General features: G+C 40.5%; 13 protein-coding genes and 1 long non-coding RNA gene across 26 annotated transcripts in view; 10 read left to right on the top strand and 4 right to left on the bottom strand.

Annotated features, from left to right (window-relative positions):
• Window positions 1–5,876: 5,876 nt before the first annotated feature.
• hpxb (hemopexin b) lies at window positions 5,877–12,952 on the bottom strand. 2 transcript variants are annotated; one of them, XM_038717099.1, is made up of 10 exons: window positions 9,525–9,669; window positions 8,719–8,744; window positions 8,508–8,594; window positions 8,216–8,373; window positions 7,963–8,116; window positions 7,430–7,642; window positions 7,216–7,308; window positions 6,717–6,847; window positions 6,377–6,524; window positions 5,877–6,264 (listed from the first exon to the last, which is right to left on the bottom strand). In XM_038717099.1, exons 1-10 carry the CDS (start codon window positions 9,665–9,667, stop codon window positions 6,038–6,040), a joined length of 1,380 nt encoding a protein of 459 aa, XP_038573027.1. In that variant the 5' UTR covers window positions 9,668–9,669; the 3' UTR covers window positions 5,877–6,037. The 2 variants fall into 2 exon arrangements, 1 of the variants encoding a protein (XP_038573027.1); XR_005444214.1 differs by lacking the exons at window positions 5,877–6,264; window positions 6,377–6,524; window positions 6,717–6,847; ... (2 more) ...; window positions 7,963–8,116; window positions 8,216–8,373 and adding an exon at window positions 9,997–12,952 and having other exon boundaries at window positions 8,529–8,594; window positions 9,525–9,678.
• Window positions 12,953–42,571: 29,619 nt separating this feature from the next.
• LOC119899492 (helix-loop-helix protein 2-like) lies at window positions 42,572–44,953 on the top strand. Its single transcript, XM_038714060.1, has one exon. The coding sequence runs from the start codon at window positions 42,587–42,589 to the stop codon at window positions 42,956–42,958; it is 372 nt and encodes a 123-aa protein (XP_038569988.1). The 5' UTR covers window positions 42,572–42,586; the 3' UTR covers window positions 42,959–44,953.
• Window positions 44,954–54,724: 9,771 nt separating this feature from the next.
• Window positions 54,725–118,083, top strand: LOC119901502 (vang-like protein 1). Its single transcript, XM_038717092.1, is given in 10 exon segments — window positions 54,725–54,876; window positions 68,245–68,512; window positions 81,832–81,958; window positions 99,776–100,207; window positions 100,784–100,959; window positions 108,889–109,049; window positions 113,607–113,754; window positions 114,442–114,676; window positions 114,871–114,894; window positions 114,896–118,083. Coding segments are annotated over 9 exon segments (1,611 nt in total). The 5' UTR covers window positions 54,725–54,876; window positions 68,245–68,441; the 3' UTR covers window positions 115,133–118,083.
• Window positions 118,084–120,879: 2,796 nt separating this feature from the next.
• On the bottom strand, window positions 120,880–129,652 carry LOC119901491 (calsequestrin-2-like). Its single transcript, XM_038717083.1, has 11 exons — window positions 129,169–129,652; window positions 126,018–126,102; window positions 125,645–125,745; window positions 124,168–124,276; window positions 123,344–123,417; window positions 122,389–122,519; window positions 122,258–122,303; window positions 121,941–121,995; window positions 121,738–121,838; window positions 121,502–121,576; window positions 120,880–121,426 (listed from the first exon to the last, which is right to left on the bottom strand). The coding sequence occupies exons 1-11, from the start codon at window positions 129,409–129,411 to the stop codon at window positions 121,217–121,219; spliced, it is 1,230 nt and encodes a 409-aa protein (XP_038573011.1). The 5' UTR covers window positions 129,412–129,652; the 3' UTR covers window positions 120,880–121,216.
• A 1,560-nt stretch (window positions 129,653–131,212) lies between these two features.
• Window positions 131,213–138,596, top strand: poglut1 (protein O-glucosyltransferase 1). Of its 2 annotated transcripts, none has more exons than XM_038717071.1 (11): window positions 131,213–131,339; window positions 131,873–131,963; window positions 132,174–132,317; window positions 132,399–132,534; window positions 132,630–132,751; window positions 133,786–133,845; window positions 134,123–134,222; window positions 134,475–134,533; window positions 134,730–134,897; window positions 136,747–136,803; window positions 136,915–138,596. In XM_038717071.1, exons 1-11 carry the CDS (start codon window positions 131,264–131,266, stop codon window positions 137,069–137,071), a joined length of 1,170 nt encoding a protein of 389 aa, XP_038572999.1. In that variant the 5' UTR covers window positions 131,213–131,263; the 3' UTR covers window positions 137,072–138,596. The 2 variants fall into 2 exon arrangements, with proteins under 2 accessions (XP_038572999.1, XP_038573002.1); XM_038717074.1 differs by lacking the exon at window positions 131,213–131,339 and adding an exon at window positions 131,401–131,521.
• A 991-nt stretch (window positions 138,597–139,587) lies between these two features.
• Window positions 139,588–147,671, top strand: timmdc1 (translocase of inner mitochondrial membrane domain containing 1). Of its 4 annotated transcripts, XM_038717046.1 has the most exons (9): window positions 139,594–139,751; window positions 140,774–141,111; window positions 141,751–141,916; window positions 142,263–142,351; window positions 142,744–142,811; window positions 143,673–143,751; window positions 144,982–145,092; window positions 145,234–145,417; window positions 146,557–147,671. In XM_038717046.1, exons 2-8 carry the CDS (start codon window positions 140,795–140,797, stop codon window positions 145,382–145,384), a joined length of 981 nt encoding a protein of 326 aa, XP_038572974.1. In that variant the 5' UTR covers window positions 139,594–139,751; window positions 140,774–140,794; the 3' UTR covers window positions 145,385–145,417; window positions 146,557–147,671. The 4 variants fall into 4 exon arrangements, with proteins under 4 accessions (XP_038572985.1, XP_038572974.1, XP_038572967.1 ...); XM_038717057.1 differs by lacking the exon at window positions 146,557–147,671 and having other exon boundaries at window positions 139,588–139,662; window positions 145,234–146,154; XM_038717039.1 differs by lacking the exon at window positions 146,557–147,671 and having other exon boundaries at window positions 145,234–146,154.
• On the top strand, window positions 146,583–176,737 carry LOC119901416 (multidrug resistance-associated protein 4-like). 3 transcript variants are annotated; one of them, XM_038717026.1, is made up of 32 exons: window positions 146,652–146,721; window positions 148,743–148,893; window positions 151,380–151,490; window positions 152,042–152,162; window positions 152,321–152,545; window positions 153,345–153,434; window positions 153,833–153,996; window positions 154,134–154,259; window positions 157,133–157,382; window positions 159,558–159,665; window positions 159,908–159,997; window positions 160,398–160,589; window positions 161,402–161,496; window positions 162,578–162,664; window positions 163,229–163,325; window positions 163,568–163,786; window positions 164,546–164,683; window positions 164,777–164,814; window positions 164,936–165,051; window positions 165,196–165,342; window positions 165,551–165,630; window positions 165,780–165,930; window positions 166,077–166,196; window positions 166,420–166,530; window positions 167,055–167,155; window positions 167,459–167,650; window positions 167,745–167,900; window positions 169,540–169,629; window positions 169,715–169,887; window positions 170,062–170,167; window positions 176,038–176,172; window positions 176,285–176,737. In XM_038717026.1, exons 2-32 carry the CDS (start codon window positions 148,799–148,801, stop codon window positions 176,303–176,305), a joined length of 3,945 nt encoding a protein of 1,314 aa, XP_038572954.1. In that variant the 5' UTR covers window positions 146,652–146,721; window positions 148,743–148,798; the 3' UTR covers window positions 176,306–176,737. The 3 variants fall into 3 exon arrangements, with proteins under 3 accessions (XP_038572955.1, XP_038572954.1, XP_038572958.1); XM_038717030.1 differs by lacking the exon at window positions 146,652–146,721 and adding an exon at window positions 149,134–149,155 and having other exon boundaries at window positions 148,758–148,893; XM_038717027.1 differs by lacking the exon at window positions 148,743–148,893 and having other exon boundaries at window positions 146,583–146,721.
• Window positions 176,738–176,831: 94 nt separating this feature from the next.
• On the bottom strand, window positions 176,832–219,154 carry abcc4 (ATP-binding cassette, sub-family C (CFTR/MRP), member 4). Its single transcript, XM_038717021.1, has 31 exons — window positions 218,954–219,154; window positions 218,234–218,344; window positions 207,592–207,712; window positions 207,181–207,405; window positions 206,767–206,856; window positions 204,095–204,258; window positions 202,355–202,480; window positions 196,761–197,010; window positions 195,708–195,815; window positions 194,796–194,885; window positions 194,456–194,647; window positions 191,106–191,200; window positions 190,031–190,117; window positions 189,191–189,287; window positions 188,326–188,526; window positions 187,074–187,211; window positions 186,856–186,893; window positions 186,649–186,752; window positions 186,399–186,545; window positions 185,956–186,035; window positions 185,042–185,192; window positions 184,801–184,920; window positions 184,593–184,703; window positions 184,337–184,437; window positions 183,875–184,066; window positions 183,621–183,776; window positions 182,333–182,422; window positions 181,531–181,703; window positions 179,640–179,745; window positions 177,828–177,962; window positions 176,832–177,743 (listed from the first exon to the last, which is right to left on the bottom strand). Exons 1-31 carry the CDS (start codon window positions 219,025–219,027, stop codon window positions 177,654–177,656), a joined length of 3,963 nt encoding a protein of 1,320 aa, XP_038572949.1. The 5' UTR covers window positions 219,028–219,154; the 3' UTR covers window positions 176,832–177,653.
• LOC119901468 lies at window positions 179,176–181,789 on the top strand. The gene is made up of 2 exons (XR_005444211.1): window positions 179,176–179,782; window positions 181,390–181,789. It is a non-coding gene; the product is annotated as an uncharacterized LOC119901468 (long non-coding RNA).
• A 4,400-nt stretch (window positions 219,155–223,554) lies between the features above and the next one.
• On the top strand, window positions 223,555–227,994 carry cldn10a (claudin 10a). The gene is made up of 5 exons (XM_038714049.1): window positions 223,555–224,084; window positions 225,749–225,910; window positions 226,073–226,154; window positions 226,257–226,361; window positions 227,744–227,994. Exons 1-5 carry the CDS (start codon window positions 223,865–223,867, stop codon window positions 227,871–227,873), a joined length of 699 nt encoding a protein of 232 aa, XP_038569977.1. The 5' UTR covers window positions 223,555–223,864; the 3' UTR covers window positions 227,874–227,994.
• Window positions 227,995–230,362: 2,368 nt separating this feature from the next.
• cldn10e (claudin 10e) lies at window positions 230,363–235,710 on the top strand. The gene is made up of 5 exons (XM_038717007.1): window positions 230,363–231,736; window positions 231,823–231,984; window positions 232,626–232,707; window positions 232,798–232,911; window positions 233,602–235,710. The coding sequence occupies exons 1-5, from the start codon at window positions 231,505–231,507 to the stop codon at window positions 233,999–234,001; spliced, it is 990 nt and encodes a 329-aa protein (XP_038572935.1). The 5' UTR covers window positions 230,363–231,504; the 3' UTR covers window positions 234,002–235,710.
• Window positions 235,711–235,989: 279 nt separating this feature from the next.
• LOC119901392 (claudin-10-like) lies at window positions 235,990–239,205 on the top strand. The gene is made up of 5 exons (XM_038717014.1): window positions 235,990–236,488; window positions 237,044–237,205; window positions 237,302–237,383; window positions 237,493–237,600; window positions 237,758–239,205. Exons 1-5 carry the CDS (start codon window positions 236,257–236,259, stop codon window positions 237,945–237,947), a joined length of 774 nt encoding a protein of 257 aa, XP_038572942.1. The 5' UTR covers window positions 235,990–236,256; the 3' UTR covers window positions 237,948–239,205.
• A 601-nt stretch (window positions 239,206–239,806) lies between these two features.
• On the bottom strand, window positions 239,807–255,837 carry dzip1 (DAZ interacting zinc finger protein 1). Of its 5 annotated transcripts, none has more exons than XM_038716996.1 (19): window positions 255,700–255,837; window positions 254,924–255,119; window positions 254,124–254,723; window positions 252,261–252,345; window positions 251,917–252,032; window positions 249,809–249,967; window positions 249,573–249,710; window positions 249,431–249,493; window positions 249,176–249,304; window positions 248,431–248,479; window positions 248,295–248,345; window positions 248,061–248,120; window positions 247,442–247,617; window positions 247,108–247,312; window positions 246,668–246,842; window positions 244,393–244,775; window positions 242,803–242,924; window positions 242,498–242,657; window positions 239,807–240,386 (listed from the first exon to the last, which is right to left on the bottom strand). In XM_038716996.1, exons 3-19 carry the CDS (start codon window positions 254,586–254,588, stop codon window positions 240,274–240,276), a joined length of 2,649 nt encoding a protein of 882 aa, XP_038572924.1. In that variant the 5' UTR covers window positions 254,589–254,723; window positions 254,924–255,119; window positions 255,700–255,837; the 3' UTR covers window positions 239,807–240,273. The 5 variants fall into 5 exon arrangements, with proteins under 5 accessions (XP_038572924.1, XP_038572908.1, XP_038572914.1 ...); XM_038716980.1 differs by having other exon boundaries at window positions 254,962–255,119; XM_038716986.1 differs by having other exon boundaries at window positions 239,807–240,383; window positions 254,962–255,119.
• Window positions 255,838–277,386: 21,549 nt separating this feature from the next.
• The window catches only part of LOC119901299 (heparan-sulfate 6-O-sulfotransferase 3-B-like), a 20,304-nt gene continuing 9,332 nt past the window's right edge, over window positions 277,387–288,358 (top strand). Inside the window, exons 1-2 of one of the 2 annotated variants that reach the window (XM_038716924.1) lie at window positions 277,387–277,463; window positions 277,593–278,294. In XM_038716924.1, coding sequence (XP_038572852.1) covers window positions 277,753–278,294 — 542 coding nt within the window. In that variant the 5' untranslated portion in view covers window positions 277,387–277,463; window positions 277,593–277,752. Of the gene's footprint in view, window positions 278,295–288,358 lie in introns of both variants that reach the window. The other variant, XM_038716920.1, reaches the window with a different exon arrangement.

Genomic DNA, 288,358 nt, shown 5'->3' with positions numbered 1-288,358 from the left:
GTTGCTTGTCAAGTGTCCAAAAGTGACATTTACGACTATTGGAAAGTATCAATGCCGCAACTGGCGTAGTCACGTGATGTCCTAAGTCTTATGATGTTAAATAGCCTATGTGGTAACCTTTGTGAAATGAACTCAAACCTCAGCCTCCTGAGGGAAAGTCCTGTGTTTGTTTTGCCCATTTATTCATCCACCCCGATCACTTCTATGGACTTTGTCTCTTTATACTACGTCACCTGACTTCCTCCTTTGCAACCGCCATACAGCTACTAGAGGTCATGGCCTAACAATAAACATAAACATGAGTCGTGGGTATCAACCTATGGCAGTTTTTCTGGTGAGGACGGGCTGATAATGTTACTTCCAAGAATTAGCATATCATTAGCTTACTACATTTGTTACTACAAGTTATGTTTTAAAAAAAGCCCATTTCAGGGGTGGAAATCGGTCTAACACCAGTTCCAGATGCTACTAATTAAATCAAACTTTAGAGTAATAGTGCCTCTGCCCTGTTCTGGACTGGACTTGCCAGAGTTTTTGTGACTGGCTTCATCTAGTTTTGCGGGGATGCTCTGCCATGCAGATTCCCTCCTGTTGATGTCCTGATAACTATTTAGTAAACAGCAATAGATTCTGGAAACTCACAAACAGCAAGAATCAGTCTTGCTTCCAATGATTTTTGCGCCGCGTCGCTTACAAAAACTTAAAGACAATTCAACTTCGTCAGCGGGCAGGTGTGTACGTGTGGCAACCACTTCACCTCACTCTAACAGGGACACTTGCTACTGAACATAGACTATTTATGCTGCTTATTGATAAAAACAAGAAAACAGATTATATACAGGTGCTGGTCATATAATTAGAATAATTCAATTCAAAAAGTGAAACTTAGATATTATATTCATTCATTACACACAGACTGATATATTTCAAATGTTTATTTCATTTAATTGTGATGATTAAAAACTGACAACTAATGAAAATCTCAAATTCAGTATCTCCAAAAATTTGAATATTACCAATACCAAAAAAAAGGATTTTTAGAAATGTTGGCCAACTGAAAAGTATGAACATGAAAAGTATGAGCATGTACAGCACACAATACTTAGTTGGGGCTCCTTTTGCCTGAATTACTGCAGCAATGCGGCGTGGCATGGAGTCCATCAGTCTGTGGCACTGCTCAGGTGTTATGAGAGCCCAGGTTGCTCTGATAGTGGCTTTCAGCTCTTCTGCATTGTTGGGTCTGGCGTATCGCATCTTCCTCTTCACAATACCCCATAGATTTTCTATAGGATTAAGGTCAGGCGAGTTTGCTGGCCAATTGAGAACAGGGATACCATGGTCCTTAAACCAGGTACTGGTAGCTTTGGCACTGTGTGCAGGTGCCAAGTCCTGTTGGAAAATGAAATCTGCATCTCCATAAAGTTGGTCAGCAGCAGGAAGCATGAAGTGCTCTAAAACTTCCTGGTAGACGGCTGCGTTGACCCTGGACCTCAGAAAACACAGTGGACCAACACCAGCAGATGACATGGCATCCCAAACCATCACTGACTGTGGAAACTTTACACTGGACTTCAAGCAACGTGGATTCTGTGCCTCCCCTCTCTTCCTCCAGACTCTGGAACCTTAATTTCCAAAGGAAATTAAAAATTTACTTTCATCAGAGAACATAACTTTGGACCACTCAGCAGCAGTCCAGTCCTTTTTGTCTTTAGCCCAGGCGACACGCTTCTGAAGCTGTGTCTTGTTCAAGAGTGGCTTGACACAAGGAATGCGACAGCTGAAACCCACGTCTTGCATACGTCTGTGCGTGGTGGTTCTTGAAGCACTGACTCCAGCTGCTGTCCACTCTTTGTGAATCTCCCCCACAGTTTTGAATGGGTTTTGTTTCACAATCCTCTCCAGGGTGTGGTTATCCCTATTGCTTATACACTTTTTTCTACCACATCTTTTCTATTAATGTGCTTGGACACAGAGCTCTGTGAACAGCCAGCCTCTTTAGCAATGACCTTTTGTGTCTTGTCCTCCTTGTGCAAGGTGTCAATGGTCGTCTTTTGGACAGCTGTCAAGTCAGCAGTCTTCCCCATGATTGTGTAGCCTACAGAACTAGACTGAGAGACCATTTAAAGGCCTTTGCAGGTGTTTTGAGTTAATTAGCTGATTAGAGTGCGGCACCAGGTGTCTTCAATATTGAACCTTTTCACAATTCTAATTTTCTGAGATACTGATTTGGGGGTTTTCATTAGTTGTCAGTTATAATCATCAAAATTAAAAGGAATGAACACTTGAAATATATCAGTCGGTGTGGAATGAATGTATACATTATACAAGTTTCACTTTTTGAATGGAATTACTGAAATAAATCAACTTTTTGATGATTATATGACCAGCACCTGTGTGTGTGTATATATATATATATATATATATATATATATATATATATATATGTATGTATGTTAACCTGTTACTCAGAAGGTGCCTGCTATGATGTTATGATCGTGGCTTTGGACTCTAGCTTGTTTTAACAAGCTAGATAGAAGGTAATGCCCTGGCAGTGGCAAATAGCTTTGGTTTAATATTTGATTTGATTACATTAATGTTTAAGTTGAGATTTTCAAGAAATATTTTATTGCTACTGTGTAAAGTGAATACTCCTGGTAAAAAGCACCTTATTTATTTAAAGTGTTTGCAATCCACATGTTATTGCACTTGTGTGTACATAGCAGTATATCTAAATTAATAGTGCTCAATACACCACTTTAGAATTCATTATTCAATTTTGTGCATAATAATGCGATTAATCACCATTAAAAATTTGAATCTTTCCCAGCACTACTTATTTTAAAATACAAATAATAGATCTAAATATAACCTTTTCCAATTTCCATAATAAACATGTGAGTGTGTTATGTCTGGTACACAGGCTCACTTATTTCTATGTCCTCTATATGGATGATTAACTGGTGAGAATGCTGACTTTGTACCTGACCTGTAGGCTTTACCATTAATTCTTTTTTTCCACATACACAGTGCTGAGTTAGCATGGTATCATAGCCATTAATGACACTCTGGTATCTCATTTTCACACAAGTCAATAGAAAGAAATTTCTAATCTATTCTATAAAGAAGTTTTCAACCAACTAGTATTTGTTCATGTTAATTAGCTTGCTAACTAGCTAGCTTGCCAACTACAGCTGATAAAGCCAGCAAGTCAGCTGGCAAAATGGTCAGGGTCAAGGTTTCAAAAATTACTAAGAATTTCAAGTTCATTGTGCTGTGCTAATGGGGACAAAATACAAAATAGCACCTAAACATGCCAATTTATTCAACATTAGTTCCTCCTTAAAACAAGATACTTTAAAAAAACTAATGATTGTGATGAAATTTGATGATAGAGATGGTCATGGTCCCAAGAAAATTAATGCTTTTGAAAATATCTAATTATTGATAACAAATATTAAAATCTAATACACAGATTGTAATTACATTAAATGTTCAGATTTGTGGTACGTTAACATTTAGAAGTTGAACTCACAGCTTCCTGAGTTCCAGATGCCAGTAAAAATAGTCTGACAACACTAGTATTTTCTGGGAATGAACAGTTAAACATCTCAGCATGTGCAAGCTTTTGTTTTTGATTGACCTCAAACTTTGTCCCTACCAGCCACCATACACTCTGTCTGACCTAAAGTAAGTTACTGTATATTATCTGGAAATAACGTTTTAAACACGCTGCTGGCATTTTTTTCCTTCAGGAAAACAAAAGGACATGAAATAAATGAAAGATTGCATGTTAATTATTTTAGCAGTAGTGCATGTCCACTTATTAATATTACTTGATAGTTGGAAGAGTGCGTGTGGGTGGGTGGGTGTGGGTGGTTGGTTGGTTGGTTGGTTGGATGTGTATGTGTGTGTGCCATGAAAATTGTTCTGTCTGTGCATGTGTGTATATCCGGTGGTGTTTTTATGTGCACGTGTGTGTGTGTGTGTGTGTGTGTGTGTGTGTGTGTGTGTGTGTGTGTGTGTGTCCTTATGGCCTCACCCATTAAGCTGTGCTGAGGCCAGCACTTCCTTTATATTTGCTGAAAGTCCCAGGGATTTTGGCTGAACAAAAACCTCTCCAGGCAGTGAAAAGGCCTTGAATGCCTGCTAATGCTGTCCCGACCTCTGGACTCTTGCACATTGCTGCGTACGTGTCCATATGGTCCAATATGAGCATGAACCGTTTGTTTACATACTGTATATTGTAATAGTGACAAAGACGAGGACTCTTAAAAAATATAACCTCGTGTTTTATAAACATTGGCCGTAGAAGTTATGACTTTTGGATGTTGGCAATGGAAAGCTTGACTTTGAAGTTACATAGAATTTTACAAAGAGAACATTACTTTAAGTTTTAATTTTGATAATAAATTACAAATAAATAGAAAATTATCTTTTTTATTTTAAACAGAATATATAGACACAGCACACAGACATGCAGATAAGCTAATAATAAAGCAATGTACCACATAGCCTTAGCCTAAAAAACACATAAGCTTCATTCCTGAATGCTTGTTTGATTTAAAACAAAAAATAGCATGGACTTGAAACAAGCTACCACTAACAATCTCATTCATCCAGTAAGAACATGTGAATGTTTAACTATATTTTGTTGGTGGCATCAAGAAATGTTCTGTTTTTATTGAGAGCAAATCTGTCTGTGATTCATGTGTGGCTCAGCTGGACAAGTGTTTTACTCTCGACTATGAAGCCTCTTGTGTTTTATGCAGCACTACTGCTTGCGAGGTCAACCTTGATATCTGAAGGATATTTGTCTGCGTCAGATTGGTTGTTCACAGTTTTGATCCCACCTCTTGTTTGCAAGAAATAAAGTTAAAGCAATTCCTCTAAACTGATGTCTTCTGCCTGGAGACCTTTTACTGAGCTTGCATCTGCACCTGCAACCCGTTGCTATATATCACTGAAACTCAACTCTGCAACTTATTTCTCAGTTGTTCTGTGCTGTCAAACTTTGTGGCTAAAAAACGTTTTTTGTTGCATATTGCTTCTAAATTTTGATTTATGCTTGTATACCTGTGAGTTCAGTACACTGCGTTTAGCACACAAGAAGACGGAAGGAAATACTACAAATAAAACACACAAAAGACAGTGATGCTGCAATATACACATAACTGGGCAGAGCTACAAGACAGCTCATTGCTTGCATGTGCAAATTATGTTATATGGGCATTATTTGACTTGACTCTCAGTTGCCTGTAGCTTTGCAATGCTGTCATGCTGTCCTGATGGATCTGCGCTGTCTACACTGTCTCTAAAAATATATACTGGACACATCTTCTATGTTCAGGGTTAGGGTAAGGATTTATTTCTGTAACCCTGATTTTCACACTAGAGCAGCCCTTAAGCTAACCAGAGGGGTATCTGGGGTCACCACAATGACTCTTGGAGGGCACTTGTGCCTACAGAAGAGCCATTTATACCACTTAAATGCCCATTAGGGTGCCGGCATCCTGGTTAAAGATGGCACTTTGACAAATATTTAGAAAAAGAGATGTAAGACATGATCAGGGGCTGCTTCTTAATACCATTAAAATGGTGATGCATTCACTCTAGCTCAGTATTAATTTATTGCAGCTGTTTAATGTTGGGGTCAAATGGATTCTCTGGTTTCTGACAAATTCATTTGTACAGTAGGTCCTCTAGTGGCCAAACTCTGACATTACTTAATATTGGCTTCGATGGGGCACTCGATTTAGTTCTTCATAACTGGTTCCAGTCAGTCTCCAAATTCAAAACATAGGCTATAAACCAAAATTTTACATGACATACAACTGTTTTCATGATAATCACCGAAATGAACAAAATAACACTCCAGATGAGCAGTTTCCCATTTTTTATTCAACAAACAAAAGTTAACTTCCTTTCATCCAGTCTGAATCGCTGTGTGTGTGAGTGGTGAGAAAGGTTGATGTTTGGTGCTAATGCTGTCTCTCTGTATTGTTTAGGGATGAACTATGAAATGTTCTCTCACTGATTCCTAATCCTGACATCCCATCATTGCTGAGGTAATATTTTGAGCAAAAGGGGCGATCCTGCTCATAATCAGTGTCGTGGGGCTTTCGTAGTGGTAATACTGCGAGCCCTTGAACAAATTAACTCCATCTGGACCGCAGAGAGCGGCATCGATGTCGGATAAGGGCAGGGGCAAATCTCGGGTCACGGCCCTGGGCGTGGCGGTTAGGTCGACGTCACGAACCCTCTGTCCTGTTGGAAGAAGTATGTGTGTAAAGATGTTCGTCAATCACTTGTGCGCAAACAAGTTTCAAAAGTTCAAAAATTATCCAAAAAATGAGAAATAAGCACTCAGGAACCTTACCTTGGATTATATGAACTGTGTGTTCACCAGGACAGAGGAAAGCAGCATCCACCTGTCCTTCAATGCCGAGCTCCTCCTTCAGGGTTTTAGGGTAGCCTTCAATCAGGCTGGAGTGAGCAGCTGCTTTATAGATGTAAACCTGATTATCCTGCAGGTGTTGGCAGAACAGGAGGGATTTTAGTTTTAATTTCAATACAGAGGGAAATTTGTTACCAGAGACATACAACAATAATGCTAATAATCATATAATTTAATATAATAAATAAAATAATAATATGTACATATGTGGAATTTAGCACTGCTATGTCAGAGAGAAGAGAAGGAGAAGAATCAAGGTTACCTTAATCAAGTACGTTTTATCAGTGTAGGAAAAGACAGCGTCCACACTGCCGGTCACCTCCTTCCAGGCCCTGGTGATTGGGAAGGTGTGAAGGCCGTCACGACGAGTGTCCAGACGCATGTAGTTGGGGCCTGAGCAGATTGAACTGTAGTCTTAGTGAAAGCTTTACAGCAAGCTCGAAAGAAATTATCAAAGTTTGGAAAAATACATATTAAGAGATATGCTTCTTGGCTTTCTTGGTGAGAGATGAGAAGATCAATACCACTTATATGTGTGTTAAGGATGAAGCTAGAGCCAGCAGGGCATTGCCTCATGCTCAGCTCACATGCTCACATTGCTAAGATGCTGCTGTTTCTTCCAGTCTTTATGTTAAGCAAAGCTAATCACCTTCTGGCTCTAGCTTCATGCTTCATGTACCAAACTCTCAGCAAGAAAACAAGTACTGCATTTCCCAAAATGTTGAACTATTCCTTTAAAGGCCAGTTACGTTTGACTTTACCTGCAAAGAAGTAAGTTTTGCCTGCATCGTCAGTTGTGACGGCATCTAGTTTGACCTCACTGCATTTAAGGGCTTTATGATCACCTCCGTGACCTGCAGTCAAACACAGAATATTACACGTTTACCTGAAAATACTTTTATCAAAATAGATCTGTTTCAATTTCGATTATAAGCTTTAAACAAAATTTGACTGTCCTTGTCCTGATGAACTCACCAAAGTTGGGACACTTCATGAAGTAATGGCGGGCATCTTTTGGGTAGGAACTGCCCACCTCTCCAGTTACCGGGTTGAACCTGGTGAAGTTGTGTCCATGGAAGCAGTAGTGGTGCTCCAGCCAGTGGAAAGCAGAGGTGCAGGCAGGCAGGTGGGGCCACGTCTTAGTCTTCACTGTCTTTGTGGTAACATCATAAACATGCACATCATGTCCTATGGGAGCAAATGGTTACCAATTAGCTTCACCATATGCTCGTTAATTTACAGTTGCCTAATCATATCACAGTTAATTTTACAATCATTTACTCACATGTGGCTAACCTGCAACGTGGATTGGTACGCTTAAAGGACATAATGCACTCCTGCTGCAACTTTTTTTCTCCACTAGAGAGCAGCATTATCTTTATAATACTGAGATAATCCACTGTTTTTCTATCAAACATTGTCATTTGTTAAGGGAAAACATTATTTCACTGCTTAATTATAGATTGGACTTAATGAGATGAATATTTTTGCTGTGAATACCAACATACCCTTAAAAAATAGAACTGAGTCGGCCGTGCATTCTCCTTTGGGACACTCCACAGCAGCATCCAGGTGAGTAGGGACTCCTGGGAAGTCCTCCTGGATCTCTTTTGGATACCCGTCTTCAAGGGTGTAGTTATAATAGCTGAACACCTTGTCATCCTGGACATTACATCAGAAAATTAGATTTGAAAAAAACTTCTTCTCAATCTATATTTTTAACACAATCATATCGCAAATAAAAGAATCTGTGGATCATACCAGGAAGAAGTAGATGTGATCGTGATTGCCTGGGTTCTCTGTGTTGTGCATGCGGAAGGCAGCGTCGACATGGCCAATGTGATGGATGTCATCCAGCTCCTTGAAGTACTCATTGGAGAGCTGAGCTTGACCACGGAAACCCTTCCACAAGTGGGCACCTGAGGGTTAACATCAGAGTTTCATTACACTGCAATATATATTCAGTTTGGAAAAACATTAAATTGAACTTAAATAACCGCATGAGTAAATAAAGTCCATCATGTAATAAGTGAGACTAAGAAATGTTCCACACCTTTGAAGAAGAAAGTGTTTCCTTTCTCATCAGGAGTGATGGCATCAAACTCAATACCTTCACACCGGTCTGGGAGAGCAACTCCACCTTTATTTCACAGTAAGAAACATAACATAATTATATGCATAAATACAGAAAATGATGCTACTATGTAACAAACCAGTGAGAAAGCACTTTTTGTTATTTATTAATATGTTCATCAAAAACCCACCGTCTACTGATGCATCTTGTGGGTGCCTGCAGATGACAAACAAAGATCCTTATTTTTCTGCAGTTCAGCATAGCACCATGTTTCAGTTCATTTCCAAAAATCCTTGAGTCATGATGATAGGGGGTCAATCAGTAACAAACCACCAAGGAAATACGATGACTTTGCACTCCTGTATTTGTTCAATTGATCTAAAAGGTGAACTTTGTGAACTAGCAAATAGTTGCGTTTAGAGTTGTGAAATTACAATTAACTTGTGACTTGTGCAATGCAATGCATCAAAAAGTACAGCCTCAGAAATGTACCATTGAGAGGGCCATTGTATTGGTCTGCATTATATTATAAGATATTGTGTTATTTTTTTCCTACCCCCTGTATTTATTTATATAAGATAAGATATTTATCCCCAATTGGGGAAATTAGAATTGGCACAGCAGCACAGAGGAGAAGGGAGATGTTGGGTGCTATGGAGTCTGATGGAAGATGGCACAAATGAGCCTCCTAGGTGCTTTAAGGCGCAGGGCTGGATAAGTCTGTGGCAGAAAGACTTATGTGTTGCTATACTACAGAACAGAAAAGTATGTAGGAAACTGAATCAAACAAACACGGGTCATTTATGTTTTGGGTCTTTTGCCTAAATAACCTGCACCCACAGAGCTCTTTTTTTTCAAGGGTTAGAAAACCTCTTGAAACATGCACACAGTGTCAGCAGTGAAAAATCAGGGTACTAAGAATGATACATCCTGACCTGAAAGACCTGTTTTGAGTGTTAATTTAATTACAAGATAGAGGAATTCATTAATACTCACGCAGGTGCTCCATTAGCGAGGGCAAGTGCAAAACACAGAAACAGAGTTTTGGTGAAGAGCTCCATGCTGTGCAGTCCTGATGAAGTCGTCTGATGTGCAGTCTCACAGTGGAGCGGAGACGTAGCTGCGCAGGAGCTGAACATGCACTTTTATACTGAAATGTGTGTGTGGGTGGACAAGTTAGGAAACTGTGTGTGTGTTTGTGTAGACAGGGTGAATTTTTGTTCTTGCAAAATAAGGCTTTATCATGACCATTTACGATCACACATTGCAATTTACTCAATTGGTGATATCTTTATTTTCTTTTATATTTATCAGTATTGTGTGCAGCACAAGCTATGTTCAATACTGTCAGTATTAACCTTGATCCCAATATACACATATATCTATATATGTATCTATAACATAAATATATGTTAATAAAGCGGTTTTAACTCTTGAGGAAATCTACTTGGAATGAAGCAAAAGTTACCTTTTTATGTGTGTTTTATCCTTTTACCATTTCTAACTGTGCGTGATAATTACATGTTCTTCAAAACAGGATCAGTAAGCCTTGGTTGTTCCCTTTTTTATTTGGTGATGACGTTTTTGTGCAAACTTTGTCACCAGAGATATACCCAAAAGCTGATGTACAGATTTTGAGGCTGCATGGTAAGGTAAGGTCAGGCAGTAGCCCCAGAAACAACAAAATCAGGCAAAATTAGATGTAATTCAGAGTTTAATTCCTTTTACTCAGACAAATTGACAGTACAAAAATCATTAGCCCTCCCAAGCTTAAGTCAACTAAAGTGTTTATCTTGCTGATTGCACTGATAGTTGGTTGGTCTTGATTATTGATTCATTAAATGTTTTACAATATGAGCATACTTCTTAAAATTGTATTCAATATCATTCAGACATACAGAATTATGGGCTACCATTCTGTACTATAGATTAATTGAGAAAAAAAAACATTAGAAACACTCAAGAGTAATTCAAAAGCATGCATTTGTATTTTTTTCTACGCTGGCCTTGCTTCTACTGATTATCATAATGAAAAAGGCTTTCTTTTTTATCTCCCTTTTGAAATCTCATCAGACATGATCATTTAAAATTAAACCGAACCCCAAATTATACATACCCAAGGTTATTGCCTGCTATTACAGATTTAACCCTCTCAGTTTCTCACAGCAATCTATCTGTGCCTTAGTCATCCTCTGTAGTTTATTTGTAACGATAGATCTTGATACAATGATTCATGCTGTCTGACACAACCATGTGGCCATCGGGGACCAGTGCCAGGCCCCTTGGACTACTCAGGTTATCGGTTATCAGAGGCCAGCCAACTCCTTTGGACGGGTAAAAAAAAACACTGTGGCGCTGCTTGCCCCAGTCTGCCACCAGGACATCCCCATCGCTGTCGATGCAGAGGCCCCAAGGGCAGGTCAGAACAGGCCCCAGGCCAGAGCACACCCCAAGGATTCGGATAGTGTTCCAGCCAGGCTCCAGGACTCGAATGCATGGGACACGCCCAGTCTCATTTCCTCGTTCAGATACTGCCATGAGCCCAGTGGTGAGACAGGCTGCCACCAGGTAGGGTCTGTGGTACCCGGTCACCACTGTCCGCTCCAATCTGGCCCCTGTTTTGGGGTCCAGCTTTAAGGACGTCAGGGTGCCACGCTTGAGGTCAGCGACCAAGAACTCATCCTGACGGGTAACAGTCACCCCTCTAGGAGCATCCAACTCTTCATTGGCAGAACCAGTCAATGTGCCTCCAAACGTCTGCAGGAGACGCCCATGACGGCTGAACACCAACACAGCTCGTTCAGCAGCACAGGTCAGGGCAATGAGGCCCTTTGAATTTACAGCCACATCAAAGTAGTTGCAGATGCGAGAAGACCTTTCTGATCCCGATGGAGACACCTGCTGTACAACATTCTTCTGGAGATCAGTTACCTGAATCCGGGCATTTCCACAATCCACCACAAATAGCTGCCCTTTGACAGTAGCATGGACACCACTTGGTAGGTTAAAGTCAGTGCGGCCTGATCCTTGTTTTCCAAACTGTTTGACCAGATAAGCCGAGTCAAGCGCGGTTGAACCAGCCTCTTCCTCCAGTTCCCTCAAAGCTGGCGCACCTCTCTCTTTCTTGTCCTTGTTGTATTGCTGTGATTCCCTCTGCTGTAATTTGTCTCCTTCAATAGCTGACATTGACAGAGATCTGCTCACATGGTTAAAGCGTACACCCAGTGTAACAGTCTGCGATCTTGATTGTCGTTCATCAAAACTTGTGGTGTTCCTGTCAGATTCTGTGCCATTTCCTTGGTCTTGTTCAAGAGTTGAAGGTTGCGAGGCCAGACGCATTCTGTTGACCTTCCTGATTCCTCTACACTCACCTTTTTCACTGTTAATCAAAGGGCGAAGTTTACCTGAGAGGTCAGCAATGGACATTGAGCGGCAGTGCTCTTGGTTGAGGGATCCATTGACTGGTGTATTCACAGTATAGGTGTAACAGGAGTCCTCGCTGTCCACTGGGGATGGAGGGCTTCCACTGTCCACTAAGAATTCATTTGAGGTCTTTCTCTTGGATAGGGTGTGTTGAGAAAGAGGATGATGTCTAGTAGGAAAATCTACAAGAGTGTGTCTGGAGAGAGAACTTTTACTCCTAGTCTTTGGAGATTTTGCCACATCATTGGTTTTTTCATCGGTTTCTTCAGGAGGGCAAGATGGTTCTTCACATGAGACCAACATGAGGGCTTTTTGCTTCCTCTTTCCCTTCAGTGTGGAGCGCCTCTTCTTTCCATTTTGTCTCCCATCAGATTCATCCCCTTCAGATTCACCTTGGCTAGAGACTGGTGGGATAGCAAGGAAAAGATCTTGCCCCTGTGTGTCTGAACACACAGACTCCACTTCCTCATCTTGGGACGACTCAGATACACCACGATGTCTTGGTATGGGGGACTTTAAGGTGGGGGATTTGAGCTCGTCCTCATTCTCTGTAGAGCTTGACAGACGGAGTTTCCGGACAACACGCATGTTAACACTTTTGGCCTTACTGTTCTCCTCTGGACTGTACCTTTGGCCAGCTCTGTTTGGTTGTGGTTCATTTCGAATTTGAAGAGGGGTAATGTTTGAAAATGTCGTATCCCCTGAGTGCAGGGCACACTTTTGTCCTTGGACACCACAGACACCAATTGGGTAGGTCATACTTTGCTCACGAACATCAACTTCCCCTAAGCTTGACGTCTTGGACTGAGGGTATGGTAAGAAACTGACTCTTTTCAGTGTTAGAGAGATCTCCCAAGGTTGGGTGACCTCTGCTACTCCTCTTTGGAGCTGATTTTTGTTGGATCCACCAGCGGTACTGCCCAATCTTTGTATCTGCTCCTTCAGTTGTCCTATTTTTCTAAGTTGCTGGTCAACAAGTGACTGCACAACGCGCACCGCTGCGGCATTCTCCCTCTTCACCTGACTAAGGTGCCGCTGGGCATCTCTGTGGTCCTGCTCAACCTTCTCAAGAAGGCGACGCTCCTCTCTCTGAGCTTCAATCACAGCATTGTCCAATTCACGGTTCACCTCCTCCACTTCAGCCTGCTGTCGCTCCCTGAGGCTCTGCAATTCTAGTTCTCCTTTCTCCAGGTTAGAAAGGGCCTGTGTCACCCAGGGAGGCTGTGAAGTAAGAGATATGGGTGTAAAGATGGAGTCCCGTGGGGTGAAGGATAAGGAAGGAGGGGAGGTCACATCTCTCTGTATTGGAGTGCTGGGTGTCAGCAGGGCTGAGAACCCAAGTAGGGCTCTTCTCTCCGAATGAGACCGCATTAACATTGTGGATGGTAGATTGATGAACAATCCTCTTTGGGATTTCACTTTTCACTGCTTTTTGAATGTCTGTAAAGACAAAGAGAAAATGCAGAAGAAAAATGTGTTGTCATCAAAACCCTGTTACCATGGCATTAAAAACTGTGAAAGTTAAACATACACACAGAAAAGGCACAGCCCTTGCAACAAAGCATTTAAGTGTTTTACAACTTACACAGATGTACTTTTTTAAAAGCAACTAACAACTAAAGCATTTAATCTCAAATCAACATGTTCAGTTTTGGAAAAAAGTGACACTGGACAACATCAACAAAGGCCGAATCAATTTGAATTCATTTGAAAATAAGGACTGTATGCGATAAGAAGATCTTGGCTCAGAACATCAGTCATTTCCTCACCTGTGTATCAGACAAACCCTATGAGGACTTATGTACATTTCAGTTGCTGTTTTAAAACTGGGACACAGGTTCCCTTTCGTTGCAACTTTATCTAGCCCACACAATATTCAGTTTCTCATGAGACTCTAAGGAGCTCTCAGTTAACCACTGTCCTGTTTCCCTGAGGTCAGCACTGTATTCATACTTCAACACTGTTGGCCGCCACTGATTACTACAACAACAAATTCCCTAAATCGGATGTTAATCAACAGTTTGCTAAAGCACATCTAATCTACATCTCTATTGAGCAAACATTTGCCTTGAATTATCTAGTAATGCTGTACTTAATCTAAATGATATAATTTAATCCGTATTTATAGCTATTTCCTACATTAGATGATCACTGAATGGTCTTTGACTGCCAAGTTGAGGCAGGAGTCTTAATTTGCCAAGTCACTTCTCTTAATGTTACTCATTGTGAAATCTCAACAGTCTCAAATAGATGCTTCTGAATGCAGCACAGACCCACATTGTCACTTTTGGCAGAAACAGCAGCGCTTATCTGCTCAAGGCATTGAAACCGAACTCTGTCTTTCACCACCAACACAAGGTATGTGAGACACTGCCAGCAGAGGGGTCAGTCTATTTTGAGTTGGCAATTGTGGGCAGTGGGTACCAGCATGAATATGTTAACAGTGGATAGCCTTTTATCTCCCCTGGAGCGCAACAAGGCTTTTGCGAGGTAGAAAGGGTGAGGTGTCAGTTTACCTCTGCATGTTTGAAACAAGGTCCCCCTGGAAACATGTGACCTCAGAGTGTCAAGAGATAAAATCTTTTTCCCATGTTTAAAGATGTTAAAAATCTGCAGGTGACATTTTGTTTTTAAAAAAATATTTTCACAGAGAAATTAGGAGCAGTAGACCTTGGAAAACATAAGAGTACACTCTCAATACTAAAACTACACACGCACAGATGGGTCAACAAGTAAACAGTCATCAATCTGTTTGTTGGAATGAGGGAAAATTTAGGTTGTGTGTCAGTAACAAATCCCTGTCACTCTCCTGGAGTGAGGCCACTGGGTCCTCTCATGTTACACTTTAATGTTGAATGAGCAGCACTAGTTGCTAAGTTACCGGAAAGCATTTGCTGAGGTGCTGAGACTATAGAATAAATGATACCATTCATAATTGAGAGCATTACGCAGGATGTTCAGGAGCATTCCAGCGTACAAAAACTAAACAATGGACCCATTCACCGCAGGTTACAGAGCATAAAGCTCACAGGTAAATTCCTCTTTTGAAACTTTAAATGAAACATACCTAATTCAGTAAACAAAATGAAATCTGTAGGCAGAAAATGACCTCAAACAAAGACTTTATTATTTTTAATCTTACACCATGAGTACAAATGCTTATACCAAAGCTGCAAAATGTAATTATTAAATGCACATGCAAAAAAGCATAAAAAAAACAAAGTTAAAGGTGTCCTACCTGAATTCCAGGTGTGTGCGTCTTCCTCAGCTGCTCTCTGTGCTCTGTCCTGCAGCCTCCAGTTCTTCCTCCCTCTACCTGTCTCTGTCACTCCCCCATCTCAAAGCTCTTCCCTCCCTCTTTCTTTTCATTGCATTCTGCACAGGTTGTTTTCTAATGTGACTCACAGCAGTGCTGTCCTTCTGTGTGCAAATAAACAAATTAATATCTGACATGTGCATGAATAATTTACATCTTGGGTATTACTCAACTGACCTCTTGAATATATTGATTGAATTTAGAGATATAACATACTTGAAATAAAACAAAAAATGAAATTTAGGAGTGATAGTTGGTTTACTAATACATTTAAATTTGAAATAAATATTCAGAACAAATAGTTCACTATACACCGTAAGAGGATATGTCTTGGGATTTAATGTGAAATAATGAGTCTGGTGGTGTTTCTGATGTGGACTTTAGCATTTAAATGATGATCTGAAAACAGACAGTGTTGTTTGTTTTGGGGCAAAAATGGAAACCACCAGATAAAATAATATTTTTACAGATTTAATTATTAAATAATTACTATTATAGTATTTTTTTTAAATGGACGTTGCATTTGCAAATTAACTTGTTTTGCTGGACTTATAAAAGCACATAAGTAATAATTATACACCATGACATTTACAATGAATGATCACAAATGTACTGATTACATCTGTGGTGCAGACAAGATTCTCCAGATCGATATTGAGAAATAAACATTTACTTCCCACATATTTGCCACTAGATGTCAGCAAATGCAAAGCTTCCAAAATCGGGCAGCCTGTAGAGTTAATGCATTTTATTCTCTCAAATCAAAGTACTTTAAATAAATAAATAATCAGTCTACTTAGTTATAGCAATGAAATCTGTCTAACTAATTTACTACAGGCCTCCGTGGAGGCCAGTCACATAGATAGTAGATAATCCATGTGCCCTAAGGTAGTGAGAGACAAGACAAATAAAAAAAACAATGAATTTAAAGGTTTATCTTATGTATGAGTATGTAATTTTTCTTCTATTTAGAAACTTGAATCCAGCAATAGAACTAGGAATTATAACCTTCAAGTGGTTTACTTTTACTAGAAAAATCACTTTTTAAATGTAAGTCATGTCATAAAAAGGAACTATTGAATTTCCCAATGCATAACAAATTGCAGGTTGGCTGACTTGTCTGCGCTGTAGATGGTGTTCTCTCAGCTGTTTAGGGTTCAAGAGTCAGTCTGCAGTCTGTTGCAGGTCTGCACAGAACACATTTTTAACGAGGATTGGCCCCAGTTAGAGACTTTACCTTCAAATGTTGGCTTGGGGAATTACACTCATGCTGACTTTGATATCTGTACAGGGTAAAAGCTTTGGAAACATTTCAAAAAATCTGAAAGAAATTGGAATCTGTGAATGTGATGCAAATCTACACGTTTCATGGCTGAAAAAAGCTGCATCATTGATTGTTGTTAATTCCTGTTATGGATTTTTGGCCAAAATTTGAGCAGTTTTCAAAGACTGTCTCCTTGTTGTTATTACATTCTCTCTGTCTCTCTGGGTGGAAGCTTGAAACGTATTAAGACAGAGGAAAAACGTTAAAGAGAGTGTGTTGAAAAGCATGTCCTGCATTCATTATGTAGACATATTGGCTATACTTGCGCCCAGATACCAAAAGTAAAAAGGGAACAGAAGTACATTTTTCTTTTTGAAAGAAGAATTTCTATCTTGTCGTGTTCTTACAGCAGATCATTTTATGACTCCTCCTATCCCCGAAAACAAGACAGCATAGTTAAGTAAGTGTTGGATATAAACATTAGTTATCCAATGCAAACACTGACCATATTTTTTAGACAGCACAGAAAATGTTGTTGTTCATATGAACACATGTATAGGCCACCTCATTTTTCGTATCTACTGTATAAGCCTTTGAGCAGTGTAACAGATTTCCTCTTCTTATAGGATCCAACATCTTCTCACCAATTATCCTCACACATACAAACAAACACACACACACACACACACACACACACACACACACACTGAGCATTGCCCCCTGGACACAGATGGATCCTGAGCCATCAGTGTCTCTGGATGTCACACGAGGTCCTACAGGCTGCTTGGCTGGTGTTGTGACTGATTATTTCTATCTTCCGCTCTGTCAGGAGAGATGGAAAATTATATCGGCCTAAGGTGGCGCTCCGTTATTGATATCACTGTTAAAACTCTCCAATCCAGCTGCTCGCCTCGCCTGCAACATCACTGCAATTAAATCTACCGGCCTGTGTGTGAGGCAGAGAGTAATGGGCCCAATAGTTACTGTAACAAAACAATAATGTGATTCAGCATGGCAGCATAACAACCACATATATATAAATATCAGTGCGATCTTTGACAGGGAATTTAATGGGTTATTATTACAACTCCCTAACAAATGGCAGCATCCCAGCAAAGCAGGTACTAAGTGGACTTGTTGCAAACAAACAATTAAAAAATAAGTCTGCAAGCTTTCACAGATGGAATTAGAAAGGTGGTCAAGAAAGTCATATCGCACTCTTCTCTCCCACTTTGCATATACAGCAGGCAATATTAGGTGATGAATATGGTAATGGTCCTCATTCTAGTGGGACTATCTCCTTTCAGAGGGGAAGATCTGATTCTGCTGGTAGATTCGATTAATTCCTCTTCATGCCACTCCTCATTTTGGCCCTCACCCCCCCACTCCCTCCTCCTCTCTAACACTTTCAGGCCTATGATATTAGACGAACAATCGCAGAAACAAAACGAGCTGGAACAACCAAGATGGGAACAGATGGCACGTAATTGCCTGGTGGAGGAAGCCAGGGAGTCAATTTTTACCCGTCCTGGGGGAGTTGCAGTTGCAAGAAGGGGAAAAAAAGTGCAGGTGCATTTGTTTTGATCAGATATGGCCTAGAGGAAGCATCTGAAAAATATTCATCATACGCACATTAGGGAGAGGAATTTAACAAAAGTGTTGTGGGTGAGACCGGGGATGCGATGGTGAGCTTTCATCAGGGCAAGGAGGAAGATGTGTGGCTGAGTCAACAGCAGCAGATGCATCACAAATTAATGTCACACTGAAGTGTTGCAAAAACTGTAAAACTTTCAGAAGGTAGCAGTCTGTAGCATTTGCCAACCTAATTTTAGGGTTTTGTGATAAAGTGGCACTATAAATAAGGTGAGAATACTTTGGAATAACTGATAATAATAATCTTATATAATATTAAAATTGTTGTTATTTTTTGTTGGACTTCTTCTTCTATAATTCTAAATATATATTTGAATATTATATAAACTTTAAAATATATAAATTCATATTTTGTCTAATTTAAAGGAGAAACAATGACACTGGGATCCCTCTTTTCATTCTATCTACAAATTCCTCCAAGAAACAACAAGTACAGTTTTTATTTATTTCCAAAATCTAGTTTTCAATCTTCCAACCAACAATCTTTTTAAATACTTACAAATCAGACACTGTGGAAATTCCTTGGGAATTTCCTATGAAGAATTCAACAGTCTAGATACTATTGTTAAACTACTGTTAGCCTACTAACATCCTCCATAGACCCATATTATGAAAAGCCTTTTTATAAAACATGAATGGAAGCTGGATTCTTCATACAGATTGCAATAATCTTTGGATCAAGCACAAACAACTTTAATTTCTACACACCATAGACTAATATTCAACATCTCACCTGTGCTAACATTGAGAACATGGGAAACATTATACCTGCATGCTAACATGCTCACAATGACAGCATGCTGATGTTAGCATGCAGGTATAATGTTTCCCATGTTCTCAATCTTAGCTTGGAGTGTTAGCATTCTAACATTTGCTAATTAGCACTAAACCCAATGTATTAGAATACTGATATCACTCTCATATTTGTCCAGTAATATAGCCAGCAGCTGGTTACCTTAGCTTAGCATAAAGACTGAAAAGATGGGGAAACAGTCCAAAGGTAGCCTACCAGCATCTCTAAAGATCACTTGTTGTTTAATCCATACAAAATGACGTGAATGAAAAGTTGTGGTTTTATAAGGGGGTTAGGGACTTCATGGAGTCTGGCCATAACATGCTAATTGGTGAGCTTTAGAAGTGTTGAATTTGTTACCTTTGGACATAGCTAAGCTAGCTGTTTCTCCTTGCTGACTCTTAGTAGTAATAGTGGTTTCAATTAGTGATGTGCGATACCACTTAATTCCTATCCGATCCAATACCAAGTAAGACCCAGGCTGGTATTGCCGATACCAATACCAATACTTTTTACATATTTTAATTCTAGTTTATTGTGTGACAAGACATCAAACTACTGTCATATTCTTCAATTATAATAAAAATATCCTGCTCAGAACTGCCGCTTCATAACATCATCCTGTTATTGTGACAGACTTAATCTCAGATGTTTAGCAAAGTTTGCAGTGTTGCCAAAGTATTTCACTGTCTTTGCACAGCGTCATTATTACCTTCACAGCCAGACAGGACTGGTTTTTACAGTCAGCTAGAGTCAGTATTCAGTCGCGGGAAATGTAAAGGGCTGCAGCGGCTCACTTCAAAGAAGCTGCATCACAGAGCATAAATCGCAAGCATGACTTTGACAGGCGGAAGGAAAAGTAGTTGCTATCAACTGAGTATAATTAGACCATCCTGGTGACAGTAAGATACTTATGATAAAACACACACACTCCAAATGACTGTGTTTAGATATTGATCCTTTTATATGGGTATCGATCCTAGAGCAGGAAACGTTGTTATCAGAAATATCGATACTTTAGTATCGATCCGCACATCACTAGTTTCAATAATCTCATCAAACTCTTGATAAGAAAGAATGAGCAAGTTTCCCAAAATGTGTAATTATAGTATTCCTCAAAATACTGAGTAGGCCTAAACTATATTCCAGCGGATGGACTTATAATTTAATTTCTTTGAAAAACCTTTATTTCAGGATATGTGTTAACTTAATCAATCTGATGCAAGTTTTGCATAAATTTATACATCAGGGGGTTAACTCTGTCATGACTACAAAGCTTGAAAACACTATTTGTCTGTACCCACTTCATCCTTGGACATGAATCAGTCATATCGGCTACTGTACTGAGATGAATTCCTTTTTCTGGTCCTCTAAGCTCTGACCACATCTGTTCAATTACCAGCATGGAAAGTGCATTACCATTGGCTTTGTTGTTGGAGATGCTTGATTTTCTTAGTAAAAAAGCAGATGAATTTATAATGTTGTGATCCCCTCTGTTGTGAATCTCTTCAGCGGCCGAGGACCGGGGAACAGAATAAGCATTTTGATGAGCTATAGGCCGTCTCTTCTTTTTTACAATCCCAAACTTGCGCTGCCTGCCCAATATCAAACTAATAAATTACAGCCCCCGTCTCCCACATAACTCACTGATAAATAAAAAAAAGGGTCTGCCATAGTGTGCAGCTGTGACCCAGGGTTACCTAGCAACAGGTCATGCCCAGACGTGATGCACAAGGTAGAGATACACCTCTAAGGAGCGGGAGAGGAGGGAGGGACGGCGATGGAGGAGATGGAGGAGCAGGGGGAGGGAATGGGTCTCATCCTCACTCTCTATGACCCTTGACAGATAGAAAACGCACTCAGAGGAAACGGCGTTTGATTGACAGGGATATTTGAGGAACCTGAGACTCCTTGGTTTCTCCATTACTGTTTTCAGGCTGGACTCTCTGCTTTACGCCTGAAAGAAGTAGGCAGATTTGTATAGATTTATGAAGCTATTAAGTGACAAATACCTTAATAATAAACCTTCTCATTCAGCTAAGGCATATGAAATGACACACATTTGTATCTTCTATATCCATATTTGAGATATGGCATAAAGAATTTTGTCACTCTTAATTCCCCCTGAAGATCCCCCCTGTCTCTTTTATCTATCTCCTGTATACATGCATTAAAACACACAGAGAACACATTTGCCACACTGAAGTACACAATCAGCTTTCCAGCCTCTGCGCCCAGAGAATTGTCTGATGAAAACCCTAACTGACAGGCCTAAAAAGATTGAGCAATAGCACAAGAGACGCACACTCACAGCAGTGTACAATGTCTTTGCCAGAACAGTGCGGCATGGAAATGAGAGTGTTCAGTCCATGCCCACCCCCCCTCTTTCTCCGCCCTTCCTCTGTTGCCTGTGTGACAAACCCTCAAGGGGACTCCGCAGCTGTGTGGGGTTAGCACATGGTCGAGTTAGGGGCCACACACACAAACACACACACACGCTGACAAACACAGCCTTTAGTCTTTGTAAATATGTAATTTTTATGCTGTGTAAACTGTAATAAGTTGCGCTTTAATGAGAATATTTTTCAAATGCTGTTGAAACTGAATACAGCTGCCATTTTGAGTCTACGAATGTTTAAAGCTGCTATACTCAATATATTAATGAATCAAATATCTATATGAAATGTGTCGCTTGTACTAACGAACCCATAGAGAATTATCATCCACCTCTGGAGTACAGAAGGGGTGTCATACTGGGGGGAAAAAGTGGACTGAGTATACAGGGCCCTCGAGTGAGGAGGGCCTACAGAGATACTAGAATAAATAGCCGTAGATGCGGGTAGGGGCCCATAGAGAATACCTCTGTAGTGGGTCCAGATTTTTGTGTTACGCTCCTGCTCATCAGCACTGTTTTTTGACAGCAACAGGCAGCTATTTTCAGCAAAAATGATCTAAAAACCCACTGCAAACTTTCTGCGTAGCATCAAGTTTGTTAGTGACTAGCTAGTGAACACTGAAAAATTGTACCAGAGGCCATATCATGTATTTATTTTTATATTGTCGAATTAAATCAATCAATCAACGTAGCGGAGCATTTAGCAGCTGAAGAGCCAGACATCTCTCTCAGGAGTTGGTGGTGACCAAAACAGAGTTAAAAGGAGAGTTAATATTGGACCTATCAGATGGACACTGACACGACTTTAAATTAATGGTAATGTTGCTTTGTATGAGGTAGATGTGTAAATAGGAAAGTGTTTGCCAAAGCAACTTAAGGTGACATGTGTCATTGTTGTGTTTACAGCTTGTTTCCGCCGACGACAAGCAACCAAAAACTCAGCCAATGCAGATTTGAATGCATATTACGATTGGAGTTAGTGGGAAGGTGTTACTTTGTAGTAATAGTAACTACACTTGCCAACTGTGCCATACTATGATCGGCATTTTAAATATATTTATATATTATGTATTTTTTCGTTTTTACCACTTCTGGCAAAAGAGCAGGGCTTTAAGGACACCAACTGTTGGTCAGTTAGAAGCCGTCTGTTCATTTGCCAATAAAGAGCACTGGAGGTTTCTACACTATGCCTTGTTCTCTACAGTGTTATCATCCCACCTAATACTGCATCAGGACCTCCTGTGCAGCACTTGATGCATCACCACTATTATGCATGTGACTACAAATGGAAATGATCTGGTAGCCAAATCTGGTACACAGCATTTATTTTTTAAGATTAATGTATTTTGTACATGGACCCTGATATAAATACATTTATTAAACTGAAAAAAATGAATATACTCTTTACCTTTGTAGAAGAAGAGGAACCACTAGGATTGAGCCTAATGACTGAATCTTGCAAACAAGAAGGGTCTTTCTCTAAATACAGCATTTCTTCACACTAGAATGTGTTTAAAGAAGATATTGAAAGATGTCAATGACTCAGAAAGCTTCTGTTTCTTAGGCAGGTCACTCCGGAGCTTCAGGACTCTGATGATATTGGCTTCAAACTATTTAAAGTAACATAGTATAAGATCACCATGCTCAGCCTTGTTTAGTTTAGGTGCATTTAAACAATATCTGCAGCGTCCAGCTGAACCATTTCAGTTTCAGTCATTTCAAGTTTTTAGCCGGGACTATACAGACATAAGGCCTGTGGGGTTAAAAAAAATAACAAGGAGCAAAAGCCACGAAGAGCTTAAAGGTAATCAATAAAATCTTAAAATCAATCCTAAAACAGACCGGGGGGGGCTCTGTAAAAAGGCATGTGTGATGCGGTCATGCCATTTAGTTCTGATTAAAAGAATGGCAGCTGAGTTCTTTGCAGTCTGTAAATGGTATAACATATTTTAACCACGCTAGCGGCATGGCTCTAGGGAAGGCAACGTCAGACAGTCGGTCCACCACTTTGATCCGGACTGAAATATCTCAACACTCATTGGACGGATTGGTATGAAATTCTGTACCAACACTTATGGCCCCAAGACATGTGCATGAGTAGATACTGACTTTCGTTCTTGTGTAAGCAGGCTAACATTTGTGTTTTTTAATGAAATACCTCAACACCTTTGTTGATCCCATCACATTAAATTCACAATACTAAAAACTAACGAGATTCCCATCAGTTTTGTTTGATTATGAATAGAGAAGTGGTTGCAATAACTAATGTGTGACAAAATACAAATGTGTAACTGGATCTCTAAAAATTTTTAAAAATTATTAGTGGACATTGGTAAGACAAGGACAAAGAGTTCACATTTATTGTAATGCTTTATGTAGCCATGTGGAATCTGTTTTACTAAGACTGAAAAAGCAGAAAATGGAATGGAGGAGGATGACCTCTGATATCTTCACTTGTGTTGAATGTGCTTAGGAATGAAACTGCCCTGAGTAAGTGGTACAAACTCTAGAATAAACAGTATTGTCATTTGATGCTGTGCACACTCTCTGGCATGTGCAGCATCAACTCTACAGAGGGAGTGTCCCGTCCCTATTGTGGTTTTCGCCTTGCATCCTCACAAACAAGCTCTCCTGTTTCCCATACACCAGTTGAGGTAGTGATGGGGGATGTGCGCCTCTTCATGCAGTTAATGGACAGCATTCACACGGTGATAATTCACAGCTAACTAACATGACGTATGCCATCAGAGTCTGGTGTGAGTAAAATGGGCATCACAGATGCTAACAACTCTGATTAAAAATACATAATCTGCAAGCGGTCCCCTGGTACTAGCGTCAAGCCATTTTGGGTCTAATTGCAATTGGTCTCCGTTATGATCAAAGGCAAGTCACACCTGCTTGACTTTAGCTTTCGTTTCGCTGATTACACTTTCAAATTTCATCAACGTCAAGTTGATAGATATGAAATTATGGGGGAAACCTGTTTACTTGTGGTCAACACCATCACAATCCCAAGTCCTGTCTTTCTCCTGGACTTTTGCGCCCTCCCTCTGTCTCACACCTTTCTTTTCTGCTCTCTCTTTGAAATCAATGTTTCGTAGTGCATTGAAAAACTTGTAAAGAAGGGAAACGGGTGAAAGACACAGTGGAACTCACAGTCCTGATACAAAACACAATATATAACACAAAAGAGAGCGAAACTGCACACTCTACATGCTCACCTTACCCACCACCTATATCTCTCAGGGTGTGAGTGAGTGACAAGACATCCAGAGGAAGAGTACCAAGCCTTCACTCACAAGGCTTTGCACCCGGCGCTCACCCAATTTACACCTCTCCCTTTCCTGCAAACCCCACCCAGGATCCCCTGGTGACAGCACCATGCTAACCGTCGCCTCCCTGCTGGCATGACCGTGTGTGTGTGTGTGTGTGTGTGTATGTGTTAGAGAAGGAGGGTGTGTTTGAATGTGTGTGTATACAAGAGAGAGTGAAAGAAAGCGGAAGAGCTTGTATGGTATCCTTGTGGGAAGCAGTCTTAGACCTTCAGACTGGGTATGTTTTTTTCAAGGAGAGGTTTTTTCCCCCTCCTTTCTTCCTCAAAGGACACATGTAGAAAAATCACTTGAGTTTGAGGTTAAAATTAAGAAGGTGAGGGTTAAAGTTAATATTAGGTATGAGTTACTAATTGTAATTTAGGTGACACATTTGAGATCTGAGAAAGAAACGTTTAAAGGACGGTCCATTGCAATCAGTTATCAATTATTTTGCCCGTTGCCTGTTTGCTTGCCATCAACCTTTCCTGTCATTTCAGACCCCAACATTTCCTCACCTTCCAGCAGTGGGCCTCACCACTTCCTGCCAGTCCTCTGTCACCTGATCCTCACCTGCCTACACACCTGCTCCTCGATCCCTTAATCAGCTCCCTATATATAGTATAGACAAGCCACTTCCTATCAGTTTCCTGTCAGGTTGTCTTTGAGCTTTTACCTTACAGAGCCAACCTGTTCTCTCCTGTTAAACCCATTGGCCTTTCATTTAGGATCTTGAAGCCCTGTTGTCTCCCGGCAACACACTTTGTTCTGTATTTTGGACCGAACCCCCCTGCCTCTGAATTTTGCTCTTGGGTCTTTACACATCTTGTGCCATTTTCTGTTTCACTAATACAGTCCAGTATAATATTTTCTTTAATATTTGAATCACAATCAAAGGCAGTATTTTAGCATGGTATCCCCAGGAATAACACCCATATTGGACAATTCTGCAACAATTTACATCTATCGCCAAAGTTAAGTGCCGACACAGATGTGAGGTGGAAAGAAAGGGTCTTTCAAACCAATTGGCTTACATAAAAAGTGCAGAGAACTGAAACCGGAAAGACCATTCTGTTTGGAAAAAATACAAAAACTATTGAACAAAAGAGAGACTGACAACTCAACAAATTACAGATGTTAATAAATACTGAAGACTGTCAGTAGCAACATGTTATTACTCCCAAGTCCTAAATATAAGGAAGCATGGCCAAGACACTGGGCTCCTTAGCGTAATAGTGCTATGCAATTGGGGAAGCCCTGTAGCGTCACTTTTGAACTCCAAAGGTGTTGAATATTTAACAGAAAAGACAGAGTAAAGAGGTGGTTGCGGTGAACGAAGGGCCAGAAACCAGACTTTCACCTAGAAAGCCGGTGTTCGTTTCCCATGTGAAAGAAAAAGTTAATACTGAATGTTTTTCTGAAACTCTTGGATATTTTAAACCGGCACAAAAAAATCCCATACCTTCTGTTTCTTTGTTTTCCTTTCCAAAATTACATAACTTTGGTCACGACCACACCGTCTGTCAGTCACAACCCAGATAAGCTAAAAGACAAACCATAGCGGGACACAGCTGCTCACTGTTATACAAAAATTAAAGCTTGATTTTACAGCTACAGCCTTAATTTCTCTTCTTTCTTTGAAGGAAATATCTCATAATAAGATCTGGCATATGGTGTAGAGGGTTATGGGTAGGGAGTAAGTGAATGCAGTAAAAAGAAAGTGTATGTCAGCCTCAGGATGATGCCCCACCACAATGTATGTCACTTCAGAGGCCAAACCACAGAGACTCTTGACTGCCTCAGAAAAAAATCTGCACCCTCACACTAAACCCACTCCCTCCTGAGCTGAACCCCAACTTTAAGTGATGAAGAAAGGGGCTAAAAAAATCATAAAAAACTCACTGACAGGGTTTGATATGATGTACCTACTGTACGCAAGGCCTGTTTAAACATCTTGACAGGATTAGAGTGGAGTTAAACTGCTTTGCAGGCGCAGTTAATTGAAGCGGATGAGGTTTTTAATAAAGCGTGCAGTGTTAGCAGCTGACAAATGGCTGGACTGACACACAGGGGAAATTGCATTTAATGGCATCAGGTATGTGCTTTGCTGGAGCTTATCACATTACACTGGTGGGTGCACACACACATGCACACACTTTAACACACGCATAGATGTACACACCATGCTTTCTTCTTCATTTGTGGGAGTGTATGTATGTGTGCACGATGGCCCACATAACACACACACAAACACATTAATTTACGCTTACCTGAGCTAGTCAAGGTGTTTTCCCTCGTGGATTTCACTTATGGCTCTGCGGGATGCCTCATGTGGAGCAGATAGTTAGGCAGGTAGGTAGAGGGACAGGCAGAGTCACACTGGACCTCACTGTAACGCTGGAGGATTTTCAGGTTAGCTTAGGGGATAGATGGGATTTGCTGGAAAAACACTCTGTACACTGTAAATATGATGTGTTGACTTCATTTAACCTTGCAGTGAGGAGCTGTCTGAGGCAGCGACAGCACATTTTACTTAATAACAATTACCAATACAGAAGTAATATGTGTCATGTCATGTGTTTCAGTGCTGCAATGTCACAACAATGAGCAATAGTTGCCAAAGATTGAGACAAAGATGGTTGCTTAAAGGATAAGGCTGGCGATATTGTATATTTTTGTTATTGTCAAGAAAGGTTTGTTCATACTTTGGTAGCAATGAGGACAGCTGTGGACTTGCACGTGGAAAGCAGATGCTGCATGCAGATACTACAATATTTCCACACATGCGCATATATATATATATATCTTATACATATAAGATATTGTGGCCAAGCGGATGCAGCACACATCAATTCGTCCATCAATACTTTCCAACTTTCCTGCCCTGTCTGTGCTCATTAGTTTCTACTAAAGATGTATGTATGTATGTAGTTTATAAGATCAGTATTTTTCTAAAGCTGGGCATTTTAGTTTTCAGAAAACAGTATAGTGCATTTGTTGGGGACTATTTTTTGTTTTGATTTGTTGATGATAAAAACAAATGTAGAAAAACACAAGACTTATCCTTCAAAAGTATAGACAGATTATCAGAACAACACTGTCCATACAAAATGTGCAGTCTTGGATGTACATATTTCATTCAGTGCTAACATTATTAAGGTTCAGAATATATTAAGTGAGTGATACAAGAAGGAAGGATGTATTTTCGAATTATCTAAATCACCATTTTGTAAGCTCCTTCAGTATTAAAGTTTAAATCTTGACTAGCTGGACACATAGGCCATAACGAAAGCACAGAGGGCCCTTGCTATCTTTTGAAGAGCTTGTGTATCCTTTTCTTCCTGACAATGTTGTGTCTGGATCTAGTGGATACAATAAAGGCGAGAAACTGTCAGAAAGGACAACAAGACAACATGAATTATTTCAAGTGATATGTCAGGAGACCGCTACATAGATGCCCTTTAGGAGTTGTCAGTTTGATATCTTACCCAGTAGTGCACGCACACACCCACAGCTGCATGCGCCATGCACATGGCATCCACAATATGAGATTCCTCATATAAGAGGACAATTAGAGTGTCTCATTTTCCTCTAATATCAATCACAGAGCTCATGAATAAAGACAATTAGGTCCTCACGATTCCATACAATTGCATCTGCCCTTTGAGCTCCCTCTCCGATTTTGGAACGATGCCTCTTGGGTATATTGGACTCTCATCACCGCGACTCAGTGTGAGCCACCGAAGTCAATAATAGGAGACAAAACAGAGGAGGCAAGGGCCCGGTTTCAGACTAGATCAGATCCTCCGGACGCGTGTCACTCTTCATTAGGGAGGCGGGGTAGCAGGGGATGCCCTTAAGGTGAGGATGGCCACAGCGTGGAGCGGGTAAAGGGAGGGAGTGAGGGAGGGGCGGAGTGGCAGCTGTGGACAATGACAGAATCTGTGTCCAAGGGCCCCTCAGGCCAAACACCAGCTCTCCTCCACCCTGAACTGATCTCTCGCCTCTAGACCCATGGTGGAGGGAGGGAGTGGAGGGATGGAGGGAGGGAGGTAAAAGAGACAGAAATAGACCAGTCACACTCAGTGGACTTTCTATCCAGACTTGCTGTACTCAAGACTCTGGCTGACATTGATGTAACACATCACATCAATGTGTCTAATGTCATATTCATAGAAATGTGATTGGTTTACCTCAGGCATGGGTGGTTCCCCTTACAGCACAGCAGCTTGGATAATGTCAGGTATTAATCTTTCATAGCCTCCATTAAATTAAGCACTTTGATTCACTTATTATTAATTTATACTGATTGCTGCTATGTTGGTGTACACACAGGCAAAGGCAGTTACTAAAGGATATATCTGTCCCTCGGACTGCCATTTGGTAAGACTTTTCACAAGCAAGAATGAACATTTCTTTGTGTAAATACTTGCACTGTTCACTCTTAAGCAGGTTTGGTGATTTTTAGGTTTTCACTTCAACTGCTAGATCCTTTTTATTATTATTATTACAGACCCATCAAATGGTTTCTAATCCAACTGGATACTCCTTGAATGAATTGTCAAGCCAAAGCTAATGATTATTTTCGTAGTTAACCAATTCATTGCTTGGTCTATAAAATGTCAGTAAAACTGCAATAGTAAAACAATGCAGACTAAACAGAATAAACAGTTAACAGTGAGGCTCATATCAATGAGAGAAAATTGCTCTGGGTTAGGCTACATGCTCCTTTGCACTTAGGTAAGCAATCTGGATCCAGCGTGGGAATGGCGGACTCTGCCAATAACCCTGAAAACTATACATACATGATTATTGTGTACATTAAATTGCTACTGCAGAATACTGCCCCAAATAAACTTTAAAGAATTTCTGAAACAAAAGTTGACATTTTGGGGATGTGACAATAACTAGGTTCTGTTTTTGCACCATCCTATCAAACATTGCACGGAGCACTGCACTATCAACAAAAATGATGTTTTAGCAACACACATCTTTTGTCATGAGCAGCACATCAAACTAATAACCTCGTCAAAAAGTGGACAACTGGGGCTGCGACGGAGGCTGTGGCGCTCTCCTGCCACACGTAGGTGGCACACACTCGCCTTATTAGCCAGGTCAAACATAATCAGTGATAGACACGGCAGGGCTGCTTAATTATGGCTGGCAGAAGGCAGCGGGGGCCTTCCTTTAGGGGCTGGGTTATGCCCATGCATGAACCCCCCCCGCACACCCAACCCTCCTCCTCCACTACCACCACCCACCCACACTGCCCCAAATGAAGAATAAATCTAACCTCCCTTTTGTTTGGAGTGAAGCTTGTGGCAGCCCCTTCATTTAAAGCAAGAATTAAAATGTGGACAGAATTCGGGATTAATAGAGGCATGGGGCATTAATTAGTGTAAATGTGAGGTAACATCAGAGCGTGCTTGTGTGTGTGCTTATGTGCATAAAGATAATAAAAGTATCTTTCCAACAAATCATTTTCTCAGAACAAATCCACAAAGCACCTGAGCTATTAGAGGGCTCAGATTTTTCAATTTCATAAGACAGAAAGCCGGACAGCCTGTTTGCCGCACTTTGGATGACACAACAGATGTATTCACGTGGCAGCTTCCTCCCAACTAGGCAGAACACATCCTGAAGAGGCACCTAAGCTCCTGTCGCAAACAACTTGTAAATCTACACTTAAATGAGAGCAAGCGAGAGCCCGACTCCTGCCTGCCTGCCTGCCTGCCTGCCTGCTGCATCACTGAAGAAATATGGCTTCATGAAGTTTGTGACCGACACAAGGGGTAGAAAGAAGCAGTCACAGGCTGATATACTGTGTGATTATATTGTTTCTACACCAAAATGCTGCCCAGATCAAAACTATGTGCTTGTGCATGCAGTGAAAAACAGCTGTGTGTGTGTGTGTGTGTGTGTGTGTGAGACAGACAGAGAGACACAGTTTGAAGCCGCAAGCAGTTGTGCACTCTGATCTCCCAAGGCTGTCTGTCTACACACACTCTCACTCTCTCTCTCTCACACACATGCAGACCCCCTCTGATTCAGCCTCCTCTGGTATATTGATCCATTTCATTCTGCCTCAATGAGATGCAGACAGCATCCCCAGCGCCCAGACCGTTCATAATCATGATATAACACTCGATTGTATTGAAACCTGCCATAGGAAGGCATAAATCGGATAATGCAACGCCTGGGATAATGAACAATATCAGATGACATATCGATGTTGTCATGCACGGCCCGTAATGGAACATAAATGTGCGATGTGTGGTGTTAGGTTTGAATTGGTAGACCCATACAGGAGCAGACACGCAGCTGCAAGCACATGTTGTGTTTGTCCTTAACACTATACAGTGTGCAGGGGAAGTTATGAAAGCACTGTAGCTGTGCACTTTAAAAGCTGGACCTTGAAGATCGCTCCATTCAAACTCCATTGCTGCTCTCTGCTTTGTGTTAATGCATGGCTGTAACTGAACTTAAATCCACTTTCCTCCTCTGCTCCCCTTCCCTTCAGCCTCTCCCCACCACATCACACTGTAGCCATGGCAACTATTCTGATCGATCCAGTGCCATCTAATACCAAATGTTTCTCGCAAACCAAAACTTAAACAATCAGGCAGTCGTCAGCAAACTCGCCGGCGAGGTGGCGGCTCCAGCAGAGGAAGGATGATGGGAGCGGGGTGGGCTTTCAGAGCCTGTTACTCTGTCGGCTTTAGTGTGAGCAGTGGCAAGATGGTAAATTCATCTCAATAAAATTCTGAGAAAAATGCTGGAAACAGTGTTCTTGTTTTTGCAGCACATTTGTGTATTCTGTGGTGTTTGCGCTGTCAAACATTTGCATGTGTTTTCCTAAGTCGCTGTGCATTGAGCTTCTAGAGCCACCTTCTTATACCAATGAAACAAAGAAAATAAAATCTAATACAGACTTCAGCTCAGCAGCTGGAGGGGTTGTGTGGGTTTATGTGAGGAGGGATGTGTCACGTTTGCTTTATGTCAACAGCCCTGGATAGCTGGTCAGGGTTCAGGGTTCACACTGTGATATTTCACCATGTCTCCGTTCCCCTAAACTCATGGCGCTGGAGCCGGCGTTTGTATCCAGAAGCGATGCGGTCTCTCATACAAGATCTCTCCGTCTGTCTGCGTCTTTTTATGTCTTTGTGTGTGCGTGTGGAAGGGTAAGACGGAGACAGCGAAAACCTTCCAAAGCAAAAGTAGAATCAAACGCACAACACACAGAGGAAGAAGAGGTGGGGAAGAGGGAATGAGAGAGAGAGAAAGGATGAATGGAGAGAAAGCTTATTACAAGAAAACAGATGGCCCCCCAATTCACAGTGGCCCCACAGGGACCTGGAGGGACAACTCTTTGCACCTCCGGGTTACCAGTGCTGCAGAGAGGGGTGGGGCACTTAAACACGACTCTGTGTGTGTGCACTTTTGTTTGTTAACTTGTAAACAAAAAGCAAATTTGTGACATCCCTGGCAAGATGCCATTCTGAGCTCGATGCAGTCTTAAGATTTCCCAGGAGTTCATGTTTAACGACTTTTTCATTTGGACGTCTTGTTACGTCTGAAAATGGAGCTTGAAAGACAACAACAACTCAGTAATGCCATGATGTTGGCTCTGAGCGGGACTTGTCTCTTTTTCTTCCACGAATGCTGTGAAAAGCATCGGACTTGCATATTCAAAAGAGTGGAATAATCCTTTTTAAAAAACGCACACACACACATTTGGCATCCCCTTTTATTTCATCAAACCCATCACTCAACATCATCGCTGGACGAGCTAATGTCACAACATCCGTAAAATGAGATCTCACACGCGCTCAAACATTCACACCCCTTCAGTGTATGCGTGCATATGCAACTGTATGAGTGGACACACACACACACACACACACACACACATACACATACATACACACGCACACAGATGACAGGCAGTGAGTGGAAATGAAGGATTTGGAGTTCTATCCCGTTACATTATGCAGCAGATGGCGTTCAGGCCAAGCCCGGCCAGGCCTCTCCCAGGAGAGAAAGAGTGAGAGAGAAAGACGGGAAGAGAGAAGATGGGGGAGGTGTAGAAAGAGGGTTGAGGGACAAAGCTGTTGTCTTTTTTTTTTTTACTTGCGTGAATGCATGTGTTTGTTTCCTTTTTTTTTTTTGATGGACTCCCTCTTGGGTCGCATGTGGGGCAGCATCCTCATCGCCTCCCCTCCTAGCTCTTTCCTCTTTCCTCTCCTCTCCTCCTTCTGCCTCCTTTCCTCTCCTCTCCTCTCCTCCCCTCCTCCTGCCCAGCTGAGGCTCCACCTGAGCCCAGCCACGGAGGCCCCGACCCCAGCTGACCCCCCGACAAGGGAAGGAAGTAGAGGACAGAGGCGGGAAAAGGTGAGAGTGGAGGGAACGAAAAATCATGGCAAAGCTATAGCTAAAGCACTGCAGGTGTGTTAGAGAGAGATTACGGAAGCAAGAGTTCACGCTAACTTGCATTTTTCTTGCTATTTAACAAGATTTCTGGAATTCAGGAATATGATTGTCTCTTTCCGTACAGCAGCTGTATACCTCAACTAATTTGAACTAAATTCACACACACATGCACTGCAGTTGACTTGATCAAATACCACAATCAATACACACACACACACACACTGATAGACACACATACAAAGCAGCCTGTTAAGTCCCCCCAGATCTTTGCCCCCGGCGCTTTTTGTTTTGTGTTTTCCGAATTAATTGAGCCAACGCTCAAGTGTGGGGCCAGATGTCACTGCGACCTGTGGGGATTATTAGAAATCTGTTTCCCTCATTGTTTATGTGGACCCCTTCAAACCACACCGCCTTGCGCTCTTCTCGCTGAAGTTTCAGGGAGAAACAAGCCCCAAACCAGATTGCTAATGTCCAAAATAACAGTCTCCAGCTCCAAGGATGGACACGGAGCCTGAATATCGACATGTGGGACATGCTGGGACTTTTCTGTCCCGCCTCCAATGACCGTAGCCTGTGCCCAATGACCACCAGGGGCCTCCTGATGCCCTCCCGGTTTGGCCCGAACAGTGCCACACTCCTTGGCAGAGCTCTGGGCCTAATGAACTCATCAGCCAGCTGGAGGCCCTGGATCGAGGGACAGGGGCCACTTGGTGGAGGGTGGGGGTCCAGAGGGAGAGGGGCAGAGAGGGGCAGCCGGCCGGGGTGCTAGGTATGAGGAAGATGGAGGTGTGGAGAAGCTGAGGAGAGCTCACCAACAGGGTAAATGAGGCAGGTGCAGCTTTAGAGGGGGGCTGGGGCCAAGACAGGAGGGTCAGCGGGCAGGAGGAAGAGGTATGGGAGGCTGTGGAGATGGAAAATGTAGGTCTGTGCTGAACAGGATGGTACAGAGAGGAAGAGATGGAGGCAAGGACTAGATTTATGACTCTGGCTCCAATATGGTGCTCAGATGAGCAGGTGATGAAAGATGGAAACTCAAGCGCATCCACTTAGCTTTGAGAAAAGAGTGAATGAACCACAAATTTCTGAACCGAACGCAACAATTCAGCTCAGCGAAGTGATGCTTAATTTCTACCTCTACAGCTATTTCATCTCAGTTCGAACTGTGTCAAACTTAAACCGACTAGTTCTGAAAAGTGGATTGTTCTTTGCCTTGATAACTTAAAAGGTTCAATTTAAGAAAGAGCCAACAAATGTTTAGTTAAATTGATTTCCAATTGTATGTATTTTCACTGATTAAGCAGTTTACCCTTTGCTTTCCTCATGAAACGCATTGCCTAATTACTACAGATACTAAATTTCACTGGGTCAATCTCGCACCAATGCAATACTGGGTTAACTTTACCCAATAAAAACCCAGTCAAGGAGGCAAGTAAGGGTATTTCCCAAAATGACGAATTTTCCTTTAAGTGCTGAAATGGTTTCAAACCTAAATAACAAAAGATGACAGGACTTTCTGTCTCTCTCCTATAATGAATCAAAACCAAATATCCTACTTTATCAGAGCTCACTCACATATGCCGAAGAAAGAGACTCGCTTGTTTTGTTGACATTTTTACTTTAAATGCTAAAATCCGAACAACTTGTAACATTTATGGAAAGTATAAATGGATGTTTTTGCAGTCTAATATGAGAATAGAAGATGTGGTTTTGCTGATGCTGGGTCGTTTGCTGACTAATAATGCCTGCTCTTGCTCTCTGAAGTCATCACACTTATGTCAGCATCATCAACAAGACACTACCATCCTGTTTACTGCACAGTCAACAAACTCATCATCCTTCCATCTCTCACTGTTCAGTCCAAACTGTTTTCTCCCAGTGTGTGTGTGTGTGTTTGTGTGTGTGTGTGTGACTGCACGTCCATGAGAGAGGGAGAAAGTGAGCACCTTTGTGTGTCCATATGTGTCTGGGTGGTGGAGAACGCGCTGGGCACCCTGCTGGGAGCACAGATGGTGCCGAGGCCTGCCACGGCAGCGCTGACGATGGCCACATTCTCACATGGGACCCCCAGCTTTCTGGATCCCACACCTCCTGTTCAGGCCTGAATCGACAACCCCCACCCCACCCCCACCACACACACACACACACAAGGCCAGGGTCCAGGCCACTGCCTCTTTCACTACCCTGGAAGAAAAGACAGAACACAACACATGGACAAGTTGGCGTTCACACACTGCCCAGAGTGATTCCCTATGCGTGAGTGTGTGTCCAAGTGATGTAAGTGATGCAAATGCGAGAAGAGTCGAGTTACAATGCTGTCAGATTTCTTCAACTTCTGCACCATCTCCTTTGTGTGTGTCTTACAAACGACATTCTCACCCACTTTGTCTTCATGTTTGAGCACTTTCATTTTTCTCCTCCATCCTCTCTCTGTCTTCTCTTTCTGGCCTCTAATTTCTTCTCTCTCCCCTCTCCGTCTCCCAGATGCCCCCTGTGGCTCGCCATCCACCTGAGAGAAGCCTCATACATCTCCTGACAAAGTGACTAATCCTTCCCATTTCACAGCTCCATCCCACTGCTCCCTGAATGTTCAAAACTGTGTGTGTGTGTGTGTGTGTGTGTGTGTGTGTGTGTGTGTGTGTGTGTGTGATTGTGTACGTGTGATAGGTGACAGGTGGGAGTATGTCACACAAGTTCAAGGTGTTTTTTGTTGTAACAAGCGGCTCAGACAGCTGCGGGGGCCACTGAGCTCTGACTGATTAGAGAAGTAACTCCATTACAGACGTCTCAACAGAGTAACATCACTTTGCAACTTTCAGATGACAGCTTATTTAAAATGACGTCCACCTACACAACAAAAAGGCTATTTTTATGGTCTTTAAAGGGGTGTTTTTTTGCCTTAGCCTGGAATACAATTTGATCCTTTCCAACAAAAAAAGAACAGGTTTCGAATTTGTATCCCATTTCCTCTGAAACTCTGCAATATTAGGCCTCAGCTGGATTGGTGATATAAGCCCTGCAAAGAATAATCATAACCATAAATCAGTGTACTGCCTCCTGTGTTTCTGCCACAGTAAGAGGGCATTTCAACCTAGACTAAACTCGTGTGCCAAGGTGGTCAAAGTTTGGTTAGCCCTGGGGGATTGAAATATTATTTTTAATGTGGTAATAATGGTCTTTTTAAGCAAATTTCTTTGTATGAAAAGGATCACTTGTCAATCGTTTAGTCACACTAAATGAGTATTTTACATATTTGTGAACTATGTCAGAGAAAAATGTCCATCTTCCTGGTTAAGGGCAATTCAATTTTACATAATTTTAATATGTTGTAAAGGAATATGTTGCAGAAGAGAATTTTTTTTCATTGAATGCAACTGCTCTGGGGTTATAGTGGTATTGCTAACATTATCTTGCATATGCATAAATGCATAGAGAGCTTTGACGTTATTTCTTTTCACATAGGATGTCACCTCTCTTCTTAATTCAAGGGAAGGTAGACATGCCGATCTTCCAGTTTCCATGAAATAAAGGGGCTTCATACAGCACAAGCAGTAAATTCAAAACTGACATCCTTTTTTTAAAAGCTGATATGCCAAACATGTCGGCAAACAGCACCTTATTTATACATCAAGCAGGCACAGAGTAACATTTATTCGGAGTCGCTGTTGTGTCCACCTGCTGAATGTAAGTCCAATATTCACAACCAATTTTCAGCTCTGTTTTGGTCTCCACCAACTCCTGTGAAAAAGATCACGCTCTGTAGCTGCTAAACTCTCCACCATGTTCACCAGCTGCCTTTGTCTTTTTGCTGTTTGGTGCTGGCAGGTAGTGTACAGATTATAAACAGAGCTTTCTCAGCTGAAAACAGCTGATTGCATCTGGGATGACAGATGTAAGTCAATGATAGTAAGAGCTGTGAGAGTGAACCACAACTGTAAGGTCCTTGAAACAATGACAAAAAACAAAAACAGCTGAATGACACTAAACTCTACATTGCACGGAGAGGAATAACAGAGTCGGTTGATAATTCTTTGTGGGTTTTTCACGAGTGTCATTTTTCACACACAAGTAGTCATTTGATCCATTTTTAATACAAGAATTTTCGATTAGGGCAGCTTTAACTCAGATGATGATATTGTATGATGCTCTTGTGGATTTGTTTAATTCAATTGCTAGGAGTTGGTAAAATATAACAAAACTTTAATGCCACAGTTTTTCTTGTTAAAGCAGAACCAGTTTTGTCAAAAGGATTTACCATTGCTGCTTACTGCGTGAATTCAGCATATAAGGGTCTTTTTTTCCTCTGTGATTTTGCCTTGAAATATCTCGTGGGGTTTTTGGATGTCTGTTAAGGAATCCTTAACCCTAAATAGAATAATGGCTTAATATGAGATTCAGTGCACATAAACAAAACGTCTAAGACAATCCAGCAAAGTGTTTTACCAGCAACATCATGACTAAACCAACCGTCATCCTTCTGACTGAAATGACCATTCTCTGGTGACTACACCACCCTGCAGTTTGCCTCCCTGTCTTCACGGTCAGTACATCAGCTGTGGCATGTAATTGCACCAGGCACAAACAAAACAGCCTTGGAGGGGTCCTTCATGTCTTTGGCCGAGGGCCTTACGAATTGAGGAGGGGTCCGGGCGACGCAGACACAGACCATCTCCACTTCTCCGTCTGTGGAGCAATTAGGGTTGTGGGCCGTGAGTGTGTGCGTGTCCGTGGGCTCCAGCTGTCAGGAGGCCTCTGTCTCTTGGTCATGACATGTCTCCGATACTCCCCGCTGTGAGTCTCTCTGTGTCACACACACTCCACGGACCCGGCCAGAGCCCAAGGCGAGCTGTCCGTCATCTCACACACATGTGCACACACGTACATTCTCCCTCTCTCCCTAACTCTCGCACACACACATGCTGAGTTTTCACTGATATGGTCCTTCTGGCGCTGTGGTAGTACTTCTCTCTCTCACTCACAGTGTGTGTGTGTGTGTGTGTGTGTGTGTGTGTGTGAGGGCAATAAGCATGGTGGTGGCTGCGGGCCATGGCAAGTCATCCGTGCTTCCCCTTATCGTTTTAATCACCTCGTTAGGCGCAGCTAGTCCCCACACTCACTGGCCACTGCCCCTCCTCTGGAACCATGCCCTCCTGACCTGACGCTGGTGGTGCCACCGGGCACAGGGTTCATGATGGGAGGAGGACAAGAAGAGTGGACGAGCAGAGGAGATGAGAGGAGAAGAAAAACTTCAGACCATCCACAAAGTTTCCTTTTAAAAGCATTGCTCTGGCTCTGCTGAGTTGTGTCAATATGCCATATACACATAACATAAACACCTCCAAACCGTAAACCCATAGATTAAACCATTAACAATATTTTCTACTATCTACTACTGTCTTCACACACCTGCATGAGTGACAGGTGCTAACAGTGCGCAGCAGATGGTCTAAGACCTTCCTGTAAGTGTGGTTACAGCCAACTGAATAAATGCACACATCCAAGGAAAGTGATGGTGCTCTTCACAAATTAGCAGTGGTGGAATAAATAGTCTAGTTCAAACCAGCTCTGCCTTGAGCACCTACAGTAAACACACTATTGCATTAATATCAAAAATCTAATAATGTCATCGATAATAACATGATGGCCCTTGCCCAGAATGTTATCGTCCATGTCGGCTGCAGTGCCATTCCCAGTCAGATGCCTGGAGTACTAAAGCGTGGCTACAGCAAACCCCCTCACAGTCCAGTCCCATCCCTCCACTCAATAGCGACGTGGGTTGTTTTAGCCACGCTCTTAGCCTCCACACCTGGAAGCTAAGAGTGTCTGAAACCTCGTTTTATCCTGCCTCTCGGACATTAAGTACTGGATATCACAAAGCTTCCGTAAACTAAATGATTCCAAGTCGGAAATCCTGTTGCTTGCCCCCGGCCGATATCACCCCTGCCACCCAGTCAAATGTTGTAGGCCTAACATAAAACGTGAAAACCAGTAACCTAGGTGTGATTTTTGATTATCTTTTGAGAGCCAGATCACAAAAGTTGGTCAGCTCTGCTTGTCCCCTCTGGGCCTGTACATAACCTAAGATTTTCAGGTCCCTACTTGTCACAAAAGGTGACCAGACTTTTGCAGCAAGGGCCACACGTTTATGGAACTACAGCAGCCTCAGTGTCCTCTTTGAGATCTCATCTCAAAACCTATTTGTATCAAAAGCCTTTTTATAGTAAACAATTATTTTACGATGAGCTGTGTCTATGTTATTTTATATCTTTTCCACTAGTTTTTGCTTTTCCCATTACTTTATATTCCCCCTTTGCTATATAAATGCACTGTGTAGCCCTGCTTTCTTTTACTGTATTGGCCGTGTACCCTGTTTGTAAAGCACTTTGTAACTCTGTTTTAAAAGGTGTTACATAAATAAATAGACCTTCGGAACCATTTTACTTTTATACTTTAAGTATATTTTGCTGATCGTATGTCTGTATAATATTTTACTGAAGTTGGATTTTCAATGCAGGACTTTTTACTTTAATGGAGCATTTTTTACTTAAGGATCTGAATAAATCTTCCACATCTGTAAATTGGTCTAACATACAGCAAGAATAATCAAAAATTATTACAAATAATGTTAATTTTAAATGTTAGACACATAATAGGATACATTTAAAACACTGAAGCTGTCTAAATCACCCTAAAATAAAAAGATTTTGTTGCACTATTCCAGCAATAAAAGCTAAAATGATATTTGATCTTTTTTCTGGATCTTGATCAGTGCTTCCTCTCTCTGTGCTACTGTTGCAGTGTGGGGTCAAATACATTGAAAGTTCTCCAACACATGTCAAGATGTAAGGAGAAAACATTAAATCAAACATGAAAAGGGTTATATTTCAGTTTTAGACAGCGCAGAGTGATTTAATCAAGTCACTTTTATGGTTGTTCAAAATGCAAAATGATACAAATCAAATGATGCAATAACGCCTCTCTTCCTCAATTTATCTCTTCTAGCTCTTTACCTGTGTGTTTGAAAATGTAGAGTATATTTTTGAATCATTAATATTGACCAAACCACAGATGGTCAGGTATGAAACACAGACTCAGGTGTGTGTCAGGGAAGAATTAAAGGTCTCAGTCGCACCCACAGGTGTGACAGTATAGCCAGTGCCTACATCCAAGCCTGACTCAAGGTAACTAAAACCATCAATACCCCTCATAAATTAGTATTATATACATCTGGGATCAAACGGTTACAACAAAATCAAACACATGTCAAGAAGTAAATTCACAATATCCATCGAAAATAGGAATCTAATATAAATTTAATTTAATTTCACTTGTAGGCAGCACAGAATGTACATTTACAGCACTGGATCTTAGTAAATCCTTCTAAAAAAAGGATTGATCGAAAGATTCTCCACTTATACATCATACAAAATATTATTCCCCACAACCAAGCAGGCTGTTATCATTTTCCATCTACCCCCCCTCACTGAACTGATGACCTTCCCCCCTCTGGTATAATAATCTCTTATCATCTCATCTCATCTTAAATGACAACTAGAATGTAGAAAAATAAAGACATTTTCTGGGGGGGGGGACTTCTGACTGCCGAGCTTTACCAAATTAGTTTTATGTTGAACCTCTCTCTTTCTCTCTCTCTCTCTCTCTCTACCGTGCACTTATTTGTTTAATCATTACCATTCACCGAAAACGAGAGCACGTGCACAAACTCACAACACGGACACACGTATTTATTTATTTTTTCCATCTTTTATCATGCACACATCTCTGCCTTCCCTTTTGCCCACTACTCCCACGGGAGGGAGAGCGCTTGAGGGGCTGAGGGGCGTGAAGAGAGAGGGAGGAGGTGTGTGTTTGTGAGTGTGTGTGCGTGTGTGTGTGAGAGAGAGAGGGGTGAGTGAGGGAGGGAAGGAGTGAGGGAGTGAGGGAGGGGGCGGCGTTAGACAATACCATTCCTCAAATATATTCCATCCCCTACGTCCCTGAAGTGAACCTTTATTAGTCGGGATCGTTTGGATCTTATCTCGCATATGACACTCGGTGGGAGAAAGACTGGAGGAAAAAAGAAGGGGATTATCTGTGAACTGCCTTCCGATCCGCTGATTCTTGACACGGGAGAGCCTCGCTTATCTCGCCCCTTTATTCCCATCTTCCACAGGCGGATGGACGAGTAGCCCTGGCTGCACTTTTTCCACTATCTGCCCATCTCGTCTATTGTCTCTCCGTCGCTGGGATCACAGGGGGCTGACTGATCCCTGCTCACATCATTATTATTATTTTTTGTAGTGTTTTTAATCGGCTGATCACTAATCATCTTTAAGACTTCGGGACTCCAGACTGTTGTGATCTGCAGAAACATCTCCTGGCTTTGACCCCGCGTGATTCCCATCTTTGCAAGTTCGCGGCGGCTGGAAAAAGTAAAACAACTAGTTTTTTCCTCTGTTGTTTTGTTTTGTTTAACTCTCTCTTTCTCTCTCTCTCTCTCCGTGAGACGCCCGTCCTCTTTTACATCTGATGGTTGTTTTGGTCGGTGGAATATGAGTTAATTTGGAGTTGAAGCTCCGCTCAAGAGCGTTTTTTTTTTCCAAGTTCGTTTCGAGAAATCTGTGCCTCACCACTCTTTGTCAAGGTGAGTCTCAAATGTGGGAGAGAACATCTACATAGCTTACACTTGAAGAAATTAAGAGTCACATCTGTTTGTTTTTAAATGTTTGTGCCCACATCATCTATTTTTGTGTTTTTATGTGCGGCCCACAAGCTATGTAAACATATATTTTGCTTCCCCCGTTTTATGAAAAACACAATAGCTCCAATCATTTCATGTCCAGCAGATGTCAACATTATTTTACCGTCTTATGCCTCCATGCTGTCAAGTCACTCTGGCTTCAGCCAAGCAGATGTGTTCATCACACTGTGACAGATGGCCAATTCTGATTATGTTAATTCGTACCAAAAAAGGGAGTTTCTCCTTCATAAGTGATCACAACTTGCATTATTTTGCAAAGAAAAAATAAAAAAGGACCATCAAATAAAAAAATGAGAATTTGAAAGAAAAATTCAAATAAGACACTTTCAAAAATGTCACGTTTTTCCTAATTGCTCTTTTTAAGACCTTGGGCTTCAAGAAATTAACAATTACGCGAGCCATTCTTTATTTATGGAGTTAAATGTTATTATGCAACGAAGATAGACTGTATTTGGATTTATGGGGGGCCCTGCCATCCAAACAAGCGCCCGGATGGAGCCTCGTGGTGGCAGAAAACATTGAAAACATTACATTTAATTGACATTTATTCACATTTTTTTTTTCTGTAATCTTTCCATTAACAACAGACTCATTAGGGAGCTAAACTACATTGGGTTGCCTTGATTTTTAAGGGGAAAAATCTAAATCAGTGTTTTAATAGCTGGTTTTGTCCACTCTACAGGTTCTGAAGGAGTGCAAATACCGGAGAATAAAAATGATGCTGAGCCCGGACCAGGCTGAGGCCGACCTCTCCTGGACTCAGTCCGACCCGGAGTCGATGCTCAACGGCCTCAAGTCGGCCGGCTGCGCCTCGGATGACCCGGCGGAGGGCGAGGACAGGCCAAAATGCAAATCCGATCAGCCCCTGAGCAGGGAGGAGAAGAGGAGGCGGCGGAGGGCCACGGCAAAGTACCGCTCGGCCCACGCCACCAGAGAGAGGATCCGGGTGGAGGCGTTCAACGTGGCCTTCGCGGAGCTGAGGAAATTACTCCCAACCTTGCCCCCTGACAAGAAACTCTCAAAGATCGAGATCCTCAGACTGGCTATATGCTACATCTCCTATCTCAATCATGTTTTGGATGTCTAAAAGTGATCCCCCCACGCACGCACACACACACACACCATGAGACAGAGAGGGTTTGGTTGGATTGGTAGACTGGACTCAAGCGCATGCTGGGCGTCAATTGGGTATGGCAAGGTTGGCAGTCACAGGTTGGACTGATAAGGAGATTTTTAAAGCAGATACCCAATATTTTTGTAGCTTTTCATAGCTGATATTTTCTGCAGACACAATTTTTGGGTGAAAAAAAAAATATGTCAGAAGATGAGTTACAAAATAAAATTTAAAAAACCCTTAATGAATATTTTATTTAAAGGAGGTTAGAAAAATTAAATCTCGGATTTGTTTTATAAAGCGGTGGAGAAACTTACTGGCTGATGTAATATCGGCTCAGTATATCGGTCTAACACCTGTGACATGAGCTCCCATCTTGCTTTGACTTCAGGGACGTAAATGAAATTATGAGGTTTTAATTACAAGATTGAAATCGTTAAATAAAAATATCTACAAATTCGACTTGCAAGACCAAAATCTATGAAAGAATTTCTCCAAATGAAACCATCTTGTCCCCGGATGCTGGGACTTTGCCATACCTCATAGTTGACTGAGTTGACCCCCCATTCCAGTGTTGGTTGTGTATGATGGTGTAAAGTTGTCGAAAAGTGCTCCGAGTGAAAGCCTCAACTTTCAGTCCAGGACCGCTCACTGAACAAAAGCGACAAGCGCCGAGTCGTTTGAGCTGTTAGATGCAATAATGAGAATAATGATTATTTTCCGTTATAGGCTACAGTAGGGGGAGGATGGGCTGCACGAGCAGGCATTCACGTTTAACCTCGCAGCAGTGATGATGTCTTAGAAAAGGAGAGGGGTTTTTATCATGAATATAAGAATTCGTTGAATTTCCACATTAAATCGCCCTCACAAATGACAATAGTATCCCACCTTATGTCGTGATTTAAGCCTAAAACGAAGTCCTCCCCTCACTATATCAATTTGAGGTCTAACAAAACAAACGCTGGGGCATTTTTCAGACCGAAATGAAAGTATGTAAACGAGATAGCTGCTTTAGATCTAGTTTAGATGATGTTTTCCGTAAAGGAAGAAAAAAAAACATTCAATGCGTAAGTGCCACTTATGACATATAAAATTGTGACCTTAATCATTTTTTAAAGTGTATGGAATTATTTATTTAATTGTGTTAATATTTAAGGCTAATTTATTTATGTTGATATCATAGGCTGGCGTCTTTTTGTATAAATGTATATTGTTTGTTGCTTCTATATTTTAGGCTGTGAAATTGAACTTGGAAAGTGATGGTGTTCTACTCTTAAAAATGGCACTTTCTGTTAACCCATAGCATAACTTATTCGTTTGATGTATGTTTGATGTATGTCACTCTCTCTCTCATTTTATTTTTGTTGTTGTTGTTTGTTTGCTTTCAATGTCACGTCTATTGTCTATCAATAGCAACGATAAGCACTTCAAGATGGGGTTCAATGGCCCCATAAATGTTTATTTCCCTAAATTGTTGTGTTAAGAGGTTGCTATAGGAATATTAATTAGGCTGCTTAAAAAATCACTCAATTTAAAGATTTGTTTCACTGAATGAGAATAATGTAATAAGAATGATTATGTCAGACAGTTTCTACCACCAAGGGGTTTATCACATGCGATTCTGAAGCAAACTTCTTTTTGCTGTTACCAAAAAATAATAATTATTTCAAAAAATAGTCTGGATTTATTATCTTTAATGTTTTGATGTTATTGTTTCGATGCATTGGTTTATTTATTTGTCTCTGCTTTGTATTACGAAATTCAACAAGTAATTTTATAGTGAAGAAGAAGAAAAAAAACATATCCTCTATCCAAAGATTTTTTGTCTCTTCAGGGTTGTGTAGGCTACTTGTTGCTTTATGCAGATCTTTTGTAGTAGAGGTATTGTGTGACAGCTGGTTTCTAATGGACAAACTTTTCATATTTTCCGGTGTTATTTTTAATTAAATCGGAAATACTTGAAAAAAAGAGATTCCCTCTCCTGTTTTGAAATAATTTATTTAAAAGGAAGGTTTGCAAAATAGCAGAAAATGAGCTAACAGCGAACAGCCACTGACGTTCAGCTGACTGCAGTGATGGATGTGGCGCAGGATGACGTCAGGTGCACGCACAAGTGCGGGGTGATATGAGCGCTCATGCAAATCAGCGCACATATAGGCCTACTGCAAGCTTTCAGACAGCTTTTTGAACACTCTCTCTCTCACACACACACACACACACACAAACACACACACAACGCAAGGTGAAATAAGTGCAAACCAACGCAGACAGAAGAAAACTCACCCTGCACACACGCACACACACATGCACACTTTCTCTCTCTCCCGCACACATACAGTGGTCAGCAGCTAAAGGCAGTGGTAGGCTACATGTGTGCTCCTGGCTGAAAGGCTCCCTCCCTCCCCAGAGAGGGGGCAGGTGTTACTCCAGACGAGCCAAGACAACCAAATTACTGGCCGTCTGGCACCTCCCGTGGGAAACCCGGGGAGAGAGGAGGGATGGGAGAGATGGAAATTTATGAGCGAGTGAGCGAGCGGAGCACCGAGATGTAATATTGCCAAATGGTATGAACAAAAAAGATCCAAATATTTATACTAATTTGTGATATGTAGCCTATTCCCATCGATTGTGCTATAAAAAGCCTGTAGTTGAGTTACAGAACAGAAGATGTGGAGGATGTGTGGATGCTTTTATCCAGGCTTCATTAGATTATCAGGAGTGAACTTCTTTTTATTTTTTTTTTGCACAAGCATGGGTGGTTGCCCCAGTGGGAAATGAACCCTTCACCCTGGAAATACCAGAGATAAGCTGTGCCAGTGGAACAACAGAATGCATACAGGTAAAATATGAATAATACAAGTCTATCTATCTGTCTGTCTGTCTGTCTATTTATCTATCTATCTATCTATCTATCTATCTATCTATCTTCAGGTGCAGGTGCATGTGGTTGTAGCGAGGCCATGTTTCTCGTTTCAAAACTTGTTATCTTTGGAGACTGAAGGAAAAGCATGAAATGTTCTTTCCCTTTCAGCTGAAGGGCCTTCTGCGTCTCACTCTTCTATTTGGCATCTGTCAGTTTGTCAGTCTTCGGCCTGACTTTCTCCTCTTACCTTCAGCTGCGCCCACACAGGCCAAGAACATTTGCATGCTGACAAGGCTGCTTTTAACTGGTCAGACTGACATTTCGTAAACCATCCTGAAGCGAGACTCAATGACTTTGGAATGAAGAAGAAATACGTTCTTCTTCTTGTAAATGAAATGCTGAAATCATAAAAAAATAGAAACTTTTTCTAATTTCAGTACACTCAGGGAGCTTCGCTGCTACAGCATTCATTGGTTTGGTGTGGCCAGTAGCTTGCTGTGGGCAATGTGAAAGGGGTCGCACAGAGTGATGAACCTATTATCTGCCCAATCTGCAACCTTGGCTTTACAGAGTTTCATACAAGGTAGCCTACAAGGTTGTTTATTTATCATTATACGGCACAAAGTTGTATAACGAAAAGAAAGTTTGGAGTCCCTTCATGCTGCACACACAGATCTTAACAGATAATTATAGTGAGATTCAGCTCCTTACTTTTTTGGTGTACATCTGCTCAGCATCAAACAGCAGATAGTCACAGTTAGTGACTATAGCTGGTGAACATATTGGAGCATTTAGCAGCAAAAGAGGCAGATATTTCCCTCAGGAGTTGGTAGAGACCAAACCATAGTTAAAATAGAGTGAACATTGGACTTAAAATTCATCTGGTGGCCAGAAACATGACTCCAAATGTTAACGTTGCTCCACAACTGCTGGACGTGTAAATAAGCAAATAACAGTAACAGTAAAAAAAAATGTGTCACTTAGCAGAAGATCATCAACAGAAGTCACAAAATAAAGGCAGCAGATTTGTTACTTCCAACTGAAACTGGCATTGACAGCACTTTGCATCACATTAGAGCCGCTTTGAAACATTTAAATGTTTGATAATCATTTAAATTTTCATTAGAACATTTGTTGTACATCATTCAAACCTGACTGGCCCAATATTTCAGACTGCTCTGCTAACGATTTTACAAAAAAAGAAGAAGAAAGAATAGAACACCAATATGTTGCATCAACAGATTGTCCTCTTCAGAACACAAAACAAGCTCTGCGATTCTGGCATGGCGTGGAGATAGACTTCTGCTCAAGCTTATTGAATGGAGGAGTCCATCTGTACGTCGCCGTGAAGCACTACAAGGCCATTTGTGCTCCTCATCCCAAAAGCTTCCGTAGCATCAGTCCTCTTCAATTTATTCTTTACAAAGCCCCAGAAGGGGCAGGGGAGAGAAAAGTGACAGGCAAAGCCCAAACTGCTGAGGGCACTGAACAGCCTGGCTGACAGTGTGACCGGTGCATGTGTGTGTGTGAGAAAGTACCACGTTTCACCACAACCCCCCACCCTCCTTTGCACTGTGGGCTTATGTAATGGTGGAGGCCGTGGAGTGACCATATGTCAGGAGGTGTGTGCAGACAGCAGGGGATTATACAGCGGCCATTATCAATGTTTGGGCATCCTTCTCCTCATCATCATTCAGGTATACGCAAAGCCAGGAGGAACACACACACACACACACGCACACATACACACAAACACACACAGCCATTTAATTCTGAGAGCTCACTAGCTCTGTGTAAATTGGACAGGGAGAAAGAGTATGACAACAAACAGCCATATGTTCACAGTACGAGGAACAACATTTGGGGCTTTTTGTGCTGCCTCATTTTTTGCCCTCTCTTTTATTCTCCACCTCGTTGGGTATTATGGAAGTGTTCATGTTCAAGGCGAGAACTCCCCCATCAATATTGCAACTCTGCCCCCCCCCCCTTTTCCTCCCTCTTGCCTCTCTCACAGAGGTGTATGTGTTTGTTGGAGTGTGTGAAGCGCGCACATCCCTGCATGTGTGTAGTATGAAGGGTGCTCGTGCAGCAGAAATACAAAGCCTGGTCCATGTGTTGAAATGCAGCCCCCGGGATGGGCCGTATTATCCCTGCCTACTTCACCAGCAGGGTCCCGCGGCTCGAGCTGGCTCGTGGCTCTTTGTCTCCAAACAGATGGAAATGGGCAGAGGAGAGGAGAAGTGGAGAATCAGAGAGAGAGGAGGAGTAGGGGGGGGGGGGTGTATAGAATGGACGGAGGAAGGAGAAGGGGAGGGGAGGGAGAAAGAGTCAGTCTGTTCTCATTAAGTGCTGTATTGAAGACGACGTCCCCCCACAATGCGTCAGCAGCCGCGGATGGTCCCCCTCTCATTCAGGCTCACGCTCGGACCATCTGTACCGTGGGCCTGTCATAAGGTGTGTGTGCATGCATTAGGCCCCGGCACACGGCCCAATCTGGCGAGTTAAAACGGCGATATTCATTGGGTTTCAATTTGGTTAAGATCTTTTAAATCCAATTGTTGGGCCTTTGTTGTGGACGCGTCATTGGTTGTGAGTCACTGTGAGTCAGAAGGAGACATCCTGCTGTCCCCCTTTTTTGAGTCTCAGAGGGTACCCACACACACATTTACACACAGCCGAGATGCAGATTTATAATTACTGAATCATAAAGATATTAAAGAGGGATTATCTCAACTTTAATCCTCCGTTATATAATTATTTGCTCATCACCGATCTGTCTTTAAACTTTCCCAAAATATTAGGGATGAGATAAATGACAACTTTCTTTAGATTACAGGTTGTTTTCTCAATGGACTGATCATTTTGTGTCTAGACAATGTTGGCAAACAGCAAAAAAATGCTAAACTCAAGTTCCCACAGCCCATGGTGATACGAAGAAAATAAAACATATTCAAGAAGTTAAAACCAGTGATTTTTTCTATATTTGCTTGAAAAGTTATCTAAATTGATTGCTGATAAGCAAAATAGATGCTGATTAATATTTATTGTTGATCAGTCTTAATGTTTTTGTGAGGGTCATTTTGTTATGCAGCCTTGTACACTAGAGTTACTATTCATGTACGTGTCGGCCCTATATGGTATTTATTGCCTACCTTTTATTGTATTTGTTTCATGCTCCATTTTTATGTAGCCTAGTAGTAGTAGAATATGTTTAAAATGCATGCAGTATGTTCTGTAAAATATTTTTAAAGCTACTCATGATTTTGTTTTAGTAGCCTGTGCTTTGACACGTTTTACTTTGGAAATGTACCAGTACTGTAACTTTTTCAACTACTTTATCAAAGTAATGGAACTTCTTACACTTAATTAATTTTTAATTACTTTTCTAAATTTCTAATGACGGTATTCAGCTCTTAACCATTTTCAAAAGACAGCTTGAGAGGTAGTTTAACTGGCAGACAGGCGGTGCAGCAAATTCAAACATGAGAATAAAAGCATCAGAACACCATCAAACTTTACTAAATGGCTGTTGGAAAAACATACAAAGCAACAACATAAATAATATTCAACATACAGCTGAGCTTTTTACAGAAAATAATCAGATGTAACCCCCAATGTAATCATGACTGCATGGATTACAGTTGCATTTATTTTGTAATTAAATAATGTAACTAAATTAGGCCTCCATGTTATCCAACTCTGCTGAGAGCTCAATCTTGGATTCAGCGTTTCTCTTTTGGTTAAATTGCTTGAAAATAAGACATGAAGGCCTTTCTCTGGGCTATTTGAAACTATACATACTCTGAAAAAAATCGGAAGGAGCCTTTAAACCTAATTTGTCACACACTGAATGTAATTGGCCCCTCAACAGAGGATCTCATCTGGCTGACTGTAAAGTGGCATTGCTCTGAAACATCCCACATTCATCCCGCCGTAGATAGTAGCCTATATCTGTCTTTGTGCGTGCATGCGTGTGGTCTCATAAACCGCATCTCTTCTCACTTCGTCTTCATTTTTACCCCCTTTCATTTTTCTCCTCTATTTACCAAAAACCTCTCTAAACTCATAAACTCCGTGTCTTTGGGGAGGAATCCATCCATCTTCCGGACACCAAATTGAATTGATCTCGGAGGGGCCCCCACCTCGCCTTCTCAATAGGGGCCATCTGCGCGCGCGTTTCCAGCTTTGAATAAACATGAAAAAGTGACAGCACGTGCTGCTGCCGCCGTCACAGGACGCGCGTGCCTACGATGGCACCGCGCGCTCCCATAGGACTGCGTAATCAGATTTCACCGCTTTCACTGCAGCTGATTGATTCACACACCAGAGCATGGAGGTCTTTGTTAACTTGTAGATGGCATATTGATAAGAAAAAAATAGCCTAGTAGTTAATAATAATAATAATAATAATTGTTTTAATTAATTAACTTTTACTTTAACATAGGCCTACAGCTGAAATAAATGCAACTCTGAACGAACAAAAGTAGACTGACAATAAGTCAGAATCAGAATCTGTAGAATATTTTGATCCCTGAGGGAAGTTTTTTGTTACAGATACTGCTTGGCATAAAAGGAATAGAAATAACAGTACAAGTTGGTAAGTATAAAATATTAGAAAGTAAAAGATCTAATAATAATAAATGTGGAAATTTACAATATTATACAGTTTAACAGAACAACAAACAATAGATTTAATTCAAAGGGTGGACTTAAAATATTCATGGTGTAAAATTCAACAAATATATACAAAACATGCATCTGTCTGCCAGTTTAAAGAGTTTTGATGTGCATTTTAAAGCTTTCATGTTATGTAATGGCGGCAAAGTGCCACATGGTGGCGCACTCATCTTAAACTATGTTGCGGGAAGCTGCTGCTACAGTGATTCTGAGAGTGTACCAGCGAGGAAAAAGTATTTATTCACAGAGACTAAAAACAGGTTCAGTTTGTTTTTCTTAAGCATTTTTAAAATATGCAAGTATAACATAACCACTGTCTTATTAATAAATTACATGTTGATATTGTATGTTCTTATACCAATCTCATCTATCTGTCTATCTATTGAACATACCCCCCCTCCTTGACACAGCGCTGGTGTTTATTTGGCTCTCCATGGGGAGGGCCAGGGGTCATGTCCCAGTCATGACCTCCATTGTGTTCTGGAGGGGATGAGATATATCTAAGGGTGTTGAGTGTGTGAGTGTGTGTGTGTGTGTGTGTGTGTGTGTGTGTGTTGGGGTAAGGATGCAGTTCAAAGGACGACAAAATATTGATTCATATACAACCGTGTAATTCCTAGAGGCATCTGTTGCCTTGTGGTTCAAACTTTCATGTGCGTCTGAATGAATTGGCCTGAGACACTTTTGTCTCGTGACACAATAGAGGAAGAATGGAAGTAGCAACAAAGATGTGAAATCAATCGATGGGGAAGTATGTTTTAATTGATTTTGTAACCCTTATTTAACCAGATATAGGCTACTTATTGAGGAAGGTACCCTTGTATTGGAATTATAGAAATTGTGACTATTTATGCATGTGCACGAGATTTTAAATGCATTAATTGCTAAAATGTAGTTTCTGTGAAAACTATCAATTTTATAAGCATTTTAAAATATGTATTTGTAAGTAATCACACCCAGCCCACACCAACCACTACCGACCCCAAGCTTTTTGGATTGTGACCCGTTAAAGTTGCAGTTAAACGTTATGGGAGATTTGCTTTCGCTTTCTTGCTGATAATTACATGAGATCCAGCCTTTATGATAAGCTAAGCTAACCGGCTGCAGCACTGTAGGGCTATATTTATCGTCCAGACTACACATAAGTGTAGCATCAATCTTCTCATCTAACTCTCGCCCACGACTGCAAATAAGTCTCTCTCAAAATGTTGAACTATTCCTGTAAAAGGAAGCAATGATTACTTGTCTGTAGGTTAAGCAGAGGATTTCCTCCCTGTATTATTTGAAAACTTTTAAGACAACTCAAAAAGGTAAAATAATTCAGTAATTCACAAGAATAAAGAGCAAAAATGAGAGAAATGTCAAGATAAATGTTTCTTTTTGCAGTCCTCTCCTGTTGATTTTATCATGACCCTCCGGTTTATCTTGTGACCCCTTGGAGAGGTCCTCATCCCCAGGTTGCAAACCACTCCTCTAAATAGTTTGTTTGCATTTCAAGGAGATTATTCTTGTGAGCCACAGTTTATTTTAAAATCTCTCCAAAGCAACTCCTAAATAAATCTCTTCCTCAGGAGATACTTAAACAATAAAGCATTCCTGTATGTCACATCAATAAAAATACCAGTGCCCCCAAACTCTTCCAGGTTAAGCACGTTTAGAGAGAGTTATAGCAGTTTTTGCAGTAGGGTAGGGTCCCTGTTGAATGTCAAAGATTTCTGTGTTATCCTTTATTAAAGGACTCAAAGTTCTCCAACTGAAAAGATGACTATTTGTTTACATTTCCTTTTAAGAGGCTGCTTCAAGGCCTCAGTGACTTCATTGTGCTTCTTTCACTGACTGTGTCTAGGCCAGATTGCTATCACTCCACTGTTTTGTTGCTTTGACTGAGTGAGTGAGTGGATGTATCACTGTCAACTGTTTACCTCATTCAGTTTCACGAGCTGTGACAAAAACATTGCCTGTGCGTGGGTGGACGAGGGAATACAGACAGAGGCTTCTGCTCTTGTCTAAACATTATAGGAACCTTTGTTAAGGCTTTGTTGTAGGCTTTGTGAATTTAAAATAATTTTACACTAGCAATATCTTTTAACAACAATACAATTTAACCTCTAAAACCACTTTTGGTTTCACATACTTGTAATATGAGTGCTTGGTGTATTTTAACTGACTGCAAAAAGCAATTTAACTGTTCTTTACTGGACTTGATTAAGATGTTCTGCTACTGCAAAACCCCACACTCTTCCTGTCTACAGAATATACATTCAGTGCCTTCTTTGGAGACAGAACATGTTCCAGCTTGCTTCCATAGCATAAACAGTTTTATTGATCGCTGACAGTTTTCACCGCTGATGTGTGACATCCATGTAATGCAAATCTAAGACTCGCTAAGGCATCAGCACCTGTGTGAGATGACTGAGATCCTGCCGTTCTTTGCTCCCTGCAAAGACCATCTGCTTGTTAAGAATGACATCACTGGTTTTGATTTTAGGAGATAATTGTTGAGACAGACAGTAACATTACTTCAGTCCACATGCGCCTCCTTTGGAATGGATTCACTGACAAAATAATTATATTATTTTGACATACATTTAACCTTCAGGATTATTCCAGTGCTGTTTGCTGTCACTTTTAAATAAGCCAAACACAAAGGTCATAGGTCAAAATACATTTTTGCCCAGGTTGCCATATCATCTGACAAGAAAGTGACCAGAAGAAAGTTGCAGTTTAGGGGTTAAAAGGGTGCTGTCTCTTAAATCAGACGGGGCACGCTGACAAACGTCACTGCTGAAGAGATGTTAAACTGTCACAATGGCAGAGTCACTCTCCAGAGGCTGGCCTGCAAGAATGCAGAGATGATCAATGAAAAATTTTAATGACGATCATACTGTAATGCATGCATACTAAGTCATTTTTAAGTCATGGACAAGTGTGCACCAAATGTGCACTTGCATTATCTAGAGGGCGCTTGTTCTTTTGTATTTTGTACACAGAGAATGAACATTAAGAGTGCAATATGTTCAAATGAGTGTTTTTTAACAGTAGTGGACGAAGTATTCAGATTCTTTACTTAAGTAAAAATACCAATACCTCAATGTCAAAATACTCTGTAACAAGTAAAAGTACTGCATTAAGAATGTAATTAAAGGTAAGTATAATCAGAAAAATGTACTTTAAGCATTCAAAGTAAAAGTACTCAATGCAGAATGAAAACTATTTTTTGCAACTAATGACTTTTTCATTGTGGATTAAACTAGATAAGCTAAATAGTGAGAAATGTTGTCACAATTGCCCAGAGCCCAACGTGACACCTTCACAATGCTTGTTTTGTCAGTCCAAACCTCAAAATGTTTAAAAATACATTAAAATAATCAAAATGGAAACAAATGGCAACAAATCTTCACATATGTGAAGCTGGAACCATAAAATGTTTTTACATGAAAAACGATTATCAGAATAGTTGCCAATTAAATTTCTGTCAGTCAATGAACGTACTAGCTGTACTTGTATAGCTTAATCTCTAACAAAACAAAATATTTTTTTAAACTTCATTTTTGTTTTGTGTGTAAAAATCTTACTTAGTAAAGAACTAGGATCTGTCAGATAAATGTGCTGAAGTAAAAACTACAATATTTCCATCTGAGATGCAGTGAAGTAGAAGTAGAAACTGGTTTGAAAAGAATATACTCAAGAATCTATATACCTCTATTTTGTGAGCAGTCTGCTTGAGTAAATATAGGCTACTTACTTACTGTCCACCGCTGCTGTTTGTACAGTACGGTGACTTTATTAAAGCCCCCCTCCACTCAAAAATTTGTTTTGCTATTTGTTTATACTTCACTTGGATGTTTGAGCTTCACTGTGCAGAATGTGTTGAGTGTCCTGTTTTTCTCTGTGCTTACCTTACCTCTCTCTATGTGTGAGATGATTCTGTGAAATCACACCTTGTTTGGAAACAAGGTCCAATATTTTTATCTGGCAACTCTTTATTGAACATGTTAAATATGGAAACATTTGAGAAACACTAGAATCAATACCGCCCCTGCACACACAACACATTGTTGTAATTAACCAACTCCAGCAGCTTCACTCCTACTCTGTGTTTGTAGCATTTGCAGTAGTGGCAAACTGGGGGCCCACCCGTGTTGAAGACACCCCCTAGCGCCATGCGTCCTTACTACACCCCATACGCTGAGAAGCACTGCCCCCCTGTGAAATTCCTGACTGCCAGGGTGATTCCTACGGTTACCAAGGGCTGCTTCCTACTGTAGCCTACTGTGAGCTCTGGGGCAAACTGTTTTACAACCTCTGGATAAATTATCAACTACGGGAATGATATCTCCACCGATAAAGGGTGAGTTTTGTTGTAATAACGCTGGAGGATACTGTCGGTCTGCAGATGTTAGTGTGCGGGCTCAGTAGTGTGTGAAGCTCTGCCTTACAGTCTGTAATGTCCTGTCTTGATTCGTGAAGCCTACACAAATGTAGCTTACCGTGTCTACCTGTTTCTTTTTAATACATAGGCTATATATACACACAGAACAAAGGCCGTTGTTCATTGTTAGTCTGAATGTGTGTTTTTAAGGAAAGACTTGGGAACACGCCCTTGCTGTCTTGCCTACCTGTATGAAAGGGAATGCTTTCAACTTCATTTGAATGCCCACAAACTGCGGACAGACCAGCGCACAACGCCAGGCTGGGGCACTTAACCGTATTTGTTAATTTGTCGCTACAGTTTCCAGTTTGTTGCAGTGTCGTCTCGGTCAAATAGACGTTTTTATAACGTCTTTCTCAGCCAGTAACTCACACAGCCGCTGTGAGACCCAGTGAAAAGTCAACAATGTTTGTAATACGGGTGACTTGGTCCGCATTACCCCGGCTGGTGCACCGCAGCTCAGCTGTAAACTGTAACCTGCGGCGGCAGAGTTGACGCGGACGGATACATTGTATTTCCCCGGTCCACTGAAAGCAACCAGTAAGCCAGAAAAAAAAACATGCTGGTTTGAAACCACTGTGGTGTTGTTGTTTTTCAAGAAGCAGCACAAATAGGCTAGTGAGGTGAGGGAGAGCAGGGGGGGTGGAGGGGAGGAGGGGGGGCTTCCGAGGCCACGGTGAAACCAGGGAGTTTCCTGCCTCTAGGTCCGCCTGCCTGTCGGGTCACAGGTAGGGGCTGGGCGGGTAAACCTGCTTTGGAGTTACACCAGACAGAGACGTGAGTACTGGGAAAGTCAGACGTATATTTCAACTCACATAGCCTCCTTTCCTCTTTGCTTAAATACATATAGCCTAGACCTAACACTTGGTTTTTGTTGCGGGATTTCTAAAAATGTATAAAAAGTGCTAGGCAGGTGCTCCTGTAGCAAGTGCTCAGTGTAGTGACATGGGCTGTAATCAATCACCTTAAATGTGTTTTTTGTTTTAGTTCCTGCTTGGAGGTCTGCTTTGTTTATTGATCGAATTGTCTCAGAGCCCAAGGGGAAATTTTCAAGATGTTTCTTTTCCCAACTGACCAAAACCAAAATGTATTGTGTTTACAGTGATGTAAAACAGAGAACACAAGGAAATCCTCACCTTCAAGAAACAAGTGTTTTGCATTTTTGCTTGATAAATAAGCCATCAAAATAATCCATTTATCAACTATAGTTATTTTATGCCAGGCAAAGGCTGTATCAGTGTCTTTAAACATATTTTTAACTGATGATAAAGTTATTTACAACTGAACCCATTCTAATTTTCTGAAACATTACAAGTAGACAGCTACTCTGGATTCCCTGACCTTCATTTAGAAATGTTTTTATTACAGTCCTTGATAATGTAATTTCAGACAGTCATTTGCGCTTGGACAATATTTTTGACAAATATTTACAACAAGTGTTGGTTGCTGTGTAGACTAGCAATACCACGCTGACACGTATATCTCCATCGCCTAAAATTAAATGGCTATTCTTTGTACGCAGCCATGCATTCACATTATTTAATAAACACACTGTTAACTACTCTGAGTACAATACATTTCCATAAAGACACGCACAATCTTAGATCTGTATGGCTGGCTGAGCAGAAGCTGCACAGTAACATACTTTGACAATGTGAGAGCCCAGACCGACAATAAACGATGTCAACAACTTGGTTCTTCCTCTCCGTAAATTATGCATAAGACCCTCATTATCATTGTGTGTTTCAGATGAGATGAACATTTGAGAGCTGTGTGATTCCCATCCTATCACACTGCACTTGGATTCTTCTTCACTTTCCGTCCCAGTAAAAGTGGTTCTGGTTTGCGTGACCGCTGCAGAGAGAATATTGATAAAGAAACCCATCACGAGCTCTTAAAATGAGATGTGTGCTTGAGTACAGTGAGCTTTTGTGAGGTGTTAAAGCAGCACGGTGTGTTACATACTTTGGTACCTTTTGGTTTAATAGCTGTAAAGCATAAATGTACAGGTTCCACTGTAAGTAGCTGTGAGTCAAGCAGGGGAATAGTAGTAGAAGTAGAGAGAGAGGATTTGCTTGTTCACCACTTTATATCCATTTCATGAAGAGGTCAGCTCTGTCATTGTTTGGCTTCTTGGCTTCTGGATTGTTTCACTGCTGTATTATAAAATAAAGTGAGAAAAGTTAGTCTCCCGAGAGGAAATAGGCAATATGTTAGTGTCATTTCTTTTCCTACTGTCTGTTAACGGTGGGGTTTTAAAATCGTAACTCAGTCGTAACTCAGTCAGATCTGAACACACAGGCGTGATGTTTTTATATCCAGTGCGACTTCCAATATAACAGCCAGATCTCTCCAGCTAATGCAATCATCACCCACAGCTGGTTTATTGACTGACCGCTCAGTATTAGCTCATTGCGGTTGCCTAGGAACACCAGCACAAAAATGCAACAGGTAAAGGCCAAATGTGAATCAAGCATAAGGTTTGGAGTCAGACATACCTCTTTCTGACAGCAGATATAAAGTGATAGCGATCTGTAATTAACACTGCATAAAAGCTGCATGTTAATGATCTCTCCAGTCAACAACAAGCAGAATAATCCAGACTCTTATAGGCACTCTGGATTCTGCTGTTGTTTCTCCACCTCAGTTTCTTCAATGCTTCCATGCGCCTCATTGATTCCTTACAGGATATTTGAGGGGTTCAAATCAGTGACACCCGGGAATGTTGATTAAATTCCACAGAATTAATGTCCTTCGTTTGCTCAGTCATGTACAGCAACACGGCGAGCATGTGACCGGGGCCAGACTTCCACAGTGACTTAGTTTTCATGTTCCCTCACGTCCCGGCACGTCTCGTGACTGTGGCCGTCACAGACTTAACCTACTCTCGAGCTGAAGTGAAGTCATTATTTAGCGTGAGCTGGCTGTCTGTGTTTAAGGTGTGAGGAGATGTGTTGTCGTGGTGCTAATAGAAGCAGCGATACGAGGGCGTCATGGCTAGGTAGGGAGGGAGGAGGCGAGAGGGAGAAGCGTGAGCAAGACAGAGCTGCGTGCTGATGGCTTGAGGTAACAGAGCAGACTAATTTCATTTTTACAAATCACAAAAGCAGATATGTTTAAGAGATTATGTCAAAAGTCAACCTAGTTACCCAGAATAAGTAATTTGGTAATTATGTGTTAATCCCCAATTTTGCATGTAAAACCCATTATCTCATGTTGGAGAGCTTTTCCACTGACTAAACATAGGTCATATACACCATTAGCTCTAAATACTGATGAGCTTTTAATAGCATCTTTGCTCAAACTGGCCTTATGCCAAGGCCACGTGTTGTCTACAAATTCAGCCCTGATGATTTCAATCACAGTGTGGTGAAGAGAGAGTCATTTCCTGAACATCTGTGTGTTTTTCACCAAGTTTGATTATTATTTTAAGTAGAGAAACTGTTGTACAAAAGAGCGCTAGAGTGGTGCAGGAATCAAAAACGTGCTATGAAAGGCTGTGGGATTTCAGGATTAATCATTGCTGAGTGCGAATGAGCTGCAGGGGGGCTTTCATGTTGATTCTCCTAAAAGGAAGAACGGATGAACGGCCTGCCTGAAAGGAGGTTTCGAATGAAAACATAAGGGATCATCTTACCTGGTACATTAGATGCTTAATTTGCTGCTTTACACAGGGAGAACTTTTAAGTACTGCTCCTTGCTTGACTCCTGCTCGCACAGTGTGTCTTCAGAGGTGCAGGTCAGCAGGTCAGTCTGTAGGGTGGCATCTGGGCGGTTCAGTGACTTTATACTGTGTGACTGATGCTGGTTCAGTACAACAGACTTTTAACGTCTGTCTGTTGTTTGGCTTGGCTTTAAGCATTCCTCAGTGTGTTATGGGGTCAGTAAATCCAGCAGCTTCAGAGTCAGCCATGCGCTTCCCGGGAGTTTCCCTAAACAGCAGAAATTTCAGTCTTATTTGTTAACTCTTAATCAGCTCAAGCTGCAGCTGCAACAAACGTGTGCTTACAAGAAGATATATTAAAATAAATAATCATGTGTTTATCTGTTGGCCGGTGTGAAAGCTGACGAATGAACTCGTCTTTTTAGGCTGTCTCGGTTGTTTGTAATGTGAAAGCAAAGCAGACCAATCACAGGATTTTGTGACAGTAAATGTGATTTAAGCATGAAGTCAAGATATATCCCGATACTGGAGTTTTGAGGCCAATACTGGTATTGATATTTGAATTTTAAAAATCTGACGACGACATATCGACTGATGGTACTTACGTAGCGCATATAACATGACATCAATCGCAATACAGAACCTTTTTATATATATTTTTTTTAATTATAACCAAGATACAAACTAAGTTGATAATTTTACAGTGTGAATATTTTTTGTCATATGTACAGGACAACAACAGTTGTCACACTGTACAGTGAAGTTCTTATTCTGTAATATTACAGTGCGAGACACCTCTCTGTTTGTCCTGTTTCTACCCAGAGGTCCAGTTTCACTCGTCACTATAATGCTCATAATCAGTTATTTGTGCACAAGCTCTTTGTGACAACAGAGAAGATAGATGATCGCCTCAGGCTCAGTAAATGCATCGTTAACATGCTGTTAGTTGTCTGAGTTTGATTTGGAGTTTCTACTGTCCTTGTAGCCTGATGATGCAGAACGACAGGCGCCAAAACTGTCCTATAAAAGAGTTACCTGCCAGTCCTAAGAACTTATGCCTACAGCTCTTAAATAAATGAAGTTTTATCTTATCTTTAAGTACAAGTAACATGTCAGAAGAACATGAACCAGACCAGAACTATAACATAACAAGGTATCATTTATTCATTGGTCTGAATCAAATAAACCAAACTACAGCAGAGAAAGTGCTCGTAGCCTGGGCAGCCGGTACTATTTAGGTACAACACTGAAAACAATGTAGGAAAAACTGACTTTGTTGTGTTTTGGTTAGGGTTGGGCGATGTCTACAAAATTTTCATCGGACAATGTCTACATTGAAACATCGGGATGGTGACAGAGAGAGGCGGGTCAAGCCGTGTGTTTTGCTGAGGTGTCGGCCTCTTGTGTGTCTGAGTGTGGGCAGAAGAGAATTCTGAGGAAGATGCGAAGCATATTTAAAATTTATGATAATAATAATGTTCGTGGTGACTGCTTTCACATGGCGGTATTATGGGAAACATTTAGATCACGATGCCTGCTCAACCGTCGACCATCTGTCAGCCATCGCCGATCGGCCCAACCCTAGTTTTGGTGATATGTATTATAAACAGGTGTTGCATAATTGAACCAGACATGTTTTAGTTTTAATAGCTCTATTTGGAACAACTGATTACTCCTGTAATGATAAGTGTAACTGTTGTTAATGAACTGTACTCACCCATCAATCCAGGCTGAGCTCCATTGTCAACATTATACCAATACTGCAGTTTGCTTCCCCTAATGCAGTGACTCTAGAACTGGGTGGCGGGCCAGTCTAGGAGGTATAAAGCCACTGCAGTGGGGGGTTTGGATGACCAGGGGGGAAATGAAAGTGTAAGTGTGGTGGGGACTTATTTCATTTTAATTCTGCTTTATATTCTCCACATTATTTTAGTGCTTACTCCCCACTTACTCACCTTGCTTTTCCTTTCAGTTTCCCCACACACACACACCTACCTCTCTGGTCTCTGACTGCAAACACACCAGCTTGCCCCGCTTCTCTCTCTCTCTCTCTCACTCGTCTTCTGGATTTTTTCCACCCACAATTCTGTTTTTAAAGCAGCATGTGGAGGATAGGCTATGTCTTGATGGTGTCAAAACTATAGGAACCAACGTGGTACCAAATGACATCTGCACTGTTGTGTTCACATCTCTCTCTGTGTTTCTCTGCAAAATGCTAAAATGGGTTGCCAATGTACTGTGGTGGCCATTAATATACCTGGACGACCCGTCCAAGTAAAGTCTAAATGTGGGGAAACACTGAACTAAGTTGAATGAACATAATTTCTGTAGAGAAATAACAAACAAGAGTTTGCTGATGCTATTGTGTTGACAGTAGGGATGAAACGATTACCGGTTTAACGGTAAACCATGGTAAAATTCCCGACGGATATTATTACCGTAGACATTTTAATTACCATGGTAACCGGGTACGGTTAACAGCGCTATAATAATGTCACGGCAAACACTGTCCAGCGTCTCCCAGAAGCAGGAAGCGCATGCGCAGAATGCAACGTGGGTTTGTTTGGGTCAATGACAACACGGCGGAGTTTTATTCATTCAGTCATTCTGAAGTCCGGTCGTATATTAGTTTTTTATGAGAGTGCTGAGGGAAACTTGATTGAAGAAAATAACCTTATAGTGAACGCAGGGTGAGGTAACTTTTGTTGCAGCTCTTATAAAAACGCTACACTTTGTTCTGCTCTGTGCGTCGTGTGTATTTGTAGTTTTCAATATAAAAATTGTTGAAATGGTTTCAGTGTGTGTGTATCAGTACATTTTAATATTTTTTGGCACATTTTAACAACACCGTGATAATACTGTTAACCGTGATAATTTTGGTCGCTATAATCGTGATATGAAATTTTCATACCGTTTCCTCCCTAGTTGACAGCCTTTATTTGGTTCTCTCCCAGTAGTGTTAATAATTGATGAGAATTTGATAGATCTGTTTATGTGTGGTCGGCATGAACATTTTTCTCCTTCTGAAGAGGGACATGAGTAAGAACCACCGCCCTTAACTATGGTGGCTTGTCTGTGTATTTAATGGAGGATAGAAAGATTTAATATGCGGCATGTTGCATTCTTGCATATTGCACATGCATGCATAGCAGTGTTCAATGAAAATGATAATATTGAGAATAATGATAATAAATGAGGCGGTGCGGTGGTGCAGCGGTTGGCACTGTCGCCTCACAGCAAGAAGTTCGTGGGGCCGAACCCCGGTTGCCCTGGCCTTTCTGTGTGGAGTTTGCATGTTCTCCCCGTGTCTGCATGGGTTCTTTCTGGATTCTTTCCTCCCACCATCCAAAGACATGCAGGCTAGGTTAATTGGTGTCTCCAAAATTGTGGTTGTTTGTCTATGTGTGGCCCTGCGATGGACTGGCGATCTGTCCAGGGTGTACCCCGCCTTTCGCCCGATGTAAGCTGGGATTGGCTCCAGCCAAGCAGGATAAGCGGGTGACGATGAATTGATGGATGGACGGACGGATGGATGGATGGATGGGTAATAAATGACATACTGCCATAATGTGGGTGCCAAAGTGTTGGTATTTCTATGTATTCGTTTCAGCCGTTGATAATCGAATCTCACCAAGTGGCAACGCTGACTGCTTTCATTGGGCATGAGGTGAAAGGTGCAGCCGAGCAGCAGTGATTTGTTTGCGGTGGCTGACAGCAGGTGTCTCGTGGCTCCACTGTTACTTTGCATCAGCTCTTTCTTGGGCTGTTTACGCAAGGTTGTTTACATTCCTTGTTTAGGCCGCTGGATGTTTATTCTGTTCCTCTATGCTCAGGTTGTTACACCTGTTGGCTTGTGTGTATTTCTTTTTTTCCCACATAGTTTTATTTTTCAAAAGACACTTTTTATCCTGAATGTTTTTCTTGGGCATTTGAGTCTTAGTAGTTTTTGTTTCTCCTGCAGATCAAAATGGAAATGCCCAGGTGCTATGTTACCCCAAGGAATTTGGGATTGGACTGGCACTGACATGATTCATGTTTGTGAATGGCAGTGAATGAAATGGCCTTGTGAGAGATCATACCCTTCATGCCTGATTGCCCTGATCATTTTGCTCTTCCTCCTCTCCCGCTCCTTGCTGCCAGTGTTCCAGGACAAACAGACAAGCTGGCAGCTCAGCAGGGGTCTTGGATTACTGTGAAGAACCTGCTAGGGCTCCCTTCCTCCCTCCCTTCCAGAGTGGGGGATTCCTGTTTCAGCTTCAGACTCTCCCTGCAAACTTTAAGTGGTTCTGCTTACCAATTTTCTCATGGCATGGCAAAGACGGAAACCACATGTGGGAGCACTGCGTATCCTGTTTCACTTCAATATAGACCTCAGAGCCAGGCCTCCCGCTGGGCTGGCGGTGTGCATATGCAGGGACTGTGCTGTACAGTTGGCCCAGAGTGATGTATCTGAAACGGTCAGAGATGATGTGTAGAGACACAGAGTCTTGCATTTTGTGAGGAAATGCACTGAAGCAGGAAATAATCAATCAGCTTCGAACCTAGCTGCTTTCTTTACTCGTGGGTGCACTCTGACTGAACCTGGACCACGCACTTTAACCCCGTTAATCCCTCACTTAGCTGCGTGCCCTTGCTTTTAAGAGGATTAAAACAGGTGATGGAAATGCCTCTGTGATTGTGTCCAGCATGCTTAGCAGTCATTACTCAATCCATAAATTCCTGCTGTAGAGCATTAGCAATGTCTGACCACTTCCATCCTGGCATAGGTAACACCTCTCAAATGTTTAGGATATCAGATTTTGTTTTGTAATAATTTATGTTTTTTTAAGTAAAGCTGCCGAATCCGAGTATACAAATTGGCATTTTATTTTATATTTATGGGAAACGTTTAGGAAATTCGCTTTCTTTCTGAGAGTTAGAGATTCCACTCAAAATTTCCCAAAGCACAAGTCCGGAACATAATAACTTGCATTATCATTCAGTACCATAACCTATAGCTAGTTGTATCGACATGTGTATTTTATCAAACAACTGTCTGTCAAATCAAATATTTCAACAATATTGTACAAGCACCTGTTCAACAACAGCATTTATCTGAATACTTCTGATTTACACACCACCAGCCATTTATTGGCAGCAGAGAGTGAGTGGCTCATGGTGCATCTGCCATAATATGTAATGTAGCTAGAATGGAGACAGAATTAAGTCACTAAAAATAATCCCTTTTGAAAGACAAACATTGAAAGTGGAAGATCTAGGACCTGATCAGCCCGGTGTCATAAATCAACAACAATCCAAAGACTTTCTTAAAAACCTTCTGCCAGAGAACCTTTTGGAAGTCAGGTGACTTAGTATAAAGAGTGACTAAGTCCACAAAGGGAGCTGGTTGGGTTGGACGAACGGTTCAGACACCAGGAGACTGCTGTTCGTGTCCTGTGTGAAACAAAAATGTATTATTTAACCCACGCTAACTAACTCTTATGTTTAGTCAACTACTTGGTTAGGCTTTGCTTAAATACACTGATGTGATACCTTAGTACATGTATGCATGATTTTTGGTACATTCCCCTCTGTGGAAACCAGCTGCCACTGATGTATGAACTATGAAGCTATCACTAGCAGCCAGCTAACTTAGCTTAGCATGAAGACTGGAAACGGGGAAACAGCTGGCCTGACTCTGTCCAAAGGTAACAGCATTAACCTGTTGTTGCAGGTTAATGCTGGTCGCACAACACAAACCCGGAATAATGCACATGTAAATATCTGTGACGTTGTACTTTCTCTGCAAATAGTTATATTATTTTTCTCTATTCTTTTAATTATTCTTATCTAACTTGCATTGTCTATTCCATATTTATATATTTCTACATTTATTTATGTCAACTGTATGTTTGTCTACATGATTTAAAGGTTCTGGGATGTAGATTTTGACATTGGACAAAGTCGATGCAAAGTCAAAGTCAGTCCAAAGCTAACTGACTGCTCATTGTCATTATCAGCTAATTTTCATATCCAAAGTATCAAAATAAATAAAGTAAAACAAAGTCATCTGTTGGAGGCATTTTTACATCAGTGAAGATTAAAAAGTTGCTCCTGATGACAAGGGCTTTTGGAAAACCCAGCTTCACTTGAAGTATTGAATGGGATCAGTAATGCAGCTGGTTGGCAGTGAGACTACGAAGAACCAGTTGAGGTAGGATTTGTCACCATGTGAGGATGATTCAGACATTTAAAAATGATTTGCAGAATGAGTATATCCAAATATGCAGTTGTGCAACCTTCAAAGCATTTGCAGGAGTCTGACAGTCACGCAGGCACACAAACACACAAGAGAGTCACTCACAGATGTGCCGACACCACACTCCTCAGAACTGGGTCATAACTACATGTTTTGTGCCACAGTGTATTTTTGGACCCAGTGATGAGTGTTTGAAGTGGCAGATAAAGATTGCAGTTTTTTGCACTAAATTTGGCTAAGTGATTCTTTTTCCTGGAGTAGTGAATGCAGAAAAGCAGGGATGTCTTGTGAGGGAGACGGTTTTCTGAGTCTCTCTCACCTTTAAGGCGACTGGAGCCATAAATCAGCCATAAATCTTTGTGTTTGTGCTCCTAGCCTGGCCTGAGAGTTTCAGTGCAGGTTTCGATCGGGAGGCGTATTGCAACTACAGACTAGTATGACTGGACAAAGTGGTGGTATGAAAGAGGAGTGTTTGAAGCACCCTGGATGATGGATGCAAATATTAAAACATAAAAATGTGTTCATACCCTTAAACGACTGCTTGATGATGTTAATCCCAGACACTTAACCTCAAAATGTTAGTTGAGAGAGCCATCTGGTGAATATCCGCTCAGATTTAATAGTTCTTTTTGTCCTTCACTCCATAGAGCTCATGGGTGTTTAATGCCAAGTGTAGGCTGGCTCAAAGTGCTCATGTGCAGGGGCATGAGCGTTATGTGAGAAAAAATTGGTTAAATCTTTACACCTGTGTATTTCACACTTCACATCTTAATCTCACCCAGAGCTGTTTGAGAAGCTGTGTGTTTGTGTGTGTGTGCAGGTGAGTTACATGAGTGTGTTTACAGCACACCTCAAGCGACCCAGAACTAACTTTTCCTTTTTTTCTCTCCCTTTTGTGCAGCTACTCAAATATATGCATTTAACCTGACTCATTTGATCCAAATGCATCTCATTCATACACCTCTCCACAACTCTCGCCTTTTACTTTGTTATATGATCTTCGCTCATTTCCTCTGACCATACTATATCAAGTGCACTCAATAAAAGTCCTCTGATCATCCACCATTTCCCCTTAATGCAGTCTTTAAACGCTCCACCTGCTCAGGGACTGTACATGGAATTAGTCTGTGGGCTTTTGTCTTTGGTATTGCAAACTATTTAATGCTTGATTGGGCTTGTGCATCTGCGCATGGTGCCATCAGCGTTTTTACTGGACCCTGATCCCCTTGAGGAAAAGAATGCAGCTTGATTTTACTGGAAATGACTTAATGTAGGTCCAATCACCCAGTGCTATTCCCCTGTGACGACCACTAATAGTAATTAATGCAATTACAGCATCATTAAGTGCTTTTATCCAGCTGGAGAAACTTGAAAAGTAAAATGCATGTAAAATCATGTTGCACGCAATTGGTACTCATCCACTGTTTTGTCCTTTGTGTATGTTGACAATTCTTCATTTATTAGTTACTTACTGAGCCAACAGTGACATTGTACAGTTTCTTAGTTTATCAACCATGTGTATATTTTCCCTTGGGGGTGGGGGGAGGCATGTATCCTTCACTTTTCAAAATCCTGTTTTATGTCCCCTCATTTTTAAAGTTTCAGATTCATTTCCCCGCTAAACTCTCTCTGAAGAGCAACCTCTCACTGTCCAGCTGACGAAAGACGTGATGAGTTGATCAAATGTTGATATTTGCGGGGGGGTTTTATGACATCACTATGTTTTGACATTTTATAAACCAAAAAATGTATAGATCCTGTTTTCGTGGTCCACTCATTTCACTGCATGTTTACAATTAATAAAACCTTGAACCCTGATTTGTGGTCAGGGATATAAATATAGCCTTTTCTCTTACTTTATTAAGCATAAAGGGAAGTAGCATTGACTAAGTCAAAAGTGCTGCTCGTAGCAGCGTGTTGCAGTAGCTTGTGTTTCTAATAAAACTAAATATCGTTATCCAAGTGCATTTATATTTCAATTCTAATTCTTTTTGTTAGACCACTGAAAGGCACAAAGCCCCGTTTCATTAGTTTGTAATCTGCTAGCTGAATACAAAGGGATGTAAATTAATAGAATTCACATATGTTTTCTGTTCTTTTTTTGTGTAGTTAAAGAACCCCAGGCTCTCGTTCTAAAACCAAACCTACACATTTGTTACTGTCACATTATTTGATCAATTAATCAATCACTTGTTTGGTCTATAAAATGTCAGAAAATTATAAAAACAATGTTGTTCAGTGTTTCTCGGAGCCCAAGATGACATCCTCATATGTCTTGTTTTATCCATAAGATAAAAGATGTTCAGTTTATTGTCATAGAGGAGCAAAGAAACCAGAATATATTAACATTTAAGAAGCTGGAATCAATTATTCGATTAATTGTTGCAGCTCTATGTCACAATGCTTTTTTTAAAGCATCCTGTTAGTAATGGTATGACATTGAGAAAGAACAATTATCTCTTTCTGACACTGTAACCAACCAGCATTGTTTTTCTTTTAACTTCATAAATGACTGAAAGTCAGTAAATCAAAATTGGAAGAGATTAAAATTCTGCTGTTTGGTGTGTCAAAAAAAAGGATAATAATCTACGTTCTTAACAGCAGATGTTAAGAAAGCTAGAGAATGTTATTTTAAATAATACATCCTGGGGTTAAATAGAGATGTTGGTATAGACAATAGGTAACGCTTCACTGAGTTTCATTATTTTCAAATGAAGCATGTCCTCCTAGCCACAAGCAATTAATTTTTCCAGTGTCATTACCATCCTCAGAGCAGTTCTGCTGTGACAGTTTGGCTCCGGAGCGTAGGAATGAAAATGTAACATGCATTACACAGATACAATCAGCTGATTTATTGAAAGTAATGACATTTAGGTAAAATGAGGACACATTGTTTCGAGCAGTTCTGTGAATTTCCTGGTATGTTAGTTTGCAATCACAGCTCCTTGAGACGCCTCCATCTTCTCCTGTGAAAAAGAAGCTTTTATCTTCACGCTGTCGCTGCTCTTAAAGTTAGTCAGTGTCAAGCTTAAACTGTTTACTGTGCGTCAAAGACTTTAACCTGCCTCTGAACAACGGTTGTCAGCCATATGGGAATAAGAGCAAAATGTTGTTTCATGGTAGTGGTGCTTCTTTAATCTGGAGCGCTCAGCTGGAATGTAACCTCCTGAGAGCTGCCTATAATGTAGAGCAGGTTTGGAGCTGGGAGATACTGATTGTAATACAGCTGCAGATAAACACAGGCACGTCTGAGTGTTCATGCATGAGGGGCACGAACAAATGCTGTCTCCTCCTGTCTCTAACAGTCAGATGTGGGCAGGTTTCCCAGACATTTCACATTTTGAATTCAAATTTCCCGTCTGTCTTCCCGCTCGCTCCCCTCCAGGTTGATGTTTCCTCACCGGGCGCCCCCAGGGTCGCTTTCAAGACTGATTGTCGACAGCTCGCCACCTCTGTCAGCCTCTTGAGCGAGCCAATTGATCGCCTCTAGCTCAACAACACCCCCACTGCGTCTGCCAGCGGTCCAGCCGAGCAGCCTCTGTGTTGCCCCAAGCCCGGCTGCCTGGGTAGGACTGCATCACCATGGACACAGAGTCCACGTACTCGGGCTATTCCTACTACTCCGGACGCTCCCGGGGATCCCACAGGCATGGGTAAGACTAAATCATGCTTTGTCAATAATTCTGTTTCCTTTCTGTCTCTGCTTTTACCTGAAGTGTTGGAGTGTGTAATGGTTCTCTTTATGGGAAACATCTGCCCTGCCAAAATGTCCTATACAAGTCTCCAAATCCCTACCAGGGCCATGGCTCCTGTTCAGTAGCTGAACCTGGACCTCCAAATACGTATCTGTTGTAACAGTCACTCAGTTGCCTTGACAAAAAACACATTTTGAGGATCGATTAATAAGTTATATCATTAATCAAACTAAAACTATTAACATTTACTGCTAGAAATGTTAAAATCTTGGACTGTTGATTGAACAAAACAAGCAGTTTGAAGGAGTCACCATGGCTTCTGGGTATTTGTGATGGGCATTTTTGTCTATTTTCTCACATATAAACGTATTTTTATTATTATTATTATTTAACAGTTTGCTTCACACATACATAACAGTTATGTCATTGTTGCTCAGTTTACCAATTATAAATGTGCTATACAATTATCCACTTGACATTCGGTCAGTAAGTAAAAAACACGGACAACAAAATAAGGAAGGGGAAAAGGGGGTGGAAAGGGCAACAAAGAACCCAGATAATCCTGTTCTGTCACTCATACTCCCTGTTCTTAAACTCATATTTTTATGATACTGCAAAATAAAGATTGTGTTCAGACGTGCCACGTGTCAATGGTTGGGATGGTAGTTTTCTTTCAATATGTTAGAGTTCATTTCTTTCCCTTTATAGGGAACTAAGGTTCTAAGGTTCCCTGTAGAAGTGAGAAAGATAAGTAAAGGATATAGTTGTATAGTCTGACTACCAGTTATAATTATTTCAACCTTGTCGGTACATTCATGTTTGTCATTTTGGCCGATGACTGAAAATACTACAGTACCCATGAGCTTTGGCCAACGTTGCTATGGAGATGAAGCCAGTCAAAGGCGTCAGATGTTGAATTGGTTAACAAATCACAGCACCATAGTTGGGTGAATTCATCCAAAATTGACTTAGAATCTGAAATTGAAAGCTACAGATTATGTAATCAGTCTTCTCTTGTTAGCTGTGCATGTTGTGCAATTTTGAGCCGAAATGCACCTTGGGAGTTTTTCTCAAACAACCATATTTCTTAACATAGCTGTTCATCTTTTGTACTGATGATTCATCGGGGAGAGTTTCATGTCCGTCCAAGCTGAAGAAGTGCTCCAGCTGTCAGTCCTATAACATTGCAACTCTATAATGTCAAAAATGTTGGACAAAAAGAGTTGTGTTTGATGACTGGCTTCTGTCACACAAGGGAGAAACATCTTTAGATTTTAGACTTCTGTCCCTCTGTCCACGTCCATGTTCCCACCCCTCGTGTGTCTCTATCGTCCTTTCGGGCCTGGCATGTGTGGAGCCTCCAGCTTGTGTAGGCGCATTAGTCTGTCAGCAGTGAAATGGCTGTGCTTGACAGGCCTCAGGAAGGCAGCAGGAGACAGGTGCTGAAGAGGCCTGACTGACTGATGGCTCAGCGGATACGTTGAGAGCCTGAGGAGATGAGAGGAGAACATCGGAGAGGAGGCTCCAGTTCCACAACAGCCCCTCCCTTGACAGTGACGCCCCCCCCCCCCCCCCCCCCCCCCCCTCCTGTTTGTCCGCTATATATCTCTTTCAGTACTCTCACTGCCACCTGTTGCCGTTTAAAGGACATTGTGTCTCCTGTCGTCGGTCACTTTCTGTCACTGTCTCGTTCCGCTTCACTCTTTATCCGTCTCACTCTTGTCCTCCTTATCTCTTTCCTCTCCTTTTCCTCATCACAACCTCGCTCCAACCATTTTGCTCCCATGTGTCCGTTGTGATATGAATGCAGCAGCTGCCCCTTTCTCGTTCGTTCTTGACCTCTCCTGTGTATCCCCTTCTCCCACTTCCACCACCCTCCCCCCCTCTTAAATGGATTCCTGGCTACTCTCTGAGGACGGGTAGGCGCAGGCGTATCACTTGTTCCCCCACGCTCGCATTCCCCTTGGCAGGAATGTGCCCTTGTAGCTCAAAGTTAGGTTGGGCCAAAGCGGTCTGACTTCGTTTGGACTCTAAGACGGGGGGGAGAGGTTGGTGGTTTGGGAGTGGGTAGTGGTGGGAGCTTCTATCTCCTGCTTCTTTACTGTTTCTGCAGCCGTTCAAGTGAGTGACAGCAAATTGGAAAGGAACATATGGGCATCCCTGCCAAGCGCCTTTTCCGCTCCTCCGCTCCTACCGTGACTATGCCAAAGCCACCGGCTGGCCTCTAATTTGATATTCAAAAAAACAGAAACTGTTGCCTTTGAAACCCCTTGCCATCGTTGTCTGAAGGTAATCTTTTTACGCTGAGGGGTGCCACACGTGAGGCAGTTCTGGATCACTGTTGTCTAATTACACTGATGCCGGGAACAGATGCAGGCACGTGGGAGTGTGTTCTCTACTTGTGTGCGCGCACCCACACAAGTAATGGCACACAGTAACATTATTGTGTTGTTGTTGTATTTGTATGCATGCATATTTGTGAGTCAATCTTAAATATAATTTGTCAGAATATTATAGAAAGATGGGATTGGCTAAGGTTTTTATTGACAGACGGTGCAAAGTTATTGGAGTTGTTTCCTCCCATATCCCCTCCCCCCTCCTGCGTCAAACAATCCTTAACTGGTGTCCAAGATACTTTCACAAAAGGTTCCCCTGACTCTTCAGTGATGGCAGAGTAGCATCTCTAACCCATGGACCTCCTGCCAAGAGCTGAGACAAAACATGCTGATGACACTGATGTTTTATTTATTTATTTGCATGCAGTCATCCTTTTTATTCCCTTCTGACCATGTTCACTTGCACTACAGCAGAACACCCAAGAGAGTAATCTTTTCAATAACTTTCGGTATTACAGTGATGCCATTACATTTCTATATTTAGCCAGAATCCAGAGCTGCACAGTTAACTGAGAGTGAAGTGCGTTAATGTGATTTTCACTCTGTGGTTGTTGTATTTTATTACCACATGACTTTTTGGAAGAAGCGAGAGGCTGCCATGTTTGTACCCCACTACATTCTTAAATGGTTATTACTGGGTAAATTTAAAATCAGACCACTAATTGTGATGTTGATTTTTCCTAACTGCAAAAATTATTATAGTTTAATTAAAAAAAGATGAGTTATGTCAATTGTTTGCATCTAATTGTGTACTCATACTCATAGTAGAGAGATTTTTAGTACTTTTGGGAGCCCGGTACTGGAGTTTGGTGTTGAGCCACACGTTCTCCAAAGCTTGTCTCCTTCACTCTGTCAATTTTGAGTATTTAAATGATTATAAAATTGCAAATATCATATTAGGAGCTGCTCATGTGGAAAATTGGGTCTTTTGATTGATGTAACTCCAATTATACGGCAGCACACAGCACTCAAATGGGACAGAGTGAGTCGTTTAAAGTTGTTTAAACTAATTTATTCACAGTTATAATACAATTTGGAGGTTTCTGGATGATACTCCTCTTAAAGGAGACGTTTTATACACATTTTATATAGATTTGTAGCTTGACCATACATTTTTATTTGTATTTTTACTGGTTTCATCAGTCTGGATACTTTAATGATGAAATGTGACAACGTATACAGGTGCTGATCATATAATTAGAATATCATCAAAAAGTTGACATATTTCAGTAATTCCATTCAAAAAGTGAAACTTGTATAATGTATACATTCATTCTGCTCAGACTGATATATTTCAAGAAAACCCCAAAATCAGTATCTCTGAAAATTAGAATATTGTGAAAAGGTTCAATATTGAAGACACCTGGTGCCACACTCTAATCAGCTAATTAACTCAAAACACCTAGAAAGGCCTTTAAATGGTCTCTCAGTCTAGTTCTGTAGGCTACACAATCATGGGGAAGACTGCTGACTTGACAGCTGTCCAAAAGACGACCATTGACTCCTTGCACAAGGAGGGCAAGACAGGTCATTGCTAAAGAGGCTGGCTGTTCACAGAGCTCTGTGTCCAAGCACATTAATAGAGAGGCGAAGGGAAGGAAAAAATGTGGTAGAAAAAAGTGTACAAGCAATAGGGATAACCGCACCCTGGAGAGGATTGTGAAACAAAACCCATTCAATAATGCGGGGGAGATTCACAAAGAGTGGACTGCAGCTGGAGTCAGTGCTTCAAGAACCACCACGCACAGATGTATGCAAGACGTGGGTTTCAGCTGTCACATTCCTTGTGTCAAGCCACTCTTGAACAAGACACAGTGTCAGAAGCGTCTCGCCTGGGCTAAAGACAAAAAGTGCTGGACTGCTGCTGAGTGGTCCAAAGTTATGTTCTCTGATGAAAGTAAATTTGGCATTTCCTTTGGAAATCAAGGTCCCAGAGTCTGGAGGAAGAGAGGAGAGGCACAGAATCCACGTTGCTTGAAGTCCAGTGTAGTTTCCACAGTCAGTGATGGTTTGGGGTGCCATGTCATCTGCTGGTGTTGGTCCACTGTGTTTTCTGAGGTCCAAGGTCAACGCAGCCGTTTACCAGGAAGTTTTAGAGCACTTCATGCTTCCTGCTGCTGACCAACTTTATGGAGATGCAGATTTCATTTTCCAACAGGACTTGGCACCTGCACACAGTGCCAAAGCTACCAGTACCTGGTTTAAGGACCATGGTATCCCTGTTCTTAATTGGCCAGCAAACTCGCCTGACTTTAACCCTATAGAAAATTTATGGGGTATTGTGAAGAGGAAGATGCGATACGCCAGACCAACAATGCAGAAGAGATGAAGGCCACTATCAGAGCAACCTGGGCTCTCATAACACCTGAGCAGTGCCATAAACTTATCGACTCCATGCCACGCCGCATTGCTGCAGTAATTCAAGCAAAAGGAGCCCCAACTAAGTATTGTGTGCTGTACATGCTCATACTTTTCGTGTTCATACTTTTCAGTTGGCCAACATTTCTAAAAATCCTTTTTTTGTATTGGTCTTAAGTAATATTCTAATTTTCGGAGATTGTGAATTTGGGATTTTCATTAGTTGTCAGTTTTTAATCATCACAGTTAAATGAAATAAACATTTGAAATATATCAGTCTGTGTGTAATGAATGAATATAATATCCAAGTTTCACTTTTTGAATGGAATTACTGAAATAAATCAACTTTTTGATGATATTCTAATTATATCACCAGCACCTGTAAAAGAGTAGTAACTTTTAGTAGTGGTTTCAATCCAGAGGACCAATCATGGCTCCTGAAAATGTAAAGAAAAACACATCCCCTACCTGCACACTTTTACAACTACTTTGCAAATGGTGGGGCTGTGTGACAATTTCTGCATTTCCTAAAGCGACTATCTGACTTTCACTTCACGCAGAGGTTGGCCAGCCTAACCTGACACTCATTTGTCCCTGGAATGTGTCACCTTACTGTAGTGTTATCCTCTAGGACTGCTTATCCACCCCAGTGCCCCTCCATCTCAACCTGGGTCAACACCAGAGTGCACGTGCTGCAGTGGTGACTATATTTGGAGGAGCTTATCAGTCACTTCAAAGTAACATTTATCACTACCAAGAAGTTTGAAGGGTTAATAGTTGCTCACAGATATTTTATCTGAGCATGAAAATGCTCAATTCAGATCTCGCCCTCCCCTCTCTCATTTGCTTTATAACGTGTTTATGGGTTGGGGTTGACCCATCTGAGTGTGTGGTTGGTCAGTTTTTATTTGGCTTCATGACTCTACCCATTTGGCTGAGGCCGAGCCGTCCACCAGTGCCTTGGCCCAGATGGCTGCATTGACACAAAGCTCTTTGTCACACAGGTGTGTAGGTTGCTCTGCCAGCCACAGAGAGAACAAATTGGTCCACAGACAGTTTGCCGTGCCACGCTCGTTGGCTCCTCTTCTTCTATAGTCGTCCTGCCATCGCTGTCCCTCTGTATGAGATGGAGAATGCGATCATAGCCGCACTCATCCTCAGGTGTTAGAGGGAAACGGTGCGTCCACAGCCTAATTGGCAGGACTCTGCCCCAGCTCGCCAGGCATCTCTGTCCCCACAGGACCCCTCCACCCCTCCCACACTCACTGTTCCAAAAAGCCATAACCATTTCAGGGATCCACGCTGGAAGTCAAATTCCATTAATCAAATCATAGCACAGTACGCTTTTGGAATACCAACGAGGCGGCTGCATGCTAATGAGGCAGTAAGAGGATGTGAGAAGGGGGGGTGGAAGGTGTGTCTGTGTGTGTGTGCGCTGGGAGGGAGGTTTCCACACACACTGCGATCACCCCAGAAGCTTGCTGGAGGGGGAATGGGAAAACGGGCTGGGGGAGGGGAGGGGCTGGTAGACAGAGGCTGATCTGTTCAAACCACTCCCTGGCTGCCCACAGGTCTGCTCCTCGCCTCTGTATTTCCTGTCTGTTTGCATCCACAATTGCACATTTCAAAATGCCTGTTGTTCACCGTTATATTATGATAATATTTCGTGTCTAACGCGCGTCGTCTTTGCATCTTTGATCTTTTTTTGTTAGACGTTTGTAGTCCGACCAACATTGTGAGAGCTTCCTTTACCTTTTTTGTTCTTGACTCTCTCAATGAATCACGCTTAGCTGGGATACACAAACGGACGTTACACAGGCTGTGTGTACAGACACACATTCACATGTTGTTTGTTCTAAGCCAGTGGTTCCCACCCTTTTTAAAATTAAGTGCTTGTGACTCCACATTACAGGTTATCGACTTAATGTGGATGTGGGTTATGTGCTGTTATTTGTTCCCTCTCAAATAGATTGGAAGCATTTTTAGAATAGAGGCCTGAATAATATCGGTAATTCACTAGAAAAATGGCACGAACCAGAGAGGTCATAACAAAACATCATTTTGTGTAACAGAAATATAATTCTCTCATTCTTATGGCGTGTATATAATGGTCTTTCCTTTAATCATTTGTCCTGTCCTCCATGTTGGGAACCACTGCTCTGTGCCATTGTCTCGCAAAGAAGTAATATGTCACCATTACACCGTCTACCTGCCCTTAGATGTAAGATTAGTAAGATTGGGGGACATGGTTAAAGTAAAAATCTTGAAGATTTTTCATAAAATGATCCATCCCCTTATGAGGTAACAAAATAGTGATTGAGCCTATGGTCCACTGAGGAAAGTATTGCAATATTTTTATATTTGCAGTAATAGGAAATAAATAATTTTATATTAACTTACTGCTCATGCGAACCGAAGATTTCCTACTGCTGCAGCGTCACAAAATACTATAATAACAGTACACAGTTCCTCACATCTTCACTCTGGTGTATTTTGGTTTTAGAAATGCCCAAAAACACAAACCATTGTTGCTGAAGTACCTTAACATGGCCTATTTTTGTCTCATTAGCCTAAATCCACCAAACATCTGTTAGACCCTTAAATGCAACAAAATCGTCAAGCGAGTGTTTTTTAAGACACCTTCTGCTACACTCTGCTCTTTACGTACCGTAGCTGTTACCTTTCCCTTTCTTTTTTCTCAGAGCTTCTTATTATTCTGCTGATGACTGAAGTAGGATCACTGCTTTGTGAGCTCTGCTGCTCCTCCCAGTCTCTCCTCCCTGTTCCCTCTCTTACAGCACTCCTCCCCAATTAATAATCATAATCAGTGACATCCTTTGACTGATGATCACTCCCACTGGAATAACAATCACTGCAGTGAGGATGAGAGCCATGATAATATTTAAAGTAATAATGATAGCTGTAATGTATTTGAAGGCTTACATAAACCTCCTAATCTCCTGGATTTATTAGATAAAAATATGTCAGTCACTCTGTCAGGAAAAGACGTTGCTGCAGGCTACTGAAAATGAGCTTTCTCCTACTGTGTGCAGATTTGAAAAATCAGTTGCTGTTGTGAATCATGTCCAAATTCAATAGGAAGTACAAGAAAAAAGGCGGAAAGCAGAGGGGTTAACACCCTTTAATCAAAACACTTGGACCCAGTGCAACAGTATTACACACAACATTTCCACTGCTGTCAATCATACTGATTCAGGCAGGATATCCTGCACATTATGGTTATGAATTGCCATTGTGTTAGAGAGTAGTTCTTTAGGATCACTTGAGTTTGTGTTCAGTATAAGGCCATCATCTATGGATATCAGATCTCATTTAGCTTTGTCACACTTTCATTATCCAAACTTTCTGTTGATATCTCCAAAAATGTTATTACGAATAAACATAATTTGATATATTCTAGGTGACATTAATTTGAATTGGATCGATAATTCATCTAAACTTTTGAAAGCAACTGCCATAAAACATGGTCTTCATCAATTAATCAAAGATCCCACCAGATTTGGCAAAACACGAAATTCTATTTTGGACCTCATCTTCACTAATCAACCTTCTAAGTATAGTATATCTGGAGTGATAAATACAGCAGTTTCAGATCATTCACTAATATATGCCATTAGAAAATGTCTTAAACAGCCAAAATCTCATAAAATAGTTACATTAAAAAAGTACCAAATTCAAAATTGTCCCAGTTTAATGCTGAATTTGCTGATGCTGATTGGAGTAATGAGATGTCTTTGCAAGATCCTGATCATGTTTTGTCAAATTTCCATAAAAGAGTGGAGACAATACATCAAAAATTTACTACTACTTGTAAAATATATATCAGGCAAAATACAATACCTTGGGTAACTCCTGACATTATGCAGCTTTTAAAAAAGAAGGCCACCTATTTGAAAGCATACAGATCATTAAAAACACCTGAGGCTAAGCTTATTTTCACACAGTTTAGAAATAAGTGCAATTTTGAATTATTCAAAGCAAAACAGCTATATTTTGAAAATCAAATAAACCGAACGGTTTCCAACCCAAAAACATTATGGAAAACACTTCTATACAAATCTATAACTGGTGAAAATAAATTAAAAAATAACAGTTTACAACTATCCATAAATGGTACTCTTCTCACCGATCATGATAAAATTGTATTTTAAAGTATTTTGTTGCATCTGTTCAGGAGTTATCTTCTGGATTTATTGTTCCTCAGTTTCTCCCATCAGTACCAGCGGCATCTCAGCAATTCTCCTTTTCTGAAATTGCACAAAGCGATATAACTAACATTTTGGGTTCTTTGAATGCTTCTCAGGCTTGTGATACAAATAATTTAAATATGACTTTTCTTAAAACTCACGCTAGTACACTTATTCCGCTTTTCCATCATTTAGTTAATCTGTGTATTAGGCAATCAGTATTTCCCGCCATGTGGAAAACAGCCCAGATCACTCCGATTCTTAAGTCTGATGATCCAACTAATATCTCCAATTACCGGCCAATTGCAATTCTCCCAACTGTTTCTAAGTTACTTGAAAAAACATTATATCATCAATTAATTAATCACCTTGAATACAATAACCAGCTCAGTGATTGTCAGCATGGCTTTCGACCATTGCGGTCAACTGTGTCGGCTTTGCTGCTTTTTACTGAGCAGATACGGGCGTCTTTAAATAAAGGTCAGGTAACAGGAGTCATATACATAGACTTTCGAAAAGCTTTCGATACAGTTAACCATCAAATTTTGTTAAATAAACTTCTTTCTTTTCATTTGTCCTTCTCTGCAATAGATATGTTTAAATCATATTTAAGTGACCGATCTCAGACTGTAAGAATCGGCTCGGTAACATCACAGTCACGAGTGTGTTCTATGGGAGTTCCACAGGGCAGCATCTTAGGTCCTTTACTTTTCCTTATGTACATTAATGATCTTCCCAATGTGTTTGATGTTTCTAGTACTTTGTTATATGCTGATGACACTGTCATTTTTTTGTCTGGCTCAGATATTGATACAATTAATTACAAACTTAACTCAGACCTACAGCATTTACATGATTGGCTCCAGGATAACCATTTAACACTTAATACTAAGAAAACAGAATGTATGTATTTTTATTCATCTAGGAAACAACTGTCTATATAAAATTTCATCACCTTTTCTAATCAAAAACTTTCAATTGTATCCACGTATAAGTATCTGGGAGTCTCTCTTGACTCACATCTTACTTATCGTGATCATGTCCAAATTTTAACCAGAAAGTTAAACCAAAAGTTATTTGTTTATAGTAAAATTAGACCATATTTACTGCATTCTCTTTCTAAAACATATCTTCATGTCATTATATTGTCCACTCTGTCATATTGTTTACCTGTTTGGTCACTCACAACAAATGAGATCCTTGAACCTGTAGCGAGACTCTACAATAGAGCCTATAAGATTCACAACAGGCTTCCAGGCTGGACTCACCACTGTGTTGCACTTGCATCTTTGAGTAATGCCTTGACATTTCAGAACTATAGAATAAGCCATGGTTTGAACCTTTTTTATCAGATCTTAAATGGACACACTACTACAGGATTGTCTGCGCTAGCTCCAAAACTCAGCTCAAGGCCCGAACGCACTACGAGATCTGTTGCAAATGGACTTCTCCCTATACCAGCTTTTAGAAACTGCTATGGACAGAAATCTTTCTTTAATTTGCTCACTAGAGCCTGGAATGATACTCCACAGCACATCAGATCTATAACATCAATAAGACTATTTAAACAAACTTTTGCTCGCCATCTGATGGACAGGTATATCTGTGAACACTGAGATAGCTTTATGACCTCCACATCGTAGTTTGTGTGCTTGTTGCTGTGTGTTTGTTATTGTATGGTCTTGGAGTTTTGTTGTGTTTGAGGTATTCATGTTCTGCAGAACAGGAACCTGCTGAAAATCAGTTCTATACTGAGTCAGGCCCGATTGCTCTTAATCTTTTCCTGTTTAAATAAATAAATAAATAAATAAATAAAATAAATAAATATCGATAATTATCACGATAAACCTTAAATCAATATTTCTTTCAAGTTTAAAGCTCCTGAGTGAAAGTTGAATAAAACAAATGGTTAATTTTGGTTTTAAAACTTTTCTTTATGGTTAGAACAAACAATTGACGCCAAACAGTGGATCACTTAACAAATCTGAGGCAGAACATTTATTCAACAATTATGATCAAATCTTTTTTCAACAAAAATGCACGAGTAATATTAATTTAAATCTTATTTCTGTCTCTTTTCTTCAACAAAATAAATATCTTCATAGAAAAATTAAGTGCAAATTCATTCGTGATTCAAATTAATTTAATTAAACATTTATTGAACATTTGTTAAATTGCTATAGAGGAAAATTATATTGCCATAATCATTATTATTGTTTTATTGCCCAGCCCTAAGCGGCACTAACCAATATTGTTAAATTAACAGCGGAAGAAATGAGTGTATATATAATGTTAAGGATGTTGCTTATGTATTTTAGTTCCTTCACTGTTACTCTTTTGGTCCTCTTGCACTGATTTCATCAGCGTCGATTCCAGGTAGTTAACAACTAGCCTGTGAAGCGAGCTCGCTGAAGAGCCTGTCATTTCTCTCAGTTGTTTGTGGAGACCAGACCAGAGCTAAAAGCAGGGTGAATGTTGGACTTACATCTGTCAGGTGGCCAGAGACGCAGCTCCAAATGAATGCTAATGTTGCTCTGTATTTGCTGAATGTGTAAATAAACACCGTGACCAAAAATTCAGTTAATGCAGCTTTAAACAGTGTCTTAATGGAGAAAGCACTGTGGAAATTTGATTAGTTATACTTCTGTTCTAATGTTGCTTATACAAAAGAAGTAATTACAATGAAACATCATGCTTAGAGACAGCAGGAAACTCAATTAGCATTAAGCAAGACAACAGCATCTAGAAATGTCCTTTGTCGTCTTCCAGTGTGCAGCTGAAAAATAACTGTATGACGTCTCTTTCATTCAATTGATGTCCAGTAATGTCTTTACAGCATCTTCAGCATGTGATATCTATATGAAATCTGACAGCCATGGCTCTGGGTCTCTCTCATTCAGTCTGAGTGACCTCCAACAGCTCTCAAACACAATACCTGGGAAATACAATTGCTGTCTTACAAATTAAGCTTGAGGTGTTTTGCATTTGCAGCATAAGACATCAAAACATTGTTTTTTATATCTAGTTTTGCAGCATTTGTATGTGTGCATTCTGATAAAACTATAAAATACTGTATGTACTGTGTCCAATATGTCAGAGAGGGAAGGTGACAGATGAGGTATTAACTGTGTCTCTTGAGCTTTTATGTGGTAATGGAGCGGTGGAGTGGGCACCGTGCCATGTGGCGATGGTGATGCTGGGCGGAGGATGTGGATACACGCCGTTTACGCTCTATACAGGATTAGGGCTGTTAAGTGCAAGAGGTCAGTCTGGCTAATGGAGCTCATATGTTGGTGACAGAGGGCCTTGTAGAGAGAGGGATGCAGTAATGGAGGGAGAGGGGGGTGGATCGAGCGAGGAAGGATGTAGAGGGAGGGGTTTATGTGGAGCAGAGTTCATACAGGCTTTTTACTCGTTCTGTCATCGGAAATTAGATGGAGACTGAAACAAAGCGTAGTTTAATTTCTCCGCCTTCACACACAGAGCTGCTCTGGTCTTATCTGACTCAAACAGCAACCGGCTGCTTTCACATTGTCGCTGCTCCCTTTGTATGTACTGTTTGTTCATATATGTGTGTCTCCCTCAGCATGCTTGTCTCTGTGACTTGTTTTCGCTAAACTCTGTCTTTTGTAAAATAGGTCAAATCAAAAAGCAAGGAAAAAGTCAAATGCCAGGTTCTTTACGGGTTCTTTTTGGAGGGGGGAGAAGAAACAAGGTGCACAGACAACTAAAAAAAAAAAATAATAATAATAAATAATAATAAAAATATACACTCTTAAAGGGTTACTTTCATGGAGTTTAGAGACTCACAAGAGAGAGATTAAAACAAGTTGAAACAAGACTTTTGTTCCTAGTATGGCTCAAGTGGCAGACACTTCCTACAGATCCTACATTTCCCATAATGCAAAACACTTGCATCTGTCATCGGACTCTTAATAACCCTGATGATCCAGTGTTATTTATTAACTTTGGAAAGCTCCTTCAAAGTCACAGAAGACATACTGTTTTCTCTAGAGCTGAGATGATGAGTCGATCAACAGAAAATTAATCTGCATCAAATGTAATAATTAATTAATGATTTAAATAAAAATATCTTATTTCAGCTACTTAAAGGTGTGCATTTTCTGCTGTTTGTTTTAGTTTTCTACTGTGGTAAACCAAATATGAGTTTTGCTATTGTATAGACTAAACGACTAATTAATTAATCAAAAAGATAAATAGCCGATTAATTAATTAGTTGGAGCCCTAGTTATCACAGTACTCCTTGTGGCAACATCCGTACTACACTAACCATGATCCTTTCTTTGCTTTACAGGGAGCGAAGCCGGGACCGCCACAAGTCCCGCAGTAAAGACAGCCGCTCAGAAAAGTCAGTAACAATTAACACGCCACCTGCTGAACCTCTGCTGGGTGACTCGGCTGTTCGCGGTGAGCAGGTCCAGGTAGGGATGAATACAGCACCATGTGTAAACGGTGCACGATCATGTTAGCACACCACTCCGGAAGCCTCTTTCACAAGATTTCACATAAAGTATCACCACACACTTTCCATACATTCGCCTTTTTAAGCAGCTTGTTTTCCCAAGTTGCTTTATGGATGCCTCTAATACATGAGAGGATGACTCTGCTAGTTTAATTTATATGGGATTTAGAGCACAGGAGATTTGTCAGTCACTAGTCAAAATGAGTTGGAATGATGATTATGTTTATCTGCCTGTGCTGAGACAGGCCATCTGGTATATGAGGGCAAAAGCCAGAAGGGCCAGTCCACTTTTGGCGAGGTCTGGGCTGTCACTTTCAGGAACTCAGTCACTGACAAATATCCGCAGCGGGATATGGATACAGCAGGCTGCTTTTCTGGCCATTACAACTTTGTTTTATCCCTTTTTGTCAGAGGCAAACACTGTATTTCACTGCAGGAAGTGGGTGAATCGATGATACGATCCAGTGTGAGGTGTGGAGGTGGCTCCTGTGGCCCCCGCCAAAATGGACCAGACCAAGCCAAAACAGCAGCTTAGCTGTTTTAGGCTGTCAGTGAAAATTCAAACTCTCAGAAATCATGCAGACTTTGATGTCAGCAATTGCATGCTCAAGAAATGGATTATGTGATGGATTATTTGATAAAAGAGAAATATAAGGTAGGAAAGTGTTTAAATAATAATGCCAATATAAGCTGAAGATAGAGGCTACTCCGTCAAATGTGTTGGTTTGTCCATTGGCTCATAGGTGTTCCTGCCAAACAGACAGTCTACTGACTCTGATTTCATATAGCAGACAGCCATGTAATTTCTTTGGAGTCAGATTAAAGGCAGAACAAATAATAGATAGCTTGTTCAGATAGCACTGTGTTAGCTGGGCAGGTTGGCTGCAAGTTGGCATGTTAAGACCTGAAGTACCTGGTAGCACTTGAGGGATACAAGAGTTCTTGGTCCAAGAACTGTCACGGCGAAAGAAAACGAGTAAGAGGCACTTTGTTACCTTAAGTTTTGCATGTTATTGTTGAGCCAACACTGTCTAGTGTTTGAGACTTCAGCACTTGCACTCTCCGTGCACTATTGGATGGTGATGCTACAGATGATACACGTAGTTTGTGGTAAACCACACGTTTTTTGGTATACATGGTATACATCACCAGCCTGTTTCTTACTGGATTTAAAAGTAGCCTAGCCCTGTTTGAGACTGTTTCATACAGTATATGACCAAAAAATGTCATAAAAGTGTAGTGTTTCCACTACCAATTACATTAATTCTGTCAGTTTTCACTCCCCGGTTTCATGTTACCTTATATAAAAATGGCTCAAATAAGTTTCAAGAATACAGATTTTAGATTTGTGGAAGAAAGAGCACTGTTATCAGATCGGTACCGTGTAGTGGCACATACCCTGAGTTGAGGAATTGTATTGGGAGAGAAAAAGTTGGATCCGTGCATCCATAATATTTTTGTGGTACATTAGTGATGCCACATCTAAACATACTTAAGCAGTGTAACTGTGAAAGTCACTCATTAGCAGACTGAAACCTGGACAGTGTTTAAGTGACAATGTGCAATTTTCAAAATTGCAAACATGACCTGTCATGTTCCCTCGAGAATGAATGACACTTGAAGCTTCTGTTCAGCTTTGTATTGCAAATGATTCAGTTGTTTATCTGTGTATATGATCAAAGAAGTCATGTCATTCATAGTTTTGGGCGTCCATTCACGTCTGTTATGCACATGTGAATAACCTTTATCTATAGCTTTACAGGTTATACTTGAAAACAGTCCAGAAGCTTAGAACTAAGGAGGCCTTTTGATGAGCTGTCTAGCTTGTGAAAGTGTGAAATGTGTGCAGTTCTTCTTCTAGCAAGCCTTTGAAAGCAGCAAATTCAACACTTGCTGCTGGCAAGAGTGAAGTGCATTTAATCAAGAAAGAGAGAGAGATTTTAGCGCACAGACCGCCTTGGCTTACCCAACTCTGACCCGCTCTTTTAGCCAAATAACTGTCTGGCACAGTGGCCTTCATCAAGTGTTCGGCCTAACCAGCTGAAGGGAAAAGATGACAAACACAAATACGCAGACACTCCAACGTTCACAATCGTTTACTGACCTACTTGGCGCTCACTTTCCCTTATGGCAAGCCTCGTTAGCAGCGCCCCGTGTACGTGTGACTGTGTTTTTTGTCTGCATAGTTTCTAATTTTACCAGATGACAGGATTTTTTCGTAGAGCACAGCCATCCTTAGTATCTCGCTCTTCATGTCTTATTCATGCCGTGGCCCGCAGAAGTGTCGCTGACAGGGCGGGGAGTGTTTGGCTTTAGTTTGAGTAATCAGGGCCATCGATTCTACTGAGAGAGGCTCAGCACAAATCCATGTGTGTCTGTGTGTACTTGTGCGCTCCGGTCTGCCATCTCGCATATGCTCCTGTGTGTGACTGTTTTGTGTCTGTGTGCGTCAGTCTTGTCTCAGAGTCTAACTGTGCAGCGCTGTGCTCATTACTCCACTGCTGGGACTTAATCAGAGTCTTGGCTGACAGAGCAGCACATCGCTCGGGGCAGGGATGTCCTCACAATCCAGCACAAAAGTTTCTCATGGCTGGGATGTGTCTGTGATGCCTCACCACAGGAATTATAAAAGAGGGCTTGCTTTACATGTAAATTTGTCGTATAACATGACTGGAGATTTGAGATTAACACCGAACCAGCTGGAAAATTGTTTAGAGGATTTGCCTGCTGTCAAGAGATAGTGTGTGTATGCTTAAATTTTTTCACTTGGCAGCAAGTATTCACAAGATGCCGATGACATGTCAAAGAAACTGAGCCACTTTTATAGGAATAGTTCAGGGCAGGGAGAAACAAAATAACAAAATCCACCTATCAACACCCCTAATGCTCACTAGTTAATATGCGCTGGTCTACGACAACCAGAATGTAAAAGTTACAAGTCGCCATTATGGGCTGGACTCCAGGAATTTACTTTGCTTTTATATTTTTTGTACAAATTAAACAATCTTAATATCATGGGGTTATTATCTAGCTTTAAAAGGGTGCTGGTAGGTGGATTTTGTTACCTTTTGGCTTTTCAGTCTTTATGCTAAGCTAGGCTAACCAGCTTCATATTTTGTGTTCAGACAGGAGTGTGGTATCTTAGTATTGTCTTCTAACTCTCAGCAAGACAATGTAAGCGGTGCGAAAATGCCGAGCCACTCCTTTTAACTCAGGTACATGAAAGCCCATTTTTTGCAGCAATTGTTCTAAAGCAGCCCAGTTTCTCATGAACCCAATTCTACTCACTTTTTGCATCTCCGATGGGATTTCAATGCCGCTTCCAAATGAGTTTGATCTAATTCATGTTACCTAAGATTGCTTGAACAGGACATTTCCAGCAGGTTCTTCCAATTTCAGGAGGCAGGCCAAAGCTCCAGGCTGTGTGCTAATGTGTGAATGTGAAAAGTAAAGTGTTCGGCAGTAAAATCTTTAGGTGGGGACGAGTGGTATCACTCATGGACATTCTGCAGGTGGACTGGCAATATATCATTTGAGTAATTAGGTCAGTTTTTCCTGCTGTTTTTGTTGTACGAAACTGGATATTGGAGTGGATAGTGAGAGGTGAATAGGAGCGGATCAGGTCGATATAGCATGTCAGCTTTGCAGCTTAGGAGTGTGATGTAGGGTGGCATTGTATGAGGTGTCAAATATGTGAAATGTGATATGTTTAAACCATAAAGCATTCTTCAGGAATTAGCACCTTCCTGTCCCAAGAAATGGAAAGAGAAAGTGGAGCTGGGTTTATTTTTGGATGTTTATGTGCTCTTTAGAGAAGGTGTCATGTGTGATTTGCATTGTCGGATCAGTAAGGTGCAGTCACTGGTGTTTGATCTTGTACTGTATTTTTGCAGAGATCAGATCATGTGCCTTTTTCTTTTATCCAAATTCTGTCATCCCTCCTCTATCTGTTCTTACCACTAACATACTGATTTAGTGGTAACCACAGGAAGGAGATCCCAAACATGAACGCAGTGAAGTGGCAGTAAAAGAAAACCATTGTCGTGTTTTAACTGTGGCATCTGATAAGTTAATCAAAATGCCGAACTAGCCCGTTCCCCGAAGTTGCACCCTCAACCTCCCGCAGTTCCACCCTCCCTACAGCTTCATCCAACCCAATTAAACTCAGCTGCTTTGTGATCTCAGCTGCTCGCTTACTTGAGCCGGACCTCGGTATGGTAACAGCAGCACCGCTCTTGGTAGACCCCAGCGCAGGTAGCTCCGTCGCCCCGGACTCTGTGGGGCGCACAGGCAGCCATGTCGGGCTCTTGGAAGAGGCAGAGCGCTTGCGTTCATGTTTGGGATCTCCTTCCTGTGGTGAGTGCTTCCTGGCTCAGTCTTCTGTGAGACAGAATCCCGCGGAGCTTCACGGTTATCCCCGGTGCTTTGTGTGTTTGTCAGTGCTTGTCGTAAGCTGCGAGCCACGGCAAGGCTGCAAGCTCTGTGGGTGGGCAAAGCAGGAGAGAGAGAGAGAGAGAGAAAGTCTTAACACTTTTCCATGGTAAATTTTTTTTTTGGGGGAGTAGATTTTTTTTTTTAGGCAATGCCTGTGCCTCATTAGTGAGTCGACAGTGGAGAGGTGAAGAGGAGAGAGAGATTTAGAATGACGTGAACCAAACGGACACGAACAGGGGACGTTGGGGTTCAAGGTCATTGCCTTTACCACTAGGCCACTGGAGAAGTTTATTAGCACCTGGAGATGAACCTTGTGGCTAAAGACTTGAGGTAAGGTCAGCACAGTTAAAGACTTCTTCCCAGGTTTCTGGCTTTGCTTTAGTATTTTACATCTATTTTCATTATTTAAAGCTATTGTAGACAGTAGTGATATCCTGAATGACATTGTAATTTTTAAAAAAGATCACTTGTCATCATAGCAAAATGGCCCAGCAAAATGTATCTCTGCGCCTTTATGAAAAATGTGATACTAGAGGCTTGGTGACGTAGCAGCTACTTGCAGGGCTTGTTGGATAACTGCTGTAACTGGTGAGCTAACTGTTAACACACTTGTCAGCCAGGAACACAATAGCTGCCCAGGACAAAATCTCTCAGAGCTAACTGTTTAGTTAGCTTGTTGGCTTGGTCGCCAAAAGGGACAATAAGTTGATATTTTTAGTTTATTCAAAAGTCATATTTGTACCATTGACTCCTTTCTCATAACTGTCTGCAAAGCATTCCCCTTTTGAGGAGCAGTTGTTACTCTGAAAGAGGAGGTTAAATCATAGCTAATAAGCTGTGATAGATGCCTCTGTTTTGCTCTCTCCGGCTCACTGTTCCTTCAGAGGTCGGCACTGTAGAGATTGCATGCTATTGGTCAAAGGTGCAAATTTGCTATTAAATTAAATATTGTCTAGAAATCCCGTGAAAAGATAGCCCACCTCTGAATAGTAAGTATTTATTCTCTAAACCTTAATAACTAGTAGTAACTAAACTAAATAGTACATTTGTTAGGGGCTATTTTCAGATGTGGATCTAGTGAGTATTTGTGGCAGTGTATGTGGGATTGAGTCAGAATAAAAATAAACTACAGTGTGTGTGTGTGTTCATGTTGATGAAGGAACATGTCACCCAATGCAACAGTGAGGCTCACTGATGTGTTTTTTGTAGTTTTTGGAGAACAATGGAGCTCCACGGCACAGAGGAAGAAGCTATATGAGGCTTTGAAACACAATAATACTTGGGTCTTTTATTAGCATTTGTTGACAATAAGAAAAATATTAAACATCACAGAACTTTATTATTTTAAGACACACCGTCAGGTCATTGTGTTCTACTGTAGATCAGTTGGTTGGATGAGCAGGTTTTGTCTTACCTTCCCGTCATGCAAACATACACGCACATTAACACACATACAGCCTTGCCAGTAGCAGCACGGCGACACCACAGTGCTCACTGGGCCAGAAGCAATGGACAGAGAGTGGCGCTGAGGCAAGAGAAGAGCAAAGAATTAGAGAGGATGCCTTGAGGGAAAGACTGACAAAAAGGGAAGAGAGAGAGAGAGTAAGGAGGAGGATGGGAGAAACGCTTTTGGAGTATAGTGGTGGCACCTAATTTGTGTGTTATTTTGTTTACTCTCCTCTCTCGACTTAGATGTTTACTTATTGTACTCCTACACCCCTCCCTCTCCATCTATCCATCCATCCTTTTATCCCCCCCTCCATCCCTGCTGCTGTCAGGACATCCCATGTGATCATCTCCCTCTCACTCTTCTTTCTCATCCCTATTCGCCGCGCTCCCTTGCTCTCTGCTTGTCTCCGTAAAGCCCCTTACATTATGTGGCAAGTGAGCGCACAGTCCCATACAATGCCTCCTGAGGCATGATGGGAGAGATTTCTATATAAAGACTGATAAAGCAGGGCTGGGCTGCAGATCAGGAGAGAGTCAGTGAGGTCAAACACACACTGTGGGATGGATCAGGGGATGGAAAGCTGTGCCTGAGTACAGAGACGATGTTTGCTCGAGCTGGACTGAGGTAAATCTTGGCAGTTGAGCACTTTGGGATGCAGTCGCCAACGGTGATGGAGGCGGGAGATGAAGTGTTGCAGGTGCTTGAGGATTGCGAGGCTCTAGAGGAGATAAAGGAGGTGATTGTCACCACCACAGAAGAAAACTCTAATTCTAACTCGCCTCCAGTGGCCAGCTGTGGAGCAGGGACTAAACCAAGCCAGGTAAGACAAAGGGGTCCAACTGGCTAACATCAGAAACGATGCTTCAGTTACGTGGTGGAACTGCAAAATGTCTTCTTCTGCATACAACAAGTGGGGATGCTCACCGTTGCTGTATGTCCAGTTCTTATAGAAATGGTTTGCATGGCCCAGGATGGAGGCCTGGTCAGGCTCAAATGCTGCTTTATATGGTTATAGCTGTACAATATAGAATATGTGTGTGTGCATGTTGGCGCTTCTGAGTTTTCTGTGCGTGTTTGTGCTGTAACATTAAATCTGTTTGTAAATGCTGATGATGTGGAAAGGAGACCCTAGTGTCACTCCTCTGAACAAATCTACATCTGAAATGTGTGTACTTTATTTAAATGAGGTACTCAGACATATATACATTCGCCCTTTCCAGTTATGCCATATTTAAGCAGTTAAGTTACTTGTTCTGTCATTTGTTTCAATGTAAATTCCCCAGTTTTCTGTCAAAAATATTTTTCTTCTCAAAATATAGTTCTTCTTTCCCATTGAACTAATATCCTGAACAGTAATTGCAGGGCGGAGAAAAACATCTACAGGAGCTGGATAAAAAAAGAAACGGAAGGCAAGAATCAAACAAATATCTGCACACAGTAGCTCCCAGCTATTTTAATTTAATTGAGCAACATTTCGATACAACAGAGCTCTTCGTCAGTCATAGTCAAAACAGTAATGAACAGTAATTAAGCCACTTTCTTTCCCTGAAGGATCAGTTTTGATACCAAGTTCCTGTTGAAGCTTGGGATGTTTTATACGTAAGTAAAATTGTATCAGGTGTCCGTCTCCTTCCTGTATAGCTTCCTCAGTGTTTCCTACGGGTGTCACAGCACAGTTGTTTGGAGCAGTGTCTCCCACAGTGTCTTTAAGTGTTGCATTTACATTGTCCCAGAAAGGCTTGAAAACACGAGTGTGGTTGGCCTCCAGGACACCACTAAGCCTCAAACATATTTGTTGGGTTGTTAGCTGTCTGCATTTGATCTGGGTTGCTATGGAGAGATTTCGGCTTTATCTAAGTGTGAGTGGCGATACATTGATTTACAGATATGTTGTACCATTCTTGGTCTTATTCGTCCATTTTTTTCAGTTTGCCATTGTAGTCTGTGTTTTCTAGAAGGCTGGCATTTTATCTTGGTGACATATCAGGTCCGCTTTATCTTTCCTCAATCAAGCACATGAGTGCATAGTTATCAGACAGCTAAAAATTAATATGTGCACTAAAGTAGAACGAGAGAATTTCTTTCCTGCTTGAGTTGGCTTTTTTTTTTTTTGGTTCAATATGAGCTAATTTCCTATTATTGTATCCCTTTTTGACAGAATCTTTGTCATTGTTACATGTACAACGAAATTAGATACAATCCAATCAGTGCAACATCAGTAAAGTGCAAACAGGTGTATAAATATAAAAGAGCCTCTAAAAGTAGCTATAAAAATATATAATTTCACATTAATTGCTACTGGAGCTGCAACAATTAGTTGATTCATTAGATAAATAGAAAAGTTGACTGAAAGATAATCGATTAATCATTAAGACACTGGATGCGTCCAGGTTCATAAATGTGAGAATTTGCTGCTTATATTGGTCTTACAATATAGTAAATTAAATTGTGGTTTGGACAAAACAAGACATTTGATAACGTTACCCTTTTTCAATGTTTTCTGATGTTTTATAGGCCAAACAATAAATCAATTAATGGAGAAAATAATCTGCAGAATGAATAAATAAATACATTTAAGAAACAAATAAAGTCAGTTGCAGACATTTTTAAAAAGTGCTCCCACACTTTAAGTAAGTCAATTGTTCAGTGTGTCTTAATCTTCACACACACAAAGAACTTGGCTACTGAAGATCATTTTAAGTGTAACAGTACAATGTTTGATAAGTACAGGTCCAGGTTTCTGCATCATGTCTCACTGTATTACTACATAAATGGTACACCACATTCTGTGTTATGATAAATTGAAAGTTCTGTATTCCCCTCATGGTTACCTGACATTTCTGTGAATAATCCAATTCAACCATAGTGCAATTTACCTCTTTGTTTAGTGCTGCTCAGCTGTCAGTCTCCCATTGTCTCACAGTCACTCCTCCATCCTGCGAATTAGTCAAGGGAACTTTTTTAAGTGCTTCCCTTCCATGTCCTGGCAAGTCCTTGGCAGCTTCGCACGCTGTCCACAGTTTGAAGAAAGGTGGTTTGAAATGGCTCTTTGGGAATGCATGTTGCTATATTTTACACACACACACACACACACACACACACACACACACACACACACACACACACACACACACACACACCTTGCCTCCCTGGAGTGAGTAGAGTGCACTTGTTCCTGCACTGCACGAGGGGCTTTGTTTGCAGCCCACTTATGGCGGACCGACAGAAAACAGGCTTTTAGTGGTCATTTGATTTACTGTGAGAACAATAGCTGTTATTTATACTCAGGTGGGGAAAGAGTGCAGAAAATACTCTGTTGAAAGCTTTTTAAATGCACCCTGCTTGACATAGCATGTTAGCATACGTAGCCATTGTGCTAAATATACCTGCACACCCATGTAAACAAACACAGTGTTGTCTGTGCATCTTTCACTATGCTACCAGACCAGTAATTTATTTACTGCTCAGCTATTTGTGTTTTTCAGTGGACAGAAATTAGGTTTAGGGTTCAGGTCATTAGTGAGCTGGCTGACTGCATGGCTCAGTATTGTTTTGTGATAAACCACTGGAAGGCTTATGAAATGTATAACAAAATATGCTGCTTTCGAAAATGAGTAATTTCACCTAGGACCAGAATAGAATATTGTAAGCAGCTGTGTGTTTTTTTTGGCTGGACTATGAAATAATTCATCATCCAAAAACACCCTAAAGGCCTTTTGAGCGAGGGCCCATTACATCAGGAAATCCCGCCAATCCGAAAAGGCATGCACGTAATGCAATATGATGCTTCCAAACAAGTGCCTGTGTGCAGTTCAGATGTCGTGCTGGATGTGTTTAAAACTCCGCAGCTACTGTATCGTATTGCAGCACTTACTTTGCAGCCTCGCCAACATTTCATCAAAGAAATACTTTGATGGCACATTCTGCGTCTTATCAAACTGCTCTCACCATGCTTTTGAAACTGCTCAACCGTTTTTAATGATGCCGTGTCGTTTGCTGGGTGGGTGTGATGGAGAATGTGATTTTTCTTGAGTTGGCTGCACATGTTCCTGTTATGGACTCTCGCCTTAGTTCTAGATTACTGCTCTTTTTAGAAACAATCATTTTTCTTTGCTTGGGTTTCCTGGCTATACATACTTGTTATGCTCTCTTTAGTTTTGGTCTTGCAGGTGGCTGAACAAATTGCCCGTCTTTCCCTTTGAAGCAGTGCCCAAATGTTAAGAAGGTGTGTTACTGCTTGCTAACTGCCACTTATTAAAGGAATAGTTTTGGGAAATACACTTGTTCTTTTTCTTGCCCAGCGTAAGATGAGGAGATTGATACCACTCTCACCAGGATACAGTTAGCTAATAGTTACATAAAAGAAAGTAAGTTACGACTTAGGGTAACGACTTCATAGGTGAAAGATTTAATACACACACAACTAATAACTACTTGACACAAATGAACAGATAAATGTAGCCATGAATGTTATGAATACAGCGAGGAACAGTTGCTACTTGACTGAGGACCAGTGTGATCGAATTAATGGATAACTTTGGCATTGATCAGTGAAATCACCTCAATTTACTGTTCAGCAACTGAGAGGTTATTTGAGAAGCTTGACAGAAATATTTAGATTCCACATTGTGAGTATTGAGGGGAGACCCTTCTTGATGTAACACTAAATTATCTTTAGTTATAGCGTCTAGTATCAACCCCAGTATCAGGAATGTTATTTAGTTTCATCTGGTGGGTTCAGGTCGGCAGGTTTCGGTGGATGGGAGGAGGGAGGTGCCAGTTGGTTCTCCTGTGTGGGCTGCTACAGCATGTTTGGATGCCTGGTCCCACATGCAGTTTGCCTGCTGATTTCTTCTTGTGCGCCTCTTGTGGGCTTGAATCGGTTGTCTCTCTCAGAATGCGGCTCACATCTTGCATCACTTGGCTGGGTGTGCTGGAGTCTCGGTGGCTTTCAGAGTTTAGTAAGCTCAACGTTTGTTCAAGTTCTAACCTTTGTTCACACAAGGAGCAGGTTTCTTGCAGAAAGGCTCTTTCATTCAGAGTGGAGCTGGGCTCTGGACAGAGGGCCCGCAGGCTGCTGGGAGACGCAGAGCTTTTGGTTAAGGGGATTGGTTAAGGGTAAGTATTGAAGAGAAGAGCCTAAGGCAAGAGGCTTCCTGTTGTATCTGTGATCTTCTGTAAAAAGGGGGGATGGCGATGTGATGTCATCAGCCTGAAACTGTACTCCACCCACCCCAGGTCTATTCTGTGTAAATTATTTTCTTGTCGTAATTTCTTTCCTAAATAAATAATAAAGTTTGGTACCAGTTTTATTCTTCCATGTTTGAAGGCTTGGCATCATCAGTTGCTGAAAGACACTTAACACATATTGTATGAATAACAGAAGTCATCCTTATGAGTTACATCTGTTATTATTCATATAAAGTATGTCCCTAAATATATGCATACCTTTTTACCTTTCTTTAACTTATAGCAGAGAAAGTAAAATAAAATCATTCAAATGTCATTATTTATACATTTCCGTCACTCTGTACCAGCAGGCATATGTCTCTTACTGAGTTCACATGGTGTGATTTTGGTTCACATGCTGGGATAAGGATAAGGAAGGATATCAGACCTGCAGGATCCTGGTCAAAAAACAGAGGAATTGTCACTTAACTTCCCTTGATGTCATCTCTTGAGTTTGTTTATGCTCAAAAGAAATAAGTGAATACAGGATGTGGAAGACGGCAGTTTTACATTTGAGCTCTCACAAAGCTTGTTTACGACTCTGAGGCCAGGGAAACGAGCAGTTTAGAAGAGGGCACCAGTTTTCTGGGGAATATCCTAATCATTTTTCCGTCATTATGCTGAGCCAAGCTAACCATCTCGGTTCATAGTTAAGACAGATATGAGCATCGGTTTATTATTTTAGTCATACTCGCTAGTTTGCCAAGATAAACAGCCAGTTTTAGCGAGTCATAAAATTGTACTCTGCCCTCCTACATCTCCTACGTAATATCCATCCGTCGTCCTCACTCCCTTCTTCTTTTCTCTCCTCTTATTTGGTGGTATGTGAGAGAACGTCATGTCGGATGTTTCCGTTATTCAGCTGTTTAGTTTCCACCGGAATGCCTCTGCTCCTCCAGGAGCAGAGTAGTGCTTGTAAAACTTGTCTTTGTTGAATAAATCACTGCGGACGTAGGACAAGAGCGGACGTGACAGGTGTTCAGCTGCAGTGTGTTTATTCATGACACTTATGTACTATGTGAGCAGAGGATTTCACGTTGGTTCATCCGTGCAGAAATCATTTCTGGCCCTTGAACTGCCACTGCCCTTACTTTCCCTCCCTCTCTGGATCAATCCCTCACCTCCATTTAATTGGCTGTCTTGTTATCGAATATTTCTGTCATACTCTTGCCCTTTTTTCTTTTCCTCTTTGTTCCCTCTCACTTCGCTGTTCCTCTCCGTTTCACCTACTTTCATGTGATGAATGGGACTGGGCCTGCTGCAAGGCTGCTGGTACTGAATCGAATCAGCCTGTGATACCGTGAGGAAATAAGGGTCACTAGTTTCTATTTTTAGTCATACCAGCAGAGAGGAAGCCCCGGTACAGTAGTAAGGATCCAACAACAATGCCCCACATTTCATTAGCGTTGAGCCAGAGTGAGTGTAACATACAGGAGGACTTGTTGAAACCTTGAAGATGAGCATAGTAGACATACCTTCTCACCAGTTGTTTCATATTAAAATATTTGAAACACCAGGTAACGCTCTGTTAATGTACTGTTAACAGATGTTCCGTTAATGTTCTGTTAATCTTACTTACTTGTAGAGCAACTGAAAATCGATGAATCATCTAAGGCTGGTCTCCAAACCACGTTTTGTCAAGAAAACACGTGAAATGTGAACCTACACACGAAACAGCTGTTGTTTGTTATTATGAAGATACCAATTATAAAGACAAAGTATATGGGTGAAAGGATGGATTAGCACACGCAGGTAGCAGGGATCTGGGGTCTGAGCTACAGAGAGAGCTGGAGGTGAGTAAAAAGAGTTTTACGATGAAAAAGTAGCTGCCTGCTCTCATTGGCTGGATGCGGATGTTGACCGACTCTTCCAGATATTTGGCATGCTAGATATCTGGCTGGCGTTGGGGAGTCGTTTTGATGTGTTGTTGAGTAGTTCACACATAACAACTGGCGACTGCAGTTTGACCGCTGATTTATCCCTGATCACAGCCTGACTGTCGCCGAGCTCTCCAAGCGGCAAATCGGGCTTAAAATCGTGTGGCGTGAACTAGACTTTAGTCATTTTTTAAGCAAACATGCTAACAATTCCCTCGTTCCACCTCCTCAATTGTGAGGATTTTTTGAATGTGATAGTAAAGTTAATATATTTGGGTTTTGGACTGTTGGTTGGATAAAACAAGCAAGAGTCTGAGAAATTATGGGGGCAATTTTCTCAATGGACCTGAATGATTAATTAAGAAAATAATCGGTAGATTAATCTACAATGGAAATAATTGTTAGTTGCAGCCCTACTCACTAAACAGGTGTGTGTCAAGAATACATTTATGCAGCTTATTATCTCAGTAAATGGGTTAATTGGTTGGTCTGTAGAATATCAACAAATAGCAAAGAAGTGCCCGAAACAAGTTCCCAGGCAACTTTATTCTTCAAATATAATGTTTTGTCCGATCAACAGTACAAAACTCAAAGATATTCATTACTCTTCTCTCTCTGTTCACGTTTGAGAAGTTGGAACCTGTGGATTTTTGTTGACATGAACTGTCATTCAGTTGTCAAAATAGCTGCCATCTTTCTGCCGTTTCAGCTCTAGCTGCCACTTCCCTTAATTTAACCCTGATGTGTTGTTTGTAAGTCCTTTTCTGTTCGGCGCAGTGCTGAACATGTTGTGCAAATGGTGGTAGAGTTTTTAAGAGTCCTTAAGAAGCGTGTGATTCAGAGGTATGAAACGAGGGCAACGAGTGATGAGTGAAGTCACGAGAAGCTGTGACTCATGTCCCCCCTGGGTTTTCTCTAGGTACACTGTGCTCGGAGAGACACAACTAATTCCTATTGATTTCCTTTCTCACACACACACACACACACACACACACACACACACACACACACACACACACACACACACACACACACACACACACACTCTTGTCTTCTCCAGCTGGACGGTGATCAGACAGAATTAACACTTGAGAATCTGTCAGTTAAGCAGGAAAGAAAGGTATTTGATGCTACATGGATGCCATATTTATTCTCATTCAGACACCAAAAAATATTTAAAAATTAAATATTTTAAAAAATGTAATTAGGAGACATTAAATCATTACTGCTTGTAAAGAGGACTTCACACTTTGTTTAAAAAAAAAAAGTCTCCAGTGCTGCTGTGTAATCGCTTAGGTATGCTACTTGTCATCCCTGATGATTTGTGAATCTCCATGTAACTGAGGCTTGTGGCTCGCCGTATGTGGAGCACTTATCTCTGCTAATACAAAAAGAATATAATGAGGTTTTGCTTACTTGTGTTCTCTGTAGGGGATAATTGCTTCATGTGAGTAAAAAGCCTGTTGCATGAGTCTCTGTGGAGAGGCTGAGGCCCTCTTCAGTCTGCCTCTCTCATTATTAATGAAGTGGCTTTCACTGTTCTGTTTTGAAAACAATCTCCACTCCAATTGACTGGACTGAAATACACAGACTATTCTTTCAGATACAATTAAACTCCTCCAACTCTCAAGTTAAATACATAAACTTCTATTAAATTAAAAGTAAGTATGTATTACACACACACAGTTGTTGCATTTTTTACATTTTAAAGAAAAATCGTAAACGCTTCAGACCTCAGAGTGAGTGTTTCCCATTTCAGTGGCTAAATGACATCTGACTGCCAGTGTGGCTATGAGACGCACTGTTAACTATCGTGGTGCGCTGATGTCTGGAGCACATGATAGCCCTGTGTAGGCTACGAATGTGGATAGACATTTTTACAACAAGCCATCGTTGGTTGTACACCAGTGTGCTGTGTGTTACTTCTGTTCCTTATAGGCGTTACCCACAGTGATTCGAAACACGATGCAGAATAACACAGGGAGTCACATCAAAGATGGGAGCACTGTGCTCCCAAGTCAAAGCACCAGATATTATCTGCACCAATCAAATAACGGTACCAACTGTGTGATTTGGTACCAAAAATGCATCCCCTTCAGAAGACAAAATAAATAAATAAATAAATATAAATGTCGGCTTTTTGTTATTTACAGTTTTGACACGAGTCTAGTCAAACTTCAGGGAATTATATTCAGTTTTCTAAACAAATATGAATTTTGATTTCAGTTCCACTTTAATCTTGATATTGTCGTGCCTTAAATTTCTATTTTAGGGTTATTTACTTGCATGAATAGATAAGATGCAGACACTAGCACACCTAAATGTTAGAATGTCAGATGTAGTAACATCTTCACTCTTTGACCTTTTGAACCCAAATCATGCATTCCACCGTCTGGTTTACTGCTCATCAGAGAGGTCACTCGTGATGTTTGGCTCTTTTCTAGAGCACTGCAGACAGTGAGATGAGGATTTACGACCATATTGTCATGTCAAAGGTCAGATGAAACTGAGACAGTTTTGAGTGGTGGACCTCAGCAAAGAGACGTACACCAACAAGTCAGCAGTTAATATGTCGTCTCCCGTGAACCGTAGTGCTGCTATAAATAGAAAATGTTGCACCATGATTTTGTCTTCGCTATTAAATACTTGGAGCAATACTTGGATTATTTCCTGCAGTGGATTAATGCAGCTGTGATGTTGGTTTATGTGTTATAACAGGTTTAGACAGTGGCACAGAGGAATATACTATATCAGGTTTTGACTACATTGGAAATATTTATTATTGGGATTAATTCATTGTTGGTTTTTGTCTTTTTTGGGGGTGTTTGGCTTTTAGGGGGGAGTTATTGACGATAAGAAAAATATCACAAGCTTTATTCTGTAACAAAACCTAAATGCTGTAGGATAAAAACTGTGGAACAAACATGGGTTTTCCCCCTTTTTCTTCCCTCTCAGTATTTGTGTGTATTCAGTATTAATATTCTGTGTTGTAGTGAAAATTCTATTATTAGTATATGAGTATACTCAGTAGCTTCTTTTTAGCTTCAAAGACAGCCTGAACACACTGCCTGGATCCTCCCATTGTTCTGCTTCATCTTGTTTTCTGCTGTTTTAACCCCTGAGGCCTGTGGGATGTTCTCTTTTCCCAATGCACTATCCTCCTCCACCTCCCCCCAACCCCCCAGTAAAAGTGATCATAATGCATCTCCTCCATGATCTCTTCTCTGCCAGTGTGGGGCTAAAGTCATTGATAGAATACTTAAAATAGGATTAATAATATATTGTATTTTGCTAACCGTATCTTTGGGTGATGGGAATAAAAGCTATTGTTGATGTTGTAGCTGATGGCAGTTCATTATCTGTCTTTTTCTTGCTGGCAGGGGCAGCACTCTGCAATTCAGAGGGCCACGTTAGCAGCTTGTTATGACTACTGTGTAAAGAGTCCTTATCTTTTTTTTGTTCTAACGGCTCTGCTCCGACACCGCTGACCTTCATTATCTGCGGATGCAGTCGGACTCCGACGTCAGCGTGTCGCGCAGTTGGCAGCTCGCTCTGTTTACTTTTTCCACTTCCCATCTTCTATTCCTTTCTTTGTCACGTGCTTGGAAATAACCTCACTCGCTTTTGTTGAGATGACATTTCAGTCAAAAGGGGAAAAAACGTGTGTTATAATGCAACTCCACCTGAGGAGTCCCAGCTATAGGAAAATGTCACATTAAAGGGAATCCGCTCCGATGGAGCACAGTGAGATACCAAACATTAATCCAGGAGCAGAGTGCAGATAAAAGCTTTCTCTCCTAATACTTCAAATCCTCTGATACCATCTCTCACATTTTCCCCTTGAGCAAAGTAGCTTTATTGGGCCCAAACCCCATTCACTGGGTGCATCTCAACTCCCTTAAATATTTTCCTGTGCTTAGTCCCTATGATTGAAGACGTGAGAAACCCCTTTTTAGTAGAATGAGACATCGTTACTTCTCAGACATCATCTGAATGATCGTCACTTTCTTATGATGTTGTGAATGGATCAGCTGTCTGTTGGCGTCAACATCACTGCAGCATCTTTTGTTGCCTTGGAGTGTGTATTTGCTCAGATAATGTAATGTCCAAATGATAATAAAAGCGCTCAGTTACCACAGCCAGCACTTTTTTTCCCCCTCCTTTATTGATGTCCTCTCACATGACAAACAGAACGTGAATTGGTTTGTGCATGTTACACATTAACATGAACCGTTTGACAAGAATCCACACAAACTGTGTTCTGTGTTTACTGTATTCTGTGCTCAGATCTGTTGTTCAAAATGGACTTTACTGCTCAGACACTAAATGTGTATGAACCATTTTTACTGGAAGCAATGTTTTCTTTATTTATGATGAATTATTTGCGCATACATATATTGATATTTGGTATGTAAATTCAATTTGTGATAAACCAGTTTATGATTAAAATGTAAATCCTGACACATGGTGCTCATTAGCGTCACGTGTGACTGAATGGAAATGGCATCTATAACGGGCTAATTAAATGTGTTTATTGCTGAGAGACAACAGGCTGTCCTCCTCGCCCTGAATATATTAATATTCTTAATACAGGTTAAATGGCAGATAATGATTATGAAATCTTTCTGGGGTTTTTTGACAGAGCAATTTTTTTAACAAACAAACTCGGAACAACATTGGACTCATTGTTGGCCAGGCATTTTCACAAACTGCAAGGAATTATAAAATAAGCGAATTGGGATGTACTTTGAATTCTTTTTCGTTTTCCTTTTCTTCATGTTTTCAGGATGACAACTGGGGCGAGACCACCACGGCCGTCACGGGCACATCAGAGCACAGCCTCTCTCAGGAGGACATCGTTCGCATCACCAAGGACCTGGAGGACAGCGTGGGGCTCGACTGCCGTCGTTACTTTACCCTGACCCTGGCCGTGATCATAGGCCTGCTGGTGTTCCTGACGCCGCTGGCCTTCCTGGTGCTCCCCCACCTCCTCTGGCCGGAGAAGCTGCAGAGTTGCGGCACGGCCTGCGAGGGCCTCTTCATCTCCGTGGCCTTCAAGCTGCTCATACTGCTGCTGGCCGTGTGGGCGCTCTTTTTCAGGCCGCCACGGGCCGGCCTACCGCGGGTCTTCGTATTCCGGGCGCTGCTCGCCGTTCTGGTGCTGCTTTTTGTCGTTTCCTATTGGCTGTTCTACGGAGTCAGAATACTCGACTCACAGGTGCGCAAAGAGAAGGATATGCTATAAATAAAAGGCCTGAAATATAATAGGTATTATTGCTTGTAAGTGCACACTGAAAGAATATATTTTCAAGTGAGTCTACAGATAAACACACACACACTGAAGCAAATGTTTCCAATAGCAGTGGGAGAGGTCTTGTAAATTGCAGACACATTCATTTTTAATGCCTTTAGGAGCTTAACAAAATTGCAGACAACAAAAACACAGATATTTGGTTTCCCCAGTGCTATGTGTTTACTGTGTGAGTCATAATTTAAAATCCCTTCTGGTCCCTCATTCAGAAGGCAAGTAGGAAAACACACACAGAAAAATAGGGGATCTAGAAAGCTTGCAATCCTTTGAAATGTATCTAAATATTCATATGCTCTACATCTTGTCTACATGTGTATGATCTCCTTTTTACCCCTGCAGGAATATGTTATGCTTGTTTTTGTTTATTTTCATAGGTTTACTGCTTTTGCATGTAGTCCATGTATTGTGTGTGTGTGTGTATACTGTACATGTATTTTCCTTTAAGAGGTGCATACTTCAAACTTCAAACTTGATTGCTTACAGGACGAGAACTACCAGGGCATCGTGCAGTACGCTGTGTCGCTGGTGGACGCTCTGCTCTTCATCCACTACCTGGCCATCGTCCTGCTGGAGCTCCGGCAGCTCCAGCCGTGCTTCTCTGTGTGCGTCACACGCTCCACGGATGGTGAGACTAGGCACTACAACTTGGGACACCTAAGGTGAGAAGCACAGTGGCTATTTCAAGTTGTAGGTGTTTTCTTTTTTAAGTTTGATGTTGTACCCTCGTGTACGTTCTAAAACCTATTGAAAACGTGGCCGTGATTTCTGTTAAATGGTTGGTCCTGTTAGGAAGCGTTGAAGGCTCTGTAATTTCAGCTGGGTAATGTAGTAACATTACTCAAACAGGCGTTAATAGTGCATTTGTTGGGGACTATTTTCAGTGGCGGATTAATACACATTTGGTGCTGTAGTGAGTATTTGGGGCTGCAGGACGATGTATATGTGATTAAGTCTAAACAAACTTTCCTGCGTGTGTTCATGGTAATGAAGGAACATGCTAGAGGTAGAGCGGCTTGGAGGTTGGAGGTTTGATCCCCGAGTCCTCCAGTCTGCATGACGAAGTGTCCTTGGGCAAGATACTGAACTCCAAATCGTTCGTGTGTGTGAACATGTTAGTTTCTGTTTTGGTGACATTAAGAAAAACATAGAACAATGACATATTTATCCTTAAATGTCTGGTGGCAGTCTGACTTTCACTCAACAGAGTCAGAGCTGTCTCAGCTTGCTACTGACAAGGTACTGAGAAGATTTATGGCTTCTAAATAAAACTGTCACCAGAAAATAATGTTGGCAAGAATTGTAAGACCTTGCTTTATCAGTAGGAGGAAGTGGGAAGTTCTCTTCTGTCATGGCTCCACTTTGTAATTTAGGCTGATATGACATGCAGGTGCAAATGTAGAGGGGAATCTTACATATTTGACAACTGTAGAGCAATCAGCGAAATTGTAAGACTGCTTTAATCATAGAGAGCAAGATAGCAGTAAATACCCAGTTGACCTCTGTGCATGTAGAGATTGAAGACAGATGGAGTAAGAGGAAGGGGACACGACAGGAGGTAAAGAGAGCTGGGTCGATGTAAGCGACCAGGGGACAGAGGGATGAAAGGGAGGGAAAACAGGACGTGTGGGCGAGATGAGGAAACGATACTGAAGAAACTGGGAAACCTGAAGTGAGAGACACGGGAAAGAAAGAGGGAAGTCACTGGTTACATACTCGGAAATGCAAGGAAGGAATTTATACAGGAAAGACTCAAGAAAGTCAAGAAAGTGAGAGAAGGAAAAGAGGGAGACTGAATGTTAAGCCAGAGATGGAAGACAATGCAAAGACAAAAAGACGCATCGACAAAGTGGCTCATAGCAGGAGGAAATCGTGCCAGGAGAAAAAAGGAGAAGGGTGGGGAAGACTTCAGAGAGGAAAGAGCTGCAGACAGAGGGTGGAGTACAGAGGGAAGACCCAGGGGACAGAGGCAGGGATAACGCTACGGGAGGCAGTGAAAGAGAGAATAGAGAACGAGGGATTAATAGTTAATGGGAGGGTAGCGTTGAAGAATCCTAAAGTGTATGTGGGAATGAAAGAAAGAGAAGGCATGTGTGTAGGAAAGAACATTTCAGACTAGACCAACCAGGTTTTTATGACCTTTGCGTCTCTGAGGGAAAACAGCAGGATCTCAGTTTTAGCCAAACACAGCAGCAGGTATCCTGTTGCTCCCTGGTATCAATACACAGCCCCCAGTCACACAGACACTTAAATATACAGGTAACTATAAAACAAGATGGATTTATAGACAGGATGGATGAAATGTTATCCTACATGTACTCTTAGGTTATATCTTTATGGAGTAGCTGTTGGGGGAGTTTTGCAGGTGGACTGTTTCATACTTTAAAGGTCCTGCACTCACAGGATTTAAGAGTATGTCAGGGTGATAGCAGTTGATCCCAAAAATCCTCTGTACTGGATTTTCCATTGACTTTAAAAGCGTAAAGAAAGGTAACAATTTTCACCCAATGTAGATCCATTGCAGCATGACCCCGACTGGATTTTTGGATTTGAATTGCATTTGACGCTTAAAAACTGTCAATAAGAATGGAGTTTTTTTATTTAATTGTGACCAAAGTACATACTTAGCATGACATCAGCAGTTTCATTCATGCATCACAATCACTTGCTCACTCAACAGCTATGTGGCTATCAGCTGATTAGGAACATTATAAGACGGCACGTCTCACTGTCCCTCTGCTGATTCACTCATGTGAACTCTTATTACTGTTGCTGCTCCCTCCACCATGACCATCCCAGCCTCCTTCTTATTTTTGGTATTATTTATTTTACTAATATTTAATGTCCCTGTATGTGTTTACTTAGGGGGGATTAGCACTTTCTCAGAAGTTATCTATTCCTATATTAATTCTTGAAAATCTTGATGAGAAAAATTGTAACCAAAACACACACACTTGGAATTTGCTTTATATAGAATAGAAGAATAATAAAGATTATGTGTAATATGGCAAATGTGAATTATTAACGTGTGTGAAAAATATCAGATATGTTGTGCATAAATTCTCTACATTGAAAGAATGAATAGCCCTATCTAGCACACACTCACATACTACTTAATGACTAAATGAAGAAAATAAGTGTGAGTCTGAACATGTTTTAAGGCTTTTCCAGCATCCAAGAGCAGAAGAAAATCATCTAAAACATCAACTTTCCATGAGCTCAGAGACATAGCTCCTGTTTTCAGCTTTGTGGCGATGCATTTTTCAGATAACCCAATTGGTTTATTTTATCTTAGGAAGTAGAAAAAACTTCTCAGCCCATAAAGGAACCTTGAGTTTATTTGAAAAATAACACCTAACCCATATTTTGTAAACTGGAGATACAGTGACAAAAGGCAGCTTTACCATATTTTCAGTTCACCAAGAGTAGTAGTGTCATCTAACGTCACATTTTAGTCTTACAATATTGTTGGCAGTAATAAATAAATCATTTATAATGCAGAACCTGAGCTTTTAACAGGCTGAAAAGTGAATTGATTTTCATATTGATTTTGCATTGGTAGAAACAGGTCAGACAAGTGTGTGTGCGTTACGGTTGGTGTGTTAGCTGGCTGCCTTGGGGGTGTTGTCCTTTGTAAGCTGTGCCATTCATCCCCGCTTCGCCGGCAGCAGGCCTGGCCTCGCTCTGTTGTCCGTCTGTGACTGTAAACACACAGCTAATTAGTGCTCCCTGCAGACTGGAGCACAGCATCTGGTCAGCCTGACACACATGCATGGACACGCACAAACAGAGATGCACATTTGTGTGTCTGTTTGTGCGCGCGCATGGGTAATTGTACCATATACATGCAAATGACAGATTCATGCACATGTAGCCACAAACATGTGCACTGTATCATACAGAGGAACCCAGGCAGGAATGGGTGTTGTTTTCTCAGCCAATCTCTCATGTATCTCCTCTATTAACAGCCGGCTGCTGCTGCTGCTCAAATTCCTGTTTTTCTGGCATCCATCTTTTGCCTTATCATAATGGGGACCCAGCCTGGGCCCTGGGGCCCTGAAGGCTTGTCTTTGTCTGCCTGGCCTTTGATGTCAATCTGAGGGGTAGAGGAAGCCTTTTTTGCCCCCTCGTCAGTCCAGACTGGTTAAATATGAACGCATTCCTTACAGCCAGAGAGAGTTGTTGTGGAGGGGGTGGGGGTTAAAAACATTCACAGCAAGGGACTTCCCAGTTTACATTGCCTGACTGGTCAGTCCTGGAGCAGCAACATTAGAGAAGGCAGTGGTCAACGACTTTGGTCTCAAGGGCCATTGGTTTAAAGTTGTTTGCAGTTGTACTTTATTTCCATGTAAGATGCTGCTGCGTAGGCAAGCTGCATGGTTTGAATGGTTTTGTGTCATGTTTGCTCAGCTTAATAATTGATTTAAGTTGGGAAACGTCAGGAAGTCTGACTCAGCACTTACACAAGTGGCCACTAAACAATGATCCTGTCTGTAGTGACTCTGAATGCTAAATGAATGCAAAAGAAGGCTGCCCTGGTTTCTTGAGTTAACCAGGGGAGTTGCTATCATGGTCCCTTCTGCCTCTTTGGAGGAAATGAGCGCAGCCTCCGGTCTTACTAGATGATCGATGGTTTCCTACAGTGGTCTGTGACGCACTGCTGCTAAAATTCTTCTGAGTTGGTTTACTTCTGCCAGATTTAAAGGCCCTGGGAGCAATTTGTACATATTCTTCACCTACTACAGTATGTGACACTAACACCTGTTTGTAGGATACAGAATATGCTGTTATTTAATTGTCATATGTGCGTTTATATATCTTGATAATTCTTTATTATTTCCCTGACATAATTTCCCCATGAGCACAAAGCTTTCTCTTTGTATTTGTTTCCAAGGCACATCCAGTTACCTTTTTTTTAGTCTGTAAACTAAAGGAACACGTAGTCTTTGTAATGGGGCGGTACCAAATCTCTTTTTTTTCTTTTTTTACATTTGAAGCTTCTCTTGAGGTATCGGATGAATGTTAAAAAAAAATTGGACAAAAACCTCAATTTGAATGAAGTTATATATTGGATTAAATTACTTTTTTACTAATTAACTTTCTTTAATGAATATAACTCTTCCTTTTTGTCAACATAAATACATATAAACAGCAGGCTAATCCCAAAATCTGAACAGTCTAGTGCGGAAGTTCAGTGTGATCGACACCAACCCTTTCACAAACTACCAGAGCCGAAATAGATTTTTTGTTATTGATGTTATTTAAATGTAATTTATTGAGCTGTTAAGTTGCTGTTCGACCATCCCAGTAATACATGTGCGGGAGAGTAAACCGTGACCGCAGTGAAAATGTTATTTAAAGTCTAAACACCAACAAATATGGATTGAAGCAGAATTTTTTTTTTAGATCAGAAACGTTGTGAATTTTGGAGTCAAAATGTCAACGTTATGAATGAAGCTTCGAACTATTCAGTATAGCCCTATTTTGTAGGCTTGTAATAAATGTACAAAAGGAAAAAATTGTACCTTCATGACTTGAAAAACATGAAAAAACATGGAAAACATTATAAATAAAATTGGTAATACTGTATGAACAAGACCTTACGGGAAGGCATGAATTATTATCTAAGGTGGATTTTCATAGTCTTTGTGGAGGAACGTTCTGATATGTAAATGTTGACTCTTGTACAAATACGGATTCAATTTGGCCTTTTTGGAGCTATTACTTTCTTGCATTTAGAATTTTTCCTTTCAGTTTTTCCTTTTCTTCAGATTCAGTGAAATTCTTTTGATCAACATGAACAAACAGCACCTATCCTCTTTTATTTTATATTTTTTTTACAAGTCAAGTATTTTTAGTCTGTAAACCAATCTTAACATCTGTCTCGTAACTCTGTTAGCTTGTCATGATGTTACTGTCACTGCTTGTACATGTGACTTTGTGACCAGATACCAAAGCAGTAAGAATGAGTTATGGTTTAATACTGACTAGATGCCGGGTTGGGCTTGTATGTGCCTGTGGTGTTGTAAATGACGCATTACTAAATGTATGGTTAGTTCTGAGGAAGGACTGGAAGCTACAAGAGGTCTGAAAGTATCAGTGCTTTCATCAGTGGGTCAGAAGCCACACTGCGATCCGTCTTGGGGATAATAGGAAGCGCATGCTGCAAGCAAGTAAAGTGCTGTTTTTCGTGTATATTGAGTTAGCTCTCCACGTGGTCTGAAGAATGACTCAGGACACAGTGAGGGCGCACACACCTATGGATACATCCACACAAACACACAGAAAAAAGAGTCCATTGTTAAGCATTGAAGGTCGTGCTGTGGGTTAGGATCTGCTGTCCTGCAGGTTAAAGGAACTGAGCTTTTGGGACAGCAGCTATCCATATTTGTATAATGTGACTGCTTTAAAACCAGTCTGTGAGTTTTAATTTAATTGAATGTGTTGGCAAACAGTGTCTTTATTTATATATATATAGCAGACACAGCGCAACATGAGCATTCATATGGAGTTGTTGTAGGGTCTGCTGGATGAGTCCTATATTCACTCTCCTTTTAGCTCTCTTAGACGTCAAAATTATTTTACGCTTATTGTACCTTATTCTACAAAGAGCTATTTTTTATATTTTAAATTCTGTCATCTATAGAGCGGTTTTAAAGTGAAACTATTTCACTTTTGCTAAACTGCAGCCGCAAGTGGCAGCAACATAATAATGGTAAATGCTTTAATGCAGTGTAACAGTGTAGATTGAAGTAAATTAACTGTATTTGGAAAACACAATATCTGTCTCAGTTTTGCTAACATTAGCATTAGCTACTGTAAGGCTGTAGCAGCACACTCCCTGGGTACATTGAACTGAACAAGAGGAAGAATGTGTCACGTCTTCTCTCTCTAGCTTTAACTTCTACTGTCGCTCACTTCCAGGAAAACAGAGGCAGTGTATAAAAAAAGAACCAGTGATTTATGCCGTTATAACATGTGAAAGCATTTGTGTACAATTGGCTTAATGATGCTGTGTTATGAAGGACAAGACCTGGCATGCTCTCAGTGTAAAGGACCGGCATCTGGGCTATGGCAGCTGCTCAGGAGCACACATCGGTCTCTGACTGCTTTTACTTATCCCCTCCCTCTTGCTCCTCACCTTTCTCCTGTCATCTCCAACATCACTTCCTGCGTCTTGGATGTCAGTCTGTATATGGCAACCATCACAATGCAGCTCCGAGTGTCCCGCATCTGACACGATTTCTTTTGTTATTGGAACTGGTTTGGAAATAATTCCTAGAACTGGAAATGAAGAGGAAGAGCTGCTATTAATGAAACAAAATCACATTAATTGAGCAACAAGGAAATTACCGATTTGCTGTCAGGAGCTCTGAATGAATCCTCCATCCATGTGATGAGTGTTTTAAATAAACACTGTGTGGCTGTATATGGCTTGTCTTTTTTCTGTCATTATTTCTGTAATTCATCCTTTTGTGAATATCTTCTGGTTGATGTGTTTTGTATGACTGTGGTGTTACACCATTAAGGGAGTTCCCCACTAAGGTAGTTATTTAAGTATTACTGTTAGATCTATTAGTTCTCAGGTGGCTACGTATCGTTTCTCATCTCCCTTCCTCCTTCTGTATCACCTTCCATCTTTCCTCCTCTCTATTTCTACACTTTTGTTTTGTTTATTTATAATGTATAAATTTAATAATTAATTAAATGTATATATTTAACCCATATTAAACCAGGTAATCCTTTTAAGGTTACAGACAGCAACAGTAACCACAAGAAACATAGAAGATATACATTTACACGTTTAACTAACTTTCATTCATACATACGCTAATAATAACTTTAAAATCTGACTTAGAGATCAATTCTTTTAGTTCCAAGTGTTTTTGAAGGCCGTTCCAGGTGAGGGGAGTAGAGCAAATAAAAGCTTTCTTTCCCACTTCTGTCTGTACACCTGGAACAGACCACAAGACCACATCTTGTGATCTCAAACGATGGCGACAGTCACATTTCTGTGCAATCAATGTGCTAATATATGATTGGAGTTCACCCAGAATGGCTTTATAAATGAACAAGTACCAGTGATTGAGTCTAGGGTAAAGCATACAATGATGACGAAACAGAGACACGTCTTTTTCTGGATTGTATTGTTTTGTTTTTGAGTTGATATGCAAGTTGTTTGATTTTATTGTGACACATTTCTGTTGCTTATTCTGTACATGTTTTTGATGAATTCACATTTTCACAAGTGTTTCACTCCACCTTGCTGCCACTCAGCAGATGATACTTGCTATCCTCAGGAAATATGCGAAGGATTTTTTCAGTCTTAGCAAGCGTTCAAAGAAAGCCTATAAAATCTGTTTGGCCTCTTCTAGCTTCTTTACTGTTCCTCTGTATTCAGCATGAAGGGTTGTAGAATTACTGCAGGGATTTCCTGGTATTTGGTATTACAAGTTGAAAAACGTCCCATGGCTAATGTTTCTCACGTTATATCTCCATTTTAGAGCTCAACCTCTCACATTGACGTAGAGCTACCTGGATTTTAACTAAAATATTTCTCATGGCTAATTCTTCTGTCTTCTCCTCTCCAGCATTCAGCGGGCGGCTCTGGCCATCATAGAACACTACTACTGTGACTTCCCAGTCCATAACCCTGCGTTGCTTTCCGCCTCCAAGTCCCGCGCTGCCAAGCACCTGGCCGGCCTCAAGGTTTACAATGTGGATGGTGAGTCCCCAGCAGCTCATGCTGAGGGTGAGTGGGATGCCTTTGAACTTCATGTGGTGTTTTCTGTGTTTTCTGTGTGTTCTGGTGCGGTGGCGTCTCTAAGGTCTGCTTTTCCTTCCTAATGCTAGTCTTTTGGGCAAAATACATGCTGGGGCCACACTGTAATTTTCACTCTGCATATTCATTGTAACACAAAGTTCATTGTAGTGTTACTTGATTTAATCAAGTCATTAATTAATTATTTTAATTATCGGCTATCTGTGTTGTGCTCTGGATTTTAAGCTTCCTCTATTTAGCCTGATTGTCTATGAAATGTCATAAAATAGTGAAAATGTCCCTTATAATTTCCCAGAGCTCAAGGTCATTGGTTTATCTAACCAATAGTCCAAAATCCCTACCTCTATTCAGTTTACTGTCACATATGACAGAGAAAATGACATTTGAGAAGATGAAATAGGACTGAGTGACAATCAATTATAGAAATAGTTTTTTCTGTTCATTGACTAATCATTTAATTGACTAATTGTTGTTTTGTGTATAATGCTTTAGCTCTATGTTTTACATTGCTTATTTAGAACATTAGCAGTCATGCATGTTTTAGCCCCATTAACTATAAGTGAACTACACTCACCTAAAGGATTATTAGGAACACCATACTAATACTGTGTTTGACCCCCTTTTGCCTTCAGAACTGCCTTAATTCTACGTGGCATTGATTCAACAAGGTGCTGAAAGCATTCTTTAGAAATGTTGGCCCATATTGATAGGATAGCATCTTGCAGTTGATGGAGATTTGTGGGATGCACATCCAGGACACGAAGCTCCCGTTCCACCACATCCCAAAGATGCTCTATTGGGTTGAGATCTGGTGACTGTGGGGGCCATTTTAGTACAGTGAACTCATTGTCATGTTCAAGAAACCAATTTGAAATGATTCGAGCTTTGTGACATGGTGCATTATCCTGTTGGAAGTAGCCATCAGAGGATGGGTACATGGTGGCCATAAAGGGATGGACATGGTCAGAAACAATGCTCAGGTAGGCCGTGGCATTTAAAACGATGCCCAGTTGGCACTAAGGGGCCTAAAGTGTGCCAAGAAAACATCCTCCACACCATTACACCACCACCACCAGCCTGCACAGTGGTAACAAGGCATGATGGATCCATGTTCTCATTCTGTTTACGCCAAATTCTGACTCTACCATCTGAATGTCTCAACAGAAATCGAGACTCATCAGACCAGAAAACATTTTTCCAGTCTTCAACTGTCCAATTTTGTTGAGCTCTTGCAAATTGTAGCCTCTTTTTCCTATTTGTAGTGGAGATGAGTGGTACCCGGTGGGGTCTTCTGCTGTTGTGGCCCATCCGCCTCAAGGTTGTGCGTGTTGTGGCTTCACAAATGCTTTGCCGCATACCTCGGTTGTAACGAGTGGTTATTTCAGTCAAAGTTGCTCTTCTATCAGCTTGAATCAGTCGGCCCATTCTCCTCTGACCTCTAGCATCAACAAGGCATTTTTGCCCACAGGACTGCCGCATACTGGATGTTTTTCCCTTTTCACACCATTCTTTGTAAACCCTAGAAATGGTTGTGCGTGAAAATCCCAGTAACTGAGCAGATTGTGAAATACTCAGAGTGGCCCGTCTGGCACCAACAACCATGCCACGCTCAAAATTGCTTAAATCACCTTTCTTTCCCATTCTGACATTCAGTTTGGAGTTCAGGAGATTGTCTTGACCAGGACCACACCCCTAAATGCATTGAAGCAACTGCCATGTGATTGGTTGATTAGATATTTGCATTAATGAGAAATTGAACAGGTGTTCCTAATAATCCTTTAGGTGAGTGTATATTCACTTATTCTTAGGGGTAGAAGAATTTTTTTGATTGATTAATCTGTTGATAATTTTTTTAACTAATGGATTCATTGTTTGGTCTTTCCAAGTTCACATATTCAAAATGCTTGACCAACAGTTAAAACCCAGAGATATCAGTGTATCATGGATGGCAAATATTCACATTTGAGAAGATGGAACCTGTTAGCAACTGCATTAGCACGAAACAATAATTCAACTTTTCTGAGTTGCTCCCTGTGACAGATTAGCTATCTAAAACACATTTCAAGTCTCTGCAAGTTCACTTCCATACTCTACTGGAATGTGCTGAAACAAATGGCTGCCTCGAAGGAAGGAAATTGATCTGCAAACGTATCATAATTGGAAAATTGTCGACAGTCAGATAAAGCATAGGTGATTTGTAGATAATGTGCTACAACATGCTAAAATACAAGTGTGGTTATTGGATATCTGCCTCAACACACACTCTGGGACATTTTGAATGATATTTGAGCAACTGCTGTTGACTTTCTCCTCTTCTTATGTGTCTCTTTACACCAACGCTAACCCTTTAAGAAGTCTTTCGGGCTAAACTGAAAGCCTACCTTTTGGATAGTAAGTAAAAGCAATTCCACTACCAATTAAAGCACCCTCACAGACTGCTGGTGTTCACTTTATAAAGGCTATTCTTAAATCTCTATCCCATCTAAGAAGTCCTTGAAGCTAAACGAAAGCCTCCTTTTCACACAAAGTAATGTCACTGAGTAAAACACTGTGGATCCACTCACTGTTCTTTGCTCGCTGCATGCCACAGGTTGATGAAAGAGTTCAAAGTCGTCCTTACAACAGCTGCCAGAACGTAACACAAACCCTCTATTAAGTTATTACTCTCCCTTAAGTGTACTCAAGCTTCATTTAAGTGTACTAACTTGACTCCCTCTTCATTTTTCCTTCTCTTCTGCTGCTTGTCTCCCTCCTTTCTTCTGCCTCCTCTCAAATGTTAGTGGGAGACAGTCACAGAGATGGCTGATAAATCAATAGCTATTATGCTGCCGGTCTTGTCATTTCTCTCTCGTGTCTCATCCTCCTTCATTTTCATCCTGCAGCAGCTGCTCAGGGACCTCTCTGTCTCTCTCTCTCTCTCTCTCTCTCCTTCTTGTCTGGAGCTTTTACTTCCCACTCCTCTTCTTTCTGCAGCCGCACCGACATTGTAATAAATAAGTCGAACTCAGGGACAGACAATAATCTTTCCTTGATTAAAGAGTGTTGAAGCCCTTGGCGCAAAGCGGCCGTAACACTCAATTACACTGCATCCAAATGGGTTCAGATGATTTTATGATGCCTGACACGCTATTTGGCCCCCAATCTTGTTTTCTCAGCTCTAGAAATTGGGAATTGGAAATGAATCCCAGCGGATAAAAGTTGGTATTTGCAAAGAAATCCTCCAAAATATAGAAGATTTAAATAGAAATCAAACAAAGGACAATTCTTTAGTGTGTTGTTTTTAATAACTAAATGAATTGTTTTTCATTGTGCATGAAATTTACATGGCACATTAAAATCAAATCACAACACATATTTGATTGTGACACTGATAATGCATACATAAAAAGGGAATACATATAACAATCTGTATTGTATTCAGAGGTTCCAAGTTACATTTACTCCATTATTGTATTATTATAACTAACTTTTGTGAGTAAACTGTACTTTTTGAAATAGTTTGCTATTACTTGTTACTCCACATTACACTATTTATTTATTATTTTTTGCATTTATGCACATTATGTTAAGAAGCTGGTCTACTGATCCCACGTCTACTGGCGGGACTTGGGACATTTACACTGGAATGATCAAAGATTAAGGACACTGTAGCATGTTGAGTATCTTTATAGTTGCTTTGTGACATAATAGACGTGGTCCATGTATATCTGATTTGCTGATTTGCCAGATCATAACAAAATATAGAAGACAATAAGCAAAGACTGTCATTTGAATATGTTATTACTTATTGATGCACTAAATCGAGTGTAATATTAAAGGTGGAGTACACGATTCACGACACATAGAGTAATGTAACTAACGTAATCTAAGTTTACTTACGTCTGACAGCCAACACCTGGGTTTCAGCATAACATTTCTCACCCAGAAATCCCATCTAAGTGCAGTAATACCAAGAGCAGGGTGTGTTGGAAACTCCCTCCTCTCCGTCCATGAATTATTCTGTTCATGCACGATCCCTGCCTTGCATTAATAATTCACCAGCTCTGCCCTCTTTTAACCTGCATTAACGTCGGGCAGGGTTCATCAGCAGCCTCCTAGCCTAAATCCAAAAATGCTAACTTTTGAAGTTGCCCGAGACACGACTTTAATTGGACGCGCTGTGCCTCCTGAACACTTCAAGTGGCAGAGTAAAGGGAATGTTTGAATATCAATAGCCATATGTGGGTGAGCAGTGTGTTTAGATTTTACAACGATTATAGTGCTCAGAACAACCAAAAATTACAACTTTGTGTGGCTTCTTCTCAGCTCCTGTGGTTTTTAATATTGCTGGTGATAAAAGGAAATGGGCCGAGCTTTCTGTGCCTTATCAATCCACCCCTCCACTCTGAAAGCAAATTGCACTTGATGTCATCACCAAGGATTTCTTTGCTCTTTTACCTCCGTCTCTAAGGATTTGTGGCACTTTACCTACAAGATTAAGAGAGAGACGTACATAACCACTCCTGTTTTATCGGTTTGTCACGACAGGTCCGGGGAACAATGCAGCAGCCGGACTTGCCCACTCCCAGTCCAGAGCCATGATTGCAGCAGCTGCCCGCCGCAGAGACACCAGCCACAACGAGCTGTACTACGAGGACGCTGAGCACGAGAGGCGTGTTCGCAAACGCAGAGCAAGGTAATCAGTGCGGTGACTCTAAAATAGTTTCAAGCATCTGTGGAGGAATATTTCAAGGAGTCTAGGACAAGTATTACCCCATATAACAATAGGAAATACCTACAAAACTTTGCATCTTTAGTGCCATAATATTCCAGTCAGGAGTCCTTCCTCCTAACAGCTCTGAGTGAAACTCTGTAACTGGTTGTCTAAGTTTTGTAGAGGGTGTTTTTCATGGCTGGGTTCTCCTTCTGGCTGCCGCTAACAGCACTGCGAGGAGCGAGGAGGAGTGGACTGTAGCAGTCACAGGTGGTTTTCATCCACCACTCTAACTCTTTCTCTCTATGCTAAGGCTGTTTTAAGATGAAGAATATGGTTCTAATATACCAAAGAAAACTGAATAGATTAATTCAGGTGTTTACTTGAAACAGAAAAGTTTGCTTAAAGCAGCTATAACCAGTAGCTCTATGGAGTGTTTTAGCATCTTTTCAGCTCATTGTTTTGGTTTTAGTGTACCTCAGATGGGACTTTGTATTTCAAATGTCTTGGTTGTTTCTTGGCTGGGCTACATTGTTATTTTTGGTGGGGCCCATCCAGCCCCACCCTAACTTATGAACTAGGAAGAATGTCTCGCTAAAAGCTGGAAGGTGATGTAAAAACTCGATTGCTCCATCATTAGGCACTAACCCAAGCTTTGTTTCCTACCAGACTGGTGGTGGCAGTCGAGGAGGCGTTCACACACATCAAGCGCATGCAGGAAGAGGAGCAGAAGAAGGCGCCAGGGGACGTGATGGATCCACGAGAGGCAGCACAAGCCATCTTCCCATCCATGGCTCGTGCCCTGCAGAAGTACCTGAGGACCACTAAGCAGCAGCACTGCCACAGCATGGAGAGCATCCAGCAGCACCTGGCCTTCTGCATCACCAACAACATGACGCCCAAGGTCAGACCTCTGACGCTAACGCATGTTTGTAGTCAGGATATTTTTTGAGGGGTTTTCATTTGGCTGTAGATTTATTTACTTTTTTTTTTACTTTATTGCCATTAACATTACAAAACAAAAGCTTCACATGATTTGATTTCATTATTACTATGTGAGCTAAATTCTAACATAATCCACCCCTCACCCCCCTCCAGGCGTTCCTGGAGAGCTACCTGACCCCAAGGTCCCACCCTGCAGTACAGCCGGGACCACTGGCTGGCCCGTCAGTGGACGCTGATAAGCGAAGCGTCGGTCACCAGCGGACTGAAAGACGGCTCAGTCTTTGTGCTCAAGTGTGTGGACTTCAGCCTGGTGGTGACGTCAAAGAAGATCCCTTACATCCAGATGTCGGAGGAATACATCGACCCCAAGTCACACAAGTTTGTCCTGCGGCTACAGTCTGAAACCTCCGTGTAGGACACTACACTTTTGTTGTTTGTTTTTGTTTTTTTTTATTTCTCACCCTGTTTCGTTGCTCTCAAGTGTTTTCATTTTGGGCTTGCAGTTTTTGTTTTTACTTTTTTGGAATTTTTATATATTATATATGAATCTATATAAATTACACACGTTTAAATATATTGATCATTTTCTGTTTAAATTGGATGAAAACAAAAGAAAAAATTGAGGCCAGATTTTGTTCACGGCAGTTTGACTCAGTCGCCTCGAACATGTGTGTGTGTGTGTATGTGTGTGTGTCTGTGCGCGCGCGCGCGTGTGTGTGTCTGTGTGCATGCGAATGTGTAATTTTGTGTCAAAACAATCACTGGTTCCTTTTCTGTTTGAAATGCTGTAGCCAAACAAGATGGGACCATTTGATGTTTCTGACATCCCCTGAGAGACTCAATCACTCCTTTATTTCCATGGGACAGGAAGACAGAGAGATAAACCACTAAGGACTTCCACGGTGTGACTCTGGATTTTGATAATTGAAGCCTGATGTCAACACATGACAAATAGCCTTTATGTGTTGCTGTCTCGTCTACAACATTTCAATGTATTTTGACGACTTTTGGACGTCAGCAAACAAAGAAATGGGTTTCTTTCCCTCGAAAACCAAATTAAATGCATTTGACGAAAAGATGAAACTAAACTTCAGTCAGACTTTGCATTCAGTGCACATTTAAAAGAATATGCCTGAAAAGGATGGAACGTATGATCTCGGCCTGCTCACAAACGATGTCGGACTGTTTTCTTCTCGCCACAACCTCCACATCACTTCTTCAGGACCTCCGTAGAGCTCCAGACAAACGCTTTTCTTGACAGTCGAGATGTCAAACTCCAGTCCGCCTCATGTCCAGCTTAAGGCGTACAGTAACCTTGTTGAGTGCTAATTCCAGCATCCAAATTGAGCGCTCTTTGAACTCTTCTGGTGCACGACTCTTCTCCAGGCTCAATGAAGCAAAATCTGTAATATTTCCACTCCAGTTGGGAACAACACACACACGCTACGTTAAACACCGGGGTGAACTCAGAATGAACCGGATCATAAGGTGGATACATGCCCAAAAACATTTGCCCTGCCTCATCGGTTCAGTAACCTTCTCAGGGCTTTCATGTCTGCCTGACATGATGGAAAGGGAAGGCAGCGAGGAGGAGAGACACGAGATAAAAAGTACTACTGATTACTCATAACCAGAATTCCCCCTTTGTTACATAGCAGAAAATCTAAATAATATGTAAATTCTCAAATAAAAGCCAGTATTCAAATAAGCACGGCCAGAATTAACAAATAAAGGTTTGTCGCTAGTAAAGAAAAAAAGGAGGGTGGAATTACCTGCAGCTCCCTTGGTAAATTTAATACACTGTTAATTTCCACATCAATAATTACATCAGTACAACAATCTGCTGCTCTGAGTTTCTATTTTTAGAGAAACAGAAATAATGGTTTCATGCTCTGTTAAGCTACCGTCAACAAAAACACTTCCTCATGTTTTTCATATTAAAAGTCTACCTCTAAAAAGAAAGCTGCAAGACTTTTATTTTGGCATTTCATTTTTGCCTTTTAATCAACAGTCAACAGTGTAGAGGACAGGAAACACGGGGAGGAAGGTTAAATATGATACACAACAAAGGTCCTGTTCTGGAAAATTCTGGAGGAAGTTTTGAGATTTATTAATGGCTGCTTAACTTCGTTTAGGGGGAAAGCCAAAGTAGCACACCTGAAGAGAGTCTTGCTGTACAGATAGATTTAGTGCTTTGGAAAAAAACATCAATCTGAATTTATCAAGACAACAGAGCAAATGGTTTTCTCTGCCACCAACCTAAATAAAGGCCACTATTGGAGAATTCACAATATTAAAGTATGATTTAATCTTTCAGGGCTCAGTGGGTTTTCTTGTATCACCAGAATACGTAATAGATGTATCAAGTCAATAGTGAGAGCTGCAGCAGGGTGGAACCTCCTTCCCAACTGGACCGTCTGGTTTTCTTTTACTACCTTGTCTCACCTCTGTTGTCTGACAAACATGCTCACAGTGAATCCCTTGAGGTCTGCCACTTCAATGGAAGACGCAGAAGGGATTTTTCTCATTCTTTCTCTCAGCCAATGTATCAGTTTATCTTGTAAAGTCAAAGAAATACAGTTAAATTAAGCTAATGTAACTTTTAGATTCTGTCAACGCTCAGTTACTACTACTGTCCCTGTCATAACTGATCCAGTAAATTTACCAAAGTTGTAAAAAGAGGATCACACTACGCTCCGTATAACTCGCTCGAGAAGAAAAATATGCTGTACTAAAAATGGCTATGAGCAGGGTTGTCCTCTACTGCCCCCTGGCTGGTAAACCTAATATTTTCAGTTTGTCTGCCTGAGGGCAGCAGCAACATGTTTCCATATGAATAAAGATACTGGTTATTTTAGCAAAAACAGTATTTCACTGTAAACCTTTCACTATTAAACCACCTGGAAAGCACTCATAAAAACATGTTTGCTGTTTCCTGCGTAATGCATTAACGGCAAATATCTTTTTTTAAACGCCTGGTCACATTTTGTACCTATTGACAAATGAACTTTGTATGATCCCAATGTGACTGTGCCTCCTGTTTTTACACTGTATCTATTTATGTAAACAAGCATGTGTGTATGTAAGTATGTATGTATGCCATTCCAGTTCACATGACCAGCCTTTGCCCCTGTCCTCTACATCACCACCATCCGTCACGCTGCTGCCAGGTTACATTCTTTCTTTCATGGTTTGGTTTTTGTTGGACAGCTTTATGATGATGACGTGACATTGCAACGTAAGACATGTTTCAGTTTTGCAGCATTAGCATTTACAAAAAAATAAACATTTTTATGAACATTTGTAAAACTGCTGTATGGGATTGTATTGTGTAGTAAAGGACCCCGATTCTTCTCCAAAAGGTCATTTTTGTTTCATCCGTTTTATTAGAACCAGTTTTATAACAGTTTTTCTGAGCACAAATCTGCTCTACGGGTTTAAATTGTGTCCAGATGTCAAATTTACATATTGGGTATTTAGTGGGAACTTTATTGAATGTGGAGGACGTAATCCGCTATACTGCTCACGTCAGCTGCAGATGAAAATGTCACCTTGGATATTCCTACCATATGAAAACAATTGAGTTTGAGGCCCTGTTTTGTGATTTACTGCTTTTCTACTTTTTTTGATTTCCTACATATACCAGAACTTCAGTTAAAGATGGCTGTTTGGCATATGAATAGCTACCAGACTTAGTTGTGAAAATGAGGTCTGTATGTTTAATGGCTGCATTGCATTCTGGTCTATTGAGGCTTTTTTTGTGCCTTTTTGTTTGAGGTTTCTCTGCTGACTGGGCAAAATGGTCATTTCAGAAAGAAGCCCTTATTACACACTGTGTAATTATGCAATGAAATTATTTTTTTTAACATGATGTTAAGGGTATAATAATGGTTCAAATAATGGACTGTTATATATTTTTTATTGATTATATTCTAAGGTTTTATATTTACTTTTATTGATTAATGGTTTAAGGGGTTCAAAACGCCTTAAAATTAACCAAAATGTATATCTGTTGAAGTGCCTTGAAACCTCTTTAACTGTGCATATAATCCATCAAAAATATCATGCCATGTGATAATCTCTATTAATTGCTTTCGGGTAAACACCTGAATGAGCACCTGAATTGAAAAATGGACGGGGTACATATAACATGATTTTGTAAATGTAGGTGCAGAAAATTAGTTGTTTAAGGTATAATGAACAAATGAATTTAACCATTAATTAACACCATATTTAAGATGTAATTGCTTGAATACTGATTGGAACACAAACCCTTTAAAAAAACAGTTAACCAGAGGTTTACATTGAGGTCCTAATGATCCCAAATTACTTCTTTAAATAAAACATGAAATAAATCCAAATACTGATACTACTAAGGAACAGCCCAAAGAAAATGACTCATCCCAAGTAACTCAAGCTCTTATTTTCATAAATTATCTCATGTCCACAGCCGTGTCAGCCAAGAACACCAGTGAACACAAATAACTGGAAAACAACCTAGTTTTCGTGTTATCACAAGAAAATTACACTTTTTATTGATTAAGGAGATGATGAACTTGTGACCTCGACAAAAAAGTAAAATTACATGACCACCGCTGTTCTCGGCTTCCGTAGATATCAATGATGTTTACCATTGATGATTTAGAGTTGTTCAGTTTCCCTGCGACTAAACTATAAACGCCTGTCATACTGTGTAGCTAAGGTGTGGTAATCTCAGCATGCAAAGCATTTTATAGAGGATTGTTCCTTAAAATTCTCTATTGCAGTGTCTTTAATTTCGTCCCATTCCACCACACTTACTCTTCAGCATTTCCATATGCACTAGTTTCTTGCCCCAGCTGCAGGCTTGCTAACACTCTCCTCTGTCCCTGCCCATTAGGCATCAGGCCGTGTGACGTGCCGGAGCAAAATTCCAGCTTTTTGGGGCCTTATTTTGGTGGCTTTTTGTTGTCATGGAGCTCAATGGTAATTGGCTTGCCATCAGCCTGTCAGTGGTGCAGCCGGGCCTTGTGGGTAAATGAATGTCAGTGTCAGTGTCCGGTGCTGAAAACAAACAACCTCATCCTTCCGTGAGCCCAGGGCGCGAGGCCGCCTGTCGGAACTCATCTGTCCTCGGCTTAATTCCCCTCCCATACCCGCCTGCTCTGTGCAGGACCGGGACAAGGAGAGGGATGGATAGAGAGGAAAATGAGGAGCATTTGCATCTAAATGGAAAGTTTTTCTTCCCTTCATCCCTCCCTCTCTATTTGTTTGGTAATGACTTGGTTATGTTTGGATCGAGGCATGAGAGAAAATCCTTCTATCTTCTAGTGGCTTCAGTTTTGAACAGAAATCTACAACTTAATACACCTTACTCCTGTCTTTTCTTTGTTCTTTGCTGTTTTATATTGAATCTGTTAGACCCTCACACCCACTATATGTTGCTCGTCATCCTTCCTCTCTTGGGAGTAAGGAGGTGTGTGTGTATGTGTGACATGGAGAATCAGTCCTCTTGCCCTCGTTTTACTCAACGTTCATGTAAAACACCATCACACCTGACATTCACAGGATTATGTAACCTGAGGGCCCTTGAGAACATCACAACACTTGCACCATGACACCATCAGCTCCTTATTCCTCAGGAGAGTGTGCGACATCTTCTTCTTGCTTCGGGTCACGTTTAAATGCGCACACACACGCACACACAAACACACACACACACAGCTGATCGTTTTCATCTGTCAGCTATGGCATGGTTTATGTGTAAATCCCACACCATGATACAAACATCCTGTTTACACACTGCATCATACCCACCTCCAGGGGAATAATAGTTCTTGCTTGGCTCTGTATTATTAATTCATGTCCAGCGGTGTGGGTTCAGCAGGAGTGTGTCTGCTCCATATGCAGGATGTTGGGCCCCGGAGGGCAGCCTTTTAGTCTGTTTCACCCCAACTCCCGCACCCCAGACTTCCTCCAGCCCCACTGTCCAGGTCCCTTCTCCCATTAGGAGGCAGAATGATGCTGAATTATTCACTGATGTTTGAATAATTCAAGGTGAAAAAGCTCATTGACTGAAGGAGAAAATGTGCCAGTCTGCTGTCTTAAGCATCAGTCTGGACCTTCTTATGAGGGAGAGTAGTGTGTGTTCTCACACCATAAAGACAGCACAGGTGATTCACATGTAGTCATTTACTTTTATTAACACTGTTTTACATCATGAAAACTTTCTCCACAAAAGTGCTTTATTTACCTTTCTGTGCTGCTCTTTTAATTCAGGTTTAATCTATTAACATTTAATATACATTAATCACAAGAAAACAATTCAAGCACTAGAAGAACATAAATATTGTCATTTAGTTTCACATATATATACACACAGAATTATCATCTATTAATTTTTCTATCAACATATTTGTAATGTTATAGATTGATCGGTCACGAAAAACTCAAAATCAGACTCTACAGTTCCCCTCATGTGTTTTAGCATCTTCCAGCTCATTGTTTTGGTTTGTTCAGGTTAGTCATCGCTGTCATCTTCCTCATCTTGGTCCTGACTTTCATAGCTGTCCTCTGTGACGTAGCTGTCAGGGTTGTCCCGGTCATCAGCAGACTCGTCATCGTCCTCCGTGTTCACCCTCCCTGACAGGACGTCCTCTATCCAGTCCTCAAGGTCCTCTGCAGTGGGCAGGTCCTCGTCGTTGGACATGTCCAGCCACACGCTGTCCGCCTAGAACACAAAGAAAGTTAAGGTAAGGGTTAACACTTCACTTTGATGCAGTCTAGAATTGTAACCATTACTTACATCTGTGACGTTTACCACACCAATCTGAGGTCTAAACAGGTCCAACTTGAAGGTTATTTCCCAGTAAGTGGTCAGCTGCAGGGGCAAGACAAGCCAGGTTAACATAGACAGATCAGTGACCTACATTTGACAGGAATATGGTTGTTGTTGTTACTAGTTTGTGTAAATATTGTTTCTCAAACGTATTTAGAGAAATATTTAGAGTTAGAAATGGTAAGCTAATGATGAGGCAGAACCAGAGGGAAATCATCAGGGTCGATCCAGACGATGCTGAGCTCTGGGTTGTTGGTGTTGTCTCTGGCCACGTCTTTGAGGATCTCCAGGAATTCATAGCCATCTGGGGACAACAGAAGAACCTTCAGCTTTAGTTGGCTTACCTTCAAATAAGAGCAAATAAGAAGGGAAACAACTGTGAAACCAAAAGAGAAAAGGCACACACCTGGATCTTCCTCCTCAGCAAACGCAACGATATGTATTCCATCCATGTCGTCCTCCTGGAAATTTAAAAAAGTTTACAACAAAGACTGGTTTACAATCCAACTTAAATCCATTTTTATATTATTCTGCATAGGTTTGATTCACTACATAGGTTAAGTTAATTCTACATATACAACATATAACCATACACTGTATGATATCTGTATATCATCCTGATGTGGCTCCTCAAATCAGGTTAAAACAATTCTATGAAAATGTATACAATATAGTTTGTGGGGCCAAATCGGTCAGCTTTGTTAAGACCGAACAACTACTCACCCAAGTTTCAAACATATTCTCTGCCCGGAGCTTCCTCAGAGTAGCCCTGTAAAAAGCACACTTTCATAAAATGTGTACCCATGTTTTAATAGCGCTGAAATAACCTATAAAACATATAAAATTAAATCAACCTTCTGTGTTGGTTCACAAACTCGACAATGTCCATCTCTGACAGAGGTCTGCCGGGCAGAATGGCCGGCTCCTCCATGAACGGCTCATAAAAATTCACCTCGTTCATCTTGAGGGAGAGATGTTTGGCTACCTAAAACATACAACATGCCAGGATTTCATTCTGATTAGTGGATGGAGGATATAATTATGGGGTTTTGTCTAATAAGCGGATGAATCTAAGTAAACAGAAAAATTGAAGGGTTTCAATGAAAAAATAATTTTGATTCTAAAGTTCTTACAACTTTGTGTAATGCTTCACTCCTCTCCCAAGTGTGTTCAAACTTGAACTTGAAAATAACACCTTTTCCGCCAGATCATCATTTCATTGTGTTACTATTCAAAAGATAAAATTTTCTTGGGAAACAGGCTTATTTGCTTTCTTTAGCTGAGTGAAAAGAAAAGAAACTCTCATGTATGAAACTACCAGTAGCTTAGTTTAGCATAAAGACTAGAAATGGGGGGAACCTGATAACCTGACATTATCTGAAGGTAACAAAATCACCCTACTAGCACCTCTAAAGCTCGCTAATTAACAAGTCTGGTACAACCCCTCATTAAAACACAACCTGATGTTTTTACACTTGGGGAAATAAATAAGAGAAAACGTGATGATCTAACAGCTTTGGAGGTGCTAGGTGGATTTTGTAGCATTTAGACAGAGCCATACTAACTATTTCCCAGTTTCCAGTCTGTATGCTAAGCTAAACTAACCAGCAGCTAGCAATAGCTTCATAGATCTTCGCATCTAATGCTCAGCAAGAAAGAGAATAGTGGATTTTTCTACCTTTAAAGAGTGTATTAACAAGCCACGTGTATGTGTGAGGAATCAAAAGTGGGTTTTTAAGCAATATATGATCATTTGATTCCTTAGATAGTAATGCAGATTAAGATTTAATTTTGTACATCAAGACTTACAGATTTATCAAATGTAGCAAAGAACTTGATGTAAGGTTGAAATCGCTCTGAGGCCTCCTGAAAAGCTTTGTAGTCTAAGAAAAAAGGGAGACAGAGAGAGAGACTGATGAGGAACTCAAGAGAGAATGACAGAAACCTAAGTAAGTAGGACTAAGTAAAACAGATTTAAGTGTTGATCTTCATCATTCACATTCTGCTCACATTCCCAGCCAAATCTACAGTATGTGTGATCGGGAAGGCAAGCAGTGAACACCACTCGCTTCATTCAATTTCCCATCATGATTGTACTGTCTTCACCCAAGTAACAAAGTCTCCCTTAATACAGTTTTATACGCTTGTAACGCGCCCCTGGCTCGGCTCCCAACAAGGTCACAACCAAGGACCAACCTATCTCTGGATAGAAATAGGCTCCATAATGAAACTTCATGCCACTGTCATATCAGACCAGATAGCATTTTCCCTGTCTCACTTTTTCTCCCTTTTTTTTGTGAGAGGAACTATAATTGCAGTTTGACCTATTAGACAGAGAGCTAGAAGCTATTTAAAGGCTCTCTGGAGACCGAGCGAGAGTGTCACAGTCTGGAATCAGGTTTCCCTTTAGCAGTTAGTTAGGCTACATGATGATGTCGCTCCATTAGCATCTAGATCCCATTTGCATCTGGGGAAAGCGATATGGCAACTTTAGGGGAAAGAGAAACCCTGTGGATGTATTTTTGAACCCATCACATGCTTCTTGTCTTTGTTAATGAAAGCACAAATGCATTAAAACACTTCACTTGGTCACATAGACACTATATGGCACATGAGTTTGGTGGTAAACTAACATGAATCTTCTCCTTTGAAGTAGCCAATGAGGCGTATGTCTTCCTCCATCCTCTCGAACGCTCGCAGCTCCATGGCATTATTGATCATTTCCACTGGGTCCTCCAGCACCTAGAGGGAGGTATAATACAAGTGGGGGATTTTCACATTTCAACAAACGCTGCAAAACGGCAAAAGATAGTTCAACTTTTTTGAAAATCAGCTTTCTTGCTGAAAGTTAAATGAGAAGATCAGTACCACTGTCATGTATCTGTTAAATATGAAGCTACAGCTAGCAGCCAGTTAGCTTGGTTTAGCATACAGACTGGAAGCACTGGGTGACATACTAGCTTTGCTCTGTCCGACGCTAACATAGCCTGCCTACCAGAGCTTCTAAAGCTCACTAAGTTAATTAACACGTCAAATCGTTTATTTAATCTGTACAAAAACCAAAGTGTGGTTTACAGGGAGTCATGTGCCAGATTATTTCTTAGCCATGAGCTTTTGTTTAGTTTCAGTGCAGAGAATCTTTGACTTGTATGAATTATGAGAAGAAATGAACAAAGCAGCACAGTTGAAGAAAGTACATTTAAACTTGGTTGGTGGATTTCTTTTTCAAACAGAGCCGGGCATTTTCCCCTTGCATCTACTCTTTTTGCTAAACTAAGCTTATCGGCTTCTATAGCCTTAGGTACTTATATTAAAAGCCTAGTCCCAATTAGACAACTGTCCCTTTTATTGGCCTGGTGTGGCTACATGCAAATAAACACAGGTTCCATTAGACGCCTGGTCTACTTTTGATAGAAGATCTTTAAAGCCTCGTAAAGCCTGTCAGGTCACCTGCTTGAGCGAGTTCTAAGCTGCTTAGATTGTGCAATACAAATATAAATGTTAATTTTTGTCATCGTAGATTCTCCACAATTCATTTGTTCAGTTCAATTCAGATTTATTGTTATGATAAAAACGAGACCTGCATTAATGAAACATTTTGAATTCTGCAGCTCTGATTCATGCCTCTAACTGGCTTCTTCTCCATAGCAAATGCAGCTGAGGCTCATGGGTACTGTGGTATTGTGAGTCAAAATGCCAGAATGACGGACAAAACCTGATTTATCAGAAACAAAGTAGAAATGATTCAAATGTATGTGCTCATTCCTGTGTTTCTGTGTTACGTCACAGTGAGGACACTGTTTAAAGAAAATATATATAAACTAGAAATGGACAAAAACACTTCTGTCGTACTACCACCATCCTACTTTGCAACCTATTCCTTTAAAAGAATTCATGTGAAAACGTCATAGATTATCACTTTAATAAGAAATACCCCCAGGGCAAAATGACATGAAAGCTACTGCTGAATCTTGGATTTCTATGAAATACATGATTTACAAGTATCCTAATGAGGCTGCAGCTGTTAATTGCTTGAGGATTTCTACTCTCAGTTCAGTAGCTGACAAGAGTACACATCTAAAAAGTACCAGAATCAGATTTTCCACTCACATCCAACAGAAACTCCACCAGTGTGTCTGCTGAGAGCTCGCCATCAAACTCAATGACACGGTCGTCCTTGAAGACATACAAGCTGCCCACCTCCTCCAGACCTAATTAAATAGCAGGAGTATAGTATAGAAAGCTAATTTGAGGGGTTCACATTCAGATAAAAGTAGCAAAGACACCGTTGTCATACAGTTTCAGTACGTTACAGGAAAAGAGTATATGGAGAAAGCAATGCCATGCAAAAAAGTGTGTATATATATATATTGGCACAGGAGTGATGAAAATAGGCTACTGATTTAGGATAAAATCTGAATTTAGACATTCAGCATGCTCAATAATGCTACTGATAATATGGGCTCATGTTATGGAGTCATACCCAGTTTTTTGGCTACTTTGACATCCTTCTGGGAGTCTACCATCCCAAACCCGATGTCTTTGTTCTCCAGGACCTGAGCTGTGAGCTGGATGTTCACACAGACAAATTTCAGACAGAACATCATTTCACACCTTAACTCTTTATCTGTAAAAACTGTGAGTCAGGCCAGAAATGTAGGTGATGTCTTAGATCTTAGTTTTAGCAGCCATATTGAATAAGTTTATCATCTAAAAAACAGGGACTTTGTGAGGGTTGTTTTAGCCGTGCTCTATGGCGATGTCGGCCTGTTGGTTGATCCACCACTTTGCTCCGGGCTGAAATATTTCAACAACTATTACATGGATTGCCATGCCATTTAGTACAAACATTCAAGTCCCCCTCTAGGATCACTTTGGTGAATCTCGGACTTTTCATCTAACGCCAGTACCTACACGTAAAACTTGACCAATGAGCCTAAGGCAGTGCTTTGTGTTTAGTGCTAATTTAGTGCTAACAATATACACTCTACTCTCATTTCCACAGATATAGTCAGAGAGACATATCTTAACACCTTTTTTTTTTTTTTACTGTATTTCTGTATATATATTCATCTATTTATTGATCAAATGTTAGCATGCTAACATGCTAAACTAATGTGGTAAACATCACATCTGCTTAACATTTGCATGTTAGCATATGTAGCTATAGCCTCACAGAGCCTCTAGCTGTAGGCTCATAGTGTTATCATGTTTTATTTCATGCCATTAGTAAAGCAGTTTGAACCATTACAACACTACATAGAGTACAGTCTAAACCTGCTCTATGTATAAAGTACCATGAGTACTTCTGTTATGAATTGGCGCTTTTTAAATAAAGTAATATTCAATTGAAATATATGGAATCTGCTATATGAATAAATTACCTTCCTTTTCATATTGATTTATGATGGCTAAATTAATTATGATATACAATTTATTCAGATATACTAATTATGACCAGGGATGTATAGCCACAATGTAGGACATCAAGGTAATTTCCTGACAAATACACATAAATTACACATGTTTTCTAAATGCCAATTTTGCTTTATTTTCTTGAAATTGTATTTTTCTGCTGAATATATTATACATATGCTGTAGTATGTGAAATATTTTATTTCAATTAGGCTACATAACGTTATTTTTTACTTCCACCAGAATTGTATTCCTCACAGTGCGGAGTGTGGCGTTTAGACCTTCTTTGGGCAGTGGTTTCCAACCTGGGACCTGGTGCGAAATGATAGGATAGGAAAGATGGTGAAACTTCTGCTACACAAAAAAAAAGCTTTTCAGACTTTTCAAAACTTAAGAACTTATGAAACGAGGGGCTCATAGTAGAAAGATAACATTTCCAGTAAATCATTTTTATCCTTGAAAAAGACTGACTGAAATCACCTTGTTCAGCTTTTAAATAGACTCCACAGATCAGCCTGGGATCAAAATACTTTCTACCAACATCCTCCCCTCTGCACTATGCATTTAGCTTGGCACTTCTATGTATTTGAGCTGGCATCCACAGCTGCTGCTGTCCTCGTCAATACATCTTTTCATTATTAAAGTGTGTGTGTTTGCTGAGAGCCCCCTGTGGAGTTTTCTTGTTAGAGGGAAGATGTGAGACTGCTTGCCTTTCCTTGCTTCAAGAAGGAAAACAGATTTAGAAATACCACTGAAGAGGAGAGACTTGGGTTCTGTTTCAAACAGAGCATGAAACATGACAGGAATGCAGAAGTGATAACTGAAAAGGTGGCTTTGTAAGAACAAATTCAAGGTGTGAAAAACACGGGCCCCTTTTTCTCATAAGCTTAGCTCATAAATAAGAAGGGAAGGGATGCCAAGCGAGTACATCCACTTATTTCTAGTTCACAGCCAGATAGCGAAGAGTTTTGGGAACAAGCTAAAATTAACAGAATGACCTAGAAACAATCCCTGGATACATATGAACCACAGGGGAGATCACATGATGGGATTAAAATCACTGCTCGCCAGTTAAGAGAGTGTGCAGGTAATACACTGACTCTGTCCGTCAAACTGTGATAAAGTGACAGCTATGAGTCCTGCTTCACTTCAATTGACGGTTAAGGAGACAGTGTACACATCAAGGAGACAGAGGGAGAATGAGGCATTCAGTGTCTGCTTTTTCAATCAGAGGGGATCACTGACTATGCAATGACATGTTATGACAGGTTAGAGTCAAATGAGCACAGCAGTGAGGCTGCGAGTCTAACCCAGGGGGATTTGAGCTGTAGCTTATTGAGACATTTTTATGTTTTAAGTGATCAGATATATCAGGGCCCTGTGTGTCATGACAGATACATCTCTAAACTCCGGCTCTCTTCTTTGATCAGTAATGACGTCTTCTTGGCAGGATGCAGGTGTTGCGTGTACCTGAAGAAGTCCATGGCAGTGTCACTGGAAAATTTAGGATATGTAGGGATGTAGAGAAGTGCCAATTTGTTGACTGACGATTAATGAGTTGTGGGACAGAAGAGTAATAGATAACAATTTTTTTAACTGGTAAATTGTTTATGCCATTCTGGCTTCAGTTTCTCCACTGTGAGTCTTTGCTGCTTTTCTCTGTTAATAATAATAATAATAATAATAATAATAATAATTTTCTGATAATTGTAAAACTTTTTTCAAATAGTATGTTAGCCTAGATCTGTGGATTGTAGACTGCTAATTGAACCAAACAAGGCATTTAAATATATCTTTTAAATCCCTTCTTATGACAAACTTTTATAGGAGAGCCTTTCCTGATTTTAGTTGATTTTAATTATTTATTAGTTTCTTCCTGCTTTTACCGCGTATCTGGTTATTTGTTTGATGTTTATGTACAACATTGTTTTGAAAAGTACCCTAAGAAAAAGATTATTAGTAATATTATATTTCTGTCTGGACCAAGTTGGTGGACCAACAGACCATCACTGCCAGCCACTAGCTTGGCTAAAAACGATGAACATTATCTTGTTCCAGCCTTTAAAATGCGAGGATGTTCTGCTTTTCTTTGCTTTTCATTGTAAATTATTGTGTTGGTCTGACAAAACAAGACATTTCAAGATGTCTGAAAGTTCCACTCTCTCTCTACTAACTCCTCCGGCTCCCCTCTCCCCATCCCCGTAGACCCCCTTTCTTACCTCTAGCACCAGCTCTGTCATCTGGAACCGCTTCTGCAGGCCCTTGTTGGCGGGCAGTGGTTCATGGTAGAACAGGCACAGCAGGTCGTATCTCTTCAGAGCTTTCTTGTAGTTGCGCTCGTTGATGTCCAGCACCCTGTCCTTCCCGTCAAAATTAGGGAACTCAAGACCTTCCTCAGCACTGCAAAGGAAAAACAGCCGAAGGCACATGCTGGATAGTAGAGATAGCCAAATTTGCTGCATTATTGTACAGTTGTGGAGGTGTTTGTGAGCTAGAATGAAGTTTTTAGAATCATCAAAGATGAAGAAAAATGAAGGCCCGACTTGAAGAGTGCAATAGATATCACTCAAATGTGATTAGCTAAGATTCATCTACAGATTTGACATCTCTAGCAAATATTTCACCACTGTTTTCCCTCTCTCTCTCTGCTTCAGTCTGTTGCTCTCCTCAGACATCTCTCCCTCTCCACCTGTCTTCTGTCTCCTCCTCTCTCCGTCACCCAGTCTTACTGCCCCAAATCTCCCAGGAGGGTCCCTTTCTTTCCTCCTTTACTCTCCCAGACTGAGAAACTCACTTTCAACTATCCATTTGCAGGACAATCATCCATGTGATAGTCATCATGCCCTTGAAATCCATTTAGAAATTAGAACGGAGCAGCTGTGGAGATTTTATCAGCCATTTAATCAGCAATGACGTTATCCATATCAAAGAAAAAGATACGGTATTTGCTATATGCATTCCAAAATTAAAAATTAAATATAATAAAAATTAAATCTCCTGCTATGAAATGATTGAAGGTTGAAATATTTAGAATCAGAATCAGAAAGAGCTTTATTGCCAGGTTGTTTTTGACACATACGAGGAATGTGCTAGACATAAACATACAGTTGACATAAATAGATTTGAAAATATATAAATATTGTAATTGTAGAATTATAGAACTTTAGAAAAGTAAAACAATGTATCAGCATATTTACATGTGCATTACTCTGGATTTGTGTTATGCAAACATATTACAAGGGGAGAGAATTTGTATTTATATAAATATTACATTGACAAAAATATAAATATGGCAATCAGGTAAAATGGACCAAATAAGGTTGGAGCTTTATAACACTCTTACAGCCAATCATAATTACTCATCTTGAACTGTTGCTACAAGACTAAAATACTAAAAAATAGTTTTGATTGGTCTGAGATTTCTATAGTGGGCAGGGCACAGCCTGCATGAAGTACATCAGAGAAATCATACTGTATGTAAAAAATGAGCTTGACATAGTAAATTTCACTCATCACTAATAAGGGTGATAAAGCAATTGTAAGTAACCTTACCAACAAAGTTAAATGTTTGTGAAAGATGTTTTGCCAGGCTCTTTCAAATAAAAATAGTTCAGATTTATAAAGAAACTTTTTTGGCTCCCTAAACCAGCGAGCTACATCCACACACAGGCTTAGTTTTTACTTTATGCACAAAACCAACACAAAGACAGCAATGTGCAGAAACACCCATACAACACAATCAGTTCATTTTTAAATGCATTTTTCAATGAGATAGTTGTTCAACTTTTTATTGCATGAAATGTATTTAAGATGTTGTTACTTTGTCACACCAAAGACAATTCTGTCACTTTCCTGCAAAAAATTTAGATGATTTCAGCTAAAATTACTGTGTTGTTGGCCCATTTTAACTGAACAGCTGAGGCACATGCTGATACTCAAACTTTCATAATTACAAAACAATTATACTTTGTCACATATTTTTTAACAAATAAATATTTAAGAGACCCATGTCAATTTATAACAATATTATTAGATCTCATGCATATCTTATTAGATCATTTACCTAAAAGTGGTCTATTTTAGCTGACTTCACCCTATATATATATATTAGTAGGACAGAATGTGAATGAAAAGGCAGATTTTGTAAGGATTATCTCTTTAATGCCAATTTGGGCTTGAATTTAACGGTAGCCTAACCTGCAAATGAATTACGTTGTGCGCATTACCGTAATGACTGTGTTCAGTCAGAACTAACAGATCACAGATCGCCGCTTTGTTTGTCCTCTTCAGACAAAGCTGGAGGATAGAGAGAAAATGGAGCGCGTTTGGCTGTGGAGGATTTTAATCATCCTGTTGCAAGTTTATGATTTGTGTTTGGTTTCTGCATCAGGTAATACACATTCAAACAAATGCGAGTCATGAAACCATTTTAAAAGCGGCAGTTAGTCTTTGCTACCTTTTTATTTCGCTGCATCTTCTTGAGGTAACTTTTGGTGTTGGAGGAGTCATTCATCACTTCACGAGCTAGCTAACGTTTACTAGCCTACGAGCTAACTGTTTGCTAACTTTAAGGTTTGTATGAAATGCAGTTTAAAGTTAGCACATTTGGGTAGTGTAAAATAAGATTAATATTAATTAAGGTGGTTATATTAATAGAGGCTGGGCGTGGTTTAGGCAATAAGTCTGCTAAAGCTAGTTAGCATTAACAAATGACACTCTTTGTTCAGACAGCTAAGGATATTTACATTATTTGAGTTATTCACCACAGAGTAACGTTATATTTTATGCTGCACTTGTCACTTGAAGTCAAAACGCAGGACATTAGAGCTCCTTGTTTGTTTGGGGATACTGATCTCTTTCTTTTCTAACAGTGACTGTGTCTTATTGGTAAATTATTCTGACACAGTTTGCTATTATTTGCAGGGAAAGGTTGGGAGACGATTAGAGAGAGGATTTCTGGCGCTATTAAAGGGTACACACCGTGCAACCCTGTCAACTGCAGCTGTCATCTAAAGTGGGTGTGATGCCAATGTGTCTTTGCTCTCAGTCATGTATTGTAACCCATCCGTTTCATGCTGCAATATTGTATTTAAGACTTCATTTTTTTTTAACATACTAATCAGGCAAATGGTTGCTGTTGCATTATCACTGTGCAGGTTTTATTTTTTAAAAGCATTAATTAGATAATGTGGACTTTATTTTTAACTCTTGATTTCTGTCTCAGTGTCTTGCAAAGTGACTTGCAGCCCTTTAAAGGGGGAATCTCTGAGGATGTCATGGCTGTGACTGTTCAAAGAGGGGTGGGCACTCACTACCAGATCATTGGACACAAGTTGTACAGAGATCACAACTGTATGTTTCCTGCCAGGTGAGGAGACAAGTACCTGATGTGATTGTCCTTACATACAGCTGTTTGTTCGCTCTGACTAAATCCATTTCTTGTTTTCAGGTGCAGCGGGGTGGAGCATTTCATCCTGGAGGTGATTGACAGATTACCTGACTTGGAGATGGTGGTAAATGTCAGAGATTACCCTCAAGTCCCCAACTGGGTGCAGCCAACCCTGCCTGTCTTCTCTTTTAGTAAGGTCAGACTCTAAGCATTCGTGTTGCACAGACTTAAAAACGCATGTGAACGTTTATTAAATGCATTAACTGGTTTTGACGTGTTTCATTTGCATAGACGGCAGACTACCACGACATCATGTACCCTGCATGGACGTTTTGGGAAGGTGGGCCTGCTGTGTGGCCCATATACCCCACAGGACTGGGAAGATGGGATCTGATGAGGGATGATCTTGAAAAGTAAGATTTAGCACATTAAGAAAAAAAGGAAATGACAAAACAAATATAGTTGAAATAAATGTCAGCCTTACGTATACATGTATTTACTTTTACTGCAATTATAAACCTGTAAATTTAATAATCAGTTGAAACAAACTAGAGCATTTGAGCACATACACCCACAATGCACACCTTCCATGCTCCATCTTCTCAGATGTGAGTTTTTGCAGGTTTTCTTTGTTTTCTCTGATACATTACATTTACTCATTTGGCAGATGCTTTTATCCAAAGCGACTTACATTTGAGGAACAACATACAAGCATCAACAGAGCATCAACTACAGATCTACAACTGACAATACATACTAGTAAGAGCAGCAATAAATACTAGCTCATAGTACATATCATAACAATGGAGTAAATACCTAGGGAAGGAAGTAAGAGTTAACAAAAAGTGCAATCAAAACAAAAATGTGTAATCAATACAAGATCATTGTAGGGGATAGAAGAAGAAGAGCACTGGACGTGCATGTTTGAGGTTAGGAGTTAGAGCAGTTATAAGAGGAAGAGTTTGAGAGGGACGCCCCTGCTCTGATGGCGTGTGGTAGCTCATTCCACCATCGTGCTGTCACAGATGATAGTAAATATCAGAATATCTTTTTTGGGCTGTTGGTCAAACAAAACAAGCAATTAGAAGGACTGTGGGAAAATGTGATGGCCATTTTTGTGATGTTTTTATAAATGGTTAAATCAATTAATGGATAAAATAATGGGCAGATGAATCGTTGATAGACGATACTTTTTAAATTAATATTTATGTAATGACATAAATCATGAATTGAGTATTTGCAAAATATGAAATTGATTAATGGAATACTTAATGGAATACTATAATGATGATGATGATGATGATAATAATAATAAAAAATAAATATATATATATATATATATAATAATATCTGTGGTATAATCACAATAATAAAATAATAATTTGCAGCCATAGCTTATGAGGTGTATAGTTTCAGTGCACCTTATACATACACTGTGTTGTGGCAGGTCTGCAGCACAGTGGCCATGGAAGAAGAAAGAGTCCAGAGGATTCTTCAGAGGATCCAGGTCAGTCCTGTGAATTTATTAGTTTGTGTGATTACGTGACATTATACGACAGTCCAAATGTTTTCATGTCAGATGTAGTTTTCCTGGGTAGTACTTCTTTACTCGACTATCCTCTTACCATAGTTGGCTGCAAAGTTCAGACTTATTACAAAAGGGACTATTTATTAGCCCTGTCAGCCAGCCACTATCAATCTGTCTCTACCTGAAAGCCCCAAATTCCCTCTGTGTTTAGTTTCTGAGCTGCCTTTTCTCATTCTTGTGCCTGTTTTGCTGATAGAACCAGTCCGGAGCGCGACCCTCTGATTCTTCTGTCCAGAGAAGCTGCAGAGCTGGTGGACGCAGAGTACACAAAAAACCAGGCCTGGAAGTCTGAGAGGGTCAGTCATACTGAAACCACACCAGACTCAAACACATTCAGAATGATTATAAGGCCCCTTTATTAGATATTATAGTAATTCTGTGCCTTTATTTCACCATTTCTTGTGTTATGATGAGTTGCAGTTTAAAGTCTCAGGACAACACACTAGATTGACTTTTTAATTTAGATTTTTCTTTTATGTTAACGGGGGGAAACAATCTGAAAGTCAATCTGTATTTTAAAAAGCCATGTTTTTTTTGTTCTGTTTTAGGACACACTAGGGAGACCCCCAGCCAAGGAAATCCCACTGGTCGATCACTGCAAATACAAGTAAGCTGGATTTTGGATGAAGGACAAAATGTGACTTTTAAGATGCACTCTTGTTAGACGGCAACAGCTTTACTGAATGCTCATTTGATTGTTTGGTGTAGTAATTTACATCACGTATCAGTTAAGTTTGTTAAACTGTCCCATCAGACTGGTGACACACATTTGACCAGTCCCTCCCTACCACTTGTCATTTCAGATATTTATTCAACTTCCGAGGCGTGGCAGCCAGCTTCCGTTTCAAACATCTCTTCCTCTGTGGATCCCTGGTGTTTCATGTGGGGGATGAATGGCAGGAGTTTTTTTACCCTGAGCTCAAGCCCTGGGTCCACTATATCCCAGTCAAGCAGGATCTGTCTGATGTCAGGTACCACAGCTGGTGTTATATCCCTGGTGTACATGTTTCTAAGTGTCACTAATTTTGTGAGGTTTACTGTATTTTTAAACCTGGGCCCTATTTTCACATATTTTAATGTTGTTGCTGGAAGACAACGCCGAAAACGTGAGTCAGAGTTGGAGAGAGGAGTTTGTTTTGTTGGAGTGATGTTTCTTGTTTAAAACAAAAGGTGTCACCTGGAGTCACTCGTAGGGATCCTTTCAATAATGCCACACACGTGGACAACACTCTGAGTTTGTTGCTGGCAAAAATAAGCACTTTTTGTGGTTATAATTTTTACGGGTGCAATTGCCCCCAAAGGAATACGTTGGTTTGCTGGCTGAAGCCATCTACTGCACAGATTCAGAAACTTTTTGTAGCTACTAGTGATTTCGGCCCAGGTTAAAAAAATACAGAAATTATCCTTTTAAGGTGTCAGTTTGGTTGTGTTGACCACTCACAGCTTTGACATTGTTGATCACAGCCTCAGATCTGATGTCGGGTTGTTTTATGTCCTCGTCTACGTCATTCATCACTAAATGAATTCATATTAGATGTTAAAAAACTAAATTAAATCTCTTTTTTTTTTTTTTGAGAGAGGCCATATGTTGTTTTTAACAAAGCATTAAAGATATGCTTATAATTTGGCTTAGCGTATCAAGAACTGTATAACTGTATTTACTAAGCCTGTTGCAAATTACCATCAGGGGCGGAACATTTCGCAATCTTTTGTACTAGACCTACGTATAAATGAGCTTAGTCAAAGTTCATCTCATTTGCATAAAAGCCCCTAAATATCATCTGAAGTTGCACTGTTTTCACAAATGCTCAATTTTGCTGCTGAAACTGGAGCTGAAGAGAAAATACCTTCGGGACGTGTATTCATTCCACAGAAAGAAGGCTGTATGTGAGGAAAAAAAGAGTTAAAAAGCCTGATATTATCAGCTCAACAAAGAGATCAGTGATTGAATATGTTATGAAATCACTGTTGGATGTCTTTGGTAGAACTTTTAAACTAATATTGCTAGCTTATTGCTATGAATTAATAAAAATCAACTAACTGACTACTGAAAGTATCACTGGCTGCTTCAATCTGGAGCTGCTGTGAGCCATTAAAGTCAGGAAAAATACAAAACATATTCAGGCAGGGGGAAGGTCATGGTGGAAAGTAACAGGCTGTTGCTGACTCTGTGCAAACTGTGCAACAAAAGCAGGTGTAAAATCATTTTACACCTGCTTTTGTTAGTCATTTCATTTCAGACACAGTTTCCACTGTCACAGTGGTGAGTCAGCAGTGATGAATCAGGCGGAGCCCCCGTGTTTTGTAACTCTATAAAGGAACTCCTTAAAATACATATTACAAGACCAAACATGCCAGTTTGGGTCGATTTTACAGCCACAAAACCTCGGTGCAGTTTTAGTAAATACTGAGAAATTCAATTAGACTGTTTAGATTCTAAAAATCCTCCCTTACTGTTGGAAGTTCCTGTAGTTTACGAGCGACAACTGGCTGTTTAGAAGAACAAATACAAACAAAACAAGGATAAAATCTACCCTCATTTATTTACAAAGAAAAGTCATACTTTTATAGTCTTGTGAATGTATGTCAGCATCACACAAGTACACTGTGAAGGTGTTACAGTAGCAGAAACCTGAGAAGTTTCATGTTTGAAGTCACACGCCCGTGTGCTGAATGTGCAGGTCAGTACTTGAATGACTGGAATCTATACTGAAGGCACTTTTCATTCAGGTGTGTGAATGTTTTCAGTGTGTAAATTCTAATATGCCTTGGTCTAAAATCTCCTTTGCATGTATGCCTTGACATGTTCTGTCTCCTCAGGGAACTACTACAGTTTGTCAAAGAGAATGATGCCGTTGCACAGGAGATCGCCACAAGGTAACGGATCATATTTTATGATTTCATTTTAAATGAACTGTAGCAGCCTTGTACTTGAAGTTACACATTTATGTTGTCAGTCTGACTTTCTGTTTCCGCCCGTCCCCACAGGGGTAAGGATTTCATCCTCGACCACCTGCGGATGCAAGATATTTCCTGCTACTGGGAGAGATTGCTCACCGAGTTTAGCAGTCTCCTCACCTACAAACCCAAAAGAAGGGAGAACTACAACCAGATTGTCCATAGACCCAGCAAGACAGAGCTTTAGGAGCGACACTCTGCAGGACCAGGACATCGGTAGTAAAGGGAAACGCTACGTAATGAATGTAATCACTAAACTGCAACATATGATTTCCTCACAACAAGCAATGTTACATATCGATGTTGCCGTTTGTCAAAGTCACGCCACCGTTCGTTTTTCTAATCTAAAGTCCAAAACTTTGTCCAGATACTTTTCACATTACGTCTATTGAGTTTAAGTCTTAAAGTGGAGCGCGGTTACAGGAGTTAGTAACTAGGCACATAGCTTAGTATTACACAGTCATAGATGTAGTTTGGTATCTTGACTGTGGATGCTGCCAAACCTTCAGCTGTCACTAAGGGGGCATATATGCCAATTTGGAGTCATTGATCACTTTCTGGTTCAATTAGTTTATTTGCTTCTTAAAATTCTCCCCCTTTTCATGGCTGCTGTCTGTCACCAGCCAAGTAACATCTACGTGAGCTGTGTTTTTAGACCCTGGTGATGTCATGTGATGTAATCAGGTCTTGCAACGTCACATCTGGACCACTTGCAAAAAAGCTGCTGAAAAATTAAACATGGACTTTTTTTTTTTTTTTACATGCATTTGTATTTTAACGTTAACTTCACAGTAAAGTGTGATGTTGACTTTTGACAGCTGCTTAAATATACACAAATGATGTACCAATAATAATACTAGTTACGGATGCCGTACTGTTGCGTTGGAAGGATTTCCTGAGAACTACAGAGTTGTAATACATGCAATGCTTACTTGAAATTTCTTTAGAGGCCTTTTTGTTTGGAGAAAAATATGGAAAATATGCTACACATGAACCTTGATCTAATTGTTCGTGTCCATACCTACCTATTAATATACATAAAAGTAATGGCCAAAAGTGATAGCTGCTTAGTATATAGTAAATGTTAAAAGTGCCCTCAGTGCATCACTAATACAGATTATTATAGGCTGGTAGCAGTTTTGTGTTAGTTTGTTTTATTGTGCCATGGACAGTGAAGCTGAACTCAAGCTTACACAGGACATCAGCTTTGCTTCACTGCCCTCTACTGGACTAGTGAAGGAACTCATGTAGACATTTACCAAGTTTCATCACAACAACATGCAGATATTGTTTGATTTACTTGTTTATTGTGACAGTGTTGTCTTAGTCTTCATTTATACGAGTTCTGCCATAAGTTTAATTACATGAAAGCACAATAATTATTGAGTGAACATTATTCATTCCACACTAAGTGCCAACAGTAAGCAATAACGACTTTTGAGTAATTAGATTTACTTTGATGTGTGGAGTTTACAAGAAACACTCGTCTTTAGTAGTTTTTACCTTTTTTAAAGAAGAATTTGTCTTGGTGTTAAGAGGTGATGTAGCGTTGATACGGGATAATGTTGAATATGTTGTAGTATTCACATTGTACGATGAACAAGCAGGTGAAGATGGTCCATTAGTATGTTGATTTGACCAAAACGCTGTGATCATGTGCCTGTTCAAAGTGTGATGTTCAGGTTGTCGCCAATAAACAGTCTGGTTCTTGACTTTGTGTTTGGTTTTGTAAACATCTGCAATAAGAGAAATGATCTGCATGATCATGGGTAGAAATGATCTGCACGTATTGTTTGTAAACGAGGCAGTGCTGGGAAGGTTACTTTGGAAATGTAAGAGGTTACCAAATTACAAGTTACCCGTTTGAAATTAAATCAGAATGTAACTATTTAAATTACTTTATCATAGCAATGTAACTTATTACATTTAATTACTTTTTGATTACTTTTTTAAATTTCTAATGAAAGTTTTAAACTGTTAATCATTTTCAAAAGACAGCTTCAAGCAATTTAACTGGTAGGGACGGGTGGCAGTGCAAATTAAAACGAGAGAACCAATCAGAACAGCATCAAACTTTACTAAACAGCTGAGGCTGGAAATTGAAAAAGAAGACATTCCCATAAAAAATATGCAAAGCAACACAATGAATATTATTCAACATATAGCCTAGCTTTTTACAGAAAGTATTCAAATGTAACCCCCAGTCTAATGTAAACATTCTCTACTGTAATTTAATTACACATTCTTTCCTAGTAAATGTAATGGAATACAGTTATATTTATTTTTTAATTAAATTACACAACTTAATTACATATAAGTAGTTACTCCCCTACGCTGAGTATAGTATGTTGTGCAAACAATGTGTATTCAGTAATGCTTTTTGTTATTTTATTTTTTTCCTCTTTACCGGATCTTGAATTAACCCGTTACAAATATGTTTAGAACATAAAACATAAGTAAATAAAATAACAAAACAGAACAAGACACAATTATAAACAAAGAACAAAGGCATTACATTTTCAAAAAAAATCTTTACATATTTTAACTGTTATGATTGCTTTATTATTTAACCAAATAAAACTTCAATATAATGTTTAATTTCTATCTTACAATGTGCTCTTTGTTATTCAGTCAGTGCACAGGCAGCATGATGCTCAGTCCTCCACCGACGGGCGGCGCTGTTGTCACATTTGATTTGTGTAGCTGTTTGCACTGGCAGAGGTCAAAGGTCGGGAACAGTAGGCTATTGGAAAGTCAAGTTGAGAAAAACAGCAGAAGGTAATAATGAATATAAAGTGCATTAACTAGCGGTGTGGTACTTCATAAAATGAGCCGTTCATTGTTGAGGAAATCTGCGCCGCTTGCTGGTAAGCTGCTTTTTCCTTACAGAGGCTAATGATAGCATGCTAAGTGTTAGGCTCCCATTATCGGACAGATGTTGTTATATACATTTTTCCTTGATGACCAGTGGATGTAAACAGAAGGCTGACATTTAAACCATCATTTTACGTTGCACGACCAGTTATAATGTAAAGTAGTGCGGTATTTCTGTCACAGAGAAAGAAAAGTGGGGAGGTTTTAGACAAACGTTAGCTAACACAGCAGTGGAAAGTCAGTGTGACCTGACACAGCTGTGCGACATCAAGCTGATTGAGGAGAAGTCAGTCAGTGAACTGACGCTTTGCAGGACGCCTTTCGAAACAATTACCTGACCGCAGGTGACTTTATTATCATTATTTATTGATCTTTTCAATATGCTGTCAATTAGAGATGTATTTTTAAGTTAACACTGGTATTGACAAATGCCCCAAAAGATGTTGTAAAAAGCTGTCAGCAGCAATGTTTGTGATCCTCACATTATGAAACAACAAATAAGAGCATTCAACAGAAGGTGTTTAATTAAATATAGATGATATGGAACAAAACATTTCCCTCTCACTTTTCCTTCTCAAAAAATGCTTGAAAATTGTTGCTCTTTAGTAAGTTCTTGAAAACAGAAGACTGATCTCATAAGATTATTTCATTGGGTGGCATCTGTATTGTCCTGGAGACAAATACGTAAAGACACACTGACCTTTTTGTATTTTTGCATTAACCCTGGACCAGCCAACACACCCTTCTCAGAAGACCCGAGGGTCCCAGCAGTGCATTGAAAGCTCAGTGATACATTTTGAAGTCAAGACAGAAATCTTTTCCCTGAAAGTCTGCTTGTGTGCCCAGTGTGTTTTGATAGGACTGCACCATTTAACATCTGCTGAGCTGGAGCCTGTGTAGCCCTGCCCGGATTTCATTTGCCTTAAGGCTATTTATTTTGAGGCTGGAGCATAAGTCGAGGCAGTGAGTGCAACATTCCAACTCATGGCCATGTGTTTGTGCCTCTCTGCTGCAGCCTAATGCCAGCTGAAGCGTGATGCATCCAGAGCAGCCCAGAACGGGCTTCGCCCTGCAGAGACGGCAGGCAGATTCTGCCCCTCGGGCTGCGCTGAGCACCGGTCTACTGCAGGGCCTCATCCAGAGCGCCAGGCCTCCTTCCTTCTGCTTCCTGCTCCCCAGGGTCCACGCAGCTGATGTGGCTGCTGCCCAGCCAGCACAGATGCCTTCCTCCTCCTCCTCCTTCTTCTCCTCTACCAGTCCTGCTCCTGCACCCATCCCCTCTCCCAGCAACTTGGGCAAACCAGAATTCCCAGACACAGGATGGGACCGTATCAAGGACCTCTTTGACAGAGAGTTGGTTCCTTCTTGACATTCTCTATTCCTCTTTCACCCCTTTTATCACGCTGCTCTCTTTAAAAAGTTATATCTAGTTAAATCTTTTCAACACTGTGTTAAAAAAGCAGTACTGTGTCCTCCATACTTAAGATGTAGACGGTGTGATGTCAGATCTTGAGCTGAAACAATTATGTTTCATCGATTAATCAATTTATGTTAAACTACCAAACATTCGCTAGTTCCACCTTAGATATGTTAAGAGATCTCCTGTTTGGCATCAAGTGTGTGTTCTGACCATAAAGTTAAGAAGTTTAAAACCACAATTAATCATGTGGTTTTTTTCAACTTTCCCTCCAGGAGTAAAAATCTCCCTTTAAAATTGAAAAATATTTATGCAATTAAACATTTATGCGTGTACACGAAAGCAATTGTGAGCAACATAAGGTGTGGAATTAACATCAGCCAACAATCAATAGTTTGTAAATTAAAATTTCTGTTTCTATATTACTTGTTGAATGCAGATATTTTAATATCTAAACGCAACTTCACATAGATGGTTTAGTCAATTAATGTTTCTTGGAATTGCACTATTAATTGTGTGTACAGATGAGGAAGGTTCTGAGTTGGTTCTCAAAGTATTGCCTCTTGTCCTCCTAGTGTAACACAGAGGTACCCAGAGGAGCTGACTAATGTGATAAAGAGTGGCGTAGCTGCGGCACTGGCAGGCTTGATCTACGGCGGCCTGCCAGCAGCTCGCCATGCCAGGCAGAAGTATATCCAAGTCAGCCAGGCGGAAATGTATACGAGCCGAGTGGAAGCAGTGGTAAGTTATCGAGTGGCAGAAACTGAACTGTATACAGAGTATTTACCATTAACGCCTTTGTTGAATAACTGAATACTAGCAGAGGATTTAGAATTTGTGACAAAGAGTAAAGTTAGACTAACCTTTTCTAAATAATCCAACTTTTTGAATTGGACACTGATCAGTTAGTATTGGGATTTGTGGGAAATGATAAGTGCTGTAAATTCTGTCACTAACCCCTGATATTTGTTACTGTAGAAAGGAGCACTGGGAAAAATTAAATGGTTAATGTTAAACTCTGTTGGTCTAGCTTCATGGTAAAAACACAGCAGCAACCTTATGGTTGTGTCCTTTCTGTCTAAATCAGCGCTCAGCCCACAACGCAGCAATCCGGGGTTTCGTGAGATACGGATGGAGATGGAGCTGGAGAGTGGCTGCCTTTGTCACCTTGTTCAAGTAAGCAAACAAATCCATTATACAAGACGGGTTCTTTAGGTTAGGAGTTCTATTTGAGACAATGAACAAGGCTAAATTGTACGTAATAGAACTTTACAAAGGAGGTTTTGAACTTGTACAAATCAAATTGCTTTAGGTTTAAATATTTGCCTTTCAAACAGCTCGACTGGAGCGAAATTGGACTGTTTATTATTGTTAATCTGTTGGGAATACAGGCTGTTACAGGCTCTGTGACAACAACTAGGTGCTAAGTGTGGTTTAGGTATTTTAGCTCTGACAATAATGAATATAGAATATTATTATATCATATTCAGATTATTTTTACTTCCAGTGATCATCCTGTTGGTGTCTAAATGTCTTTCCCTCATCTGTCTATTCCGTTCCCTCTCTAGTTCTGTCAGCACAGGGCTGTCTGTGTACCGAGACAAGTATACCCTCAGCCACTATGCTGCTGCTGGAGGTGAGTCACATGGGCTTCAACGGGGCCTGATCACAACTATTTGATTTGCCTTTATTTATCCAGGGAAAGCCGTTCTTACTGTGTCACAACAAGGCTGCTTCACATTCACACATCTCCCCATGTTTCCATGCGGGAGTTGTTCTGTGCAAAGCAGCTCCAAAATTCACTCCTGTTGCTGCTGTGTACTCATCAGGTCTGTCTTGAAAGAGATTTTAAGTGTCAGCTACCAAAATTTTTGGAATATAAGCGTTTATTTACTGACAGAAATCCTGTCCATCCTGTTTTCTATCTATACAAACTCATTCATCGTTATTGTTGATGGTTTGATAGGAGGTGGTTATATTTCACCAGTTCCTTCCAGGATTGAAAGGGGACAAAATGCCCCAGACACTTCTAAACTCACACCTGCAGCATGGATAACTCTACTGCTGTCCCCCTGCTGGAGAGAAATGTCATTTGAACACACTTTGGAGATTGTGTTTCTCACCTTTTTAAGCGCTTGCTGTGGGGCAACATCCTCACTTCACATCTGACAGAGGGCCATCTCCATCTCTCCCCCACCATTATTTCCTGTCATATCTTTACTGCCCATAAAATATATAAAAACAGATTACACCAGAAATTCCCTGACCAGAAAATGAGATTTGTGTATTGTGAAGAAATTATGTTTTTGTCCAATTTCATAAAAGCCTGGATAATCTTTCAGCTCTACAACTACTCAGATTTCTGGTACTGACAGTAACAATGAGAGTTTTATAATCCTTGTTGAACCAGATGACAAATTGTTTTAACACAAACCGTACACATGCCAGCACATTTGAATCATGAATGATAAGAATAAATGTCTCTGTGTGTGAGCAGCTGTGACTGGAGGCCTTTTCAGGCTGAACCTGGGACTTGGAGGGCTGGTGGCAGGGACGGTCATCGGAGCAGTGCTGGGGTAAGGTTGGCTTCTGCTTCCACAAGTGTGCATTCACATCCATAGATCTGTCCAACTCATAATCTAGCATCTGCCCTGAAGGATTTGAATCCTCATCACGGCATTGAGTTACATCTTCAGAAGCTGCTATGCGTTTATTTTTTAACAGACATGCGTATTTGCTCATGCTTGTGAGCGTGTCCACATTCATGCCCCTGTGCTTGAGAGCAGTGAGCACTCTGGCAGCCAGCTGCGCTCCTCCCAGCAACCCTCTGTCGCCCAGCTGTAACCCCCTCTCTGTTCACGGTGCCAGAGGGACTCATGTGCGCTGCAGAGGGCCATGTTTTGGGTACAAGAGCAAGGAGGCAGGCCAAGGCAGCAGCTGCCCTTCTCCATTTATGCCATCTCTGTTATTCCAGCCTCTCATCTCCATCTACCATGGTCTGATCTGGACTTATGCTTCACTCTGTGTCTCCTCTACCCTTTTCTCTCTCTGTCCCAATTTGCACTCGTTCCTCTGGCCACTTTTAGCTGAGTGCACGGAGCCAAGAGCAGATTTGAGTTTGATTCTATAATGGAGATTGAATGTGAGGTCTTTGATGGTTTGACAGACTGGTTTGGATTGTCTCTGTGATCATCAGCTCCATGTTGGCTCAGCCTTGGTCTGTTCTCTTGTTGGCTCCATACTAGCCTTATCGCTGCCCCCTCCTCCTCCCTTTCCTCTCCCTCTCACTGTCTGCCTGAGGAAACAGCCACCTGGAGCATTTGATGTGTGCAAACAGCCCTGGCTCTGGCTATGCCAGGTGCAGTCCAGGCCAAAGGGGGTGAAATGAAAGCAGGCAGCTAATCGGAAAGCACATCACGCTCCAGATCTCACCCCAGAATCGTCCCCTTGTCCAAACACGTGGCGGAGGTGTGACTGGAAGGTTTGGGTGGGCCTGGAGGGGCTGCAGAGGAGGGCTCGACTTTGTAAGAGACAGCTGAGAGAAAATTGGACTTCACTGCTGCTTTGATAGAAGTTGTGTATGTGACAGCTAGGTTTGTTACAAAAAAAATGAATGTGTTTGGTAAAGTGTCAACTGGACTTGAACTTACATAGCTGATGTTTTCATCTGTGGTGCAGGTAGTAACAACCATTCTCAGAAAGTAAAGTGTATTTTCTGTTTTGTATTGTTCCAATGCAAATATACATTTAAACATATTTTGTGTTCATGATGATATTAATGATAATGTAAACTAACTTCTGCTCAGGATTCCCACTGGTGCTTTGATCATCAGCATGCAGTCAGTGGCTGGAGAAACTACCAGAGAGAGGAGGAGGAGAGAGCGCAGGGAACTTTATGAGCTCAGACTGGCAGAATGGTGAGACAGAAGATTTTAATGTTCTCATAAGACTTTGTAGGATGTTTCACAAAGTATTAAAAAAATGCAGACCCAAATTTACATTCAAACTGGTTGTTATCCTGACGTTTAACGGTCAATCTTTTTACTTCAAATCATAAGGGCGGCCCGTCTGCAGTTGACAGATGAATTAATTGGAGATCTGAATGTCAGCTCTCAGGCAGAGGAAACCAATAAGGACATGCAAAGGATCCAGGAGCTGCTCAGTTTACCACAGAATAAGGATGTGACTCAGGAATCAAGCAGCCAATGACAGAAACTGGCTGTTACCGGTTGGTAATTGAAGGTGGGACTTATTTCCCTGGACTCCACACACCTTTTCTCTTACTGAATGGAAATTGCTTCACATCAGAATTAAACAACACTGTTGTACCTCACCAACTACTGTACTTTTGTGACTGCTTAGTAGACATTGGTTGTACCAGGCAGTATTTGGACAGCTACGGTAGGAGTGTGTCTATCTTTGTGAGGACTAATTTGAGTAGACATGGGATATTTTGACCAGTCCACACTTTGGGACATACCTTTTTAAAGGACTGCCTGAAAGTTAAGGCTTAGTTTCAAGGTTCAGGGTAGAATTTGGTTCAGTTTAGGGTAAGGTTTGGAGTTGGGTATAGATGTACAACCAAGTAAGGCAGGTTTTGACTGGGAAAGAAAGTTCAGGCATGTTCCGTTTCTCAGCAGAGGTCTTTCACTGAATAAAAGGAGACCCCATATACTGCAGCAAAAACAGTATTATTTATTTTAATTTAACTCGACGACAATGTTTGGTGAAATGTAGCTTCTGCTAATCTGCTAAACTGCTCGGCAAATTTGAAAGGGGCTATATTGGCTTCATCATAAATTCAATATTGTCATTGGAATTATAAAGCTTTAATGGGGGGCTTAACCTTTTCAAGATTTCATGCGCCATTTCTACTTGATTCAACATTACACAGTACTGAGTGACTCAACTAATGTGATCCAAAATCACAAAGTTACCATTGTAATAGATACAACCTAATAAAACATCCTTAACTGAAACACACTTTCTGCTTTATTGACACATTAAGATCCTCTAAAATAACCTTGTTTCATCATATGCTCATCCCTCACAGACGTTTCATTTAGCTTTCAAAATTAGCTCCTGTTCTCAGCTCCTGTTTTTTTAGTGTCAGTTTTGTATTTATATGAATTAAAAGGTAAGTTGAGGAAAAATTAAACACAGTAAAGTGTAAGTAGCTCATCACACGCTGTTCTGCCAAGGCCCGAAGTCACCTTTCTTCACGTTAGTTATTATACTAGTTACTACGTCTGCTCCTTTCTTATTTAATGTTTTATTTATTTTTTACACCAAACAATTGTCAGTTGTATTACAAAATGGCTTAATGTTAAAATGGCATGTTTGTGTAGTGTGCTTTTGACTTTGCCTCTTGGGCTTTTCAGCAACTAGGTCAAAGATAGCCTTGGCCCCTGGTGTAAACAAGATGTGACACAGCAACAGCTGGGGCCCAGGATGCAGCAGTAACTGCTGACATGCAGATGACAGCCAATTGAAACAGAGTGAGGAACCCTAGCTGTCCACAGCTTGGTCAGTTATGATAAACGCAGGTAAACGTGATTCATTAGGAAAAAAATATATCGTTTGTTTTCCGCTGAAGTGTGTTTTAAACATCAAGCACTGAATTATTGCAGGTAGACGTGGCAGGTAAGGAGTAGAGTATTTTGTCAGTTGTCTCTAGCTGTGTCCCAGCAATCAAACTGTAATAATGAAGAGAACAGTGGGATGATAATTTTCACATGGAAATGTCCACATTTCAGACCTTTTCATTTATGTTTTATTTGAATGGCAAGATATGTTAAACCTTTGCTGAAACACAAACAGTTTGGTTTAATTGACTCTGGTCCCATCCCATCATGACCAAGGTGCAGCACATCTACAGTCCCACTGCATAGTTTAAGGGCATATACTTATTTGGGTGGAACAACATTAAAGCTATTTAAGCAGTTTAATTCATCCTGACCACTTTTATCATGTAAAATTGTTTATTTTTATATTATGTGTCACCATTTAAGATGTATAATTTTTGTTTTGGAAATACAGTCACAGGAAAAAGGAAAAAATATGTGGTGTGTTCAATTTAAACAGTTATTTATTTGCAAGTTAGTTTAAGCATACTGTGTTTGTCTATTGTTGTGACTTGATGAATATCAGATCACATTTTACGACCACTTAATGCAGAAATCCAGGTAATTCCACATTGTTCACCTACTTTATCCTGCCACTGTGTAAATATTTTTCTGAGAAGTACAAAAGGGACAACATGCATTTCATGTTGTAAAATGACAAGTGAACCTTGTTAATGTAATATCTGGCAAAAAGTTTGAGATTATGTAGCCTGATCACTGTAGTTATCCTCTCAAGCAAGGAAGGAACCGATGACTGCTTTCAGAGCAATAACATTTTATAAACATGCTCTCAGTTCCCTCTATTGGTAACTTTGTATAACTGCAAATGTACTCTAAATAAAACATAAAATAAATACAGTATACACATGATACTACATTTCTCTCTGTAGCTTTCAGTAACATAATATCTGCCAGATACTTTTAGTTACATTTCACCTCTGTTTACTGATGTTTTTAGCTAATGTAATTGCAGCAGGTGTGTACTCTGTATAGTGCCTGGTGCACAGATGCTGCCTTTGAGTGCTGCTCGTAAGAACGAGTACATGGAGAATGGCGTTTTGCTCGTTCTTGCAAATTCTGTAGAACCGGAAACATTTTTTGTTTTACAGAGAGGTCACACTACTGGCTGTTGTAAATCTAGTGGCACAAAAACACTTAATGTACAACAAATATGTGATGTTTACGCTGAATATATATAGGGCAAAAACTGAGGACAAGGTCAAGTATGCTCAGAAACGGGTTCAACTATGCCTAAACATCAGACAAATCTAATATAACAACTAAATTAGCCAAAGTATGTGCTGCTTTCTAAGAGAAATAATACTGATGAATACCTCTACAACTAATAGGCCCACTATGACCACTTCTATTAGGGTACTTTAAATAGTAATAGTAGTAGCAATGGTAGTATGATGCGATAAGTAGGCTACTTATTGTTACTGAAAAAACAGGTTTTACCGATGCAATAATTGTTTTAAATGGCTTCTCATTTGAATTTTATTAATTAAATAAAACATGTTGAAGTAAACATACAGGCTTCTAAGGGTTCACTTTTAAAACACAAGCCTATATGCTAGTTGTTGTCTGTCAATAATAGCCTAATGTAGATGGCTATTAAATTACCAATGCTAAGTTATTTGTGAAATCCTGCATGGTTTCCATGCTGCAAATGCCACATCCCATAGTCACTTTCACTTTCATTTGGTACTTTTTGGCGATTCGGTCGCGTTCGCCTATGTTTGTCATATATGCCTATATAATAAGTCAACGCGGACCCGAGCGGCTGCAACAGTGTTGTTGTTATGCGAGTCTCTGCTTTACATGATGTTTGCAAACTACACATCTGGTGAAATTATAAATTGTCCCTGAGTTGACTGGTGCGCAAAGACAGTTGCGTCTTCCAAGGGGAAGTCGTCCATGACTTGACTGGTGCGTGTGGACAGTGTCTTCTCCAAGGAGGCTCGGTGCTACCGGCTGCTGAACTGATGCCAAATTGACAATGACGATTAAGAAGGAAGAGGAGAGACTAAATCCGTTGGTAGAGCGACTCAATCCGCTGGCGACTGCAAGGTTTCTGTCAAGGTTGTTTTTGTGGTGAGTGATCAGTCACAAGATTTCGCATTAGTAAAAGCAAAGTTTCCGTCCCGGAAGAATAACTCCCGGCACATCCCATTCCCAATTAAAATAATTCCGAAAATAGCGTTTATTCATATTATATCTGTGTGTTTTATTATATAAAAACTGATATACGTTTCCTGTCCTTGACTTCTTTTTTTTTTTTCCCCCTATCCCGTCATAAATACTGAAATTGACTCCCATCCCGCTGGAATCCAGTGACCCACATTCCCGAAAAAATGTAAGCCTCTAGAGAACAATAACTGCAGCTTTTGAAATGTGACTAGGGCTGGAAAGACTTGAGACATTTAAGCTTTGACACAGTAACTACTTAATTTGATTCTCACAACTTTAAACACCTGCTGAAACTCAAATACAAAACAAATGTAATTTCCATCGTACAATTGTATAAATGTGAGGAATCATTTAAGTTATATCCAGGCATTTTTACCATAACTTATAGTTAATCCAGCAACAAAATGTTGATTTTTAGATTTCCTATTACATTGGCAGTCAGTATTACAATCAAAGTGATCTTCAAAGAATTTGTTTGGAATTTAGCCCCTAGTGGGCAACCACCTTTCAGTATCCCAAAACACTGTTGAAAAAAGGAAGGGAACACTTATCAAGCAATGCAGTATAACATGTCAATTTAACTTCAGGGATATCAATCTGTACCGTTGGGTGGGAGTTAGGGATTGTGAATTGATGTCACTTGTTTCGGTGAAAGTGACAACAGGTGCACTGAAGAGACAACCGCTAGACAACTCCCAAAACGGGAACGGTTTTGCAGGGGGTGGCCACAAACAATTGCTCTCTCATTCCGACTGACTGATCTTTAGTTTTGTATTTTGCTAGTGTCCTTGTCACTACTAGTAGCATGAGGCGGCACCTGCAGCCCATTCAGGTTGCACAGGTAGTCCAGCTCCTCCAGGATGGCACACCCATAACTGCTGTAGCAAGAAGGTTTTCTGAGTCTCCCAGCAGAGTCTCGAGTGCAGGAGACGGGCCTTAGTAGGGCATCAACCTAGCAGCAGGAGTGGTATCTGCTCTTTTTTGCGAAGGAGGAACAGGAGGAGCACTGTCAGAGCCCTACAGAATGACCCCTACCAGGCTACTGGTGTACTGGCCAGCACCGTGCAGCTCAACTGGCATTCGCCAGAGAACACCAGAATTGGCAGGTCCACCACTGGTGCGTTCTCTTCACAGATGAGAGCAGGTTCACACTGAGCACATGTGACAGACATGAAAGAGTCTGGAGATGCTGTAGTAAACGTAATGCTGCCTCAACATCATCCAGCATTGGTGGTGGGTCAGTCCGGGGAGGTTTATCCTTGGAGGGTCGCACAGACCTGAGTCTGCTTTTGAGTCTCTTTTGAGTTGCTGTGATAAGTGACGCAAGTTGGATCAGCCTGTGATTTTATTTATTTTTATTTAAATTTTTGTTGTGATTTTGAATCCAGCCCTGAGTGTGTTGGTGATTTTGGTTCCCACTGACTGTTGTTACGTCACTTTATTCTCAAGTAAATACACAGTAAAGATTTTGAACTTTGAATTATTTCGTTTATGGAGATCTGATGTGTAATTAAAGTGTTCCCTTGTTTTTTTTTAAACCATGTTTATGAAATATGAATTTAAATCTAGGAGGAAGAGCTTGATTACAGATCAATCATTTTGGACCTACATTCAATAATGCCTAGAAGATAGAAATGCCACAGATTCTATTGAGATCACATAAGTGTGGTAGCAGCCTGCTATGTGAAGAACACTGAACACCACTTGAAGATTACTTTTTGGCTTTTACTGCAAATACCTATAGTGTTACCGAAGTAAATAATTAAATCATCATTGTTTGTCAAGGGTGTTAACTTGTCACCTTTCAGCGAAAATGAAAAGCTCTTGCCTGTCCTTTTTTTTTTTTTCAAATCTGCATAGCCTTTGTAAAGTCTATAATTATCCAGTCTTATACAAGTTTATTTATCATATTGCAACGCAGGGTTGTATAACAAGATGAAATTGTAGTTCCCTTTATGCTACTCTCAAAAGGCAAAGTTATATATAAACATTATATACAGTAAATAGGTGGATAAATAACAAGTCACAGAAATAAAAACATTTAGCAACTCTTCTCCCACAAAATTAATGTTTTTAATGATAGAAAACTAAAGTTTGATGAGTGGGCTAGAATGTCCACTAACGTGTTTCTTTACCAAAAAATATTTTTATGAACTATACAAAGAAACAAGAGGAAACAAGAGCGAGTGAAGAAGGGCTGCTGTATATTGTGTCTCATGCTTTTTTAAAACCCAATTTGATTATTTAAGTTAATCAGGTCTAAACCATGCATTAGAATAAAATATTAGTGGTTAGCGTTTTGGTGTTAGCCACCCCATGGATGTGATTCATATTCTGTTTGACAGAAATCTTTCCTGCTTTCTAACTGCATTAATTACTTTCTGTTTCAGCTGGTTAACCCCATTACTGCACCTTGGCCACAAACAGAGGCTGGAGGAAAGTGACATGTACAGCATTCTTTCAGAGGATCGGTCTGAAATACAGGGAGAGGAACTACAGCGGTACTTTGTTGCTGTGATACATTATTAGATCAATCCAAAAAGTCTGGTAGCAGACTGTTGGGAAGTTGCTAGTTAAAACATACCTGCTGTTGTTTTAGTACAGGTTGTTCTTTACAGTTTCAGTAGTAGACAAGCAGACAGCCGATGTTGTCAGAGGTTTTCTATAATCACATTCAGTCAAGTTTTATTTATTTATTTTGCTAATCATTTAAATGTTGGCACGGATCTGACCTGTTTACTCATCAGGTTTTGGTTGCCAGTTCACAAAATAATTGTGAGAAATAAAACATCACTCCCCAGTTATTCACATAAACATATTCAATTGCCTGAACTCAACTGAACACAGGCAGCAGCTTCTGCTCACACAAGCAGTATCCAAATGTTTAAGATCTATATGTAGGCTTTAAAGGGAAATTTCACTCTAGTTCTAAACAATTGTACTTAATTTACATAAGAATATTATCAAAGGAGTTATGGTTTCACAGACTATTTTCCTGTGTAAAGTAAAATTCCTGCTGTTCTCGTGTTCTTCTCATGTGCTTTTGTTGCAGAATGTGGGACCATGAAGTTAAAAAAGCTCCAAAGGAACTTCAGAAGCCAAAACTCACCAGAGTTCTTATTAAGTGCTATGGGAGGTCCTATGCAGTGGCTGGGTTATTTGCATTTTCACTGGTAGGTTCTGGCTCTTTAAAGCCTCCTTTACTTTTTGTCAGATAAATTCAATGTGGGGAAATCGAGTAGTAGGCTGGTATACACAAAGGAATTGATGAGTGTGATTGATTAAGTGTGGAGCACAGTAACAGTATTTTGTGTCCTTCTTTTTCATGAAGGAGGCAATTAAAGTGATTCAACCACTTCTTCTGCGGGAAATTATCCTCTACTTTGAGAATTATGACCCAGACGACCAGAGAAGTCTTTACATGGTGTACGGTTACGCTGCAGTGATGTCCCTCTCCACCTTTGGACTGACTCTCCTTCAACATCTCTACTACTACCACGTCCAAAGAACAGGCATGAAAATGAGAGTGGCCATGTGTCACATGATATACAGGAAGGTCAGTGATTTGCAGCCTAGATGCAAGTTAGACCATTGGTCTGTAGAGTGTTGGACATTGCCCTTTTAAAATGAATGGGTGCAAATGTTAGTTACATACACTAACTCCACATCCTGTGAGTATATGCGCAGCCTTCTAAGGCTAACGCTAGTTGGTACTTCACTTGCTTGCACCTATACTTACAGAATCTGGAGTTGGTGTATGAAACTAATGTTCTATTTCATATAGGCTTGACCCTCTAAGGCTATTGCTGGTAGGATAAGGGTGAAGCAGGATGTGCTCCATTCCACTGGGTTTATCTAGTACTTGCAAGCCCAAACACACACCTACTTCACAAGAAATCAATAACCAGTGGTTATGCACTGTTAACAGTCCAGCAGAACGTAGAGAAAACAGCTCTTCATGCACAGAGAAGCGCATGAATAACAATCATTCTAAAAATACGCTCAAGACAGAGTTAGTCAGGAAATTGAGAGATATCACGCATATAGAAACGAACAAAAGACTTGGGGGAGTTCATAGATAATTTGAATAGAGGCAGAATAAACTCTCTTTCAAATCAGACGTAGTCAAACAATTTATGGGTGGAAAGAACACTTAAGAACAAATATTACTGGGACCACTACAGAAATTTGCAGATGAACATTTACCATAGAGGAATTCACATAGACACAACCGCAGACTATCGCTGTAACACTGACCATACACAGTCCAGCCATATACTAGGTTTTGACGTTCATCACTCTGCAGTGAACTCTTCCAGTTACACTCACCAAACAGGTGAAATTTCTGTTTTCAGGCTCTCGGTCTCAGTAGTGAATCCATGGGGCGAACAACCACCGGACAAATTGTGAACCTCCTTTCAAATGATGTCAATCGTTTTGATGAGGTAAGGTAAAACAAATTACGGAAAAATTGAAAAGGCTGTGACCAAACTCAGTGCTAAATTTTGTCTGCTAGTTGATCACAAGGCTACAAGGTTGACTTGAAGTAATACTTGGATTTTTTTTTTTTTGTCTGAATTTGAAATGAGAATTTTGTTTTTGTAATTAATTATTCCGTTTTTAAAGTTTCGAATGTGTTGGATAATAACTGCGCTAACATTTATCTTATCATCTCAAACCATTTGTATGAATGTTTCTGTTACAAGGCTGAGGTGCCACAATTTATTTGATATTAATATTTGAAAAAAATTTCTCGATAGATAAAATACTTTTTGCCGAACTGTGAAAAATGAAATGCAAGATTTTTAGAACTGTGTCTCATGATTAACCACTGTCTCTGTAGATTACACTCAATCTGCACTACTTGTGGGTGGGACCTCTTCAAGCGATGGTGATCATCACTTTGCTTTGGTATGAGATCGGCCCCTCATCTCTGGCAGGTGTGGCTGCCATCGCCCTCATGATGCCTGTACAGACCTGGTTTGGGAAGCTTTTTGGCATCTTCAGGTAAAAAACTAGATAACATAAGAAGTACGTGGTTGTTTCCAATAATAGATTTGTGATGTGTAGATGTAAATACTGTAGTTTTTCTTAACATTATTTTTCTGAAAATGGATAATTTTTTTTCCCCCCATTTTTTGCAGGAGCAAAACGGCAGTCCTTAGTGACAGTAGAATCCGCATCATGAACGAAGTGGTGTCTGGCATCAGGATCATCAAGATGTATGCCTGGGAGAAACCTTTCTCATCTCTGGTTACTGAAGTCAGAAGGTAGGACAAAAAATATTTTTTGTGATGAATAGACAAACTGTTGGGGCATTCATTTTTACTGGGATCATTGGGACATACATCCACATTTCAACAGTTAGTTATCTGCTGATTTTGGAAAATAAATCTATTAATCAGTTAAATACCTTTTTACTTTAATTTGCCAATGACAATCTATACTCATTATATACCCCCAAAATATTGAAGAAAATGGATAGTGGTATTGATGAGTATTCATAGTTGTCAGTTTTCAGTGGACCACTGCCGCAGCAGAACACATAACTAAAACCTTCTTGTTTATGTTAAGTAATATTTTATGGAAAAATGTTTCACTATGGCATAAGATTGATGTTGCGAGTGTTATAAAACATGCTTATGAGCAATTATACAACTTTGCACAAACAGATATTAACTGCCCTTCGCACTCAAGTCCTTGTGCACAAATCCAACAACAGAGTTGTACAGGCGTTGCATTTTAACGCCCTGAGTTCCAGCTACATTTTTAGGTCTCCGCAGTCAAGATAGCAACGTTTTGCAACAATAAATATGCAACGTCTGGTTTCTCTTCAAAAATAAAACAGCACGTTGCTATAGTTGCTAAACGGTTAGGTTAAAGATGGTTTGCGTAACTTAAATAAAAATATTTTATATTAAGTTTTTGTTTTGTTCGAAATGAATACCGGCCTCCTGGATGAAAATCCGGTTTCTGGCACTCCATCCACCACAACCACCACCTCCATACTCGTTTCTTTCTGTTAAATATCATATACCTGCCTTTACTGTCTAAAACTGATGCTACAGGGCTTCCCCCACTGCGTTGAACTATGACGCTATAGGGATCCCCAGTGTGTTACAAACTGACACCATTGGGTCTCGACCATGCGTCCGTATGTGATGAGTTAGGAGTGAGAACAGGTTTGATGCCATTGGGTGAAATAGAATTGAAAAATTATGTATCTGCATAGCTAAAGAAATCAGTCCCTCCTTATCAATTGTTTTTTTTGTCACCATGTATAGACTGATTGAAACGGATCTCAACACATAAACCTTGTCATAAATGGTCATACAACAAAACCTTTGCCAGACAGATGCGTCCATAACACATCTGAAGCTGTTCCAGAGGAACATCTGTGTTGCCTTTTAAGAATTCTTGTTTGAGAGTTCATTATTCCGTCTATTTAATTCCTCGGTAACAGATGTCTTAACTTGCTCTGTGTCTGCCACAGTAAGCATGAAAAGACAGATTAACTTTAAAGCAGCAGGTGGAAGATTTAGTTGCATTTATTCTTCCGAGCACCTCTTCGATCAATGACAAAGGGCTTAATGGCATTAAGAGGCAAAGATAAATGGCTCCCAGGCAGATACTTAAACACAGAATTACTTAACAGACACTGTTTTTTTTAAATAATCTTAGACTCTTGAGTTTGAGAACATAGGAGGGTTATTACGATTAAAGATATAACTCATTAGAATTATTCTTGAAGCATTGCTTTATTGCTTTGGTAACACTTGAATTTAGTTGGTCTTAAAGGGCAGCTTAGGTTTCTTTTATGCTAAATCTATTTATTAATCACAACCCTTTATGCAGATTTCCTTGTAGTTAATATGTCATCTCCAAATAGTTAACAGATCACCTAGATATTTACAGGAATGTAAGCATAGTGCCCTTCTTAAAGCTCAGAACCCCATACTGAAGTGTGAAGCTTTATTTAGGCAAAACCTTCACATTGAACGTGGTTATGATGAAAAAAGAAGTCTTTTTACAGCTACCCTTCACTGTTCAAGGATTAGCCATTGATAATAAATGAGGCATGTGGGGTGAAGGATCACATCTTAAGATGTCCACATTTACACATTAACTCCTTTGGAAAACACCTTTTATCTAGAAAACAAACCAAAACATGCTGAATTGTTCGCTGCTCATTCACTTCTGTTAACAATGTGGACTTTGTCATGCTGTGGGTGGGTGGGTGGGGGGAATGTTCTTCTCACTCAACAGAGAGGAACATCACCTGAAAGACTTGGATGTTAAACAGACATGCACACACAGGGAAATTATTCATAGCTTATTGAACATATAACTTCCATGCTACTATGTTTTGTAATACATCCATTTGAAACACTTTATTTCTGTTTTTAGGAACATAGAAAGCAGCAATACATAAACAAAATCTTCATGAGCTATTAAAATCTTCACATCTAATATCTGAATATGTAGGGTCACACTTACCTGGTTAGCAGCTATCAATTTGTCACCCTGTCTAAATACTATGAGGGCACCATGGGCCTACCTATTTACCAGCCTCATATGATGAAGTAGCCATGCAGCTCAAATTCATATAGTGGTCAAAGAATACAGTGTAACACAAGTTGCAACAACTAAGTAAGTTTAAAGTAATTAGAATAGTTAAAATGCTGCTATAACTTTAGTGTTTACTAAGTGGCGATTGAGATATCACTTAATTAAAACAGGTGGCACCACACAAAATAATTCTCACATAATTGATTGTCGCTGCTCCAGCCCCATAACACGAACAGTAGTTTTCCCTCTAGGTAAACAAACTAATACCTAGGTAAACCTCTAGGTAAACAAACTAATACTATTAATTTCCAAAGGACTGACAGTTAATCTTAATATATGATTTAAGCGCTGAAACTGTTGCACCTTTATAGTACAGCTCCGTTTAAGACTTCTTGTTTACCTAGTTGATTGCCTTTTGATTCGACAGCAATACAGATGTTACTTACCAACCAACTGACACAAAGTTTTTACTGGCTCAGACATTGCTTAAGTTTAAATGGTGCAATCTGATTTATTAAAATCACCAGTTTAAAGTCACCAAGTTCACTCTCCAAATGTTTTCTGCTATTCCCAGGAAAGAAATCAGTCAGATATTAAAGAGCTCCTACCTACGAGGACTCAACATGGCCTCCTTCTTTGCCAGCAGCAAGATCATCGTCTTTGTTACCTTCACTGTCTATGCTCTCCTGGGCAACAGCATCACTGCCAGCAGTGTTTTTGTCACAGTTTCCCTCTACGGTACAATCAAGCTCACAGTCACCCTGTACTTCCCGCTCGCCATCGAGAAGCTGTCAGAGTCTGTTGTCAGCATTCGTAGGATTAAGGTAATTCTGTTTTCACTTATGAATTACAGCAGCTATTTATATTTTGTTGACAACTTTAAAAAGCAAAGTTGACGTACAAACATACACTACCGTTCAAAAGTTTGGGGTCACATTGAAATGTCCTTATTTTTGAAGGAAAAGCACTGTACTTTTCAATGAAGATAACTTTAAACTAGTCTTAACTTTGAAGAAATACACTCTATACATTGCTAATGTGGCAAATGACTATTCTAGCTGCAAATGTCTGGTTTTTGGTGCAATATCTACATAGGTGTATAGAGGCCCATTTCCAGCAACTATCACTCCAGTGTTCTAATGGTACAATGTGTTTGCTCATTGGCTCAGAAGGCTAATTGATGATTAGAAAACCCTTGTGCAATCATGTTCACACATCTGAAAACAGTTTAGGTCGTTACAGAAGCTACAAAACTGACCTTCCTTTGAGCAGATTGAGTTTCTGGAGCATCACATTTGTGGGGTCAATTAAACGCTCAAAATGGCCAGAAAAACAGAACTTTCATCTGAAACTCGACAGTCTATTCTTGTTCTTAGAAATGAAGGCTATTCCATGCGAGACATTGCTAAGAAATTGAAGATTTCCTACAACGGTGTGTACTGCTCCCTTCAGAGGACAGCACAAACAGGCTCTAACCAGAGTAGAAAAAGAAGTGGGAGGCCGCGTTGCACAACTGAGCAAGAAGATAAGTACATTAGAGTCTCTAGTTTGAGAAACAGACGCCTCACAGGTCCCCAACTGGCATCTTCATTAAATAGTACCCGCAAAACACCAGTGTCAACATCTACAGTGAAGAGGCGGCTGCGGGATTCTGGGCTTCAGGGCAGAGTGGCAAAGAAAAAGCCATATCTGAGACTGGCCAATAAAAGAAAAAGATTAAGATGGGCAAAAGAACACAGACATTGGACAGAGGAAGACTGGAAAAAAGTGTTGTGGACGGATGAAATCCAAGTTTGAGGTGTTTGGATCACAAAGTACGTTTGTGAGACGCAGAACAAATGAAAAGATGCTGGAAGAATGCCTGACGCCATCTGTTAAGCATGGTGGAGGTAATATGATGGTCTGGGGTTTGCTTTGGTGCTGGTAAGGTGGGAGATTTGTACAGGGTAAAAGGGATTCTGAATAAGGAAGGCTATCACTCCATTTTGCAACGCCATGCCATACCCAGTGGACAGCGCTTGATTGGAGCCAATTTCATCCTACAACAGGACAATGACCCTAAACACACCTCCAAATTGTGCAAGAACTATTTAGAGCAGAAGCAGGCAGCTGGTATTCTATCGGTAATGGAGTGGCCAGCGCAGTCACCAGATCTGAACCCCATTGAGCTGTTGTGGGAGCAGCTTGACCGTATGGTACGCAAGAAGTGCCCATCCAACCAATCCAACTTGTGGGAGCTGCTTCTGGAAGCGTGGGGTGCAATTTCTCCAGATTACCTCAACAAATTAACAGCTAGAATGCCAAAGGTCTGCAATGCTGTAATTGCTGCAAATGGAGGATTCTTTGACGTAAGCAAAGTTTGATGTAAAAAAGATCTTATTTCAAATACAAATCATTATTTCTAACCTTGTCAATGTCTTGACTCCATTTTCTATTCATTTCACAACGTATGGTGGTGAATAAGTGTGACTTTTCAGGAAAACACAAAATTGTTTGGGTGACCCCAAACTTTTGAACGGTAGTGTATATGTGTCTAACAATTTTGAAATTTCTAGGACAGTTAATGAGATCATATATTCCATTCAATTTCACCAAATGTCCAAAGCTTTCTGCTCTAGCTTTGTTAATGTAGAGATGTTAAGTTAAGATACTGAACCCCGAATTGCCCCTGGCGGCTGTTCCGCCAGTGAATGAATGTGTGTGAATGGTGAGTGTGAGGTAGTGTAAAAGCGCTTTGAGTAGTCAAAGACTAGAAAGGCACTATACAAATACGGAGCATTTAAGTTGCTACTATTATTATTATTATTACCTAATCTCTGTTATGAATTCCCACTGTATAAATAAAATTGAATTGAATATTGAAGTTGAATTTGAAGAACATTTTAAATGACGAGGAAACTCCCAATGTGTATTTTGCAGGAAACAATTTAGAGCACTGTCTGGGTTTTATTATGGGGTTCACAGTGTAAAGGCATGTGTGTCAATAAACCACTTCCCAGAATTTCCTTATGCTGGAAGAGGTGGAGAGAAAAAACCTTGGGATACCTCTGGGGGAAAAGAAGGAAAACTCCATTGAGATTGAGAAGGTGACCTGCTACTGGGATAAGGTGAATGTTCTAACCTTAGTGATATTTCACTGTGGTGTAACGTCATTTTACAGGATATGAGTGTGCTCAAATATTGTATAGTACATGTATTGTAAGACGTGAACATAGTTTACACAGTGTAAGAGCCTGAAAGGCCAGTATGTGGCTGACATGGTGTGAAATCTTGATCTATTATGTGATGATCTGACTAAATGTATTGCTTGATGGTTTCTGTTTGTCCATATTTTTTTGTTTCTTGTCAGAGTCTGGACGCTCCAGCTCTGCAGGACGTCTCTGTCAAAGTGAAGTCACACCAACTTCTGACTGTAATTGGCCCAGTGGGGGCTGGAAAGGTGAGTACACTTGTTATACAGCAGGTGAATGTTTTGGGTTATGACGGTATACAACCTGCTTTAATAAACAGTTAAAAGCATGTTGACCGCTAATCGGAAGATGTGAGGTTCAATCCCCGGCTCCTCCAGACGGCATGTCAAAGTGTCCTTGGGCAAGACACTGAACCCCTATGAATGTGTGTGAATGGTGAATGTGATGTAGTGAAAGCTCAATTGAGACGTCGCAAAAACTAGAAAGGCACTATACAAATACAGAGAATTTACATTTATTTGGTTGGCTGGCCTACCTAGTTTTTCAAACATCTCGTATCCCTGCTTTAATCTGAGCACTAACAGAAGTAAAGTTTGTATGTGAATTTGTAGCAAGCTCACGTACCCATAACATTCATGTTCCCAACAGTCATCCCTGCTGAGCGTCATCCTGGGAGAGCTTCCTCATGACAGAGGGACAATAAAGGTCAATGGTCAGCTGTCCTATGCTGCCCAGCAGCCCTGGGTGTTTCCTGGAAGTATTCGCAGTAACATCTTGTTTGGGAGAGAGCTGAACCCCCAGAAGTATGAGTGTGTCCTCAGAGCCTGCGCTCTGAAGAAGGTGAGAGATAACGCAGTACCATGTACTCCTTCTGGTGGCCATATTGGAGGTCCTCCACTCTTGAGCAACAGTGGCTGTTAACTGCTGACTGTGTTTTTGCTTTGCCTTGACAACAGAACAGAGGAGGATTTGTTTATATCTCCTCTGATTTGAACAGAAGTGTATATTTTGTCACTAATTTATATAGCTATGTATTCATTTTGATCAGCTATCCTTGATTGTTTTGAGTACTCAACTGATTTAGCATTGCAGTCCTATAACATTGTCAGACTCAAGATGGACAGTTTTCAAAATAGTGATCAAAATCGATGCAGCAGACTCAGAGATACAGTCTTTTTTCCCCCCACACATTCTTCTTCCTTGTCCTTGCATTACCCAAAATGCAACTCAGCAGACAGTTTGGTTTCAGAGATTTCAGTGTGTTATGCTAGTAGCAGCTAATGTAGCCTGGAGCCTCTAGCCTCAAGCAGAGATGAGGAGCGGGCTACAGAAGTCTGGAAAGTTAACCAAATAAGTCCGCACCACAAGATTTTATTAATTTTCAAACTTGTAGTCTTCAGCCCGAAATTGATGCTGACATCACTCAAGGCAATTTATCAGACACCACACAGCTTCCTCTGAAGGTACTAAAGGCTTTATACAACTTTTTTCCAGATGCAGTAGTACTTCCCCACACCTGTAAACACACCACTTTGATATGTAAAATCAGTGTTTCCTTTTAATAGTTAGAGTTAATAGAGCCCAAACTTTGAATCTTTTTTGCATGTGCATATGTTGTATTTGTAGTAAATATCTATTGTCTTTGAGTGCAGGACCTGGAGCTGCTCCCAGATGGAGACCTGACACTGATCGGAGACAGAGGAGCCACACTCAGCGGGGGGCAGAAAGCTCGTGTCAACTTGGCGAGGTGAGAGGACAGGGACAACTATCATCTCTGTTTTACGCAGAAGGTACACTACCTGGAAATTCATTAATTTTTATCATCACTGTTAATCTTGTTTAAGTTTGAGGGGAACCTAGACCGACAGCAACAAGTAGCAACATGTCCAGGTATGCACAAGTTAGAGTTGTTCTTGCCACATTTAGAACACAACACTTACACAATTAATGTCCAATCAGTGTAAATGTAGTGAAACGAAGCAGTAAATTCCTCCTTACTGACAGAAAAAGCTGCGTTCTCCTGCTTGCAGTACCTACATGTACCAGGATGCATTGTGTGTGAGACCCAGCAGTCTTCCATGAAACAAAGCTAACGCTTGCTGAGCTAGCATTGCAGTACAAAGTTCCACAAAAGCAACATGGAAAAACATGTTGCTCATCTGCCCTTCTGGTCTTTTTTTAGTTTATCCTCAGGATCCTGAAGAAGGTATCCAGCACACCCCTTTCCATGTCTAGACTATGGTGTCACTTTCATTCTCGGGGTTGGCATTGGCGACCGCATCCAACAAAAACGAATTAATGCTGAAATCCATTGCAGCGGAATGATTCAGCATCTGTTGGCATCAGATCCTTTGAGCAAAAGATCCACAATATGCAGATCAGGTTCTGGATGGTCCCTGCCAGATTCTCTTGCAAAACTAATGTAGCCACAGCCTAAACCGCTTTCCGCTGCATTTCTCTGGCTGTATATTCTGGCTCAAATAAATACACCTGAATATCCAAGTCAGCTAAAGCATTGTAAAATGGATTCTCGTCTGTAATATCTTTTGCACTCAAATTTGTGTTATGCCATTTTCGCTGTTGGAAATGTAGCTAGTTTGAAATACAAGCAAAGAAAACAAGTTTTGTTTTGAGCAGCATCTAGCAAGAGCTCTGGCTTCTCAGAGGCAGAGACGAGAAATCCAAGCTGAAATGGCCTGTAGTTCTTCTGTGGTTCCAGCTACAGATTTTGCAGCAGGAGAACTCAACGGGGCGAATTTTCCTCACATTGTTTACACTACATTAAAGTGTGTGTGTGTGTGTGTGTGTGTGTGTGTGTGTTTTATCAGGGCTGTGTATCAGGATGCAGACATCTACCTATTGGACGACCCTTTAAGCGCTGTGGATGCTGAGGTCGGAAGACACCTTTTTGAACAGTGAGTGGTTACCATTTTTGTCAAAACTGCTGTGTCCCAAATCCATTCCACGTAGTAATTAACAACAGTGTGTGCTAATTACCTCTCAGTCGTCATAGTATACTGTTTTAGCAGTTGGTAAACCAAAAAATTCAATTGCTTTACCATGTTGTACTAACAGGAAGTTATACAATATGTGCAACGTCAGACCCCAATCAAACTGCAACTGTTGAATGTCACTGCCAATTAAACGTCAGAAAGGAGTCTTTCTTAAGAGTTAATACCAAATGCACACAATCCCTTTCTGTAAGTGTCCTAACAACCATTCACAGCTTATTTTAAATTCTATTCAGTTGTGAGTAGCTCTGTCATTGCATTGTGGAAGAATTGTGTCCATCTTTAAATCAACTATATTCAGTCTGCATGATGTCTGGTTTGAGTATACTTTGTCACTTTACCATTGTGAACATCTTGATAATGGTGAAATGTTCATACACTTAAAGCATTAATCAAATTTCTAGGAGGACATGGAAAGAACACTTTATGTGCAAACTTTGTAATGTCTGTCTCTGTGTTCATTATCAGGTGTATCTGTGGGCTGCTGAAGAACAAGTCTCGTGTCCTGGTCACGCACCAGCTGCAGCATCTGAGGGCAGCCAACCAGATTCTGGTCCTCCAGGAGGTGTGTGCCCTGCAGAGAAAAATATTTCAGTGAAGCCTTCTAATGAGAACAAATATGTTGCCAGTCACTCTTTAACCATCTGCTATTGCAACAAACTTAAATCTACAGCTCTGCTTGCTCTGCAAGAACAGCACCTTCTTCCTGGCTTGTGCCATAAAGCAATTTAGATTTCACTGAGACATTTAAGAGAGGGGTTTATAGACTTGATCATTCTGGGGTTTTTTTCTGTTTGTCTCTTCTAGGGTCATATCATGGCCCAGGGTACCTACAATGAGCTGCAGTGCTCTGGCCTCGACATTGTGTCTCTGCTGAAAAGCGACGAGGAGCAGGAGCGATGTTCTCGATCAGCTGAACCAGACAAACTGTCGTTACACAGCCAGAGGACTGTTCGCTCGCACAGTTCACACTGTTCTAACAGCAGCCTTCTGCCACCAGAGAGCAACTGGACTGACCAGCTTCCTGTAGGTACATTTTCAAAATAAAATGAATTACTGAGCATGTGTTTGGTTAATTTGTATTTATAGGACTCCTGTACGTTTTCCATGTAATTTATTCATCATTTTGTTTTTTTTAAACAATCATTTAAAATACTTTTTTTGACTTTGGCTGATCACAAATTTTTATAGAATATCTTGTTATAAGAGGGTTTTAGGTGTACTATATCCCTGACTGTATACTTCCAATCTGGTCCATTCATATGCCACAACCTGAGTTAAACCAGCATACCGAGTCTAAATGGGCCTGCATGTAGTCAATTCAATTCACATTTCACTCATTACACACACAATCATACACTGTACAACATGTAGTTACATTTGTTTGTGATGTACTATGAGTGAAGTGAAAGTAACAACAGGTTCAGGACCCGGATGACCTGAGGCGAGAAACTCCTCCTCATCCTCTCTGTTTTGGTCTTGAGGCAGCAGTAACCCCTGACAGCAGCAGAGAGAAGAGTCTCTTCTTGTTTTTTATGACCCTCTCAGCCTTCGTCCTGCACCCTCCTGGTCTAAATGTGTAGGGCTCAGAGTTGATGTTGGATGATGCATTTCCTCTTACTGCTGCTGCCTGTCAGAGTGCTGTCTATGGTGCAGGTGTAGAAAGTTGAACTCCCTAGTATGTCTGTAAAGAGCTGATACTTTTTTTATTGTATTGTATCTGTTTCCTTGACTGAAGTATCCTGAAGTATGAAGAATACGGATCGGCAATTACTTGTTTTTCAGGTTGATACTGTTCGTGTCATGGCAGAGGAGACTCGAGTTGAAGGAAATGTTGGCAGCCGCATTTATCTCAAGTACTTCACTGCAGGCTGTAACCTTCTGGTGTTATTGCTTATATTACTGCTCAGCGTCGTAGCTGAGGTACGCCATGGCTCATAGGCCTCTAACATTCAAACTAATTCTTTAATTTAAGTTTCAATATGTTGGTTTATTGAACTTTGTTTCCATTCATAGATTGCATATATTCTGCAGGACTGGTGGTTGGTATACTGGTGAGCGCTTTATTGCTTACTTTTATATGAAGTTGTTTTTACTGTTTCTTTAACTGATTAAGTAAGATTTTATCTTTTTATTGCTGTGTACCTAGTCTGATGTGTTTATTTTGTCAAACAGGGCAAGAGAGGAGTGTTTTAACAACACAGCCAGTGCTGTTAGCATTAAAAATGGCATTAATGCTACTACCTCCGATCAAGGGTTAAATCTCACATTTTACCTTGGCATTTATTCAGGTAAGCCATCCATTCTTATGTTTATTATCACAAATATTTCAAGTATTGTTGTTGACTGTGATGTTTATGGTAGAGCGTGTGCCATGCTATAAAACATTTATTAAATGATATGATCCAAAGTAGTCCTGCTGTTTTTGCTTTTAGGTTTGACAGCAGCTGCTGTGGTCTTTGGTTATGCCAGGAGTTTAGTGATCTTTCATGGGTTGGTGAAATCAGCTCAGACTTTGCACAACAGCATGTTTAACGCTGTCATCCGCACGCCTGTTCGCTTCTTTGACGTCAACCCCATAGGTGAGCCCTGTTAAGCATTTCCTTCAGTTTAAACTTAAGTCACAAACACTTTAAAATCAAGTGGAGGTTTAGGCTTTTGTTATGCTTATGTACTCATTGCATTAGGTAGAACTTCCTAACTTGTGTTCTGCAGGTTTTACATCCAATTAGTGCACAAGAAGAGCTTGAGGTCTAAAGTAATAAGTTATTTTTCTACCTGACTTTTTAGGAAGAATTCTCAACAGGTTTTCCAAAGACATCAGTCAGATGGACTCCATGTTACCCATCACCTTTGTGGACTTTTATCAAGTAAGACCTTAATACCATTTGATTAAGACTATTGTACCAGCACTGTATTTGTTCTCCACTTTCAAACTGTTTGAAAGTTGACTGACTTTTGAGAAGATCTTAATTTAACTTTGTTAGTATTCCTCACAGTGTATTTGCTTGTTCTTTAGTTATTTTTGCAGAATGTTGGTGTGATTGCGGTGGCGGCCTCAGTCATTCCTCTCATCCTTATCCCCGTCATTCCTCTGCTTTTTATCTTCTTGTACTTGAGGCGTTTCTACCTCCATACATCACAAGATGTCAAACGTCTGGAGTCCACAAGTATGTTCATGCATTCTTGGCATAAAGGAAAGTAAAAGTTACATAACATAACATAAAGTTTTTGGTCCTGAGATTGAGCTTTAAGGATTCTTGCTATTAAAAAAACATTTGTAAGCAGGACTCCCTCTTTGTCATTTTTCCTGCAGCTCGGAGTCCCATGTTATCCCATCTATCTTCGTCTCTTCAGGGCCTGTGGACCCTCCGAGCCCTCCGAGCTGAGGACAGGTTAAAGAAAGCCTTTGATGCACATCAGGACCTGCACTCAGGTTCTACTTTCCTATTAACATTGCTAACATTTTGACTTTTCAAGCTAATTTATAGTTGGAATGCCACTGACAAAGTAAAATGTAAATATCAAAGTGAATCTCAACTACCTTGTAGCATTAGAGCACTGCAGTGTCTGCTGCTTCATCTGTCAGTGATCAGTGTGTTTCTGTGCTAAATAAGGAAATCTTTACTAAAATAAATATTCTGTGTCTCTTATGTCAGAGGCATGGTTTTTGTTCCTGATGACTGCTCGCTGGTTTGCACTCCGCCTTGACAGCATTTGCTCCGTATTTATTACCTTCGCAACATTTGGCTGCATCCTGCTCAGAGATGGTGAGGAATAATGAGTGCACACAGAAACCGTTGCAATCGAGCTTTAGCCGTCAGTCTTACCACCGGAATAAGATTATTTCACAATCCTAGACAGCTCCCAAATAAAGCCATCATCAAGCAGTTACATAACAATCCCTTTGCACAGTTAAATTACATACTTCATGGGCTTGAGACAGGGTTGTCCCGTATCCTCACTCCTCATCGCAAAGGCCCTTACAGAATCTATTTGTTCAGACTCATTTATTCATGGCCCCACCTGTATCTGTCGTATACATGTCACTTGATATCTCTATGCAGATGACACCTTGCTGTATGTCACTCAGCTTTGTATTAGTATCCAGCATCCAGTTCAATCTAATAGAAAATCTTCTTTTCACAATGTCATTTCCCCCCGTTTTGTATGACTGGGTAATCAATATGAAAATTCAGTTTTTGTGGCGAAACAACTCAATTGCCCCGGCGTCAGTTCAGTGTTGAAAAGTGTCCTGAAGCATGTAATTTTTATTACACGTTGTGTTTATTAGGGCTCAATGCCGGAGAGGTGGGCCTGGTGCTGACCTATGCTATGACACTGGTGGGAAACTTCCAGTGGACGATAAGGCAAAGTGCTGAGGTGGAGAACATGGTAAGAACAGTGACTTCTTTGTTTTTTCATTGCTTTTTTTTCATGCTGACATTACCTGCTGTGACTGCTGATTGGTGATCAGACTCTTAACATCCACGTCTTTAACATCCATCAGGATAAGGTCTTAACTAGACCTAAGACCTAACAGATTTAGGCCTATTCTGTTGGTGTTTTAAGTGGAAGAACTTGTAGAGTGGAGAGGGCAGGAAATTACATGATGGAATTTAGCAGAATATAAGATACAGTTGACTGAATTGATAGAAAGAGGCTGGAGAATAGAAAGAAACCTTTTTATCTCTTTAGATGACATCAGTGGAGAGAGTGGTGGAGTATACGGAGCTGAAGAGTGAAGCACCCTGGGAAACCCAAAAGCGTCCTCCTCCCGATTGGCCAAGCCAAGGCCTGGTGACTTTTAACCGGGTGAACTTCTCCTATGGCGATGATGGACCGCCGGTCCTCAAAGACATCAGTGCCTCCTTCCAACCCAACGAGAAGGTGAGACATCTTTGCACACAGCCACAGTCTGCTTTTTCAACGCACACGATGGTGGATGATCAGTCAAAGTGTTTCTGTCTTCTCTGGGTGTCAGGTTGGTATTGTGGGCAGGACGGGCGCTGGGAAAAGCTCTTTGGTCTCGGCTCTCTTCCGCCTGGCAGAGCCTCAGGGAAAGATCTACATCGATGGTGTTTTGACCTCTGAGATTGGCCTCCATGACCTGCGCCAGAAGATGTCCATCATTCCTCAGGTGAACATGAGCTGGCTTCCAACGTTTTTTTTCTTTACGTGATGTGCTCCAGGCACAACACGCTCACAAAGTACAGTGAGTCTGCATCGTTATTCAACCGCTTTGCTCATAGCGCTTTCTCCAGTACTGGCACAGCACTAAAACCAAGTGCGGGGAAAGTTCCGTTTCTTGAAGGCAGATGGCTTTACTTGTTGCTAAAGTAACCACTAACCACTACTAAGCGTAGCTGCCATCAGCTCAGTTAACTGTGCAGCTACAGTTCCCATTAGTAGCTGACTATGCCCAGACTGGGAGCTCGGAGCCTGGGCCAGAAAAAGTCCTCTTCATGGCCAAACGCTCTTGTGCTAGTAGTGCAAACATCAACACAGCTAAGCCGCTAGCTCCACAGCTATGCTAACAACACTGTCCATCTAGAAACTCCATAAAATATGATCCAGTTTCACCAAAATCAGTGAATAAAGTTACATAGGTTATGTGTATTTATTCAGATCTGCTCACCAAGCGAATCTGTTACCTACACCAGTCCCCAGAAACATCCTGCTTCACCCGCATCTACCGTTTTTTTCCAACCTAAGCTTTATTCTCAGTTGTGATCTGTTAAACATGTAATTCTGTCCACGATATGTTGAAGCTGTGCCATCGAGCAAACAGGCAAGAGGATGAGGCGTTTCACAGCACTGGATGTATAAAAGTGGTTCTCTTAGTGGTTCTATTAGTTTCGGTATCTCACTATGGGACACGACCCCCGCACTGTCCCCCTGAAGCTATTTTACACTGCCAGTTTATGAGACCTGCAAGAGAGGGGCTGCAAAGCTTTGCATTGTGTGCCCTTAAGTCCTCACCGAGACCCCTCTTGCTAAGAGAGGCTACATAAGTCAGATCCTCCGCTAGACAGCTACTGACTCTTTTTCCTGAGTTCCCCGATTCAACAGGATATTGCAGTCGCGGCCTCAAGGAGAGAAGGCTCATATTTTGAAGGACAAAATCACCCCTCAAGGGAGCTATTCAGACGGTACTGCTAGAGCAGATCCAGAGCGGTTTCGATGTGAGGTGTTTTCTAATGCCAAAGAATGGTGGGGGTCTACGGCCGATATTAGACTCTATGCTCTGAATAAATACACGAGACTGTAGAATGCTGACACACACAGCTCTGTTACGCTTTGTGCGTCCAGGCAACTGGTTGACATCTATAGACCTGAAGGACACTTTTTTCATATCCCTGGAAAATATTTCACATTTGCCTTCCAGAGCGTAACATACGAGTATTTGGTGCTCACGTTCTGCCAGGTGTTTGTAAAATGTGCCAAGGCTGCTAAGGGAGGGGGAATGCGCTTGGCAAGATAAATAGACGACTGGCTTCTGGCTGCATAGTGGCCCCAGCAAATTCAGGCAACCCACCAGACTGCTGGTGGCACTGGGTTTCACAATAACCTGGGGAAAGACTTTTAGGGAGGGGGGCCTTAAAGAGAGAGGAGCTTGTTTCAGACAGAGGGTGACCTGAGGATAAAGGGCCAGTATAAGATAAAGTAGTAGTTGTGAGAGCTGGAAATGAAAATAGGGGCCCTTATGATAGGTCAGTAATTTCCAGCTTGTGGTTGTGTTGTATTGAAGTCTAACCATGTTTCCGTCTGTTCCCCAGGACCCAGTGCTGTTTACTGACACAGTCAGGAAAAACCTGGATCCTTTCTACCAGCACACTGACGAAGACCTGTGGAAGGCTCTGGAGGAGGCAAGTATCCAAATTCTAGCTCACATTGATGCACACACATGCGCTCTGCAGGTTTCCCCTGACTCTGTCTCCACATTCCCTGCAGGTGCAGCTCAAGTCTGTGGTGGAGGAGCTGCCTTGTAAGCTGGAGACCGTTCTGGCCGAGTCGGGCTCCAACTTCAGCGTGGGCCAGAGACAGCTGGTGTGTTTGGCCCGAGCCATCCTGAGGAAGAACCGCATCCTCATTATCGACGAGGCCACGGCGAACGTGGACCCCAGGTACTGCTGACTCAAAATCACTACACACAAGATATTCATGCATCTCAGTGCAGGAATTCAGTGGTTTTTTAACCACTAACTTTGAGAGTTTTTGTAAACCTACTTCTCCCATTTGATTCTACTGGATGATTGCCTTTTTCTTTATTTCATCATGTCATTATCGTGCCTCTGCAGGACAGATGAACTGATCCAGAAAACCATACGGGACAAGTTCAGAGAATGCACCGTGCTGACCATCGCACATCGTCTCAACACCATCATTGATAGTGACCGGATACTGGTGAGTCCTGTCTTCGGTCTTAGTGTAATATACAATTTAGATATGAAGAAACTATCTTAGTGTTTTGTTGTAGCTTAACTCTCTATTCCATCAATAATAATTTAAAGCCATTTGTCTTCTCAGCTTGCTACATTAAAACATAACTTTAAGATAGCAAAGATATTTTCCATATTTATAAATCAAAACAAATTTTCTAAAACGAGGAAAATCTGTGTGTGGTTCGTTCTTGGAATATTTCGTTTCAAAACCCCCAAAAAAACAAGTCATTTTTCTGTTTAACCCTCTGGCCTCATTATATATTTTACGACATTTAGTGTATCTCAGATCAAAAATGATAGTTCTAAATCCTGCCATAAAAATTATTATATATTAATATTATTTTCCACTTTCACAATGTTAAATCTTTTAACCAACATCAGTCCTCATCATAACTACCAAATATTTATTTAATTTCCAGAATTTTAACCCCTTAAATGCCATTTGTTCACATGATGCCACAGTTTTGATCGATGGAAAAAACAAAAAAAATTAAAATAAAATAGTATACTACATGCCAGGTGGATTTCTTGGGATGGATTATCATAGCCTGGTATATGTCCATGATTAGCAGCAACATTGAGTTTTACGCATTTTTATTTTTTGAGTTATACCAGATTTTAAAAAATAATCCCACTCAGCGCATTATGATCAAAAATGATTTTATATGAAAAATTACAAAATTAATTAATAAAAAATGTATATATTATTTTTTTCCACTTTCACTGAGTTAAATCTTTTAACCAGCATCAGTCCTGATCATAACTAACAAATATTTGTTTTATTTCAGGATTTTAACCCTTTAAATTCCAGTTTTTGTGACGATATCATAAATTTCTAAAAAATGAAAAAACACAAAAATGTCATTATTTTCCATGTAGTAAATTCAAAGGGAAAACTTTATCTTTGGATTATCACAGTCTTGAGTATGTCAAAGATTAGCAGCAACATTATTTTTGGTGCATTTAAAAATTTGGTGTTATGTCAGTTTTTTTAAAATAATCCCACTCGGCGCATTATGATCAAAAATGGTTTTATATCAAAAATTACAAAATTAATTAATAAAAATTTTATATATTATTAATTTTTTCCACTTTCACTGAGTTAAATCTTTTAACCAGCATCAGTCCTGATCATAACTAACAAATATTTGTTTTATTTCAGGATTTTAACCCTTTAAATTCCAGTTTTTGTGACGATATCATAAATTTCTAAAAAATGAAAAAACACAAAAATGTAATTATTTTCCATATAGTAAATTCAAAGGGAAAACTTTATCTGTGGATTATCACAGTCTTGAATATGTCAAAGATTAGCAGCAACATTGATTTTGGTGCATTTTTATTTTTTGTGCTGTATCAGATTTAGATGTAAAAAAACACCAAGGCTCATAAGACCCATTGAAACCTATTAAAAAGTACATGTCTGATCCTACAATCATAACATCATGATTTATATTCAAATACATTCTCATTCCCAAGCCAGAGGACCAAAAAATGAGTTTTCAGTGTTTTCCACCACATAGCACACCACATATCCAGTCTAGGTGTCCAGATGTAACATGCTGTCCAATGTAACATGCAAGAGAAAAAATTACGAATGAATAAACTTACGCAAATGTTATTTCTACACAAATAACTATATATTTATTTGTCTATGTTACATAAATGCCAAAAGTAATGCATAATAAAATAACTAAATACAGTTGAGACATTACATTTTACATTTAGCTGATGCTTTTATCTAAAGCACCTTACAATTGCTATTGCTGTGTTGAAAGCAGACACATCCACTCCACTTGTTGTAAATCAGAGCCATCGCCCACCCATGTGTCCTTTTCTGGCAGATGCATACAGTCTAGGGACAAATGTAACGTGATGTCCAATGTAACATGCAAAAGGTGCATTTAGCTGACGCTTTATCAAAAGTCTCTTACAGTTGCTATTTATGTCAGAGGTCGCACACCTCTGGAGCAACTAGGGGTTATGTGTCTTGCTCAGGGACAAAATGTGCATGGGTAACAGAAAGATTTGAACCCGGGTCTCCAGTGCCAAAGGTGAAGAGCTCGTCCTCTGCGCCATCACCAATACCAAACAGCTAGATGCACAATGAACGTCAATAAAAACTTGCCTACTTTATTCGCCACTCCTTATGTAGCCGGTGTCCAATATCTGCGGTGTGGTCTGGAAGAAGCCTGTTGGTATGGACAAATATCCAGCTGGAGGTATTGTTTCTGCTGCTGTGTATTCGCATGAAAAAGTAGGGGAGTGTCGAGCCAGTTGGCTTGCCCAGGTCCGTTTCTTCAGCGACAAAATCCCAAATGCGTATGCAGAGTTGACGACGCAAGCGGTGGCATAATGTGTCGGTTTTGCTAGGCCGACTTCATGTTACAGGGTGTCCTTTCAGCGTTTCTTAGGTTCATTTTTCGCTTTCTATTTACAATCTACCGTCTCCTCTGCGCGCTGCCCTCTCAGCCATTTTGTCAGCCCCCGGAGAATACTCAGCTGCATTACGTCACCGCGGTGTTGGGTTACACCCTGTTCACACACACACACACACACACACACCAGTCTGAGAGGCCGAGCTTCTACGTAAGGGAGACATTATCCTGTCTTTTGAACGATAAACTGCACAAAAACTGCAGCCATTTCAGAGTTATATGTCTGTGCGTAAAATACGCATGACAGAACGACGAAAAACAATGGCTGGTACGCTGCTTTCGCTCAGATGAGCGAACATGTTTTGAGGTCCTCACAAATATAGAAATACACACACACACACACACACACACACACACACACACACACACACACACACACACACACACACACACACACACACACACACACAGAGCGAGAAACAGACACACCCACAGAAACCTACATACACTCTCGTTCGAAGCTCTGCAGCCGTAACCGCTAAAACAGACCACAATCATGCAAGTGGCTCGATAATTTTTCATATTTTGGAGTCTTTGAAGGCTTACCCATTAACCTGTACGTGCTTGCATGCGTGTGTGAGAGTTAGGTTCTGTGTAATTGTGCTTCGATGTATGAAATAGAGAGAGGAGAGGACAGACAGGCGGAGAAGGTAAAACATGACCGGCGGGGCTCTGTGATTTTGGTCTCTCGCATAAACTAATTTTAGATAAAACGCCCTATACACAAACACACACGCACACACATTTATCAATGCACACTCACGTCACTCCCAGACACCCACACATCTTCTGAAACATAATTTTAGATCATTCAAAGACGTAAAAATGATTCATAACAGTCAACAGTCCCCCTACTGGACACCAGGAAAATAACATGCATATCCCCCCATAGGGCTTACCAAAATAGTACCGCCATCTGGTGGAAAACACTATACAGTACAAATTTTATGTTTTTCCTTCAAAATAAAAGTATGTTTCAACATAAGTCATGATTCATTAATTAATGACGGCGCGAGGCGTACATGACGTTTTAATGGGCGTTAATGAGATCAATTTTGATCGAAACGTACTACATGTCGGTATTGAAAATAATCAGTGTTTAATACACATATTCTGCAACATGGGATCAAAATTTTAAAAAAAATCCAAAAATTAACAACTTTGCCAAATTACAAACCATTTCCATTAAGTAAAATGGCCAAAATGGTCAAAGAAATAACAACTGAAAAGATCAAAAATGACCATGATGGGGCCAGAAGGTTAAATCCAACAAAGGAATAACAAAGCAGCTGCGTTTTGTTCTATGACTGGTGCTGTATCGCTACTACTTTTCAATCTAACTGGCTGCTGTACGCCTGCGCCTGTTTGCAACAGGTGTGGTCTGCCTCTGTCCCCAGATTGGTCACACTTGCATCTATTTATTTTCAAGTCGCATTGCGTGACTTTGGCGAATATGATTGTAGAAGTGAGCACTATATAGTAGCCACATACAAAACAAGAAGTTAAAGAAAATGTAGGCTAGTTTTTTTCAAAATCGTGTCAAGCTGGGTTCGAACTCACTAGAGCAAAAACAATTTTTGCCACATTTATACTGGAGACCATGGGGACATGTCCTCACCACTTTTTGAAATGGCTGATTTTGTTCCCACTACTAATAATAAACATAATTTATTAAAGTAGCTTGCAGTTAAATAACAAATGAAAATGCCTTTAGAAAGGCTTATTTGCACATTAGGAAAAAATGCAATGCAATTCAAATGTAGAAGTATACCAAAAACAGGTACTTTAAGTTAAAAAAAAACAAGCTACTGATGACCCAAAAATGTGCATGCACCAATCAGTAACTTTAACAATTTCTTGACGCAGTTTCTTTTTGGCCTTTTATTGTGGCCAGCCTAAGGCACATCTTGATATGCCACACCTGTGAGGTGGATGGATTATCTTGGCAAAGGAGAAGTGCTCACTAACACAGATTTTGACAGATTTGTGAACAGTATTTGAGAGAAATGGGCCTTTTGTGTACATAGAGAAAGTCTTAGATCTTTGAGTTCAGCTCATGATGAATGAGCTTTTATAATTTTGTTTCCTTTTTCATAAATAAAAACACATACACCATAAATTGGTGCACAAATGTTCACCAGAATGCAGGAAATTAAGTGTTTAATGATCATACTTTACTGGGAGAGGTCCCCCCAGACCCCCCACTAATATCTTTAAAACACTGTTTAAGGATCTTTTTGTCTGGTTCTTGTGAACCTAATATCGCGTACTGTAAGTGTCTCTTCACACCCCTAATCTGAGCCCCTATGTCCCCACCACTTTTCAACACAAAGTGACACCCTTGTGTTGCCAGTGGAAACGGCGCACTAGTGGTCGTTCCCTCTGGCTGGATGAAGTCTGACGCTACTGATTTTACGCATGATCCATGTGCTACTGCAGGCCGAGGCTCTCCGCAGTGTTGAAACAGTGTAGAGAGGCTGCCACAGCTGTAGTGTCTTCTCTACACTAATTATAGCAAAATGGCCTAGTAATAATAGGAATAAACAATGCTTGAAATGTTCACATTCATCACTAGGCCTACATGCTTGCAGCTATGAATGTTTCTTTGCAGAAAGAGTCACAGTAAGTCTTCTCTTTGAGGCAGGGGTAAACAATCCCCCCATAAATGAGCCCAGCATGGTGTGCTATTTAAATAATGAACGAAAATTACCCAAACATTTTAGTCCGTGTATGATTCGTTAATTTAGTTCATGTTTGCTGTGTACCATTGGAAGTACTCACAACTATCACATAATTAATTTGATACTGAAGAAATCTTAAAAACCGGAGGATTCTCAGGCAACTTCTGAGGCGTTCCACTTCCTGTCCCAGGTGCTAATGAGTTACAAACGAACATTGAGCCTCCGTTTTTCCTAACTAAAAAGGCGCTTATGTTGATGTTCAAGCTCATCTTAATTACACTAATCTGGCACCACCATCGCCCAAGTGTAACACAAAGCTACACAAATCGGACGCATTCAATTAAATATCAAAATCAATCAATATTTTTGGTTTTGGTTTTAAAATGGAAAAACCAAGATTCGGTTTTGAAAGGAAATGATCAACCAACGAACACTGATTGAAGAAGCCCCTTCTCTCTGATGCATGTAACTGTACTATGAAATGGTTAAATTGGTTCATAGTACTACTCAAAATTCTCCTTTTACACGCTGGATGGACTCGATTACTGCATTGTGAACTAGTGAATGGAAACTAGTTTGATATTTCCAGTCCAGTATTTAAAGACTTGCTGATACTTGATTTGTTCCTGTTTGTGTCCTTTATATTTATCTTGTGTGCTTTTTACTGCATTAAGTTAAATTTAAATTAATGGTGGCCTTTATCCTGCTTTAAGGTGCTGGACAGTGGTACCATCCAGGAGTTGGACCGTCCTTTCACCCTGCTGCAAAACAAAGAGGGCGCTCTCTACAAGATGGTGCAACAGATGGGCCAGGCCGAGGCAGCCGCCCTGCTGGAGTCAGCCAGACAGGTGAGGAGAAAAAAGGCTTCATTAGCCTAAATTTGCACGTGTAGATAATAAGCAGTTATTTAGAATTTCAAATGACGATTTTACTGAAGGGATTATTTTTCACATTTTAAAGGCAGCAAGACTCCAGATGTAGGTAGTATCTGAGAACACCTGAGGCCTTCCATCACGCTCATAAACAAGAAGACGGCACATTTTTCCAGAGATTATTTGAGGAGAGGCTGTAGTCATTTATTTTAAAAGGTAGCCTCCACCCAACAAAATCAACCTGCTAATAGTACAATAAGCTTTTTTTTTTGTAGTAACCTGTAATAAAGAATGGAACTGAAGCTATGCAAGACAGTTGAGTTTTCTATTGTCTTTAAAGTTGAAATTTCAAGTCAAAATGTCTAAATGACACTTGAAGGATTCAGTGAATATGTGATTCTTACTGTCCTGGAAATCCGAAGTCCAACTATGAAACTTCAGGTACACCAAAGATGGTGCTATTCCTTTTAATTTTAATGCAAACTGTCACAACCCACATTTCTGTACTCTTGCACTTTCTCATATAAAGATCATAACACAACAACTGTCTATTGATTCTGGAAAGTAACATTATCTTTTCTGCTGAGCCCACAAGGGAAATATTGCTTAAGGTGAAAAAACACAAACCCTTTTGCTTTCTGTGTAACTATAGATATGGTATTTATTTTCATCCACATGACATCAAAGTAAGATTTGGAGGCATTTATGCAGCATTTGACAAAATAAATGTACAAATAGGCAGTTGAAACGAACAAACAAAAGTATGAGACAATTTCAACAGAAATGTATTCGACACACTCCATCTGAGCTGTGTTCTGATTCCTCCCTGTAAACTTGAAAGTCAGAGTGAATAGGAACAATATCAAAAGGAAATTGAACTACTAAAGATAGTGTTTTTCTAAAGGCTGAACAACATTTGTAGATCAGTTTCAATATCAACGTGCAAAACTGATTTTTACTGATACTGTGTACTTTGTTAGATTTGGTTCTCAGAATCCTGTTCAACAATACTACCTGTATTTACACAAACAAAGGCAGCTTTGGATAGTGAGGTTACAATATCATTGGTTAATCAACATGTGCAAACCTGAAATTAAGGCACTTAGTTTGTTTTTTTGGATTATGCAGCATCAGCATACTCAGTAATTTAACGTACGATAAATGTGAAGCATAGAAAATAAATAGTGGTCTATGTCAACAACTTTAACAGCAGTGATTTCCAAGCTCTTTCAGCTTGAAGGAAACAAACAGCATTATGTGCGTATATTTGGCTGAGCCGTTCAAGGCCACACTGGGGCCGGAGCCGCTGCAGATCCTGTCCTCAGTCTCGTCAGCAGCTTGGAGTGGATGAGGCCTTTCTATCCAGGCCCTGTGTGCTTTCACCAGAGGCTGGAGGGACGCAGCACGAGCCCAGGCACTTTCTGAAGTCCTCCGGCAACGCAGCAGCCTCCCTGAGCTCACAGCGCGGTCTCAAAGATGACCAGGTTACCGTCGGCTGTTTCTGCGTGTCCGTTTGATATGCTGGGATGGCTTCTACTGTCGTAAGCCTGAGAAGACATCGTTTGGAAAGTCAGAGCTTCAGGTAAGAAAAACTTCAAATTTTAAGTGTGTACAGAGAAAGTAAAAATCACCTGTTTAGCTGCCTCTAATAGAGCTGCTGCCTCCTGCTTTCCAGTCTGCTGCACCATTTTATAGAAGATGCCATCTGACTGTTGAAGCAGCGTGTAAGGCTCCGCATAGGCATGAATTCTCCCTGCATCTAGAACCTGGAGATGACAATGGATTTCTGTGTATTAATTCAACTCTCTGTGCCTTTTTAGTTGACTTGCAGATATTGAAGGTTGGGCATAGTTTTGGTTTTATTTTTTTCCGGGTTTTGAAAATATAAGATTTCTGCCTCCACCCTAAATACAATAGAGAATGGGATTTCATTTGTGGTCCAGAGACGTTAGTCCTTAGATTAACTCTTTAGTAGCCAGTAGTCCCAATGAAAGCTGTCAACAGCTGTGAGGTCCACCCATGAAATCCCATTCACCTCCATTGTACAGGCTGGTGGCAGAAATCTCACAACCTGGTCAAATAAAACCAAATCTATTTGCACGAGTAGAAACCAGATACCACAAAGAGACTTCTTGTAATTTGGGTGTAAACATCAAGCTAAAACTTCATTTCTGAGGTCCTCCTATCACAGCTTTCACATTTAGCAATTTTCAGTAACGTCATACTAGTTCCAAACGTCTTTGCTGCCCTCTTGTGGTTTGTGGGTATACTGATCCACACAGGTGCATCTAAAAAATAAATGAACGTTGTGGAAAAGTTGTTTTGTGCATTGTGAGCACCAGAACCAGACTGAGATTAAAGATTAAGGCTCTTCTTAGGTCGACATTTCTGTATTATCAATTCTTTATTCTAATACATTTTGAGATGCCCTGTAAGCCGTAATCATCTAGATGAAAACAAACAAAGGAGGCTTGAAATGTTTCACTTTGTGTAATGAATCAGGAACATATGAAAGTTTCACTTTGGGGTTAAATTACAGAAGAAAAACTTTTCCACGATTTTTTTTTTTTTTAAATGTACCTGTACTATAACATTTATTCCTTAAAAATTACTAGTCACTATTTAAAAGTTGCAAGTAACTAATTAGTAAAGTAGTAGTAAAAATCAAGTACTACTATCTAATAAATTGTTACTAGTAGCTTTTTAATAGACATGTTTTCAGGAAAAAATTAACGTTACAGCTTGCCATACATTTTTGCCATTGAAATCTATGGGGCATAACAGTTCAGATATCGTCTCTTCATTAGTTACTAGTAACGATTCCATTCAGAGTATCAACCCATCTTACTAGTGACAAATGGATATCTGAACTGCTATGCACCATAGATGTCAATGGCAACAATGTACAAATAGTTACTAGTAAGTAAGTAACTAATTGAATAGTAACTAAAAATGAAGTACTAGTATCTAATTGTTAGTAGTAAGACAGGAATAAATGTTGAAACAGCATGTCTCTGCTGCAAAATGCAAACTTCAACCACCAGAGGGCAGCAAAAACAAAGTTTGCAACTGGTGTGATTTTACTCTTACTGGGAATTGTGCAGAGTTGCATACATTGCTCACAGTGACGCTTAACATTAGCAGTGTAGGATCTGTCTTCACTCTAAACTAAAATTAAGTAATTTTGCTTTTTGAGTGCGAGATGCTAACATCAATCTCATGTCTGTGCCTAAAGTATGGAGCTAGTCTAAGGGCAGTGATTGTACACCAACAGATGCGACTCTAGACGAGTAACATGCTGCAAATGACAAGTGATTCTCTCTACGCTAAACTAACTGACTCCATATTTAATGAACAGACATGAGTGAGGGGAACCTTCTCATCTTACTTTTGAAATTAAAGTATCTTTCTTTACACTAGAATCCCTGAGTGAGAGGACTCACCAGTATCCGGTCGCTGTCTATGATGGTGTTGAGACGATGAGCTATGGTCAGCACGGTGCATTCTCTGAACTTGTCCCGTATGGTTTTCTGGATCAGTTCATCGGTCCTGTGGAGAGGCACGGCACACAGCAAGTCAGTCTTTAGTAAGAAAACACTACTTTTGTTCCTTTGTTTGGAACTGCAGTAAGAGTGGTTTGAGATGGTTCTTCAGTTTCACTAATCGGATGAAAAATACACAACCGGTCAAACGTTTTTGAACACCCCCCTTTTTTTCTAATTTGTGTAAATATAAGTTCAAGTCCAGAGAAAAACCTTAAATAGAAGTTAAAAACATTTACAGAGAGAAAATTAAAATCTACATTTGTCGACAGTGTTGGTTGATTGTTGATAGCAACATTTTAACAGTGGTTACTTGCTTGTTTTCCAAATATTTATTGCTTGATGACCTTGTGCTAGATGCCTCAGGCATATCAGTGAAAAATGTTTATTAACGGAAGTCAATCAAGCCTAAAAAACAAAATTGTACGTACAGTGAAGTGTTAACATGTTTTTATACACCAAAAACCAGCTGTACACGTGGACGTCATGCAACAGTGGAGTGTGATATTAAGTCTGATTTCTGTAACCTGCTAGTTTATCTATTCTACTTTTAAAAAGTTGTATTATTATAAAAACAGAAATTCAACAAATATGAATATAAATTTATATTACAGCATTAAATGGAAACTTGACTCCTAGGCAGACTTACAATGGAGCATAGCCATGAAAGTGTTAGACCTCCGTTAGAGAGAGTCCTATTCTGCGCTGTGCTTGGCCCGCTGCATATTCAGAGCATTGCCACGCCCTGAAAAGGAGTCTTTTTCTAAGATATGATTAGTCAGAGAGGTTGATAGGAGAAGTATGATTTTATTCCCTTTCTAAAACAAATCCAGAAAAATGTAGGCTGTGGGTTGTTCCTAATGTAACGTTAGTTGTTTATATTCTGCTTTTTAATGATTGTAATAGTGAACAGCTCCTTAATAATGTTGTCCATCGTCAGGTGATGTGGTGGTCCACTTTTACTCTGATCTGTAGGCTTTAGCTTCCGTCTTTGTTTGACAGGCTGAATATGACCTTCAAATGCACAATGCAAACCTTTCTGAGATTGCTTTTTTCATTTTTCCAAAAAGTAATTAATTAATACTTCTCCAGGGAGTACAGTTAGACAGTGGCAGCATGGCTTCGCAAAGCCACACTATTGTCTAATTTTTGGAAAAAATAATCTCAGAAAGAGGCAGACAATTTTGCAGTTGCATTATACATTTTAAGGTTGTTTTGAGGCTATTAAGACAGAAGCTAAAGCTTACCGATCACAGAGTCAAAGTGAACTACGGTTTTACCTGACTGCTGAGAAAGAGGACAACGATATTAAGGATAAACACTGTTCCTACACATCTGGGTAGGTCTTTAGAACTGTACATTCAGTATTATGTTAGGTGGTGTTAGCTAACTAACATTACATTAGGAACAAGTAGATATTTTAAACACTTTGGAACTGCCTGTGTTAAAACACCCTCAGAAGCTTTATTACAACTGAAAAGGCATTTAATGAAGGAAGACAGATCAGTTTGTCATCGGTTGATCCTACCGTGAAACAACATGTGATGTAAATGTTTTTCACTGGACTTGAACTACTTATATTTCAATACAAACTTCAAAAATGGGGGATGTTTTAAAATTTTTGACCGGTAGTGTGCCTCTTTTCTTACAGGCAGAACACACCTAAAAGCTCATCTCCACTGTCGACTTTCCATGTGGCACGTTTAATCCTCCAGTTACACACACAAATTACACAGCGTGTCAAGAGGCAGTATTTTACATTACCATATCGAGACACCCGTGTCAGCAGTACCTGGGGTCCACGTTGGCTGTGGCCTCATCGATGATGAGGATGCGGTTCTTCCTCAGGATGGCTCTGGCCAGACACACCAGCTGTCTCTGGCCCACGCTGAAGTTGGAGCCCGACTCGGCCAGAACGGTCTCCAGCTTACAAGGCAGCTCCTCCACCACAGACTTGAGCTGCACCTGCAGGGAACATTAAGATCTGATTACTCTGTGTGCACTGATCTCCAAGCCATGACAATGGAATTAAAGCCTACATAATCCAGACAGTCTCTGTAGTTGTGATTGATTAATAAGACCAGGATGTGTGTGAGCACAAACTGTGATCCTGTTTAAATTAATCTAAAATTAAAACCGTAATAGAGCTATTCTGTGGTACAGAGCCATAACAACATCAGTGGTGGACAGTAACTTATTACATTTATCTGACAGCTTCAGTTACTAGTTACTTTACAAACATCAAATATGAAGTTTATTAATTTTGATGTTTTTTTTATAAGTGAAACCCCCCAACAGTTTATACAAGTACAGCTGCATCAATGTTTTGTGGTTTATTTTGTAAATTTATCACACAATTTCAATACTTTTATCAATTATTATGGTTTAGGACTTAGATAACATTTTAGCGGAGGTTATGCAGGTTTTTAATGATATGAACCATTTGAATATACATATATAGAAATTACATCACAATAGGTAAAAATAACAGTGTAGGCACTGGCGGACTATTTGGATTGCAGAGTTCAAAGGGTTAAAACGTCCCAGCTTCGATTGTCTAAACTCAGTAATAACTGTAACTGGGTGTTACTGACCTCTTTCAAGGCGTTCCACAGATCTTCATCTGTGTGTTCGTCAAAAGGGTCCAAGTTCTTCCTCATGGAGCCTGTAAACAGCACTGGGTCCTGGAGAACAAGAGACGCCACTCTAAAGATTAGTCACTGAATCCAAAAATAAATCCTAAAATAAGACAGGTGTGGTATTAAGAGTTTTTAAGATGACATGTTTTTGAGGGATTATGTCCTGGTGTATAATTAAGTTACTCTTGTAGGTGATAAAGTGTAAAGTACTACTCATGGAAAACACTACTAAATTTAAATATTAGTAAGTGGCCAAATTAAGTTTAAATATTTGTTTTCTACAATGGATGATCCACTTGGGACAATTTCACTAGTTTTTTCCCCCATTTTTAAGAAGGGATTGATGGTAACAAATGACTTCTAAAAAAGGAAAACAATCCTGGATATCTGCAACTGACCATGTGCGGGCATCAGCAATTTAAGATTATTTAACAATGGCATTATAACTAATGATTAACTGCAGCCAGCTGTGTTCAGCCCAGCTATTTTCCCCAAAAAAAGACCCCGCAAGGCCAAACACAACACAGGTTATTTACAGCAGACTTAGAAATAAAGCTGATCAAACTCTGATCCTTTCTTCACTGAACTTACTGTGTTACTGCAGCACTGCTCTCCTTAATGACAGCCAGGCTCTACACTGCGAGCATTTAGCACCATGTGAGTGAAAATCACTGTACTGAGCGTCACTTTTACCTGTTAATGACAAACCTCGCCTAACGCAAGCCACATCAGTTGTTACTAATTCATGCTAATTAGTCTGTTGGGTTAAAGTGTTGTCTGTACTCGTCAAAGATCATCTGTGAGGGACGAACCTCCACTCTGACGCCACCATACAGGACTGAGTGTTTTCCAACAGAGTGATACATCTCCTCTCTAGCTGATCATGTCACATCAATTTCAGGAGGCGTTTATTATCGTACCAATGTTAAAAGCGTATCAACTCTATATTTTAAATCAGCATAGGCTTTATGTTTGTCCAAAATAACCCAGTTTGTATTAGTGGACAGTCTATCTTTCTAATATGACACATGCCAAAGTATCCTATTGTACAGTTTAGTGGGGAAAGGTATTTCTTACAGAATTGCTACAGAACTATGACCAATTTGTGAGGAGATAATGACGTTTTTTAGTTCAATCTGCCATTAATTTCCAGGCACTCACTCATAAAAGCTTTCTTCCTCCTGATCTAAAATGAGCTCATCACTGATGTCACTGATGTCACTTTTAATACACAAATACTGACCTGAGGAATGATGGACATCTTCTGGCGCAGGTCATGGAGGCCGATCTCAGAGGTCAAAACACCATCGATGTAGATCTTTCCCTGGGGCTCTGCCAGGCGGAAGAGAGCCGAGACCAGAGAGCTTTTCCCAGCGCCCGTCCTGCCCACAATACCAACCTGACACCCAGGGAAGAAGAAGCCAAGGTTTCATTCATCTGCTCAGCTTTAATGTGAAAATATCAGTATCTGGTGCTCTGAAGACGAAGATCTCAGACCTTCTCTTTGGGTCGGAACATTGCTTTCAGGTTCTGCAGCACCGGCGGTCCGTCAGCGCTGTAGGAGAAGCTGACCCGATCAAACGTCACCAGGCCTTTGCTGGGCCAGTCAGGAGGAGGACGCTTATTGGTTTCCCAGGGTGCTTCACTCTCCAGTTTAGTGTACTCCACCACTCTCTCCACTGAAGTCATCTGAAGACAGTAGAGTTAGTTAAGTTTCCAATGCGGTCAAACCAAAACTCAGCACTGTATAGAAATGTGTGCATGTGTTGGGTGAAGGACTATCTTCTTTCAGTGAAAATTCTTGGGTTTTGTCAATGAATGTTACTAATTCATTTTGTGTGAGAAATTTTAAAGATGAACCTCAAATAACTAAATAAATCACATAAATCCTTCATGTATCAGCTAAGTATTTATCTGCTTAAGTTGTAAATAAAATCAAAAACTAAAGGAATATCTTACCATGTTCTCCACCTCTGCACTCTGCCTGACGCCCCACTGGAACATGCCCATCAGTGTGACCGAGTAGGTCAGAGCCAAACCAACAGAGCCAGCGTCCAGCTCTAACAGAACCAGGAATAAGACGTCTTTTACAATTCAAACACCTGAGATCCCACATAATCCCAAAACATATTATTCATGTCTACATTTAATCATTTCTGACATGGTGATATCTGAAAATATAGTCAACAGTACAAAGATTAAAAATCTTCTTTACGGTCTCTGAGCAGCAGGCAGCCAAATGTGGTGACGGCAACAAAGATGGAGCAGATGCCGTCGAGGCGGACGGCGAACCAGCGAGAGGTGGTCAGAAACAGGAACCAGGCCGCTGTTCAGGATGGGGAAATGTTAAAGACACTGGAGGGACATCAGCTCACAAAAGCTTCCTCTTGATAATTAGTGAATGTGAACATGCTGATGAGAACCTGAGTGCAGGTCCTGAGCGGCGTCGAAGGTTTTCTGGAACCTCTCCTCTGCCCCAAAGGCTCGGATCGTCCACAGGCCCTGAAGAGACGACGACAGGTGGGAGAAGACTGGACTCCGAGCTGCAGGGCAGATGAAAAAGAGGGTGCACATGTATATTGGTTGTTGTGCCCAATATGCGTACTGTCCATGAAACTGATAAAGCACTGAAGCGCACACACTGTTGCATCATGGGACACTCACTGGTGGACTCGAGGCGCTTGATGTCCCTGGAGGTCTGCAGGAAGTAGCGACGTAGGTAGATGAAGAAGATGAGGAGGGGGAGCACAGGGATGAGGATCCAGGGGATCACTGACACCGATACAGCGATCACACCGAGAATCTGCAGGAACACCTGATTGGAGAGAATGCAAATAAAAAAAAAAAGTTCACATCTGAAATCCTGTTGTTTACCGTTCGATAATCACGTTAAATTAGGAATTTTAGCTGGTTAATTTGTTAATCAATGCTGCTTTAGGGTATGAACATCTGACCTGTAAGCTAAGCAATAGGAGACCGTAAGAACTAGAGACTGAAGTAACTCACTGTAACATATACATAAACACAGTAAACAAACAGTCCAAGGGGTTTTCCAGATATTTGATATGCTCTAAGTTACTGTCTCTGTACTCCATTCATGAACCCCTTTTGTTCTTAAACATTAAAGACCTGCATCAGTGCATCTTTATCTACTCTATGTTTTTGTTACTGTTCGCAGATAATACTAGCTACGTTCACATGTTTCCACTTATTTCTGAGTCAAATTCTTAATGACATAACTTGAACAAATTGTTTTTAAAAGGTCAATAATTAAATTTCTTAATATTGCCATTTACAAGTTATTGTAAATCTAATTGTTTTTTCTTTTCTTTCTGCAAAAGTGGTTTGAGTGAAACTTTTAAAGCTTTGAGCAAAACTTTGAACGCTTACAGGCATAAGTAAGTAAGAGGATGACACAGTACTCAGATATATCCATGAGTGGCAGCAGTCATCTTATTTTAATAACCTTTATGCAGTGTTCTTCAACTTAAGATGACAGATTGAATGGCCACGTGGTTATTAGTATTCATCAACTCTCTAATGAGCTGCTGTAACACTGCTGGGAAGTCTCTCCTCACCTGAATGAAGTCTACAAACGTCCACGGCAAGTTGGAATCCAGCTGGCCAATGTCCTTTGAAAACCTGTTCAAGACTCTTCCTGATGTGAGACAGGAGAGAATATAGAGAATGTCATGCTGTGGGACATTTAGCTTTATAATTTATAACTGTGTAGAGAATGAATCTTCTGATTGTAGTGAAATCAAAGTTAGTGTTAGTGATCCACCCCCACACAAAATTTAGTAAAGCTCCAATAATTCTTTCAGGAAGCGGATTATTGGATCAACCGGGCCGTCTAAATGCTTGCAAGTAGTTAGAACTCCCCAATTTTACAGTTAAGAGTTAAAATGGTAAGAGGGGAAGATATTTCCTTGCAAGTGACTTTTCATATGCATTACTATTAGCCCCAAATACTATCAAAAAATGCTTAATAGCTAAATGTCATGTTTAAACTTTTGCTCACCAATAGGGTTGATGTCAAAGAAGCGCACGGGTGTTCTGAGTATGCTGTTGAACATGCGGTTGTGCAGGGCCTGTGCACACCTCACCAGCACGTTGAACAGGATCAAATTCCTGATAAAGCCGAAAGCAATGGTGGCTACAGTCAAACCTGTAAGCGGCAGAAGATTCTCCTTTACACCAGTGACACAGCACACAGTAAGGACAGCGCAGGTGATGTGCTGAGCCAATGACAACGTATGTTTTTAGATCACCTCCATAAACGCCCAGGTAGAAGTTTGTGTCTAACTCTTTGGTGACGTTTGATCCGTTTTGGATGATGGTGCTGTTCGTAGTCAGCTTCTCTTGCTCGTCAGCCCTGACCAGTCGAAATGTTACACAAAGAATGGAAAGTAATTATACAAAATACTAGAGATTAATGTTCAGTATATTGTTTTCTTTTCTGTGGTTTTTATTCTCACCAGTAAGCCAGCCACCAGTCCTGCATGATGTATGCTACCTGGAAGATCAAAAAGAAATTAGCAATAGGTTAGGCGTGGCGTCTTCTCTAGATGCTTACATTTACTCCTCATGTGCAGGATAGTAAAACTGACTGAGCTAACATGTAGAAAGTGAAACCATGAAACCAACTTGGACTTTTCCTCATTCATTAGTGCCCTCCCTTGTGCTTCTTGCCTACCTGAGCCAGAAGGTTGACCAGCATGACGACCAGCAGTAGCAAGATGCTAGCTCCAGCTCGCAGATATTTGACATACAGATTCACGCCGATGGTTCCCTGAGCGCGACTCTCCTCTGCTACCGTCTGCACCACCTCTCCCTGTATGAGAGTTCACAGTTTAATAGCTTACAAACAACAATAACCATTTTAGCAAGACCAACTGACCTAAGGATGACGTAAGAGTTTGTCGTCCTTTAACAACTTAGCAAAACCGGATAAACTGTATTAACTTCCGGTAAGATGATGTAACAGGGAAATAAAAGCATTCCTCAAGGATCAATGTGCTAAATTAAAACTTACACTTTACATCAAACCACTACACACATCAGCACTGCCCTCCTGTGGAGAAATGAGGGCATCACACTTCAATTCAACAGACATGATGGTCATCTTCTACCTGTGGCCTGTCCTACGAAGCGAGGTAACTGGCTTATCCAGGTAACTTCAGTAATTTCATGACATCGGGTGTAACTTCCCAATTAACCCGTACAACATCGGTGGATAGGTGTTACCCGAGGTCTGTTGCCATGGCAATTTACGTTGCAGCTCTAAACTGCCCCGAGCAGGTTTTGTTCGTGGTTAGGTTACCCTGTTTATGTGGACTACACACCACACCTGTACTCAGTGTTAACGATGAGAAGTAGGCTATTATTACACACCACTTGATAAAATATGTTTAGATTTCATCCTGATATTTTCCACTGCACTTACAGCTGAAATTAAGTTATTCTGAACACAATAGCATTACTTTCACACAGCGAGCCCTGCGGCCTCTGTGATTTTAGGGAAATCTAGGAAATCTTAATTAACGGGCCAGTTTCTGAGATGTAGCCCATCTGTAGGCTATAATTGAATTATCCTAAGTGTTTTCACACATTTACATAAGACTATTTTATGTGTCCAAAAAAATACAGAGCCAGGGTGGGGCTTAATAAACAGAGGAAAAAAAATCCTAGATGAAAGTGTCAGGAACAAAAAGAAATTCCCTAAAATTAAAGTCACAAAAAATCCAAATCACTCTGGTGTTTTCTTTGCCCAATCCACGGCAAAGTCTCTAAGGCGCATAATATAGTGATTGTTGGCTAAACTCACGAGTATTTCGTCATTGCTAAATCCGATTGTGAAGTCTAATATAACTTTCCACTGCATGCCTAATGTGCGGCAAAGGTGTGTGTATTTGTGTGTGTCTATTTGCAGCCTGTGATGTACAAACCGGCAACTGGTCTCCATCTTTGACCGAGTGCACAGAGGAGGTCTGTGAGAGCACAGAGTTCTGGGACAGGGTTCTGTCCCTGGTGTGGATGTCCTGAGGCGGTTGTTGTTGCTCCTCCTCGTCATCTTTCTTCAGCAGGGAGGTGAAGTCCACTCCAGACTGCTGCAGCTCTGTGTACGTCCCTTTTGCCACCATGTGACCCTGAAGCGTGCGTGCACACACACACACACACACACACACACACACACACACACACAGCATTTGGGTTTACACACCACTGCCAACACCTAAACTATATCGTCATCATTTATACACAAACGTTGACATGTTTATGGTTACAATGAAGATACATTTCATCATTGCAAGATGCGGGTGCTGACCCCTTGAAACACTAACAGTCTGATGTCCGGCTGGTGACCTATGCACGATGTAATGTTCATTATGTTCTTGTGAGGAACAACATTTGGTCCGATTCTGCTACTCTATAAAAGAGTACCAGTAGAGTAGCTGACATTCTTAAGTTTGTCCTAAGACCAACGTGATCTCTTGTGTGCAAAGTAGACAATTTGACCTCAGGGTGGTGCTAGAGGACAGCCCACACACTATTCAATAAAAGTGACATGACCATCCTGCCATTAGATTGGAATATTTCTTGTATGTAAGTGAAAAATCAGGAGGCCATCATGGCACAGTTTCTCTTAAAATCGAGAACAAATCCATACATCTGAATTTTGGTTATGCATGAGACCCATCGTGCTGAAGAGTAAAACTAATGTGCACTGTCCAGACGGATATGTTGTCTTTTGGGAGACTGTAAATAAATGTGGTCACATAAGGGTTATTTTGACACTGTACAGTCACCAACCTCCTTGAGCACAACAATCTGGTCAGCTGCCTTCAGGTACTGCAGCTGGTGAGTGACCAGGATACGGGGCTTGTTCCTCAGCAGGCCACAGATACACCTAAAACATGCAGATACAGTGAAGATTGTGTCAGATTTTTAGCATATGTACATACTGTTAACATGCTGTTGGGGTTTATATCAAACAGATTTACTGTATCTGTGTGTACCTTTCAAATCCTCATTATAGTGGTTATGTAACCGTCTGTGGGACTTTAGTATCCAAGGAGGAAGAATGTAACAGGAAGAGTCGGGCCCATTTCAATTGTCTTTGTGACACTAGCAGCACCACACCTCTTCCTGGCTGAGGTCTAGTTGTGGCCTTTCAAACATTTATTTTTTTTAATCTTTGTCTGTTCTCCCCAACGTAGTCCAAATAACAACGTTACAACACCACTTAGATATCCATCACTAAGTGTAAACTTGAGGAGCCAGAACAGGAAAAAGCGATAAAGTAAATAAGCTACATTATGTAACAATGCAGATACATTTCCACCCCTCTTATTACGGGAACTTTCTCCTGCTGTGATCTGACGCTAAAGGCTTTCCGCTCCAGCTTTTAAGTGCTCTACTGGGGCGTGCTGACCAGAACACACCAGTGTTTTCCTGTTTGGTAGATCAAATAAATTCCCCGTGCTGTGGTTTAACAGCGTGTCACACCTTAACTTGCTGCTCTAATTTGTGCGTATGAGACCCGTGTAGATGTTTGGGTGGAATAAAACCACACAGACTTGACGGGTCACATACGGCGAGAAGAAGAGTTTATGCCTGAAACACTTTATGTAAACAGTAAAAATCACTCACTGGTCAAAAAGGTGTCTTCCGACCTCAGCGTCCACCGCACTTAAAGGATCGTCCAGGAGGTAGATGTCTGCATCCTGATAAACAGCCCTGACAAAACACACACACACATACACACGTTTGTTAGCGTCTACTGACAGCGTGAAGTAAGTGCCCCAAGTTTCAGTCATTGTTTTCTTACTTGCTGCTTGTTAGTTGCCTTTGATATATCCTTACTTAACTTAAATATAACTATCACCAAGTCATGTTCTCAGTTGTAATGTACTAACATGTTCTACAGATGCCTGTTTGAACTTGATTTTATAAAATATGAAAAATTTTGTTTGGACCAGTAGATTCTTGACCCACTTTCCCGACCAGGCCAGTGCCAAAAAACAATACTGTTGGACACTGAATTATGTCACACGTTCCTTAATTATTCATTCTTAAATATACAATCAAATCTATTAATAAACAACGTTTATGTTGTTTAACGTTTAAATTATTTTTTCATCAAAAAAACCCCCAAAAACCTTAGTGGTCATCTTGATTTAAAAAATATAAAGGCAATGCAACTTTTTTTACAGAGCGCATTTCATACACATGTGCAGTTCAATGTGCACAGATGACGAAGCAAGTCAGTGTCTATAACCCTTCAAAAGATTTGAGGGTAGATTTAAAAGTTGCCACGTTTGGGTTGCATCTAAGAGATTTTGGAAGTTTGTTCCAGGTGTAGGAAGAATAATATCTGGATGATGCTTCACCATCTTTTGTCTTAGGTCTATTAACAGTTAGTTTGTAGGTTTCCAGACGACTTTAGGGTTCTTGATGGTTCAAAGGGATTAAGAAGATATAGGAGATATTTTGACCCCAAGCTATTTACCGAACAGAATGACTAGAGAGGGCCAAAGAATTTAAGATAAGCTTTTCCAGGTCTGGTTTGGATGGTAGGTCTCTAATGCTTTAAAACATAGAGGTCAACTCTGACCTCTATTGTGAGACTGACAAATTCTCAGCACTTACTGAAAAACTCTTAAGTTTGTCTTTATTACTTAAATACATAAAACAAAACAGGTTAATAATGTGCACTGGTTCTTACCTCGCCAAGTTGACACGCGCTTTCTGCCCCCCGCTGAGTGTGGCTCCTCTGTCCCCGATCAGTGTCAGGTCTCCATCTGGGAGCAGCTCCAGGTCCTGACAGCACAACATAATTCATTTAGAACTATTGAGAAAACAGAGGAGCGTTTACACTAAACTTGTATTATATATTTTAACTTCGACTGGGAGGTCAAGATCAACAACACAGTGATGTTTCATTATGACAGCAGACAATAGCGAGGTGACAGGGAATGAGCAGGGAGAGAAAAGGTAAATAAACCAAACACGTCGCAACCACATGGTCCCAAACCTCTAGGCCACCAGGATGCCTCTCCAGAGTGATCTCTGAGGCTCCCTGCCCACTGCACCGTTCAAGTGACAATAATATAAATTTTATAATTCACATTACTGCTACCCAGCAGGAATTTTTTAAAAAGCTGACAGATATACAGTCTCAAAGCTTCTTAAGTATGTGTATTTTTTTGTTTTTCACATTGTTAAATCTGTGTAAACTGTTTTTCACAGTGTTAAATCTTTGGGTATTGAACTGTTGGCACAATAAAACAAGTCATCTATTGGGTTCTGAGAAATTTTTCTTATTTTAATCTGACTAATATAAATAAAATTAATCCAGTAATCAAACTGTCAGCAGGGTTTAAAAAAGCTGCACTTGATCTTTTACAGTGATTAGGAGACAGCTTATTTTATCTAAATTAAATCCTTACACAAGCTGACAATAACTGAGACACATAAGTGCATATAGAAACGCTGAATGAGTCAGCACATTGCCAACATGCGTTTGCCATTTGACTGCATATAAAACAATGGCCCGGGTTTATGGTTTATAGATAAGTCACCCAATCAAAGACAATAAATGTGTTTGATCAGCGTCAGAGCACAACAATTTATTCTGTAGTGTTGATTTTTATTTGGACAATTTAGGTTGCCCAATTATAACTCACAGGACTCACAAGTAACTCATTGACCAGAAGCAGCTCTTCAGGCCGGGTTAGAGATACCAGTAGTTACACAATGCAATCCATAGTTCAACCTCTGGTGTTAAAACCAGTCAGAGACCTCAGAAAGCATCATTGGGCATCCACTATTTTAACCCCGGTCGGAGTAATTCTCCATGGCCCAAACAAAGCAGGGAACGAACTGAGCTCAAACTGACATGCATGGGTGGGTTTCATGATTGATGAGGGTGTCATGATTGATGACCAGCTGTTTTCAGACCATGTTGCTGCCGTCTCTCAGTCGTGCTGCTTTGCTCTATACAACATTAGAAAAATCAGGCCCTACCTCACTCAGTATGCCACCCAGCTTCTGATACAAACCATGGTTATCTCTTGACTATTACAATGCTGTCCTAGCAGGTCTTCCAGCTTGTGCAGTGAAACCCCTACAAATGGTTCAGAGCGCAGCAGAGCGTCTGGTTTTTGATCAGCCCAAAAGGACTCATGTCACTCCATTACTCAGTGACCTCCACTGGCTACCCATGGCCTCCCAAATCAAATTCAAGTCACTAACGCTCGCATACAGAGTGACTACTGGGTCTGGACCCATCTACCTAAACTCCATAATACAAGCTTACGATCCTTCACGGCCACTGCGCTCCTCCAACCAACGCCGCCTGGCTCTGCCATCCCTTCACACAAAGCAATCTCATTCCCGGCTGTTCTCATCTGTGACACCACGATGGTAGAACGAGCTACCACACGCCATCAGAGCAGGGACGTCCCTCTCTAACTTCAAGAAGCTCTTAAACTCATCTCTTCTGAGAACACCTCTAACCCCTAACATGCACTTCCTTTGCTCTTCTTCTTCTATCCCCTTACAATGTCTTGTATTGATTGCACTATTTCATTAACTCTTACTTCTTTCCCTAGGTATTTACCCCATTGATGCCATACGTGCTAAAAGTTCTTCCTAGTATTTATTGCTGCTCTTACTAGTATTTATAGTCACTTGTAGATCTCTTACTGTATTGATGCTTTATTGACGCTTGTATGTTGTTCCTCAAATGTAAGTCACTCTGGATAAAAGCGTCTGCCAAATGAGTAAATGCATTGCATGGCTGGGAAAAAAATGAGTGACCACTGAGAGCATACTAACATTTTAAACCAGAAAGTAGCACCACCCACAACAGTCTTCAGTCAAGCCTCTGTTGCGGAGTCCTTTTATCACGCTGCCATTCAAATACAGTCAGGCTTCAGGCAGAAAGATAAAGCTGCTGCCTGAGAATCATTTTTGTCACGTCGCTGCTGTCAATGGCTGAGGAAAGAATGAATGAATAGCACCTAGTCAGCTTAGAGCTATTGTGACGTGACATGCACCGGCTGCTGCTGTGCTTGAACTGGCAAACCAGCAGCTGGTTAGAGAAATCTCACAGACCGATAGCCTCGGCTTATATATCAGCTAATATCCATAAATCGTCTTCAAGCCCCTGAAAACTTGGTTCAAAATCATAATATTTTTTTTAACATTAATCGCAATGTAAATGTAATGCACTTGTATATTTTTTCAAGTCTGTCTTAAAACATCTCACATAACGGTCATTAAGTGGGTAAATGATCATTGTGCCATCATCAGAATATAAATAAAAAGGTACAAGGTCAATTTAATAGTCATATTACAACAGAGTTACAAAATTAATTGCAGTTTAGTCTGGAATATCTGGAAATATCAGATCTGGGGGATAAATCGGAATTGAGCATTAAGCCCTTCAGTGTGAACGCGAACTGGAAAAGATGTGACTTGGGACGTTCACACAGTTTTGGATTGCCAGATTTGGTCACTTTGGCCTGCAGTCTGAATGCAGTCTAAGATCAGACTGCTGGGTGTCACCTATGTGTCTTTCAGACAGTATCCTGCTGCCAGCTGCTCTCTATCTAACATAATCCTGGACTCAGAAACCAACACAGCCCCCATCTGCCCATGAACACCCGTTTAATTTATTCATGCACTGCACTGGTACACCTGATCCACATGACTTTAACAGACTGGGCAACGTGTCAATAATTATCATGACCATACTACCCTGCTTACTATTAACAGCAATACTGCAAACATGTCATAAATCTGGGTTAGCCTGCTAACTTTGGGATTAATCCTGTTTTATCAATCTCATAGAGACAGCATAAAGAACACTATTATTACCCAATGATTGATAAGGCCAGAATTAACAATCTGTTGATAACAACCTTTGTGAGACCAGTTATCCACGATTGCCACCGTTAGGTTTAGAGAGAATAAGGTCACAGTGTGTTGCCTGTCCTGTTTTCTACATGTAATGAGTTAAACCTTTAAAACTAAACTGTAATGTGTACTAGATGTACTTCAATTGCTCACCCTCTTTAGAGCGCAGGCTTTAAGGACTCTCTCATACTTCTGGGGGTTGTGCTCTTTCCCAAATAAGATGTTACTGCGGATGGTTCCAGGGAACACCCAGGGCTGCTGGGAGGCATAGGTCAGCTGACCTTTGGACTTCAGCACCCCTTTTTCATTAGGCAGCTCTCCCAGGATGGAACTCAATAGCGATGACTGGATGGACATGCAGACACAACAAAAGGTAAGACATGAGGTGGAGGAAAATGTACACAAACTATAGGAGTTTTAGGACTGAAGGAACTTTTTTATAGTTCTTTCAACAGTTGGAGGACCGCCCGTGAAATGATGACAGATAACTGACCTTTCCAGCTCCCACTGGTCCAATTACAGCCAACAGCTGTTGGGAGTTCAGTGTGAAGGAGACGTTCTGCAGAGACGGTGCATCCAGACTCTGCAGGAGGCACAAAACATTTTTAAACATTAAAATATGGCCTCAGAAATGATGCAACAACGTCTGAAAGACTTTATTTCCCCCTTAATAACACAGCTGCACAGTGCACATAGCTTAAAGTAATCTAAATTTAGAATAGTAACCTACCTGAACGGTACACGTATTTATACTGTATATTGTTTTTATACTTATTTTTCATAAGTCAATCTTGCATACCTTTTTGACTTGACATACCTTTTTATATTTTTGCACATTGCACTACAAGTTTGTACCTTGTTTTGTACCTTGTGTGTTTACCTATCTTATGTGTAGTCTGAATGTTTGCTTAACGCCCCCTGAACAGGGGACCAAGAGAATGCAATGTACTGTGCTGCACAGTTGATTTATACAAGATAAAAAAAATTAACTCTTGATAATGCACTGCCCTTAAGTATGCATAACTGTCTTAAACATTCACTCCCTTCACAGTGGTCATGAAGGGGAAATTAGCTTTAGAGACCAAAACTGTTTCTGGTACCAGGTTGTAAACATGTTTATTTGGGTGTAAAGTTGGGCATTTTAACAGGTTGGTCTAACAGGTTTGAAGATAGTCTCAAGTGGCCATTCCATGAACTGAAGAACTGTAGCGGTAAGTATATGACTGATAAGACAGCAGGTCATCTAATATTCTGTACTTTTACACCTGTTTTTTTTTAAATGACCAATAAGATAGGAATATATATATTAATAACATACATTACATGTGTATGTCATTTTGCACTGTACTAGCAGTGGTTTAATCTTGTGAATTGTGTAGTATGTAGCGGACACAAGGTATCTGACCTTGTCCCAGTAGCAGGTCAAGTCCTGGATCTCCACTAAGGCATCCTTTTTTTCATCCTGTGGTAGTGCAGTGCTGCTTTTTGTGATCTCATCTAGCAACAGGAACTCCTTAATCATAAAAAAAAGAAACAATAGAGTCAGTGCCAAGCAGCCATAACAGCAAAATTATTTCCACTATTGTATCCACAAGTATTACATAAGGTGCACACATGAATGGTCGAGGTATGTCTTTAGATTCAAATAAATTTCATTTATAAGGCGCCCATTCAGAAGTTGTCATTGCTTTTTTCATAGCGCAGGTTTAGACTGTATTTTGCTGTATAGACTGCATTTTAGTGCAGTGGTCAAGTAAACTGACAGTTTAGCAGGTTTAAAATGACATTTCAAGTAAACCATGTCTTTATGACAAAAGAAAAAAGGAGGGGGGTGGTGGCTTTACAAAGCTGGGCCTTCAAGATGATGTCATGGGAGAACAGCAGTGCTGGGATTAAATTGTTGGAGATATCTTTTGATAACAAAAGAACAGGATACAACACTCACACTGTAGCTTTTTATTTACTTTTATATGCTGTCATTTAAAACAAGACCAGGGAAGACTTTGCTAACTGAAGACTAGTATAGAAAAATAATATTTGTATATTTTGTTGGGATTTAAGATGATGTGAGAGGAGGGCTGAACCAGAGATGAGTGTGAATAATGTGCAAGGAAGCTTCTGCAGTCTGATCTGCACAGGATCACAAACCAGAGAGAAGCACTGCCCCATTCTGCAGAAGCAAGTCTGTCTGTAAACTGCAAGGAGGAGGAATTATTTCCAGGGGAGACAATGACCATAAAACATGCACTAATGCTGTGCCAGGAGTATCTCAAGTCCAACTATGGGCCAGGTCTGCTCGCTGGCATTTTTCTCCCACATCAGACATTTAATAGCAACAGCAGCATGCCTTTTATATTGACACCTTAGCAAAAACTGCTATTTTATAAATACAATTTGACAAAATAAATCAACAAAATGTGCATTTTAAGGAACAGGCATTTGCATCCAAGCACTGCACCTGAATCCTGCGGATGCTGACGCGGGTCTCAAACAGCTTCTCGATGGCACTGGGGAAGAAGAGTGTGACGGTGAGCCGCACGGCACTGTACAGCGACACCGTCACAAACACACGGCTGGCTGAGATGGTGTTTCCCAGAAGGACGTAGAGGGTGAAGGTGACAAAGACAATGATCTTGCTGGCGCAGAAGAAGGAGGCCATGTTGAGACCTCGTAGGTAGGAGCTCTTCATGATCTTGGAGATCTCCTTCCTAAGACGACAAAGCGGTTCCAATAATCAATGACCTAAAGCTTCATTTTTAGGGATAATCATTCACATCATGAAATTTCCTAATGAAGGGGTGAATGGTTGAGTCTAAAATGCCTTTATTAGAAGCACATGAATCTACTCAGAATTTGGCTTTAATCTTTGAATTGCACTCTTAATCCAGATCACATCAGTTAGTGAAAATGTTGGTCTTTGGCAGAGGAGGACTTTAATACCTACATCCCTGGCAAACCTATCCTGGCCAGAGAACAAGATTAAGTTTGTCTAAATTCAGAACACTTCACATCAAATAAGTCTCATGATCATTCACCATATCACCACCACGGGGGTAAGTCTGTGGCACAGAACTTTAAAATGGTCCGACAGATAGATAAAAGATACAGGAAACGTCATTTAGAGTGTCTCTTCCATATCTACATATATATCAAACAGGATGTACTTGTTAATATCACAGGAGTTTATTTACATCAAGTCCAGACCCCAGGGTGATATGGGTGTTTAAATTAGATGAATAAAATCAAGAGGGCCACGGAAATAAAGACATGTGGTATGGCAACACACAAAGGATAACAGTAACAGAGGAATCTCACATTCATAAACTGCAGGCTATATTTGACCAAGATGAACCAGTGACCACAGAGCAGCTTCACAGAGCTAAAGCCAACAGGAAAACCTAATGGAAAGTCGTCTCTGCTGAACGCTGACGGAGTATCAGTACAACTGAGGAATGGGACTGGCTAATGCCTCACACACACACACACACACACACACACACACACACACACACGTCAAATCGATTCAACGACCCAGTGACTACCATCACTAATCTCCTTCTGAAATCAGAACTAGTTGCAAATATCCTTTTTCTTCACCTGGATTAAGCTCCTTGGAAGTTTTGTGGTGAAAAAAAAACACAAATCAGCCAAATGCTCCTCTTTTACCTGTAACAGAAGTCATCGTCTTTCAACACTGTTAATCACATCGTAACGAATACATCCATTTGAGAGAAGAGGGTGTGCTCTAAAACCTGACCAGCACAATGCCAGCTGGGTGTGGTTTCCACTCTTAATCCAATACGGCACACAAAACAGCACATAAACAATACCGTATTGTTTAATAGTCAGTATTGGGCCTGAATTCAACTGGCAAATTGTCCTGTACTCACTGTGCCACCAACTGAAAGCTGTACAAACATGACATTAAAAAGTTAAACACAGCATCTCCAGCACCAGCTTCTGTTTGTTTATCAGCTCATTCAACGTAATATCTGCTCCCTGCATATCATTTCTGCAGGTTTCCGCACCGTTCACCATGTAAACCATCACGCCAGCATGGAGTGCAGTCATTGCCCGCTCCCCCCTTTTTTTAAAACCCAGTGTCCAAACAAGTAAAAACAATTAACACAGGAGCAATTTACAGCAACTAATGGCATTTTTAAGAGCTGATGGCAATTGTGTTTTATATAGCACCAGTTCATAACATAAGTTATCTCATTGCACTTTTCATATAGAGCAGGTCTAATACTCTTTGTAATATTATTTACAGAGACCCAATAATCCACACCATGAGCAAGCACTTGGCGAGAAACACTATTACCTATTTAGATCCAAATATTTTAATCTGATTTTGAGTTTTCTGTACCTTTAGTTTAAGATAGAGTGTAAAACTGTGTGGAGGCTAGTTAAATTTAGTAATCTGCACGACAAGCCTCTAAATGACAGCGTTTATGCGGTGAATGTTGTGAATTTGTAATTTGCCCTCCATCACTGGTGGATATTGTAGGAAATATGATCATCGGCGAAAAAATTTAATATTGCACATAGAACTGATGGTCTCTCCCAAACATCCTGCATTTGACCTCTGACTCAAGAGAAAAACTACCCCAAATATCCTGTCTTCAATTTCTTCTGAACATAAACAACAAATCACGACAGGACTCAAGGTATGACATTAAGGGAAATTAAGTGACCACTGCACTGTTTCACAATAGCCCCAGGTCTGAAAACCTTGCCAGGGAACACCAACAGTAATAGGTTAAGTTAATTTATGACCTTCAATAATCCACCCTCAGGATGAAATCTGGTCTTCATCGATAATAACCTATCCAGGAAAGAAGGGACAAAGAAACCAACTTTTCAATTCAGAGTCAAACGTACATTAATTAATCTACCGTGTTAATTAATATAAGTTTGATTTCGACGTGCTGATTTTGATGAACTACTTGAAACTAGTTACACATATCTATTAACACAGAAAGAAGTAATGTCAGCTATCACACCTGTGCTACTTTACCCCTCCTCTTTCCACCCCTTTCAGAGACAAAGAACAGGGAGGCGGAAACACTTTCCTGGTGATACAGACCGATAGATTCAGTGTAAAACAGAACATCTTCTATTAATACTAACATGTATTGATTTTTTTTTTTGACATTTTAAACCTGGATTGACAGTCTATTTTATTTGCTAAGTGGATGATTCTATTATTCATACAATATGCGTTTAGTGTCTTTCAGGCCAGGTTTTCAAACATGGAAGAATAAAATTGGTAACAAACTTTATTAATTCTTTAGGAAAGTAATTAGAACAAGAAAATAATTAAGACAGAATAGACTTCGTGGGTGGAGCAAGTTTTGAGCTATTGACCATCTATCGCAGCCCCCTGGACAGAAGACTATAAAGCTAGGAGTGACTTCAGGGATCCTGCTGCTTCTGATCTGGCTCCGCTTCTTCTTTTTGATGCTCTTCTTGTTGGTCCTGAGAATCAACTGAATACCAAGCTGCACAGAACATCCTGAAGGCAAACATCCAGCATTCTAACATAACAAATGTTAGCAAAGTCAAAACTATGACAAACCCAGATGCTTAACTAAAAGTTCTGTGTCTCATAGCCGCCTGTGGACCTTCTGTCTGGACCATAGACTGTATATAAGAAGTGGACGTAGTCATTGTAACGTCACCCGTTGGTTTGTGGACTGCTGTTTTGAAGCCTCGAGTTTGGCCGATAGGGCCATGTTGAGTTTTTGCAACCAGTGGCACCGGACATAACCATATTTGGATGAGACGGTGGAGCTAATGGCTGTGTACGGCACTGGTTAAATTTACTCAGTGCTGTGGGTTCGAGTCACTCGTTGGACAGAAACCTGGCTGGGAAATGATGATTGTGTAAGCCTCAATGAATCCACTCCTCCCAGTCATAGTAATACGCACATACCTTGAGGCACTGGTTGAGGAGGTGGAGTTGCAGCTATTTTTCATTCAGACCTTTTAGTTAAATCAAACCCCAAACTAAGTTATGGCTCTTTTGAAAGCCTTGTTCTTGTTATTTCAAACCTGGACAACTATGCAGCAGATTTTATTAGTTATCCTTACTCACAATTTTTATCAGACATTTTATCTGACTTAGTCCTTAAAACAGATAAAGTAATGATAGTAGGGGATTTTAATATTCATGTGGACGTCGAGAAGGACAGGCTCAGACCTGCATTTAGTTCACTGCTTGATTTGGTTGGCTTCTGTCAAAGCGTTCAAAAACCCACACACTTTTTCAACCATACCCTCGACCTGGTATTAACATATGGTATTGAAATTAAAAACTTGGTGGTCTTTCCTCATAATCCCATTTTATCTGACCACTATCTATTATTTTTTGAGTTCCAATTGTTGAACTTCAAGCTACCAAGCAAATACGCCTATACTAGATCCCTATCTGATGGTGCTGTAGTTAAGTTTAAGGATTCAATTGCATCAGTGTGTAACTCAATTCAGTGTTTCATAATACCTCCAATAGACTCCTATGCTAACGTAAATCCCTCAAAAATTGACACTATAGCACTACAGGGCTGCTCGGAATGACTCTGGACATTGTTGCTCCTTTGAAAAAGAAGCGGATTATAACACAGAAGACTAGCTCCATGGTACAACAGTCAAAACACGCAAGTTAAAGAGAGCATCACGGAAACGTGAGAGGAAATGGCATCTTACACATCAAGAAGATTCTCATTCAGTGTGGCAGGATAGTTTGAAAATGTATAGGAAGGCCCCTGCAGCGCCAGAGCAGCCTATTACTGAAAATTAATAGAGGAAAATAAGAACAATCCCAGGGTCCTCTTCAACACTGTAGCCAGATTGACGGGAAGCCACAGCTCTAATGAACAAGTTGTCCCTCTTGACCTCAGTAGTGACATTTTTATGAACCATTTTAATGACAAAATTTTAGTTATTAGAAAGAAAATTCAGCACCTCCTGCCTTCAATGGATGCCAACCTGCCCTTAGTCTCCTCCCCATCAGCCTACAACAACTTACTTCAGTTGTGTCCTCGTCCAAACCAATGACCTGCCTCACAGACCCCTTCCCGACCAAACTGCTCAAAGAGGTTTTGCCCTCAGTTGGCACTTCTTTGTTAAATATTATCAACCTTTCCTTGACAACAGGCTATGTACCTCAGTTCTTTAAGGAAGCGGTTATTAAACCACTTCTTAAAAAGCCTGCTCTTGATCCAAGGGTTTTAGACAGTTTACAGACTGATATCAAACCTTCCTTTCATATCAAAGATCCTTGAAAAAAATGTAGCAAATCAACTCTGATTATCTGATATCTGATGACATATTCGAAACATTTCAGTCAGGTTTCAGAATGCATCATAGTACAGAGACAACACTTGTAAAAAAAATCTCTAATGATCTTTTAACAGCATCACATAAAGGATTAGACTCTATTGTTCTTGTTAAACTCTAAGTGCAGCATTTGATACAACTGATCACCATATTTTACTACAGAGACTTGAACACTTAATCGCCATTAAAGGAACTGCTTTAAGCTGGTTTAAATCCTACTTAATATATTTCACTCAGGCTTCCCATATAACCTCACAGCTGCTGAACAGTGAATAACGGTGATTTCACTGATCAGTGCCAAAGTTATCCATTTTTCTGATCAATCTGGTCCTCAATCATTTAGCAATTATTCATCGCTGTATTCATTACATTAATTTATCCTGTTCATTTGTGTGTCTAGTAGTTATCAGTTGTGTAAGCAATAAATGTTGTTCTGTAACTTACTTTCAGTCACTTTATGTTTCTTGAATGGACAAGAGAAACAACTTTTAAACAATTTTAAATGAATGTTAATGGTGAAGTAGTGTATTCACTACATATTGGGAAAAATCATATAAAATATAAATACAAAATGGCAATGCAAATATTAGGCATGTGGTACCGAAACGGTATAACTTCTATATATTCTATAGACACTAAACCTAAAAAAAAATAAAAAAACCTCATTTGATTTGTGACCTCTGTACATAATCTAAAACCACAAGAGGTTTTTACCTTCTGACCTCAGAGACCAGAGCAGCAAAGGGGGTCTCCCAGGCGTACATCTTTATGATCCTAATTCCAGACACCACCTCGTTCATTGTGCGGATTCTGTTGTCAGTCAGTCCTGCTGTCTTACTCCTGTAAAGGAAATGTTTGTTTACTTAAATACTGGAGAAATACAGCTCAACAGGAAAGACAATAAAATGTGACAATATTCAAAATAATTTTGTAGAGGACTTAAAATGTGCTCTGATTCCTACTCAGTTTGAAACACATTTCTCCATCTATTATGCCACAAACTGCATAATGAATAAAGGTTTAACAATTGGAACAACAGTACAGTGTGTAACCAGGCAGCTGCGCCCTGCAGTACTAGTATTGAAACAGATTAACAACTATATATTACTTGACCCTTGTCCAGTACTTACTTTACATGCAGCAGCGACTCCATTAACCGTCAACGAAGACTAAAGTTCTAAAAATAACCCGACTGGAACAATCTCTTATGTTTTCATGTCCCCAAAGAGTCATTTAATGATGATTTAACAGTGATTCAGCAAATTACGTTTCAGTAACAGTCGTGTTTCTATTATTTGTTGAGTATTTGCATCTGTATTTATTGATTTTCTGGTTGTGAATTCATTATTGAATCGCCCCAGAATATGATGATGTGTCCTTTCAACATGGGAAACTTATATCAAAGCAGACACCCAGGAATGATCATCCACACATGTGACTGAATGGAAATGAAGATAAATGGTGTTAAAAAAAAGAAGGAAAAAAAAGTGTCTCTTGCCGACAGGAAGACTTTAATAGTCTCCATAATAAAAGGTCCTTTTGTTGTTCGGACCCACAATGAACACAGAGTCTGAATCTGAAACTTGGGTGATACACTTTTCGTTTAATCCGTTCTCTGTCTTCACTCTAGTGTGAAACTCCACTGATTGTGGTGTATCAGAACAGACAGATAAGGCAGCAGTCGTCTTATGTGCATTTTTACAATCACAATGCCAACTCAACCATCGGGTAGGGCATTGTCCATCAGCCCAACCCTAGCGTGTCAGTCACTAAAATCCTTCTGTGAAGGCTGCTTTCGTGCATCCTCGGAGCACAAATGAGAGCTTTGGGACAGCATGCAAGATGATGAACCAGAACAACTTCCGGTTCAAGCGAGTCGGGAATAAATGTCAAGAGAATTCAGATATACAAGGTCATTTTAGTAGTGACCTCTATCCACAGTGAATCACATGAACAATAGAAAAACTGCTAAGTCTTGTTGTCTTCAGCTTCTTGTATGTTGGCAAACAAGACTGCAAATCTAGTAGGAGTGGGACAGGACTAATTCATGGACACAACGAGACAGCAGTTTGTGTAGACAGAGGGCTGAATAAAGAAAGTAAAATAGGCATTTACAAATTCAACCAGTTTAGTTTGCAACCTGACTGTTCAACCAACTCTCAATGTTAAGTAGCAGTGAAATCTGCTTCCGACAGTAGTCCTTTCAGCCGGCAAAATAAATGGCTTTCTACTAGAAATGCTGCTTGTTTACTTCTGTGTGAAATTAAAGAACCAGTTCTTTTTTTAAAATTACCTATTGTTAAGTGGAAAATCTGCTGTGTGCCGTTCTAGCTTGTAAAGCATAGCTAAAGTAACTAAAGGCTTAAAAGGGTGAATTTCCAAGGTTTCAGCTTGACTGGAATATCCAGACTCATAGTGAGTGTGTGTCTGTGTGTGTCTGTGTGTCTGTGTTACCTGAATTTAGAAAAGAGCCTTCCAAACATGGTTTGCACTGGCATCAGAAACATTAGGACCACCATGCCTGCCAAGCACGATGGACCGATCTCCGCCCACAGCAGCCCCACGACCACTGCTGCCTGGAGGGGCCCCACCCACAGGAAGTGCAGGAAAATTGTCACCTATTAAAGAGAACTTGCTGTGAATGAGCTGCAACATGATCAGGAACGCATGCAAATATATGACTAAACTATTTCTTCAACACATCTGAGTCACACACTTATCACTAAGAGTCACATTTGTTCTGAACAAGCGCAAGTACTAATCTCTAAACATTCAGTACCAGAAGGTTTGAGTCAATCCAAACCAGCATGAGAGCATGACATAGTCTTATTAACTGCCCATTTCCAAGAAACAGCATGCCCTGAAGAAACTGTGGGGTTTTCACAGCAGGCTCTGACCACTGATTAAAATGAAACTCAAATCTCCAGCGAAGCAAACTGGGTTTGGTGCCACAAAGGCTCAAGAGCATAATCAAGCCTGAAGCTCACACATGAGAGATCTGCCAGTGTTTCTGTGAGTGATCACATTTAGCACAGCGCTGACGTGAGACACCACGCTACAATCATGCCAAGAACTCAAAGTCTTCATTTTATTTGAAAGACGAACATAGTGACCTTGAATACAAAACATTTACTTCAGCCGTACTTCGATTCCACATGAAACCACAACCCTCAGTTTAAATTATATTAGTGTAACAGTGGAAGTTGATGAAGAAACAAGACTCAGAGAAGGTTCAAAATAAACACAAGCCAATGCCACTGTGGAAAGAGTGGAGGACACAGGAGTAGGTGGAGAGGAAGAAGGTGTTGATACAGCTGATGTCTCACTAGTCTACTGAGGTGAATGCAGAAAAACGCTCATTGCAAGTTTCTTTTCAGAAGAAAGGTGATTTTCTGAGAGATGTTCCTAAGTTAAGGATCAGTATCGGGCCGATCCGGGCATACTTAAGTATCGGCCAGAGACGTTTTATAGAGGAGACACGCCACTCCACACACAAGAATCCCTAATCCAACCCTATAAGGAAAGCCTGTAACGCCAAAACTGGCAGTTATCCCGCCCCTCCCACTAGAAAACCAATTGTCTGCTTTCAACAGCCGAGGCAGGAAACATTTCAGTAAATTGTGAGGTTCCACAGATGTAAGGGTTTACTACACATGCGTAGTAGAATAACCGGTGGGGACAAACGCTTTTTAAGCCTTATTCTTTGGCAAAGTCAAACTTTCAGCGATTTATATCAGCTTTTACTGCTGATTCTACACATGCAGGTTTTATGTCCCAATGACAATTGAAAGTGCCAAGATACCAAGATGGCTGCCGAGTGGCAGGACTTGCCTATAAGGACTTCGTCGGGTATCGGCTAAAGCAGAAACAGATCCGATCCTTCCACAGTAGCCTGCTACTGTTGCAAGCTAATATACTCTCCTTCAGCACAGCCTACAGTGTGTGTACATTTCAAAGTGAATATTATTGTGTGAATGTGAACAATGATTTGGGCGCACGGGTGAGTGACTTCAATTCAGACAGTTAACACAAGACAATTTTTTATTAGTAAAGATCTGTGTACAAAACGACATTTGTAGCCAGAGCTGACCCTCACTTTCACTGGTTAAAATTAATTCATTATAAAGTTCCAAGTGTAACTTGATGGCAGGCCAAAATTAAACTTGCCTGTTGTCGGGTTTAAGTTCTCTCTGCAAGCCGTTGTCCGTCATCCTCAAAGATAATTTATGTGGGAAGAACCTCCACTCTGAAACCATCATATAGCAGTAAGAGGACCTACTGTTTTTCTAGTTCCAATAACTCAAACAGAGTGATACGTCAATCTTAAGAGTCCCATTCTCCAATTAAACTTTCATTCATATTATATCTATAATTTAAGCTTCTAAACATACTAGTTTTGAATCAGGACCTTCGAGCAGTTTGTGAAAAATAAGGTGTGTCAGATACTCAGTACTGGCCAGATCGTTTGTGGTTAGGGTTAAAAATCTGGTACTGTGATGATCATTGATTAACTTGCTTTAGGCAACTTGCTAATTTTGACTTTATGAATAACTTGAGTAAATAGGCCTATAATTTCCAAACACTAGCTTCCCTCCAGGCAGTCAATAGACAAAGTTCTTACTGTGATGCAGAGACAGAGCTCAGTTCAAACTTTATGAATGAAAGATACTTTTGTTACAGATTAATAAATCACCACTCTGAAACTCTTGCTCCAGTCTATGTTGCCAAGCTGGTCGGCAACATGTAAAGCTGAACCGAAGCCGTGGCTTCTCACTGACCCGCTGTTCTCTGCTTCTGACTGGCTAGTAGTCCTTAACTAGGAACTGCGCATGCGCAACTCCCAACAAAGATCATTTAAAGACAAGATGCATCACTCCATAGCTAAAACGAAGCCTCAACACACAGGGTGAACAGAGGAGCTGCAGCAATGTGCAGTATGACAAAAAATATGGTGTTTTTTGAAAATCAGACCATGTAAACCTGTTCTGGTACAACCCCTAAATAAGATTTTGAACCTGAAAGTGAGCATAATACCACCTCTTTAAAAGGTAAATGCATCTACAGTACTGCCTTGACCTCGCAACCCTTCTGCTTCTTGTTTTGTATGAGCATTAAATTTCACTTACATCATCAAACTTGTTGACGTCATTAGAAAGGAGGTTGACAATCTGGCCTGTGGTGGTCTTTCCCATGGCCATACTGCTGAGACACAGAGCCTAGTAAGAAACAGGAGTCATAATCATCAGTGAAGCAGGATCAATCACATTGACAATGTCCACATTGACAGATCTGCAAAATATAATTTTGTTCAAATGTCTGTCTTTAGTAGCTGAAGTAGTCTTTAATGCGAGTGGGTGTGGATAAAAGACAGGAGGTTAAAAATGCTAGGAAGTAGTTATTAATTTTTTCCTTCAATGGTTATCCTTTTGTGCTCTTAAGGGATTACAAAGCAGAACTTGGAAGCACCCTCGACATTTCAGTTGCAATTACAATTAAATTTCATGACGTGAGAAGCACAGGCAAGCTGTCCCCCTACTGACCTTTTTGTAGATCATGTGACACATGGCCACTCTGATCTTCATGCCGGCTCTCTGGACATGGTAGAAGTAGAGGTGATGGATCAGCGCCAGGCCGATGGTGCAGGTGGACAAGGCTGCAGCGTAGCCGAGAGTCTCGTACAAAGCTGTCTTGTTGTCTGGGTCGTAATTTTCAAAATACATAATCATCTTCCCTAAGATGACCGGCTGGATCACTTTAATGACTTCCTGATATGCGGGGAAAGAGATGAAGGGTTTTGATTTGTGGCAAACATGCTGCTGACAAACTAATATTAGAACATATAGGCTAGTTTTAAAGCTTGCAAAACTGTTTTCAACTGCATGTAAAATAATTTGAAAGCAAGAGATTAAAAACACCCGATTCACCTCTTTTCCAAAGCTGAACACACTTACCTCAATGAGGGTGAAGAGTCCCAACAATGCATATGATTTCCAGTAGCACCTAATGATAGCTTTGGAGAGTCCAGGTGTGCGCAGCTCTTTGGTAGCCTTCTGGACCTCATGATCCCAGTATCTGTTGTTACAAGAAAATGCCACGTTATTTAATGCATCTTTGTGTGTAATAGGATGCTGAGCATTGCATCCAGGTGAGTCAGGACTTGCCTGCGAGGCAGCGTTCACATATTTGCATAATCAAAAAGAGGCTTCCCTTTCACCTAATGGCAATGCTTGACTTTTGACAGGCAGAGTAGTATTAGTTAGTCAGGCAATGTGGCTCATTAAAAGGCAAGTTCTAACCTGCTATGATCATTTTGCAAGCTACAGCCACAAGTCCTGTGGTTGATGCAGAGGGATTTAACAACTTTCAATACCAAAGATGAAGCACCTTCATAACCTCAAAATGATACCCCTCTTTTTATAACGTTGAAAAGCTACAGCATCTGTAATTAAATTTAAGACACGGCCTCATACAAGAACCATTTTGTATCCTCATCTTAACTTTATTTCGCACGATGGACTCGTGAGTGTCACGTCAAATGACCCGTGTTAACATAATGAATGCCAACTGTGCGTAAACGTAGCCAGTGTATTTGAGGAAATTATTAATAATTAATAAATTAGAATAATTTAACACCCACGATAATACCACCATATTTCGGGACGTGTTCATTCATGAAAATAGCATTAAAGAGTACAAAAACGGGGAACTACAGTCTACAAATTTTAACAGCATAAGCAGAGGAATTAAGGGACCCGCTAAAGGAATGATTTATGATGGCTTTAATAACCATAATAAGTAAATATAATTTCTTAATACATCTAAATAACATAATTTCGTGACTGGCAGCTCTGACCATGTGTTAGCTAATCTCTCAGTATTTTTGACCTTCCCTACCCTGTCTGTGTCATGTAGTTCCTACTGAAATCTTAAAAAAAAAAAAAAAAAATCTATTACTGAAAAGGGCTAAAGGTCTTCCTAAAAACAGCTTTAGACTAGTTTTTAACAAACATTAATCAAACTGTGCATTTGATGGGGACTATTTTCAGCTGTGGATAAATCCTCATTTGGTGATCTACTGCATATTTCTGGCAGCAGGACAGTGTATGATGAGTCAAAATAAACACTGTGTTCAACAAAGATGGGTTCATGGTCATTGCAGCAGTGTGGTTCGCTGATGTATTTTTTTTTTTTTTTTTTTTTTAAATAGCACAGACAAATAAGATTTATCTGGAAACACACAAAGTACTTGGTTTGTAGGACATATTTATGTTGGTTTTGGTCTTACCATTTTCTATCAATTATAAAATATAGAATATTACCAGACTTTTAAATCCTTTGACAAGACCCTGCAGAGATAAAAGACAAGACTTTTCTATATTTCCAGTCATGAAGTAAATTACACTATAAACTGCTACAGAAGCAATTCACCAGACTTGCACTTTTGAACTTTTTAAAGTATTTTATTTCACTGACATTACACCCCCCCCCGCCAATAGAGCAGGTCTTATCTCAACACTTCAACACAGTGCGTAAGTAATGCCCCTTGACTAACAGAGCTGGAATGTCTTAAGGATAGGCCTTTATGCTCATTTGGCCCCTGATAAATTCAGATATCAATTAAACGGTTGACAAAAGGCTGTTACTACTAAATAAATCTTGCTAGAATTCAGACCATGAAAACGTCCACATTCGACCATCTGCTTCATAATCATATCTGTCATACTTTAAGTCTCCCTTCTGCCGTCAAAACCTAGTCATAATGTTATGGCTGATCAGCTTACTATTTTTTGCTATGGTAACTGGCAGCGCTTGTAGAAGGAGCAACCGGTAGCTCCTTCAAACTTCACTACACTTATTTTTTGTTTTTTTTCGGCTTTATTGCCAAAACATGTGTTACCTCTGACATAAGTACAGTCATTATAAGATGAAGACGGGGTTTTTGGATTAAAGAGCAGCGGACCACGATCCACCAAGCCCAAACAGCCGGACCAGGCGCCACGGCGGCTGTGGTGATCGCTCTGAGGAGAGGAAAGAGACTCAGGAGCAGAGCCATGCTGGCCCAGCTTGTACTTGATTCTGCTCCTTAAGATCCGGTCTGGACAAAATGGGACTCAAACAACGGAATTCAGAGACTGTTGTGCCCACATCATTACAGAGACCTGCTCCATCAATATCCCGGATCAAGCACTCAGCAGGTGGTCCATGTTCCGAGCTGTCGGCACAAGACTCTGCCAAGATGAGTGGAAGTGGACTCTGTGTTTTACATTGATGATGCTTGGTGCTCAAACGCAGTCAAGATAGACTCAGTTTACATTTTTATATTTCCCAAATGTCAGAATGTTTATTATGAATTTGAAACTTTCATAACTTCCGATTGCTGCTGTTTACATTCACCCCAGAAGCAAATTCAAAAAATGCACTGTGGAATGTTCGGGTGTAAACATGTGTTTGTTTGTTTGTTAGTAAATGTGTGTGTGAGGAACCCCAGAGATGGGTGAAGCACTAGTGGGCGGGGGCAACCTGAGATGGGAGAAGTATGTTTGTTGGTGATCAAAGAGTTCAAACCAAATCAAAATATTTCTCCTCTCCTCCTCTTCAGTGATCAGTACCTTGATTTCACACTCAGTGTAGTTTCTCTTTTTCACGTGTTTTGCAGCAGGATCGTCCGTTGTTATTTGGACCTTATAAGGCGACGCTTGTGTATTTATGGTCATTTGCATAGTAATTTATGGGAGGAGCCAAGGTGGGGTATGTGGCTCGTGCATGTGCGCTCAATTTCACATTGATTGGGATGTATAAAGGAAAGGTGTGCAGGACCTGGCGTACGCCTGGTTTTATACGTGTGGATATTTCTGTGCTTAAGTACTTAATACAAATTCTGTGAGTACGCCATCTTTCAGTATGAAAGCTGCGCAGTCTTTTATACATGAGGCCCCTGGTGTTTTAAAAGAGGAGGGGGGTTGTCTTATGATCATGTTCGTCTGATATTTGAGTTAATAGTTTAGACAGTTTTATAAGACATATGAAATTCAGCTGATATCTTTTTCATATGACACCTTGCTTTGCAAATGTGGCGATCGATGTGGTGGTCATTTTGGAGTGGCTTTTCTGTCATCAACATCGAGTAAGATATCTGGAATTCGTGTCCCAGACTTTTAAAAATGATGACAATATGAATTGAGGTGCGATACAACTTAATGGCAAGGGGAAATGTAATTGACCCTTCGCTAAGCCACGCCCCAAATACTCAGCTGGCCAATCACAGTCCAGTATAGGACTCTCTCTAATGGTGCTTTCAGACCAAAAGCAAACCTAGCATTTGGGGCGGTGAGTTTGCATACAAAGTCAATGCAAAGACGTGTAGAGCCGCAATTTCCTGTCGGGCGGCGCGAAGGGGCCAGCAACGTGAAGGCAATGCGAAGGAATTCGAGAAAGTCGCATGTAGCTGAGTCGCAATAGCCTATCAGTGTTGAGGTTGTCTGTACATCACCGATGGCTTCAGAGCAATGTGTGGAGAGGGCCAGGCAGAGCGGGAGATTGAAAATCTGCTGGCCGACTGCTAAACTTGGGGGAGAGGAGCTGGGAGCAGCGCTGCAGCCTTTGGACAAATAAACACCCGTAGTCAGACTGGATTATGCTCTAACAACTACGTCGTTTACTCACGGGAGGAGCTTGGAGTACACTGCTTTTATTAAATTAGCTTTTTACTTAGGTTTTTGGTTAAGCTTTTTACAACATTGATTTATCTTCACTGGAGCTTCTCAGCAGCTAGCTTCCGTGCACATTCGGTTCCAGTGTTGTTGTTAGCGTCGTTAGCTCTGTCGGACTACAACTTCATATTTATATAAAACCGGACAAAATTGGACATTACTTGGAGAAAAGAAAGCGAGGAGGGTGAACTACCAGGTGACCAAGTTAGCATAGAATAGCCCTGATTGATCCAAACTCCATTCAGAAAACAAACATTTTAGAAGTTGTTGTCCTGCTGTCTTGTTGACAAAGCATGAATTCATATGTTTAACAAATCTGCATCATGTCAGTTTAATCCGTTTATTGCTATTTAATCACAGCAAAATGTTTACTTAGGGTTCATACAGCTGTAGCAATGGCAAGTTGTTTTTATTCACGTTAAAATCGGCTTCTCGCGTTGTGTCTGAACACTTGCTGCGAATGTACTCACGCAATGAAAGCGCCGCGAGGAGAAAATTCGCGTTTCATCTGAATGCCGCATAACTGTGGTCCAACACTTTCATGGCTGCACTCCATTGACTAATGCAAAATGAGTAGTTTTCTAGCTTTGTTGCTATATTTTTCCAAGATATGGTCAAAGCTGTTCCTGGGGAACTTTTAATAGTTACAGTGACTACCCAGAGAGGTGGAAAGTAGAAGTACGATTTTTTCATTTTCCAAAGCCTAAAACAAATCCAGGAAAATGTTGGCTGTCTGTCATCCATGTTGAAACGTTTTAACTTAAATCAAGAGACGGCTGTTTGTGGGTCTCTGTGTGTGTGTCGCATTGAACATTACAATGCAGCAGCTGTGTGTGGTGTCGCTATGATGACCAGCTACATTGAGGGGTGCCATCTCTGGGTACTACATGCAATGGAAAATGGAGGACAGCCAAGTCGAGTCGAGTCGATACTGGTCATGGCGTGTTTGCAGCAGAGGTACGTTAGGCCTGTGAGTGTGAAGATAACTGAAGGAGGCAAATTGCTGACGTATTGCGGTAAGCGTGTCGACTCATTTCCGTTTCCGGTGCTTGTGTGTTGGTACCGTGTTGTGCTGCTCTCGCTAAATAACAGTTACATTTGTTTGATTACAGCGGCCAACTGTTCGCTAAACACTTATTCTTTACAGTAATTTTGCCTAAGCACTCACAGTTCTTTCCATCTTTTAGTGACTGCTGTTCAATCTCATACTTGTTCTAAAGTTTTGGTAGCTGACGCTACAGTACTTTAGCTTAGCCGTTAGCGACTTTAGCTTAGCAGCTAGCGATGGCTTCTCCTTCTACCTCTCTCTCTCCCACTTTCTCCTGCTCGGTGTGTCAGATGTTCAGTTACTCCTCTGCCTCCTTTAGTGGTAATGGTACATGTAATAAGTGTAGTTTATTTATAGACATGGAGGCGAGGCTCAGTGATTTAGAAGTCCGGCTCCGCACCTTGGTAGATCAGTCTTTAGCTAGCCAGTCCCCGGTAGTCGGTGCGGAACGGCCTGAGTTAGCCTCTGGTAGCCGTCCTCCGGCATCCCCTGTGCAGCCAGGAAAGGGGGGCTGGGTGACTGTCCGAAGGAGGAATAGTCGTAAGCTTTCAAAGTCCACGGGGCATCATCAACCTGTTCACGTTTCTAACAGATTTTCCCCACTCAGCGACACACCCGCTGAGAAACCAACTCTGATCATTGGCAGCTCCATTTTGAGAAACGTGAATTTAGCGAAGCCAGCGGCCATAGTTAAGTGCATCCCTGGGGCCAGAGCGGGCGACATTGAGTCTTATTTGAAACTGCTGGCTAAGGATAAACGTAAATACAGTAAGATTGTTATTCACGTCGGCGGTAATGACTCCCGGTTACGCCAATCGGAGGTCACTAAGATTAATGTTGAGTCGGTGTGTACATATGCAAAAACAATGTCGGACACCGTAGTTTTCTCTGGACCCCTGCCAAATCTGACCAGTGATGACATGTATAGCCGCATGTCGTCATTCCGCCGCTGGTTGTCGAGGTGGTGTCCAGCAAACGATGTGGGCTTTGTTGATCATTGGCAGACTTTCTGGGGAAGACCTGGTCTGATCCGGAGAGACGGCATCCATCCCACTTGGGAAGGAGCAGCTCTCATTTCTAGAAATCTGGCCAAGTTTATTAGTGGACCAAATCCATGACAACCCAGAGTTGAGACCAGGAGGCAGAGTCGCAGTTTAACACACTTCTCTGCCCTTCTTTTTCAGCAGTTACCCACCCAAAACCCTACGCAGAGTCGCAGTCTAACACACTTCTCTGCTCCTCCATTTCAGGAGTTACTTAGTGAAAATCCTATAGTGACGGTGTCTGCCCCCCGACCATCGAAATTATTTAAAAAGGTAAACAGAAGAGGAGCTGTGCATAAAAACCTTATAAAAATTGAAACCACAAGAGCAATAGTGCAAACGAATAGGAGAGTTAAATGTGGACTCTTAAACATCAGATCTCTCTCTTCTAAAGGTGTGCTAGTAAATGAACTAATATCAGATTATGATATTGATTTATTTGGTCTTACTGAAACCTGGCTGGGTGATGGAGAATATGTTAGCCTAAATGAATCCACCCCTCCCAGTCATATTAATACTCACATTCCTCGAGGCACAGGCCGAGGAGGTGGAGTTGCAGCTATCTTCGACTCTAGCCTATTAATCAGCTCTAAACCTAAACTAAACTATAACTCATTTGAAAGTCTTGTTCTTAGTCTTTCGCACCCAAGTTGGAAATCACTGCAACCAATTCTTTTTGTTATAGTGTACCGAACACCTGGCCCGTATTCTGAATTCTTATCTGAATTTGCAGAGTTTTTGTCAACTTTAGTCCTTAAAACGGACAAAGTTATTATTGTAGGGGATTTTAATATTCATGTAGATGTTGAGAATGACAGCTTCAGTACTGCGTTTATCTCTTTGTTAGATTCCATTGGCTTCTCTCAGAGTGTTCATGAACCGACTCACTGTTTTAACCACACCCTCGACCTTGTTTTGGTGTATGGTATTGAAATTGAACATTTAGTGGTGTTCCCACAGAATCCCTCTTTATCCGACCACTGTTTGATAACTTTTGAGTTTGTATTGCTGAACTACACGCCATTGGGCAAAAATTTCTATACAAGATGTCTGTCTGATAGTGCTATAGCTAAATTTAAGGATGCGATTCCATCAGCTCTAAATACATTATCTAGTCACAAAGTAACGGAGGACTCCTATGCTAATTTCAGTCCCTCCCAAATCGATCATCTTGTTGATAGTGCTGCAGGCTCGCTGCGAATGACACTCGACTCTGTTGCCCCTCTAAAAAAGAAAATACTAAAACAAAGACGGTTAGCTCCATGGTATAATACTGAAACTCGCAAATTAAAGCAAATATCACGGAAACTTGAGAGGAATTGGCGTTCCACCAAAGTGGAAAATTCTCGTTTAATTTGGCAAGATAGTCTTAAAACTTATAGGAAGGCCCTCCGTAATGCCAGAGCAGCGTACTACTCGTCATTAATAGAGGAAAATAGGAACAACCCCAGGTTTCTTTTCAGCACTGTAGCCAGGCTGACAGAGAGTCACAGCTCTATTGAGCCAAGTATTCCCATAGCTCTCAGTAGTTACGATTTCATGAGCTTCTTTAATGATAAAATTCTAGCTATTAGAGACAAAATTCACCAAGACCTGCCCTCAATTGGCACCGACTTATCTCTTAACTCAGGAACCTTTGAAACAGCTGTAGAACCAGATACATGTTTAGACTGTTTTGCTTCCCTCAATCTTTACCAACTAACTTCAATAATTTCTTCATCTAAACCATCAACCTGCCTCTTAGACCCCATCCCGACTAGGCTGCTTAAAGATGTTTTACCCTTAGTCAGCACCTCTATACTAGATATGATCAATCTATCTTTATCAACAGGCTATGTACCACAGTACTTTAAAGTAGCTGTAATTAAACCTCTTCTGAAAAAGTCCAAACTTGATCCGGATGTTTTATCAAACTATAGACCTATATCTAACCTTCCATTTCTCTCTAAGGTTCTGGAGAAAGCAGTTGCTAAACAGCTGTGTGACTTTCTACAGAGCAATAGTTTATTTGAGGATTTTCAGTCAGGATTTAGAGCTCATCATAGCACAGAGACAGCACTGGTGAAAATTACTAATGACCTTCTTATTGCATCAGACAAAGGACTTGTCTCTGTACTGGTTTTATTAGATCTTAGTGCTGCATTTGATACCATTGACCATCAGATCCTATTGCAGAGACTGGAATATTTCATTGGCATTAAAGGAACCGCTCTAAGCTGGTTTAAGTCCTATTTATCAGATCGATTTCAGTTTGTACATGTTAACGATGAGTCCTCCATGCACGCCAAAGTTACTCATGGAGTTCCTCAAGGATCTGTCCTTGGACCAATCCTCTTCACTTTATATATGCTTCCTTTAGGCAATATTATCAGGAAACATTCCATAAGCTTTCATTGTTATGCAGATGATACTCAGTTATATCTATCGATCAAGCCAGATGAAACTCATCAGTTAGCTAAACTTCAAATGTGCCTTCAGGATGTTAAAACCTGGATGAGCTGTAATTTCTTATGTTAAACTCAGATAAAACTGAAGTTATTGCTCTGGGGCCTAAGCACCTCCGTGACGCATTATCTAAAGATATAGTTTCCCTGGATGGCATCACCTTGGCCTCCAGCACCACTGTGAGGAATCTTGGAGTTATCTTTGATCAGGACATGTCGTTTAAGTCCCACATTAAGCAAATTTCAAGGACCGCCTTTTTTCACCTACGTAATATTGCGAAAATCAGGAACATCCTGTCTAAAAATGATGCAGAAAAACTAGTCCATGCATTTGTTACTTCTAGGCTGGATTACTGCAATTCCTTATTATCAGGCTGCTTGAAAAAGTCCATTAAGACTCTTCAGCTGATCCAGAATGCTGCAGCACGTGTTCTGACAGGAACCAGGAAAAGAGATCACATTTCTCCTGTTTTAGCTTCTTTGCATTGGCTTCCAGTAAAATCCAGAATAGAATTTAAAATCATTCTTCTTACCTACAAAGCTCTTAATGGTCAGGCACCATCTTATCTTAAAGAGCTCATAGTACCTTACTACCCCACCAGAGCACTGCGCTCCCAGAATGCAGGGTTACTTGTGGTTCCTAGAGTCTCCAAAAGTAGACTAGGAGCCAGAGCGTTCAGCTATCAAGCTCCTCTCCTGTGGAACCAGGTTCCAGTTTGGGTTCAGGAGGCAGACACCATCTCCACATTTAAGAGTAGGCTTAAGACTTTCCTCTTTGATAAAGCTTATAGTTAGGGCTGGCTCAGGTAGTCCTGAACCATCCCTTAGTTATGCTGCTATAGGCCTAGACTGCCGGGGGATTTCCCATGATGCACTGAGCTCCTCTCTCCTCTACTTTCTCTCCCTCTGTATGCAACCTTATCCCATTATTGCATGTTACTAACACAACTTCTCCCCTTTCTGGTAGTCTTGTGCTTTCTCGTCCCTCTCCTCTCTCCTCCTATCACTTCCTGCAGGTTTTCTGGCTCTGGAGCTGTGGAGTCTGGATCTGTGGCTGCGGGTCGCCTGCTGCCCCCGTGTTCCTGCTCGACACCCTCTACTGCAACGACTATTGTTGCTAGTCTTATTGTTATTATAATCATTAACATTATGATGGTTACCATTAACACTATTATAAATATCTGTACCATTTTTCATTTAGTTTATAGCAACATTACCTTCGCTGTCTGTACCTCTGTGTGTATATTGTGTAGGCTGCCTCCCTCCCCTCTCTCTCTCCTTACATCCCTCTCTCTCTCTCTCTCTCTCTTCTCTCTCTTCTCTCTCTCTCTCTTTCACTCTCTTTCTCTCTCTCTTTCTCTCTCTCTCTCTCTCTCTCTCACCCCAACCGGTCGAGGCAGATGGCCGCCCACCCTGAGCCATGGTTCTGCTCGAGGTTTCTGCCTCTTAAAAGGAAGTTTTTCCTTGCCTCTGTCGCCTAGTGCTTGCTCTTGGTGGGAACTGTTGGGCTTCTGTAAATATCATCACAGAGTACGGTCTAGACCTGCTCTTTTATGAAAAGCGCTGTGAGATAACTGTTGTTGTGATTTGGCGCTATATAAATAAAATTGAATTGAATTGAAAATTCAATAAGTGAGTGAAGATGGAGAACGAAGTGTAATTAAAACGGTGAAATAAAAAAAAACAAGCTAAGTTACTAAAAATAGTAAAAAACATTCCCGCTAAAATCGCCCCCCCTCTGTCCAGCCCGTTCAACAGAAAATACAAATATATATTTTATACCGGAATTCTGCCTAACAGTAATGGGATATGACTTTTTGGCCAGATCGCCAAATCTCAAAATCAAATTACATAGCCCTACTGTTCTGCTTTTTAATTATTGTAATAGTGAATAGAGACCACTCCAGCTGTCCGGAAGCAGTGTTGATCCTTAATATCGTTGTCCTCTTTCTCAATAGTCAATAATAATATGGTGGTTCACTTTTACTCTGTGATCAGTAGGCTTTAGCTTCTGTCTTTATTCTTTTCACCTCAGTTTGAATACCCTGAATACAACCTTCAAACTACAATGCAACTGCAAAACTGTATGCTTCTTTCGGGGGTTCGTTGTTTCCCCAAAAATGAGAATATTTCTCCAGGGACTGCAGTAATATGGTGGCAGCCCCATGCTAAAAGTCCAACAGATCTGACAGTTGTCAACTTAGCAACAGTAACTAAGGGGGGGGAGGGGGGGGGGCGTGGCTTAGCGAAGGATGTGTTTTGACATCTGTGATGTGAGTCCAACTTTTAAACTCTAATTTTAATAGTGGGATGTGGTACGGTAAGAAGATTTTGAAGGCCTCTCTTACCTGTGCAGATCCTGTCCCAGCCTCTCCGACCTGTCCTCCGCGAGCACGTCGTACAGGTCCTCTTCCTCCAGCCTGCGTTTGTATCCAACGCGGAACAAAGGATTGAGCCACCTGATGGAAGAACAATCAGGAGGAGAAGAGATTTGACAGAAAGAGGGAGATGAACCACAGTGTACAAATGAATGATCATCACTTATACGTGTAGGAGTGCTACAACCAAAATCAAACGCACTTGCATCCATGAACATTTGTCAGACATATTAATGTGAGCAAAATGATCCATTGTGTTGCAAACAGCAATGACAGTCTTCTCAGAGCTGACACGCACATGTGCAAGTTTCACTTTGGACTTGACCAATCAAACCAAATGATTCAACAGGAAACTACCAGCATAAACATGCAGAGGATGATGTGAGTAACTTATTGGTTAAGAGGGGTCTGACTTCAACATGAAATGAAACTGCTGTTATCAACCAACTGCTAAATAATGGGCAAACTCGAGTCACATGTTATTCAACGCTTAAAAGCAACACTTCTTCTTGTTTTTAGCTGCTTTAGGTTTACACTCAGCAACCTCGGTCTGCTCGTGTCACCGTGGAGTAAAATGAAACACATTTTAAGTATGAACAAAACCATTTTAAATCCCCCGCTAACGGTAAAGTTTGCTAACGTCGTTTTCCATCCGGGGACGTCTAGTTGTCAACTGACTCTTTTACTTACCAGAAAAATACCTTGGACAAAAGGTTCGCCGTCGCTGACGGGTTGGTTTTGCCATTTTTACTGGCTTTTTCCATAGTAGTCCGCACACTCACACGGTTCCCTTTCAACTTTCTCCCCTTCTACGAAATCTTCTACTCCGGGTTATATGCCGTAACCTCTGAACCACACACGCCAGACTGAGGTCGGCAATAAGGTGTGCTGCGACAAGAAAGCGATTAAAAAAGGCACATTGAACGGCTCCGCCCCGCAGACTCCTGATTGGCTGAAAATAGTTGTCGCCACAGGGTTCTGCTCTGCCATTGGCTGGTAATATTGGCAGCTCAAGCTTATAAATCCATATGTTTTCAGCAGTATAAACTAATTTGAGGCATATTTACCTTGATTCTTAAAAAAAAGGAGGGGAAAGGAGCCAATCGTAACCTTGGATTTATTGTACGAATTATGCCTCAAAATATACAAACACAATTTACAAAATAACCTGAAAGAGTTGTGAAAATATAGAAATAAATGATTTCCACAAGTCTACTTCAAGTGTGACAGCAAAACCCAAAAACACTGTAAGGAAGCAAGAGTTTAAAAAAAAACATAAATTAACACAGGTTCACTATCAGATATATACGTTTAATCATAACTACTCTAGTACCTCATCTCTTTATTTCACACACATACACGTGTTCTGAGCTTGCATAGTCATGCTGACTATCTCATGGTCTGTCTTGATAAGGGGGACTGGAGTGTGCCAATCCTAATTTAAGCAATTTGGAAGAGTTAGGCTAATTTTTGTTTCTCGCTGCCTTTTTGGTCCCTTGCGCAAACACACAGAGACACGTGATGCAGTCACAGAGAGGATATCCTATAAATAAAGAGCATAAGGCTGTAGATGAGAGATGCCCTCTGACACTCTGCAGGTGTTTCCTGAGCTAAAACAAACATCCTGGAAGAGAGTACAGAGAAAAAAATCTCCCTCTACCCTCATCCGATTTCAATGTTCAAATACACCTTAAAAGAAATCCAGTCACATGTAACCAAGGTAAACTATTATCCTGACACTGACAAGCTAATGATAACAGACTGAAGTGGCCCTGGCACTCGCACCTTGCACGTTATCCTCCTGTTGATGTTTAGCTAGCACCGACTGGGAAAAGGGCTGAAGGAAAAAAGCCAGCTGGAGATTATTACAAGCAGCTGAACTCAGCCCAATAACATTCATCTGCATGGGATCAACACTCCTTTCCCATGCTATCCCAGCCGTGGGATGGGCCTATTTTCCACTCACATATTCTCCCTTCAGTGAGCACAGAGGAAGAAGTGCTCAATTTGTTTCATTTTAATTACAGTTTACAAGGTTTATGCAGCAGTTAACAAGGTGCTGTCAATTAAATTCAACAGTCTTCATCGGGAACGGTACATGCATAACAGCATGGAAATATCAAAAAATACAACATGACAAGAGCATATTTTATTTTTACTTTTACAAACAGCACAAAAGATGTAAACAAAGGTGACAGGAGAGATCAAGAAATCATAGACTTATACAGTGATCCTCCCCCAGAAATGAAAGTTACATAATCTTGCTTTAACACCACATGATGCAACTGAAATGACTAACTAGTTAGCGTAATAGATAAATGTCCAGCTTCTGCCACTCCAAGTGGTAGTAGCAAAAATGTAAACTTAACCAAAGCTACTGCAAATATAAGTAATGATTTAAGCACAAACATAGTACATGTTGCTACTTTCCCTTTGGTGACACTGTTCCAATAAGTATATTGATTACAATTTAGTATATAATTGAGTATTAATAGTATGTACTTTAAAGAATATTATGAAAGACAAGAAGAGAAAAGACTGCCATTATAAATCTGCCTGCTATTTCAGCACCACACACAGAGCCGTGGATTTATCAATACACAGCACAGTTAGGCTGCTGATATGTCAGAGCCGTGGTCAGGGCCGTATCTTCTAACTTGCACAAACCTCAGTCAGATAAAGGATCAATGAGTCAGGTAGACTAGTCTTATTATTCAACTAAACAACCTCTCTGCTCCTTCACTCTCTCTGCTTCTAGGGGATAGAGAGGGGGGAAGGCAGGTCAATTAGGTCATTTTGCTAACACGGGGGATGTCATCCCTTGTCATATCGCCTAGTGAATACATGGAACAAACATCATTTATAGCCATGCAAGCAGCTCACTCAGGTGGCATTTAGGCACAATGTTCTTAAGCTAATTACTAACTGATGTTATCTCATGCAGTGTACAGAACAACATGCTCACCATGACAATGCTAACATGCTGATGTTTAATATTTAACACGTTTAACATCAATTTTTAGCACGTTACACTGCTTTTGCAACATTTGCTAATTAACATGAAGTACAGCTGAGGCTGAAGGGAATGTCATTAGTTTGTTGGTATTTGGGCACAAAACAAATGATTGAAAATCTATCCATCCAGTAATTGCTGAGATATTTCAGTCTGGACCAAAGTGGTGGACTTTTCTCATGTGTTGTCTCATTATGTTATTGTTGTAGATTGGGCTAATTTATTTGTATATACTATATTTATTAATTTTTTATTTGTATATACTTGCATATGCTTGTAATGAAAACTTTAGTTATAACTTTATAATCACATTTCTTTTTCATTCTGTCGGTTTGTTTGTGGAATAGTTTGTTTTATCTGTCTTGTGTTTGTTGTTTGTTGTCGCTGCCGATCTTGGTACTCTCAGAAAAGAGATTTTTATTCCAAATGAGACTTGAACGCTGTTAAGATTTTGACACCTTGAATTCAAATGCATCATACAGTGCAGCTACGGCAGCTGCGAAGAGGAAAAAATCTGCTTTTTTAAACATTCATCAATGATCACTTTCCTCCTGCTAGACTGAGTTTGAGGATATCATTTGCACTACAAGTTAGTTTAAAAAGTTATCAAGAACGATACCTGCTTATGCCCCGCTTTAACTCAAGAGCTTAAGATAATCATCTTCTCACATCCATAGTATTAACGGGATGTCATCAACAGGTTCACACAGATAACTCCTCTTTCATTAGCGAGTTTACAGGATTAGGACCTCAGAGATTGCTCAGTAACAGAGGCCATGGAAACACACCATCAAGGCTTCATCTATCTAGAGATTTAGGTAACACTGATCTCAGCAGCTTTTCACTGTTGTTAACTGACAGTAAAACACCTAGGTTTAGTTTTCCTGGGATGCTGTGAACACTGAACCTTACCTGTGCCCATTGTATGACCCCACAATCAGGTCAGTGGGGGCAGCTACTGTACAGCTAGGGTCTGGATATGTTTCGGGTAATTATTTGTCCTGGAAACAATCCCTCTTTCTCTACAAAGAGAGATTAAATCTAATCCTTGTTTGAAAAATATCAGGAATTTAATGAATTAGTACGTGGCTTGCGGCCTCATTCTGTTCGGAGGATTCATTATATGTTTTCACATTTGACAACATGTCTTTCTTTTACCGTTACGTTTTTCCTCTGACTTACCTTCCTGTCACTCTTTGCCCTTTCTCTCCATCACGCTTCCTCTGACGCCCTTCTCCCCACTTAAAACTAATTGCTCAAAGCTCTGTCCTATTATTATACTGTAATGGTTGCTTGGCGGCCATCGTGAGACAAGACACACAAGAAGCCAGTCTGTAATTAGCTCATCTCTCCACTAAATCTTGTCTTATCATACAGAGACCCAGCCTTTTATTTTTGCTTTGGCTTATCTGGTTTGTTTCTGATCATCTTATTGTTAATGACAATTACAGTATTTAATTAAATAATGTTGGCGTACACGAACAGTCAAACAACGTAAACTTAATCACAAGTGAGTGCTTTTACTTTTGAGTATACTTCTGTGCTTTTACTTAAATACAAGTTTGAAACTAATGGAGAATTTTTAAGGCGTGGTATTGCTATTTTTACTGAAGTACACATTTTGAATACATCTTCCAACACATAACCAATGAACTACCAGTTACAATGGGCCAACTACACCTACAGTAACCTGAGGTAGCTGTAACAGTTAGCTAGACTGTGGTGACAAGTGACAATTACTGTACAGTATCAAGTGGTAAAACAAACAGCAAAATAAATGTCAGCTACACAGCAATATCCATCAAAGGTTTGCTAATATTAGCTACCATTAGCTACAGGCCCTTTATAAGTATTGGACAAATTAAAATGTTGAACCGATGATGGTGTTGGGTGAATTGGCATAATGCATAATTACAAAATTTCATGGCAATCTATATTTGAGATATTTCAGTCCAGACCAATGTGGTGGACTGACCTACAGAGGAAATGTACTTCAGATAGCTGCAAACATTCTCTCCTTTCTGCCACTTGATGGAGCTACAATGCTTTAAAACCTGAAGAGAATTATATTCCCTGCCTGTATTTAGTGCTGCTGCTATGAGGACTTGAAGTACTGGTTTGCTAAATTATGGTGCAGCATTTTGATAAGGTGCCGCAAATCCAAACCGTATAAAAAATGAACACAAAGACACATAATTCCTTCATTCATTCAGTCCACCATACGCATATTTCCTATCTCTGTTCCTCATCTTGTGCTCCTTCTCTGTCAAAGACTTTTCAGATCCTTTCAATTAAAGACTTCCTCCTCCTGCAGATCCCCTTGCAGACCCTATGCACTCTGTGTGGAGTGATGACTACTGTGTGCACCCCCGCACCCTCCCCCCACACCGCATAAACACAACATACAACCACTGATTGTGTGTCAGCGATGCACTTAAAAGTATTGGTTCCAAGGCGTAGATGCTTGACTGTGCAGGTGAATGAGAAGCAAAATTCTAGCTGACGCACCTGTCCTGGACCGACCCTCCCACCGTTGAGGGAAAGATCTCTTTCCTGTCCCCACTCCGGACCTCCAAGCCACAGGAAAAATGGGCAACATGGCAACAGAGATTGTTGCCTTTCTCCTGACCATCTCCGGGTGGATCCTGGTATCGTCCACCCTGCCTACAGACTACTGGAAGGTGTCCTCTGTGGACGGGACAGTCATCACCACAGCTACCTTCTGGTCCAACCTATGGAAAACATGTGTGACTGATTCCACCGGTGTGTCCAACTGCAAGGACTTTCCTTCAATGTTGGCTCTGGATGGTGAGTTCTGAGACGACTGGGGTTGTTGTTGCTGTAGCAGGGTCTGATGTTGTCTTTCTGAGTTCAGAGAGCAGAGACAGAAACATATCTATCGTGTTCTGAGGAACTGTGCATTGGGAGCTATTCATCTGACCGAAGCGCAGATGCCCAAAATCTTTACCTGTTGTTTTGGATGAATGACCACCTTTGTATACAAATGCATTTGGAACTTGATATTTCCTGTTTTGGACTCTTCAGGCCAAAAACAACCACAACATTTAAAGTTAAAGGCCACAAGAGGCATATTTCAGTGAATGAGCTGAGCTGGAATGACACAACTTCCTAATGGGTTCGAATGAAGCAATCTGAGAAAGGCATACAGTCATGCAAAGGTCACTTGTCACTTTCCATTGCTTTCTAGCAACAATAAGGAAAAGCATTGCTAGTAGATTTTCATGCAGTGTCAAGATCTGTTGACACTTGCTGTTGAGAAAAGAAAATGTATTTATAGGTGTTGCGCTCTCCAGCACACATTTAAACACCTTTTAAACTCCTGTCCTTTCCTCCTTGTCTTTAGTCTAAGGCAGTGATTTCCAAAAGCTCCCAAGATAAATCCGAGGGGTCACAGATTGTTAAAGGGATGAATAACAAAACCTAATTAATAAATTTAGATTTTTTCTTGTGAAATACTAGATTATTTCAACATTTAGCCTCTATTAAATAAGTGAAATAACTAAAATAAACATGCAATATAATAATTTTAAGCTCTCTTAAGCCCTCCATTTTGTTAACCCACTACTTGTTAACTGTGATTGTGTTGTTTGTTGCTAGTACTGTGGGTTTTTTGATGCTTTGACGCTAAAAACTGCTGCCTCCTGCCTCTGAAAATGGCACAATGGGAGCAGAGAAGTGAACCAATCCAGTCAAGTTGCACGTCTAAAGACCAAAACAACAACTCAAAAGACGCTTTAAAGCTCCTTAGAGCTGAGGGGAACTAGTCAGGTGATAATTCCCTGTGGGTTTGTCACCACAACAACTTTTTTACAGACAAGTAGTCATATGATCCAGTTTATATATAATATTGTAGCCACTAACCTCGTCCAGCCTCTAAAAATGGTTTGACTAAGTGAACTACTGTATTCTTTCACCCCCCTAAGGCTTCTAAAAATATTTAAAGGAATAATTTCACTTATTTAGCCTAGTTTATTTTGTGACTTTGGAACGGATTAAACAAAAAAGATAAATTTATGTGTTAATTATTGAACAGGTTAGCTGTTTCCCTCTGTTTCCAGTCTTTATGCTGAGCTAAGACAACTAGCTTCTGGCTATAGCTTCACATTTAATGTACAAACATGAGAGTGAAATCAATTTACTCATCCCACTCTCTGCAAGAAGTGAATAAGCATCTTTTTCTTTAAATTAAGTAATACCATATCCTTTCACGCCTTAAGGCCTCTAAATTTGTTAAAATAAGTGGATATTGATAATTAAAATTATTCTGGATACATCTTTGGGCCTTAAAATGTTCATAAATAAATCGCCATTAACAAAAAAATCACATCTCACAACCCATGACCACATTAAGGCCATAAACAAGTAGACATTGCTCTATTTTTAGGGGGTCACAAGACAAAAAGATCAGGAACCACACATTTAACACCCTCTTCACTGTCACTCCCTTGAAGCTTATATCCAGGTGTGTCGGGGTCTGATGATTGCCGCTGTATGTCTGGGTTTCTTTGGCGCAATCCTCGCTTTGGTAGGAATGAAGTGCACGAAAATAGGAGGCTCTGAGACCACCAAGGCCCGTCTGACCGTCCTTTCGGGCTTCCACTTCATTCTCAGCGGTATGCCATGCTGCTTACCCCTCTCTATGTCTGTATTTATGGAGAATGTAGCATTTGAGCTGCATTTTGGGAAGATCTTTTGGAATGAATTAGTGTTCAACTGAATTACATTATCAGCTTGTTCTGCTTTGACTTCAGAAATCCTCTTATTTCTCTCCACAGGCCTCAGCTGCATGACTGCATGCTCCATATATGCTCACAGGATCACAACTGACTTCTTTGACCCCCTCTTTGTTGCCCAGAAGTAAGTATTTAGGATTAAAAGAACAGCAGATCAAAACCACATTCGGATGAAAGACATCCAATCAAACATTCTTTCTTTTTTTCCCCCACTTTATCCCTTCAGGTTTGAGCTGGGAGCAGCTCTGTTCATTGGTTGGGCTGGATCTGTGCTGTGTACGCTCGGAGGACTTATCTTCTGTTTCTCCCTGTCTGAAGGCTTCAGTATCAGGCAAGTTGCTTGATTTTTCTGACATGCTGGACACTAACAATGTGATCCCACATCTGTCATCAGCGACAAGGGCTTAGAGGAAATCTGATTTGGACGGATTCTATACTGCACTGACTTGCTAACTCAATCTGGCAATTTAAATAATTACTTTTGCAGTGGAGGGTCGGTTACAGTCGAAAACATTCAGTAATTTCTCTCAACATCTTGTCTCATAATTGCTGAACCTACAAGGCAAACTGTATGATCATCATCTTGATTAGTTATGCGGCCGTTGATGGCTGAATGTTTCCTTTGTCAAAGTCGAGTAATTAAGACCTTTTCGTAGTGAAAGTCACCTTGACTGAGGGCACCTATAGGGAAGTGTTCAGTTGCACATCAACAAAACCTTCTCTTTTGGTGATATCCTTAGTCATCAATTTGTGAACGGTCAGTCCTGTTTAGCATATCCATATACTTTGGGTAAAGTAAGACGTATATGAGGAGCAGAAAGGAGGAAACATATAGAGCAATATTCTGCAGGATTTGGTCCAGTGAAGGCCAGTAAGGATACATGTTTCAGAGATTTGATGGCTAACTTTATGGCAGCTTTACTTTTAATCACCTCAATTCTTTGTTCTACATAAGTCCCTAAAATGGGGATCAACACATCTGTTGTGTTGCTCTAGGGATGGTAATGTTGGTCGGTTAGTAAGTCCACCACTTTGGTCCTGGCTGAATTAGATTTTTTAGATAAGAGTGGTTTAAATTTTCACATGATGCTCATGTGATGAATTGTAATGGTGATCCCTTTTCATCTAGCACCATCATTAGGTCAATTTTAAATGCGTCCAATGTGATTAAATATTTGCTAAATTAATGACATTCAGCCTCAGCTGTACTTGTATTTAAATCTAAACTAGCGTGTTAGCATGCTAATTAAGCTAAACTAAGATAGTGAACATGGAAAACACTATACCATCAGCATGTTAGCGTTGTCATTGTGAGCACGTTAGCGTGCTGATGTTAGCATGCTGATGTTAGCATTTAGCTGGGCCTTACAGACCCCGTCTGTAAACTTGTTATATAGGGGATACAGCAAGAAAGCTAACATTTGGTGCTACAGAAATATGATTGTTGACCTCTTTGTCATATCCAGGGATTGTATAATTGTCCTGTTGTCCACCAAAATCCTTAAATATGCACTCATTCAATTTACTTTGAGAGAAATAAAACAAGTTAACTAGAACCACTTAGAGGCTCTCTCAACATTTATCATTACAGCCCTTATTATGCATCTCCCCAGTTCTTGTTCTACTTCAAGGTGCTTGCCAGAAATGGAGATCAAAACATACCCTACAGTACGCTTTTAATTAGGGTGTAATTTCTTGTTTCTATTTTTGCAGAGCTGAATACTCCTACAATAGAGCTGCATCATTTGTGACACCACGCAACAAGCACAGCAAGACAGTAAACAGCCTCCACAAGGAACCAGGGGAGCCATCGAGGCAGTTTGGAAGAAATGCATATGTGTGAAATTTGATTCTATCTTGTTTTTATATGGGTTGATTGTAGAATTTATCATTTGTGGTCACCAAACAATTTCACCAGTGAAAGCCAAGAACAGCATTCATTACAATAAATTTCTCTGCTCAGTGCCGGAAAGAGTAATTCATGTGACAAGTTTACATACGTTATTGATTTTAAGTGGCCAGATTCATTTCTAAATATGGCTGCTTTTTTGGGACATTTCTGTCAATGGCCTTTAGGTAAAAGATAAGCTTGCTTTTCTTTTAGGGCAGGAAATTTGATTTGGCACAAACACTGTTCAAACTCTCCGGTCACCTTCAACAAGCATGGCCTTTCTTGCCTGTTTCACATACACAGGACAATGTCTATATAATTCTTGAGTCAAAGATCAATTGGACATTGATATTTAAAAGAATCTGCAATATATTTTAAAGCATTTTTCAAGCTTTTCTTTCCATTAAAACTAGATAGCAAGTACACATTTTATGTGAGCTTCCAGCTAGAGCTTATGCTATATAAGATGTTTTTGTAAATTCAGTGATTATAAACATGAATTTTTTCTATTTTTTTCAACAAAGATAACATCATTTAAATCAGTTCATTTCCATTATTGCTAAAGTAACTAAAATAAAAATAGATTACATTTTGAAAACTGAGTAGCTATGAGGTAAGTCCAGTTAATCTTCTCCTGTTGCTTTATGGAAACAGAGGATACCTTCAGAAACTTGCATCGGTTAATATTTCTCAAGCAGAAAAACGGATCAAGTGAAAGCCTTTCTGGGGTTTTTTTTTTGGCCTAGACTGATCTGACCTCCGACCGGAGGTTTCCCCTCCTATCAGCCATCCATCTCCACCTAGGAATTATTATCAATAGGAACCCCAGGCTATGTTACGTAAAACCTCCTGGCCCAGAGGTCGGATACTTGAACCAGCTGGCATAGAGCAGTTGCCGTGCTTTCCAGTGCCTTGCGTCTGTAAACAAGTGTCAGGTGTCTCAGGCTCCGCAGAATGCTCTGATATAATAGCAGTATTGTACTGTCTAATGTCTGCGTTACATATAGGGATATTAAAACAGCAAACGTAAATCATTGAACTCCTTCTAGCGAACACATTTTAATTCTCTTGACAGAAAGATATTACAGCTCACAATAGTTATATCCAAACTGAGTTGTTGTTTCTACACAGTGCTTTTGAAAAATAATAAAATAAAATGACTGAGGATTCTTCCACTGGAAATTGTGAATGTCTGTATGAAGTGTTTGAGCTGTTGGTGGTGCTGCATGAAAAGTTGGGATCAACACGCTACACAAAGTTATGTTTGTTTTTGATTATTCTATAATCTTTTTTTTCATATTAAAAGGAAAGGAATAGATGCTACCATTAAACACATAAACACACACCTGGAACAGCCACGTGCATGAGTTGGTGTCAGCGGGGGTCCCGGGCCTTGTTAATGCAGTTTGGCGTGAGGTTTTGGTCCTGCTGCCCAGGAAGTCCACAGTGTCAACTTTGTATAAAGGGGTCACAAAAGAAACAGGCTGAGAATCACTGACCTAATGTTACTTACTGACCTTATTGAGAGCACAGAGCCATGTCCCTTCACCCATTACTGCAACCTCACCACCAGAGAGCAGTAATAATTCACATTTAATGGTTGACATATTTGAGGAAACTGTACAATATGTAATAGTTGAAACAGTGTCCTTTGAGCTTGACTCTTAAGAGACCATGTGAACAAAAAAAAAGCATTGACTTTAACTTGTTGTGTTTTCTTGGCTGTTATTGCAGCATTAAAGCCAGGTCAGCTCAGGTCACATAAGCATTCCTTTGTTAATTTTTGTCTCATGCTAATTAAAGCTTCCCTCACCAAAACCATTTCCAATATCTCCCTACCACTACCAATAACTTTGTCATAAGCCGAGAGGACTTAGAAACAAAGAGGAGCTCTTTCATCCCCTGCTGAACATTCATCACTTCCCCTACCTCTCATTACCTCAGATTTAACTCTAATTATAACAGCACAAAGACGTTATGCTGTAATTATGAGACCCACAGCACAGTGAGGCCTTGGTAAAATTACTAATAACGAGCAGCTTAAAGCCTGAGGCAAAGTAGAGAATGATGCTGCAGCGGAGCTCACAGCAGCAGTGTTATTACATATTTCACTGAACATGTAAATCTCAATGATGCAGAAATTTACACTTTTGTTGGTCAAATCTCAAGCAATGTGATTTGACTGTACATCTATTGTATATACAGTATGCTCAAATTAGAAATTAGTTATATGCACATGTGAACAGAGGGATGCAAGTCATCATTCATTTTAAGTGTTCCTGATTGTTATCTTTTATTTCTTTAAATTTTTCACAGGACATTCAGTTGACTTGATACAAGGAGTGCTATTCACCCTGTGCAGTTGTATAATGTCATGTGATGTGTGGCTTTGAAGGGAGCCTTTTAAAGACCCAGTGAAATAAAAAAAAAATACATTTCCAGTTTCTATTTTTTGTTAGGTTAAAAGCCAAAGATATTTTTATATCAAACAGTTTTCTTCTCTCTTAACTGTCATAGGTTATAGCAGCTACCAGGAATATCATAGCAGGAGGTGTGTGTTTTGATTTCAGTTTGCAAAAACTTTGTTTACATTTCCTAAAGAGCGTGATTATGCGTTAATTTATGAATTTCTCCCTCATCCTCACAGTTCATAAAGTTCATATAACTACAGTGCTCTAGTTGTCTCATCATTGCTTTTTTAGTTGAACTTTGACTTGTTTCAACTTCATACTTTGAGTTAAAACAAATAATTATTTGACTTTATCAATGCAAGAAAAACTTCCCTTAACTAGTCTAACTGACACAAATTTCTGCATTATTCTAACTCACAGTTTCAAGTTAAAACAACTTTACCACATTTATAAAACTTTCCATTTCAAGTTAAGAGGTTTTAAATTCCAAATTTGTTTTTTGAATTTACACATATAAAAAGGCCATTGTTAGGTACCCTCTCCACCGATGGCACTAGTCCTTTCTTTATGTCCATGCTTCAGCTTAGCCATGGTCTAGAGAAGAAAGCAACTTTTTTTGTCTTGCTCCCATCCCACTCACACTTGCCTTTTTTCCCCAACTGATAACTTTGGCTAATATATTGGGTGTTATAATAACTAAGAAAGCGAAATATAATAATAACAACAACAATCTGCACATGGGGGAAAGTCAGATGGGGGCATGAAGCTGCTTTGGTAATCTGAGATACATGCTTAGTTGAGCAGTCTAGGTCCAGATTCAACTGTGGCTCATGGGAACCTGAGCGACTGTTGTCTCTCACCACCCTGTAGAGTAATATCTGGAAAGCAGCAGCACACCCATGATTTGTAACTATGATGCGCTCGTCGTCTCCTTTCTCTGAGAAGACCAGCCGAGTAGGAGACATATTTTTTGAATTTGAATGAAAAGTGGACGTTCCGCACAGGATTTACACGTCTTCTGCGTGAGTAAGTGAGGGCCGTTTGAACTTGAAACAAAAAAGAAAAGAAATACATCAAAATCGGGCCGTGGATGAGCGAAGAAAATAACCTGCTGCAAGAGCTTCTTTAGGTCTGAAATTTAGATAGGAGATAAACTCACGAGAAGCCCAGAGATGAAGATCCGTGTAGTCCAGATCTGGGGTTTCCTGATGACAGTTTTGGGTTGGATCTTTGTGGCCTGCACCTTGGCGATGGAGGGCTGGAAGATCGCCTCCATCGGGGGTATGGGGGGCACTGCCATCATCAGGGTGGCCTGGTACTGGTCCAACCTGTGGAAATCCTGTTTTACAGACTCAACTGCTGTCACCAACTGCCACGACTTCCCTGTGCTCTGGTCTGTGGAGGGTAGGTATCACATTTTCCAACCTATCTAACAAACCTAGTGTCTTAACTGTTCAGTCATGACATCTAGACTTGCTCTGTGACTCCAGGCTCCATCCAGATAGTGCGAGGCCTGCTGATGGGAGCTCTTTCCCTGGGCATGCTTGGGTTTGTGCTCAGCCTGATGGGAATGGAGTGCACCTTCATTGGGGGAAAAGACCGGTCCAAGTACAAGAAGATCTACACTGGTGGATGGTGCCACATAATCAGCGGTAATGTCTAGATTTAATAAGGGGACAGTCAGCAGATGTACCTAGAAGCTGTGCATGTAAAGAGTAGAATATCAGTCTTGTGTGGACATTAAAATAACGGTTGTAGCAATTAAACTACCATTAAATAATTTATTTTAGACAAAACTGTTTCTATTCAGTTGTGAATTAAAATCCTCCAACCAGGTCTGAACAACACTGAAATAATACGTTAGAATTTTCTGTAGATACTGGTAGATGTGTATGGCTTGATACGTGCTGTATCATGCAGACATTTGTAAATAACTTATTATTGGGGTCTGAGCATAAAACATGCCATGACCCTAGTGAAACTATTTTTCACAAGCAAATCATTCTGTGACCCCTCAGATTTATCTTGTGACCTCTTTTTGACGGTCCAGAACCCCATGTTAACAAACAGTGATATAGAGTTAATGTCTTTTTCTGTGATTAAAAGCTATATTACATAGTTACCCAATACGATATTTTGACCTCTAAGACTGTTCTAGCTGAAAAAAATCAATAAAAGGTCTGTAGTACTAATTACATTCTAAACAAATGCATGTAAATATGTTTAGAAAGCACTAATAGTAATCCCAAAAATATAATATTTTTTCCTGTCTCTCAACATGGTTTCTCTTCAGGTTTGCTGTCCACATGTGGGTATGCGGTTTATGTGCAGCATGTCTCAGTAGAATACTTCAGCCCTAACTTGGATGAACTGAAGTAAGTTAGCAGGTTTATATATAAATATCTCACCTCTTTAAGCACAAAAGACTTTAATAAAACATAAATCTTTAAATATTACACCAACAGGTATGACCTTGGCACCCCTCTGTTCCTCGGCTGGGTCGGCTCGCTCTTTCAAATGACTGGTGGCTTCTTCTATCTGTGGTCAGTGTGTACGTCGCTCTGTGGAGGAGAGGACAAGTGAGTGCAAACACATGTTGATGTTGTTGAAAATTGTCAAGAGTGAATAAATAACTCCCCTCTCCACTTCCTCAATAAATACCAGCGCCCTGTGAGTGGAGTGACTCATTATCTCAAATGTATGAGGCTCTGTTAGGATGGCGTGGTTTAAGGGTGGGAGTGCACTCCACTTCAAGATATGGATCTATTTCAACACTAGAAGGAGCGCAAAGAGCATACCAGTGCCGACCACTTCTGTAGCATACTTTTACACTCTAAATTTTTGAGCTATCCTTCTGCTGATACATAACTGATGTCTAGTTTGATTGACAACCTGACCTTACACCACATCTAGGCCACCGGACAACTTGCCATTAAAATTTGTTTTTTCAAGCATTGATAGATTGCAGGACTTTTACGTGAAAGGGGTCACTCATAGTGAAGAACCCACAGCAGTTGATCAACTCTTCAGTTCCCCTGAGCTCTACAGAGTGTTTTATTGTCTTTTTCAGCTTATTGTTTTGGCTTTACTTTACGTTTGTCTTACAGCTCTCATAGGTGTTGTTTTCAGCCACAAAGCTGTAAAGACCCACTGTAAACTACCTGCCACAGCAATGGCCACAGTTGCTCATATAGCAGAAAATGAATTCCTGCTAGCTTTTAAAGAGAAAGGGGATCAGCATCCAGACCATTATGTGTCCCTCTCTCCAGGGTAATCAACATCCAGCCACTGCCAGACCCCGAGCAAAACAACTCCACCACAGCTTTGTCCACAGTGTCAGAGAACACCTCCAAGACCAAAGTGTCTTCTGTCTCTGAACTTTTGTCCAAGTCTGGGCACTCAGACATTTCCTCAAGATCTGCACACACATTTAAATCAGGACGCACAGCCAAGTCAGGGTGGCCATCGAAGACGGGGCGAGCCACTGGGGATGCAGGGTCGTGGTCAGGATCCGGATCCAGCCTCTCGTCGAGGTCCAGCATATCAACTTTGTCCGAGTCCAGCAGCAGCAGCAGCAGCAGCAGCAGCAGCAGCAGCCGGACAGCGTTGTCGCTGTCATACATTTCAAGGAGTGAGACTACACAGTTCTTAAAAAACTCTTATATTTGAATAAATGCGAGTCAATGTGAAGGACAAAAAAATCATGAATGTGATTAACAGGTTGCCTGATGCTTTTCTATTCAATTGAAGAATCTGTTGCAAAAAAGTAATTCACATGTGTTTTGTATTTAAATTTGTGTGAGAAATCTTTGTTTAAAATACTTTTTCAATGACTTGATTTGTGTTTTTGTTACCTGTTATTCATTTTTATCACCTTTAATGTGATAAAACTAGCCTCTCATCACTAGATGAGAGGCTGAGGTACCCCTCTATTTCTAACACTGCTTCCAGCCTTTGATCGGCCTTTTTAAACAAAACAATTAAACACCACCAGGCTATTCGGGTCTGGTCGACAGTAAATTGTGTCTGTTTTGCTTTTATTCAAAACAAATAAACGAGCAGCTGCCGTAAAAGGACTGGAATGCCACAGCTTTTATTTTTTTTAATTACTGGAGGGCTACTTCCTTTACAAGGTAGAAAGGCATTAAAGACCTTCACATCTGGCATTATTGGCTCTAACCATTAGCTAGAGAATTTTATAAAAGCAGTATTGCAGACACATTCAAAACTAAAGTAAACTCAAAGTGCTGCAACATCAGAGTTACTATTTGTATTTAACTGGCGAAGACTCTTCTATTTACCAAACTGAAGGAATGTGGAGGAGACTGGCTCAGATCTTGCTGCCCTGTACATCGGGCTGGGGCTTTGCGGCTTGCACCCTTCCTATGGACCACTGGAGGTAGGCAAGTAAAAGTTAAAAGAAACAAATACAAAAACGCGCCTAGTGCAGGAAGAAAGTGTCTCGACTGAGGATAATAGTTAAAATAATAAAATATAAGAATCCTGGAAAGATTAATCTGATTACTAACATGAAAAATGAAATTAAAAGTGATTTAGCTTAAATGTCAACTTGTTTGTGTAAATGTGCGTCATTAGAGTGCTCCTGTTGCTCTTCCTATGCTATTCCTATGATTTCCTATGCATGCAATAAATGTTAATTCATTTGCAGATGACACCAGCTTATTTTGTTGCGGTAAGAATTTGAAACAGCTTTTGGATATAGTGAAAAATTAATTTTTAACTAGTTTTGAGAACTGAACTATATCTGAAATAAGAAAAACTAATCTCATTATCTTTGGAAATCACGCAACAAACTTACAAAACAAACTTTGTGGCAAACCCTCCGCTTCTAAACCCACTACGTCATCTTGTTATTATGCAGGTATATCAGACATGGCTTGTTAGGGTTTATACATAAATGGATTGACACAACAACTGGAGGGAACAGTTTTTTTAACACAGGCAAGCAGATCAGTCAAATCTGAGGTTTTAAATAACACTCATAAATAGGTACATTTAGAAAAATGCAAGACAGTGCCCAATTTTAACGGTTATCTCTTCAGCTAAGAAATTGGACCGCCACTTTACCTTGGCATGGTGGGGAGTTTCCTCATTTTACTTGGCTGTACTGAACTGTACTGCATGCAGAGCTAATCCAAAGAGGTTTGTTAACATTTCATTTAACTGAATAATTTCACTTCCTATAAAAGAGAACATGTTTTTGAAAAATGACATGGTGTGCTTGTTTGTGAGTTTAATCCTAATGTTCTGTTTGGGATTCTCGAGACCCAGGACCCTCTTTAACAGCTCAAGAGATGAAATATTGTTTTCTCAGCTTAAAACTTTGTGAATTTTATATACACACACACACAATAGAAAGTGTCTTCTGTTAGGATTAAACACAATATATTTTTAATATATTTATTTCTCTGTATCCGTGATTGGTGTTGACTACTTTTATGCAGTACAAGTCTATTTGAATTTGTTCATGCCTTTAATGTAATCGCTATGCTTTATGGTAATTTCTGTATTTAGTCACCAGTGTGTGTCTAAGCAATGGATTACCACTTTAATACTTTCCCACTGTTTGGGTTTTAAGTAAGTCAGAAAAATAGAAAAAAATGGTTGACTTTGCAATAATGAGAAAATACAACAAAAACATAAGGGTAAAAATTGCTGCATGATACAGCAAGTTGAAATCCTTCACCTTTATTGCCTGAGTGCTGGGAACGTGAAAGATGCTAACTAGGCATACCTGTCTAAAAGATAAGGTGAGCTAGAAGCCAAACATCCACATCAGCAATGGCATCGAAGGAGAGCTCAGTCCAGTCTCCCACAGTGAGAAGTTGTTCAAACCTGGACTTTACTCTTTGCATTTAAGTTTTTCACCTCTGCTAGCTTTTGCTTGAAGGACAGCAGTCAGCATGAAGGGCAGGACGGCGGTGATGTACATAGAGATCGGCTGCTTCGTATCCTGCCTGAGCGGCTGGATCCTGGTGTGTTCCACTCTGCCCACAGACTACTGGACTTACTCACAGTCAAGCACCACTGTGTTGACAACCGCCAAGCACTACTCCAACCTGTGGAAGGACTGCGTCTCAGACAGATCGGGGGTGTCCGACTGCAAGGTTTTTCCTTCCTTGCTGGCCTTGTCTGGTAGGATCCTCTAAATTATTTTTTATTAAACTTTAAACTCAAATCTCAACAGACGAGAACATCTGGGGACTGTACAAAAATTGCAGGGAGGAGGGGGGCTGAATAGTATATATACCCCCCAACATTAACAATTTTTCTATAGACTCTCCCCTTCATTTAGGAAAAAAAAACAATAGGCTCTGTCCCAATACTTATATATTTATGTTCCTTTGCATTTTAACAATAAATCCTGAAAGGAAGAATGAATCTGTAATGAGAAAAAGTTCAAAGATCTTCCACAGCTCTACACCCCCCCCCAAACAAATCTGACAACCCTCTCTATAAAATTTTCCCCTAACTCTGTCCCCTTCTCTTCATCTAATCATTTTAATACAGTCCCTTAATTTTCTCCAGTTAATGGTTTTGCAGTAACAAAAACTGCCTATTTAGATAACACGACACAGTCAGAGGCACTAATGAATAGAAGTATCTTTAGGTTAAGCACTTCAAATGCCCTAATGGTACATTTAACATTTTGTTATGTATTTAAATAACTTTTAAGCTCTTTCCTTTCAGTGTTCCTGCACGCTTGCAGAGCCCTTGCTATCTGCGCCGTTATCACCGGCTTCTTCGGAGGTGTCCTCACACTCATAGGGATGAAATGCACTAAAATAGGTGGATCAGAACTTGCCAATGCCAGGGTGACCTTTGCAGGTAGTATAACCTACCTGGTATCAGGTAAAACAATATTTTTAGTTGTTTTTCAATATTATTAAACGTGTGCGAATGCCCTGCACTCAGGATGTTTAAAGTAAGGTCTATATTTTCTGTTAGGGTTCTGTGGTATGATCACCTACTCGTGGTGGGCCAACAGAGTCATAACAGAATTCCTGGACCCACAATTCGTGGCACAGAAGTGAGTACTTTTGAAGCAGTGTGATCATTAGTTTCCCTGTCAGCAATATGTAAAAATAGGAATAAATCAGTGTGAAAAAACTCGATATACCTCGATATTTGCCGTTCAGATATGAGCTTGGAGCTGCAGTTTTCATTGGCTGGGGGGGCTCCATCCTTCTCCTCTCTGGAGGGACAGTGCTGGCTTACTTCTCTGGAAGAGAAGGCCTAACATCAAGGTAAATATAAAACTTCCTACAGTTTATTTCACTTAAACAGTATAACCTGTACTTCTGACCGTTACTACCTGTATTTTGGAACATATCATGGGCAACTATCAGTAACCACATGGAGTAGAAAAGTTGAGATAACTTCACCACGTATCTCCTGTTTCAGCTCTGTCGGCACACCTCCAAAAAGGCCACAGAGCCAGGCCACTCAGGCCACCGCCTGGAACAGACGGGGCTACATGCCGCCCGCCCCGTCATCCAGAGTGACTCTGGTGCCGTCGCTGTTTTATGATGGCAGGAAGAGCCGAGCAACCAGAGCGACACTGGAGACCTTCAGCAGGGACAGCTTTGTCTGAGCCAGAGGGGAACCCGAATCTGAGAAAGTGACCTAAAAGACTTTAAAGTTAGTTTGACATTTTGGGAAACACACTAATTCGCTCTCCACACCACAGTGGTATCTTTCTCAACCAACTCTCAGCAAGAAACTATGACTTAACTATTGTTTTGATGAGATTATGCATGGCTGGAAATATGATTTGTGTGACTAAAGCGAAACGCGGTAATGTGTTCAGATGGATAAAAACCTGACCGTTAACACTGTATCTATAAACATCTGTGTGCAAAACAATACGTCTCTGGGAAGATGAGATGTGAAGCATGTGGGTTTTAGTGAGAGTTTTTAATAATGTGCAGCAACTGAACGACTCACATTGTTAACCTATCACTATAACCATGTGCTCCAGATCTCGTCTTTGCAGATCCTGCAGTAAGTCTGTGCCGTTATTGTTTTTTTTTTATGGAAGCCCTAAGCAGCCATACATTTTATTTACTCCTTTTTCCCGCAATAAGAAGGTAATTTAATTTGTTTTCTCGAGATCTGGAGTTATTTATGTCATTATCTCAAAATAAGAATTTTGTTTTGCTGAGAATACGGGATCATTTTCCATAATGGTCAAAATTACCCCCTACCTCACGGAGTAAATAAAATGTACTTATTTATTTTTAACACATGTGGATGGCTGAACCAAGTTGGTTTAGATAGTGTTGCTCCATTATGTGCCAGCATTTGAACATTATTTTTGGCTTTTAGGGTGTTTTTTTGTTAAATTGTTTTAAAGAATGACTTCAGAAACATTAGTATATTTCGTGACAAACAAAATGAATTCAGCCTCCCTCTCAAGCTTCCTTCAGGAACTGGTCCATCCCTCGTTTTCTTTTAATTTTCTGTGTTTCTGTGTTGTTCTTCAGTGTATCAGAAGAAGAATTAGTGTAGGTTAATTTGTCTAGACTGTCAAAGGTGGTTAGGTGGGAATTAGGACTCAACTGATTAGACATGCTCAGGTGTCCCTGTAGATTTAAAAATAAATTTAAAATAGAAAGAATTTTTTTCTAAGGCAGCACCCCGTGAACGCTGACAGCCCTCCTATTACAGCCTGTCAGCTCCCTGCACAACAGCCAGAAATATTCAAGGAGACCAGACCCTGTCAGAATGAGAAGCGGTCACAGCTGTCGCTCCACATAAAACCAAGTTGCTCATATTATGAATCAGTGTCATGGCAGAGTTAGCCAGTGAGAATGGAGCACTGACAGTGAGGATTGTACGTCTGCTGTCCTACAGCATGACCAGTGACAGTCACACTTGTAGGTGGTAGACAAACAATTGAAATAATTTACAATTAATATTTCCAATCACGGTGATAATCACGTTCCACACTTCCCGAGCAGTGCCACTGCAGGGCAGGACCAACAAATTAGAGTAAATTCTGTCGTTCGTTACAAAACCTGCACCATTTATTTAAGCATTGTTATGTATGTACAGCGATTTTACTTGATATGCTCACATACGGTGAGTCTGTGGTTGTTACATGTCATTTCTAATAGTGAAATCAATCAAATAAAAATTGCGCTGCCATTTATTCCTTAACTTTATATAGCCTTTCAAACAAACCTTTATTCTTCTGAAAAACACAGATCCATGTTTTGTTTCACCAATTAAACTGTTAACATAAGGTCAGCAGATCTTTAGCTGACTTGATAAATGTATGAACTCCTGCATGGCTAGAAATGTGAATCATCTTAAACAAAAGCTTGGAAGTGTGAAGATAAAGTGACACAACTGTTATAAATCAGTTGGTTATTGTGCTAAGTTGGACAAATAAATCACCGTGATGACGTGTGCCTATACTGTAATGCATCATGTAACAATTTCCAAGTGTGTATTCCACAAAGAAATCTTTTATTGCTTCTTCTATAAATATTTTTCTATACAATATCACATCTCATTGCTCCATTTAACGTGTGAAAAAATTATAAAATTTGATGTACAAAATTTTACACAAACTACACACAGTATCTCATTTGGAGTGTGGGTTATATTGACTATTTACATTGAATATACAAAAACAATCAGTATAAAGTTGAACACTGACAGGGTCTAAGGCAAGCAAAGAGAATTGGCACAAGGCATTAAGGTGAGGCTGACAATGAAAAGTCAATAAAAAGTTGTAATCTCATTCATCTCTATACAATAATCCATTTCAGAATCCTAACTCCCTTTGCTAAGTATTGCTCTGTATTATAGCTTCCTTATAATAACAGTACAAAATGTGGCTATTTAGACTGCAGATGTCAGAAGAGTTGACTGAGGTCTTCGTGTGCTTGGCATAGAGCTACATCACCTGATCAGCTGTAGTGTCTATTGTGTTTATTGCTAATGTCCTCGGAGTCACTGATGTCACTGAGGGAGCACAGGCTGCTCTTCAGGGTGCTTCCTGTTCCAGCTTCAGTCAGACCTGCTGGGCACAGGACAGCTGTTTTAGGACAAGTCTACAATTCAGCTGAGACCACCATCATCGCCACATTTATGTACCAGCGTATCATGCTATAATTTTCATTACAATAATAATATAATAATATCAATAATTATTATAGCTTGATTTGTATAGCACTTACTATACAAATCAATACAGGTATGTAAAACATAGACACACAGTGGTGTGCAACAAATAAAACAAAGTCAATGTACATTCAACCCATTAAGACCGGCTGCAACGTCTGCGTGCTTCTACCTTTAAGGCCAGAGGCGACATGTGGCTGTTTTAGTAGATGTCATTGTTTTTCAAGACACACGACTGATAAAATGCATTGTGATCCTGTTACGGCTGTATGTATTTCCCTGTGCTGTGTCCAGGTTTTCTGTCTTTCAGTTCTGTTCTGGGAGTGCTCCAGCTAATTACTGAATAAGGTCCACCTGGCCTTTGAAGGCGGGCTTTAAAAGCTGCTGTGCAAGTGTCAGGAGGGGACCCTTCTTGATTTGGGACTGCTAGCTTTGCTGCCTCCCAGCTGGGGCATTTTTGTGTTGTGTTTTTGGTGTTCTTAATTTATAGTCTAGTTATGTTAATAAATTCCCTTGATTTGGTTGTTTTAAAGGTGTTTATTTGTGTTGAGTTTGGGTCAGTGTTGGGGTGTTGTTCGTCCCATGTTGCCACCAAAGGGTGGGACGTAACAGATCCACTGAAATACCAGTGGGGGAGGCAAAATGCATTATGGGATTTGGTTTTTAAAATATTTTTAGCCTCTGGTTGGACATTTGTACCGCAATATTACAAAGCTGCACTTCAGATGATGATGACTGAAAAAGGGGAACGACATTTACTTTGAGAACGAAAACAATGAATTAGAAAATTCAGACCCAGATTATGATGTGACTGCTGACAAGGTAACTAAAGGTCAGTGGATGAAAGACATTACAGTTTGAGGATTTCGGCGAGTTTGCCCACAAATTCAAATGCGTAACAAAGCATCAGCGAAGCTCGTCGAGAAAAAAAAAGAAATGAAAACCTTCTTTGTGCTGTGTGTCACTATGTATAATCTTCAGCTGCAAGTGAGGAGAGGCTATTGGCAAAAAAAAGAAGTCGCTTTTTCAGACAGATTTACACAAAATGCCTAATGCCTAAATGTCCTTGTAGTGCACTAACCTTTGGGATTGGGCTTCTTTTATTGTATTTTTTAATTTTATCTATGATTTTATTTTAAATTTTTTATTTGACAAATCGACTATATATATGTTGCCTGTGTGTGAGGACTGAATGTGGTTGCTGCTACTGTAACGAATTTAATTTCCTGTGAAGCATCAAATAAAGTATCCATCCATCCATCCATCCATCCATCATAAAAGGGACAGAATGATCTGGAAGTAATAACAATTTTCTTTGTTTATTGATTTTTTAAATAAAAAATATGAATGAACACAAGAGAAAAGGCAACAACGGCGTAATGAGTAAGCTATCTACTACAGAGGCTGAGAAATAAAGGTTGAACTCTTTTTCAAACAGGTTTCAGAATGCTTCTGTAGAGGGCGCCAGAGGTCTTCAGGGTATATACAGGAAGGAAAATTCAATACCTTTCAAGACCTTTTTCAATACCGTTTCAACATATTTTAAGACTTTAAAAGGGTTGTGTGTAAATTTTTAAAACAATAACTTTAGTAAAACAATGGAAAAAGGTGAATATGTTGTTCTCAGGAGGAGGAGCACATACTGGCACACTGGCATCCTGACTCTGGCTAAATCTACATCTGTCCACTGTAGAGGATCCATCCACTACCTGGAGGAGGAGCTAGTAAAAATGAGTATTAGTTTTATATTATAACATTATATTAAAATTGTTAATATAATAGTAAACTGTTGATTTGATATTTTATTTATATGATGTTACTACAAACATCTGGAAAGTTTGCTGTAGCACAATGTTTTTTAAAGTCCCGCTCCATTCAGGCTGTGATTTATCTGTTGCCAAAAAGTGACACTGACAAGCACATCGGCTTTATGAAAAGCTGAACGTGTTTCAATGAAAGGCACCGTTTTAGCTAAATAGAAAGCTAACATTACCCAAACCCAAAACATACCTGATTTGGGACCCTTTCCTGTGGAGGTTCCCCAGACGCTGGTGCTGGGTGAGTCCAGGCTCTTCCTCGTTGGTGCAGAGCCCTGAGCTGGTTTAGAAATTTCCTGTCTGTCCTCTAAAGAGGAGACCATCCAGTCACTGCTCTCCTCCAGATCTGTGTACTGTCATCACACGCAGAAACATTACTCAGATTTTACTCAGGATATTGAGACTAACACTGTTTTTTGATAAATAAAATATTAAATAAGCCAGAAATGCTGTACACAAAAGCTATGCACTGAGGTCCCATCGCAGAGTGAATCTCACCGTGAGTTCCTCAACCTCGTCCTTCCTCTCTGGTAATATACTGATGCCCCCTGCTGGTTTCTTCACCGCTCTCTCTGCAAACTGCTTCTCCATTTTTCTGGCCAGGTCATTGACTTTGTTCTCTAAAAAGACAAAAAAGACAAGTACTAAAATACATTCATGTAGTTTCATTAATATACTTTCCATTTCTAAAATAAATAAAAAAAGAAAAAAAAAAGATGATTCATCAGAATTTATAGACCATGTTTACCAAGTATGGAGTACAACCATGATGAAAGTAACGGCATCTGGCAGGAATGAAGTGCACCACAAACGACTTAACTAAAGGTAATACATTCTTCAGGAAGGCACCTCATTCACACATAACTTTTGGCATTTAACTGTCCAAATAACACAATTAATTTAAACATAGACAAGTACTTTTCCCAATTATTCAACATGCCGTCATTGTTATATTCAAAGATCATATGAATCTGATACTGGCCTCCTGTATGGTTGTCATTACAAAAGGCTGCAAAGCCTCTGATTTCTCTCCAAGCCTTTAAATCTTCTAGTGAACTTGTGGATTTTAGTGTTGTTAACCTTGTAGTTACAAATAGCCTGGCTGTCAATTTGTTTTTATAAAAAAAAACTTTCAATTTGAACTTTAAAGTTTAAATTCAACATAAAGATCACACGCTGACATACTTGTGAGCTTGTTTTGCCCCCTCTGGATGAACTGATCTGACCTCTTTTCAACAGTTAGTTTCAACCGGCAGATATTGTCACGTTTTTGTGTGACCCTGCGATGACACAAACCACAGTCAACTAGTATCTGCTTAAGGCGAGACTCTACAGGCAAAAACATTGTTTTCTCATGCACTCAATAATTTGCTTCTGTAACATGTTCTTCTTTCAGACTAGTGGAAAGAAGACGCCCAAAATACAATACAATAAATTGAATTTGTATAGCGCTTTTCACAAACTCAAAGTCGCTTTACAGAGCAGATAAAGAAACATGACAAAAAAATAAAAAAATTAAAAAAATAAATTAAATAAACAGCTATTTAGGTGTTTATTTTACCAAACTTCATCTATCTGCATGTGCAGATTTCTCCTAAATGCTCCGAAAGTTAACATTAGATAATGCCTAATTTGCATATTTAAACATAACATTTCAGAAAACTTGTTGTGTCATGTGATTCCTGGCATATTTCATGCTTGGTAAAAATATGTTTATTGTCCAACAGGGATAATAGAACTTCAAGTCTTCCCTGAAGAAAACCTGGCTAACTCAACTTGATTTCTCATACATTATCTCAAAATTTAAGACCTATTATGATTCAAAATAAGACTGTTTATGACCTTAAAAGTGTTAAAATGTTTATTTAAGACTTTTTAACTCCCCTCTGGAATCCTGAAAGCATCCAACATAATGTCACATAATGGGCGACGAACCTAACCTTGAAGATCTAATCTAATATCTACAGTTTAACCCACTTTCCGTATATTTTCTAATCAGAACACACCTACATTTTCTCGGTTATCAAATGTACCCTTACGACTGAATGAATAGTCAAATTATTATATATGGTGTGAGCTGGTTCTTACCTTTACCAAAGTTTCTCTTATCCACGTTGCCGTTCTGGTCTTTGTGACTCTGGAGTTGTCTCGGGTCAATCTCCTGCAGCTCGCTGACCTCTGACCACTCATCATCGTCCTCCTCCTCCTCATCGCTCTCCATCTTTGTAAGTGCCGTCTTGGTCACACTGCCCGCTGACCCCCGGCCCTGCTGGGGGTTGTAGGAGAATGAGTGCATGGCTGGAGCCTGCCTGGCCTGGACTGGACTGGCTTTGCTTGCTCTGATTTGGACCGGGGTAGCCTGGTGTAGTCTGGTCTGTGGTGATTTGCCCCTCTGGTGTTTCTGGGGCTTTTCCTCCTCGATATCGCTCTCCTCTTCTTCAGACTCCTCATCTGAACTGAAAGGAGGGGTCCTCAAAAATCAAAACAGAGACAGTTTTTACAAATCATGGAACATTCAACCCTTTTGTTTTTCTTAAAGCCATCTACAATACTCTTTACACTTGCTATTAACACGTGTATTATCTCTGAATTTGTGTCATATCATTAGATAACAAAATATGTTCTCTATAAACATTTATCATGACTATACAATTCAGTTAAGTTCTACCCTCCAGCAGTCTGTTGCACCAGCTTAACACAAGTTTTATTCTAAATTACTGCTACGTAATAACTAGTTAGTTTCACACTCACTCGTCCCTACATAGGTAATAAAGACGACCACTGCAATCAAAACATTGTCGCAGAGAGTGACGTTTCACCTTAGCAGTTATGAGTTTCTGTTACAAATAACTGATGCCAGCAGCAAATTCATATCTTATGTAAATGCAGCATAAAAGCACGTTGCTCCCTCTTCAGCCCAGCACGTTTGAGCATAACGTCATATTTGTTAAGGGATGTGGCAGAAGAATAGACTATATAAAAGAAGTGGACTTAGCCACCGTGGCATCACCCGTTGCTTAGTGGACTACTGTTTTAAAAGGGTTTCCAGAGGTAATTGAACAAGTAGCATAATTTTATCATAGGGCGGGTTCACACCAATCATGTTTAGTACGGTTGAACTGAACTCGGGAGCGTTTACCCCATTAGTGCGGTTTGTTTGGGTTGGTGTGAAAGCCAGACTCAAAGCAACCTCTCTCCAGAAGGGGTGGTGTCAGACAGCTGTCAAGTGAACTCTGGAACGGATCATTTCTGGTACAGGAAGCAACCAATGTGTCATTTAAAATAGTATTCCTTTTTAAAATAGTGACTTATTATTATTTTTCTATTAAATGTATTATTGTTGTTCTTTATAATATTTCATATTTATCAGAATATTTTTATAGAATGCGTACAATATCTATAATAAAGTAATATTTATTCTTGATTATAGGTTGGCACCTTTGGATATATTGAACTTTATGTATGTAGCATGTAGGGCAATATATGCATTAATTAATTAATTCAACAAAATATATATGGAGCCTGTAAACACAAGCAGCTTTTATCCTTTACTAGCCATTTGCAAGGGCTAACTTTGCTTCACTGGTCCACTTTGTATGGCAAATGCAAACAAGTTGTGGTATGATCTGTTAAAGACTGTCTGATGCCAGAGCATCTTCCTCAAAATGTCTGCATTATAAAATTATTTAATACTGTATACCATACTTCAGATGCCCTCTAAGGTTTGCTGATATGCATTCCAGACCAACACAAAAAAGAACCTGACGGTGCTCCATTTCCACCACGTGGCTTTTGATTACAGTTTCTGGACCGTTTGAGTTTTTGCCTTTGTGAATGTGAGACCAGTGGGGAAATTTAAAGCATGTTGTTTTTATCCTTACATTGGTTCGATTCAGGAACTTTAGATGTGAACCTGCCCATTGACTTGTATACAATCAGTTATTTTTGCAACCAGTCGCCCCCTGCTGGCCATTAGAAATAATTCAGGTTTAAGGCACTTCCACATAGTCATCACTTGTTTTTACTAGAAAACAAATTATCCTCTGGCTCTTCTATCATTTGACTCTCCCTTCCACTTTGACACCAGTTATAAGGAATGACAGGAATGACTCGGGGGAGCTGTAAATGTTCAGATCTATCTGAACTCTATGTTGTTACTAACTGGTATGGTGTTAACTTACTCAGATGCAGCTGCTTCTCAACACTACCAAATTCTCTGAAGGTAGTTTTGGTTGCATTCACATTATATATATTTAGCATATGTTATGTATTCTCACTACATCATACTCCCATTTAATTAACCAGGACACATGTTAATATCATACATTAATTAACAAGAAAACCATTTCAGTTATTTCTGTACTTTGGTGTGAAGGTCCTCAGAGCGGTCTTGGTGTTGGGTGTTGATGTCTTGGGTTGGGCGGCGGTCTTGGTCCTCGGCGCCGGCTGGGGGGTCTTTGGCTGTTTGACTGCAGGTCCAGACATCACCTGGGTCGCTCTGGAGGGTAGGCTACTGGATCGAGGCCTGATCTGCAGCACTGCATACAGACAGGTAATTTTAACGCAGTCAGCGGATCAGTCAGTCAGTGTGTCAGAGCTTTAATCAGTTTATGTGACGGCAGACAAGCTTTCACAGGTTAGGCTGATTGAAAATGGAGTCAAAACCTATTACAAGCCACTAATGCAATAGTGGCTGACAAACAGGTGGCTCAATTTCTCTAAAGCACCGGGTAGTGGTCTGTGGGTGAGTAAGAACTTAAAAAAAGATTATCTCCTCTGCTAAGAGGCTTTTTGATGACTCACCTTGAACCGATTGTCTGGATCTGGCCTGTGACTCAGGAGCAGGGTCGCTGCCTCTCCTCTGACCCCCCAGCTTCTGCTCCACATTGCTGGCAATCTCCTCCCGATGGTGCCAGTATTCAGGCATCCCCTTTGCAGCGCTCTCCCGCTTTGAATGCACCTTGGCCAGGATGGAACTGTACTCTTTATTCTTGAGACCACTCTGATCCTGAGAAGAGGCAGACAAAATTATAACCAATGGTTACAAAATGTGTTAAATAAGAGTGCCTAGGAGGGAGTATTTTCTTTTAGGTTGTATGCTGTACAATACTTCTTAAGCTTCATGAACCCTACTTACATGCTTGATTCCCAGGTTCTCCAGCTTCTTAACAACAGCCTGTTCGAGCTCTAGCCGCATATCTTTCTTGATGCTGGTGTTCCTCTTCAGAGCACTGATGGTAGCCCTCTGTTTCTTCTCTGGTACAGGCTCAGGCTTCTTCTCAACTGGCTTCCTCTCGGAGCCGCTGCTTGAGTCTGTAAAAGATATCTCACTTAATCAGACCTTTACGGATAATAAGGCACCAATTTAAGGCGGCAGAAGTAAAAAGGATTTAAAAAATGAGCATGCATTTGCCAATTTTCACAGCAAGCTCCATGCCAAAGGTCTAGCTGGGTAGATGTACATGACTGCAATGGGGCAGGCAGAAGAGGAGAATGTCTACAACTTCATTTGCCACAAACAAGGCAACAAGATGACGGACGGACTTAGTGATCAGCAGTGCTGACACGGTAGGCGTCAAAGAATATCAGACCATGAGCTTGCTTTCTCGTACTAAGGCCATGCCTTTCAAGTCAGTGTGGACTAAGATTATCTCGGTCCCGACACACTTCAGGAAAAGACTGAACACAACAGACTGATGCATCCATGCAGACAGCATGCAGTCGAACGGCTCTGTTCGTTTTATTGTCCGTGTTACCTTTCTCCTCTTCTGACAGCTCCTGTATAGGATCCAGCTTAAGAGCAGAGACTGGCTCCTCTAATTGGACAGCAAATGAGGTCAAAGGCATAAAATATGCGTTACGGGGGGGGGGGGGGGGGGTGGTATTTATTAAGAGTTTACAAAGTGTAAATCGTTCATGCACAAAAGCACATGGTCAGCCTCTCTGGGAGTGACAATGTTTTAATATTCAGATGACTTCTGCTAACTTACCAAGTGCAACTCTCTTTGGTTTAGGCTCCGGAGCTGGTGCGCTGACAATGACTGAAAAACAGAGAATACGATGAATGCATTAGGAACATACATGCAACTTCCTTCAGTGAAAAAGTAAATGAAAAGGAATACATACCTGGTACTTCCACTACTTTGGTGGGTGGATGTGAGGAAATATTCCTTATCTGTAAGCAGAAAATAAAAAACAACACATTTTACTGAACAGAGATGACAAACCTCTCCTTCTACATGGCTCTGGAGATAAAAATAAATAAATAATTGTATTTATACAGCATAGACTGCATGGACAGGCAGGCAGAAACAGATGTTTCATTACTGCTCTCGGACAGGTATATGAGTAGGCTATGTTGCTATTACATTTAATAGATCATTGTCTTGGAACTGTGGAAATGTTTCTGTATTTTTGTAACTATGTTTGTGTTATTACTCTCACTGCCAGAAGGGGAAACAAAATCTCTGCACTGCAGGTTAAAGATTTTAATGAAATTAAACCCCATTCATGGAATTCATGATATGACTTCTGGGGCCTGTGGTAACCTTAAAGTAATCTTAAGGATTTCAACTTGAAATACAACTTTATATGAGATCCATGTCAAACAACATACTGTGAGTTGTTCAGCAACTTAATCTCGTATCTTCAATACAAAATGTGGAGCTTATTCCAAGAAAAGCGTCAGCTTCCTGTGCACGGTGACTCCCGTCAAATGTACAGTATCATATGTCAATATAACACAATCTGAGCCCATGTGGCAAATACAGGATATCCTGAACAAGGGCTGAGCCTCCGCCTCGCTTCCTCTGCCGACATAATCACAGCAGGCGCACGGCCATCAACAGTACGAGCGAGAATCAGTGTTAACCTGCTCCCGCTGAGCCTTGATGGTTTGCTCCTTCTCCTGCAGCCTCCTCCCCATGTCCTGCTGCAACCTGCGGCTGTGGTCCTGGTGCTCAGACACAGACGACTGCATCCTGCTCAGCTCGTTCAGCAACTGGAAGATGACAGGAAGAGGATGCATTTTCCAGCTGGCCGATTTTTCAACAAAAGCGTGTTATATGTTTCACTTTTAGATGCTTTAACAGCATGATAATTATGATGAATAATAATAACAACATACCTGATTCTTTTCCAACTCGTGTTGAGCCTTTATATCCTGTAGCCTGGATTCCCACTTTTTATCCTAGAAGAGAATATTTTTGTTCTCAAAATAACTTCATTCACTTCAAGGTTTTAAAATAAAATGTCTTCTTTCCACTGACCTGTTTCTTCAGTTGGTGCTCCAGCTTTTGGATGGCTTGTATCTGCATCTCTCTGTAGTTGTCCAGATCTCTCTCTGGCTGCGACTGAACAGGGCTCGCTGATTTTTCATGTTTGGCTGTCTGATTCTGATTTGCTTCCTATGAATGAAAATACGTATCAAATAGTAAAAACAAATACATCACAAAATAATAAAAGATATACTGAAAATTAATGTAAAAAAGTATCCTTTTCGTACATTAAGAGCCTGGATATTTCGGGTGTAAAGAAATTCCATCTCCCTGCGAATGCCATCCCTGCTGTCTTCTATTTTTCTGTCCATGCGGGCCATCTCCTCAGCCTTAAAACGGTCCAATTCTCTCAGCAAGTCTTTGTGCATGGACTGCTGCTCTTTTTCCTGTAATCACAACAAAGAGCTCATTCACTATGAAATCATAAAAGCATTGGCATAAAAGTAGAAATTTAAATAAAAGTTTTTTTAGGGTAATATCTCAGTGGAAACAAATCTAAAATGTCAAATAAATGCTATTTCTGACATCAAAATATGACATTTAGAAAGAATGAAGAACTGTTGAAAGTTTGTATCAGTCCTTCTCCTCTCCCTGCTGTTATTCGCTGCCTGCGGGTAACGTTACCGCTGGTAGAGAGAGGAACGGCTGGTTTGTCTCAATCAGCAGTTAAGTTTACAACAATGTGCCAAGTTTAAGGTACGTGGCAAACTAAGCTAAACAGTTAGACTACAGACAGACAGCTTTTGTTTTAGCTTGTTTAAAACATTTTGCTATCTGCCAAACTAGCGTGCTGTGCTTGTGAAAAACAGAGAGGATGCCAGACTGTGGACAGAGCAGATTAAAGTATCGCTTTCTATGGGTTAGCGCTGTCCCCGACTAAGGATTTACATAGTCGAATCAAAATTGTCAAGTCCTGCCGATAGTTGAATCAGGCGTGCTTTTGCGCATTGGGGAATGTGAGCGGGGGGGTGGGGGTAGCTCTGCTTTAATCTTGAGAAGCCGCAGAGCTGCAGTCTCTATTGATTCAACTTAAATTTCCAGCTAAACTGAGGCTTTTTGAAGACCCTTTTCTCGCTCTCTCTCACTTGTCACTCACCGCTCTTGTGCAGAGTTTTACGTGCACTCCGTGCTGCCGACAGCTGCATGTTAGGGGTGGGGGAAACAATCGATACAGCATAGTATCAAGATATTTTGCAAGGCAATATCGTATCGTAACATGAATGTCAAGTATCGATCTTTTAATATATAAATTGTACATGAGAAGTTTGTTTTTTGGCACTAATAAAATTGCTTTTTCAGCCCACTAGAAAAAGAGTTTTGCTTTGGGGACACAATTTATAGTTGGGAAAAAGATAAAATATTGTAATAAATTGTAATATGTTTAAAATCGCAATAATATCGTATCGTGTCATAAGTATCGTGATAATATCGTATCGTGGGGTCTCTGGTGATTCCCACCCCTACTGCATGCACGTCGCGGTTCCTCACGGCTCTATTTCAAGTAGCCGGATATTTAAAAAAAATATTCTTAGTGGTTCATCAACGGTGATAAATTATCCTAAAGTCCCGTGAGGTGCGGACAACTCCGCACAACACCACTGAAGCTGGGGCTCTGTCTCTTTAGTAAGTGTCTTCTGCCACTACAAACATACACGCTACGCCTACGCACTGACGCCCCAGGGTTAGGGTTACAATTTTGGATTTATTTACGTACTTTTAAACATTTATTGAAAGTTTTATTCTTTTTAAATGTTGATTTACAGCATTAAACATTGAAATGTATATTGTAATAGGCAGTGTATTAACTTACTGGGAGAAAACTGGTAGTTCTATGTAAAATCAGACGTTGAGCACCCCCAAATCACCAAACTGGCATGATCCTTGTTTTACTGTGAGATTGACAATCGAATCAGGCCCCGCCCATCGAAGCATCAAATCTTAAACTATTTGGGGTCAGCCCTACTATGGGTTTACATGTTGTTGCTTTTTGAACAGGTGTATTGATTAAGTATTGGCTTTTTACTCGCAAAGGTTTTATTGCACGTATTTACAGTAATGAATATTGTTGTCATCTACTCGAGTAATATTGAAGTTACCTTCACTTCACTATCCCCACCGGGCCTCTCTGCTCTGCTGGCTGCTGTGTCTGAGTGGAGGAGCAGGACAGCCTGATAATAACACTACAGTCTGTAGCCTGTTTATTAATATGCGTTTCGGTGCCCATCACTAAATAAGACTAGTTTTCTTACAGTTTTGCACAACCAACAGCCCAAACCCCCAAGACAGAGAACATTCTCACAATTATCTGCAGTCGAAGCCGGTATGGTTTTCCTACCTGAGCTGTTTTGACTTGCAAGGCGTGCTGCTGCTGAACAATCTGCTCCTTCAGACTGCTGATCTCCAATTTGAGGCTTTCAATCTGAGATCTCTTCTCATTGTCTGACCGCAATTCTGGAAGGAAGTACAAAAAACAAGATATTTAATGTAACAATACAATGTGAGGGAATGTTTCATATTTCACCCACAAATACATCTTCACTAGGCTCCATCCTTTAACTGTTTAACTGGTCTTCCTAGTAAGTAACGTATCTGACTCCTGCCTTCAGCTCATGTATTATGATGCTCTCTCTCTGTCCCTCTTTGAACTGCTCAGCAAACCTTTATGACCAGCAGACTTACGGATCTCATACTCGTCAGGGTGGCGGCGCTGCAGGTGATTCTGGAGAAAGGAGGAATTGAGGAAGGATTTATCACACTGTGGGCACTAAAAGAAACAAACAAAGACAGGTGTTAATATATGTAAAACTAAAAGCTCAGTTTAGATGACCTGAAGTATCAGTAAGATGTTGGTCTACATGTTGGCATCAGACCGCATTTTCTATATATTTATTATTATTGCTATATATTTTGTACATTTCACTCTTAAGGCCAATTTACACTTCTGCGTCGAACCTATGTCGCACCCTCAAAATGGTAAAAACGTTTTCTTCATTTGACTGTGTTTTGTAAAATCGATGTTTTTCCCACTAGACTAATCGATAAATTGTTTCAGCTCTATAATTTATTTCACAGTATTTGCTAAATATCGTGTGATAAATACGATCAGGTTTCACTGGTGAGACTCGGGAAATCAAAAAAGCAAAACAATGGAAGGTGAAAAGCCTGATTATTTGTAACCCATTATAGAAATTAGACTCTATAAAACAATACTTTTTGAGAGTGCTTACCACTGAATGTCTAACATAAGGAGTAATGAAGGGGCGAAGGAGGTTTTGACATAAGTCAACATAAAGATGATTAAAGCTCCAAACAGGAACATCCGCTGCATTCAGGCATGTGTTTCCAAACAGACAGATAGTGTGAGTGATGTTGATTTGTTCCCAGCGGCAGGCGTCGCCACACTCCAGCTCACTAACACTTAACAATTACAATATATGCTGCCTCTGCTCTACAAACACACACACACACACACACACACATCACATGCTACATTTAACTCCGCCACTCATTGTGCCTGTGACTTCATTCATTGTTAAAGCTGCTGCTACTGATATCTCGTCACACCATATGGCAGCAAAGATTCAAAGGCGGCTACAACGAGCTGGTCTGTGAGTGATTACATTAGGAATAACTGTGGAAATTGGGAGTGAAATTAAATCACTCTTCAAAGAGAGCGCTGTGTGTTTATTCAGCAGTAATATGGACATTACCTCTAACAACAACAAATGCCAAAGGTCCTCAGAGAACACAAGCGCATGGCCTCTCTCTCTCTCTCTATCAATAATTGAACCAACTCTGTTAGCTGAGGTCTTAGCGCACACCTAGCAACCACATGCTGCCATGACACACTATATCGGTCTCTTTGGCAACCTCTTGGTCAGCTGTAGCCGCGCACTTGAAGAACAGAAGGAGATTTTTGATTAGTGCTATAAATAACACAATAGTAGTGAGGTACAATACCTTTTTTACAGGCCAATGGATCCAGCAGATAAACTAAAATACATACAAATGTCTTCAACAACACTGAAAAGGACTAAATTTTCTATGAGGATATATGTATATATATATATATATATGAGGGTGGGGGAGGTGGGAGTCAGCCAGTCCTCTTGATTACTGCCTGACACCCTTTTGTAAGTGGATTAAAAAAAACTAATTGCCACCAAATGACACCATCTGTTCTGCAGCTCTAAATCCTTTTCTTACCGTCTGAAAACAAAGCTTATTATAAACATGCCAAAACAACGCAGGGCAGTGGCAGGTTTCACAGCACATAACAAACGTTTTCAAACCCAAAATTTATTCAGACTCTGAAATAAGCGTTTCCCTTTTTATCCCCTCCTAACCCTGATGTGAAATGCACAAAGCCTGAGATGTGAATAGATCTTGTGAACAATGACAGAGAAGGGGGCCCTGGGGAGGAGGAGCAAAGAGGGTGGGGGTGTTGGATCTGGATGTCTGCTTGCCACGCACACACACATGTAAAACGCAAATGGTAACCGATACACCCCAAGGAGGGAGCGTTTAGCGTGTCAGCGGTACCTTATGGCTGCTGATGATTCGAGGCGTGAGCAGGGTCTGCTGGGTGCGAATAACCTTCTTCCTCTGCTTGAGCTCGGCGGTTAACGTCTGCACCTTCTCCTCCTGCTTCTTCTGCTGGGCCAGCAGCTGCTCGCGCTCCCTGCTGGCGGCCGCTAGCCTCTCCTCCGCCGCTCGCAGGTTGAGTGTGAGGAACTCCTGGCAGTGGAGGAGCCACTCCACGGTGAGCTGGGCCAGCTGCAGGAGCTTGACCAGAGCCGGGTCCACGGGGTTCTGGCACCGCTGGCAACGCTCCCCGTCCAAGCTGCAGAAGGTCACCGTGCTGATGTGCTCCTGAAGGGCGTCCACATCCAGCTGGCTCACCACCAGGTCTATGTCCACGGCGTTGATGCGCCGCCAGTCCACGCTCTCCCTGCGCGGGCGGAACTTGAAAGGAAGGACGGTGGAGGCGCCGCTAGATGGAGTCATGGCTGGCGCAGGCACACAGTGGCCGTTCACAGAGTGCTGGCTGAGGGGGGAATTCAGGAGGGACGGGATCCCTGCTGATGAGTGGGTCCCCTGGGTGTCACTGGTGAAAGGGTAGTAGGCTCCGTCGTGAAATGGCTGCAAGGCAAAGACCACAGAGAGATTTTACCCCCTCATTTAAAACCTAAACAATTCACATTAGCATCAAATGCCCTATATGCACCACACAATCACAGGAAGAGGGGTGGAATAAAAAAGAAATAGACAGCATCTGCTTTGAGGTACAACAGCAGAGCACAGATTCCTCCACTATTAATGCCGATTCAGCCTCCATCTACCTACGATGTCTGTCCTGATGCAGCCGTGCTCTCCTTACCATCTTCGACTGATTCTGCCTTTAACTGGGAGAGAAAGAAACCGGAGAAACGTCGTTCCTCTCCGGTTCCGCCCCCCTTTCTCTTCACAGGCAGCGCAACACCACAACAGCGAGGCTGGGCGTCCGCCGCGTTACCATGAAGACAGAGACGAGCGTCCCTGGGGTGGGAGGGGGAGAGAAATGTTATCAAAACACCGCAGAGCAATCAGCAAATGTTTCCCCACAGAGGGTGCAAAACAAGCTCCGTCCTGTGGGAAACAAATCCTCCCCTCACACTCGACTTAAGCAATGTCTAAAACCAAATTAAATGCAACCTAACAGTTAAAGAGTTTAGCGCAAATGGTTTCCCTGCTAACAGCAAATACCGCTAATCTCCTGGCATCTCGTTTCCCAAACAGTCACTTCACGATGGGGCAGGCGGGTTTAACGTTATCCCCTTTGCTGGACGTCAACCTAAACAATGGCACACATGCTTGGACTTGTCGGAGCACAGTTTAAGACGCCCTCCTACTTAGAAAAACAAGACACTTCATGTAGCTTTTCTCTCTGTCTCCGGCTCACGTCGGTTCAAACCTCCTCCTGCACGGCTAACATTCGCTAACGGACATTTTTTTTATCCAACGTGTGGAGCAAAACTTAAAAAAAAAAAGTAATACAGTACTAATACATCACCAACTATTCTGCCTATGAAATTCTGAGGTATATATATGTTGCACAGGACTCCATAAAACCACTTACCGGAGGGTTTGTGTTAATAATTCATAGCCTTTGAAAAAGTTTTCAAACGACGGCACCCCAGGCGATCTGAGGCTGCTGGTCTCCACATTCCTGAAACTCTGCTCAGAAGGAAAACCGCCATGAAGCTGGCGACAATAAAACACCGCACTTCCGGTAGCTACCTTCAAAGTAAAACGTTAACGAGGGTAACTTTAATAAGACATAAACCATTAAGTACATTTCAGCAGAGAACATTAAAGTATTCAGATCCTTTACTTACATACTAATACCACACTGTAAAAAAAATACTCTGTTACAAGTAAAATTCCTCTATTGAAAATGTTATTTTGTCCCTTTCATGCGTGAATTATTATTAAAGTAAAACAAATTCGTTCATTTTTACTTTTAAACAAGTTAAAATGTGTAAAGTGCACTCCATGCATCAACGGCATAAAAAGTGATTCAACTGAATTTAATACAGGTCCTAGTATATGTTTTAAAATCATTTACTAAAAGCAATTGGTACGAATACACATAAAGTTATTTGTAATGGCAGAAAATTGTTTTTCCTTATATCTAATATTTTATGCATGTCTATATACACACACAGTATATTGCTTTTATCCTTAATTATACTCTTTATATTAGTCTGTCCACATATGTAGGGTTTAGATCAGAGCTCAAGACATTGGTTTATTGTTTTACTCTCTTGACATTCCTCTCCTTGAATGTTCATTCAAGGCAGGGAGAGGATCTCTGTTCCCCTATTAAGCATCCCTTTGCTTTGGGTCAGGTCTCTGGACCAGCTGATTTTCTGTTTTAATACTTCTGTGTCATTCTCTTTTATTAACAAATTCTTCAGAGACAACGGGTTGTTGTAACTCAATTATTTGCTCAGTTCTTAAACAGCAATATACCGTTTCCACAAAATTATTCAAGCACAAATTATATCATAATTTTAAATAAAACATACAAAATAACGCAAAATCTAAATCAAAAACATTTATTAATTTATTAAAGTTTTGTTTGTAAAAATCTTAATTTGTAAAGTAACTAGTAGATTGCTATTTAAAAGACCGAACTGTGTTAGGGCTCAGTCCAATTAACAGCTGTGCTCAAAATAGGAATAGGAAGAAAAGTCATTGTCAATCCATGACTAGACTAAGCAGAGTATTTCCAGGGTCGAGTCAAACCTCTACTTTGAGGGCAGAGCTCCTTATTTCCGGTGTTATTGTGGCCAGCAGACGCAGCTCGCAGTGAGAAGGGGGGAAGGGAGAAGCAGACCGATGAGCTCTGAAATGGGGAGTCTGGAAAAAGGGAATGGGGGAGTTGTAAGCGTTCCACACTTCAGATGACAGAAACCTAATAATAAAACATAAACACTTTGGTAGCAGAGAGCAGCTTGAAATGCGGAAATAACCATCAATCCAGCTTGAGGGATGCTGGGAAGTGCAGAATTCGAATAACTTTGCGACATATTTCAGTGCTAAGTCTTGTGAAACGGCTCCCCCTTGTGTTTAAAAATTAGCATTGAATCATCAACCCCTTCACAAACTGGGGCCCAAAACCCTCCTGCTGTTTTGAAATTGGACATGTATTTTGCTCATTTCTGCATGTCCGCCGAGAATTGCATGCACCTCGCGGGAGGTAACACTCATATATGCTGAGAAAAGAGGCGGATGCACATTTCGGCAGGTAGCTTACAACACCTGTTCTGCAGAACAATGAATGCATCCACCTCTTAAGGTCCTTTTAGACACTTTGCTGTGCACATTGATCACGTGCGGTTATCACAAATAGGCCTTTTTTTGTTGAAACTCAGGGAATGCTACTTCTACTAAGTGTAATTAAATATTAATGACTCTAAACGTCCACAAATACAGGCTATAGGCCCACTCAGAGTCATTTATTACCATTGATGCACCACACAAAGAATAATATATCGTTTTTAAACAGTAGCTACCTACTTAGAGGTGCATGCAATTCTTGGCTGGCATGCACAACACCTGTTGATGTTACTTTCTCCGCTTTCTCAGTTTTGTATCATTTAATAACGTAGAGTTTGATTTTGCACTCCAACCAGACTTTTTTTGTAAGGGGTCAGAAGCCAAAAAGGTTGGGGACCACTGCATTGTAAGCCTATTTCGTAAGCTCTTCCTAAATAATATCGATCTGAAAAGTAACTACATCTGTCAGATAAATGTAGTGGAGTAAAAAGTACAATATTTCCAAATGAAATGCAGTTATCTAGAAGTATAAAGGGGCAGAAAATGGAAAGTACAAGTACCTTTACATTGTCCTGAAGTACAGTACTGGAGTAAACAAACAAACATTGTGTGAGCCATCTAGAAGAAGAAGAACACGTTTTCTAAAAAGATATTGTTAAATTCATTAAGAATTTAGAGGTTAAAGGTCAACATTTGGTTTTGTGTGATTTTGTTTTGAACCAACCTTTTTAACACCTTAAGTTCTGTAGCCACAGGCTGTGACTCTTTTTAATGCACACATTGAAGGAACTGGCCGGATTACATTTCACTGTGATTGTACCCTTTATGATTACATGTGATAAAAAAAAACTTGATTGATTGATTCAGGGGATTTCTATGACTGCGGTAGCCACCCTAGCATGTACATAATTTCACCAGTGGAGGTCAGTAGAGATCTGATCTCAGCTCTGCAGGCGCTGTAGCTTTCCCTGCCTGTCAGAGGAAATGCTGCCTACTGCTGCTGTGATGGAGAGCAGCTGCAGGAGGCGACAAGGTCCCTGCTTTAATGGGAAGCTACGCTCAGCAGGGTGGCTCCACACATACGCACACACATATACATGCACATACACTGCTTGTATTCAGGGACCAGTCTTAAATTGGTTCTTTGGATGTTTCTTTTAAGCTCACGATCAAAGAACGATTCACATTCAGGACATTGCAAGCGCTGGCACAGCACTTAAACAAAGTGAGACAAAGTGTGAAGCTGGGATGAGAGTGGATTTTTTTCTTACATCACACATGCTGTCAAGAAACAACCTACATGGACACATCCCAGCGTGTTGAACTCTCCATCAGAGTCCCACTGCTGGAAGAGGCCGACTATGTGCCATTTCCCCGGTCACTCCCCAGACAGCTTCAGTCGAGTCCTGATAAATAGAGATTTTAATTCCTCCGGACAGGGCCTGTGACTGTCAGGATAGCCTGAGGCGGGCAGGAGAAACTCTCCTCACAGGCTGTTTCCGGGTAAAGACACTCAGCTCTCACCAGTGGCATCACAATGAGGCGGTGAAGTTCAGCTGTAGGACAAGATGCTGATGTGCTTGTTTCTGGACCCAAATGCCAGCTAGGCTCACTTTTTCCCCGCGCAGCTTCCCTCCCTTCCGAGACACACTCACTGTAGCCTCCAGGCCAGAGTTATGATGTTTACTTGAAAATAAAATCCACACTTTTTTGATAAGAGTTTACCAGAGTGAGAGACGACACACGCAGGCAGAGAAGTTGCAGCGTTGCATTAGTCATGCAGTAAAAAGGAGCAGGGGTGTGTGGAGGAAGAGGAGCGGACCTCTTGAGATGAGTAAGCGCAGCCCTACACTCAATTTACTGCTTGATTTATGAGCTCATTTCCTGCACGAAGTTCTCAGCGGGGGTGAGGTGGTATATCTTTCCCACTATAGGTAGCAGTGGCTCCACTTCCCAATTCCCCATGAGACCCACTCTCACCACTCTGGGCCTTAGTGGGACTATAAATAATGGCCGCTGTAACAAGTACACATTGAACACAGGAGAGGAGAGGATGCCGATGCATCTTTATTCATGAAGGAGGTTCTTATCTTCCCCTGCAGAGGACAAGATGGATTTAGACCACTCTGCATACTGAAATGCTGTGTACAGTTATGCTTACTGTATTTCTGCTCCCAGATAAGCATCCTGAGATATTTTAGAGAATCGGATGATCAAAAGGTAAAGAGAGACCTTTGATACAGCAGTTTTTTTGTCTGTGTGCGTTCACATGCAATTTCTAAATCAAATACAGTGACTTTTATCTTTTCAAAACAGTTAAAGGAGATGCAGCTTAAGAGCAGGGGTGCAGAGAGAAACGTTAAAATACCTAAATAAAGACAAACAAGAGAAACTAAGTGAAGAGAAGATAATTATTTTCTTCTCATGCATCTATTGTGTCATAATTAAATGAAAAACACATGTCAAAGGGACATCATTTAGCATTTTAGGAACTTAATTGTAAATTGTTTTTCATTGTGACATTACAATGAAATCACAACACAAAAATTCAGTCCAGCAGACAGCAGCATAGGCCCGCCAATTCTAAACACGAAGCATGTCATCAGTTTTCATGGCGAGGTGCAAGGGGAACTTGTTCTTTCTTGAGATGAAAACACAATGTCCAACAACTGGATACCGGACTCCAAGATGGCGCTCATTCACTTGAGGGAAAATTGCTTTCCAAGCCCAGAAGCCAAAAAAGTTTTTAGGAGTTATGCTACTGGGTTGTGAGGCCCACTGCACAGGGGGCTATTCCACTGAGACAAACTGGCAGCAAGGCTGAGTGGCCGCGCCATATCCACATCTTTATAAATTCGTAGGTATATTGGAGGAGGATATGCTAATGCTAACAGTGTTTTCTGTGTTGTGATTTGATTTGAAAAACTATTCATTCAGTTATTTATAACAAAAAGCAAAATATTTGCTCTTTAATATATGTTTTTCGTTTAGTTATGACACAGTAAATGTATTCATACAAAGGAAATTCATACAACAATTGTGTATTGTGTTTCACATTAATTAGTTAGATTTGTTTTAATAAAGGCATTTTAAATCTTCCATAAAGAAAAGATCTGTCAGGGTTGTGCTTGTTAATGCTCGTAGATGTGGGCGCATGGCAGTGCCAGACTAGAATCCAGACAAATAGAAGTGTCAGCTCAGCGAGAGTGCTCGCCACTGCCCGACCAACTTGAAGCCGAGCAGCAATCTAGCCTACAACTGCCCACTGGTTTTCATCTCAGACACTTTGTTGTCTATTTTCAACGAGGCAGCCGCAGGGGTCACCAGTGGTGAATCAGCCTTGTGGGAAGGAGAGATGAAAGAGCGCTGCGGTGGGGAGGGGAGATAGAGAAGCGTCCCACCGTTTCCTTTCATTGTCCCCTATGAATGTTGCTCAGGTCAGATGAGGTACCGAAGTACTAAAGAATTATATATAACAGACAAATGACGAGGTTTGCACTGACTTTTTCTTATCCTCCTACTGAGCGAGGAGGCCTGGGCTCTTTAGGGCAAATCAGCCACAGCAGCAGATCTTTTGGAGCAAACACAGGTAATGGAGATCAAATATATGAGTAATGTATGATGAACGTGCTCATGGGTATAAAACTTTACTCTGACTTTATTGTAAGACAGTATAAAATTCTGCTTGTGTCTGCAGCATTACCAAACCCTGCACATTTCCTGTAGGAGCATCGGATGAAGTCCTGTTTGTGAAACTTAAGGTCTGATAACTCAAACTTAAGGTCTGGCAACTCGTTTCACATGGCAGCCAATTTGAACACTATGGCTGGGGGATGCTAGAAACAAACAATTTTTCTGCTGTTCAGAATGGCTACACAATGAAGGCAAGGTGAAAGCCTGGGTCATAAACGTTCTTGTCAAAAGTTAGATAGAGAGAAAATTGACTCTTTACTCTAATTAACTCTTCTAGCTTCATAGTTAAAAACTGAATGTAAAGATACAATGAGGAGACAGTTAGCATAGCTTCGCATAAAGATTGGAAGCAGGGGGAAACTGCTAGCATGGCTCTGTCCAAGGTTTCAAAAAAATATAAATTCCAACTATCATCACCTCTAAATCTCAATAATTAACACATTATGTCTTGTTCAAGATGTGTTTTTACTGGTCGGGGAGTTGCATTTCCTGCCAAGAAATGTAACTCCGGGGCTAGTTGTACCCAAGTTTGCACACTATTTTCCGTGGAAAGTAGCTCAAGCCTGCTGGAAAAGTCGCTAGATTTTGCCACATGCTAATTTGTAACCTAATTATAAACATAAAAAAAGATAAAAAAAATAATGGAGTCAAGCTAAGTAGGTAACTAAATAATCATCAGTTAATATTATTTTTCATCACATCAATATGCATCAAAATATATCTCTATTTTCAAAAACCTTTTTATGAAGGCTGTTTTATAGACCATGGAACTGAAGTGTAATAAATAGAGAGGATCCCGACACTGGAATAAACTCTACTCTTGTAAACTTAAATAGGAAGGGTCAAAAAACAAAGTTCAAAATTTCACATTGCGTTTCAAGAAAAAATAAGACAAAGTCGCTAAAGGGGTAAAAGTTGGCAAATCTAGCAAGAACTAATGACCTCCTCATCGCCACTGATTCTGGACATATCAGCATCCTCATTCTTCTAGATCTCTCATCAGCCTTTGACACAGTTTCCCATACCATCCTTCTCAACCGTCCATCTGAATGTGTTGGCCTCACGGGTTCAGCACCATCCTGGTTCCATCATATCTCTCCAATAGGGAACAGTTCATCACATTTAGAGACTCCAGCTCCCCCCCTGCCCCAGTCAAACAAGGTGTTTCACCATTTACATGCTCCCCCTCGGCCAGATAATTCGTCACCATGGTCTCAGTTTCCACTGTTATGCTGATGACACACAGCTGTATATCAGCACCAAACCATCCACTCAACTCTGTCACTTGTTAACTGCCTGAATGAAATAAAAACCTGGATGTCATCCAATCTAAAGCTAAACGGCAGCAAAACGGAGCTAATGGTAGTGGCTCCCAAGCCGCTGCTCCTGAGGGTAAGTGATCTATTCCTCAAAGTGGATGGCTGCTCCATCTCTCCATCCCAAGAAGTCTGCAACCTTGGTGTCATTTTGGACTCCACCCTTTCCTTCCAGTCATATGTCAAACTCATTACCAAATCTGCTTTCTACCATCTCAAAAACATCTCCAGACTTCAACCATCACTCTCAGACTCTGTGTCAGAGTCACTCATCCATGCCTTCATCACCTCCCGCTTGGACTAATGAAATGGTGTCCTGTATGGGGTACCCAGCAAGGTCCTGGACAGGCTAAAATATGTCCAGAACTTGGCTGCTAGGATTCTCACACTCACTAGGTCGTGGCAGCACATTACTCCAATCCTCACTCAGCTTCAAAGGCTCTCGGTCAAATTCCTACCTACAAAATCCTACTCCTCACCTATTAATCTCTCCATGCCACAGCCCCCCAGTACCTACTGGACCTTCTCCACCCCTACACCCCCTCAAGGAACCTGTGGTCCACCGACAAGGGCCAGCTCTCTGTCCCCCACACCAGACTGCAGACTTCTGGGGACAGAGCCTTCAGCATCGCAGCCCCCACCCTCTGGAACTCCATCCCCACAGAGATCCGAAATGCTCTCTCTTTCAAAAACCTTCTAAATACCCAGCTCTTTGCAAAGGCATTTAATCCTAAATGACTTTTTTATTGTTCTGTCTCTGCAATTATGTGTAAAGCAACCTTGGGTCCTGTGAAAGGCGCTATATAAATATAAGTTATTATTATTAGTTTTATTCAGAAAGTCACTAAGTTGGCAGCACCAGTGGTACCACTCCTATTTCTTTCGCTAAATACAAAGCAACAACAATTGAACATAAACACAGCCCTGTCAAACCATTAATTGATGTTTTTATGTTTTGTTTTTTGTGTTGTGTTTTGAGGTGTTGCTACGTTGATTTTCTTTTTTTACCTTTGGACAGAGCCAGGCTAGCTGTTTCCACTTGCTTCCCGTGATTGGCAGGTGTCACCTTAGGGTGGGCATTGCCTCTCAAACAAGAATGCAAGGTATCCTGTTCAAAGCGCAAGAAAAACTGCCAATGCTTGAAATGGACAGATTTTTCTGGGGGACTCTTAACAGTCAGAGAGGCAAGCTGTAGGGTTTGTGGGTTCTTTCTCAGATACATATTTTTTTTATATTTCAGCTGACAAATACAATTTTCAAGCAATTTGAAATGTAGATTATGTTTCCTTATAGGCCACATTAAGGCCCACATACTGTTAATCCCACTAAAATAAAGCTATTGAGACCTAAAAAGTATTGTTTACTTAATCATGCTCAGCTAATACATATAGTCGGGTATATGTCTGCAGTAATCAGGTTATTCCTCAGTGCAAAATAGTGGATAGTATAGTGTATAGTCTCGTTAAAATCCCCATCAGACATCCTTCAGGCTGCTATGCCCTGCTGAGGGTGAATCTAACAATAGTAACATTCAATTAGAAATCATTTATAAACCATACATATTCAATAAATATCTCTTCATGTGAATATTTTTATGCCAAATACAAATTTTCACCATTGCTAATATTTTAATCAAGATAATGATGTTCATTTTTTGAGCTTGTTTATTTAACCTTCATATGAATTACTACAATACTTAGGCCGGTCAAATAGTCAAAATGCAAGCTTCCAAGGCTGCAGCCTAGAAAATAGGAATATAACCAAGGTTGCAGAGTAGACAGGATTAGAAAGGTTGCTCTGTTATCTGCGATTCAGGTTGTAGAATATGGGTTAGAGAATATATTTGGGTGGGCTGAAGGGGGATATATGTTTTCACATAACTCTTGGCACGAAGGCGAATAGGCCCAAAATGTTGACACTTTTTACTGAAAATGCTGATACAGAAAATTTTTCTGACAAAATCAAGAGAAGCTTTCCTTCTGTACTCTGTGTTGAAGCCACCTTTTGTTTCAATTGCTAATTTTCTGGGTGCACTTTCCCACCTTGTGTTTAAATTTGCAAATGACAATGAAAACAGCACAGTGGAAACAGCTCTTAACAGGAAACCAACCAGGAGGAATCTAATTTCTGTCTTACACTTGTGTCACAGCTCCAGGCAGCTAAAATAGCACCTTGTTATGACATTAGTATTTAACATAATTTCTACACCACTGCACTCCTGATTTCTTACCCGGAGGATCTAATTATATTTCCCTCTTAGTATTAAGTTACAGGACAATTAGTGCACTGCTCGGGCTCTTGCCGCTTTTAGATATATCTGTATTACAGGGAGGAGTGTTTTCATTTGGGTTATATTGACTATACAATGTTAATACCAACCTTCCGAGCAGCCATGACTTGTGTTTTATGAATGTAGTCTGGCACTCAAATTTAGTTAGGACCACAAACAAAAGTATTTGGCGTCCTTTGGGTAGCCCTATTAGAGGCTAAATGTTACTTTTGACAGTTTGAACAAATGAGGGAGAGTGCAGGAAAGAGGAGAGGAAATAACTGTCCCTCTCTTTGAGCTATGGCAGCCATCCAGTATGAGCCTTTTTTGTATTCTGGGAGCGCCTCGTTTTTGTGTCAGCGCGGGACAAGAGAAGCACTTAACGTGACATTTAGAGATGCTCAGAGATTCTCTCTGGAGGCCAGAGGCAGGGAGAAAAGAACCAATGATGTTATCGCAGACATGTGTTTTAAATGCCAGGAGGGGTGCTTTGCCACAGAGCTTTGGCCACAAACATAAAAGAATAACCCGGCCTCTGGTCTTGCACCTCTTGCACGGGTTCTGGGGCTCACGTTAAGCTTTATCTGAAATGGTTCCATTGCTTTTCTATCAGATATGATCTTTTAAGGCTTACAGAACAATCTTCTTAGATTTTACATTAGGGCTGCTGTTATCCGTAGAAGGAATCCACACATGCACGGTGCATTTTAAATAGTCGGCCACAGGATAGGACACACTGAGCTTTACGAGTGGGCGACACAAGCTTTCTGGGATTCTGAATCTTAACCAGATGGTCGCAATACACATCTTAACTCTGGATCACAGCCATGTTTAAAGACTCCCCTGAATAATGCAGAAAATCTTCTTTCCATTAATACCGGACTAAACATCTCTTATTGATGTGGGTTTATCCTGAAGGGACCTCCACAACAAAGCAGCATGAAAATATTTAAGTAGGTAATATTTAGCTAAAGAAAGGCCATTATGATACGGACACTGAGACTGAAATAATCAATCATCATTTCTCTGGGAAATGCGTTTAGTTAAGTGAGAGATTTTTCTTCACAGAGATACTGTCAAAATATTTAACAAACTAATCCATGTAAATCCTTGAAATGAGCATCTGGATATTTTGCAATTCAAATGTGGACCATTCATCTATCTTACAAATGTATCTTTCTTCACACAGTCAGTGTAAGCATTTGTACTCGTGCACAAAATACTGTAGCGTTTGATGCAAGGTCTGGCGACTCTGCCGCACCCTCCGATAAATCAGGCAGGGGTTTAGATGTATGAAGATAGAGCAGCATGGTGATGGAGCTGCTGCACTGGAGAAGAGTTTGGGAAACAAGGTTGGCTATTCATCACAAGACATCCTACCCATACATCAAGAGAAGTTCCACAGACTCATTTTTCTGACATGGTGACAATGTTCCTGTAGGCTTCAGCTTTCATGCTTCATCACAAACCTCAGACACCTTGTTGAACAGTTTTCTTGGGAATGGGCTAGGAGAGCACAACAGAAGCATCACAATATTAACACAGTCAATGGTGACAGCTGGATATTGTGCGCAGCTGAATTGGTTTTACTGGTAAGCACTGGCGAGAAAGGTGTTTGATCTGCGGTAACACCTCTTCTTGTCTTGGAAATGATTATTATTGCTCTTTTACCGTTTACTATCATCTTGAACCACCGCAATTTGCCTTGCCTTTTCTCACTCTGCCACATATTCTATGTGTGTTTACTCAAGAAGGAATAATCCATTTGTACACTTCTTGCCATCTCAGGGCCCCTTGAATATTTAAGGCTTTGATGTTTGGTTGTCTAATGCCGTTACCTAAGCAGCTTGCCATAACCGGCCTCCCAGAGATGCTCCCTGCACGCTCCCCTCCTATTTTCTGCAATGTGTCTGGATTGGGAAAATAAAGTATCCTTTTGAAGCCTCTCCTTGCTTGCCTCTCGGGAAGGTGTTTTCTGTAGATAATGACTTATTTCAATTCACACCTCACCCAAAGAGCGATGCACCCCCCCCCCCCCATTTTTAATTCTTACTTGCTAAAGGCTTGAGTACCTGCAAATGTTGTGACACAAATTTAATCGTGACCCATTGGCGTGAGCACACATTGCAGATTTGGCCAGACATTAATTATTCCATCTCTACAGCTAATAGGACAAAGAGGCCTAGCTGCCAGGTAGCTGGCATGGATGCAATGGAAGCATAAACAAGGCTGAAGACCGGGACCGTTTCCAGTGTACGTGTGCCTGGAATGTGTGATGACCGAATTCATGCAGCGTGCAGTCTTAAGCAATGTTGCTGTAAATTGGCTGTAAAATAGTGAACTGTTGACTGCCAGAGTTACTGGGCACGGAGCCCAGACAGTCCCTGACTCAGCTCAAAGGCATGGGTAACCTGGCACAGGCACACACCAGCTGGATGGACCATTATCTGCCATAATCAGACGGATCCTCACCAGAATGAGCTGACATGCTCATGTCTACAAGCAGCGCATAAAAAAAAATGAAATTAAAGCTTAGAGGAACCGGTGTTTACATGCTAACATAATCTATTTTGTTGTAAGACAATGAACGTGCAGGATATTAACACTTTCACCTGTTGAGGAAGAACATCTTAATCCACCAAAACTAAAACAAAACGTAGCTAACATTGAAAAAACTGTGTCGGTATGTTTTTCATCCACAGGTCAGCTCACACCAGAAATGAAATTTAAAGTAAATTTAAAAATGTCACTGTACAGTTATGAAAGTAACATATCTTGATTTAATGGGAGACTACCATCTAAAATGTGAGAAACAAGGTTTAAAAGCATACATACAGCTATACTCTTGTTACAAATGGTTTCATGCATTTCAACTGTTTAACTCTATAGGAAATCTGCATATTCACTTTCTTGCCAAGCGTTAGATGAGAAGATTGATACCACGCTCATATCTGTACTGTATGCCAAATATGAAACTACAGCAGCAGCTTAGCTTGGCAAAGACTGGAAGTTTTTTTTTTTTTTTTTAATTGGAAGACAAAAGACAGAACTTTAACTGGACATCACAAGAAAAACAAAACAATGAAAACAGGACAGCGTTTACAGATTTATATACAAGATATACTCCTTCTCATCCAAATAGTTAAACTATTCTTTTATTGTTTATTTATATTTAGTTATTGTACAATGTCTTGGACACATGCAAGCATGTTCTACAACAATCAGTCCTGTTAAGATGATAATGTAGGGTTCAACTTTTTAATTGGGAGTTGGTAGGTTCTCACCACCGCCATATTCTCAAGGGACTAAATATGTAAAGTTGATTATTTTCTCTGTTTTATTTTACTGTAAATGGAATAAGTTTGTGTTTTGGACTGTTGGTCGGACAAAACAAGCAATATGAAGACGTCAACTTTAATTTAATAATTTTCACCTTAATCAGTCATGAATGTTATTGTTAATTGCAGCTCTGCTTTGGATGGACTATTCAGGGGATCAATATGTGTAAACCCTTGCCCACATAACTCAAAACGGATCATGAATGGTATCACTTTGAACTCAAGTTTTTAAAGAGGAATCAGTCAGTTAGTCATAAATAATCAGGTGTTTTGTGTTAGGTTATTAAGGTGTTTTTATTGTTGGTAATTTGTACTGTTCCGTGTCTGTATAAAGGCCTATCGGTACAGCAAACTACACAATACAGTAAATGCCCTGGTTTGTGGCATTGATTGATGCCATGCACAGCAGATTTCACACATCAAGATGAGTTTAATCAGCATGAGGAGTACTGCTAAGACTGTGAAAACAGATGTTTAATGTCCTCTGTGGTTCTGAAGAAGCTTTGTAAAGCCTGATATCGAAGTTATTTCAGTTTGGGCTTGTAGGCTTTTTCTTTTCATTTTACCAGAAAGCCTGTTTTTAACAAGCTGAAGGTGTGTAGTTTGAAAGATGTGCCAGGCAATGAGGCTCTAATATGAATGACACTAGTGAACTGCATCATGTGAAATATAGTATCCACTGTTTTTGAGCCATACTGAGGACTAAAAGTCCTCTCTCGGCTTCTGCTGCGTCAATTCTAGCCACTCATTTTCTAAAAAATCTGTGTATTGTGAGTCCTACAACTTCATGAAAGTGCAATGCTAAATCGCCAAAGAGCCCCTTTCAGTTGTGGTGCGATTCCCATCAATGTGTGGTGTTTGTGGACCCTGGGAAATATTTGTTTTGAAGAAGCTAATGGGGATCATAATACATGAAATCTTCTATTCTTTGTAATTGTTAGCCCAGAGTCCTCCTCGGGTAACTTTTTAAACTGATGATGAAGTGCTTTTAATTACATTAAAGAGGTTATATTATGCTGTTCGGCCTTTTCCCTCTCCTTTATTGAGTTATATATCTTTTTTGTGCATGTAATAGGTTTACAAAGTGAAAAAGCCCAACGTCCACCCCAAAGGGAGTTTCCATCTCCCACAGAAAACACTGCTCGCAACTGCCTGAAAACAGCTCGTTTGTAGTCCAGCCTTTTCCCTTTGATCCCTGTGACGACACAGCAAAATGCGTGCCAAGCGGCTAGTCCGACATGCCCTCAAAGACACCGGTGGAAAAATACTCAGCTGCTGCAGCACACAGTAACGTGACATCCACCTGCTGCCTCTCCTCTGCCTTCCAAACACTAGCTACCCTCCAGGCAGTCAATGGACATAAAGTTGTTACTGTGATGTAGAGACAGAGCTCAGTTAAAACTTTATGGATGAAAGATACATTTGTTACAAATTAATACCTCACCACTCTGAAACTCTTGCTCCCATCCATGTTGCTCAGCTGAACTGAAGCAGTGTTTACCGGCTTTTCAGGGCCCGCCCTACTCTGCTTCTGATTGGCTAGTAATCCTTAACAAGGAACTGGGCTTGAAATCCAACAGTTGCCATAAAAAGTTACTGTGCAAACATACATGCACTCAAAAGGAGGCATCATGCAGCAGCCACAGAAGGGGCCTTTTCAAGATGAAAAAGTGTTTTGACACAAACACACCATTCGTAGACAGAACACATTGACCTAATTAAACTTTTTAATCAAATAGTGCATGACTGCATTGGTAGATATGCGAGTGATGGAGAGGTAGCTTACATGTTAACAAAGGCAGGAAGGCCCTTGGTGTCAGATATTCCCTATATCTTTTTTTTCTTTGCCTTGATCACAACTCAAATTCACACACATCGATAATCAGATTTTACTTCAGGGGTTCACTTTGAACACTTTATATCACTCGGCATGAGAAAACTGTTTGAAAATATTTTCTCAAGAAGGAAGAAGGAATGTTAATTAAAAGATAATTACTGCCAAGGTTTCAACGATTCGTGTCCTCAACATTTTGTTATTCCTTTATTCTGTATCTGATTATTTTCCTGCTTGTTCCCTCATTTGCTTCTTTACATCAGTACATTTTGTCTGTCCTTGGGACTGTCAGCATTAAAGCCTCCTCCTGAATCAGCCAGTGGAACGATTATTCAGCGAATGTGAGCAATGGATCTCTTTCAATTTATCTCTCATTAAGAAAGTACAGCATAAAGATGTTTTTTAAAGTGTGTGTATCTTACGTACTTACTCACTAAATGTGTCAGGGCTGGCAATTCAGAAACTTTATCTTGTGTTTCAAAAGAAGTTCTACTAAAACTATATGTTCACTTATTAACATGATTTCCTAGAGAAGCTGATGAATTTATTAAATCACCACACTCGCCGATCTATATTCATCTTCACTCAAAACTTGAGCACTTTGTGCTTTTGCACATACATGAATAAAATAAAGGAGGAGCAGACGGCCACACAGTCCGTGGGCCCAAGATGCAATGCTTTGTGACTGTCACTGTGCTTGCACGATTGAAATAGGGCCCACAAACTAGGGCCCATCATTAACTCCTAACAAACTACTAGCACACAAATCTGGGACCCACATATTTAAGAAAGGCTCTCTGATCTGAAATGTCAGCATATTTCAGCACACCTTTCTCAGCATACTGTGTGAAGCTTTCACCGTAAGGTTTTACAACAATTATTCAGCACTTACTTTAACAGTAAAAGTTTAAAAGCCACTGTTAGATTTGTAAAAGTTTTATTAAAAAAAAAAAGTGGATTAACAGCATTTTTTCCATCTAGACAACATTAGACCAAGTCTATCTTAAAAAATGCTATATTAACAAATCTGACCTGTATTTATATAGGAAGGAGACTGTAAAGTTTGTTTTAAAACCGTTTTAGATTTGTGAAAACTTTGTGAAAATAGAAAATAACGGGGCAATGGCTTCCCCACACAGACCAAATCAAACCTAAAATCCCTATACTCAGACGTGATGTTGGGGTTAGTTATGTGTTAATTATTACACTTTTTCTGATGCTACTGAAGGTTTATTTCCATCAGTAAACTAATATTTCAAGTTATTAATGGAGAAATGTTGTATAGTATGAGAATCTTAATATTGTATAATATTGAAAAATATATGTAATATAACTAATGGTGTTGCACAACTTTCAGTGTAACCTGCTGCTTGAAATAACTTTGGTCACTCATCCTCAGCAATGTGAGAAGTTGGTGACGATAGACCTGTAGCTGATTTGTCAGCAACTGTAGCTAGCCAACCGCATTACATACGTGTTCAACTATTCAGTAAAACTGCTAGCAAACTGTCTTAGGTTGATTTAGGTTGATCACATTTCTCTCTCTGTTGTTGACATGAATGCTTCAATGTTTATCTGAAGTCCAGAGCATCAGAGTGGACTAAACCATACTTAGTTCCACTTTTACCCTCACTACTGCAGCTAATAATACTCTACATGAAATAGTGTTTGTAGTGCAGGTTTGGTGCAATGGGCATCATACCCTTAACCTTCAAAATCAGTTTAAGTGTTATTGCACCATATTCTGAAGGAAAATTGGAACATTGTTTTCTGTCCAGCAGGAGGTCAGAAAGCAATTTGAAACACAGTAGGGAATTACAACAAATTATTCCAACATTTTCTCAAGTTATTAAATTAGGCATGAATGTTGGGAGTAGAAACCAGACATCTAAAGAAAGAGGCAACCTCAAATGTTCCAAAAAATCAAACATACATGTGTGTTTGGCAGTGAAATTGCACAGCAGAGTCTGAATGAATCAGTGAAGCCAGACAAAGGTGACCTTAATATCGGGGTACATGCTACAATAAAGCTTGATGAGTGAAATTACAGTAATTTCTGCTCTGACATTCACTCAGCGGCTCAAATCAACTTCTGCGGGAAGTGACATGCAGGCGCCGTTTCGAGCAGACGATAAACATCCATCCGTGCTGATGGTAAAGACAGCAAGGCTGATTAGACCACGGCAGGACACATCACTATCAGCCGTGTCCCCAAAGCTTCAATTACCTGCTAGAAAATGCAGGCTGAATCACAGGCCTCCTCTCCAACGTCCTCCCAGTGTAGTGGATAGCAGACCAATCTGGGTTGTTCTCTGTCGAGCTGCCAAGGTGCGCAGCATGGGCCAGCGGCTTCCTTTTCGTACGGTCCAAGTGGACACAGTGTCCCTTTTGATTAAGCGTTTTGGATGAGGCTGTGGTGGGAGCCCGGCACAGGTTGGCGTGGTGCCATCGCTGCACGGCAGGTCTGCGGGCCTGCTGGTGGATCCCTGTGGTGGAGAGTTCACACATCTTCAGTCACTCGCGCCACATGCAGCCGAGGCAAATGGCCAGAGTTGTCAATTCACTAAAACCAAAGATGCTCTATGGCAAATAAAGACAGTACATTTCTACAGCCAGATAAAAGACAATAAAAGAAGTACACACCTTCTTAGAAAGAAAGAGAGAATTTTTTTAATAAAAAGAGAGAACTTAAAAGTAACCACTTACAGAATTAGTTTAGGGACAGTCTTAATTTGTCTAATTACGTTCCCATCGTCCAGCTGTACTGAATTGTTCAGACCGTAATTACAAGCAGTTGAATCAGAAAAAGTAGATTGTCAACCTCTTAGTTTAAATCCCAAGTCGGAGATGTTGGAAATTTCAGAAAGCAACGATGTCTCAGACACAATTTTAACAATCCTGTTAAAGCAAAGCCACCATCGCTGGCACTTACATTTAAATAAAAAAACAATATGAACACTAACACAATTAATTCAGCCAATTAAAAAAAGGAGCTTTAAACAGTATGTGGTTTTACTTGTTTAATACTCTAAACATGCAAAGCAGCAGTAGATAATTTAGGCCAGAGGTTTCCAAATTGTGAGGCAGGCCTCCCCAGGGGGGCTCCAAACTGTTTCACAGGAGGCTCAGTGAACGGAAGTGAAACAATATTACATTAGCTATCAAAAAGAAATCACACAGAATAGCCTAAATGTGTGTGTGATTTGGTTAAGTTTAGTTCAGAGATACAGTAGTTTTGGGGAACTGTTTATCAGAGTCAGAGCCTAACAAACTCCGTGGGCCAGACCTTTTTTTTATGTATTTGTATGTGTAGTCTGAAGTTATGTCAAACAGCAATATTATGTTGAGTGTCTATGTCAATCAAATAACTTAATCATGATCCTTTAGGCATCCAGGACTTGAGCGAGACTAAACATTTGAAAACACCTGATTTAGGCTCTTTAAATAGTGTGACTACAAGGCTAGCAGTGTTACCATGTTAGCTTGCTGATACTGTAGGTGCTAGCATGGCTGTCAACTCTTAGTCTTCTTAATTCTCATTTCGTTCCAACAATGCAAAGCAAATGAGCACTGGCTACCTAAATGTGACTGATGAATGCGCTAAATGATTAGATGAAGATTCAGCAAAGGTACACAGCTTTTCGGCAAAGTACTTGTAAGTAAGTGATTTTAAAATGATTTTAAACAGAGAAGTCAAACGTTTCTATCTTCAGACATGGCCATGCAATCTGTCAAACCTTCTAGATCAAATTGGACTCAACTGAGAGTTGTAATAAATGGCCAAAAAAAACAACATCCAAAACCTAACATGGCATCATTATATACCATTCAGACTCCCACCAGCACCTGTAACAGTAAAGGAAAGAACTGGAACGAATAATCAGACTTCAGTCCTATAATCAGCAACAGGTTGCCAATCAGCACAACAAACTAACCCAGAGGCGGGCAAGCAGGGGGAAGTCAAAACACATACTGGAAATTAGAGAGGAAACTGCAGCAGCACCAGACAAATAACAGCAGGTAATCGGCCATTATATCAGGAGAGGGTTAGCACCCAAAAAACGGAGGAGTTGGAGACGACGAATAAGCAGCTGTCGCCATGACAGCACCGCCATCTGTACCTTTTCCAAGGTGACAGCTTACAGAACACATCTACATGCTTGAGGCTTCTTCTTCTTTCTTTATTTTTTTTTACAGATGCTCCACCTGTGGATCTGATAATGATGATATGACCAGATTAGGCTGCATCTTTTTTATGTTGTACCCCTATAATATTACAAAATGAGAGATGAAGATGTGCTGACTTTGCCTCTGTGCATGTGTGTCTTACTCTCATTTATATCCTATTCCAGCTAGGGGGTTTTCAAAGTGTGAGGCGGGAGCTCCACACAGTTTCAGGTGAGGCTCAGTGAATGGAAGTGAAACAATATTACATTACTTATTGCATTAGTTATCACAAGGAGATCGCATAGTATAGCTTGCATGTGTGACATTTCAGAGATACAGCTGTTTTTGGGAACTGTTTTCTCCCATCAGAGTAAGAAACATATAAATGCACAAATATAGAGCTTAGTCTGAGGGGAAGCATGTAATGTCAAGACTTTGAAAACTCCTGACCTATTCTATAACCTGGCAAACTAGCCAGGCAGATATTTCTTGATCCTCTGAGGCTGTTACATTTGGATCATTTTTTATACTCAGCGGTGAGCCCCCATATTTCCTTTAAATTTTCTCAGTTTTTCTTGTGCAGCAGTTTTATATTCCTTTTGCTTTCCTCAACAGTCTCAGGCTGCTCATTTGCTAGACACACCTAGAAACTCTCAGCTGAATGGAGGTCCTGCTACAAGGGTCCAAATGTGAACTTTCTAAATGCCTCCCAACATCAATATAACATCAATACTAATTCCAATAAATACAAAATCCATACACATCTGCAGTGGCACCAGAATGGCCTTGCTGAGAATGAAAAATAGATAAACAGATATCGCAAACCAATCCAATCATAATTTCCAGGAAGCTTCAGTTCCATTATTGCGTGCTCTGTACATTGCTGCATCCGCTGAATCAGCACTTCCCGGGGGTTATTTCTCATAAGGCTTGTGTAGTGAGCGTCGGGGACCTCGTAAATATCCCAGCTGTACAACCATAACAACACAAGTCCCACTTCACTGCACAAAACATTAATGCAGATTCTTTCCCATCAGGGATTCTGCTCAGATTTTAATCAGCGTGCCATTTGTAGTAGAAATGTTTCTTTTGCAAAATCAGCACTGTATCATATCCAAAAGAGGCCTTACAGGTAAAGAGCATGCTGACACAGGATGTTATCATCACTGAGGCAAAAATATAACTAATGTCCAGGAGTTCACTTCCGTGTGACCTTTATGAAATGAGATATTTCTTGGACTGACACTTTCTGGAGCAGCTTCCTTTCATGCCCCCTCTCCACCACCCACCCTCCCACAGGATGCGGGATGAGGGATGGTGACTCCTCTCTGACACAAAGAGAGGTGAACCACAAACTAAACTCGCATACAGATTAAGTCAATGTCTGAGCAAGAGGGCAAAGTGCATGCTGAAAGAGGATTGAATAGAATACATACCAAAGTGCATCCTGGTTAAATCCCTTGATGGAGGGCATCTTAGGCAAAATAACAAAAGCATTTGATCAGAGCAGGCTTAAAGGAAATCCATTACTGAGGGTTAAATGTCTTTAGTTCTGGCCTGTTGTGTCCATATAGCGCTGTAAATTCATCTGTACTGCATCACATGTACAAGTCTGATGGTGTGCTGGGGTAAATGAAAACCTATGTATGCGAGATGATGACGAAATGGTAGGCACACACACACACACACACACACACATGCATTTCTCTCACACAGGATGACTATTATTGACTTGACATGTTGGAATCTGTCCATGGTGCTGAAATGACTCGCCTGAGGATTTAACTCTTTCCAGTTGGCTGCTCGGTGACTTAAATCTCAGACGTCATGTTTTGAAAGTCACACGGCTGAGGCCTGCCAGCAGTAATCTTACACATATACACTTCAAGATTTCAAGACAGTATCTTCTCAACACTACACTGTCGAGTACAACAGACCTGAACCCCTTTATGAAAATAATAAAGTTGTTATATCAATATTAAAATGATACCATATTCACATAAACCATTGAGTATGACACATAAAAGTCACTGTGTAATACCACAGGTGCACATATGACCAATATCAATTTAAAGGTATTACAGAATAAGTAAAACACACCATTAAAATCTTCATTTACGATATATCTTTCCACAAATATTGGTATTCTATCGACTTTTCCCCAGCAGTTGTTCTAGGCCACTCAAATCGACACTGTCTCTCTGTCTGTGTGTGTGTGTGTGTGTGTGTGTGTGTGTGTGTGTGTGTGTGTGTGTTTAGAGATGCGGTTGCGTCACTGGCTCAGCAGCGGGACAGATGACTGGCGCAGATGTAGAGTCAAGCCAGAACAAAACCGGAAATTCAATTTTTCTGGTCTTCAAAATAAAAGCTAGCCTGGGCTCCATTGCATTAACGCTCAGCTGATTTCACTAATAAGTTCCTCCTCTCTGGTTGAAGGCGTTGGGGTGAGACACACAGGCTGGTTTTGGGAGTGGGGACTGGAGAAACATCACATAAAAATAACATTGAAGAACAGTTGGAAATATACAACATTCACTTGTTTCATGATTAAATCTTTAATAGGCTAATAGCCAAGTGGTTCTCAAACGTTTTCTTTCACAGCTTCCTTTAGAAGCCCCAAAAAACTTCATGCCCCTATTACAAAAGTGGAATTGTTATCAAATAAACAAAATCCTCGCTAGGATGTCCCCCCTCCAGTTTGAGAACCACTAATATAGCCCATCTGTAATTCCTATATGTGGCACTTTGCCCTGGCCTGATGGATTCTTAAAAACAATAATAAGCATTGAGTGAATTTGGCTTGGCAGTAGGTCCTGGAGCTGGAGGTCCCCATTCTTCAGATTCAAATGATTATTATATATAACATAAGCATTTCAACCAAATTTTGAATCCGTGAGACAAACGTAGGCACACAGAAGTCACTTTGACTAAATGTGTCTACATGAATATGCTTGATCAGGTGATTTTCTGCCTTCTCAGATTGCAATTTAAAAACTTTTCCCCCAATCTTTATTCATAACTATGGCCATACAGTGGGTAAACAACATCGACTGTCACATCTACTCACACAATTTCAATTTAAATACTTTTACATTTGTTTTGGCTAATTGATGATTGATGATGGTGATGATGATGACGATGATGTAATTCACATGAGACTACCAGTGATGTTATGATATTATTATGAATTCAGCTGTGACGCTCCAAATATAAAGCTATTCTAATTAGACCTTTACCTAAATATTTTCTCCCATTAAAAGGCAGGTAAATTTGACAATATGGCCGTAAAATATTTATTTTGAAGATCCTGACGGGAAGTCGTAGTGTTGACTTTGTCCAGCTTGTTGCAGATACCGATCAGCAGTTGGCGTTGTGCAGGACAGCCGAGCCCGAACGCTCCTCACGCGGGGATGTGCCGTCTCGCGCTGTCGTCTCGAAAAGGTCTTGTTGCACGCGTGCAATGCCACCATTTTGACATATTAAAGGAAGAATAAAAAAAAGGGGTTGTGATTGTTTTGTGTGATAGCTTGAAGTTTGAGAAGTGGACCTGCTCTCTCTGCCCTGTTGCAGGACATGTCCTCACCTGCTAGCGGGACTTTTTAACTAACAGGACAGGACAGGAGCACTGCGTACCTGAAGTGAAACTGCAGGATGAGACGAGGAGGAGAGGAGAACGACTCGGACATCACGTTACCGTTCGTGCCAACGGCGTGAGGTACAGGTTTCCACCATGGAGGAGAAGTTCAACAGACTCATCTTCATCCCCATCGCGGCGGTGCTCTTCTTGATGATCGGCTACCAGTATGTGTGCCCGACGGACAGCAACACCTGCTACTTCAGAAGTGACGAGAAGGGGCTTTTCCAGCGGTATTCATCGGGGTTTGAGTTAGTTTACACAGAGCCGGAGGCGGACGAGGACCTTCCTTCCAGAATCACATCCAGATTTAACTTCACGGAGCGGGACCTGGACCGGCACGTCGACTTCAACATCCGAGGAGACGACGTTATGGTGTTCCTGCATATTCAGAAGACCGGCGGGACGACGTTTGGGCGGCACCTGGTCAAAAACATCGAGCTGGAGCAGCCCTGCGACTGCATGCCCGGCCAGAGGAAATGCACCTGTCACCGGCCAGGTAAAGCCGAGTCGTGGCTCTTCTCCCGGTTCTCCACGGGCTGGAGTTGCGGGTTGCACGCGGACTGGACCGAGCTCACGAGCTGTGTGCCTGTCGTGATGAACAAGAAGGACAAGAAGAGTGTCCAAAAAAGCAAAAGGTGAGGCGTGACCTGCGGGACAGGTGCGGTCAAAACATTACTCATTAATAATCTAATAAATTAATAAAATGTAGGGTGTATTTAGTCGATCACTCACTCGTTCACTTACTCACTTATTACTAAATCACTTTCACTCACTCTACTCACTCAGTTATAAGTGAGTGAATGAATCATTCACCTATTCATTCATTCACTCACCCTTTCACTAACTTACTGCCCTATTGAATTAACACTTTAATCACACACTCACTCACTCACTCACATATTCACCGCACCCACTCCTTCACTTACTCGTTCTTTCATTCACCAGTTAATCCTTCAATCCCTCATTCACTCACTCACTCACTCACTCACTCATACCGCCACACCCTCATTCACTCACTCACTCATTCACAAACACAACTTTATTTACTTGTTCACTGGTTACTCACGGACTCATTTTTTAAAATATGAAGTTATTCATTCATTCATTCATCTACTGAGTGACTCACTTGTTAACAACCAAGTGCAAAACTAATCTGAGGCAAAATACGTGTGTTGAAGAAGTTATGAGCGCTCACTAAAATAAAATGTGAGTGTATCTGAAATGATTAATCGATCAATTAATTTGTCAATTCACAGACAATCAATGGAGGACAATTTTGATACTGTTTTTTATTGAGTAATTTATTGAGCAAAAATGTCAAAACATTTGCAGCCGGACATCATTATAAATGAAATACCTTTAGGTTTTAGACAAAACAAGTGATTTTAAGACGACAGGCGGTGACTGAAGGAGTCGATTATTAAAATAATTATTATAAAATGTGTTTTTTGAGCCTACAAGAGGAGTTTTGTCAGCAGACTGCAGTGAGCTGTGAAGCTTCCTTTGCTTACCTAGAGGCTCTAGGTCAAAGGTAACTGGATTGCACCAATTTCTCCCTGGCTTTCAGTTTCCTCCAGTGCTGCTCAAACCAAACCTGTGCATTCCTAGAGGCAAGTAACGCAGCTTATAGAGTTGTTAAAGCTGCAGCGTTAACATGCACACCACATGGCACGTTCAGTGAGGCCGCTTCCTCGTCCGAAGGTCTGCTTCAATTTCCTGTAATTACAGAACCGATAGAGCTAAGCTTAAGGGAGTAAATCACTTAAGAAGGGCAGGGTCCTGCGAGGTGTGCCGCCTACGTGTTGAAGCCAATTTACCTTGCAGTTGGTTCAGAGAGCAAATCTCCATATGTTACGGAGCGCGTTAAAGGGAGTCGACAGGGAAGACTGGGAGCGCCTTCAAGAATCCTTCCATCCATTAACTGTCCTCTGTGGCAGCCATCAGACTTAATTTAAGGCTTTTAAATAGTTTTGAAGAGGCGCCTCCGAGCCGTATCAGCACTATGAGTGAATCAACAACACTCCAGTCAACACTTGTCAACTCAATATAATAGTCAGTGAAAAATCAGCGCTCATTAACATTGGCACTTTGCTGTGTACAAGGCTGATAGCAGACACAAGTTCAGTTTTTAAAGATGCTGCCAAATCTGGGCTATGCAGCAATTTCCCCTTCTGCTAAGTGTCCATTTTTTATGAGTTATTTTGACAAGGGAAGTGTTGTTTGGAGGATCATATTTCCACTCACAGACCCAATGAGTGGTGCATTAACTCTTGCTGGTGTTGACTTACACAAAGATTTTTCTGCGGTTTATCACCAGACAATATCCGATATAATACGATACTGCACCGAGCGATCATGAAAAGTACTCACTGATAATGTGATACTCATTGATCCCTGTCTGGCCCTTCCACAGGGAGGTTAGAGGTCATCAGCAGATTTTAGAGTTTCAATGTCTTGCTCCAGGAAACATTTGTATCTGCTGAGTTTATTGGCACCCATTATGACGTTTCAATGTTACAACAGAGTATTGGGGCAACATTAAGGGAAAAAAGTAAGGATGAAGATTTTTTATTTATTTTGCATGTCGAGAATAAAGTTGAAGTATCAAATGTGTTTGATGTAGCCTACATGGCAACTGGCATGGCGGACAGTCAACTTTATTCTCGTCATTTCGACTTTATTCTAATCTTGGTAACTTTATTCTTGTCATTTTGACTTTATTTTCGACATTTCTACTATATTCTAATCATGGAAACTTTATCCTTGCCATTTTTACTTTATTCTAATCATGGAAACTTTATTCTTGTAATTTTTACTTTATTCTAATCATGGCATCTTTATTCAAATCATGGTATCTTTATTATAATCAGGGTAACTTTATTATAATCATTTCGACTTGATTATAATCATTTTGACTAAATGGTAACTTTATTTTAATCATGGTAACTTTATTATAATCATTTCGACTTTATTCTAATCACGGTAACTTTATTCTAATCATGGTATCTTTATTTTAGTCATTTCGACTTTATTCTAATCATTTCGACTTAATTCTAATGATGGTAACTTTATTATAATCACGTAAACTTTAATCAAATCATTTCGACTTTATTCAAATCAGTTCGACTTTATTGTAATCACGGTAATTTTATTCTAATCATTTTGACTTTTTTCTAATCACGGTAACTTTATTCAAATCATTTCGACTTTATTCAAATCATTTCGACTTTATTCAAATCATTTCGACTTCATTCAAATCATTTCATTCAGTAACTTTATTCTAATCATTTCGACTTTTTTCTAATCACGGTAACTTTATTCTAATCACGATAACTTTATTCTAATCACGGTAACTTTTTTCTAATCATTTTGACTTTATTCAAATCACGGTATTTTTATTCTAATCACTGTAACCTTAATCAAATCACTGTTACCTTATTCAAATCACGGTAACTTTATTCTAATCACTGTAACCTTATTCAAATCACTGTTACCTTATTCAAATCACGGTAACTTTATTCTAATCATTTCGACTTTATTCAAATCACGGTAACTTTTTTCTAATCACTGTAACCTTATTCAAATCACTGTTACCTTATTCAAATCACGGTAACTTTATTCTAATCATTTCGACTTTATTCAAATCACGGTAACTTTTTTCTAATCATTTCGACTTTATTCTAATCATTAATTTTTGTCCTTCATGATCCATAATCCTTTCAATTCCTTGATTATTTCGACTTTATGCTCATGTTGACGTTATTCTCATCATTTCGACTTTTAAATTTTTAAAATGAGAGTAATTTGTGTGCACAGTTGTCACATAAGACCAGATGCAGGGTGTGTATATATATATATATATATATATATATATATAGAAAAATGTATCAGATTTGAGCCAAATGCACCATGAGTCATAGCTCATTCTATACCCCTGACTTTGTTGGACGAGCAGTGAGTCATAACTCATTCAACAGCCATAAATCTGTCACATGAAGTTCTCATTTCCCCGGGATAATGCCTGGTTGATTTTCTGTCCACACACTTAAAAAAATATTGGGGAACCATGACGGCCTGGAAACAGACGGACAATTAAAGTGGAGCCCTCCTGTCACCTTAGATTAAAATTGCTGAATAAAGACTATACAGAGCTTATTCTGCACTTGATGATGTGTTGCCACAAGGTTTCATGTCGAGGTTTTATCAGTCCTGAAAGGCCCTTGTTCTGTCACTTTGGGCGATGTAGACCCTCCATGATGGACTGTGACACACACGACGGTGACAGCATAGGGATCTGAGTTTGTGCATGTGTGGATCAGTGCGTGTGTTGTGCTAAGGCATCTTACTGCTCAACTTACTGCAATATTTAATGCTACTCTGTTCTATTCTGTAAGAGCACTCTGCTTTGGTAGATTTGTTTGTATTTCAGCCTGGATCTCTCTGTTTTTAAGAGAAGTTAAGAGAGGTTAATGAGCATTATAGTTGTTTTTCCAAAATACATATAAATATAGTTCAGACATAATGTATTTTATAAAGCTCTCAAACATTGTTTCCTAGTCTGACTCCAAAAAAAGGCAATCCAACTCAGTAATAGCATGCTGAAATCAGAGGACGGCTCTTGTCTTATACAAGTCACATATAGCAAAGGGAACTCAGACAGTCAGAGATCAAGCATCATTGGAATAGATGACGCCCACACTTACCTAAAGACTACATCCTGCAGGGTGTGATGTAGTTTGCAGAGTCTTATTTCAGCCCTTAGACCCTACACTGGTTTATTTAACTATTGAGTGCAAGATAAAACATATAGCATTCCAACCTGTTCTCACTCTCAAGTTGTCACATATGGACACATATACAGGTAGGAATAGGATATTTAACAGAAAAGTCAGAGTAATGGAGTGGTTGGGGTGGACGATGGGCCAGAAACCGGACTTTCAGCCAGGAGACTGGTGAGACTGGTTTGCCATGTGAAACAAAAGGTCAATATTGAATGGTTTTTTTTTTTTAAGTTAAGTAGATTATGTAAGTTGCGTAAGTGACGTTACTTAACCTACGTAAGTTAAAGGAAATAAATAAGGTAGTTATTATAACCCAAACCATGATCTTTTCTTTAACCTAACCAAGTACTTTTGGTGCCTAAACCTAACCAAATAGTGAGTTTTTACAACATTAACATTTACTTTTATTTTGTAAGTCTAACCGGATGATATATATTTATTGTTGCTAAACGTCGAAAAGTGACACTGGGGTACCCAGAATGTTAAAAAGCAATGCCAAGGGGTCTATAAATGCCAAAGGTCCATATGTGACGAGCTGGTAGTGAGAATGTGTCGGGCATTAAAACCATCCCAAAGAGTACATGTACTCAAATACAGAACTTATGTAAAAAATTGTTATTTTAGTTCTACTTCACTACATTTGTGAGGGAAACATCTGCACTACACATCTAATTTATCTGACAGCAGGAGAGGGGTACTTTTCAGATTGAGACAGTGGTTTCCCATTCAATGCATCAAGATAAACAGCTAGTGGCACTAATTTTCCAGTCGGGTGCCATTAAACCGCTGCAGGAGAAGAAGGCGCAACAAGATGACTAAGCGCTGGTCGAAACCTCAAATGACCCGAAACAATGTGGAAAACGTGAATATGACATTTCATGAAATATTTTGAAAAAGGTTACAGTCTCGTCATCGCTCCGTACAGATCTGATCTTTTTGTCTGCCGCCATTTTTTTCTCTCTTCAGTGGAAGCTTAAGTGAACGTTTAAAATCACATGCTGCATCTGTCACGATTTATTTACTAAGTCTGTTTCCACCGGACTTTGTTAAATTTTGTGAATTTTTATGGATACACCAACCTTTCCGCCTCAGCGTAAAAACATATTTGCTTATTAAATGGTTTCATTTAAATAACTGTTTCACTAAAAAGCCAAGATTAGCAAAAAAAAAAATGTGTAGCAGAGCTTTTTCCTTCTTTCCAACCCCAATAATCCCCTCATGACCCCCCAGAATTATCTTGTCGCCCTCTGGAGGGGGCCCGACCCCTGGGTTGGAAACCTCTGGATTTAACTACATAACTTTATATAAAGTAGCTCCACCTTGATAATATAAAATGATATTCCACAGTGGTAAAGTGAGAATGTATTTACCACTACTAAACCCCTCATCTTACTGTAGCTGGCTGCCTCTGCTGCTGCCTCATTTCCTTACTTTCCGTCCCCTGATGAAATATATTTGGGTCTCGAGGGTGTGTGTGCGTGAAATGAGGTAAGGTGAGACTAAAAATTCTTCAGTGTACGCTGAATGTACTTCAAAGCCTTTTCACAACCTACATCTCAGTTGTGTCAAAACGTCTGTTCTCCTTCATAGTCAGCGTGTCAGTAAGAGATAGTGGCTTTTACCCAGATTCACCCTATTACTTCTTGAAAAGATTAATATTTTGCACATATGGTGTAAGTGTATGTGGCCCGATTTGAATACAGAAGCATCTGTTTGCTTTCCAGCACTTGATAGTCACCTTGGAATCACCTCTCTTATATATTCTTAATGATATTTTTAGTTTACTGTATTTTTCCCGTGATTGTGAGTCGGTGACACATGAAAAGTTTCTTCAAGGTTGATACATTCATAATAATCAAAAACAGGAACATGAGAGAATGATTACTAATTATCTCAAACGCATTGGCATGGCAACCAGTCCTCGTTTGGTTAGAGCTCAGCTAGCGATGCTTGATGTGAATTAGTGGCACGGCTTAAACACATCTTTGTCAAATCAGAGCAATTTTTTCAATTTAGCTCTTGTTTAGAGGACACTCCAGCAAACTGATGATGAATGTGATCACAACACAGCACATTTATGATGAGAACCATACTGAGATTAGTAAATCACCTCCTTTAGGTTTTTCTTTTCTTCCTTTCTTCCCTGACTTAACATAAGCCGCATATGCTGTATTAACCTGCATCTATCCGTCTGCCCTCCTTATGTCTGGCAATTTCCCTCCTAATATGCAAACTTCAGTGAGTAATACGAGGCCAGTTCAAGTAGTTTTTGATAGGCACACCACTTGCAGAGGCTCCTGCAGGGCTTTGCTCGCAGCATGATGCTACAGCATTCACATGGCAGCGGGTTACAAAATTGCTGTACGGTCCAGACGTCAAACCTGTTTCAATTGCCAGGCTGCCCTGTTCATCTTCAGCAGCTCGGCCTCACACTGAGCAGTCAGAGAGTGTAACCTTATTACTGACCTCATTATTTCAGATTAGAGCAAAGAATGCAGGCTGGCCAAAACACAGTGCAGCCCAAGTCTAATTAGCCCAGTTCATTATGGACACAGTTAAGGTGGTTTTAGCTATTCATGTGGCAACAGCACCCCTATTATGATGATGATAATGACACTAAAGGCATTCAAATATGCAAAAATATGCAGAAAACTGACAAGGTGTAGTTTCTTTGAATCAAAATGCAGTTTTCAATATGTGTGATTTTCTGTTTCCTCTTGCTAAACCATGTTTCACTGAAATACTTAATAGACTATCTAGGGAAAAAACATCCAGTTGCATGTTTTTGACATTAATCTCCCCTTGCAGTTACAGTGAGTCTGTCTAAATCCGCAGCCAAATAAAGCAATATGCAGAGATTTCAGTGCGGGATGTACAGTGTATTATTGAGAAAATATGTTCAGTTTGAAGCAGGGAGTGTTTCTGAAACGCTTTAGGCGTAATAATGCCCTTTTACTGTCAGCGTTGCCTTTGACTGTAATGTCAGTCTCTAAGCTTACACATCACGATATTTCAAGCTGCTGACAACCACACATTGTTGTAAAAACTCAATGTGAAAAGAACGCGGATTGTCAAAAAAAAAAAAATGACCTTCAGTAGCCAGAAATCATACAAAGTGCTCCCAGCGGATCTGTGATGCCTTAAAGTGAGACTGTAACTTTTGAGGAAAGACATAACACACTGTTCCTCTTCCTAATAAAAAGTTGAATTCATAACCAGTAAAATTAACCCACGCTCAATTAAAAACACTGATGCATCAGCTTTACTTGGTTTGATATGACCAGTACGGTGGATAAATGTTAGCTAATGTTTGCAAAGTTTAGGTCTATCGCTATCATATCACCTCGCTAACCTTATGGCTGTGCTGGCCACATATGCTACAGTTACAGTACTGTTAGCTAAATGCTAAACAGTAGCAAAAAAGTTACACAGTCTCCCTTCAAGGAAAGTAAAACAACTAAACTTGGTGTTGGATTCTGTACATATTCCCGTTCACTGCTGTTTAGGAGACAGTTCACTGAACCTCTTATTCGTCACTTCTTGTGGGTGGAAAAGTATATGTACAGTACCTGACACTAGAGTTTTATTTTTGGCAAAGGGTGAATATACAGGTCTTTCGGGAGATCCTATGCTGCAGTGTGATGTTGTGATGCATGCTGATAAAGCATATAAATTTCTTCAGGTAGCGTTTAGTTTCTGTTTCCTATCCTTACACGACACTGGCTCGACTCTGTGGAGGAGGCCAAGACAGTGACATCAAATGTTTGCGAATGAGGTGTGGACGTTAAGTGTGCTCATTCCGAGGTATGTGTTACAGTATGTCTCTTCACACTCATGACACATATCCTCACCAGCTTGGCGATGACGCCTTGCTGAATTAAAGATATCACCTTTTTTGTATGACTTGGCATATAGAAATTTATGCCACATGTCTGATTTGCCGAGCTAATGGGAAATGTGACCTTGATCACATGCCTTACAGCAGAGTGATGATAATATTAGCAATTAGGCCCAACAGAGCGCTGAATGACCTCTGAACTCCCCTCGGAGGGAGGTAAGCGAGAGGGGAATTTGTGGTTCATGAAATATTGATGTTGATACCAAAGTGACTCAAAACCACGGTTTATACTGACCCTCTAAAATGTAGTTTATTTTTATACCCTCATTCACTTTCTTGCCGAGAGTTAGATGAGAAGATCGATAACACTCCCACGACTGTATGCTAAATACGAAGCAAGAGCCAGGAGTCGGTTAGCTTACAATAAAGACTGGAAGCAGGGGTTAACAGCGAGCCTGAGACTATCCAAAATATGACCAAACATTGTGTACACTAACTAAATGTAAAAACAGCAGGCTCTGGTTTTATAGAGAGTTATATGCTGGAACCTTGTCTTGGCAGTGACTTTATGGCGTCTAAGCTAATCATCTGCTAGCTCTAGCTAGCTAGTCGACAGATATGAGAGTAGTATCTTCCAAAGTCTATTTCCCAGAATACTGTACTATTCCTGAGTCTTTTTTCAGTTGGAGCCTAACTATCATAGTATCATGACATTATTTTGCTTTTGAACTGACATCACTTTTATCATTATACATTTGCTTTCTACAGTTATTAATTGCTTTCTAACTCTAGAAAGCAATTAAAAACATCCTGTCACAGCAATTCACACACTGCACTACACTTCTTCTGCCCTAGCTGGGATGGCAACTGAATAATTATCATGAATTTCACTCATAATACCCCATTTATTGCTACACTTTTAACATTGGACACACTTTCTTGTCTGCATCTTGGTGGTGTTCCGCTGTTTTCATGTCACACTTGAAGGTACAGATACTTGATGTGTATAAGTCGTTGAAACGTCAAAATTAAAAATCTGCATTTAAAGATGGGGTCTGTGATTCTGGAGAAAGACTGTTGATATTTAAACTTGTGACGGATCACCGTCACTAGAGTTGAGTATGCGCAGTGACTGCCGTACGAGCCTGGCGTTGCGGTCGAGTTGCATGTTTGGTACCCTGTAGACCAGGGTTCAAATCCCGGTGGGGTGAATGCTCTTGCTTTTCCATCACTAAACTCAAAAGCCAAACAAATACACATCTCCCAATATTTAAATAGGCGTCCACTAATCTAAACCACGGTCCCATTTGGAGAGCCAGGTCTGTGTACAAACACCGGACCTTGAGGCAGTATTTGCTGAATTGGACAAAAGTGTACTGGATTAAAATCTCATACACCACCTTTAAACTTAAACCATAAATAAATGACAGCAGATGCATGTCTATGCAGTCTATTGCATGAGTGTGAATATGATAATGAACTGATAATGATTTTTAATACCTTGTTCTGCCAGCCCTGGTGCATTTAGCTTACTGCTTGAACTTGCACTGCAGTTGCAGTTGGTGAGTTGTCTGAATATCTTGCTAGCAATTAGCAAGGGGTTCCTATGTGAACACATTTTGTTTTTTGGCAGCATGCAACCAACTCTTTGTGTCAGAAAAATATGTCTAAAAACACCTAGTATCACTATTACAAGTTTTAGCCAGCAGCTAATTGGGCATTGTGTAAAGGCATATGGCAGACCATTTCTGTCACCCACCACCACATGATTTTTTTCACATAAACATTTGACTTGATCATTATTTTTCTATACCATGATCCTATATTCCACTATACAGTCATTTCTTTATATCAGTTTTTCAAAAAATCTATTTGAAACTTGGTATGTCTAGTTTACAATCAACCCCGGCCTATTTCCCTATATTTTGTCATTTTGACGATTGATTACCTGCAAAATATCCTCACTTCCATAGTTATGCGAAGTCATAATAACTTAGCATCTCATACGTATTGGAAACCCTCTCTTAAATGATGACATAGTGTGTCATAGTTATGAAAAACATTATCATAGAAAGTGTCT

The sequence above is a fragment of the Micropterus salmoides genome, unplaced genomic scaffold, assembly GCF_014851395.1.
Source record: "Micropterus salmoides isolate LMB-PRFRI ecotype aquatic unplaced genomic scaffold, ASM1485139v1 Ms_hic_scaffold_1, whole genome shotgun sequence".
Classification (NCBI taxonomy): Eukaryota; Metazoa; Chordata; class Actinopteri; order Centrarchiformes; family Centrarchidae; genus Micropterus; species Micropterus salmoides.
This window is presented reverse-complemented; position numbering and strand designations above follow the sequence as displayed.

Bases quoted from the DNA above. Each gene is read 5' to 3' on its own strand.
- LOC119901416 (XM_038717026.1), top strand. From the start codon at position 148,799: ATGACGATTAAGAAGGAAGAGGAGAGACTAAATCCGTTGGTAGAGCGA. The intron at 148,894-151,379 runs GTGAGTGATCAG...TTTCTGTTTCAG, and splicing joins CTGTCAAGGTTGTTTTTGTG to CTGGTTAACCCCATTACTGC. The intron at 161,497-162,577 runs GTGAGAGGACAG...GTGTTTTATCAG, and splicing joins GCTCGTGTCAACTTGGCGAG to GGCTGTGTATCAGGATGCAG.
- LOC119901491 (XM_038717083.1), bottom strand. From the start codon at position 129,411: ATGCAGCAAATTTGGCTATCTCTACTATCCAGCATGTGCCTTCGGCTG. The intron at 122,304-122,388 runs GTTGATTTAATT...TGCTTTTTACAG, and splicing joins TTTGTGAACCAACACAGAAG to GGCTACTCTGAGGAAGCTCC. The intron at 121,839-121,940 runs GTGTGTGCCTTT...TGTTGTCCCCAG, and splicing joins TGCTGAGGAGGAAGATCCAG to ATGGCTATGAATTCCTGGAG.
- timmdc1 (XM_038717046.1), top strand. From the start codon at position 140,795: ATGCATCCAGAGCAGCCCAGAACGGGCTTCGCCCTGCAGAGACGGCAG. The intron at 142,352-142,743 runs GTAAGCAAACAA...TTCCCTCTCTAG, and splicing joins GCCTTTGTCACCTTGTTCAA to TTCTGTCAGCACAGGGCTGT. The intron at 145,093-145,233 runs GTGAGACAGAAG...TCAAATCATAAG, and splicing joins GAGCTCAGACTGGCAGAATG to GGCGGCCCGTCTGCAGTTGA.
- LOC119899492 (XM_038714060.1), top strand. From the start codon at position 42,587: ATGATGCTGAGCCCGGACCAGGCTGAGGCCGACCTCTCCTGGACTCAG.
- LOC119901392 (XM_038717014.1), top strand. From the start codon at position 236,257: ATGAAGGGCAGGACGGCGGTGATGTACATAGAGATCGGCTGCTTCGTA. The intron at 237,206-237,301 runs GTAAAACAATAT...ATTTTCTGTTAG, and splicing joins TATAACCTACCTGGTATCAG to GGTTCTGTGGTATGATCACC. The intron at 237,384-237,492 runs GTGAGTACTTTT...TTTGCCGTTCAG, and splicing joins CCACAATTCGTGGCACAGAA to ATATGAGCTTGGAGCTGCAG.
- cldn10a (XM_038714049.1), top strand. From the start codon at position 223,865: ATGGGCAACATGGCAACAGAGATTGTTGCCTTTCTCCTGACCATCTCC. The intron at 225,911-226,072 runs GTATGCCATGCT...TTCTCTCCACAG, and splicing joins CTTCCACTTCATTCTCAGCG to GCCTCAGCTGCATGACTGCA. The intron at 226,362-227,743 runs GCAAGTTGCTTG...CTATTTTTGCAG, and splicing joins TCTGAAGGCTTCAGTATCAG to AGCTGAATACTCCTACAATA.
- cldn10e (XM_038717007.1), top strand. From the start codon at position 231,505: ATGAAGATCCGTGTAGTCCAGATCTGGGGTTTCCTGATGACAGTTTTG. The intron at 231,737-231,822 runs GTAGGTATCACA...CTGTGACTCCAG, and splicing joins TGTGCTCTGGTCTGTGGAGG to GCTCCATCCAGATAGTGCGA. The intron at 232,912-233,601 runs GTGAGTGCAAAC...CCCTCTCTCCAG, and splicing joins CTCTGTGGAGGAGAGGACAA to GGTAATCAACATCCAGCCAC.
- hpxb (XM_038717099.1), bottom strand. From the start codon at position 9,667: ATGTTCAGCTCCTGCGCAGCTACGTCTCCGCTCCACTGTGAGACTGCA. The intron at 8,117-8,215 runs GTATGATCCACA...TGTAATGTCCAG, and splicing joins ATCACATCTACTTCTTCCTG to GATGACAAGGTGTTCAGCTA. The intron at 6,848-7,215 runs GTAAAGTCAAAC...CAATCTGCTCAG, and splicing joins CAAAACTTACTTCTTTGCAG to GCCCCAACTACATGCGTCTG.
- poglut1 (XM_038717071.1), top strand. From the start codon at position 131,264: ATGGAGCGCGTTTGGCTGTGGAGGATTTTAATCATCCTGTTGCAAGTT. The intron at 132,318-132,398 runs GTGAGGAGACAA...TCTTGTTTTCAG, and splicing joins AACTGTATGTTTCCTGCCAG to GTGCAGCGGGGTGGAGCATT. The intron at 134,534-134,729 runs GTAAGCTGGATT...TTGTCATTTCAG, and splicing joins GTCGATCACTGCAAATACAA to ATATTTATTCAACTTCCGAG.
- dzip1 (XM_038716980.1), bottom strand. The intron at 252,033-252,260 runs GTAAGTCTGCTG...ACTTCCTTCCAG, and splicing joins CCCTGACGAGTATGAGATCC to AATTGCGGTCAGACAATGAG. The intron at 247,313-247,441 runs GTAAGTAGGGTT...GCCTCTTCTCAG, and splicing joins AGAACCTGGGAATCAAGCAT to GATCAGAGTGGTCTCAAGAA.
- abcc4 (XM_038717021.1), bottom strand. From the start codon at position 219,027: ATGGAAAAAGCCAGTAAAAATGGCAAAACCAACCCGTCAGCGACGGCG. The intron at 195,816-196,760 runs GTGCAGTGCTTG...TTTATGATTAAG, and splicing joins TCAGCATCCGCAGGATTCAG to GAGTTCCTGTTGCTAGATGA. The intron at 177,963-179,639 runs GTGAGTCCTCTC...TGTCATCTCCAG, and splicing joins TAGACAGCGACCGGATACTG to GTTCTAGATGCAGGGAGAAT.